The sequence below is a fragment of the Sciurus carolinensis genome, chromosome 17 (assembly GCF_902686445.1).
Source record: "Sciurus carolinensis chromosome 17, mSciCar1.2, whole genome shotgun sequence".
Classification (NCBI taxonomy): Eukaryota; Metazoa; Chordata; class Mammalia; order Rodentia; family Sciuridae; genus Sciurus; species Sciurus carolinensis.
Window position 1 is genome coordinate 34,961,293 of NC_062229.1, and position 259,372 is coordinate 35,220,664.

Sequence of the window (259,372 nt, forward strand, 5' to 3'; positions counted from 1 at the left end):
ACTTAATCCCTAGATGAAAAAAGATGTCTTTGCTGTCTACCCTCCCAGGGTTTTCAGGTTACTCAGCAGAAGCATCAAGAAAGAAGCAAAGTGTTGGTCACAAGAAGAAGGCAGTCCTGGGAAGAACCCAAGGAGACACTGTCAATTTCAGACTGCCCCAGAGTGAGTGTGGTGATCATCAGAGAGATACTGCCTATAATAGATAATTATAGAAACAAAGATTTGCCTCCTTTTTATAATCAAGGACTCCATTGCTTTAATTTTTAGCTCTGTGGTACATTTTTTATATAAGCTTTATGAAATATGCACAAGCTTGTCTATACTGAAACAAACACATTTCCCATGTTATTCATTTCTCCTAATCCCTAAGTTTTTTCTCTTATATATTGCTGCTCTCAGTTACAGAATTATGACCATTACTGCTCTCTGCCTTTGTGCTCTCTGTAGGATGTACTCTTTCTCTCAATAAATAGAAGTGTTACCAGTCTGTTTATAGATTTGGATGTAACTTTGATTATAATAGTCCTTGCAAACATTCAACATATCACAATGCAACCATATTGTACAAATGACTATGTAAGATACACATTTAAGTCCTTGTGCACTGTTAACTACATGTATATATCATAGACAGTTTTTAAAGTAAAGTATGTGGAGGTACCAATATGTATAAAAATAGTGGCATTTCTTAATCAGATCTGCTCCATATTATCCCTTCCCTTTTTTTTTCCTCTTTTTTGTTTGTTTTTGATTTTATTTGCTTTGTTGTTTGTGTTGTTTTACCAAAAGGGAGGGAAGTTTATGTCAAACTTTGGGATATTCTACACTTCTATCTTTTATTTATATCATCGTTAAGTTTACAAAACAAAATCATAGCAATGCCCTGGAGCAACCTGGTAAAGCGAAACTTTTTCCAAGCAATCATGCATGTTTATATATTCTTTTGGTATACCTGATAGTTGTGATGGAAAGAAAGTTGATAAAAAGACTGATGTCAGCAAGTTCCTACTCCTGCACCAGTAGAGTGAGGCCAAAACTTATTAAAAGCCCCTTGAAGCTGGGCACAGTGGTGCATGCCTGTAATCCCAGTGACTTGGGAGGCTGAGGCAAGAGGATCAGAAGTTCAAAGCCAGCCTCAGCAATTTAATGAGACCCTCAGCAATTTAGTGAGGCCCTAAGCAACTAAGTGAGACCCTGTCTCAAAATAAAAAATAAAATGGGCTGGGGATGTGGCTCAGTGGTTAAGTACCCCTGGGTTCAATCCCTGGTACCAAAAAAAAAAAAAAAAAAAAAAGGCCCTTTAATCCAGATGTGGTGGCACATGCCTGAATCCTAATTACTCAAGAGGCAAAGGCAGAGGGATCACAAGTTTGAGGTTGGCCTGGGCTACTTGGCAAGACCCTGTCTCAAACTTTAAAAATTTTAAAAGGGTTGGGAATGTGGTTCAGTAGTAGCACACTTGCCTAGCATGTGCGAAGCCCTGGGTTCAATCCCCGGGTTCAATCCCCAGTACCACTAAATAAATAAACAAACAAATAAATCCCCTTGAAGGAAGCTTATGTAGGATTCTCCTAGACCTAAGGAATGGAATGGACAGGCTTAGTAGAAAGTGATGTGGTTGGGGGGGTGGGGGATGGGAGGAGGCTTCAAGGTTAAGGGAGTGGGTTCTATGGAATGACCTGTGCTTAGCATCCTCGGAAGGGGAAGGGTATCAGACAAATTTAACTGTGAAGCAGCAAAGCAACTATCTACCTAAAAACTCTGAATAAAGCAACTGCCTAAATACCCTAGAACTGACTATCATTGCTATTCTCTGGTTGTGAGCTTTGTCCTGACTCTGGTACCTCTGAAATTGCTGTAGAGGAAAGATACCTATGTTGCCTTCCTTGTAATGCAGTGCAGTAGAGAAGCTGAGGACTTCCAGGACTTGAATCCTGTCCTTTAGTTAAAGAAGTTGAAGAGAGGAAAGTAACCACTCATGACAAAGATACCTTTTCCTTCAAGATTTTTTTAATATAAATGTAACATACATTATGCTCATTGAAAAAATATTTAGAAGAATATAGAGAAGTATAATTTATATGTAATTTTAATGGGATTAGTCTATAAATACTATATGATAACCTACTTTTTTCACCAACAATACATTTTGGGCATCTTCCCATGATAATGAGTATAAATCTATGGCCACAGAGTATATCCTTATATAAATATGTCATACTAAACTTAATGCCTTTTGGCAAACCCTGTCTCAAAATAAAAAATTAAAAAGGGCCAAGTGCAGTAGTGCATGCCTGTAATTCCAGAGACTTGGGAATCTGAGGCAGGAGAGGATTGCAAGTTCAAAGCCAACCTCAGCAACTTAGTGAGGTTCTAAGCAACTTAACAAGACCCTGTCTCAAAATAAAAAATAAAAAATTCTGGGGATGGCTCAGTGGTTAAGAGCCCCTGCATTCAATTCCCAGTACCAAAAAAAGAAAAGAAATGTAGACTGATTAAAGCATAGTTTTTTAATACAAAAATAGTGATACCATGAACACAGAACTTTGCATATTTATTAAATTATATATATATGTATATATATGTATATATATATGTATATATATATGTGTGTGTATATATATATATATATATATATATATATATTTTTTTTTTTTTTTTTTTTTTGGTACCAAGGATTTTATTCAGGGACACCTAACCACCGAGCCCCAGCCCAGCCCTTTTTATTTTTTAATTTCAGATAGGGTCTCACTAAGTTGCTTAGGGCCTCTCTGAGTTGTTGAGGCTGGCAATGAACTTGCCATCCTCCTTCTTAAGCCTCCCAAGTCCCTGTGATTACAGGCATGCACCATCACACCAAGCGTATTCAATTATATTCTTAGGACTTTTTTTTTTTTTTTTGGTATTAGAGATTGAACCAAAGGTGCTTTAAAACTGAGTCACATTCCCAGCCCACTTTTATTTTTTATTTATTTATTTATTTATTTTTTATTTTGAGACAGGGTCTCCCTAAGTTGCTTCAGGCCTTGCTAAGTTGCTGAGTCTGGCCTCAAACTCAGGATCCTCATGCCTCAGCTTCCCACATTGCTGGGATTTGAATATTACCATGTTTTAATTCAATAAGTACATTTCTTACTCAAAATGTTAAGGAAATTCCTAGTGCTCCCTACCTTTGAAGGTAGGAACTTCAAAATGTTTCTAAAACCTTAACAGTCCATCAAACAGCAGGGCAAGTTTAAATAGATACAATCCTCAGAGGAGAAAAAGAAAAAAGCTTTATTAAAGGAAAACAACAAAGTAATAATTTATACCATCTGATTATTTAGAATTATGCTGCCACTATGGGTCACTCTATAATGTTAGCTTTACTAAAACTATAATACTTGTAACTGAGTACCAATTCAACATTGAATCACTCCAAACTGATCTTTGTCCTAAATATAAAAAGAATTTTGTTACTATATGGGCCAAGAGAAGGACTCCAAAGCCAGAAATGAACATAATTTGTCTTCCATTTTTGAATATATGTGTATGTAGAAAGTCAGTATTTAGACCAGATAATTAAATCTGAAAATTATAGCCATTAAAGCTTGCTGTAATGTCCCATAAATTCTTTTAAAAACTGCCTCAGATTTGACATAATTATATTAATTAAACATGCTCTAGAATAAAGGTTGAATTTTTTACTCCTTAAAGAATGTACAATGATGTATTATCGTCACTGTAAGGGAGAGCAGTAAAAAACTAGAAAAACTATACAACTTTTACTTAGACTTTTTGAGATATACTATTCCAATTTAATGAATAGATCACTTACTTAATGAACTCACCTTAAACAGAAGTGTATGCAGTCTTTAATCTTCCTCAGTATCTGTAACAAAAAAGAAAGCTACAATTTATTATGGAAATGAAATTCATATAACAAAGTTCACTTTTGTAAAGGGCACCAACAGTGGTGTTTGGTATATTCACAATGTTGGGCAATCATCATTACTCTCTAATTCCAGAATATTTAAATCACCTCCAAATGAAATTCCATACCTTCGAACAATCACTCCTGATTCCCTTTTCTGCTATTCTATCCCTGTCAAACATTAATCTACTGTTTATCTCTACGGATTTAACTATCTGTACATTTCATATAAATGCAATCATACAATATGTGATCTTAAATAACAGTTTACTATATAATTCACACACTTAAAGTCTACGATTCAACAGTTTTTAATATATGTGCAAACATCTCTGCAAACAATTTTAGAACATTTTCATTACCCCCTAAAAAGCCCTGTACCTTTTAGCTATCACTCTCTGATTCTTCTACTTCTCCCCAGCTCTGAACAATCAACAATCAGCTTTCTGGCCAGGCAGTGGCTCACACCTATAATCTCAGTGACAAAGGCAGGAGGATTCAAAGTTGGAGGCCAGCCTCAGCAATTTAGCAAGGTCCTAAGCAACTTAGTGAGACCCTGTCTCAAAATCAAAGATTAAAGAAAGGGACTGGGAATGTTGCTCAGTGGTTAAGCACCCCTGGGTTCAATCCCTTGTACCAAAAATAAAAAATAATAATCAGCTTTCTGTCTCTATAAACAGAAATGTCTCTTCTAGATATTTCATATAAATGGAATCATACAATATGTGGTCTTTTGTGACTAGTTCCTATTTTCAGAGCTTGTTATTATCTGACATTTTGATTTTAACCATTCTAGTACATGTGAAGCAGTATCTTTTGGTTGGCATTTGCATTTTCCTAATGACTAATTGTGCTGAACATTTTTTCATGTGCTTACTGACCATTTGTGTGTCTACATTCACGGGGCTCACTTTCCCAATTTTTTTCCTTCCTGATTCCTCTGACGACTTAGTAAATTGCTTTACTTCATTTGTAAGGTGCTACTCCAGCCTGAAGACTACTGGTTTGCATTTTTGAGATCTGGGAGTTTCCGTTTCTAAATTATATTCTGGAAAAATTCCTGGTCATTTTGGGACTCTCCTACTCACTATGAAAACAGAAACATTTTAAACTGAAAACATTATCTGCCTAACGGGGTTTAAGTAAAATAGAACTGGTAAGACCAGAGACTCCTTTCATTAAAAGAAGCGATGCATGATTACAGGAGTTCTAAGGAAAAGAATTCAAATTTACATCCATCAGTCATGGTATAGGTGTGCCTCTGACTTGTCCTCACATGTCCTGGGCACACTTTACACGTGCACATCATTTTGTGCTCACTCCACCCTCCCAGGGACTGAAGAATCAAGGTCTATTTCAGGTGGAACTGTGATTTGGATAAGGGATAGAAGTGGGAGTATATATGAACCTGCAAATGCCAAATCCCGCTATCTCATTTACCTGCCTCCTTCATTTTTAAAGATTAAACAGTTCCAATGTGACGATTAAATGATTCTATCAAAAAGAACCTGGAACATTGCTTAATCTGTTCTCTTGCTTCAGGGACAGATCCTGATTCAACTGAGGAATTAATCCTCAGGCAATAACATTCCAACCATCCTCTGTAATTCACTGCATAGGGACCCATCCCTAGTACCCAACCCAGAACTTAGATTAGAGAACAAGACAGGGCATAAGTGAATGAAGATATTAATGAGTGATAAAGTGAATGAGAATAAACAAAAGAAAAAAGGAGAATTTTTTTTTTGAGGAATGTTTTTTGTTATCCCATGTTTTGCTTTGTTTTGTTGTACCAGGTATTGAGCCCAGGGTCACTTAACCTCTGAGCCACATCCCTACCCCTTTTTATATTTTATTTTGAGGCAGGGTCTTGCTAAGTTGCTGAGGGCCTCACTAAGTTGCTGAGGCTGGCTTTGAACTTGTGATCCTCTTGCCTGATCCAAACCACTGGGATGACAGGCATGTGCCACCACATCCAGCTGAGAATGATTTTTGAAATGAGAACAGGATTTTTAATTTGAAAAAAATTTTATATAATTATTGGTACTGGAGATTGGATTCATGGTCACTCTACCACTGAGTTACATTCCCAGCACTTTTTTAGTTTTTTACTTTGAGACAGGGTCTTTTTGAGTTGCCCAGGTTGATCTCAAACTCCTGAGTTGCTGTGTGCACCACCATGCCTGGCAAGAAGAGAATTTTTTCAAAAGTTAGATGGTTGGATTTTTCAGTTAATTATGGTACATTATCCACATTTATTTGTCTTCTCCACCCTGAAACCTCACCAAAATAATTACAGTTGAATTTTAAAAAGCTTTATTGTGGTACAGTTCACATGCAATAAACTTTCAACATGTATCATTTTGGAAGTACGTGTGTGTGTGTGTGTGTGTGTGTGTGTGTGTGTACATAACACATGTCTACACATCTATCTGTGGGAGGGTCTATCTTTTTTTTTTTTTTTTTTTTTTTTTTTTTGCAATACTGGGGATTGAACCCAGGGCCTACTGCTTGTGAGAAAAGCACTCTACCAACTGAGCTATATCCCCAGTCCTGGAGGGGGGTCTATCTTTTGAGGATAACAAAAGTCTCCTTGTGCCCCTCTGTAATCTTGCCTTCCATCTCTTTCCTGCTCTTTCCCAGATAACCACTGACCCCCTTTCTGCTATACTAATTTATATCTTAGAATTTTGTGAAAATTAAATCATAAGTCTGTAATCTTTTATGCCCCACTTCTTTGATTCAGCATAATTTTTTTGATTTATCACATGGTAGAATATATCAACAGTCAATTCTTTTTCATTGTGGAGTAGTATTTCATAGTATGGATTTACTACACTCTGTTTATTTCCATTATTTGTTGGTGGACATTTGTGTTATTTGCAAGTTTGGCAAGTACATAGTGTCTGTGCACATTTTATAGAAGTCTTTGTGTTTATATATACTTTCATCTCCCCGATAGACAGGCATGGCAGGCCCATATGGAAGATATGTGTTGAACTTAGAAGAAATTTCCTTGGGTTTGGTGAAAGTTGATGATTCCAAGATGAAATCATTCTTATCAGACCCAGACAAAATCCAAGCTGAGAAGTAATGAAGTGTGAGGGCTAATGCCTGCCTGTTTGAGATAAATACTTTTCCAAGGATTTTCTAAAGACCCACAAGAGGGGCTGGGAAGATAGCTCAGTCTGTAGAGTGCTTGCCTTGTAAGCACAAGGCCCTGGGTTCGAACCCCAGCACACACACACACACACACACACACACACACAAAAAGACCCACAAGAAATTCCTTCTCATCCTACAAGCACCCCATGCTTTACATGCCTCACATGTATGTACAGATTTAACAAAGTTTATCTTTATCATTCTTAAAGACTACAACAATTCAAAAGAATGCTTTCAATAGAACAATTGCCTGGTAATGGCACTTCCACCAATGAACTGACCCCAAACCCCTGAGTGGGGTCTCCAAAACCGATGAACCCTGGATCCAAGTAACTTATGTAAAATTTTCCCTTTTCGTCCTTGGAAACTTTTTGCTTCAACCTCCTTGAATATGTCCATAACTCACAATGGCATGAGTATTCCCATTGCAATGCCCTGTCATTCCCAAATATTTATTCTTTGGAAAAATCTCTGATTGTTAGTTAGATTGAGTTTCTGAAGTGGATATTGTTATTCACATTCCCACCAGCAGTGCAGGAAAGTCCCAGTCCCTCTACTTTGTTGCCAATAATTAGCGTAGTCAGTCTTTTCAGTTTTACCCATTTTGATCAGTATGTAGTGGTAACTCATTTTGATTTTAATTTTCTTAAAGACTAAAGATGTTGAGCATCTTTTCATTAATATATCTTCTTTGGTGAACTGTTTGTTCACAGCTTTTGCCCATATTTTAATTTTGTTGTTTATTTTCATTGTTCTTAACAAATTCTAGATATTTAATTCTTTTATTATAATTCTGCAAATATTTTATTTGAACCTGAAACTTGGGTTTCCATTCTCTTAACAGTGTTTTATTTTCTTTTGTTTTGTTTCTTGGGTTTTTGTGTTTGGTACTGGGCATCAAACTTTATTCTTGCTAGGCAAGTGATCTACTTCTGAGCCATATCCCTAGTCCATTTAATCTTTAATTTTGAGACAGGAAGTCAAGTACAGTGGTATAATCTTATAATCCCAGTGACTCAGCAGGCTGAGGCAGGAGGAATGCAAATTTGATACCAGTTTCAGCAAGTAAGCAAGGCTCTCAACAATTTAGTAAGGCCCTTTAACAAAATATAAAATAAAAAAGGGTTTGGTTGATAGCTTACTGGTAAAGTTCCTCAGGGTTCAATCTCCAGTATGCAAACCTCCCCCCATGTTTTTGAGACATGGTCTCATTCAATTGCCCATTCTGCCCTACAATTTGTAATCCTCAGCCTCTTGAGTAGCTGAGATTATATGCTGGGATTACACCCCACCATTTGTTTTTTTAATTATTTCTATGTGATTGTTTACTTATATTAAATTTAACAACATGGCCTTTATAAGCCTAAAATTAGTAATGAAAATATACCCTAAATACTACCTCTAAGACTACCTTAGCTATTTTAGACATTTGTCAATATCACTTGTCTGAGCTGGCCCAATTTTAAGTTTTTAAAATGGGCATTAAGTAGATATTTCAGTACTAGTCAGATGTTCTGCTGCTCCTTTTTCTCCATGGCATTGCTACACAACTTTGCACATAAGAATCATTAGGGAATCTCCTAGTATTCCATTCCCTAGTCCACATCTCAGGCCAGTTTACTATAATCTTTGGAGGTGGTAACCTGTTGGTATTGTTAAAACTCTCTTAGTGATTCCAATGTGCTGCTAAGGTTGAGAACTACTGCTCTGTGGAAAACTGTAATGAACAGCACTCAGATACTGCCACATTGGTAGTATTGATGGTATCTTAAATAATCTCATCTCTGGACTGGGCATAGTGCTACACGCCTGTAATCTGAGAGGCTTAGGAGGCTGAGACAGAAGCATCTCAAGTTCAAAGCCAGCCTCAGGAGGAGAGCCAAGATGGCGGACTACAGGGAGGCTGCATTCCTTGTCACTCCATAACTCTGGTTTCAAGCAGAGGATATGTTTCTTGGTGAGGCAGTTTTTGCTGCTTATCGATCCCCTGCTGTTTACCCCATTTGTCTGCTGTGATCACCTGCAATCTGCCAGAGTATCGACGCCTTTTTTTGAGTGCAGATTGCTCACTGTCAGATGTCTATCATCTGCCATTTGCCTCCTTTTCTCCTTTGAGTGGTTTTTCTAATGATCCAAGCAAATCTAGATTCCATATTAATAGAATCCAATGACAGTATGTAAGAAGAAAAGTCAAAAAAGGACTTCAGATTATACATGATTAAGATGATTCGTGAAGCAAAGGATGAGATTAGAGAACAAATGCAGTCAATGAATGATAATACCAATAAGCTGAAAGAGCAAGTACAGGAAGCAAAAGATCATTTCAACAAAGAGATAGAGATTCTCAAAAAAATCCAAACGGAAATCCTTGAAATAAAGGAAACAATAAACCAAATAAAAAACTCAATGGAAAGCATCACCAACAGATTAGACCACTTGGAAGACAGAACCTCAGACAATGAAGACGAAATATTGAATCTTGAAAATAAAGTTGCCCAAACAGAGAAGATGGTAAGAAATCATGAACAGAAGCTCCAAGAACTATGGGACATCATGAAAAGACCAAATTTAAGAATTATTGGGATTGACGAAGGCACAGAGATACAAACCAAAGGAATGAACAACCTATCAATGAAATAATATCAGAAAATTTCCCAAACCTCAAGAATGAAATGGAAAATCAAATACAAGAGGCTTACAGAACACCAAATGCACAAAATCACAACAGGTCCACACCAAGGCAAGTTATAATGGAAATGCCTAACATTCAAAGTAAAGATAGGATTTTGAAGGCTGCAAGAGAAAAGCATCAGATTACATATAGGGGGAGATCAATACAGATAGCAGCCAACTTCTCAACCCAGACTCTAAAAGCTAGAAGGGCCTGGAACAACATATTTCAAGCTCTGAAAGAACATGGTTGCCAACCAAGAATCATATACCCAGCAAAACTAACCTTCAGATTTGAAGATGAAATAAAATCCTTCCATGATAAACAAAAGTTAAAAAAATTTACAAATAGAAAGCCTGCACTACAGAATGTTCTCAACAAAATATTCCATGAGGAGGAAATGAAAAACAACAATGGAGGTCAGCAAAGGGAGGAACTACCTTAGAGAAAAACCACTCAAAGGAGAAACCAAGCCAACTTAAAAACCAAAAATAAGCCAAATGACTGGGAAGACAAATCATATATCTCAATAATAACCCTGAACGTTAATGGCCTAAACTCATCAATCAAAAGACTTAGACTGGCAGAATGGGTTAAAAAGAAAGACCCAACAATATGCTGCCTGCAAGAGACTCATCTCATAGAAAAAGACATCCACACACTAAAGGTGAAAGGATGGGAAAAAACCTACTATGCACATGGACTCAGTAAAAAAGTGGGGGTTTCCATCCTTATATCAGATAAAGTGGACTTCAAGCCAAAGTTAGTCAGAAGGGATAAAGAAGGACATTTCATACTGCTTAAGGGAACCATAAATCAGGAAGACATAACAATAGTAAATATTTATGCCCCAAACAATGGTGCATCCCTGTACATCAAACAAAGCCTTCTCAATTTCAGGAATCACATAGACCACAACACAATAATTCTGGGTGACTTTAATGCAATGCTGTCACCACTAGATAAATCTTCCAAACAAAATCCAAACAAAGAAACCATAGAACTCAATAACACAATCAATAACCTAGACTTAATAGACATATATAGAATATTCCATCCATCAATGAGCAGATTCACTTTCTTCTCAGCAGCACATGGAACCTTCTCGAAAATAGACCATATGTTATGCCACAAAGCAACCCTTAGGAAATGCAAAAAAATAGAGATACTGCCTTGTGTTCTATCAGATCATAATGGACTGAGAATAGAAATCAATGACAAATAAAAAACAGAAATTACTCCAACACCTGGAGACTAAATAATATGCTATTGAATGAAACATGGATAACAAAAAACATCAGGGAGGAGATAAAAAAAGTTCTTAGAGGTCAATGAGAACGACGATACAACATATCAAAATCTCTGGGACACTATGAAAGCGGTACTAAGAGGAAAATTCATTGCATGGAGCGCATTCCAGAAAAGAATGAAAAGTCAACAACTAAATGACCTAACATTAGAGCTCAAAGCCCTAGAAAAAGAAGAACAGAATAACAGCAAAAGTAGTAGAAGACAGGAAATAATTAAAATCAGAGCTGAAATCAATGAAATTAAAACAAAAGAAACAATTCAAAAAATTGACAAAACAAAAAAAGTTGGTTCTTTGAGAAAGTAAACAAAATAGACAAACCCTTAGCCACACTAACAAAGAGAAGGAGAGAGAAAACTCAAATTACTAAAATTTGTGATGAAAAAGGAAATATCACAACAGACACCACTGAGATACAGAACATAATGAGAAGCTACTTTGAAAATCTGTATTCCAACAAAATAGAAACTACCGAAGACATTGACAAATTTCTAGAGACATATAATCCTCCCAAACTGAACCAGGAGGACATATACAATTTAAACAGATCAATATCAAGCAATGAAATAGAAGAAGCCATTAAAAATCTACCATCCAAGAAAAGCCCAGGACCAGACGGATTCTCAGCCGAGTTCTACAAGACCTTCAAAGAAAAACTCATTCCAATACTTCTCAAAGTATTCCAGGAAATAGAAAAGGAGGGTACCCTACCAAACTCATTCTATGAAGCTAATATCACCCTCATACCCAAACCAGGAAAAGACACATCAAGGAAAGAAAATTTTAGACCAATATCTTTGATAAATATAGATGCAAAGATCCTTAACAAAATACTGGCAAACTGTATCCAAAAACATATTAAGAAAATTCTGCACCACGATTAAGTGGGGTTCAATCCCTGGAATGCAAGGATGGTTTAACATCCATAAATCAATAAACATAATCCATCATTTCAATAGACTTAAGGATAAGAATCATATGGTTATTTCAATTGACACAGAAAAAGCATTCAACAAAATACCACACCCCTTCATGCTCAAAACACTAGAAAAAATAGGGATAGTAGGAACATACCTGAACATTGTAAAGGCTATTTATGCTAAGCCCATGGTTAACATCATTCTTAATGGAGAAAAACTGAAACCATTCCCTTTAAAAACGGGAACAAGACAGGGATGTCCTCTTTCACTACTTCTATTCGACATTGTCCTCGAAACTCTAGCCAGAGCAATTAGGTAGACTAAAGAAATTAAAGGGATACGAATAGGAAAAGAGGAACTTAAGCTGTCGCTATTTGCTGATGACATGATTTTTGGAGGTTCCAAAAAACTCCTCCAGAAAACTTCTAGACCTCATCAATGAATTCAGCAAAATAGCAGGCTATAAAATCAACACACATAAATCTAAAGTATTTTTATATGCAAGCGACAAAACAGCTGAAAGGGAAATGAGGAAAACAACTCCATTTGCAATAACCTCAAAAAAAAAAAAAAATACTTGGGAATCAATCTAACCAAAGAGGTAAAAGATCTCTACAATGAAAACTTCAAAACATTGAAGAAAGAAATTGAGGAAGACCTTAGAAGATGTAAAGATCTCCCATGTTCTTGGATAGGCAGAATTAATATTGTCAAAATGGCCATACTACCAAAAGTGCTATACAGATTCAATGCAATTCCAATTAAAATCCCAATGACGTACCCTACAGAAATAGAGTAAGCAATCATGAAATTCATCTGGAAGAACAAGAAACCCAGAATAGCTAAAGCAATCCTTAGCAGGAAGAATGAAACAGGGTGTCGGGATCTTTAGCCCCCTTGCTCTTCTTGACCAGTGACAAGGGAAGGGGACAGTCCCCAACAAGGCCAGACAGGGAAAGGTAGGGACGACTGACCACCCACACCCAGCCCTCTGGGCGGAGGACAATCAGACGCATCAGGGAGACCAGTCACAGCAGGAACTCGTTTATTGAGGGAGTCACATAGCTTTTATGTAGGGTGGGGGCTAGGCAGGAACCAATCAGCTTAAAGGTCAGCAAGGCATGGTGGGTTCACATAGGCGAGAGTCCCATAGGACTATATGGCAAGCACGAGCTGATCACGTTCGCAGAACTGTTGTTAACCAATCCCTGCTGGTGGTCTGATTTATCATCATTAACCTTTGAAACTGCCTTTGAGGCCTTGATCTTGCTCACTCACCAGGGAGTAAGGAGTCAACCCGAGTTAGTTAACGTGTCGTTAGTCCCAACAACAGTGGGTATCGCAATACCAGAACTTCAACTATACTACAAAGCAATAGTAACAAAAATGGCATGGTATTGGCACCAAAATAGACAGGAAGATCAATGGTACAGAATAGAGAACACAGACACAAACCCAAATAAATACAATTTTCTCATACTAGACAAAGGTGCCAAAAATATGCAATGGAGAAAAGATAGCCTCTTCAACAAATGATGCTGGGAAAACTGGAAATCCATATGCAACAGAATGAAATTAAACCCCTATCTCTCACCCTGCACAAAAATCAACTCACAATGGATCAAGAACCTTGAAATCAGACCAGAGACCCTGAATCTTATAGAAGAAAGAGTAGGTCCAAATCTTCAACTTGTTGGCTTAGGATCAGACTTCCTTAACAGGACTCCCATAGCATAAGAAATTAAAGCAAGAATCAATAACTGGGATAGATTCAAACTAAATAGCTTTCTCTCAGCAAAGGAAACTATCAGCAATGCGAAGAGAGAGCCTACAGAGTGGGAGAAAATCTTTGCTACTCATACTTCAGATAGAGCACTAATTTCCAGAATATATAAAGAACTCAAAAAACTCTACACAAAGAATACAAATAGCCCACTCAACAAATGGGCTAAAGATATGGACAGACGTTTCACAGAAGAAGATCTACAAGCAATCAACAAGCATATGAAAAATGTTCACCATCTTTAGTAATAAGAGAAATGCAAATCAAAACTACACTAAGATTCCATCTCACCCCAATTAGAATGGTGATTATCAAGAATACAAGCAACAATAGGTGTTGGAGAGGATGTGGGGAGAAAGGTACACTCATACCACTCATACATTGCTGGTGGGGCTGAAAATTAGTGCAGCCACTCTGGAAAGCAGTGTGGAGATTCCTTAGAAAACTTGGAATGAACCCACCATTTGACCCAGCTATCCCACTCCTTGGCCTATACCCAAAGGACTTAAAATCAGCATACTACAGAGATACAGTCACATCAATGTTCATAGCTGCTTAATTCACAATAGCCAGACTGTGGAACCAACCTAGATGTCCTTCAATTGATGAATGGATAAAGAAACTGTGGTATATATATATATACAATGGAATATTACTCAGCTATAAAGAATGATAAAACTATGGCATTTGCAGGCAAATGGATGAAACTGGAGAATATCAGGCTAAGTGAGATAAGCCAATCTCAAAAAACCAAAGGACAAATGATCTCGCTGATAAGTGGATGATGACACATAATGGGGGGTTGGAGCGTGGCAAGAATGGAGGAAGGGAGGACTGTATAGAGGGAAAAGAGGGGTGGGAGGGGTGGGGGGGAAGGAAAAAATAACAGAATGAATCAAACATCATTACCCTATGTAAATGTATGATTATGCAAATGGTATGCTGTTACTCCATGTACAAACAGAAACAACATGTATCCCATTTGTTTACAATAAAAGTAAATTAAAATTTTAAAAAGCCAGCCTCAGCAATTTAGAGAAGTATAAAGCAACTTAGCAAGATCTTGCCTTTAAATAAAATATAAAAAAGGGCTAGGGATGTGGCTTACTGGTTAAGTGCCCCTGGGTTCATTCCCCAGTACCAAAAAATAAATAATCTCATCTCTCTGCCAAGCAAACTTTGTTCCTCTACCCTTTTAGGGAAGGGGAGATTTTCCTCCCAGACACTAATTTCAAAGGAGATGTTTGCTCTTACCCCTCATGTTACTTCATTTAGGGAAATAAAGATGGTCAGGGATGACATCCAATTACTCTATTTAATAGCTCTGTTACCTAGCTGAGTTTTGTTTCATGGGCAAGTCCCTCTCTGTTCTTTAGTTACAATATTTAAAAAAAGTTGGCACATTTTAAAATATATATATATATTTTTTTTAGTTGTTGATGGACAATTATTTTATTCATTTATTTATATGTGGTGCTGAAAATTGAACCTAGTACCTCACACATGCTAGGTGAGTGCTCTACCACCGAGCCACAACCCCAGCCCCAAGTTTGCACATTTTTATAGCATTATTGAGCTATAATTTCTATACCATGAAAGTCATCCATTCAGGTGTATAATTTGGTGCTTTTCCGTATGTTCACAAAGCTACATAACTGTCACCACTATCAGAACATTTTCATCATCTACAAAAGAAATCCTGCACCCTTTAGCAGTCCTTTTCTATTTCCCTTCTAGGAAATTTCCAGCCCTTAAGAACCCACTAATTTGATTTTTGTTCTGTGGATTTTCCTATTCTAAATATTTCATGTAAATGGAATCATATTCCATGTAGTATTTTGTGATGTATTCTTTCACTTAGTATATGATTTATTCATGTGATAGCATGTATATTAGTACTTCATTTCTTTTTATGCATGAATAATACTCCATTGTATAGTTGTACCATATTTTATTCATATGCTCATTAGTTGATGGACATTTGGTTTTTCATTTTTGGCTGTTATGAAAAACATGTGTATGAAATTTGCATATAAGTTTTTGGGGTTTTTTTCCTATTTTTATTTCTCTTGAGTTGATATATAGAATTGGAATTGCTGAGTCACATAGTAACTATGTTTAACTTTTTGATGAACTTCCAGGCAACCTATTTTGGCTCAATTTTTGAAACAGAAGTTTTCTTATTTATTTATTTTTCTTTTTTTGTTGTTATTGATGAGTAGACTAATTTATTCATTTGTCAATTCCACAAAAATTTGTTGAATTCTATCAACAGGCATTGGAGAAACAAAGTTTTATTGAGGTAATGATCATGCTAAATATTTCACTTGTTAGAACAAAATGGAATTAATTTTTCTAAGGCTGAATTTCAGAGCTCTTAATATGACTTTCTTGAGTATAGTAGTTAGCAACTGTCCTCAAATTTTAATTTTAATCTCTTCCTCTACCCCTTTCTGAAGATGAAAAATCTTTTATGAGTGTTAAGGGGACTTAAAGTAGATTTTAAAAAGGATCAGTTGTCCCAGATCTCCAGAACAAAAATACAATTAAGATGTGTATACAAGTGGATTTTTTTAAATGAGTACAAAGAATGCCTATATTATCTGAACATAGGCAGGAGGTTGGCCTTCTATCCCTCATTCACAGTATAGAGTTTCTTTTTAAACTGTTAATCACTGGTATGAATTCATCAAAAATGTTGCCTGGTTTCAAAAAAGGAAGAGTGACATTGCTGGTAAAAAGCTACTGTGTTTTTTCTAGAGTTAGTGAAAAATAATGACTTCCAATGATCATGTCATAAATAGAAGAGACCAAAACTAGAAATGCATCATTCAAAGTTGCATGCCGGGTAACAAAAACAGGAGTAAATTATAGTATTGTCAAAAACCTTGGAAACAGGGGCTGGGGTTGTGGCTCAGTGGTGGAGCACTTGCCTGGCATGTGTGAGGCACTGGGTTTGATTCTCAGCACCACATCTAAATATATAAAATAAAAGTCCATCAACAACCAAAATATATCTTTTTTTTTTTTTTTTTTTGTATGAGGGGATTGAACCCAGGGCTTTGTGCTTACGAGGCAAGCACTCTACCAACTGAGCTATATCCTCAGCACCAAAAAGTATCTTTTAAAAAACCTTGGAAATATACTCAACAAAGTTAATGACCAACATTAGGTTTGAAGAGCTAATAGAATAACTACTGGTTAAGTTATCAGATGATACTGTTGGACATAGAAAACAAATTATCTTAAGGTTTGCATTCTCACAGATACAAGCTCTTCATTTGGACAAAACTATTATATGTACAGTAGAAATTTGCTCTTAGTGTATATGAGGGAAAGTTACTCAATTATTTCTTGCTCTGTTTGTTATTAAAAACCTACCTTATGGTAGCACTTTTTTTTTTTTTTTTCACTTGACCCATTTCGCTTTAGTCTCCTAGTTCCTCTGGAAGTTAAGGAGAAAGAGCAATCAGCTATTCTCAAATTTGTATCAAAGTCAATACCCAAAAGCTGTGAGGAAACTTTGCTTGTCTTCTTTCCTTGCTTTCTCCGTACCATAAAACTGATGAACAAGACAACTGAGTTCACATGGATCCAAAGTTCCTTGGTTCATTTTCCCAGTTTATAGCTATGCCAGTGGGAAAAACAATAGGTGTATTTGGTAACCAAAATATTCAAGAATTCATAGACATGGTGTTTTAAGCAACTTTTTTACCACTAAAACCAAAAGACCTGACAAGAACAATTTTATTTATTTATTTATTTATTTGGTGGGGAGTACCAGGGATTGAACTCAGGTACACTCAACTTCTGAGCCACATCCCCAGCCCTGTTTCATATTTTATTTAGAGACAGGGTCTCACTGAATTGCTTAGCACCTTGCTTTTGCCAAGACTGGTTTTGAACTCGTGATCTTCCTGAGTCATTGGGATTATAGGTGTGCGCTACCACACCCCACAACAGGAATGATTTTAGAGGAAGAAAAGTTTATTTGGGGCTCATGGTTTCAGAGGTCTCAGTCCATAGGTGGCTGACTTCATTGCTTTGGACCCAAGATGACACAGAACATGAAGGTGGAAAGGTGTGGGTGAGGAAGGCAGCTCAGAACATGACAATCAAGAAGCAGAGAGAAAGAGACTAAGCTCAACTCACCAGGAATAAAATATATATATCCCAAAATGTATGTATTTTTTCTATCATTTGAAAGCAAATTGAAAACATTGTGTCCCTAAATATGTCAGTGTATATTTCTTATATAAGAAGAGTGCAATTATCAAAACCAGGATATTAACATAGATACAACACTAGTACTTAATCTACTATCCATATTAAAGCTTATAATTGCTTTTTCTCCAGTCCAGAAACCTGTCCAGGATGCAGATTGTATTTATTTATCATGTTCCTTTAGTCTTCTTTAATCTGAAATAGTCCTACTCTTTATATTTTTGTTTCTTGACCTTAACAATAAGACTTCAAAAATTATTTCACCTGACTTGCTAGCTACACAAAAGAGATGTATAATTGTGAAGTGTCAATACTGGGATAATTTGTGATGGCCATTGTTGGGGATGAACCATACATTTTGCGTTATCAAGAGTAACACAGGGCTGGAGTTGTGGCTCAGTAGTAGAGCGCTTGCCTGGCATGTGTGAGGCTCTGGGTTGATACTCAGCAACACATATAAATAAATAAAAGATCCATTGACAACTAAAAAAAATTTTTAAAAGGAGTAACACAAAATTTATAGATAAATTGTCACCTGACTTCAAAATTGATCAATACCTTGGTTATGTTTTATTTACATGTTGAGTAAGAGAAGTAATAAAATAATAATTGGAAAAAATTAAACACAATCAATTCTCAGTCAATATAAATACCTTAAAAAGGGAAGCAGGCTGGGGATGTAGCTCAGTGGTGGGAACACTTGCCTAGCATGCATGAGGCTCTGAGTTTGATTTTCAACACCACAAAAGGTGGGTGGCAATAAAATCTATATCAGGAAAACTATAATTATTAATTTAAAAATCAAAGAAGAATGAAATAAATGGAGACAGTACATTTTCATGAATAGGAAAACTCAATATTGTAAAGATGTCAGTTTTCCCCAAACTGACCTACAGAGTCAACAAATTTAATCAAAACCTTAGCATGTTATTGTGTGGAACTCAACAAACCAATTGTAAAATTTATCTGGAAAGGTAAATGATCCTGAATAACCAATACAGTATTAGAGAGGAACAAATTTGGAAAACTGACTCTACTCAAATTCAAGACCTACTACAAGGGACTTAGATGCAACTCAAGATGGAGTACTTATCTAACTTACCCTGGGTTCACTCTTTAGCAGAAATAAATAAAAGAAAAAAAGACAATTTTATAAAGCTACAATAACAAAGACAGTGTAGTCTTGGCAAAAGAAAAGACAAATAGATTGATGGAACTGAATAAAGATCCCAGAAATAGAGCCACATAAATATGGTCAACTAGTCTTTGTTAAAGAAACAAGGTCATTACAAGGGAGATAACAGTCTTTTCAACAAATGATGCTGGAACAACTGGATAGCCACATACCAAAAAAAAAAAAAAATCTAGACACAGACTTTAACCCATCACACACACACACACACACACACACACACACACACACACAAATGACTCAAAAGAGACCATACCACTAAAACTAAAACATAAAACTAAAACTCTTAAAAGGTAACATAGAAGAGAATCCAAATGACCTTGGGCATAATGATGACATTTTAGATATGACACCAAAGGAATGTTCCATGAAAGGAAAAATTGATAAACTGGACTTTATTGAAACCTCTATGAAAGACACTTTCAAGAGAGTGAAAAGACTGGGAGAAAATATTTGCAAAAGTCATCTGACAGGGCTGGGGTTGTGGCTCAGAGGTAGAGCGCTTGCCTAGCATGTGTGCAGCACTGGGTTCCATCCTCAGCACCAGGTAAAAAACAAATAAAATAAAGATAGTGCGCCCATCTACAACTGAAGGAAAAAAAAAATTTTTTTAAAGTCATCTGACAGTCAGTTGCAGTGGCACACATCTATAATCCCAGCAGCTCAGGAGACTGAAGCAGGAGGATGGCAAGATGCCGATACTGATCGGCAACTTGGCAAGGCCCTAAAGGACTGCCTCGAAATAAAAAATAAAAAGGAATAGGGAAGTGACTCAGTAGTAAAGTACCCTGGGTTAAATCTGCAGTATCCCCTCACTCCAAAAAAAAAAAAAAAAAAAAAAGACAGAAAAAGAAAAAAGTCATCTGACAAAGGACAGTTACTCAAAATACAGAAAGAACCCTTAAAACTCAACAATGGGAAAAGAACAACAGGGACTTAAGGTAATTGGATAGCAAGAAAACAGATAACCCAATTCAAAATGGGGAAAGGACCTGAATAGACATTTCTCAAAAAAGGACATACAAGCAGCCAGCAAGTATTTGAAAAATGGCTCAACATCCACAGAAAAATGCAAATCAGGAGTATGAGGAAATGGCTATCATCAAAACATTAAAATTAAATGTTGGTAAAAATGCACAGAAAAGAGAATTCTCATACAATGCTGATGGGAATATAAATTAATACAACCACTATGAAAAATAGTATGGAGTTTCCCCAGAAAATAGAATTAGATATGGTCCAACAATTCCACTTCTGGGTATATATTCAAAGGAAATAAAATCAGTATCTAAAAAATAATCTTCATTCCCACACTTATTGTAGCATTATAATAAAGATAGAGTATCAACCTCAGAGCTTGTGGATAGATGACTATACAAAGAAAATGTGATACATATATAACAATGTAACACATAAATATGTATCATGTATATACATACAACATGGAATATTATTCAGTCTTAAAAAAGAAATTCTGTTGTTTGCAAAATATGGATAAACTTGGAAGATATTATGCTAAGTGAAATAAGTCAGGTACAGAAAGACAAATACTGCATGACCTCATTTATACGTGGGATCTAAAAACACTCATAGAAAAGAATAGGATGTTGTTTTTCAGTGGGAAAATGTTGGTCAAAGGATACAAAGATTCAGTTATACAGAATGAATAAATTTTGGAGATCTAATATGCAGCTTGGTGACTATAGTTAATAATGACTATACTTAGAGTTTGCTGAGAAAGTAAATATTAAATTTGTTAAGAAAATATCTTAACAACAAAACAAAGAGAAAATAAAACAGAAAGTAGACCGTAAATATCTACACTTAATGTTTGCTAAGAAAGTAGATTTTAAATGTTCTCACCAAATAAAAAGTTAACTGTGAAGAGATAGAATACAGTTAATTAGCTTGATAATGGTAGTCATTTCGCATTTTGTATGTATGTCAAAAAATTACATTATATATACCTAAGTACACACTTTTTTAATTTGTCATTATACCTCAATAAATCTGGGGAAAATGGACAAACGATCTAAATAGACACTTCATTAAAGAAGACAAACAGGGCAGGGAATGTAGTTCTGTGGTATAGAGTGCCTGCCTAGCATGGGTGAGGGCCTGGTTTAATCCCCAGCACTGCTGAGTAAATGAAAAAGTAAATGAATAAGACAAACACAGATGTCAAATAAACATTTGAAAAGATGCTTCACATTATGTCATTAGGGAACTGCAGATTAAAACAAAGAGAGTCTAATATTTATTAAAAAGACCATGAAACACTGATAATGCCACATGCTGACAAAGATGTGGAGCAACAGATATTTTCATTCATTGTAAAATAAGACAGCCTCTTTGGAAGACATTCTGGCAGTTTCTTGCAAAATTTAGCATACTCTTAGAAAACTGTCCAGTAATTGTCCTTGCTATTTACCCAAAGGAGACAAAAACTTAAGTCTACACAAAACCTACACACTCATATTTATAGCAGCTTTATTCAAAATTGCCAAAACTTGAAAACAACCAAAGTGTTCTTTAGGTGAATAGATGAGAAAACTGTGATATATCCACACAATGGAATAGTACACAGCACTAAAAAGAATGAAATATCATGCGGTGAAAAGACATGGAGGAACCTCAAACATAGTGTTTACTACAGACTCATGACTCCCACTATATGACATTTTAGAAAAAGCAAAACCTTAGAGCCAATAAACAACAACAACAACCAAACAAACAAAAATCAGCAGTGTCCAGGGGTTAGCAGGAAGGGATGATGAATAGGTGAAGCACATAGGATTTTTAAGGCTCTGAAACTATTCTATATGATACTATAGTGTTGATAAGCGTCATACTTTTGTTAAGCCCACAGAATGTTCCACACTATGGGTGAACCCTAATATAAACTATGGTTTGGGGTGATAAAGATTTATAAACGTAGGTTTATTGATTGTATCTCTGCTGAGAGATGGTGATAGGTGGGGAGATTGTGAACATGTAGGGTAGTAGGTATCTGGGAATTCTGTAGTTTTTGTTCAATTCTGTGAACCTAAAACTTCTCTGATAAATAAAGCATTGATTTTGTTTTGTTTTGTTTACCAGCATCTCCCTGTCCTCCTCACCTAGGCCCTGATGGTCAATGAGTACCAAGGTTCAGTAAGCAAGATGAATAAGTTCTGGAGACAAATTGCACAGCACGCTGACTACGCAAAATAATACTGTATAATGTAGTTGAAATTTGCTAAGAAAGTAGATCATAAATGTTTTCACCACACACACACACACACACACACACACACACACACACAAATAACCATGTAAGGTTATTTCACTATATATATATATATATATATATATATATATATATATATATATATATAAATGCCTTGTATACTGTAAATACATACAATTTTTTATTAGTTATACTTCAAAAAAGCTGAAGGGGGGAAAAAGTCCTTTTAAAAGGGGTTGGGGATGAAGGACAACAAATGTGACTGAGTTTCCCCACTGAAGCATCTTTCCTATTGAGGGAGCAGGTTCTCAAATCAGTCTCTTAATGAAGGATTGCCTGAACATAATATCTGTATGTCACTCATAAAGCCAGTTTTCAAGTGGCTTGCTTGAGTGGCATACCTCATTGATATATTTATAATCCTCATTTGTTTTCACACAGCATGTAATTTTTAATATCAAGTATATAAGCTTTCAAGAAAATCATATTGAGAAGAGCAATTCCTGAGAATTCAGTACTTCCTCTTTTTCTTAATTGTTATGTTTATTAAAAATGTACACTAGTGGCCCTGTGACTAAATGTCATTGTGGTTGGGTGCTGACTTCATAAGACATAATTATAAGGGACTCCCCAAATACACTCTGGACAGAAGTAAAAATGTAAACAGAAATGACTGACAAGACAGTGCCATTTCAGACAAAATCCCTTTATAATTAATAAATGGAGTTGGACATTATTTACAATTATACCATCATTAATGGAGGCTGAGTATGGCAAGCACAGGGCAAATTATGACTACAAAACATCTTTTCATATTTCTCAAATAGTTGTATATTTTAGCCAAGAAGTCCAGTTACCATAGCCCAACTTGTTCTTAAAAAGTAGAATTTTTATGTCCATTGAATCAAAGAGTCTCTTATACAATTCTGGGTCCATTCATTTGCAGATAGGAGGAGAAAATGTAACCAGGTTCTTCATATCATGCATGTACACCTAATGCCCAATCTTTGTATGCTGTCCAATTTCTTTAAGATAAATGGAGTGACTTGCAGCAGGGCCACGTAGATGAGAAAGTTCCACAGGGAGGCAAGCACCACCTCACGCACCTCCTGCATCATCTCCTCAAGGTCCAGCTTCGTCGCCAGACTCTTGATCCAGACCTGCCGCTTTGCCTCACCAGCTTCCAGCTTTATAGCGTCCTCTTCTCCCCTCCTCCAAATTCAAGACTTTCTTAATGATGAATGATCTTCTGTACACATTGCAGACATAAATAGATCGTGCATAGTGTAGACTATATTTATGAAACGCATGTAGAAATTATACCTGAACATAAAGAAATTCAGGGTAGGAAGGTAAGGTTGTGCACACCTATAATCCCAGCTACTCAAGAGTTGAGACAGAAGAATCTCAAGTTTGAGATCAGCCTGGGCAACATCTAACAGCTTGATTTTAATCTCAAAATAAAAAATTAAAAATAAGGACTGGGCCCAGTGCCTCGGGAGGTTGAGGCAGGAAGATCACAAGTTCATGGCTAACCTTGGCAACTTAGTGAGAACCCATCTCAAAATAGAAAGGGCTGGAGATGTTGCTTACTGGCATAGCATCCCTGGGTTCAACAGCCCCTGCCATACATCCACAAACAAACAGAAATTCAGACCAAACTTAACTTTTTTTTTTCTTTCCTTTCTTTTTCTTTTCTTTATTTGCAGTGCTGGAGCTCAAACCCAGGGTCTCACACATGGTAGGCAAGTGCCCTACCACTGAGCTATGTCCCCAGCTCTAAATGATATTTATTATTCTGAATTTTCCACACTTTCAACAGCACCTCTAACATCTAGTATTTTACTCTCACATACTAAAGATCATTTACTTGTCTGTTTCATATGGAGTAAAACTCTGTTAAATCAATCCTGTAAGGGGACTTTATTTTCTAGGACAAGGCAAGGTCGTTTTCTTCATTGGCACTGTGAAGATATCGTCCCTGTTTTAGCAGCCAACATGACTTTTGAGTGGGATTCCCACTTTCTAGCCTCATGAGTCATAAGAGGCTACATGGGAGTGAGCAAAATTCAAAATGACCTTTCCCATAAAAATGTTATTCAGCATACATAATTTGATTACGTTTTGTAAAAACTAACACAAAATTGAAACATTAAGCAACTGGGGTTGTCCCTTAGTGGTAGAGCACTTGCCTAGCATGTATAAGGCCCTGGGTTCGATTCTCAGTACCACATACAAATAAATAAAGGTCCATCAACAACTAAAAATGTATTAAAAAAAAAACAACAACGCTAGGCTGGGGAGATAGCTCAGTTGGTAGAGTGCTCGCCTCACAAGCACTAAGGCCCTGAGTTCAATTCCCAGCACCACAAAAAAAAAAAAAAAAAAAAAAAAAAACAACGCCTTGTTTAAGTGCCAGGCTTGCTACATCATGCCAGTCTTTTGGGAATGGAGATGTATATAGTTCAGGGGTAGAGTGCTTATTTAGCATGCACCACACCCTGGGTATGATCCAAACAAAACAAAACAATCAGAACAAGAAAAAAAAAAACTTTTATAGGTTAATGCTTACCAGACTTCCAGAATATAGATACCATCATTTCCATTTTATAGATAAGGAAGCCAGCACAAAAGTTTTAATTACCAAGTCTAATATCATATTGAATGTCCCCGAATTATTTTCCTGATTTCATATCCTCTCCCCTTCCAACTTCTAACCACCCAGCATATAAAACCACTTCAAGACCTTCCTGATCATGAAGTTGTGAGCATGACTTTTCTGTCTCCTTGGGATTCCATAAGTATTCACAAGATAGTATAATTTTTGCATGAATATGTGACATGTGGTCTCATATTATACTATGACTTTCCATGTCTTATCACATTAGACAGTTCGTACTTTTTGTGAGGGTATGGACTGTATCATACATAATTAAAAGGTGTTTTAATAGACCAATATAATCATGTAAGTGCTGTTCAATGTATGTGCATCGAAAAATGAATTCCCAGGTTGTCTCTCCAACAAAATGGAATGCCTACCGTCCTTAGATTGGGTTTTTCCAGAAGCAGACTCTGAGCCAAAGTTTCAAGTGGAAGAGATTTATTAAGTGCTCCCAGGACAGATTAGTAAGTGAATGGGGGAAATGGAATAGAGAAAGGGAGATAAACAGACAAGTATACACATTTAGATAAATTTCTAGAGTTGGTCTGAGTCTGAAGAGAACTCTGGAGCATAGGTTACATCCCTGAGTCCATCTAGTCTTTTTTTTTTTTTTTTTGTGGTGCTGGGGATTGAACCCAGGGCCTTGTGTATTTGGGACAAGCACTCTACTAATTAAGCTATATCCCCAGCCGGAACTGGGCTTTTTTTTCTTTTTTTTTTTCCAGGTGCTGGGGATTGAACCCAGGGTCTTGTGCTTGCGAGGCAAGCACTCTACCAACTGAGCTATCTCCCCAGCCCTGGAACTGGGCTTTTTGTATGCCCTGACAAGTCAGTGGCTGGCTACCAGCCACCTTGGGGGATGTAAGCTCCCAAGCATCTCCAACCTTCCAACTGAAGATGGCTCTATACATAGCTGCAGGGCAATCCGGTAATCTTTAAAGAAGGTTGGTGGTATAGACTCAGGAGATTTTCAGGGTGTGTGAGCAGAGTACCAGTGTATGCACTGCACCTGACAATGGTTTTTGAGGGTTTCTTTGATTCATTCTGACCAATGTGATCCTGTTGACCCTTGTATTTTAGTCTTTTTTTTTTTCTTTTTTTCTTTTTTGGTCTGTTGGCTAATTAACATCCTACTGCTTTGTATCGGTTTATACGAAACAAAATGAAAAATAAAAATAAAAATCTTAAACCAAAATACCAGAAAATCCAAATATTTGGATCTAAAAAAGGAAACCATAAAAGTCCTGGATGAAGGCTTAGGCTGCTTTGGGGAGTAGGAGCTTGAGAAGGTTAAATGGCTCTACACAAGGAAATGGAAAGAATTTTTTTTTCTGTTTGTTTTTTTCTATTCTGAGAGGGTGAACACAGAGGAGTGAGGGGTGAGTACAGAAACAAGGAATGAAGCCAAAAGACTGCTGAGAGCAAGAGAATCTGATGCTTGATTTTAAGATGCTTATGTGGCCCCAACTCCCTAAACATACATTGTACCACCTACTCAAAACTTCCAGTAAATAGGAGTTGGTTTTGGTATGAAAACTAAGGAATGGAATGAAGACAGAGTAGAGATCAAATTGCTGAATAGAGAACAAGAATTCAGCCTAAGCCAGAGGACCAGGAGACCATGACTCCACAGGGAATACACAGCAGTCTTGGCCAGTGTTCTGGGTTTCCTTTTCCCCAAGGCGTGGAGTAGGAACACACAAGCCAGTTTATCTAGATCCATCTGATAACTAGGGAAGCTAAAGCACTTCATCCCTTTGAGATGTTTTCTAAAATAACATACAATCCATATGGGAGAAGATACTTGAATTGTGAAAAAACACAAAACAAGGAAGAGACGAAGACAAAACCAGAACCCAAGAGTTCAGATTCCTAGTCCAGCCTGTACATGATTGTTTCCAGGAGCAATTTGCAGTGGCAGAGGCCAAGTTACTGACCATGTCTGAGGCTTTTCTGAAAACTTTAATAATAAACAGAGCATCTAAAAAAATGAGTTTAAATCCTCTCTGTGTCATAGCTGTCTGAGAAGCAGTTCTCCTACTCATGTGGCTCAAATCCAAGTTGCTCTATGAACTTGGTAAAATTACTGGCTAAAATTTCCTTTTCCATGATGCATTAAATTTCTTCCATTCTCTCCTTTTAAAATTTTTTAAATTTTATTTACTTATTTGTTCTCATACTGGGAATTGAACCCAGGGGTGCTTTACCACTGAGCTATACTCCCAGTCCTTTTTATTTTTTTATTTTGAGACAGGATCTTGTTAAACTGTTAAGGCTGGCCTTGAACTTGCGATCCTTCAGCCTCGGCCTCTCGAGTCCCTGGGAATGGGATTACAGATGTGTACCACCAGGGCTGGCCTCTCTATTCAGTGTTATACAAAATTTTCTTTTTTTTTTTTTTTGTTTGTTTGTTTTTGGTACTAGGGATTGAACCCAGAGATGCTTTACCACTGAGCCACGTCCCGAGCCCTTTTTATTATTTATTTATTTAAAGACAAGATCTCACTAAGTTGCTTAGAGTCTTGTTAAATTGCTGCAACTTGATCTTGTTTATACTTCTTCCTTTTTTTTGGTCTCAAACTTGCGATCCTTCTGCCTCAGTCTCCTTGAGTCAATGCAATTGGGATTAGAGGCCTGTGCCACCATGCCTGGCCTCTAATTTTCTTTTTTATTTTAAGGTTTTGGTATCACAACAAAGAAGGCTGTTCAAGACCTGAAAACTTTTAAAATGGTGCAGAGCAATCCCTAAGACCAGAGGAGTTACTGTATGTATTCTATGGAAGTGAGGAGACTTTGGGGCTTTTTAGAAACATCAATTACTTTTCTGTGATTAGAGATGAAAGGTGTATGAAGACTAGAGACCATGGGATTCATAATCCATCTTCTGGCAATAGGTTACTAAAGACTTTTGAGTAAAAGAGTAACATTATATCTTTAAAAAAATTTTTTTAGTTGTAGATGGACACAATATCCCTTTATATATATATATTTTTATGTGATGCTGAGGATCAAACCCAGTGCCTCACACATGCTAGGCAAGTGCTCTACCACTGAGCTACAACCCCAGCCTGGAATATTAGATCTTGAATGAGAAATATCACTGGTTGCAAAGTATAGAACAAAGTATAGGAAGTCAGTTTTCTTAGTTAGTTTGGGCTGCTATAACAAAAATACCATAGGTTTAAACAATAGACATTTATTTCCCAAAGTTACAAAGACTGGAAAGTCTAAAGTTACACTGTCAGTAAGGTTAGGTTATGGTAAGGTCCTCTTCCTATAGAAGGTAGCTCTCTTGCTGTGAAGAGATGGGTGAAGAAGAGATGGGTGGGAGACTACTCTCTGGTCTCTTTTTATAAGGGCTATTAAACCAAGACACTTAAGACTTAAGGTTTTCTGAAATAAAAGTGTTTATTGAGCCATTGTAAATGTCAGAAAAGGAACAGGACCTGGAACAAGTTCTGAAAATACTTATAGCAGGGCTAGTCAGCAACTGAAAAAGTTGTCCACTGGACCTAAGAGCATTTTTATAACAAAATTGGAGGAGAGCATGAATTGTTTACATTGCACTGACATTATAGACAAAGAGAGGCAGGATAACATGAAGTGAGGGCATTTTGGGGACAGGAGGACAGTTCATAAGGAAAAGTACTTGCTGGTTCTGGAGTCATAATCTGGAAAATGCACGCATAAGCTGGATGTAGTAGCACTTGGTGGTCTACCATTTGGGTTTTTGTTTGTTTGTTTGTTTGTAGTTGTAGATGGACAGTATGTATTTATTTTATTTATTTATTTCTATGTGGTGCTGGGGATTGAACCCACTGCCTCACACATACAAGGCAAATGTCCTACCACAGAGCTACAGCCTTAGCCCCCCAGTTGGGGTTTGAGCTAAGGTTTCAACCTACTTTCAGGAATGTGGAGCAAACTTTTGTTGGTTTCATCTGGTAGTTGTTAACTTATTACTTTCTCTTCTCCCAGCCTCTCCATCCTCTAATCCTAGCAACTAAATTTAGGAGCTCACAGAAAGTTTCCTTTATCAGGGCATTAGTCTTGTCAGGAAGACTTCATACTCAGGACTTCATCTAAACCTAATAACCTCCTAAAGGTCTCAGATCCTTATAACATCACACAGAGGGTTAGGGCATATGAATTTTGGAAAGGCCTGAAATCCTCAGCTGGTGTTAGTTCCAGTACCAGTACAAAGGCCTGGGAACCAGAAGAGCCAATGGTGTGATTCAGTCTCAGTCTGAATGCAGGAGAGGATCCATACCCTAACTCAAAGATCTTCACTTAGAAAACAAATTCTGTCTTGCGCAGCCTTTTGTTCTATTCAGGCCTTCAGTGGTTTGGATGAGGCCTGTTCACTCTAGGGAGGGCAACATGCCATAATCAGTCTACTGATGCTAATGTTAACCTCATCCAGAAACATCCTAACAGATACACCCAGAATGTTTAACCAAATATTTGGGCACCTATATTCCAGACATTTTGACACACAAAAGCAAACAGGCTCCCCACTTCCATTTTGAGACTTTGTTTTGTACACAGAATCATGATCTGATTACTGCTTGTATCATAGTATTTCTATAATTCAGACACTTAAGTGTGTACTTTTTAACTACTTTGGGTCTACATGGGATAATTATTAAGTAGAGATACCCTGAATGCTGACAGAGATCAGTACAACATTATCAGGATACTGTTGGTTAAAATTTTAATAAATGTGTCTTCATGTTGATAGGTTATGGAAGTCAGGATTCTTATGGTTGCAAGCAATAAAAACTCATATCAGCTTAAACAGAGAAAGAAATTTCTATTTAGTAAGTTGGAAATCCATGTTTACACCTAGTTTCATTTGTGACTGTTTCCAGGGATCATATGATTAGGGCTTTTGCTCTCCATTTCTAGGACCATTTCATTATGGCTGAGTATAACTCGATTATGTAATATACTACATCTTCTCTATCCATTCATCTGTTGACAGGTACCTGGGTTGGTTCCATATCTTGGGTATTATGAACTGCACTACTCTAAACATTGATGTGGTTGTATCACTATTATATGCTGATTTTATTTCTTTTAGATAAATACCAAGGAGTGTGAGAACTGGTCATATGGAAATTCCATTCCTAGTTTTTTGAGGAATCTCTGTACTGCTTTTCAGTGTTGTCAAACCACTGATTTTCTTAAAGCAACAATTACTTCTTTGTTATCCTTTTGAGAAAATACAAAACAAATTATTTGCAATAAAGTGTTCTTGGTACATGTTTTAGTCAGTTTTTTTGCTACTATGACTAAAAAACCCAACAAGAACAATTGTAGAGGAGGAAAAATTTATTTGGGGGCTCACAGTTTCTGAGGTCTCAATCCATAGACAGCCAGCTTCATTCCTCAGGGCTGGAGGTGAAGCAGAACATCATGGTAGAAGAATATGGCAGAGGGAAGTGGCTCACTTGATGATCAGAAAGCAGAGAGAGAGAGAGAGAGAGAGAGAGAGAGAGACTCCATTCTCCAGATATAAAATGTATACCCCAAAGTCATGTCCCCAGTGACCTACCTCCTCCAACCACACCCTACCTGCCCTCAGTTACTACTTAAGTTAATCCTGTCAGGGAATTAATTCACTGACTGGGCTAAGACTTTCATAACCCAATCATTTCTCCTCAAAACCTTCTTGTATTATCCCACACATGAATTTTTTTGGGACATGCACATCTAAACCATAACAAGGTAAGAAACTTGATTTGGGGTTATTAGTGCTGGAAGACTGTCATATATTTGGTTTCATATCTATATGCTCCTATACATTTGCTTCCAGAAAATGCTGAATGCTAAAATCCTTCACTATCTGGTTGAAAATGTTTTAACAATACACACGTTTATGGACTTCACCATTATAAATATAATAAATAATTGCCTCATCAATAACAAACAGACATTTATCCAAATATTTAAAAAAAGAACTGGGTTATATATCATCAAAACACATACACACACACACACACACACACACACATTAACTCAAATGTGTTAATTGCATTGTTTTTTTTTAACTAGGCATTTAGCCCATGCAAACTTTACCACTGAGCTACATTCCCAGTTCTTTTTATTTTTTATTTTGAGACAGGGTCTTTCTATGTTGCTGAGGGTCTTGTTAAGTTGCCAAGGCTGGCCTTTGTCTTGAGATCCTCTTGCATCAGCCTCCTGAATTGATGGGATTTCAGGCATGTGCCACCATGTCCAGCTTCAATGTTCCTTCTAATATAATGGTTTCAAGTAATTTTAGCTCAATTCTCTTTTTTAAAAAAAGCAGATACCAAATTTTAAACATGTCTCTCTACAATAATAGAAATTTGTATTATAAGAAGACATATGAATATATTCTGTGCATTTTGAATGAACTTCAGCTCTAGAATGGTAATTGGAATATATCACTGCCAAAATAATTGTAGGAAGTTCTGGGCAGTTCAAACTGTCAATAATCTCAGATATTCACGTTTTTCTAAATTTCTTATAATTTCACTGTTTCAGAGTTACAATCATGTTCCCATTTGAAAATTCAATATAAAAAGTCTTATAAATAAGTGTGGTAGTCAGCCTCCAAAAATGGTCCTATTATAAATTGGATTTGAGGTGTCCCTCCAAAAGCTCCTATTTTAATGTAGGAATGTTCAGAGGTAAAGTGATTGGATTGGGAGAGCTGTGACCTCATCAATCCATCCTAGTTTGAATGGACTCACTGGTTGGTAACTGTATGCAAGTGGGGGTGTGACTGGAGAAGGTGGATCACTGGGGGCTGCCCTGAAAGGGTGCATCTTCCCTGTGACTCCTTCCCCAACTGTCTCCTCTCCCCTTCCCTTCCCTTCTCTTCCCTTCCCTTCCTTTCCCTTCCCTTCTCTTTTCCTCTTCTCTCTTCTTTCCTTCCTCTTCTCTTTCTTTGCTTCCTAACCCCACCATGAGCTGAGCAGCTTTCTTCTGCTGGGCCCTTCCTCCATGATGTACCCAGAGCAATGGAGTCCCTCTCTTTGAACTGAAACCTATGAAACCATGAGCCCCAAATAAACTTCTCCTCCTTTAATTTGTTCTTGTCAAATGTTTTGGTCACAGTGACAACAACAACAAAATAAATAAATAGATAAATAAATAAAAATAAAACAAAACTGACTGAAGCAGGTTCCCGTTCTTGCCTCAGTATAGTTTCATGTCCCATATAGTTCTTTCTCAAACTGAATAGGGTTGCTCTGCGAAAATAATAGGCTACTGTGGAAACAATGGTGTTTGACTATGATACTAAGTGGTAAAAGATATTGTGACTTTCTCCTTTGTGTTTCTTGAATTATTCGCTTTGGAGGAAATCAGTTTCCATGTCATGAAGGCGATCATGAGAGCCTGAGGAGAGATCTATAAGGTGAGGAACTGTGGCCCCCTGATAACAGCCCAGGGAATGAACCACCTTGAAAGCTGATCCTCTAACTCCAGTCTAGTCTTCAGATTACTGCATCCCTGGCTAATATCTTCATTGTAACCTCATGAAAGAACTAGAGCCAAATCATTCAGGTAAGCTTCTCCTAGCTCACCAAAATCTGTGAGATCATCAATGCATAGTTTTTTTAACCATTAATGCTGAGGTAACCTATTACTCAGCAAGAGATGACTAACAGAGAAAATCAGGCAGAAAGCGAAGTTGCAACATAAACTTCTTAGTACTGTTTTTTTCTTATCATAAAACTCTGCTAAATCAAATGGAAAAGTGCCATTTAAAAGAAAACATCTAGTCATAGGCCAGGCACAATGACCTGTAATCCCAATGACTCAGGAGGCTGAAGCAGGGGGATCACAAGTCCAAAGCCAGTCTCAGTAATTTAGTGAGGCCCTAAGCAATAGTGACACTCTTTCAAAATAAAAAATAAAGGGCTGTGAATGTGGCTCTGGGTAACTGGGATAAAAATTTATTTTATGGAAGTGAAAAGATAATTTTTTGTCATAAAAATACTTTAAATGGTCTTTCATAAGGTAGGAAATTTATTTCTGTAAATACTGACTGACTGGGTGCAGCCTTCAGATTTAACAGGAAACCTCCTATTAATATAATGAGTCCCAGTGATGTCATTATGGTCTTTACCATCATTTAACATGTCCTTGACACATTTGACAGGAAAACATCATTGAATTCCCTGACAACATCAAAGCACCAAATTTTCCTGTCATTTATTGCACATCAAATTTTCTGTTTTCCATGTTTTTATGGAAAAAAAGACTTTGACATCTCTGAAAAGATGGTGTATAATTTTCCATGTTGTATGCATGTCACTTAAAAATTCCAATAAGAACACCCTTATATAGGTTCCAGGAACCACGTGAATCAACGTGGTCACAATTGCTGAACTCTGCTTGGCATTTCCTGCCCCTGTGTCCAGACTACTTCTCATCCCGGAAATTCTTTCTCTGCCCTTCTCTGCTAAAATCATGCCCATGCTATCACTCATTTGCTCCCCTATCAAAAAACTTCTCTTGAATCTTCTACATAAAAGTAATCTTTCCCACTTTGGGTCATTCACATTTAGCTTGTGAAATATTTACATTTTTGGAATTGGAACTTTGGTGTTAAATTCTTCTCCCCTAGAATTTAAATTCCTTCCATTTTTGAATTATTCTTCATAGGAGTTTAATCCAAATTCTTAAAAATGGTAGGAGGCCCAAAGGCACTTCTCAATTGAAGGGTTACATGACTAAGTCCTACTGCATCCTGGGATATGGTGAGAAGTTGGAAGAGTCGAAATCATGGGTGGTGCAGAGCTGGGAAGAGCCTTCCCAACAGGAAAAATTGCAGAAATTCCACAATCCCCAGTGCATTCTCAACTCAATCCCCACTTCAACCACAAATCCCCCCTCAACATTTTGTGTGTGGTATGTTAGAGATTAAATCCAGGGTCTCTTGCACATGCTTGTACCACTGAGCTTCACCCCCAGTCCCACATATTTCTTTTTATCTCTTAAAATGTAACTAAAAGAAAAAATTAAATTACATCTTTTATATGTTCACATGTATGTTATATTTCTATTGGTGACACTGCAATAGATCATGACTGCTTTATCATATTTCCCTCTTTAAATCCCCTTTTCTTTACTTTTTTTATTTCCTTATTTATTTTTATTAATTTTTCCCTAACTTATTTATTTGTTTTTATGATACTGGAGATTGAATCAAGATGTATTCTACTACTAAACTACATACATCCCCAGCACTTGTTATTATTTATTTTGAGACATGGTCTCACTAAATTGCCAAGGATGTCATCCAGCTTGAGATCCTCCAGCCTCAGCCTCTCAAATGGCGGGAATCACAGGTATGCTCCACCATACCTGGCTTTGTTTTCTTTTTTAGTAGGTATAACTCAAATATGGTAAATGCATTGTACACTTATCTTTAGCACAACTTCATGAATTTTTGAGTCTGGCTTCTTGTGCTTAGTATTATGTTTTTTGTGATTTGTCCTCACTGAGTAAGTTGGTTTTTATTGCTTTGTATAATTCCATTATATAGTTAACACATTTATTTTCTTTTATTTTATTTTTGGTACTGGGAATTGAACCCAGGGGCACTTAACCACTGAGCCACATCCCTACCCTGCTTTAGTTATATTTTATTTAGAGAGAGGATCTCACTGAGTTGCTTAAGTCCTAGCTAAATTGCTGAGGAAGTCACTGGGATTACAGGTATGCACCACCATACCCTGAAACACAGTTATTAATTTTCCACTTGGTAGGTATTTGTTTACAGTTGGACTATTATGAATAGCTACCATCAACTTTTATGTACATCCCTCTTAACTTTTCAGGAGAGATTATGATCTATTTTTGGTAAACCACTCCCACTTTTTACCCTCACCCCAGAATCTAACACAATGGTTTTCCTGGTAAATCTTTGTTGAAATATGGTTTCAAACTAGCAGCATGGTGATTTGTTTCCTAATCTTTCAATAGAAAATAAACTCCAGTGTCAGAACAAAGTCTACTCAAAGTTTCCACTATTATTGCAAGTAATGAACAAATAAATAGGTCAGGAATCCAGTCCACTAGATTTAAAATGATCTATTTTAGTCTTGTTGACAGTTAAAAATACACACATGCTCCCAAATACATTTTAGTGAATAGTCGTGAAAGAATATAGATGTTTCCTATACCATTTTCTTTCCTAAAATTTCTACCTAATTCCTTCATCTCCTTACCCTTTTCTTTTAATAGCAATTCAGAGAATGGCAGGTCCTAAGTGGAAATATAAATATTCAAAGAAACACAAAGTAACTGGGTGTGGTGGCACACACCTTTAATCCTAGAGACTTGGGAGGCTGAGGCAGAAGGATTGCAAGTTCAAAGCTGGCCTCAGGAATTTAGGCAGGTCCTAAGCAATTTAGTGAGACCCTATGTGAAAATAAAAAAATAAATAAAAAGGGCTGGGGATGTGGCTTATTGGTTCAAAATCCTGGTACCAAAAAAACAAAACAAAGCAATGTATTATGTAAGTAGTGTTATTATTATGGTAGTTTATTCAAAATTTCCCACCTAATTTTCTTTCCTTTAATTGTATCTATATGGAAAATAACAGAAGGCAAACATCTTCGATTCAAATCATGAATCCGAATTATGAATGCGTCTAGGGATCTAATTTCTGAGCCCCAGCTTTCTTGCTTCTAAGTTGATGGTATAATATTTTCCATATAGCATTGTTTGGAGGATTAAAAGACCACACACACGGCCAAGACTTTTAGAAGTCCAGTTCTCAGTAAGTCCACACATTCCTCCTGAATGAACTATTTGTATTTTCTGTTCTGTCTCTCTGATAACTTCATAAAGGAACCAGGGCACTCAGAGTACTCACCAAGAGCATACCAGGACACTTTCAATTTTAAAGGGAAACAGTGATACTTAGCATTTGTCAGACATAAAGTGACTCCAAGAAGTTCACAGTTAGATTGTGGTATGTTTCTTCCATTAAGGTCGTAACCTTGCAAGGCTGTGTCTTCTATGGTTGCTATGATAAAAACAAAAATATAGCCAGAGAATCAGTGTACAACAGTATGAAAATCACAGCATCAGTCTTATTCCAAGGTTCAAGGAATTGAGCAGTGACCAACTAGCACAGATATTCTATTCATGATTAAGTGTAAGTATTTAAGTATTTAAATTGAAATAAAAATTTTTTTTGTTTATGAGTATTAATTTTTTCATATGGCATTAAGTTGTTAGGACACACATACTCTTACTAATTTTTTTTTTTATATTGTGGAGTAAATCCAAAAGCACTTTACCACTGAGCAACATCCCCAGCCTTTTTTAATTTTTTATTTGGAGACAAGGTCTCACTAAGTTCCATAGGGCCTCACTAAGTTTCTGAGGCTGGCTTTGAACTTGAGATCCTCCTGTCTCAGCCTCCTATGTCTCTGGGATTACCTGCACGTGTCACCACACCTGGCTTACTCATTAGATCTCTCAGTTCAATAGGTGGTATTGCTTAGGTATTTCTTTGGGTCTGAAGTGCTATGAAAATATGACTGAGACACTAAGTCTGTGTAACTTAAAAGTTGGGAACCTTTTGCTCCAACAATGTTAATTAAACCTATGACAGACAACAGTGATATAGAAAAAGACATAAATTTTTTGTAGATATATGACTATAACAAATGTTGAGTCAAATACTCAAGACTATAACTTGTAGATAAACATGCTATCCTCAGGATAACACTTCTTAAATGACTTCATTCCTAATTATACTTAAAACTCAATTTAAATATAACCACCTCCAGGAATCCATCTGTAATTTATAACTCTCCTACTCCATACTTAGTGGAGTCCAGATAAGAAGTTTGTTTTTTTTTTCAAAAATACTTTGTTGATCCTACCATACCATCCCAGAAATGTTGATTTTCTTGTCTATGTGAGCTTATTGTGGGCAGAGGCCAAATACAAATGGTCTGTGTATCTATGGAACTTGGGACAGTGTCTCTAGCACATTACAGGTACTCTGAAGATATTTGTTAAAGAATTAATGAAACAGAGAGTTTATTAGTTTTCTATCACTGTGACAAAATACATCAAGTAAACAACTTTATAAAAGATTTATTTTATAGTTTAAAAGGTTTCATGATCACTTCACCAGGTTCCTTTTTGGCATAAAGTGGCAGAAGAAGCAAGCGACAGAGGAGAGTTGGTCACCTCATGGTGGCGAGGAAGCAAAGAGGGAGAGAGGAAGGGTCTGGGGTCCTAATATACCCTTCAATGGCTCACCTCCAATTATCTACTTCCTCCAACGAGGCCTCACAGCCTAAAGTGTCCATCACCTCCCAATAGCACTATCAGCTGGGGACTAAGTCTTTTGACACATGAACTTTTAGGGGCCATTTAAGATCCAAACCACAATAAAAAGGATACATAAATAATAGTAACCTGTACTTAAGAATTTTTCAGTTGCTTTCAGGGCTATTCAAATGCAATCATAATTATAATTATAACCTGAAGACAATTTAGGTGTCTTATAACTTAAAGACCATCTAGTATGATCCTAAGTTTACATGAATTCAAAAGGGTGAATGAAGACAACTGAAGGTGAAGAGTAGTAGTCACTTTTTTTTTTTTTTGAGAAAAAGGAAAAAGACATTTTAATGCTTTGCTACCAAAGGAGAAACACAAGGAACTTCTGTCCCAGGGACCGTGATTCTTCCTATCCAGGGGAACATGGGTTTATTTATTTATTTATCTATCTATCTATTTATTTATTTTTGGTAATGGAAATTGAACCCAGGGGCACTCAAACATAGAACTACATCCCCAACCCTTTTGATTTATTATTTTGAGACAGGGCCTCACTAAATTGCTGAGGCTGGCTTTGAATTGGCCATCCTCCTGCCTCAACCTCCTGAACCACTGGGATCACAGGTGTGGGGTACCACACCCAGCCAGCAGAACAGGGGATTTTAAAGAGGTGATTCACAGACTGCATTTCACATATTCTCTGTCTAGAGTTGTAATTCACTTGTTGATTTAGGAGATAGTAAATTTCTTAGCTCTTCTGGTGCCATCTCAAATCTGAAGTACTTTGTTCGTGTGTGCTCAAGAGATAACTCTACCTCTGTTTAGGATGGGAAGAAAGGTAATTCTGTTGCCAACCACCCCTAGTCCCAGATTAGGGACAAGAAGGGGAAGGGAGATCAGAAGAGGAAGAACATGTCCCCCTATAAAATAAATCAGTGGCAGAGAAGCAAGTGTTATATTTCAAAGCATAAAATGGACCACTGCTATATTTCCTCACTGTCAATTTCTAAATTTTCCATGGAAAAATGGGTGACAACATCTCCAAGCTGCTTCCTGATGAGAGAGGGCAAAGTTGGGGGAAATGACTCAAAGTCCTTGTTCTCTATCAAGTGGGGCATGGACACTTAAGGGAATTCAGCATCAGAGCCATCCAAGGTCGATGATGGCAGTTGGCAGGTGAGTAGACAAGGTACACACAGTGCAGATATCATGCAGATGACCAAGGGTATTGTGACTTTACTGCATTCAGTTTTCTTTTTCTTGAAGTGAACCAAAATGGAGCAACCTATACCTTTCAGAAAGAGAAGGCGGAGTTCCCTGAAGCAAAAGGTGTTTCAACAGCTGCTGGGACAGTTCCACAGTTCCTCCCTTTACTCACAGGAATAGCGTCTCCATTTCAACCCAAGGCAAACTCACCCCTTTCCTAATTTTCCAGCAGTCAGCTCTCAACAAGCTCACTAGTCACCTTGTATCCTCAGCATGGAAATGGGGTGATGGAGAGCCAGCTATGTCCAAGAAAACTGCAGAAGTGGCTGCTTTCAGGTTCCATGTAGGTTGACAGTTTGTTACTGAAAACTTGGTCCCTGTCCTCATGCCAATCCAATAATCTGAAGTATAAATTTCATATTCACAGAATCCCCTTTTTACATTGTCTTGCAACCCTTTAAGAACAGAACCTTTAGAGATACCCAAAGAATAGTCATCAGCATGTAGTAGTTAGGGTTCTCCAAAGAAACAAAACCAACAGACTATCTACAGATAGAGGCTAAAAAATCCCATTATCCGCTGTCTGCAATTGAAGAACCAAGAAAGCTGGTGTGTAATTCAATCCTAGTCTGAAAGTCAGAGAATTAGGGAGTTGATGATATAAATCTTGGTCTGAGTCTAAAAGTTGGAGAAACAGGAGGGTCAATGTCTAATGAAGGATATGAGAAATGACAATCCCCGGGAAGAAGGCAAAACATTGATCCTTCCCCAATAAAGCCTTTCCCAGTGACAAGACAATCCCTGGAAAGCAGTCCCTGGGCAAAGGACAAGCATTGATCCTTTCTCAATAAATCCTTTCCCAGTGACAGTACAATAGACCCTGGAGGGAAAGAAATAAGCAGTGAATGCTGGACCCTCACCATCCTTAACCAGTAAAAACAAGTTTCAAATTCTCACAACTTGTTTCCTGAATGCCCAAACTGATACATTCTGTTAAAGAGATTAAGTCGTATCTCAGTGTGACCTGTAAAAACCCAGACCCCCCCTTCTGTAACCAGGGGCCATTTTCTAGCCAGAAAGTGAACCCCTCCAATGCCTGACTACACTGCTGAATAAAAGGCACTGTCGATCCAGGAAGTTTGCTCCTGTCCTGGTTATCTGTGCTTTCCCTTATGGTGCTAAAACCATTTTGGTTATTTTTGCTTACATCTAAGGGTAGGAGAAGATGACTTTCTCACAAGTAGAGAGCAAATTCACCCTTCCTCCACCATTTTGTTCTGCTCACATTCTCAATGGATTGGATAATATTCACCCATATTGGGGAAAACATCTGCTTTAGTCAGATCAACTAATCAAATGCTAATTCTTCCAGAAACATCCTCACAGATGAAACCCAAACTACTATTTTATTAGCTAGCTGGTTGTCCCTTAGTCCAGATGAGTGTACACATAAAATTAACCATAGCACATAGTTTATTTGATTGATGCACAGTCTCAGGGGACTTAAAACCAGTAAAAGATGGAAAAAATTTACAACACAATACAAGATAAAAAACAAATACAGAAAAAAACTTCAGAATTAACACAGAAAGGTCAGGTTTCTTTGTATTTGGAAAACATATTATTAATATTCAGTTATTATATTTCAAATGTCCATTTTCATTGAATTCATTCACTTATTCAACTTAAGTTGATTGAGTACCCATTATAAGCCAATTACCATCCTAAGGAAAACGCAAATGTTCCCAGAGCTTTCTGTGCATCTGAGGAGTCAGATACTATATAAATAATTGTTTAATTGTTGTGGGGAATAATTAGCAGAAAGACAAACACCATGTATATTTATAATATATTATAGAGCACTCTACTCTCACTGGAATGGCTATGCTGAATAACCTTAGCCATTTTGAATATTGTAAAAGTTGTGGAGCAATTGGAATTCTTGAGCACAGCTAGTAGGAACTTAGTATGGTGAAGCCACTTTAGTAAACAATTTGACAGTTTCTTCTAAAGTTACATACACATCTTTCATAAGACCTAGTAATTCCAGTCCTTGCTATTTACATAAGAGAAATGAAAACCATGTCCACACAACAGCTTGGACACTAACCATTATAGCAGCTTTTTTCATATGTCTAAAAAATTGGAAACAACCCAAATGCCTATCACTAGGTGAATGGATCCACAGATCAGTACAACGGAATACTGTTTGGCAATAAAATGGAAGGGACTTCTAAGACACCAGAGCACCCAGAGAAAATCTTGAAATCTTGAAACACTTTGCTAATAGAAAAAAGCCAGATTCAAAAGGAGTACAGATTGTATGAAGTTTTGTAAGTTTGGGAACATGGAAAACCCTACTAGAAATCAAATTAGAATTGCCTAGGGTGGAGGTGGTTACTGACTGGAAAGTGTCTGGGAACTTCTGGGCTGATAGAAATGTGTGATACCTTCTTTGGATGATGGTTTCATGAGTGAATGCATTTGCCAAAATTCATGGAGCACGCACTTCAAACCTCAGATTAAAGAAAAAAAAAGTACTACATGGTCACTGTGGTGATGGCTGGAAGCTGGGGATCATGATGTTTTGATGAGGAAGAATGTGGAGAGGTTAGGCCTGGCTCTGAATTTCTCGATGATGTATAGAACAGCGGTTTTCCGACTGTGCCTAACTCAGTAACTCCATCATGTAAAACATTGGTTTGCCAAAAGTTACTCCATTTTAAGTAAAAGTGCCAAGTTAGAATGACTCTATATTTGGTTTGTACAAGTGAACAACTACCATCTGCATAGCACGGCCATAAGGCACAAACTGATAAATTGTGTTAAAAAAAATGACCACGGGGCTGGGGAGATAGCTCAGTTGGTAGAGTGCTTGCCTCGCAAGCACAAGGCCCTGGGTTCAATCCCCAGCACCGCAAAAAAAAAAAAAAAAAAAAAAAAAAAAAAAAGGACCACCTGTGAACTTAATGAAATAAATCATGCATCAACTTATTTATTGACCATAAAAAGAGGAACAACCCAAGCATGGCTGGTGCTGTACACACTGACCCATCCATCATCAGAACATCTGATGAATGCATCCTGAGATGGAGATGATGAAACTCCAACCTTCTGTTCCTGGAGTTCCCTCAGCTCAATCTTCCTGCTTGATGGCCAACTTTAAAATTGCCTGCCAACCTGACTCTGTGTGCTCTGACAGTTTGCACCCTGAACAAGTTCTGCAGTTTGTCTTATCTGACCACATTCAGTGACTCTTCCATTTGTATCTGCTCTCTGCTTTTGTACTTTGTTCAGCCCCCTGAAGTGTGACTGGACATTATAAATATTTGCAATTAAGATTGGCATAATAGAACCTGTGATTGCATGCTTGCCCTCTCTCTCCTTCCTGGTAGCCACAAAGTGAGCAGCTTTCTTCCGCCATGCCCTTCCACCACGAAGTTTCTGCCTCAAAGCCAGCCAACCATGGAATGAAACCTCTGAAATGGACTGGAGAATCCATTTGACTAAATACACCAGCACAAAAGTGGAATCGAATCTCTGTTGAAGGAAACCAAAGGATTTTTGGACAAACTCCATAATGCAATTAGTAGGATTCTGGAAAAGACTGGTAGCTGAGAAAAGCACTTGAACAACCAACTTGAGCACTTGGGTCACCACACCACTATCCTGCAACACAAGCTCAGCTGAGTGAGGAAAGGGAGTGAGTGACACCAGCAGGGAAATAGTGGAGTAACTGAGAAGACGGGACTCCTGTTTGAAGTTACAGAGGAATTAAAAAAGGTAAAATAAGAATTGGAGAAAAGGGCACCAGCATGACTGATGTTGCTCCTTTGGTGAAGATCAAGCAGAGTTTAAGCAAGGAACTGTTCAGATGTACTTTGGAATTAGCGTTGTGGGGACTGGGGATGTAGCTCAGTGGCAGTGCTTACTTTAAGCATGAGGCCCAGGATTCGAACAGTACCAAAATAGAAAAAAAAATTAGTATTGTGGAACAGTATTACTCCAATCAAAACTGAACAAATCCAACATCACTAGTGACTAGGGACATACGTAAAAAATTCCAGAAGCAGTAATAGGCTCTTTTCAAATAATCCACTGGCTTTCATGCTTTTCTATTTTTTTTAATGTCAAATTATATTTCACATTGTATAGGTTTCTAAACATAATTATACCTCTAAAAACATATCCAATGGGTATTTTTCCCTTTACACACACACACACACACACACACACACACACACATTGTATTATGGTGATTATAATGGTTAACACATTTACATTGAATATAATGTTTAATAAAGTAACTAAAAAGCAACTCTGATTGCTGAACTTCAGACTCTTCAAGTCACCCACAAGTACTCAGTAAATTGCAACCAATTAAAGTGGTGTAGCTTGCGAATTAATTCTGACATTGTGGGAAAAGAGTGTTAGGTTCGTTAATCCCATAGCTGGCTCTCAACAAAGAATATTACAATGTATTCTGGTTTTAGAAAAAAATGGTCAGGACAATGTTATGCTGATTGAAATAAGCCAGACGCAGAAAGACAAGGGTTGAATGTTTTCTTATATGCAAAAGCTGGAGAGGAATAAGGAATTTAAAAAGGGGCAGAGGGCTTTCATGCAAACAAAAGGGAGAACAGTGGAATGTGGAATAGAAGAAGGGGAATAAAGAGAGGGAGGGAGGAGGAATGGAAAAGAAACAGAATGAAGTGAACCAAACTATAGCAAGTGCATGTATGAACATATTACAATTAATTCCACTTTCATATATAACTCTAACTCACCAATTTAAAAAATATTTTTTTTTAAGAAAGAAAGAAAATTGTCCGGGAAAAGGGGAAGGAGATTCCAAGCACCAGAAACTGCACCAGTATTGATTTATGTGGAAGAAAACTTGGTATTGGTCCGTATATTACACAGTGAAGACCGGGTGCTGCAAAATCCGCTGGCGGAAAACTGTTGGCACCCGCTGGCAGTGTTCACCCAAGCAGGCCCTCAAAACCCCGCAAGGAGTCCCACCGCCCTCGGCGGTTCTCGCAGTCACCGCCACCTCCACCGGGAAGCACGAGCCCTGGCAGGCGGGCGCTCGCCGGCGTCGCGCTGACGTCACGCGCGTGCTGACGTCGCTGGCGGCCGCGGCTTCTAGAGCGGGCTGGGGCTCGGGGGGCGCCGAGTTTGACTGGTTTGGGGTCCACTGGACGCTTGGCGCAGCTTCCGCCCATCCCCGCGCCTCGGGAGCCGCGCCTCGGGCGGGCCGAGCGCATCCCGCGGGCTCCCGCGGGGACTCGCCCTGGCGGCTGGGCGGCGCTCGGCGAAAGTTGGCCCCTCACGGGAGGGCTGGCCGGCGGGCGGGCGGCGGCCGCAGCCATGGAGCCCCGCAGCATGGAGTACTTCAGCGCCCAGGTGCTGCAGAAGGACGTGGGCAGCCGGCTGCAGGTGGGCCAGGAGCTCCTGCTGTACCTCGGTGCCCCTGGCGCCATTCCGGACCTGGGGGACGACCTGAGTCGCCTGGGCAAGACCGTGGACGCGCTCACCGGCTGGGTGGGCTCGAGCAACTACCGGGTAAGTGGCGGCGGCGCGGCGCGGCAGGGCACGCCCTCGCTCCCGGCCGGCCCTTTAATCCCGGACGTGCGCGTCTGGCTGGGCGCTCCCGAGCAGCGCCGGCGCGGCAGAAGCACCGGCGAAGGGGGAACCCGGGGGTCCGGGGCGCGCCCGCCCTTCCGTACGCGAGCCCAGCCGAGGACTGACTTTCCACCACGACCAAGTTTTTCCACTCTTGTTAAACAATGACAGATTCAGCTATTCCGTGACACGTTGCGGAGTTACTTGGCACTGGGGCACAAAGTTTATCACTTACTTAAAAAAAAAAAAAAATCAGTGACAGCATACATGCAAGGGATTCAAGACTTTTTCACATTTGTTCTCACCAGTGTAAACACTACGAAGACATAGGACATTAAATTACTATTTTGAGCTGGAAGATGTCAAATTAATCCCCTCCTACTGATTTTTATCCTACTTAATCTCCCGATTCTTTATTCTTTCATAATTTTTACTTCGTCTCTAAATGATTTTAAGGGCTTAACTAGGTGTCCGATTGTGTTTACCGTTAAATCTAATGAAAAACTGAGGATCCCATGACATTATTTGCTTTTCCTTATTGACGACAGAAAGCAGTTGAAGACTCTTCATTTTGTTTTAATGCAGTTGAGGATGGACTCGGGTTTGAAACCATGTGCTACCAGGTTTATTTAGACTTTGGCAAGGGGGAGGATGAGGTACAAGAAGGAATGAATGTTTATTTAGAGTCAGTAGTAGTAGCAGACAGTAATATAGCCACGTAGAGAGGCCAGGTAAATGTTCTGTAATTAGCCTGTTCTGTAGTTGTTAGCTGTTACTTTTCTTTCCCGTCTTCTGGTGGCAGTGTTGCTTTATAATGCTGGCGGGAACCTCCTGTGAATGAAGTGATTTTTCTTAGTAATATATCCTTATATTCAGCGAATAGGCTGTACTTTGAAAGCTACACAGAGAAGAAAGGCAAACTCTAGAATTATGATGCAGATGTAATGGCAAAACCTATCTGAAAATTCACCAGTTCTGTGCTCCATTTTATATCTTTATTGTTCCTATTCATAAAAAGTTCTGGAAAAGTTACTGTTTACTAATGTATCATTGCCATTTGGGACTATTAGATTTATTTACTCTGTAAGAAAGGCATGCTCAAGATAGTTGATTTTATGTTGCAGCACAGGCTCTTCTAGAAAATTAGCTTTTTGGCAGTGTGCGTTCACCTTCTCAAGTGATTGATGTGCCACCTTCTTCTGTATTGACTGTAGCTAATTGGCGCTGAGCCATTTTACTCCTCAGATGTACCATCAGTGAATGATGGTTGAGCAGTCCATCTCTTGAAACACCCCTGGCTTCTCTGATAACACATTATCCTAGTTTTTCTGTTAACGACTTTGAGCTCTATTTCTGCTTGGTGCTGTTTTTAACTGGTCCTTAAGAGTTGGAATCCTTCAGGGGTCTGCCTCAGGTTTCATCTGTTTTTACTGTACATCCTTTCCATGCTGTTCACCAGATACTGTAGACAGAGACAATTTCAGCAATCAGAAGAGATCTGCCATAGGCTCCCACCACCTTACTTCCTCACTTCCTGGTAGCTCTGCCCAACAGTCTACCTTCTTTCCTGTTATAATGGATGAACTGCCTGTCTTCCTCACTTAAACCAATCCCTCCTCAGGAGTTTTAGATCCCATGTTCTCTTATCTACTCAATTCTTTCTCCTTCCTGAATTATTGATTCTTTTCTTTCTACTAAATTCTCTAATATAAAAACTTCTGACATTGTTAGGGAGAGGGTTTTCTAATTAGTTTGCTATTTGGGTTTTATTAAATAAATTGCATCTTTTTTTTTTTTTTTTTTTTTTTTTTTTTTGCGGTGCTGGGGATCAAACCCAGAACTGGGTATTGTTCTTGATGCTGAGGATCCAGCTGTGAACCAGACAGGCAAGACTCATTCATGTAGATAATTATTGATGACCTACCGTGTGCAGGCACTTACCATTCTATGCACTGCAGATACAGTAGTGAAAAAGAGACATCCTTGTCTTTGTGGACTTACATTCTACTGGAGAATAAGCAGGATAAGTAAATAAAATCTATAGTATGCTAAATGGTAATGAATGGTTTGGAGAAAAATTGTGAAGGGAATAGGGAATTTTAGGCAGGATTAAGCCTAAGGAGATTAGGATATCCATACTCCTTTTCTCTCCTTTTTAAAACTTGTTTTATTTGTCAGCTTTATTTTCACTTTTGTACACTTGTGAGCATTAGTAACATTTACATTCTGTCTGCATCTGTAGCAGTAAATTGACTCTAAAAATGAAGAAAACAAGTAGTAGTATTTATATTATAATTATGTAGTGCTGACCAAGTAATGTGCTAGGATTTCATGTCTTCTGGGAACCCAAAATCACAGCCTCTGTGACTTTCTAAGGATGGTATTTCCCAACATTAGCTTCATCTCAATTCTTTCCTATAAACTATCACTAATATATATATATATATATATATATATATATATTTATATATATATATTTTTTTTTAAACTGGAGATCAAACCTAGTGTTACTATACTGCTGAGCTACATTTCCAGACCTTTTTAATTTTTATATTGAGACAGGATCTTGCTGAGTTGCTCAGACTCATCTTGAACTTGTGATTCCCCTGCCTTAGCCTCCTGTGTCTTTGGGATTATAGGCATGTGCCTTTACACCGGGTTACCATTTTTAGTATCCCCCCACCCCCAAGTGATGTGTATCTGCCAACTAATATATTGGATCTGGGCCTGTTCTTTCCAGGTTGTTTTTAATATTTTTACTGTTAACATTGTCTTTATCTTGTTACTTGGTACATTTGCATGAGGATTGCTCTAGGCTAGTCTCTAATCTGTTATATTCAGTGTCTTCCTTTAATGCCCCCTTTATAATCTTGAAATAAAATGTGTAGGAATACCGATTACACATAATTAAAAAAAATCCCTATAGTGTCCTAACTGTAGTATAAAGGAAAATTACACATAATTTATAATGAGATAAAATATATTGTTTTCCCTTAGTTTGAACAGGGAATTGGTTCCATAACTCTCTCTCCCTTATATACTAAAATCCACAGGTGTTCAAATATCTTATATAAAATGGTGTAGCATTTGCACATAACCTACACATCCTTCTATATACTTGAAATCATTTCTAGATTAGTTAATACTATGTAAATCCCATGTAAATAGTTGTTATATTATTTAGGGAATAATGACAAGGAAAAAAGTGTAATGTTCAGTATAGACCCACAATATATATTTTTCAAATATTTTTTTTTACCTGAGTTTGGTTGAATCTGAGTATGTGCAACCTATAGATTTGGAGGACAGACTGTATTTCCATGTGTAAATGTGCCAACCAGACTGATCAATAAGACATGATAGTCACATGGCTGCAACTGTACATGTAATAGCTATAATGCTATCGCTACCAATTCAGACCACTACAGATGTGTGGTTGCTGGTGATTCAGTCTTCCCAAGTGACGTTATTGTTGATGACTGTGATACTCTGTAATTTCAATTTCTTCTGTATACCAGCTTATAGAGTTTGATTATCCCACATGACATCCTTTTCATTAAGCTTTTAACTACCCTATATTATTTTTTGAAAAAGTTTGTTTTTAGTTGTAGATGGACACAATACCTTTATTTTATTTATTTATTTTTATGTGGTGTTGAGAATCGAACCCAGTGCCTCACATGTGCTAGGCAGGTGCTCTACCACTGAGCTACAGCCCCAGCCCCTATGCTGTCCCCTTTTTTGGGGGGTACTGGAGATTGAACTCAGGAGTACTCAACCACTGAGCCACATCCCCAGCCCTATTTTGTATTTTATTTAGAGCTAGGGTCTCACTGAATTGATTAGCACCTCAACATTGCTGAGCCGGCTTTGAATTCATGATCCTCCTACTCGAGCTACCTGAGCCGCTGGGATTACAGGCGTGCACCACTTCGCCCAGCTATCCTACACTCTTGACTGAGCTAAATATCATGGTCAGTTATTAACCACACCCTTATTTCATTCTTAATTTTTGTCTTCCTTCTCATTCTTGATTTATTATTTAATAAAGTTCAGTATTGACTAACCCAGCTCTGCCTACCTTATACCTGCACCAGTGGAACTGAAGATGGATGGAGGAAAACAATTTTTTTTTTTTTTTTTTTTTTTTTTGGGTGCTGGGGATCGAACCCAGGGCCTTGTGCTTACAAAGCAAGCACTCTGCCAACCGAGCTATCTCCCCAGCCCCGGAAAACAATTTTTTTAACTGGCTTCATTTTAAATTTGTAGACTGCAAGTTGGCCTTTAATACTACCTGGCATCATACTATATTTTTTAGTTCATTCATTTTTGCACTTAAACAGCTGTTTAACATCTTTTTCTCTCTACTCAGAGCACCAATATCTCTTCTTCCACCATTGCTGTCGGCTAAGTCCTTTCTTACTTCACTGAGAAAATTGAGGGAATTAGAATTTTTTAATTCTACCATACTTTATCTACTCACCTTCCAGCATTTACACCCATGACAATCTCTCAATATTTGTTGCATTAGTAAATGAAAGCACATTTGTCCCTTGATTTAACTGTTGGTTGCATTCCTGGAAAACTCATATACTAAAATCATGGCCTTCCTCCCCCAAAAAAAGCTGCTTGATGGGGCAAAATTAAATTTTAGGGTCATAGAATTTCAAATAGAGTTTTTATCTACTTCAGTGTCTGTCAACGGGGCTGTCATGTATAACCATGTACATATAGGCTACACATCACCAGAGAGTAATATTTGTGTCCCCCATTTCCACCGTCCTTGAGAACCCTTGTTCTTGGGCATATGTCTAGAAGGGAAATATTGGGTTGTATTTCCCTTGTTTTGTCTACCTCATCCTATTTAGCATTCATTACTATCTTATTTTTTAAAGTATTTTTTGACTGTAGGTGGACACAATATCTTTATTTATTTTTATGTGGTGCTGAGGATCGAACCCTGTGCCTCACACATGCCAGGCAAGTACTCTGCCACTGAGCTACAGCCCTAGCCCAGCCCCTTAGTTGTGATTCTTAAATTGAGTGTAGTTATTACTATCCCTTGCAATTAATAGTATTGTTGATGACAACATTTGTTGTATAAACTGTTTGGAAGATTTTACATTCTGTTGAATTGAAACTCTCTAGCAAAGGCAACAACTTGCATTTGAGTTTATTGATTACTCACATATGTTCAACTACTTGTGATACAGAGGTGAGAAGGTAGGGGCAGAGGGAGAGAAATTGGGTCTGAGAGAAAGAGAATGGAGGAATGACTCTAGAGTTCTGGGACTTCTCAGGATTAATAACATTTCAATAAATTTTTAAAATTTGAGTTTTATGATTTAAAAGCACCCTAAAATTTGTTTGATCTTAGTTCCAAATTTGCTTTTTTAGCATTTTCTTTTCTTTTTGGTAGCAGAAGTTGAAGGGGGGAGGGCAGTTTGCCACCCTATGAGCTGTATCCCCAGCCCTATTTTTTATTTTGAGACAGGGTCTCATTAAGTTGCTTAAGGTCTCCCTAAATTACTGAGGGTAGCCTCCTGCCTCAGTCAACTTCCCAGAATTGCTGGGATTACAGATGTGAGCCACCATACCTGTCTGCTTTTTAAGAGTTTTTCTACTGTCAGGAAGTATGTTATTCTTTCTTCTAGGGAGAGATGCTATACTTTTTATATTTTAAGGGATATAAACAGAGGCATTTGAGTTTTTAAGGAAGTGATGAGGAGCAAATTAGAGTATTGCATTGTTTTCTTTTCTTTTGAGAGCTTTACTATTTTACTACTGAGTATACCTTTAGGCAAGATGCAGGCTAAGTTGAAAGATGTCCACTTGGAAGTTCAGAAAAGGTATGTGTAGCTTCATATGTAAATATTGTTATTTGCTACATCACATTCACCAACTGTAACTCTTATTTTTTGGTTTGGTACTAGAGATTGAACCCAGAGGTGCCACATCCCCAGCCCTTTCATTTTTTTTTTGGAGACAGGATCTTGCTAAGTTGCCCAGACAACCACAAATTTGTAGTCTTTTTGCCTAACCTCTTAACATGCTAGAATGCTAGAATTACAGGTGTGTACCACTGCTCCTGGCTCACCTACCATATTCTTTAGAAATGCATTGGTTGTTACTGCATATTGATTGATTGATTGGTACTATGGATTAAACCCAGGGTGCATAACTACTGAGCCATATCCCCAGCCCTTTTTATTTTGATTACAGGGTCTCATTAAGTTGCTTAGGGCCTTGCTAAGTTGTTGAGTCTGGCTTTGAGCTTGCTAGGTTCCTGAGCTGCTGGGGTTACAGGCCTGTGCCACCACACTTGGGTGGGTCTTTATCTATTATCCCATGTGAATTTCAGGATCAGGTGGCACCAGAAAATGGGGGATTTTTACTTCATTTATATTTAATATTCTCTTTTGGAAGAATCAATGTCTTTATAATACTTACCTCTTTTTATCCATGAAAGTTTTTTAGGTATTCTTTAATGGTTTTCAATAATGTTTTAATTATTTTCTCCAAATAGGTCTTATGCAAGTTTTTTGTTAGATTTACTTTGATTTTTATGACCAGCCTACTTGTTATATATTTAAAAGCTTTTTTCCCCTCCTGCAATTTGTGGGTTTTTCTCTTACTATAATAATATCAAAGAATACTGACATCTTTGCTTCTTTTCATTTCATAGTTTTGCTTGATTTTGGTGTATTGGCTAGGATCCATAGGATGGGGATGAAAAAAGGAGAGTGGGCATTCTTCTGTTTTCAGGTTTCAAAGGTATGTTCTAACATGTCACCATTAGGAATCATGCTTGCTATAATTAAACACAAACAACAAAATGATGATGGAGGACTTTGAACACATATAAAGGTGAACAGTAAAATAAACTCAGCCATAACACTACTCATCATCCCATAGCCAACCCTACTCCATCACCTTATCACAAATCATAGATGTCACGTTGTCCATCCATAAGACTTTGTAGTTAGTCTAGTCATTGTCTCAAGCATAAGCTCTGTTTAAAAATTATCACAACCTGAATCTCATTGTCACAAGTACTAAAACAGTTCCTTTATATCAAATATCCAGAGTTCAAATTTTCAAAGTTTTAAAGTAGTTTTGAGAAATAAGGATCCAAATAAGATTCACATGTTGTGGTTATTAATTTATTAGTTTCTTACTGTTGTTTTAACAAATTACTACAAACAGTTGCTTATGACAATATCCAGTATTCTTTTATAGTTTGGAGATCAGAAGTTTGAAATGAATTTTACTGGGATAAATTCAAGGTACCAATAGGATTGTATTCTGGAGATACTATGGGAGACGTTAAGAGAGAATCTTTGAGCTTTTCTAGAGGCTGCTTGCATTCTTTGGCTCATGGTATCTTTTTCCGTCATCAAAGCCAGCAGTGCAGCATTTTGAAAACTTTCTTTCTGACCTCTGCTTACATCATCACATCTCCTCTGATTTGGATTCTTGACTTCCTTCTTATAAAGACTTGTACTTATAAGGACTCCCTCTTATAAGGACTCTTGAAAAAAACCTAGACATTTATGGTCAACTGATTTTTGACAAAGATAGTAAGTATATACATTGAGGAAAAGACAGTCTTTTTATTTAATGATATTGGGAACATGATACCTACAGGCAAAAGAATGAAGTTGAACATTTATTTTATACCATACACAAAAAATAAATAAAAATGGGTTAAAGACTTAAATGTAAGACCTGTAACAGGAAAAATCTTTGAAGAAAACGGGAAATTTCTTTAGCATTGATCTTGGCATTTATTTTTTTGGATTTGACACCAAATGCACAGGCAACAAAAGAAAAAATAAACAAGTGGGACTACATCAAACTAAAAAGTTTTTGCTCAGCAAAGGAAACAATAAAATGAAAAGCATCAGCTGAATGGGAGAAAATACTTGCAAAAACCCTTTATTTGTCAAGGAATTAATATCCCAAATGTAAAAGGAGCCCGTATAATTTAAGAGCAGACAAATAAACCCCAAACCAACAAATCACCCCACTTAAAAAATGAGCAAAAGACCTGAATAGATATTTTTCAAAAGCGGACATGTAACTGGCCAACCAGGTATATAAAAAAAATACTCAACATCAGTAATCGTCAGGGAAATGCAAATCAGAGCCACAATGGGATATTACCTAATACCTGTTAGGACGTCTGTTACCAAGATGTCAAAATATAACAAGTGTTGATGGTGAGGATGTAGACAAAGAGGAACTTTTGAGAGACTGAGGTCTTAGGATTGCAAATTTGAGGTCAGCTTGGGTAACTCAGTAAGACCCTGTCTCAAAATAAAAAAGGACTAGGGATATAGCTCTGTGATAGAGTGCTTGTCTAGCATTGTTGAGGCCCTGGGTTCAATCTGCAGTATTGGCAAAACCCCAAAAAACAAACAAAACAAAACAAAAAGAAAATAGACCTACCATATGATCCAGCAATCCCACTTCTGAGTATATAGCTAAAAGAAGTAAAATCACAATCATAGAGAGATATTTGCACTACAATGTTCATAGGAGCATTATTTGCAATAGCCAAGGTATGGAAACAACCTATTTTTATTAACAGATGGATGAATAAAGAAAATGTGATATACATATGAAACATTATTCAGCCTTAAAAAAAAAAAAAAAGGAAATCCTATCACTTGCAACAAATGGATCAACCTGAAGGACATCATGCTAAGTGAAATAAGCCAGACTTGGAAAGACAAATACTGTATGATACTACTTGTATGTGGCATCTAAAAGAAAAGAGGTAGACAAATAGAATGGGAAAAGGGGAAATGCTATTCAGAGGGTATACACTTTCAGTTATAAGATGAATTAGTTCTGAAACTTAATGTATAACATGTTGAAAATTGTTAGTAATGTATACTTGAAATTTGCTAAGAGAGATTAGATCTCAAGTGTTCTTACCTTACATTGGGCGTAGGATTATCCACGAGAATGTCTCCCCCTCTGAAAACCTTTAATTCCCCCTGCAAAGTTCCTTTTGTAATGTATGATAACATCTTTACCCATTCTGGGGTTAGGATGTGAACATCTTTGGGAGACCATTATTCTGCTGCCAGAGTTAACATATCCATTAAGTACTTATCAATCTGTTTTCCTTTCAGTACTCTATGTTTTTAAAAGTTCTTGGATTTTATTTGTGGTGGAGTTTCCAATAGTCTGAATTTTTGCTGATTTCATTCTTGTAATGATGTTTAACCTCCCCCCCGCCCCTGTATTTCCTATATACTGGTAACTTGTTGGATCTAAAGCTTAATCAAAGTCAGTTTTTTTAAAAAAATTAAGACTATTTCATAGGACCCTATGTGCATATATGACTACACATTCAGTGTTAATCTGCATCATATACAACCAGAAAGAGGAGAAGTTATATTTCATTTATGTATGATGTGTCAGAATTCATTCTAGTCATGTATAATTAATGAGAACAAATAAAAGATAATAAAATTTAAAAATTATAAAAACACTATTTCATGGATAATGCTCTCTATCCATCAGGAAGTACATAAGGTCTGAATCTCTGTTTTGTGATGTTAGGAACCATTAATGTTTAATTCTTTTATAAAGACAAATTTTTCCCATTTACAACTATTTGGTTACCTAGTGGTATAGTTTATATAGAATGGAAGAATTGTTTATGTGATTCTTTCCTTTTATTTACTAATTGTGAAAATGTGATTTTTCCCCCCACTGTCCTTCAGTGTTGTTTGAACTGTTTATTTATTTATTTATTTAGTTAGTTAGTTGTAGATGGATACAATACCTTTATCTTATTTATTTATTTTAATGTGGTGCTGAGGATCAAACCCAGGGCCTCATGCATGTGAGGCAAGCACTCCACTGCTGAACCGCAGCCCCAGTCCCAGCCCTGTTTTTGTTTTTGCTATCATTATGAGCTCTTGTATTTAAACATATCTGATGTATTTCAAAACAATGTATTCGTTTCTTTTTGATATTCAAACTGCCCTACCTTGACATGGTCTTAGTTTTCTTTGATAGCATCTTTGTTCTGTAGTATCACAAGATGTTGTCATGTTTCCTACTCCAGCCCTAGAATGAACCACTTCTCCAGAAGCTGTTTCCTTTTAGTGGGAAACTGTCTGGAAACTATGATGTGGTGCTAGTGGTACTTATTGTTACTTGGTTTAGTCATTGTTTTTAAGATTTTTTTCCTAGTGGGCAGAGTAGATTTTATTTTAAAGAAAACTATATCATGAAGCCACATATAGGTGGTGTAGGCCTATAATCACAGTGACTAGAGAAGCTTAAAACAAGAGGATTGCAGGTTCAAGGCCAGCCTTAGCAATTTAGCAAGACACTGTCTCAAAATAAAAATTTAAAAAAGGGTGTAGATCTGAGGTTCAGTGATAGAGCATCCTTGGGTTTAATCCCCAGTACTATGAGAAGGAAAGGAAGGAAAGAAGAAAGGGACACAGAGGAGGAAGGAAGGAAGAAAATACTTCATGAGTTCATACTGTTGTTTCCAGTTCAGATTCAGGACTACAACTTTCACTTAACTTCTACCTATCTTTTGTGTGTACCTCTTTTTATTAGCACCAATATTTCTAAAAATAACTAAGTTTTCTTTTTGCATAGTTTTTTTTTTATAGTGCATATCTCAGTGGAAAGATAAAGTCAAATTACTATATTTCAAAGTCACTTAAAATAGTCTTGTGTGGTTAAACTGCTAACTGAATAATATTTAGGTTCATTTATTTTATTTCATTTCCAAAGAAAAGTAGTTGTAAATGTTACATTTATGTTTCTTGATCCATTTTTTGTAACTGATGTGATGTTTAAGTTGAGGTTCAGTGTTTTTTGCATGTGATTGTCTGACTTTAATATCATTTGTTGAAAGATTTTTCTTCATGGAATTGCCATTGCACAGTTGTTGGTTATCAGTTGACTACATGATTCTATTTTGTACTCACTTTTCTGTTACATTAATCTTTGTCTATCCTTCTATTAATACCACACTGTCTTAATTACTCTAACTTTATTGAGTCTTAAAATCAGGTAATTTGACTTTGTTTTTCTTATTCAGTATTTGTATGGGCATTCTAATCCATGAACCTTTTTTGTATATGTATGTGTGTAATTTATATATTTATATCTCCCCCTTCCCCAAGATTAGCTTGTCAATTTCTGCAACAAATTCTGTTGGGAATTTGATTGGGATTGTATTCACTCTATAAAATAATTCATGGAGTTTGAAATCTTTCTTTTTTTTTTTTTGATTTCTAAACGTTTTGTCTCTCTCTCTCTTTTTTTTTTTTTTTGAATTTGAAATCTTTTTTTTTTTTTTGTGAGGAGGTACTGGGGATTGAACCCAGGAGTGCTAAATCATTGAACCACATCCCCAGCCCTTTTTAATATTTTAATTAAAGACAGGGTTTTGCTGAGTTGCTTAGGGCTTCACTAAGTTGCTGAGGTTGGCTTTCAATTCCAACCTTCCTGCCTCAGCTTCCCAAGCTGCTAGGATTTCAGGTGGGAGCCACTGCACCCGGCTGAAGTTTGAAATCTTAATAATGAGTCCTACAGCCCATGAACTTGGTATATCTATCCATTTAATTTAATTCAACTTATATCTCTTTCATTATCATTTTGTAATTTTAGCATTTAGCCTTTGGACATTATTATGTTTATATCCTAAGGGTCCAGGCATGGTGGCATATGCCTGTAATTCCAGTTGCTCAGGAATCTGAGGCAGGAGGATCGAAAGTTCAAGGCCAGCCTTTTGGTGAGGTCCTAAGCAACTTAGAGAGACCCTGTCTCAAATAAAACATAAAAAAAGACTGAGGATGTGGCTCAGTGGTTAAGCGCCCTTGGGTTCAATCCTTGGTACCAAAAAAAAAAAAAAAGGACAGGTCTAAAGTATTTTGTGGGTTCTGAATTTGTAAATGGTACTAGTTTAATATATTTCAAACCCCATTTGTTGAGTGCTGGTATGAAGAAACTTGGCTTGTGTGTGTGTGTTGCTATGGATTGAATCCAGGGCTTCATGCAAACTAGGCAAGCACTCTACCACTGAACTGCATCCCCAGACCTTTTTTTGAGACAGGATCTTTTGCTAAATTACCAAGCCTGGCCTTGAACTTGTGATCCTACTGCCTTAGCATCCTGAATAGCTGAAATTTATAGTTTATTTGAGGGCTCATGGTTTCAGAGGTCTTAGTCCATATGAGGCTGGCTCTATTCCTTGGGGATCACGGTGATTTTCATGAGATCCCACACACACACCTTTCTTTTCTCTCTCTAGCTTCTACATATGAGAGAAAATATACAACCCTTGACCTTCTGAGTTTGGCTTATTAACATGTGGTCTCAAGTTCCATCCATTTTTTTTCTGCAGATGACATAATTTCATTCTTCTTTATGGCTGAATAAAGCTCCTTTGTTTATATATATCACATTTTCTTTATCTATTCATCAGTTGATGAACACCTAGGCTGGTTCCATAGTTTGGGTATGTTTGTATGGCAGTGGTATGCTGACTTTAATTCTTGAGGATAAAATACTGAGGAGTTGTATAGCAGAGGTCACACACTGATTCCATTCCTAGTCTTTTGAGAAACTTGAGTACTGATTTCCATAGGGGTTGTACTAATTTACAGACCCGAGTTGAAAGGCTTTTTTGTATTTTTCCTTTCTTCAACAGAAGTAGGTTTGGTTGTTGTTGGTGGTGCTGAGGATTGAACCCAGAGGTGCTACACCTCCAGCCCTTTTCAGTTTTATTTTTCAATTTTGAAACAGTCTTGCCTTAGTTGCCAAGATTGCAGATGTGGTGGCAGTTTTCCTGCCTCGGCCTCCAGAGTTGCTTGGGAACACAGGCATGCGCCATGGTGTAGTGCCTGGGAAGTTTGTTTTTCGTGTGCCCTTAGGATAACAATGTTTGATACCCTTACCTCAGTATTTTAAACTTTTCTTTCTTATAGGACAAGGGTATTGGCAGCATTAGCCCCTTTCTTGTAAATGCAGCTTCTCCCTTCCCCCAGACCTGTACACCAAGAAATACTTTATCCAATCTCCCTGCCAGCCCTCAGTCTTAATTATGAGGGTGGAGGTTTGTGGAGAAAACTTCCAAGTGGGTGTTAACTAGATACTCCAAGTGGGTACAAACTCTTGTGTGTGTAACTACCAGAGATTCTGTATTTTCATTCTAGCCTCACTCATTTATTAACAATGTGTTAAATATGGTTGGATTTTTCTTACTTGTATTGCAGCTTTATTTTCCTTCTGTCTTCTGTGACATGTGACCTGCTTGTGCTCTTGTTGTCTTTTTTTTTTTTCCTAAGATTAGCTGGTTATTCTGCAGAACACTTATGCTTTTGTAGATTACTTGACTTTTTGTTGTTGGAGTGGGTGTGTTGTTTTTCCAGTTTCTACATTCTAGGCTGAGGCTGAAATTCCTTTGTAATTAAAGGTACTCTTTTGAATTTTTAACTTTCATTTAGGAAATATTTCAAAGTTAAAGTTGTAAGTATATTCTGAATTCCTGTATAACCTTCACCTAATTTCCAGTTTTTAGCATTTTTTTTTTTTTGCCAAATGCTTTATTACTATCTTCCTGATTATTAATAAATTATTATTGAACCATTTGGGAATAGGGTACTTCAGCCTCATGACTTTTTACCTCTGAATACCTCAGTCTCGGTTTTTAACAACTTGGTAATCTATGAAGATTTCTGTATGTCAAAAAATATACACTGATGTGCATCAATAATTTATATTTATTAAAACTTCTTTCTGTCTGTAGGTATCATTAATGGGATTGGAAATTTTAAGTGCCTTTGTGGACAGATTATCAACACGATTTAAATCCTATGTAGCAATGGGTAAGTTAACTTTATTTAAAAATCTTTGTAGAGTTTGACATAGTAACTTTTTTCTCCTAGTTTTTGAACAGAATTAGTTCTTTGTAAATTAAAAAAACATAGTTTTGTATAACCTAAGGAACTGCTACTTAGTATTTTAGTTTACCCTAAGATTTTGACCTATTTAAATAATTATATCCCCTTTGAGGAAAAAGCAAATAACCCTAAGAAACAAAAAATGAAACAAAAGAATTGTTAAGTACTATTAATAGATTTTTTATGTCATATTTTCAGATTTTTTATTGTATCTTTTACTGAAGTTTATAATATAGCTTATAGTCTATGGGGAATGATCAGTTCTTTCATTGCCAACCTGTTCGGATCAGTATTTTATAGAATATAACAAAATTAAATTACAGGGCTGGGAACATAGCTCAGTTGGTAGAGTACATGTCCTGCATGCACAAGGCCCTGGGCTCAATCCGCAGCAACACACACACACACACACACACACACACCAAAAAAAAAAAAAAATTAGATGAAAAAAATGAAAGTCTCATTTTGTATTGGTACATAATCATACATAATAGTGAAATTCATTATTACATATTTGTACATGCACACAATAGAACAATATAGTTTGGTCAGTTTTGTTCCCCAGTACCTCAAAGACTTTTGTTTTTTTGGTTTGGTTTTGATGCTGGGGAATGAACCTAGGTCTCCCTGATTTTTTTTTTTTTTTTTTTTTTTTTTTTTGGTGGTACTAGGTATTGAATCTAGAGACCTTCTACCTCTGAACTACATCCCCAGCCCTTTTTATTTTTTAAGTTTGAGACAGGGTCTTGTTAAGTTGCTGAAGCTGTTTTCAAACTTGCAGTCTTCCTGCCTTAGCCTTCTGAGTAGTTGGAATTATAGGCATGTACCACTGTATTCTGAATTCCTGAACTGAACTCAGTGTTTTATTATTAGATTCAGCAAACAAAATCAGTTGGGTTAGAAAGCTTTAAAAACATTTCCTAAACACTCTTGATTTCTTTTTTTTTTTGAGGTGGGGCGGTACTGGGGATTGGACTCAGAGGCACTTGACCACTGAGCCACATCCCCAGCCCTATTTTGTCTTTATTATTTAGAGACAGTGTTTCACCGATTGGCTTAGCACCTTGCTTTTGCTGAGACTAGCTTTGAATTCTCATCCTCCTGCCTCAATTTCCCAAGCTGCTGGGGTTGTAGTCATGTGCCAAACCACCACGCTCACCAACATTCTCAATTTTTTATTTATTTATTTATTTTTTAGTTGTAGAGGGACACAATGTCTTTATTTTATTTATTTATTTTTATGTGGTGTTGAGAATTGAACCTGGTGCCTTACAGGTGCTAGGCAAGCGCTCTACCACTGAGCTGCAACCCCAGCCCCTCAATTTCTTTATTAAAGTTCGTAGGCTGGTCCTGAGCTGCTGACTGTACTTTGGCACTTACTTTGTGTTTGCTGTTTTGCTATGTACTATAATTTGATAGTACAAACCTTTTCTTTGTATTGTAGTTCTACTTACAAAGTTTCCTCTAACTTATTTTCTAAACCTGAGTCACCTGAGTCACATTTCTAAAATGTGCCTTTTAAAATGAATACTATATGAGTGAATTTGGTGTAATTACATAGCCTCATAACTTGAATGTTAGTGATTTCTTTTGTGGATTCAGTTCATGCTTCATATGTAAGTTTATCATCACACTTACTTTCAAATATCTTGGTTCATCTTTTTTATTATGTTTGGTATGCCACCAAATCCAGTTAGGTCTTATTTCTTTCTTTTTTTTTTCTTTTTCCTAGCTGTCCTCTCAACATAAGCATATAATGGGTTTCTCTGTAGTATTCACTCTTTTTTTTTTTTTTTGGCAGTGCTGGGGATTGAACCCGGGGCCTTGTGCTTGCCTCACAACTGAGCTATATTCCCAGCCCAGTATTCACTCTTTTTTTTTTTCCTTTTTTTTTTTTTTTTTTTTTTTTATTATTGTAAACAAATGGGATACATGTTGTTTCTCTGTTTGTACATGGAGTAAAGGCATACCATTTGTGTAATCATAAATTTACATAGGGTAATGTTGTTTGATTCATTCTGTTATTTTTTCCCTTCCCCCCCCACCCCTTCCACCCCCTTTTCCCTCTGTACAGTCCTTCCTTCCTCCATTCTTGCCCTTCTCCCTAACCCTAACCCTAACACTAACCCTTCCCACCCCCCAGTATTCACTCTTAATCATATTTTTATTTCAGCCCTTCTTTTATATTCTTATCTTCTGAAAAGATTTTTTCTGTCAATGTTCTGCTTAAAACTGTGTAGTGGATGGTAAAAACTATACTCTGAAAACATATTTTACTTGCCTTTGTATTTTCTTAAAATGTTTGAATAAGCATTTAAAATTGGGAAGTTTTACATAAAAATTCATATTTCTGACTTTGAGAAACTGGCTAATGTGTCATTCTTCCATTCTGACATGTAAGCTGTGTCGTAGCTTACTTTTTGTCTGGGTCATGAGCTTTCTAATTCATAAGTCATGTTGTCTTCTTATAACTGAGAATGCTGGCTTTCGTATAGTAAGAATGGAATATTGTACTTAAACTGGCTCAGTTTTGGCATGTCATGTGTCTCCATGACTATAGGCATTTGTATGTGTAATCTCTGCCCTGTTATTAATTGTTACAGAGAGCATTTTAAATTTGAGAGTAATTCTGGGTATTATGTATCTTACTTGGTTTTCAGCAACCAGGAAGGCCAGTGGGGTTAGATACACTGACTGCTTATATTGAGGAAGGAGCAATAATGGGTTTAGAGTTCTAGTTATTGAAATGACTCTTAACACTGTCCTCCTTTCAGAACTTTTGTTATATTGTCCTTGTTGATCCACTTCTTTCACTATCTATGTCTTTTCTCCATCTCTGTAATTGTTTTCTTCATAATATTCAGGAAGCATTCTCTCTGTACCTTAACTTAGCAGAAACTTTCTTGCTCTTTTTAGGTGTAGCTTACCTTGTTTATGCTTCTGTTGTGCTGTTACTGCTTTATGAAATCCTTTCTTCTTCTCTGTGGTTCTTTTCTTTCCCTTCTAGAAATGTACTTCAGATTTCAGTATCTGGGAGCTTTTAAGATTGACCTCATCTCACCCCCAATTTTTTTTTAACTCTGTGTTTTTATACCCTTAACTATTTAATAATCACATGCAGTTGCTTTTTTGGGAGAGTGTTTGCCCAACTAGATGCCACATGCCCATTCATGAACTTTTAAAAGGTATGGATTTTTCCTTTAATCTACCTTTTCTGTCCATTTACTGTTAGTCAATATTGTTTTCACTTTGAGGGACCTTCATTGCTCTTAATGAAACTTAACCTGTTTTTACTTGAGGATTGATTTGGTATAATAGAAATATTTGTAAGCCTAACTTGCCACCATTTTTTTAAAAATACTTTTTTAGTTGTCATTGAACCTTTATTTTTTTTTTTAATTTTTATTTTTTGTTGTTGTTAATGGACCTTTACCTTTATTTAATGTGGTACTGAGAATTGAACCCAGTGCCTCACACATGCTAGGTGAGTGCTCTACCACTGAGCCACAACCCCAGCCCTGGACCTTATTTTTTTTGTTTTTTAAATTTATTTTTACAGACTGCATTTTGATACATTGTACACAAATGGGGTACAACTTTTCGTTTCTATGATTGTACACGATGTAGAGTCACGCCATTCATGTAATCATGCATGTACATAGGGTGATGATGCCAGTCTCATTCCACCATCTTTTCCACCCCCCTACCCACTCCCCTCCCATCCCCTCATTCCTTCTGCACAATCCAGAGTTCCTCCACTCCCCTCCTTCCCCTGTTATGTATCAGTATCCACTTATCAGAGAAAACATTTGGCCTTTGGTTTTGGGGATTGGCTTATCTTGCTTAGCATGATAATCTCCAACTCCATCGACTTACCTACAGATGCCATAGTTTTACTCTTCTTTATGGCTGAGTAATATTCCATTGTGTATATATACCATGATTTCTTTATCCATTCATCTGTTGAAGGGCATCTAGGTTGGTTCCATAATCTAGCTATTGTGAATTGAGCTGCTATGAACATTGATGTGACTGTATCACTTTAGTATGCTGATTTTAAGTCCTTTGGGTATAGGACAAGAAGTGGGGTAGCTGGGTCAAATGGTAGTTCCATCCGAAGTTTTCTAAGTAATCTCCATACTGCTTTCCAGAGTGACTGCACCAATTTGCAATCCCACCAGCAATGTATGAGTGTGCCTTTTTCCCCACATCCTCGACAACACCTGTTGTTGCTTGTATTCTTGATAATAGCCATTCTAATTGGAATGAGATGAATCTTAGGGTAGTTTTGATTTTCATTTCTCTAATTATTAGATATGTTGAACATTTTTTCATACATTTGTTAATCGATTGTGTATCTTATTCTGTGAAGTGTCTGCTTAGTTCCTTAGCCCATTTATTGATTTGCCACCATTTTTTAATGCCTACTTTTTACTCCTAAGCCTGAGAACTTTACATATATGTAAGATTAACCTCACATTATTTCTAATTTGGAAAAATGACCCCTTTTTGAGCCAACATTTGAGGTTTTCTTTTGGAGTTAATTGCTGAGTTAAATTCCTGAGTTAAACTCAGGAATAAAGTTTATTTTTTCCATATCTCTTATATGTTTGTTAACATATGAAAATGCACGTATACTGAAACACTTCAAATAGCAAGTTAATGGAGGTTGGTCGTTATGAGTGGGACCTCATATTGTCTAGTGAAACCATTTGAATCCTGGTTTCACTACTTGCCATTTATGTGACTTGGGGCAAGCTGTTTAATCCCTCTGGGCCTTCTTTATGAAATGGGCTTTCTGTTTCTTAGGATTGTTGCAAAGATTAATTGAGATATTATTATATAATATCTAATATTTAGATATTATTGTCTTCTGCCATCAGAAGCTATTAGAACCATAGTGTCATAAAAGCCAATCTTACAGACATTATTAGTTTTAATAATACATCCAAGTAGGATGAGAAAGATTTAAATTGTTCCCACTGACCTTGTGATTAGGCTTATTGTTTTTATGGTGAGGACTTTATTTCCTTACACAGTCATTTCCTTGATTAAGCTTAAGATTTTTGGATGATACCCCATTTGGTATAGTTGGACTCTACTCAAGTCATTTCCTTCCAAAAAGAATGAAACTTGTTTTACCTCAAGTGTCATTGAACCCTGTTACATCAGTTTTGCTTATTGCAGTGTAGACAAATATATTGGCATCAAATTACATGCACATTTAATTACATCTACCTATAAATAAGGTAGGAAATACTCCTTCTTCACTTAATTTCCTACTTCCCTTGTTTAAACTAGACTTGGGCCTACAGTACCTTTGAGAAAGAAGGGACATATAGATGTAATGATAAAAGAGAAACAAAAGAAGTGTTCTCTGTATTTGAACAAGGAGAATGATAATAGTGATAGTAGGTGACATGTTATAGATAGTACTCTGTACTGTACATTCTCTGAGCTGTTTTCATTTTATCTTTTAATTTTCAATAACCTCTCTGCGGTAGTATTGCTACCCACATTTTGTGATGAAATAGACAAAAATGTGTTCAGGGTCACACTTCTAGTAAAATGACACTAAATGGCAGTGGTAATTTAAGGAAATATAGAAGTTAATTTTGACTGAGATTTTTGCTCTATAATCTGATTTGAGAACCTGTTCCTTCTGAATTCTACCTCTCTTGTCTCCTGCCCTCCCATTTAGGATGTAATTTCTTTGTGGTACATTGTCAATGTATAGTTACAAAACCCTTGATCCTGAAAACTCTCCCAGAATTGACATTAACTTGCCTTTGCTTCTAATAGAGGAATAGTGTCAAAGTCTAGGGTTTGGTAGAGAAAAACCTCAACCCCATAGGCCTAGGCTTTTTGCTTCTGTCACTTGTGGAATATGTCATACATGAGAAGCCTGCATAGCAAACATGTACAATTTAAAGGAAAGTTATAAAATCATTTCTGAGTTAAGAAGCTAGAACTCTGGCAATACTTTAGACTTTTCCTCTCTGCATTTCCTGATGATACCTTCTCCCTCTCTTCCAGAGGTCACCCCTGTCATGATTTTGGGAAGAAACATTCCCTTGCCTATCTGTAGAGTTCAACCATTTATACATATCTCTAAATATAATTATATTTAGTTTTACTTGTTGTTTGACCATCATCAAAAATGAATGCCATATTGTAATACCCTGTTTAACCTTGCTTTCAGATATTTTTTATTTTCATGAATAAAGAACTTAAAACAACTTCTTTACTTCACAACTCTTTATTTATGGAAATGATTGCTATTTGTGGTTTGTAAAATATAGTTTATGATGGAGATGAGTTGTAAATATTTACTCTTTTCTTCCCTTCCCTCTCTTTAGTTATTGTAGCTTTAATAGACAGATTGGGAGATGCCAAAGACAGAGTTCGAGATGAAGCTCAGGCTCTGATATTGAAGTTAATGGATCAAGTTGCACCACCCATGGTAGGCTTACATTTTAAAATTCTGATTTCCTGATTCATGACAGAGTATCTGTAAAGCTCAGTGGTAATCAGAGCAAGTTAGTAAAGCTGTAAGAGGCATGAAAACTGAAATTTTAGGCAGTGAATTGATGTTATTGCTGTAAAGAAATTGAAATTTAAGGTGCAGTATCAAGATTTAATTTTTGGTTTTTTATTTTTCCTTTTCTTCTACTCTTTATGCTTTTAAAAAAACCTAATTCATAGATGTAAGTTATTTGACAGAAACTGTTTTATGTTATACTTTAGGATTTCCTGGTTTGTAAATTATAAAATGTTTAGTGAGAAAGCTTATTTTGAGAACTACTGAATATTATGTTACTTCTCTAATTCTTCCAGAGACAGGAAGAAATTGTTTTAATAAGTGGTTATTAATTATATAAAGCCATATATTCTATAATAGCAACCTGCGTATTATGAATTTAGTAGAAATAATTTGACTTTATGTAATGTATTTATTTGTTTTCTATTACTATAAGAAAATACCTGGAGCTGGATACTAATATATAGATTTATTTAGCTCATAGTTTTGGAGACTGAAAGTCCAAACAACATAACACAGGCTCTGGTGTAGGCATCCCTAGCTGCATTACCACATGGTGAGACAAATCCAAGAATATGGGAGAGTGATCAGTCTTTTTGATATCCTGTTAGGCCCCACCTCTTAAGAGTCCCACCATCTCAATACTGTCACTAAAGATCAAGCCTCTAACACATGAACCCTCAGGCGACAAACCACATCTAAACCAAGGCATGGAGGTATTTTGAAAGGAGAGTAAAAATATATTAACTTACAGAGGTGGAGAGAGTAGCTCAAGTAGAAAAAAAATCAGAATATATAATATGTACAGTGATATTATGTGATACTTAAAATGCAACTTAAAATTATAATATGTTTTATTAAAAAAATCCAATTCTGAATTGTTAAAAGTAAACTACTGTTTCAGATATTTTAAACCTCAGAATTAAAACTTTATAGTTTGATGGATATTCTTTGTTTTGTATTTATTGATTTGTATTTTAAGTTGTTGGCTTTCAGTTATTACAAAGTATACCATAAGGAACATCCTTGTGTTCACATATATATTATATTTCTATTGGTGACACTGCAATAGATCACATTTTATTGAGTAGAATTCCAGAGATGGTGTTGTCTGAGTCAGGTTATTCAAAGGGGTACTCTACCATTGACCTGCATCTCCAGACCTTTTGCTTTTATTTGGAAACAGGGTCTAGCTAAGTTGCCCTGGCTGGCCTTGAACTTGGGATCCTCCTGCATTAGCCTCCTGAGTTGCTGGAATTATAAATACATGACACTGCACCTAGCTCCTATTTTAGATTTTTAAAAATTTATCTTCTTGAAAATTTGGCACTGAGAGAGAATATATATTAATAAAACTGAATACAGACTCCAGAAAGAATATTGAATCCGGAAAAAAAAGTGTGTGTGTATGTGTGTGAATTTGATAGATGGTAAAAGTGTTTCTGAATGTGGAAGAAAGATTAATTGGCATGTTTGGCTCTTTGTTTGGAAGAAATAAAGCTGAATTTCTCATTATGCCAAACTGAAAATATTGCTTTGCAATATTTGTATGTTTATATTTTCTTCATAATTAAACTTACATAAATTAGGTAACCATAAAATGACTTGCCCTGAAATGTTTTTGTATGTGGATCCAGGATTAAAAGTAGAAAAGACTTAATTATAAAATCTTGAAAAAGCATATTCCATGTGACAGTCTGTAGTAGTTGCTAGGCAATGGTGGACCTCTTAAATGCTTGCTGGACTACTGGACTTAAAATGGTAGCATTTTTATTGAATGTTTTAAAGCTTACAAGAAGTCATTTGGAAATGCTAAGTTTTTAGATACTAAGCATGTTTTTTCTGATAATAATTGAAAAAAGTTAAAAATTATATGTAAATAAAAACTAAAAATATGATTAAGACACTAAAAATGGGTAGAAACAGCTGCAGTATAAATTTGGCCTAGAAAAATTCTAAGTAAAGATTAAGTTTCCCTAACCCAAAATCCAAAATCCAAAATGCTTCAAAAGTCTAAAACTTTTTGAGCATTGACATGACTTCAGAAATGGAAAATTCCACACCTGACCTTATGTGACAGGTCCTACTCCAAACACAGTGCACTAAAAATATTGTATAAAATTATCTTCTGGTTCTGAATATAAAGTGTATGTGAAACATAAAGGAGTTTTGGATTTACATTTGGGTCCCATCCCCAAGATATCTTGGGTAAATGCAAATATTCCAAGATCTGAAAAAATCCTAAACTTGAGACACTTATGGTCCCAAGCATTTTGGATAAGGGTTGCTCTGTAGTGGAGAAGTAAACAGTCTGATGAAAAAATTCAGTGACACAGTAAAGCTGATAATAAGGTTGGGAAGTGTTAAAATATTATATCATGGATAATTTAATTTTTCATTTTACATGTTTACTCTTCTTTCAAATAGTATGTTTGGGAACAGTTGGCTTCTGGTTTTAAGCACAAGAATTTTCGATCTCGAGAAGGAGTGTGTCTATGTCTTATTGAAACCTTGAACACGTAAGTTTTATGATTACTAAAAGCAACCTGTTTTTCATTTCTCAAAAACAAAAATCCATTTCACAAGGTTAGGGAAAGTTATGGGAATAAATTATAAATAATTATTCATTAATTTCCAGCACAAAAATTAATAGCTTTATTATTAATTTTTTTATGTATGTTATTCATGTTGTTAATTTTTAAATTATCAGTGATAAGAAGTATTTCTCTATTTTTCTTCATATGTTTATAGGAGCCACTCAAAAGAGATGGTCATAGAACTGACAGGTGTATAACTTAGGAACTGTTTCTGTTCTAGATCCAATTTGGAATTGTTTTTAACTCAGTGGTATTTCACACATTACAGCCATTTCTCTCCATCCCACTTTTGCCAGTTGCCCCTAAGCTTCCTGGAGCACAGTGGGTGGCTACCAAAATCATACACTGAACAAGACTCTTCTAGGTAACTAGACAGCATAGATATCATAGATGTTACAGAGTTGTGACTCTAGTCTAAACTGGGACTTTTGTTTGTCTTACAGACTTTTTTCAGATTCTATGCAATATGATAGGTAATGTGTAGTAGCTTTCAACTTTTTCCATTGAAAAGTTTCTTTCATTTGTTTTCTTTTACTGCTCTGTGGTCGTTTCTGCCATCTAGAGCTTGTAAATGCATCTAGTCTACACAATTTTTATGGTTCTTGATGCTACTGTCATTTGCTTTCAACCCGTGAACTCATCAAAATATTAATAATCATAAATAAAGATGTTTTAATGTACTTATTTCATTGAATTGTGTATTTGAAACCCCAAGGCAAAAAAAAAAAAAAAGAAATCACTCAAAAGCAAATGCTTGGAATTCTCAAGTAGTGGAGAGGTTGCTAGGTTTAAAAGTGCCATTTGTTAAGCATTTTGCTTTTTTGGGTCATGGACAGTTTTCAGTGTCTGGTCATGATTATTCAAGTTTGCATATTTCACATTGTTTAGAATTATGTTTTGCTTGTGTCTCATATTCTTCATGTTTTAATAGTGTGCCCATCCTCTCTACCATAATTGTCATATTGATATAGACAAGCAGAAGGCATAAGGATATTTTGTTTACTATTTTATTGAAACCAAATTCTCTTTTTCTCAAATTATATTTAGTTTTGGGGCTCAGCCACTAGCCATCAGCAAGTTGGTACCACATTTGTGTATCCTATTTGGTGATTCCAATACTCAGGTAAAATTTTATTTACATTCAAGTATTGACTGTTGGCTACCCTTTCTTTTCTGTGCTCTTATTCCATTTTACAAAAAGAAGAAAGAGGGTGGAGGGGTGGCCATAAAATCAAGATTTTTACCTGACTTCTTTTTAAATATATCAAATTAGTTTTAAAAAAACATATTCACATATGTTGCTTAAGTTTGTCTGTAGTTTTGCTAGTATTAAGGAAGGATAGATGAAATTTAATGATGGTTTTTTGAGTTTGAGTCACAAAGATCCTGGGTTTCCTTTCAGTCCTCCTGTATATTAATTGTGAGGACAGGTTGTCAGCTTTCTTTATTCCTGAATATAAAAACTTTTTTACCTAACATTTTTTTGTAGTAGTTATGACCTTATTTAACAGGGAGAATTTGTGTTAGTGGTACATTATTTGTTTTTCTTAGCTGTCTCTATTATAGGCTTAATATAAGGGTATGTTCTAGATCTCCTCTCTTCTGTTGAAGTTGAATCTTAGCTGTGATATTTTTGGCACAGCTTGGGCATATGAATGACCCTAAGTAGGATTTCCCCTTCTTTCAGGTCCCAGCTGCCCCTTAACAGGTTTGTAGAATGTTCTGTTCAGTTGCTGTGTGTGTTTTGTTTTGTTTTGTTTTTTTGTTTTTTGAGACAGTGTCTTACTGTGTTGCCCAGGCTGGTCTCATACTCCTGGGCTCAAGTGATTCTCTTTCCTCAGTCTCCTTAGAAGCTGGGACTACAGGTGTGCACCACCACATCCAGCTTTCAGTTGTTTTTTGACAAGTGAGCTGAGGGAACTAGAGTTTTTTAAAAACTTATTCTCTTTTGAATTCTTTTTTATTTTTTCCTTTTAATTGTGGTAAAATATGTACAACATAAAATTTACCATTCTGATCATATTCAAGTGTACATTTCACATTTCAGTGTGATTAAATACATTTACATTGTTTTGCAACCATCACCATCATCCATCTGCAGAACATTTTCATCTTCCCAGACTGAAACTTTGTACCCATTAGACAGCTTTCCATTCTTTTCCTGGTGTTCTCCAGCTGCTGGCAAACCACCATTTTGATTTTTGTATGGAGTTAACTATTCTAGGTACCTTATGGAAGTAAAATCATGCAATACCTGTCCTTTTGTTTGGACTTATTTCAGTTAGCATAACGTCTTCAGGGTTCATCTATGTTGTAATATGTTTAAGAATTTCCTTTCTATTTAAGTCTTAATAATATTCTAATATATACACATTTGCACACCACATTTTGTTTATGCATTCATTTGTGGATGGATATTTGGGTTGTTTCTATGTTTTAACTATTAGAATAAGGCTTTTATGAACTTTTGGTGTAAAAATACCTATTTGAGTTCAGGCCACATTCTTGAAAGGTAATTTTATTCCAGGAAAATAAATTAATAATAATTTATATTAGTTATTGATATTTGTTTAAATAATTTATTACACATAAAATTCTTGAAAATTAATTAGTAATGTTTATTCACAGGTTTCTTAGATTTCTATAAAATCTTTAAAAACATTTTTAAATGAGCTGTCTTTAAAGGTTTTTTGGCAAATCCTCTTGGTTTTCTGTTAATGACATCTTTTAATCTCCCTAGGAGTTTAGAGGCATTAAAACCAAGTTGGAGCTTCAATTTGGTCTGCTAGTGTAATGTTACCTTGAGGTGAAGTATTTTATTGTGTCATATATAAGTTTCTTTAAAAATTCTGAATTCCTTAACAGGTGAGAGATGCTGCAATATTGGCTATAGTGGAGATTTACAAACATGTTGGAGAGAAAGTGAGGATTGATCTTTATGAGAGAGGAATCCCCCCTGCTAGGTAAGTCTTGCTAAATTTATTTATTTAATGCTTCAAGTTTTTAAAGTTTTATTTTATTTGTTTAAGAAGGTTCAAATTTTTAAAATTCAAAAGATATGAAAGGATATATATAAAGTAGCACTATTTACAAAGTTCTTGGAATTTTCTTATTTCTGGTCAGTTTTATTATATATTCATATATTATTTAGAATATAATTAAATACCATCATTAGGTAACTGTCCTTTGAAGGTGGTAAAAGTCATTATTTGGAAGATTCTTGCGTAAGAATTTAGTAAAAAATTAATCCATTGATTAAGTAAATATTTGTAAAGTAGCATCTACTATTGAATGTATAATATGAGTTATTGGGTAACAAAGATGTATAAGAATCAGTCACTGCTCTTAAAACCTAGTCAAATAAAAAGAAAATCAAGAATATCTGAGTAGTAAAGCATTAGATCACTAGAGATCTATGTGATATTTATTGTAACAGAAACTTTTTCTTTATTACTTATTAGAGTTTATTTTATTGAAGATATTCCAACTAAATTCTCTTCTTTTCATAATGAAATTTATTCTCCAAGGGGATTCTTTACAATGATTTTTCCCCTTTCTATTGTGGTATTTGATATTTAAAATAAATACTAAAATAGAATAACATAATGAACCTTTGTGTATGCATTACCCAACTTTAACAATTTTCAACCCATTGCCAGTTTTGTGTGTTATACACAGGCCTATTTACCTTTGTTCTGAAGTAAATATAAATTGTCTTAGTTGTTTGAAGTAAATATAAATTGTCTTAACATTTTATGTTTAAATATTTCTACAAGAAAAAAAATTATTCACAACAGTAATACCACCATCACACCTTATTTTTTTCAAATCTGTAATATCAATTATCTAGTCAGAGCTTACTTTTCCAGTTGCTTCGTATGTGTGAGCAATGTATGTATTTATAGCAGTTTGGTTGAATCAGGATCCAAGTAAAGTCCAGTGTTTCAATAAGTTGATATATTTTGTAAGTCTTTTTAAATCTTTATGTACCTCAACTTTTATTCCTTACATTTTATTCTTTGGATAAGCCAGTAGTTTATCCTGTAAAATTTCCCATGTTCAATGCCAGGCATGGTGATGCATGTCTGTAAACCCCATGACTTGGTTGTTTGAGGTAGGATTGCAAGTTTGAGGCCAGCTGCAGCAACTTAGTGAGACCCTGTCTCAAAATAAAATTTTAAAGAAAGGTTTGGGAATGTAGCTCAGAGGTAGGATGCCCTTGGATTCAATACCTAGTAGCACCCCCCAAAAAAGTCCCATATTCTGGATTTTGGTGATTCTTTTCCTGTGGTATGGTTCAACATATTCTTTTCTCTTCATATCCTGCAAATTCATAGTTGAATCTAGAGATTGCATCAGACATTTTTGGGGAGGGGAGGTTGAGAAGAGTAAGACTACTTCATAGGTGGTAGTGTGTTCTATCATGAATTTTATCATATCTGGTTGTCTCTCTTAACCATCTGGAGTTTTCTTAGTACCAGTTATTTTCTGATAACAAAATTGTCCAGTAAATGTGCTTTTTGTTGATTTGTTCATCTATTCACTTTTTACTTTCAGAGCTAACAGGAATTTCATTTGAGTAAATTCTGCAGCATATGTGGATGTAAGAAATATTGGCAGCATACATATATTTGTGTATGAATGTATGTGTGTATATATATATATGTGTATATTACATATTTAAAAATTGTATTGAAATTACTATTTTTCTTTCTTTTTTTTTTTTGGAAATTACAGTTATTTATTTTGTACAAGTAAAGTTAAACAGACATAATGTAATAATTCACAGAGAATAATGGATGAATAAAAGCCTGAATATGTTAATAACCTTTAAGCAAGGAATATCAGTAGTAAAATTAGATTATAATTTTAAAAAGAACATGAAAACAAAACACATCATTATAAAAAATAATAATAATAAAAACAAAACCAAACCAAAAAACAAATCCAAATGAATTTGCATGTTTTCCCAACTTTTATATTTAGGGCAATTTTAAGTTCATAGAAAAAATGGAAGCACAGAGGATTTCTAAATATATTCTAGTTCCCTCATATACACAGCATCCTGTTCTCAATTTACTCCACCAGAGTTGTATGTTTATTATTCAATAATTGACAGACCTACATTGACAAATCATTATCTCCCAAAGACCACAATTTGCAATACCCTTGATTTTATATATATATATATGTATATATTTTTATGTGAGGTACTTTTTTTTTTAACCTTTATTTATTTATTTATTTTTATGTGGTACTGATGATGGAGCCCAGTGCCTCACACATGCTAGGCAAGTGCTCTACCACTGAGCCACGACTCCAGCCCCTGATGCTGTATATTTTATGAGTTTAGATTGATGTGTAGTGATATCTGTCTACTATTATACTAACGTATGGAATAATTTCACTGTCTTAAAAAAGTCTTTGCTTCACCAGTTCATTCCTCCTTTCCCCCTATCCCCTGGTCATTTTACTATCTCCATAGTTTTAACTTCTGCAGAGTATCAATAGTTGGAATCATGTAGTATGTAACCATAAGATTGGCTTCTTTGGTCATATGTCTTTTCATGGCTTCATAGCATATTTCTTTGTAGTTCTGAATACTCTCCTGTTGTCTGGATGTACCAGTTTATCTATCTACTTACCTACTGAGAGACATCTTGGTTGCTCCTGAGTTTGGGCAGTTATAATAAAAAGTGCTAAAAATATTGTCAGGTTTTTTGTTTTTTTTTTCAATGGAGCTAAGTTTTCATATCCTTTGTTTAAATATCAAGGGCTATAATTATCATGGTCTTTTTGTGAAAGAGGATATTTAATATTGTAAGAAAATGCAAACTATCTTCCAAAACACCAGTTTCATTTTGCATTCCTACCAGCTGCGAATGAGGGTTTTTGTTGCTCTGTCTTTTCCAGCATTTGTTATTGTCACTTTTTTAGGTTTTGACCTTTCTAACAGGTTCGTAATGGTATCTAGTCATTTCAATTTGAATTTTCCTGATGACCTATGATTTTGATAATTTTTTCATATGCTTAATTGCTATCAGTATTTTTTTGGTAAGATATCCGTAGATTTGCCTCTTTAAAAATTTTTGTTCATTTTCTGTTTTAAGAATTCTTTGTGCATTTTGGGTAGCAGTCTTCATCAGATATATTGTTTGCAAATAAATGTCCTAATCTATGGCTTGTCTTATCAACCATCTTTGCAGAATGCAAGTTTTTAGTTTTGAGTCCAGCCTGTTAATTATTTCTATCATGGGTGTCATTAAAAAAAAGGTCATCACCAAACCCAAGGTCAACTAGATTTTTTTCTACATTCTATGAGTTTTATAGTAAGTCTTGAGGTTAGGTAGTGCAAGTCTTCTGTTATAGTTCAGATATAAACTGTCCCCTAAGAGCTCCTGTGCGAGACAATGCAATAAAGTTTAGAGGTGAAACGATTGGGTTATGAGAGCCTTAACCTAATCAGTTCATTCATCCACTTAAATGGATTAACTGGGGGGTAGCTGTGGCAGGTAGGATGTGGCTGGAGGAGGTTGGTCATTGGGGAGCATGCCTTTGGGGTATATAGTTTGTCCCTGGTGAGTAGAGGAGTCTCTCTCACTGCTTCTTGATTGTCATGTCCTGAGCTTCTTTCCTCCACCACACCCTTCTGCCCTGATGTTCTGCCTCATCTTGGGCCCAGAGCAATGGAGTCAGCCATCTGTGGACTGAGACCTCTGAAATGGTGAGTGCCAAATAAACTTTTCCTCCTCTAAAATTGTTCTTATCAGGTCTTTTGGTCACAGTGAAAAAGCTGACTAAAACGTCTTCCAATTTTGTTGCTTTCCTTCCACATTATGTTAGCTATTCTAGGTCTTTTGCTTGTTCATTTTAACTTTAGAATCAGTTTGTTATATCCACAAAATAACTTTCTGGGATATTGACTGAGCTTGCATAAAATTTATAGATCAAGTTGGGAAGAACTAACTTCTCGACAGTATTGAGTCTTCCTGTCCACAAATGTGGAGTATGTCTGTATTTCATCCTTCTTTGGTTTCAACCTTTTCTCATATAGTTCATATACATATTTTGTTAGATTTATATCTAAGTATTTCATTTTGTGGGGTTCTAATATAAATAGTATTTTAAAAAAATTTTCAAATTCTACTTGTGTCATTCTGTGTCCTTGGTTTCTGCATCCACATATTCAACCCAAAAATAGTTGGTTGAAATATTTATTGAAATATTTATCCAAAATATTTTTGGGAAAAAAATTGTATCTTTACTGAACAGGTACAGGCTGTTATCATTATTCCCTGAACAATAAAATATAACATCTATTCACCTAGTATTTACATTGTATTAGATAAAATACATAATCTAGAGATGATTTAAAATATGTGGCAGGATTTGTATAAATCATATACAATTACTGTGACATTTTATATAAAGGACTTGAGCATCTGCAGATTTTAATATCCAAGGGGGTTTCCTGAAATCAGTCCCCTGGAGATAGCCAAGGGCCAGCTGTAAAGGAAGTGATTTGACTCTCTTTTATCCTTGTGTCCTGCAACCTTGTCACATAATTGGTTATTCCAGATTTTTTTGTTAGTTAATTTGAATTTTTGGCCCTTGGCTATCTCCAGGGGACTGATTTCAGGAAACCCCCTTGGATATTAAAATCTGCAGATGCTCAAGTCCTTTATATAAAATGTCACAGTATTTGTATATGATTTATACAAATCCTGCCACATATTTTAAATCACCTCTAGATTATGTATTTCATCTAATACAATGTAAATACTAGGTGAATAGGTAAGACAAAGACAGTTTTATTTCTTGGTTCTCAATAAGTATACCTTTTTTTTTAATTGTAAACAAATGGGATACATGTTGTTTCTCTGTTTGTACATGGCGTAAAGGCATACCATTTGTGTAATCATAAATTTACATAGGGTAATGTTGTTTGATTCATTCTGTTATTTTTTTCCCTTCCCCCCACCCCTCCCACCCCTCTTTTCCCTCTATACAGTCCTTCCTTCCTCCATTCTTGCCCCCCTCCCTAACCCTAACTCTAACCCTAACACTAACCCCTTCCACCCCCTATTATGTGTCATCATCCACTTATTAGCGATATCATTCTTCCTTTGGTTTTTTGAGATTGGCTTATCTCACTTAGCATGATATTCTCCAATTTCATCCATTTGCCTGCAAATGCCATAATTTTGTCATTCTTTATGGCCGAGTAATATTCCATTGTATATATATACCACAGTTTCTTTATCCATTCATCAATTGAAGGACATCTAGGTTGGTTCCACAATCTGGCTATTGTGAACTGAGCAGCTATGAACATTGATGTGGCTGTATCTCTGTAATATGCTGATTTTAAGTCCTTTGGGTATAGGCCAAGGAGTGGGATAGCTGGGTCAAATGGTGGTTCCATTCCAAGTTTTCTAAGGAGTCTCCACACTGCTTTCCAGAGTGGCTGTACTAATTTGCAGCCCCACCAGCAATGTATGAGTGTACCTTTCTCCCCACATCCTCGCCAACACCTGTTGTTGCTTGTATTCTTGATAATCGCCATTCTAATTGGGGTGAGATGGAATCTTAGGGTGGTTTTGATTTGCATTTCTCTTATTACTAGAGATGTTGAACATTTTTCCATGTTTGTTGATTGCTTGTACATCTTCTTCTGTGAAGTGTCTACTCATACCCTTAGCCCATTTGTCGATTGGATTATTTGCATTCTTGGTGTAGAGTTTTTTGAGTTCTTTATAGATTCTGGAGATTAGTGCTCTATCTGAAGTATGATTGGCAAAGATTTTCTCCCACTCTGTAGGCTCTTTCTTCGCATTGCTGATAATTTCCTTTGCTGAGAGAAAGCTTTTTAGTTTGAATCTATCCCAGTTATTGATTCTTGCTTTTATTTCTTATGCTATGGGAGTCCTGTTGAGGAACTCTGGTCCTAAGCCGACATGTTGAAGCTCTGGACCTACTTTTTCTTCTATAAGATGCAAGGTCTCTGGTCTGATTCCGAGGTCCTTAATCCATTTTGAGTTTAGTTTCGTGCATGGTGAGAGATATGGGTTTAGTTTCATTCTGTTGCATATGGATTTCCAATTCTCCCAGCACCATTTATTGAAGAGGCTATCTTTTCTCCATTGCATATTTTTGGCCCCTTTGTCTAGTATGAGAAAATTGTATTTATTTGGGTTTGTGTCCGTGTCCTCTATTCTGTACCATTGATCCACCTTTCTATTTTGGTACCAGTACCATGCCGTTTTTGTTACTATTGCTTTGTAGTAGAGTTGAATATCTGGTATTGCGATACCCTCTGCTTCACTCTTTCTACTGAGGATTGCTTTAGCTATTCTGGGTTTTTTATTCTTCCAGATGAATTTCATAATTGCTTGCTCTATTTCTGTAAGGTACGTCTTTGGGATTTTCATTGGAATTGCATTGAATCTGTATAGCACTTTTGGTAGTATGGCCATTTTGACAATATTAATTCTGCCTATCCAAGAACATGGGAGATCTTTCCATCTTCTAAGGTTTTCTTTAATTTCTTTCTTTAGTGTTCTGTAGTTCTCATTGTAGAGGTCTTTCATCTCTTTTGGGAGATTGATTCCCAAGTATTTTATTTTTTTCGAAGCTATTGTGAATGGGGTAGTTTTCCTAATTTCTCTTTCTGAAGATTCATCACTTATGTATAAAAATGCCTTGGATTTATGTGCATTGATCTTATATCCCGCTACTTTACTGAATTCACTTATGAAATCTAAAAGTTTTCTGGTGGAATTTCCTGGTTCCTCGAAGTATATAATCATATCATCAGCAAATAGAAATAGTTTGAGTTCTTCTTTTCCTGTTCGTATCCCTTTAATTTCTTTGGTCTGTCTAATTGCTCTGGCTAGAGTTTCAAGGACGATATTGAAACAAAACAAAAAATTGACAAAATAAATAGTTGGTTCTTCGAAAAAATAAACAAATTGATAAACCTTTAGCCACACTAACAAAGAGAAGACAAGAGAAAACCCAAATCACTAAAATTCGGAATGAACAAGGAAATATCACAACAGACACGACTGAAATACAAAACATAATTAGAAGCTATTTTGAAAATCTATACTCCAACAAAATAGAAAATTTCGAAGACATCAACAGGTTTCTAAAGACATATGAATTGCCTAAACTGAACGATGAGGACATATACAATTTAAATAGACTAATTTCAAGTAATGAAATAGAAGAAGTCATCAAAAGCCTACCAACAAAGAAAAGTCCAGGACCAGATGGGTTCTCAGCCGAGTTCTACAAAACCTTTAAAGAAGAGCTCATTCCGGAGGAAGGAAGGACTGTATAGAGGAAAAAGAGGGGTGGGAGGGGTGGGGGGAAGGGAAAAAATAACAAAATGAATCAAACAGCATTACTCTATGTAAATTTATGATTACACAAATGGTATGCCTTTACGCCATGTACAAACAGAGAAATAACATGTATCCCATTTGTTTACAATAAAATAATAAAAAAAAAAGAAGAGCTCATTCCAATACTTCTCAAAGTATTCCATAAAATAGAAGAGGAGGGAACCCTCCCGAATTCATTCTATGAAGCCAATATTACCCTGATACCTAAACCAGACAGAGATACATCGAGGAAAGAAAATTTCAGACCAATATCCTTAATGAACATCGACGCAAAAATTCTCAACAAAATTTTAGCAAATTGCATACAAAAACATATTAAAAAGATAGTGCACCATGATCAAGTGAGTTTCATCCCAGGGATGCAAGGTTGGTTCAACATCAGGAAATCAATAAATGTAATTCACCATATCAACAGACTTAAAGTCAAGAATCACATGATTATTTCAATAGATGCAGAAAAAGCATTTGATAAAATATAGCACCCCTTCATGCTCAAAACAGTAGAAAAAATAGGGGTAGTGGGAACATTCCTTAACTTTGTAAAGGCCATCTATGCTAAGCCCTTGGCTAATATCATTCTAAATGGTGAAAAACTGAAAGCATTCCCCCTAAAAACTGGAATAAGGCAGGGATGCCCTCTTTCACCACTTCTTTTCAATAAGTATATCTTTTATTTCCTTTTCTTGGCTTATTCCAGTAGTGAGTAGGACTAGGTCTTCCAGTATGATGTTGCAAAGAAGGGTCAAGGCAGGGGTAACTTACTTGCTTTATCCTAATCTTGGTAAGAAATTTTCTAGTTTTTGTTTTTGTTTTTTTTTAACCAATAGTGTTATGTTAGCTTTAGATTTTTTGGTAGGTATTCTTTTATCAGTTTGAGCAAGTTCCCCTTTATTTCTACTTCACTGTTTTAAAATAAATTATTAATGGATATTGGGTTTTGTCAAATGCATTTGTTGAAAGAATCATTTAAATTATCTTTATAATGTCCATGGAATATATATTGATGTCCTTCCTCATTCATTTTTTCTATCAGTAGTACGTGTTTTCTTTTTTTCTGAGTTTGTCTTGCTAGAGGCTTATCAGTGTTATTGATCTTTTCAGAGAAACACTTTTTGATTTTGTTGATTTTTCTCGATTGGTGTCTTGCTTTTGATTTCACTTGATTTCTGCTCTAACTTTTGTTATTTCCTTCTGCTTATTTGAGATTTAATTTTCTGTCTTCCACTATATCTGTCTTCTATAGTTTCTTTCTATAAAGTTGAGTTTTTAACATATTCCATTTTATTTACTCTCTTAGCACTAAAAATCATTTTAGTGGTTTCTTAGAGTTTGCAATATACATTTTTTTATAACTAATTCAAGTTCACTTTCAAATAACACTATACTACTTCATGGAGAGGGTGAGTACCTTATAGTAAAGTGATCTTAATTTCTTCTCACCTTTTCTGATTGCTGTTATTCATTTCACTTATACATGAACATACATAAACATACCTGCATACATCCACACCCACACATACAAGTACATATCATTGATATATATAATTGAATTCATTCTTGCTGTTATTATTTGGAAAAAATCTGTTAGATAAATTAACAAAAAGAAAAATTAAGTTTTTTTTTTTTAACCTTTACTTCTCATGTCTGTGATTTTCTTTTTGTAGATCTGAGTCTCTGATCTATATCATTTTTCTTCTCTCTGAAGAACTCCTTTTTATCATTTGCTTTCAAGGCAGGATTACTGGCAACAAATTCCCTCAATTTTTATTTGAGAAAATGTTCAGTTCTCTTTCATTTTGAAGGACAGTTTTATTAGGTACAGAATTCTGGATTTGTGGGTTTTTTCTTATCAGTTTTTTTTTTTTTTAATTTTTTTAGTTGTTGATGGACTTTTATTTTTTATTTATTTATATGTGGTGCTGAGAATCCAACACAGTGCCTCACACATGCTAGGCAAGTGCTCTACCACTGAGACACAACAACCCCAGCCAATTCTATCAGTTTTTTTAAACTCCACTTTTTTTTCTTTCTTTTTATGCCTTAAATAGTTTCTGAGAAGTTGGATATAATTTTTATCTTTGACCTTGTATAGGTAAAGTATATTTTTCCTCTGGCTTCTTTGAGTGTTTCTCTTTATCTTTGATTTTTCTATAATTTGAATATAACATGCTTAGGTGTAATGACTTTGACATTTATTGTGCTTGGTGTTCTCTGAGCATCCTTTGTTCTGTGGTTTGCAATGACATAAAGTTGGGGGAAATCTCAGTGATTATTGTTTCATAACATTTCTTCTGTTCCTTTCTCTGTTTCTTGTTTTGCTGTTGCCATTACATGTATATTACTAATTTTGTAGCTGCTAACAGCAGTTTCTTGAATATTCTGTGTTTTTTAAGTCTCTTTTCTTTTTTGCTTCTCAGTATTAGAGAATTTTATTGAGATAGCCTCAAGCCCAGAGATTCTTTCCTCTGTAGTGTCTGGTCTATGTAAAAGCCCATCTGAAGGCATTCTTTATTTCTGTTACTATATTTATCACTACAAGGGTGTTTTGTTTTGTTTTGTTGTTGTTGGTTGTTTTTTTTTTTGGTTCTTAGAATTTCCATCTTTCTGCATACTTATCTGATTTTTGCATGCTTTATTAGAGATCATAACTTGTTAATCATAGTTTTAAAAAATTCGTGGTTTGATAATTCCAATATACCTTCTGTATTTGAGTCTGGTTCTGATAGTTGCTCTGGTTTTTCAAAAATATTTTTTCCCCTTTTTATATGCCCCCCCCCCTTTAAAAAATCTGGGCATAACTACCAGATAAAAGGTACTGCTGTAAACAGGTCTTTAAAAACAATATGGTGGTAAAGTGTAGCGGGTAGGGGAGGTATGGCATAGTTCTTTTGAGTAGGTCTCAGTAATTTCACGAACTTGTGACTCTGAACTATGAAATCTCAGTTTCTCATTTTGCCTTATTCCTCCTCCCTCCCCCAAGTAAGACAGGATGGCTGTTGAGTGGGCTGGAGCCAGCTCTTTGCCTTGTCTTTTGTAGAAGACGGTAGGAGTCTGGAGCTGGGTATTTTCTTTCTTCCTTGTGGAAAGCTATAGTGGCTAGAATTGGCTATTTCCATTCCCCCCAGGTCATTTAGACTGATAATCCAGAAGATTAGGCTCTGCTTATGTAGTTTCTCTTAAGGGCAGACCTTAAGAAAAACAGAATGCTCTTGCATCTTTAAAACTGATTTCTTTCCCATTCCCTGTGCTGAAAACTAGGTTGAGCTTCTGGAGGTAAACAAAGTAAGTATGTATGTAGGGAGGGGATTAGAGAGGGTGTTCCCCTAGTGTTGGATGCTCTGGAGTTATTAAGGCCTAGACTTATCCACTTTGAGCTTTCAGCAGTTTGTCAACTACAGTTCAGGTTTTCCTGCCTTGACATAGGTTCCTGGAGAGGTTTCTGCTGATGGGTATCTGCTGGGATCAGTTCTGGTTGTTTGATTTTGCCTGCTCCAATTTGAAACCATTGTGAGAATGTGAAATGGTGTACCAACTTTGAAATATAGTTTGTAAGTCCTTAAAATATTAAATATGGAATTATAATATAATCCAGCAATTCTACTCCTAGCTATATATGCCAATGACCTCGTTTCTCTTATTGTTAGATCTAAGAAAAATTGATTTTTTAGTTATTTTAACTTCCTAGTTGTTGTTAGGGCAAAGTAGCAACTTCCAAGCTTCTTACATACCAGACTAGAACTAGGAAATGGAAATTACTTTTTATTAAAATGTTTAAAATTTTATTATAGTATGATGTCCATGAGAAAAGTCATGAATCATTAATATGTGACTTTGTAAATTATAACAAAGTGAATACACTCACTTATCCATCATATAAGTGAAGAAGTCAAACATTTCATCTCAGAAACCTCCTTATATCCTTTTTAATCTTTACTACTTCTATTTTCCAAAAGTAACTCTAATGCTTACTTCTAACACCACAGATTAGTTTTTTTTTCCTATTTTTGAACTTTATAGACATAGAATCATACAGTGTTTATCCTTTGTGTCTGGTTTCTTTTTAGGGGGAAAGGGATGTGTACCAGAATTGAATGCAGGGTGCTCTTCCAATGTGCTGTATCTCTAGCCCTTTTTATTTTTGAGACAGTGTCTTGCTGGACTGCTTAGGGCCTTGCTAGATTGCTGAGGCTGTCCTCCAACTTGTATCCTCCTGTCTCAACCTTCCTAGTTGCTGGGATTACCGGTATGTGCCACAGTGCCTAGTGTGTCTGGCTTCTTTCAATTAACGTGGGTTTTTTTTTTTGGTGGTACTGGCAGTCAAACTCAGGGCCTTGCACGTGTTAGGCAAGCACTCTGTCACTGAGCTACCTCCTGAGCCCTGTCTTCTTTCTTTTAACATTATATTTTTATAATTCATTTGGGTTGTTGGATCTAGCTACAGATTTTTATTTTCATAGCTGTATAGTTTTCCCTTGTATGAATAGACCATACTTTATGAATTGATACTGTTGATGGACACTTGGTTGTTTTCAGTTTGTGGTTTTCATGAGTAATTTTGCTAGTAACTTTCTTATATGTGTCTTAGTGTATAAATGAGTTCATTCTCTTTGAATATATACCTAAAAGTGGAATTATTGGGTCAGACTATATGTTCATATTTAGTTGATATTGACACTTTGCAACATTTTCACCAATATTTTATATTGTTAGTTTTATTCTTATGAATTTCAGATTTCCAGTGGTTATGTTATGGTTTAATTGTGGATGTATTTTGCATTTTTCTGGTTACTAATAAGGAGCAGCATTTCATATATTAGTCAGTCATTTGATTGTGTTGTATTGTGAAATTTTCATTTCAGACCTTTCATCCATTTTTGTCGGAATTGTCTGTGCTTTTAAGAAATCGATTCGTGGGATGTCCTTTATCTGTTCTGGGTACAAGTCATTGTCCATTATATATGTGTTTCAAATATCTTCTACTTTGCAACAATTTTTTACTTCATGTCATTTGATGTATGTAAGTTCTTTTTTGGGGGGGATAACAAGGAATTGAACTCAGGGGCATTCAACCACTGAGCCACATCCCCAGCCCTATTTTATATTTTATTTAGAGACAGAGTCTGAGTTGCTTAGTGCCTCGCTTTTGCTGAGGTGGCTTTGAACTCATGATCCTCCTGCCTCAACCTCCTGAGCTGCTGGGATTACAGGGGCACCACCGCACCTGGCTTTGATGTGTGTAAGTTCTTAATGTAGTTCTTGGTCATTTCCTTTATGAATGGAGATTTCTTTGCCCTGTTTGAGAAATCTTTGTCTTTAAGAATGTCTTCTTGGTCACAAAGATATTTTTTTGTGTAATTACCTTAAAGTTTTATTCAACTGCAATTTTTTGTATGTGGTATAACAGGAGTCCAGATACTTTTTTTCCCATATAGAACACCATTTGCTGAAAACTTCTTTCTTCAATGCTTCTGTTGTTTTAAACTGAATGCATACATTTGTGCTTAGAGTAAAGAAAAAAACTCATTAGGGTTTATCATTTATATGTAGCATTCTTATTTGTCATTTTTCCTTCCTCTATATGGCTAGTCACTTGGCAGATGAAGACTCTGAGGCCCAGAGTTGTGGTAGGGAGTTGGTAAGAAGTCGAAGGCTTCCTGACTTCCAGGTCATTGTTCTTTTCTCTATGCTGTGCTTATATTGTTCTTCTTGGTGATACTTTGCTAGCAGGCATAGGGAATGGGAACAACTCTCTCTCTTTTTTTTTAATGTTGTAAATGGACACAGTACCTTTATTTATTCATTTTTATGTGGTGCTGAGAATCAAACTTAGTGCCTCACACATGCTAGGCAGGCACTCTACCACTGAGCCCAGGAACAACTCTGTGGGTGTACAAGCTTTGCTTTTTCAAGAATCAAGTATTTTCTTTTGGTATAAACCCTTATTGTTTTATAAGTAGTACTTTGAATCCTCAAGATACTGGATGCATATTAAAGACTTCTTTAACTTTGCAGGGTAAAGCATGGATTAATTGTGCCCCCCACCCCCACAGTTTTACCAGATATTTCACTTTTTCCATGGTGTATAGTCTCAAGAGTTAACTTTGTACTGTTGCATTCATTTGAAACAGTATATTCTTTTGTCATAGTGGTTACAATTTTTGGTTTTTCAGAACAAGATATTTTTGCCTCTCAAATACTGTTCCTTTTGTGGTTTCGGAATTTCCTGTTGGATACAGCCCTCTAAAGTTAAAGTTCTATATTTGTTTACCCTTATATTTATATCAAAGCCATTCTTCTTTGTTAAAAAACTGAAATACAATTCATAAAGCCATTAAATCAAAATAGTTTAAAGGTAATAATCTTACTTTTTCTTTGTCAGATATTTTTAAAAATATAATTTCTGATAGTATGCTTGTAGCATAACACTAGATATAGATCAATGAAACTGAACTGAGAGTTCAAAATAAACTCATAATTACAGTCCATTGGTTTTCATCAAACATATCAAGACCATTCAATGGGGAAAGACTAGTCATTTCAACAAATGTTGCTTTAAAATGTGAATGTCCACATGTAAAAGAATGAAATTACATCTCTTTCTCCTACCATATCCCAAAATTAACTCAGAAAGGAGCATAGAACTAAAAGTGGGAGTTACAATGATGAAACTCTTAAAAATACTAGATAGTGTTTTAAAGATATGACACCAAAAGCATATGCAATTTAAAAAACTAGATAAATTCGATTTCATCACAGTTAAAAAAAAACTGGTTTCAGGTGACACTATCAGGAAAGAAAAAGAAAACCCATATAATGGGAAATATTTGCAAATCACATCTTGAATATATAAGAGACTCTCACAACTCAGTAATAAAAGGACAGAAACCCAATTTTAAAAATGAACAAAGGATTTAAATAGATGTTTCTTCAAAAAGAATATTCAAATGACCATAAGAACATAAAAAGATACTTAAAAAATTTTAGCTGTCTGGGAATACTGATCAAACTGCAATGAGATACTATTTCACATTCCCCTAGGACAGCTAAAATAAAAAAGACAAATATTGATGAGGATGTAGAACAATTGAAACATTCACAGGAATATAAAATGGCGCAGCAACTTTGGCAAAGTTTGTAATTCCTCCAAATGTTAAATGTAGAATTATCACATGATTCAGCAATTCTACTCCTAGGCACATACTGAAGAGATATGAAAATGTGTCTTCACAAAAACCCTTACATAGGTGTTCTTATTATTTGTAATGGCTGAAAAATAGAAATACTTTTCATCTGTATGTCCTAATGAGCAGATAAATAAAACACAGTATATTCATACAGTGGAATATTACTTGACCCTAAGTAGGGATGGCTACAACATGCATGAGCCATGAAAGAAACCAGTCACAAAAGGGTGCATATTTTATGATTTTGTTTGTATTAAATGGTTGATTTCGTTTGTATTAAATGGTTAGTTATAGTGACTCTTTGGCTAAGTGTGGTCTCCAGTGGCAGGAAGTAGATCAGTGGTTGCTTAGGACTAGAGAGAAGAGGGGCAGTGGGGAGTGATGCTGATGGGTGTGTGGTTGTTTTGGGAGGTTCGAAATATTATAAAACTGATTATGAGAATACTTGCACAACTCTATGGATATATTAATAACAATTAAAGTGTATACTTTATTTATTTATTTTTTTTGGAGTACTGGGGTTTGAGTCCATGGCCTCACGTAGGCTAGGCAAGCACTATACCACTGAATTACATTCCCAACCCAGTCTCATGCTTCTTAATGTCTTCTGCTTTTTTTCTTAAAAAGCTCTCCTAAATTCTCTCCTTTCTGTTCCTGGCCTGTCTGGATTTCATTCTGAGCTGCCAGCTTCCAATTTCAATGCTCTCTTCTGTCTCATGTCCACGTCTTACCTCTGGGCAACCTGCCTAGTATCTGTTCAATCTTCTGGAAGATACTACTCTGTAGGATGAAGGGACCTGTGTCTTTCCACTGAAATGCTTCAGATATGTAAATAGTTGTGTTTGTTTAATTAGTGAGGATAGGAGGTAAGGTTAAGGTTTAGAAGTCTGTTATAATGAATCCCTAGAGGATTTTCAACTAAAAAAATTTTTTTTGTTATTTCTTACTGAAATTAGCTAAAGGTTTATTTCAAAAAATACCTCTATTTGTGATTTTATAAGAAATAACAGAATGTAGACTAAGGCTTACATAATGGTTACAAGATAAACCATTCATGGTAAGCCAGAGAAAAATATTTGGCATTTAACGACAATGCTCTTCTCCCTTCCCCAAATCAATGTCATGAATTTAATAATAAACCATAGCATGATACATTATAAAGTTGAAGAAAAAAAACTTAAAAAAAATAAAATAAAATCACTATCATCATGATCACTCTGAAGAAAATTTATATATGAATATAAAAGCATCAGAAATACAATTAAGTTCTCTGGATGGTGGAAATGTGTGTTGTATTTTTTTCTTTCTGTTTATTGTTCCTAAATTCCTTTTATAATAAGTATTACTTTTATAATAATAATAACTTTTTGATTGAAAAAAGGTGATAGCAGTAGTATAGAAAGAGGAATTATCCTGAATATAAAATTAGTAGTACCAGTGGAATTGGTTTTGTATGAAAATAGATTGACTGGGAAAGCATCAGATTATCAGTCACATCAGCATTACTTTAGTTCTAATGTTTTAATTTTATTGTTTTTATGTTTGCCTTTAAGTGTCATTGGCATGATTTCTAAAAAAATGTTTTGGTGACTAAGTTGATGGTGTTATAAGGTTGGAACTGGAAAATTTTTACCGGTTTTGGAGAAATAGTTTAACATCGAAACTACTTTGTGGGAAGTTGTCTTTTTACATATATACCTGCAAGAATGTAGAATCCTACCTGTATTTGGTTTTTTCTCTTAATTGAAGTGAGGTTGGGTTTTGTGTCTTCTTTCAGTAAGTGAGTTACTTATAAATGAAAGTTGTATAGAGAGCCAACTGAATCCCTAGAAGTGTTTTTTTTTTTTCTGAGAGAGATGGTGATGAAAATTGTTTCTATTCCTCTTTGTAAAAACAATTTATTCTTTATTCTCAGATTAGAAAGGATATTTGCCAAATTTGATGAAGTATACAATTCGGGCGGTATATTGAATATCTGCAAAGGTAAGAGTAATTAAAAGAGTTGATTTTGTAGCTTGAAAACTTAACTGGGTACAATAATAAAAAAATTTATATTTTGCTGATATTACCTACCCTTGGACTGTTTTTGGAGTAAGTGCGATTTTAATAATGGGATTGTTTTAGTCAACTTTTTCACTGCTGTGACTAAATTCATGTAACCAACACAATTATGGAAGAGGAAAGGTTTATTTGAGGATTCAAGGTTTCAGAGGTCTGAGTCCATAGAAGACTGGCTCCGTGGGACTGGAGGTGAGGCAGAACATCATGGTGGAAGAGCATGGCAGAGGGAAGCAGCTTACATCATCAGGAAGCAGAGAGAGAGACTCTACTCTCCAGATACGAAAATACATGCCCCATAGCCACACCCCAATTCCCATCTCCTCCAGCCACACCCTACCACTTCAATTAATCCCATCAGGGATTAATTCACTGATTGGTTTAACACTTAAAACCCAATCATTTCTCCTCTGAACCTTCCTGCATTGTCTCACATGTGAGCTTTTGGGGGACACCTCACATCCATTCACAACAGGGTTGTAGTGTACAATAATGTCATTCTTTTGCCTTTGTGTTGTGTATGGGGTGAAAGTGTGATAACCCTCTTGTCCTTCATGTTATATAAATGAAGTATGTTTTTATGCCCAGAGTAATTGTTTTACTTAGTTGTTTTTACTAGAAATTGATAGTAATGGGCTTCATTAAACCTGTGTGCAGACGCTCAGTGGTGGTACTGGTGAATCCTTCAGAAGTTCACTAGAATAATAATCTTTGGCTTCTTAAGTGAAATGAGACAAAGTTGTAATTTTGGGAGATGTGGAGTTAGTATCCACATCCACAGATCAGTTGTCTGTTATTTGATTTTTGTGGTTAGGTCGATAAACTGTGTTTAGTTTTTATTGGGTAGTACTTACCTAGACTTCAGTCATTAAGTATTAATTAGTGAGGTGTGTGAAGAATTAATTATTTCCATAGATATATAGGTGATTTTTTTACCCCCTAGGAAAGTAACTTCATATTAGAGTAGTTAGCTTGGTGATGTAAGTGATGTTGGAGAAAAAAATTGGTGTATGTGTAATAGTCAAGGAATAATAAAGCTAGTTAAAAATACAATGTAGTTTTTTTTTTCCCTCTAGTTTAAACCAAGACTGAGTTTCATTGTGTTGCAAAAAGACAAATGGAGTGAGAATTTGGTGTTATAAATATTGTGTCTACCCTAATTTAAACCTAATTCCAAAGCATAAATTGTCTTCAGTGCTACCAGTTCTCACCCTGACTGCCAGCTATTTTCACTTCTCTTCTGAATAGGTGTTTAAATTCCTTCTAATTTTTGTAACAGTTACCTCTGTTCATGTCTATAGAAACCCAGAAACAACAGCAAGAGTCAGAATTGTTAAAATTCCTTGAACTGAGACGTGTGGGTTTTTATAACATTCTCTTTTGTGTATTGCAAACTATATTTACAATTTTAAGGCAAAATGTATAATACATAGTATAAAATTAAAGGACTCATTGTTTGGATATGGTTTATTTTGAAAGTACTATCGTTCTTATATTTAATGAGGTTATTTCTGTTATCTTTGGAATGGAAGCATTTTTTTCCCTTGGTTCATTTCTTTTTGTCTTGTGTATCTCTCCATAAATAGAGTTTTGAGGTTAGTATCTGGCATTTATTTTTCTTGGAGTATCAGAGATTGTACTGGAAATTATAATCTAAATATACTTGTATTTGATGCAAGTATGTGAAAGTGTAAGTCTATAATGAACATTTTGTGGGTAAAAATATAGTTAAGATGTTTTTGAATACACTTGGCTCTCTGTATCAGCTGTTTCTACATCTGTGGAGTTGGTATCCTCAGGTAAACAGCTGCAGATAAAAAATGTAATTTGCCTTGCGATGGTTGCCTCTGTACTGAACATGTTCAGACTTTTTTTTTCCTTGTCATTATTCCCTAAACAATACAGTATAACTTCCTTTTACATTATGTAGCTATCATGAGTAATCTACAGATGATTTAAAGTATATTAGAGGGCATGTGTTGGTTATATGCAAATATTGCCCCATTTACATAAGGGATTTGAACATCCTTGGGATTTAGTATCCATGAGAGGTCTTGAAACCAATCTGTGAATACCAAAGGTTGATGGTATTGTGTTGTTATTGAAAAATACTTTAATAAATTAGTTAACAAAGGAAGAAACCAGAAGGAAGCCCATATGTTGTGTTGTCAAGTCCCAGGGCCCAATCCTCCTCCTCTTGTTTTTATTTTTTCTCTTTCTCCTGTCCCCTGTTCCCCCCACCACCGCATTTTATTTTGTTTCTTTTCAGATGAAATCTAGCCCAAATGCTTTAAATAACTGTTTGTGGATGACTCCCAGATACATAGTTCTAGTCATCATTCATCTCTCCTTCATTCATCTACAGTCTTGGTAGCCTGTGCCCTCAGTGAAATTTCTATTTGGATGTCTAATAGACATTTCAGGCTTAACATATCCAGAAGTGGAACCCTATTTCTTCATTTCTTCCACCTTAAATATGTTTCTTATGCAGCAGTCTTGCCCTTTTCAGTCAGTGGTACTGCCATAGCTCAAAATGGAAACCTGACTTGATTTCTCATTCTAACTAATCTTTTCTGCCTGTGAAATACTAACATATCTCAAAATTTTCCATTTTTTCCCATCTGTACTGCCAACACCCTAAGCTAAGATTTCTTTAACTTTTACCTAGACCACTACAGTAGATTTCTGTTCTATATTTGCCCCTTGGAATCTTATTTGCTACCTAGAAATCAGAGTCAGCTTTTAAAAATGTCTATTAGATCATGTCATAACACTAAGGAAGATAATTAAAGTTTCTGCCTTTAAGGATCCTGTATTCTAGTGAGTGAGGGAGATAGAATCATAAATAAGTAAATAAGTTGAGATATAATGTGGTTACAGTGGGTAGCAGAAGAAATACAACTATTCCTTATTCAACAAATTTTAATTATTCCTAAATTTCTTGCTACCAAGTGGGAGACCATTAAATGAAAAAAAAATATTGTCACTAATATTAATGAGAAAAACTATGTTGTGTTTCATTCTAACCCAAGATACTTGAGTAATTTTCATAAGTAGATAAATGTCAGTTGTGCTCTGAAAACAAATTTTTGTGACAATTGGAAGACAAATAGTTTGTGCATAAAGTAATGCAATGATGTTTAATTCAGTTTTCTTTTTAAATTTCTGCACAATTTTTTCCTACAAAACTTCAATCCTTTGTTGGTACAATTTTATTTCTAACTTCAACTAACACTGTAAAATAAAATTATAGAATAGGAAAACATTTTAGGGCAAAATAGAGGCTCAGCATGAAAACCTATGGAAATAGTTCATGCGCACAACAAAACGAAGAACAATTGAAGATGCTGCCCCTCTCTCTCACTTGGTGTACTTATACAAAGCAAATTATTTTGGGTTCATTGAAACATGGCACACATTTCAAAATTTTCACATGCTGTTCTATGACCATAAACTTATGGTAAATAAATTTTTTTGTATGTCTTTGCCTGAAGACATAATAATGAAACATTTCAAATCTTATATTGTATTGGTTTACAGTGTTTGTGATTGGAAAAGTCATTTTACTAAATACAGATTTTAAAAAACCCATAGGATTTGTTTTAAAGGTAGTGTAAATTTTTAGAGCCATTATAGCTAAAAGTTATCTAAACAGTCATTAAGGAAGAAAATAGGATACTGAGATCATAATTTGGTATATCACTCTAGTTAGAAACTTTAGTTAGAATTGTGGCATAAGCCTCCCAGAGGTGACATTTGCATTGAGACCTGATAAATTAGAATGAATCAGGCTTGGGATAAATGGTACAAAAACACTTTGGACAGAGAAAACAGTGACCATGAAAGTTCAAAGATGGAAATGGACTGGTAAATTTAAAGAATAGAGAGAGGCCAGGATACCTGAAGCCCAGGATGGACTGGAGGGGAGACTGTGTATGAGATGTAGTTGGACAGGTGAGTAGGAACCATAGCATAATAGCTTTGTTAGGCGGTGATAGGAGTTTTGATGGGCTTCTAGAAGTAGAATGCCCATAAAGGATTTTAGGCTAGAGAGGGACATGGTGATTGGGAATGGCATGCCTAACACTATCTTATATACATTTATTATTCAGGGAAATAGTCTCTACTTTTTTCTCCATCTTCAGCCTCCTCTTTCCTCATGTATGTCCTGATACATAACTTTTACATCTCATACTTTCACCTCCAATTCTTTTCATAATTGCCATATCGGTACTTTTACGTTCTGGTTGAATTCTTTGACTTGATTTTCCAAAGCATTAGTTCAGCACACTCAAGAAGACTGAGTAAATTTTATCATCAAAACTTTGAGTGTATCATTTAATTTAGAAATAGTGAGAAATGTGTTTTTTTTTTTTTAATGTTTTGAGGATTTTTCAAGCATGACTTTATTTCTCATATTACAAAAGTTAAGTTAGTCCCAAGGTGCAGAATTAGAAGGAACTGGAATTGAAATTAATCAGATTGTGACTGAAAGGAGGCAACACTACCCCAGTAGGAAGGAAAAAAACTGAAATTTGGAGTCTCCCTGTGATTATGGCAGAGTCTAGTATCATCACAGAGCTTTCTAGACAATATCCTATACCAACCAAGATGTAATCATCAGCAGTGTTGGGGACTCTGACTGTAAGTCTTTTTTTCACTGTGAAAAATACTACATAATTCTGATTTGCTTAGTGTGTGTATTGGACCTAACACAGTTTGGTATGTAATCATGGTTAAGTATTTTCCAGTTTCTCTGTTTGAAATAGTTGCTAGAAACTATGGCTAGAGACTAGCCATAAAATAAAGCATGGACCGTAGGCTTTGTAATTACCTTGATACTTGGTAACTTCCAGTTTATTTTTGTTTATTTTTATAATGTACCATTTAGTGAAAAGCATAGCAGCTCTTTTTTTAGGCTGACTTAAAAACATATCTGTCTGTGACCATGAACCCCAGGGCCGCCTTAGAGCTTGATAACATGCTGATGGTTGTGCAGCTTGGATAGAGGGTGCTCTGCGCTCCTGCAGCTGCGCACTGGCTTGGTTCTGTTTCCACCAGAAGCAAGCTTTGTTTCGTGTGGCCCTGTTGTCCCCACACAGAGCAGCCTTTGATGGGCTGCCTTTGACGTGATTTGTTTACGGCAGCCAGAAATGCTTCCTGCATAATGAAAGCAGTTAATCATGGAAACTGGGCTATTCCTGTTTGTGTACTTCTAGCAGTCTTCTGTTGTAAATATTAAAAGGTAATGACAAAGGGATGAAAACCTTCTTAAAAAGGTGCAAATCAGTTAATCAATCCGATCATGTGATTGCTACTGATTACATGGGTATCTTTAGGGAAGCAGAAAATGATTGCTGAACACATGCCTTGTGTTTTGATGATTGCATTAAAAGTCCCCCAGTGGGATGGCATTTATTGACTCCCGGAGCTTTTCTTAGATTAAATTTCAGGCAGCCAGTACAAGGAGAAACATCACCACCTGTATCTAACACCATATGTACAGTTAAAGAATAATCTTGATCAAGCCCTGCTAGGCTCTGCTAAATAAATGAGGGTTTTCAGTAAGACCCCAGACTTTTATTTTGAAGTGGAGTAGCAGCTGTTGGCTATTGCGGTGCAGAGCTGCAGCGCGGCCTGGGTCACACAGTGCTCCGGGTGTCTGCAGGCTGCAGGCCGAGCCCAGTGGCGCAGGCACTGAGCGACACTTATTTGCTGTGCTGTTTGACCTCTTGGTTTGAGAGAGCTCCCTGGACCATCTGAATGGCTATGGGAGATGGTGAGTAAGATCTATTTTTCCTCTTTTGCTGTGTTATACACTTCCTTTTAAGGTGACGATCATTTGCTATTAAGAAACGTATTTCTCCCTAAAGAATGAAGGACATTTATGTGTTTGCGTATGTGTGTGTACGCTTGTGTGTACATTTATGCATGTGTATGCTTGTCATTTGGTATCTTTTTTCACTTGATGTGTCTGTATGGGATCTTGCAAACAGAAGGTGACAAATTTACCTTGCAATCTAAGCAAGCCTTCAGTCTTTGGTGTTAGATACGAAGGAATATTGGAAGAAACGTGGAATGTATGCAAAAGCTTTGAAGGGAGAACATGGCCTTTGGAAGAATGACAGATTTTGGCAGGAAGATTTGATTAGCTAGCTTGGCATCTTTCCTGTTGTATTTGATGCAAGTAGAATTCTGTGCTAATCAAATATTTAAAGAAGCAAAATGGCTTGCCATGGACACGATTTTAATTAATATGCTTGTGATTTGTCAGTGTATCTAGTAAACAGTTCTCCAGAAAATAGCCTTTTAAGAATTCTCTACAGGATTTAATTTGATTAAAATTGATTTTTTCAGTATTTTATTTTGGTAAGGATAATTGTAAAAACATTTCTACAGTGCTTTATAGTTTGCAAAAGACTTTCATGTACTTAAAATATTTTAACTCGGGTACAGATCACTCTGTGAAGTGTACAGAGTATTTTGGTATTTCCATTTCACAGATTAGGAAACTGAGGCTTGCTGAAGATATGTCCCAGATCCAGACAGAGAAAACAAACTGGACCAAATCTAAAGTCCCTAATGAGCATGTGATATTGTTCTTTATAACACTTAATCCTTGAATCTTTTTTTCCCCAGTGTTAAACCTTTTGTTAAGATGCTTAGAGGTATATTTTGTGATCACACCAGTATGAGAGATGTGTACAAAGGGGACTATGAAGTTTCTCAAAAAATGCTTTGCATTTTTTATACTAGGCTCCTCAGGCAGACTTGCTTGTATTTGGATGTTTTAACTCTTAACAATTTCAGTCTTCTTCGGACTATATAATGACTTCTTTTATCTAAGGAGTTTGTTTGTCTCCTATGCCCAATAGGATGTGAACTCACCAAAATGATGGCATTGGTAGACAGTCATTTAAACTGTTACGTACATTCAAATGGAAATATAGTAAATTTGGTTTTGCACATTGTTATTATTTATTCCAAGAATTTATTTCAAGAATTTATGTAACTTTTATATGACCTTATGGAAATAAATAAAAGTGCAATTTTACTACTTATTTTTAAGGCAAAATTAAGTTCTTATATAGTTAAGGATATTGTCAAGTTTCTTTCCTTTAAAAAACACAAACAAACCAACTTTAATTTGCAGGCATTTCTAAATGTTGTATTTGATTTGGACCGGATCCAGATATCATTCTCTTAAACACTTTAGGTTCATTGGCTAGCTATGTAGATTTACTTAGTTTTTCTTTTTTCAAATAATATATAAATGCATCCAGACAATTTAGAAATGTATTGATTATTTTTTTAAAAAATCAAAGTAACAATCACAACTAATTTTCTTCTTTAAAATAATTACTTTTGTTAGATAATATATTTGTATAAATATTTAAAAATCAAAACAATAAATGCATATGTATAGTAATGGGCTATGGGATTTATAGTTCTTAACAGTTTGATATACACATCTCTGCATATTAGTTTTTCTTACATATACCATACCAGAATCATGTGAACATATATATCAAGTAGATTACATTAATCTTAAGTTTTATGACCTCTTATTTTTAAACTATAATTACAAACTTAGTATGAAATATCGTCTCCTTTTCAACATTCAGATAATGATGATAAAACAAAAACCCCTTCAGAACCACCTCTAAGCCCCAAGCCTAGGTATAAACAGAGATGAGCATCTTTATTTCAGTGAAGTGTTTTGTTTTGTTTTGTTTTGTTTTTGGTTCTGGGGATTGAACCTAGGGGGTGCTTAATCACTGAGTCACATCCCCAGACCTTTTTATTTTTTGAGTCAGGGTGTTCCTAAATTGCTTAGGGCCCTGAGATGCTGAGACTGTCCTCAAACTTATGATCCTCCTGCCTCAGCTTCCTGAATGCTGGGATTACAAGCATACGCCACCATTCCCAGTTTTTTCATTACTTTTTTATTGTGCCTTAATTCACACATTATCAAAATAAGTGATTTTGTTTTGACTGTGTTTAAGTAACATGATATTCTGAATATATTATTATCATTTCCGATGTCAACTCAGTATGCCATAGAGATTTTTTTAAATGCCATCATGTGTTACTCTGCCTCATTTGTTTAAACTGTTGTATAGTATTCTAGTATAAGAATGTATCATAATCAGTTAATCTTTTATGGAAGTTCAGATTATTTCCATACATAATTCTTGTAGATGATTTTGAAGTAAACACTTTTTGCATAAACTGTATGTGTTTGTATACATACACATGTATTTCTTAAAATAGCCTGAAAGTGGCATTTCTTTATCAAGTTTTTATTTTAATTTGTGTTAACTATAATCATTTGCTCCAAGAGTTTTTATCAAAATGTCCACCAGTAGTGCCTATTATCCTACATTTTTTGCAGTTCTTATTATTAATCTTTTAAAAATTTGCCAATTTGATGTGTGCAGACTATCTCACTCTTTATAAATCACCTTGGCTTTCTGATAAGGTTGGTTGTCTTTATATATTCGATTATATATATTTCTTTTCTATAGATTGCCTTTTGGTATCCTTAGCTAATTTTTTGGTTCTTAGACTTTTTTTTTTAATTTTGGTTGTTGTTGGACCTTTGTTTTATTCATTTATTTATACGCTGTGCTGAGAATCAAACCCAGTTTCTCACACATGCGAGGCAAGCGCTCTACCCCTGAGTCACAACCTCAGCCCCTTAGACTTCTTTTGTGATTTATAGTTGCTCTTTATGTATTATAGTTGGTGATCTATTATCTATTGAATATGTCATGTAAGTTTAACTCCAAGGTTATGTAAAAGATTTGTTTAGCAGTTTTCTTTTTTGGTAAACAGATTTATGAAGCACTGTGATTGCTAAAACTTAGAAGAGTTGTTGGTTGGCTTTGGGGTGCTTTTTAGTTTTGTTGTCTTCATTCTTACTCAGGGGTATAAAACCAAACAGTCACTCGATTGTGTATAACTCTGGGCAGTCAAAGCAGATAGAGTTAAAAACCTGTAGGATTATTATGTGATGCTGAGCCCTGCAATCTGCCTCAAAAGCGTGAGAGAGGAATTTGGCCTTTTGTTGTTGCTACAGAATGACTGGAAAGAAATAAGATTTTGTTGCAAATAGACTGTTTATAAACTTAACATTTCAACACAATCTATTATTCCAAAAATGAGTCTTTAAAAATATATGCAAGTGATGGAATAAACATGACTTTCTAGGGCGGGGGATATAGCTCAGTAGGTAGAGTGCTTGCCTCGCAAGCACAAGGCCCTAGGTTCAATCCCCAGCACCCCAAAAACAAAAAGCAAAATAAAACAAAAAAACAAGGCCAACCTTTTGTGGGATCCCCTGGCTTCTGGGACTGCTGCAAACTGACATAAAACTTGATTTAGCAAGAAATTGATGCTGGGGCTGGGGTTGTGGCTCAATGGTAGAACGATTGTCTAGTGTGTGTGAGGCACTGGATTCAATCCTCAGCACTACATTAAAAAAAATAAAGATATTGTGTGCATCTACATCTAAAATTTTAAAAAAGAAATTAATGCTGAATAGATCTTTCTTCTTCCATGTCTTGTATATTCTTTGTGATACATTAGGATTAGGTAATTTAAATTACAGGAAAACACATCTTTTGACTTACTGACATAAAAGGCCAAACTTTTTTTTTTTTTTTGGTAATACTAGGGCCTCATACAAAATCAGTGAGCCACATGCCTAGTCCTCAAACCTTCTTGAAACTTTTTTGTTGTTGTTGTTCCTGTTTTTGTTTTTGTTTTTAAGTACAAATGTTAGGGGTAAAAAGAGTCTATAAGGAAATAAAAGTAAATTACAAGGGGCAAAAGATTGGGCAATAGCAGCAATATAGGCAATAAATAGCAAATAACAAAAATTGAAAAGAGCCAGTGATTAAAATAAAGCTACCCTATAGCAGCTCCTTGTCTTAGACATTGAAAGCCTTGAACAACCATCCTATGGTTTAGGTCTGTGGGACATCTAGTCACATATGCTGTACCTTTAAATAAATAATAACCTTCTTGAGGCAGTTCTATTTACCCATTCTATTTACCCATTGGTGCACAATATTAGGCACCAGTAGCATCATATCTCAAATTTGATGTTGCTAATGGACTTGGATCTTCAAGGAAATATTTATATCTTTTTTTTTTTTTTTTTTTTTTGTACTTGTAGTGTGGTACAGTTGATTTTCTTTCTTCCTTTCTTTCTTTTCACCACACTCAGGATTGAACCCAGGGTCGCTGTACCACTAAGCTATATTCTCAGTCCTTTTTATTTTTGTTTTGAGATAGGGTCTTGCTAAATTACCCAGGCTGGCCTTGAATTTGTAATCCCCCTGCCTCAACCTCCCAAGTAGCTGGGATTACAAATATGTACCACCATGGTGCCTGGTTTCAGTTAATGATTTTAAGGGATATTATAATCAGATTATAACTGTGTTGAAGGTTTAGGTGCCAAAGTGAATAGATTTTGTAAAGGTTCTGAATAGACCTTACTATGAGTCTCATAATAATCAGTTTGATATAATGGTTATCGTGACATGCTATTATTTAATTTTATTAATACCAGATGATAGTGTAAATTGTCATCGTCTGTTTACTGCTTTGAACTGTTGAAGGTTTTGAATTTTTAAAGCACTTCTTTAAAAAAAATAAAAATTTTCATTTATGTGTGTGGTATTTTTGTACTGGGGAGTGAACCCAGAGGCTCTTAACCACTGAGCATCATTCCCAGTCCTTTTTATTTTATATTGAAACCCGGCCTTGCTACATTCCTGAGGTTGGTCTCGGATTTGCAATATTCCTGTCTCAGTCTCCTGAATCACTAGGATTGCAGGTATTTTTACACCTGGCTTCAAATATTTTTTTAAAAATTTTGTAGTTGTAGATTTTCAGAATGCCTTTATTTGTTTGTTTTTATGTGGTGTTGAGGATTGAACCCAGTGCCCCACACCTGCTAAGCAAGTGCTCTGCCACTGAGCTATACGCCAGCCCCTCAAATATAGTTTTAATCAATTATATTTACCTAGATATCTTAAGGGACCTTATCAAATTTATTGGCCTCTCCTAAACTTTGTATGGAATCAACTTTATTTTTGTAAACAATTGCTGAGAATAGCATCTTTGTATGAATGTTAAAATTTAACTATTATCTTATTTTGAAGCACTTGAATTTTCAATTTTTAATAATTCTGAAAATTTTAGTTTAAATTTAATACATTTTAAATTTTTGCCGCTTGATTCTTACTTTTGATGGCTTGTGATATTCTTTAGCTCTGGGAAATTTTCTCCTATTATTTTTTTGATACATTTTCTTCCTGTATGAGCTTTAGTCTCTTCTTACAGAATAGGTATTAGTCACACATTGGACTTCTTGGGTTGATTCGCTGTGTCTTTTATGCTTTGTCTTCTCTCTCGAGTTTTTCATCTTTCTATTTGAATCCGTATTCTGAGAGATACTCTTTACTTTGTCATCCAAACCATCCATTAACTTTTAACTTTGGCAAACAGAAGTTTAAATGGTTCTCAGAAGTTTCTCTTTCCATTTCTGGTGGTTCCTTTTTTTTTTTTTTTTTTTTTTGGGAGGAGGGGGGGTGGGGTTACTGGGGATTGAACCCAGGACCTTGTGCTTGTGAGGCAGGCACTCTACCAACTGAGGTATGTGCTATATCCCCAGCCCTGGTGGTTCCATTTTTACAAAATCATGCATATGTATGTGTGTGCACACAAACATGTTTTTGCAAGTGTGCATGTGCACACTTGTGTATTGAGCTCCCTGAGTTGGAGATAGGGAAGAACTTAATGATGAAATCTTTTCATAGATTTTTAGTTACTCCTTGTATTTATTTTTGTACTTCTGGCTTAAAAATTGTCACTTCTGTGTCATTCTGCAAGGTAGATCAATTCCCTGCTTTCAGGCAGCTTCTTAGAAATAAGTTGCAGCTTTGATGTATTATTTCTTTCTTTTCTTTCTTTTTTTAGTTGTTGATGGACCATTATTTTATTTATAGGCAGTGCTGAGAATTGAACCCAGTGCCTCACACATGCTAGGCAAGTGCTCTGCTACTGAGCCACAATCCCAGCCTGTTATTTCTTTTTTCTTTTCTTTCTGTTATTTCATAATGACCTTTAATTTTTATAAAAGTTTGCATCTTTTGAGAATTTATTGCCTTCTTTTAGGTGCCAATTTTACATATCTCTGCCCTACCTAACTTTCTTTATTTAGAGACAGAGTTGCATAGGGCCTCACTTAAGTTGCTGAGGCTGGCTTTGAACTTGTGATCCTCCTGTCTCAGCCTCCTGAGCTGCTAGGATTACTGATGTGCCACCACCCAGCCCCACCTCACTTTCTTAGCTCTTATGATGTGGTTATTTTATTGGGGTTCCATTAAATGGTTTTAAAAAGCAGGGAGCAAAGTGGTGAAAATTATTACTTTTTTTAGCAAAAAAAAATTAAAACATACCCAGGAACAGATAATATTGTAGTGAATGTTTATTATTACTTGTCATTCAACTTGAAGAAATTATCACTACATAGCCAATCTTAATCCATCTGTGTTCTTATTCCATCTTTACCCCAGCCCCATCATCTTGCTGGATTGAGGTGTGTATATGTGTATACATGTGCCTGTGTACTCGTTTACTTATATACAATGAAAGTGTCTATTAAAAATACAATCATGGTATCTTTGTCACATCTATAAAAACCCCTTAGTATCAAATAGTTGTTGTTCAGATTTTCACTTTCATGAATATCTTTTAATAATTTGTTTGCATTGGGACTCCAACAGGGTTCACTATTGTAGTTGGTTGATATATCTATTAGGGATCTATTCATCCAAAGCATTTATCTCTCTTTTTTCTTCACTTGCCATTTATTTGTTGAAGAGAATAATGTCTGTTAGGTAGAGTTTTTTTCATACACTAGATTTTATTGATTGTATCACCATGCTGCTTTTCACCCTTTTAAAATGTTATGTATCCTCCATATTTCCTGAAAATTGAAAATTCTTTTTTTAACTTTTTTAAATTTTTTCAGTTGTAGATGGACACAGTACCTTTATTTTATTTATTTATTTATTTTTATGTGGTGCTAAGTGAGGATAGAACCCGGTGCCTCGCAAGTGCGCTACCACTGAGCTACAACCCCAGCCCCTGGAAATTCTAATGGTTTGATCAAATCAGGTCCCAATTTGAAGTTTTGTTTTGTTGATACAGATATTTCATAGGTGGTATTTTGTGTGATATTTTGGATTTCTTTCAGAGGCATACATTGTCTAATTGTCTTTCTTTGTGATGTTAATCTTGGACAATGGATTTAGTTGTTATCAGCCTAATTCATCCTTTATAAAAGCTCCCCATCGGTCTTTCATTTATGATTTCAGCAACCATTGATCCATTGCATCTTTTTTTTTTTTTTTAAAAGAAGATTGTATTGTCCACTTTGGGGTTTGGAAGGGAGGGAAGAAGGTTGAGAATGAAGCAAGGAAGCCAGTTAAGAGGTTGTGGTAATATAGGCAGAGATGGTACTGGTCTGGTCTTCAGTTGCAGCAGAGGTAAAGAGAAATAGGTGCATTTAAGATATAACTTGGGGGCTGGGATTGTAGCTCAGTGGTAGAGCACTTACCTAGCTAGCATTCGTGAGGCACTGGGTTCAGTCCTCAGCACCACATAAAAAGCAAATAAAGATATTGTGTCCCTCTACAACTAGAAAAATTTTAAAAGATTTAACTTGGAGTTTTTACCTAAAAATTGTTGGTAAAATAAAACTATCTGTGTAGGACAGAAGAAAATTCCTACACTGTGAGCTTGAGCAGCTGAGATAGATAGTGATATTTATCATATTAGATGGGGGAAGATTTAGGGGAAGAATGTTCTGGAGGTGGTGTTGCTGTTGTTACCTATGTCAAGCTAGAGATGCCTTCAAGATCATCAAAAGCAGTTCAACATATAGGTTTGAATTCAGAGATCAGTCTAGGATAGAGATGAACATTTGAGAGTTGGCAGCCTATAGGAGATATTTAAAACCATGGAGAATGGATGAGAGGCTGTTGAGAAAAGGTGTAGTCTGGAGAGGAGGATGTTCAACTTCTAGTTGTTGGGTAAAAGAGGAAGAACTGACAGAAGAGACTGAGCTAAAGGTGCCTTTGAAGTCAGAGGAAAACCAGTGGGAGTTGCCTCTTGTAAAAGCATGGGATAGGGAGTGTAAATAATTAAAATTTGTGTTATATGAGAATCAGTGGTACAGTAGTTTTTAGAGATGATTGTTTCCTAATCTGTTAGTAATTAGCTGTTAGATATGACCATGGTCACTGCTGGATTTTAAACAAAATCGTGAACTGGAGTTGTGGTTCAGTGGTAGAGCACTTGCCTGGCATATGTGAGGCCCTGGGTTTGATACTTAGCACCACTATGAATAAATAAAATAAAAGATCCATTGACAACTAAAAAATATTTTTTAAAAAAGTATGAAACAATTCAGAAATCCATAGTTCTATTGCTCATTTAGCAATAGGACTAAGGATTAAGGAATATGGAAGGATACAGTTTCAAGTGAAAAGAGGAACTTTGCTATAAGAAACTAGTTAATATGAAATGGAGTGTATTTTGTGACTGAAAATCCACAATATTGAGGGTGGTTCTTAATAAACTAATTGTTTCACTAAAGAAAATTCATGCAAAATGAATTCTGTGAGACATAAAGTTTTGACTTGCTCTTTTGTTTGCTTTGTAAGAGGGAACATTTTTTCATCTATGGAATGAGTCTTAAAAGCAGAAGTTTAGGGTTTTTTAGTATATGTACCTCTAAAACTGAAGTGAAAAATTTAATAAGCCATTTGATTATATGGCGTCTCTTCAGTGAGAAAAAGAGAAGAAAAAAAAGCAATAGAACTTAATTAAAATAATCCGAATTCACACATCATTATCTGAAACCTTGGTGACCAATTGTGTTTTAGAATCCAGAATACTTCTGATTTTAGAAAAGTAATATGGTCACATTCCATATATTATGTAACAACTCCTGCTGAGCCTGGGACAGCAACCTATAATTATGTTAATACTTTTGCAGTTAAATGTGTGCACATTCACAGAGTAGAATAAATAAAAACAACAAATAGCCCCATGTCAGTTCACATTGTTTTGCCATGAACTGAGTTAGGTCAGTTCAGATTTTGCTATCAACTGAGTTTAAAAGACAAAAGAAAAACTAGGTTTTCATTACTTTTTGACTTTAGCCATGCTCACGTGGAACAGTGGGCCTGTAGTTTCTCAGTGCTTTCTGAGGATGGTTTCCAAGTATTATTTGAAGGTGACGGAAGACAAAGCCTGATCTTTTTTTCTTTGTCTTTTTTCTCCTTCTCCTCCTCTTTTTCCTGTCCCTCCCCTTCTACTGCTTTCTTCTTCCAATTTCCTTCTCTATTTCCATCTCTTTCTCCCTTTCTTTTTCTGCATTTGCATGTCCTCCTCCTTTTCCACTTCCTGAACTTTATTATTATTATTTTTGACAACAGAGCAGTTCGTTTTTATTATTTTGCATGGCAGCATGCATTAAAGGCCCAACAGATCCTGTGTCAGGTTACTTCTTCAGACCTAGCACCCACTAAACTATTCATTCTTCTATGAATTCTTCTTACCTGTTGGCTCAATATCCTTCCTGCTTCCCTCTCTTTTCCTCCTCTCTGTCTGTCTCAGTGATACTTTCAAGGAGTTTATTGTAATCTTTAAAGAAGAAAAAACTTTAAAAATTATTTCATTATAAAATATTTTTTAAACACACCAAAGAATTACAAAAAATAACAGATTTCCGTATACCCATTACGTAGATTTGATAGGTATTAATATTTTGTCATAATTTACTTCAGATATTTGGGGAAAACGTTGCTATATTCCATTTTATGCCCCATTCTTTGTAATAAAGTGCAAAATAGAAGTATATGAATCTATGAATGGAATTAAATATAATAAAAACTTATAAAGAGCTTCTTTTAACTAGGTTACAAAGAATTAATCCAAAATTTGGGAAGCCATATTCAAGGATCCAGAATAGTTGTCCTATTCTTCCTTAACCTCCCCTTTCCCTTCTTCTCCTCTGTTTTTCCTCCATGTACTCATCCTCTTTTTCCACCTCCTTCATTGCTGTCTCTTCTTTCTGTTTCTATCTTCTGTTCCTCCTATTCCTATTCCTCCTTTGTCTCTGTGCATTTCTCCCATTCTCCATCTCTTCTTTTCCATCTCCATCATATAAATAGCTCCCCCCCAGTCTATTCGCTTTATTAATTTCTACCCTCTACTGCCTTTTAATATGCTTATCTTGTTCGGCTTTTGCACTCAACACTAGTATTCTCTTTTCAAAACATTGGAATAAGAACACAAGTCATCAACATAGTCAATTTACAGTTTGCTTTTTTTGTTTAGATCCTTCAGTAAAAAGTAGAGCCACCTACTATATATGTCCTAGGTGGTGTCTTCTGATTTATCATCCTATTTACTAATAATGATTCCTTAAGCTATATCTAATCTTCTGTTATGCCTTCCCAGAGAATTTAAATTTCATTTACTATATTTTCATTTTTAGAAGTTATATTTGATTCATTTTTTAAAAAATCTGTCACTTTTTATAATTTTCTGATCCTCCAAATTGTTAAAATTTTCCCAGTAAGCAAGCGTAGATATTTTGTTAGTCTGTGCTTGATAACAGAACCTTAAGATTTTATGTAGGTCTATTTTTAATATCTGTTTCTTTCTATATGTTCTTGTTCATTGTGTCATTGTGCCTGGTCTCCTATAGAAAATTGTGGTAATAATTTGAGGCCAGAAATCCTCTTCTGTGGATATTTTGCTTTTGTTTTGTCTGTTGCTTGGAAGTACTGTCAGTCTGAACCCATAGAGTTTCATAACTTGAGTGTCTGGATTTCCCAAGCATTTGATTTTAATGAAGCATTCCATTTGATTTATTTCCATACTGCTCTCTTTTGAGAAAGTTTGAAAAGAATAGACAATGGAAAGTAAGAGCTTACGTACGTATTTCAGTTTAACCTTGAGGGTGTAGTCATGTGGTGACTTCGCATTTTATGTGGGTTTTGATTTCTGTTCCCTTTTCCCCACATGGCCTTCAAAATAGAAGTTTATATATATATATAAACTAACATGTATATATATATATATATATATATATATATATATATTAGTTATAGGTGGACACAATACCTTTATTTCATTTTTATGTGGTGCTGAGGATCGAACCCAGGGCCTCACACGTGCTGGGTGAGTACTCTACCACTGAGCCACAACCCAACCCCCAAAATAGAAGTTTTAATGTACTGGGTTTATCCTTGTATTTCTTACTACCTTGTCAAACAATTGTTGATTTTAAGGTTCTTAAAATTATGTATCTTATTTAGTGTGAGGTGCTGTTCCAGGCATTATTCCACATAGGGAATATATAGCAGTAGGCAGAATACACAAATGATCCCACCCTCATAGATTGTGAATTTTAGTGGGAAAAAAAGGCAAACAAAATTAATGAAATATGTACATGGTAAATGCTGGATAAATGAAATGAAGCAGGGAGACAGGGGTAGATCAGAGTATCAAAGTGTTGGAAGGTGACAGATGAATAAAGACATGAAGATGGTGAGGAAATAGTATGGACTGGGGAACAGGGACGTGGAGAAAGCATTCTAGGCAGGAGGAACAAGCCAAGAGGCCCTGACATGGATGCCAACAAAGAAACTAGTGGGGATGGATTGGAGAGAAAGAGGGAGGGAGCAATTGCTGTAGGAGATGAGGTTGGAGAGACTTTTGTGATATCTTAAGATTTAGAGTCCTGGTAGGCCTTTTTATGGAATCATAGGAGAATTTTGAACATGATATGATGTGATTTTGTTCAAATTAGAATGCTGTGCCAGGAATAAATACTTGGAGACAAAGGTGAGAAGCAGGAAGAAGAGTTGACTGTGATAATTATCCATGAATTGTTATAGGTACTGGGGTTATTGCATGAACAAGACAAAGTTCCTGCCCTTAGGAAGCTTCAAGAAATCAGCTTTATGACTTTATAATTTTATTGGGAAGTAATAACTGCTACAAAGAAAATAATTAGGATTTGTTCTGCTATTTTATTATATAGTTCCAAAAAATGTTTGAAACCCAGAATATTTATAGCTCCTACATAAATTGTAAAACAAACTTTATAATTTTAAGACTTATGATGATGAATGAGTTTCATGAATTCCATTGATTTATGGTTTAAAAAAATTCTAACCTTATTGGCAATGGGCAAAATACATTTTCATGCTTGTAGATTTTCCATTGACTGATTGATTATTTAGTGATTGGTTTGATTGTGGTGCTAAGGATCAAACCCAGGGCTTTTTGCATGCTAGGCAAATGCTTTGCCACTGAGCCACATCTCCAGACCTTGTTTTTCCTTTTAAAGGGTTCTTCAGTTTCCATGTAACATATATGAAGTTATGTTATTGTTTACGTAAATATTTAGGGTTCCTTGTTCCTGTCAGATTGACCCCTTAACCATTCTAAATGTTTGTATCTCTAATAATGCTTTTAAAACCTGCTTTGTGTGAAACCAGCTTTTTTGGTTGGTATTTGACAAGATCTGTCTTTGTCATTTTACTTTTAACCTTTATATAACTGTATATGTAAAGTATTTCAGTGAAGCCATCTATTTTTAAGAAATTCAATTTTGACCTTTTCTACTATACATTTAAGGTAACTTTTGGCATATATGGTTTTATACTTACCATTTTGTTTTTTGATTTCGTCTAGTTGTCTCCTTTCCTACTTCTTTTTGTAAACCAGATATTTTTAATATTCTATTTTTCTTCTCTTTCATTTATGTATATATTTAGCCTTCTTTTATTGATTATCCTAAAGCAAGAATTGGCAAATTCTTGCTTGCAGATCACATCCAGCTGTCCTCCTGTTTTTGTACATAAAATTGTATTGAAACACAGCCACAGTTATTTGTTTACATATTATGTATCATAGAAAGACAATGTGTATTAGTTGCAAAGCCTAACATATTTGTTCTCTGATCCTTTTTGGAAAAAATTCATCAACCCTGCTTTAGTGGAGTGTTTCTTAAACTTGATCACCAGAATCTTTAGGAGGGCTTCTTAATGGGCAAATTACTGGGTTGCATCTCCAGAATTGGGTTGGGGCCGAAGAATTTACATTTCTAACAAGCCGCTGGTAATTCTCAACTACTGGCCTGGGGACCAGATTTTGAGAAACACTGCCCTAGCCAGGTATTATGATATAGCATCTTTGATATATTATAATCTAAAATCAGTTACATATTGAGTATCCCTTATCTGAAATGTTTGGGACAAGAAGTGTTACAGATGTGAATTTTTTAAAAAAATATTTTCTGAACTTTATCAGTTGAGCATCTGTAATCCCCAAATCCGAAATTCAGAGTGCTCTAAAAATCTAAAACTGCTTGACCATCATATCATCTTTGAAAAAGTGTTAAATTTTGGAGCATGTCAGATTTCAGTTTTTAGATTAGGGACACTCAACCTGTACTATGTTTAATACTTCCCCAATAATGCAGAATCCTTAGAACCTTTTAACTTTGTTTGCTGATCTCTTAGGAGCACCATTTTATAATAATTACCAGTTGGCAACAACCCAAATGTCTGTCAGCAGAATAGATACTAATAAATTGTGGTACATTCATACACTTGAGAACTCTAAGCAATGAAGATGAATCTTCCAATCATTATTTTCATATTTCTTAGGAAAGGAAACTAGATACCTGAGTTCAAGTTGTGTGGTTCCTTTTATACAAAGTTCATAAATGAGCAAAACCAACTATGATGTAGAATTCAGAACTAGTTTTGTTACAAAATAATGACTTTTAGGGGTCTCTAAGGTGTTTTCAGGATGTAGGTAATATATTATTCTGGACAATGGTTACATCAGCATGTTCATTTTATGAAAATTCATTGAACTGCAAACTCCAGATCTGTATACTTGGCTCTATTTTTTTTTTAAAGTTAAAAATTAATTTCTCAGTCATTTTGAGAATGTTAATTTGTTTTAATGGTAGGGACATTTACTCTTTTCAGTTCTTGTGTGTGTATAGGAACAGAACACTGTTTCCATGGGGACTTCTGGCTACTGTGTGTTTCAGTACCTAACTTTCTGTAGATTTTTGTGTCTACTCTTTCTGAGCTGCATTTTTTACATAATGGTGGCAAAAAAAAAGTTTATTTGAAATTGTTATTAATGTTCTTAACAGAGCAATCTATGTAAAGCACAGGTTTTAAACCCATTACTTTATCTAAACTGACTCTAATTGTTTTATACTAAAATAATTTTTTTTATACTAAAATAATTTTTTAACTAGAAATTTACTCTTTCTTTTCTATAAAGTGTTATTTAAGAAAAATACTGATATGAAATATGGCTTTTTGTTAGGGTGTCTTTGATCCTTTTGTTTTTTTCCCCCAATAAATAAAACTTAAAACTTTTTTGAGGTATTTTCTTTCAAATATGTTTAATAGTTGTACTGATATTACCCCTTCATCTGGATGATTTCATTCCAGGTGGTTGGATATTTTACAGGTAAAGAACGGTTTGAAAGGGAGGAGATTCTGGCATATTGATCTGAAGCTTATGGTGAAGCTGCTTTTCTGCCTCGCCCATCTTGTTTGTCATAGTTGGTTTGTGCAGGGTCCTAGAGAAAACCATTTTCTCAGAGGAGTAAAACTGAATATATCTTGTGATTTTTTTGTTGTTGTCGTTTGTTTATTTGGGCGGAGGAGGTGGTCTTGGGCTGTTTCATTTGTATATGAGAAGATGATGCTAGTGTGGTCATCATATTCTCAAAGGAGCCTTGTAAGATATTAGAGAATCATTTATGAGAACAAATTGTTCAGTTTGGTTTCTGTGGCCTATATAAACAGCAGATTGTGAGATTATGGAGTTAATTATGTACAGTAATGAGCTGTTATATTACTGATGCAATCATAAGCACCTCAGCACAATGAATATTGCAGAAAACCATATTTTCTATTTATGTAAATCTTTGTTAATTAAGTAAAAGAAAACAAAGACACACAAACTTAGTATTAAGTGCCCTTCAAATTTTGAATAGAATAAAGATTATAGGTGCATAGAGAATTTTTTTAGATGCATGGAGAATTTTTACCTTTCATCTAGCAGTAGCTGCCATAAGATGATGTCACCTTGTAGCTGATTGGCTGTTACAGCACCTAGGGCAGGGAAGAGAAAGAAAAATGCCGGCACAAACCTCAGTGGTGGTTCTGTGGTTGTTTCTATCTATTTTTGATAGAATCCTTGATTAGTATCGAATTTACTGTATTTGGCCATGTGAACTATTGGGAGCATCCTAGGGTGAGGGAAATTAAGAGCTTTCAGAGGAATGAGGCGACTGATTTGCAAGCGGATCTGTGATTGTAAGTTGCAGAATCTGGGTATAAGGAATAAGGCAGGGCGTGCTGGAAGATGTACTATGGGAGGAGCTGGCAGAAAATGCTTGTATGAGTAGCAAAAAAATGAAAAATGCTTCTTACTGCTCTTAGAGATAATGTTTGTCTTTTGCCTTAACACATATAGGTAGGAAAAATTATAATACTGCATTTTGATTTTAAATTTCCAAGGGTTATTTCATATAGTGTTAACCAAAGTATATATGCTTATTCAAAAGACCTTTATTTTGTATTATATATCTTAACAAAGTCATGATTTTATATATGGCATTATTTGAGTTTTGAGTCTTATGGAAAATGGAACAAAGCTTAATTTCCTTTAAATACATTTTTCTAATGCTTTGTGTAGATAAAAGCTTTGATGATGAGGAATCAGTGGATGGAAATAGGCCATCATCAGCTGCTTCAGCCTTCAAGGTTCCTGCACCTAAAACATCCGGAAATCCTGTCAACAGTGCAAGGAAGCCTGGTTCAGCAGGTGGCCCTAAGGTTGGAGGTAATGTAAATCCATTTCAAATCTGATGTGCATGCTCCCTGCCCTTGATATGAGCACACATACTTAGAACTTCGGAGGAATATGTTTATTCATGATTGCAGCACTATTGCAGATCTGGAGAGTCCATTGCAACACACATAATGTACTACCTTTTTGAAATGTTAAAATATTGTATATTGTTATTTCCTATAAGAACATATGTGATTAGTGTCTCCTTGATGATATTTATTTTCTAGTTGCCGTTTTTAGAAGGAAAGATTCTAGGAAGGTGAGTGTGTGTGTGTGTGTGTGTGTGTGTGTGTGTGTTTTAAAGGAGAGGTTTTTAGAATTTGGCAATTAATTTTACTCTACTACAGCTGTTACACCTATGAAATGCTGCATTATGTAATGAATTTACACATTTGTCTAGGTAGTAAATCTTAAATACTCCAATGTTTAAAAAATGGTTGAAGATACTGATTACTGAATCACTTGTCACAATAGGAAATGGGTGGTGGTCAAGTAAAATTTTTTCAAAAAATGGTTTCTGGATTAGATAATAATAAATAGGAAAAAGCAGATTTTATACAGTTATACAGCACATAGTGTGTTCTTTGAACATATTTGAACTGTTCTTAGCTTATTGCCTTTCTTTACAATTTTAAATGGTATTTTTCATATGCTAATTAGAAAGCCTGGTACCTTTCAGGTGTTAGTTTCTGCTGGATTATTCTTATGGAATGAATCTATAAGAATAAGGATAAAAAGTTAATGCTAAAGGGACATTAATCCATTATTTTAAAAATAAATGTTATATTTTGGAAGAACAGGTATTTCCTTATTTACAGTAACTGGTGAGAAAATCATGGCCTTGAGGATTTTTGGTTTTTCTCTTTCTGTTTATAGTACTTTAATTAAAAAGAAAAGAAAAAATAAAAACTGTATATTTTGATCAGGTTTTATATGAGTCATACTTCTTTAATATTTCAGTGCAACCCAGTATTATTTTTTGGTAAGTCATATGGTATTCTAAATATAGAGAAACTATCATAGTATTTCATTTTAACTTTAACTCCCTGATGTGTCATGTAACAACTAGAAAGATGGAATGATATATGTGTATGTGTCTGTATACATACACACACACACACACACACACACACACACACACGTAAATAAATGACCAGTGAAATTAAAATGTCTTCCCTGTTTCTCAGAATATTTTGAGTAACTCACACTTTAAATTTTTAATTATTTTGTTTTGCAGTTATAGAATTTTGTTCTTATCCAAATGTTACTTATGATATCATTACATGATACTTTCTATTATGCATTATTACCTGTCTCTAGTAAAAAAAAAAATACATCACATTCAGTTGTTTCTTCCTTTTGTAACAAATGACTATCTTCATTCATTACAAGGGAATTTTTTTAAAATTTTGATTTATAGAATTTTACCTATAATATATAATTTTATGACACTGTCTTATTTCACTTAAAATAGATGAATAGATAAAATATATGGTGATATTTACCATTTTTGAGAATCTGGACTAGTGGTTTATAATTAGCTTTGTTTTTTCATGGCTTAAAGTCTTTTCTTAGGTGAATATTAAAATGGTAGTTTACCTCCTACACAAGTCACTAAATTCTGATATTAATCAAATGAATATAATCAGATTTTCAATAATGTTTCTGAATGTCCTCCACTCAATAAACTGTAGTCCTACCAGATACAAAGATGTTAGTTTTCATATTTGTAGTCATTTATCACTCACAGATTTTATCCCCCATCTAGGCAATGGCCCTTTCGATAATAATAAAAGAAAAATTTTTGTTCTTCTCTCCTTTTTCTTATGCTGTCTCCTCCTCTTTTTTGGCAGCTGGAGATTCATTCTTGTTTCATTTGTGTGCCACAGCTCATTTAGGTCCTCTGCCCATTTTTCTATCTAAGAAAAGAACTACTAGCCAGAGGATATTGATGTTGTTTCTGAAATTAATGTCATTCTTGGCTGTCTAACTTTGAAATTTTAACTTTATATTTTCTGGTATTGACATAGACTTATTGATTTTTAAATTAATCATAAGACGTTTTCTTAGAGTTGCAGAATCTATAAATTAGAATGAAACTTGGGTATCATAGATCTTCCATAAAAATTATGATAGATAAGTTCTAGATTAAAATTCAGAGCACAATCATCTGCTGTACAAATACATGTAGACATAATCAGCTGAAAATTTGTTGTACTTTCTTCCACGTACTTTATAGTTGCTTTTCTAGTTATTTTTACATATACAAATAAATAATTTGAGAGGACAAAATTGGCGTTATTTATTATATAGTTTTCAATACCTTTTTCCTACCTAATATTTTACCCTGAGCATTTTCTCATTTTCTTAAATTATTAATAGAAAATTATTCATTGCTACATTACATCTAGGTTGTCTTCAATCTTTTCTGCTGTTATAAACTGTGCTTTTATTCTTTTATGTACCATCTCAGTCATTAAGTTTCTACTAAAGTTCATGATCAGAAGATGCAGGATTTTTAGAATTTGGCAAAGTGTTTTCCGGAAAGGTTATAAACCCATTTCATTGCTGGATAATTTCTTTTTTTATGTTGCATTAAAATCTGCCTCCTTGAATTGATGGAATTATTTGTTAACATGATGCTTTCAAATACTTGAAGGTTGCTTTTTCTCCCTTTATGAGTGATCTGTTTTCTGGTTACAGCCCCACTGAGATTGACAAATTTCCTTTGGTGAAATTACCAAATAAAAGTAAATGAGCTTCTTTAGAATCCTGCTAAACTTACTTTTGAAGTTTTAGAATTAAATATAATATACATTTCATAATAAAAGAGATGTATGCTATTTTTAGCAAACCACCCTAATTAATTAAAGCTAGTAAGACCTGTGTACAATCTGTAATATGTGTCAGTTTGCTTTGTACTTTGGTCTTGGTGTGCTGTCCTGTTCTAGTCATACTATAATTCTGTGGTCTTTAAGCCAAGGAGAATTGAAATAAAGGCTGTCGTTACATCCAAACCAATATATTACTGCTTTAAAAACTCATATTATGGGCTGGGGATATAGCTCAGTTGGTAGAGTGCTTGCCTCCCAAGCACAAGGCGCTGGGTTCAAATCCCCAGCACCGCAAAAAAAAAAAAAAAAAAAAAAAAAAAAAAAAAAAAAACTCATATTATATGGACTTCAAAACTGTTACCAGTGTGCTTTACTCATTAAAATGGCATAAAATAAATTCTTTTTAATAGTCCATTTCCTGAATAGAATTTGTACCTTCTTACTAGGAATTTAGATGAACACATTTTCCTTTCTTTGGCTCAGTGGTTTGAATTACAATGGCTTAAGGTACCTGATTATTATAAATACTTACATTTCTTTAAGTGTTGTAGTTAACAATTTTTAAAAATTGAGTGTTTTCTTATATATATTCTCTTATTTAAGGGGTTTATCCTGATGAGTAAACTGAAATTTGGAGAAATTAAGTAGCTTCCTGAAGTCACCCATCTAATAAGTGGGCAAAGCACAAAAATCATTTTGCAGTATTTGCTCTGCAGGTAAATAGGAATCTTCCAAATTTAGTACCTCTGAGATTATAAATCTGTAGAAATGATTAAAATCCCTGTGTGGTCATTTTAAAGTTTAGCTAGTATGATTCCCAGCAAAATAGAATACTTGGAAATAAGCAAACCAATAATTTTTACATTGTAAATAGAAATACTTTTTAGTATTTTCTTGTTGAAATTACCTTCTGATAGCTTATTTTTTCTGAGTTACTATATCCCTATTTCTGTATCAGTTATTTTGACTTAATTTTTAAAAATGACAGTTTGAGTGTCATTTTTATATTTAGTATGAGATTTTGAGGTCAGTCATTTGTCATTTCAGCTTATACATAATCCTTAAGAAAAGTTAACCAAATTATCAGTTCTCAAAGTTTTCTTACTCTCCCATTCATTCATTCATATGAACAGACTACTTTCTCTCCATTATTCCCATCTAATGTTAAAGACTACCTGGAAATGTTCTTATAATTACTCCCATTTCAAATTCAGTAGTGCTCACTTATCTTAGGATATTTTATATTTACTTTATTTATGCCTCACTTGAGATTTTATTAAGAATATTTAAATATCTGATTTCTACAAATTACTATTTTCCCATCATGCAAACAACACATGTTTTTTTTTTTCCTTTTTCTGTTTGTTTGTTTCCTGGTACTGGGGAGTGAGCCCAGAGTGTTTAACCACTGAACCACATTCCCAGCCCTTTTTATATTTTAGTTAGAGACAGGGTCTTGCTGACTTGCGTAGGGCCTCATTAAGTTGCTAAGCCTAGCTTTGAATGATCCTCCTGCCTCCACTGCCTCTGCCTCCCAAGCTGCTGGAATTGTATGCTTGTGCCACTGTTTTTTCTTTTGAACAGATAAACATAACAAGAACCATAATAGTTCATAAATCTGAAGAACTTTTTGTTGAATCCTGGAATCCAGTTTTTTTGACTACTAGACTATTTCTTGGTTTTGAGCCTTATTTAAAAATCAAATAACATTGTGTGTGTTAGTTTTTTATTCCTCTTCCTCCTTCCTTACTGACAGGAAAAGATCCTAAACTCAGATTTTAGCCCTGAAGGATCCTTAAAAGATGATCTGACTTAAATTCACAGTGTAAGTCTCAGAGTTTTCAATGCTGGGGATGAGATGAGAACATAGTGTTTGGCCCATTGTCAAAGGCTTCCTTTTGGATCATCTATAAGTCATTTCTTAGTTAATAGTGCATATAGTACATATTTCTTATTTTATCCCATGTTGATTTAGAGTTTGACCAGTCACCATTCTGTCTTAAATTATTATGAATACTCAATCTTGACTACCTATCATATAATGCTCTGATGTTGTCTGTCTTAACTTTGGTTTTAAGATGAATTCTATTTGAGTAAGTAACAGGTAAATTAGTGTAAGTTGCCTACTTTCTTACTTACATATAAGAATGTAGGTCATTTGCTGTAGTTATTTTTGACCCTGCTTTCATTTTACCTTCTCTACAAAACCTAAAATGGCGAAGACATTTTTTTGTACAAAGTTTATTTTTTGAGGCATTCAGAATGTTGATAAGAGAGGAAATAATATAAACAAACAATTTTAATTGACATTGAAAAGTCAAACTTCTCACAGGAAAGTTATTGTCCGTCTATACAGCTATTTGTAGATTTCAATGTATACAAGTCTCTATGTTGTGCACCGAGAAGGCCATATAGAATGTTCAGTTTAAGATTTTAAACTTATAATTGCAGTACCTGCTCATTATTCCATTATTGTTAGCATTTTGGCCCTGTACTTTTTGACTAAAATCTAGGTGTTAGAAAATTGTAAAGCCTCATAGGAACACAGATTGATTCAAATTTTACCTCAGAAAAGATTTGACAAATAATTAATCAAGATCTCACACATGAGGAATTTTTCTTTACACTTGATCCGTATAATTTTTGATCCTTAAAATTGACAATATAATTTAAATGTAATAATGCAATTTTTAATATTGTAACAATGTTTTTGATCTGTGTAGTTTACTCTGGATCAAGTAAAAAGAAAAACTACATGGATCAAAAAAATTAAGCTATAGTCTTATTTGATTCAGAGATCAAGTATAAAGTATCAAGTAGAAGCTTGTAATAATAACTACAATTCCATGCTTATATTATATCCATCACATTCTAACATAATTGATAAACTTTTTTTATAATGGGCATATTGTGAATTAAGAAAAATTTCCCATTAACTTATCATTTGTCTTTTTAAAATCCAGTATGTTTTTTACTAATGAAAATAATTGAAAGACAAATGATTGTTTTAAATATAAAAGCCATGCTCATTGTTAAGTCAAACAATACATTTAAAAGAATCTTTAGTAATAGCTTGCCTTATCTCATCAACCTGAGATAAACAATGTTAAGTTTGATATGTATGCTTCTGTGTTATATTACTCCATGTTAATTTATGTAGGTACTCAAATCCCCCCATTAAATGTTCTAGTAAATATTTTGCAACATGTTTTTTTCCCCATCCCAGAACATTCATCAGCATCAAGAAGGAAAATTATTACATACTTCTAAGAGCCTCCAATTGTCTTAGTCTGTTTTCTGTTGCTGTAACAGAATACCTGAGACTGGATAAAATACATAATAGAGATTTATTTCTTACAGTTCTGGAGACTGGGAAGTCCAACATCAAGGTGCTGACATCTGATGAGGGCCTTCCTAGGCTTCCCATGATGAGAGTGCCCAGATCTCTCTCTTATAAAGCCACTATAATAGGGGTCCCTTCCTCATGATGCATCTAAATAATTACCTCTCAAATGAGGTATCAACATGAATTTGGGAATATGTTTCTAACACATGAACTTTTGAGGAACACATTCAAACCATAGTAACTATATTCTACATTATTGTTGCACCATGACTTAATAAACTGTCCCTCTTAATGTTATTCAAGTTGCCATATTAGGCCTTTTATTTTCTATTAAAGTTACAAGCATTTCCTCAGTCTCTCCTGTATATCATGTTTTTGTGTCAAATTTCTATTTTTTTTTGTCATGGTAGGTAAAACATCTGTCCTTTTCTTTTTGACTTTCAAATTTACTATCTTGAATAAGAGGACTGCTGTTCAGTTCCAAGAGTTCAAAAAGTGGTTTATTCTAAAACATTATTTCACATTTAATTTTTTTTAAAAAAAGAAATATATTTAGTTGTAGATAGACAAATACCTTTATTTATTTATTTTTATGTGGTGCTGAGGATCAAACCCAGTGACTCACACGTGCTAGACAAGCACTCTAGCACTGAGCTTCAATCCCAGCCCCCATTTAACTTGTTTTGTACATCATAATTTATATAAAGTGGTAGTGTATCTGTTTACATTTATTTCTTCTTTATTCATGACTAGTTAAGTCTGCAATTAAATAAAATATCCTTTACTCAACTGAAATATGACCTTACGCATTTTGGTCCGTGTCTGGAGTTTCTCTCTTCTTTTGCTGATGTAATTTTATCTACTCTAGCTTTATGGTGAATGGTTTCCCATATTTCTTATTGTGAAGAATTTTGAGCCTACAGCAAACTTGATATATAGTTAACACTAATCACCTCTATTTATAATCTGTTTTCCCATATCTGAATTCTTTATATATATATGTGTATATATATATATATATATATACTCACACATATTCATTTTTATCATATGTGAGAAAATTCTGTAATAGTATTTATAAAACACTCCCTAACCAGATTTTGTCTCTGTAACACTAATATTTTGAATTTGAAGTCAATTGTCTTTTTAGATTGTCTGATGTTCTGGATTTGTCTCATTTATTTAATTAATCCTTTTTAATTTCTGTAAATTTATTCTTAAACTATATGCTCACCTCCCTTTCAACTCCTCATTTATATATTTAAATTTCCCCAAATGTCCTAAGAATATCTTTAAAACTTTACTTATTCAAATCAGGTTATATCAATTCTTCCTTGCATAGTTGGTGCTTTAGTATTCATTTCTTTCCAGACTTTAGCCAGTTGTCTTTTGGTATCTTCTATATCTATTCAGAATTTTTGACATTCTAATTAATCTATTCTTTCATATGTATAATTGCTATTTAGTTATATTGATTCGTGTTGGAATATTGTGTTTCTCCTCTACTTAGTTGTTGGATTTTTTGTTTTAAGTAGATACTTTTATCAGCATAAAAGATGTTCATTCTTATTTTGTTTCCTTCTTATTATAGTCTATTATAGATGTCAGATTATTTATTCTTTGTCTGATAATGTGTTGGATTTTCCTGAACTACAAGTTAACAGGTGATATAGGGGCCAGAAAGAAAGTTGTGTTGTTTCTCAATTTAAGAATGCCCTCTTCTGTTGGCATATAGAAATGCAGCTTCTTTACTAAATACGTGGGGCTTTGTACTGATTCTGGAGTTGTCTTGTTTTAGAACCTCACTTATCTTTTATTTCTTTCTTTCCTTTATCCAGCAAGGTTAAAAAAAAAAAAAAAAAAGGATACTTTTCCTCTTCTGAGTATGCCACTTAACTCAGGTCCTGGGGAAAACCTTAAGTTGATGTTTATGTTATGAAACTACTAGGATCCTCCTCTTCTGTGCAACTTCCTCTGATTTCTTCTCCCAATAAGGCCTCTGTAGTTGACATTGCTGGTCTTGGATGTTTGTATTTTCCCCATTTACTTGTAAATTGAAGTTTGAAATATTATAAGATTATTTCATTAGTTCTTTTTTTCTTTGATCTCTGGGTTTTTATTGTATTCATGTGAATAGATACTTCGAATCTGGATGTCTACATTTTCATGGGAATCAAAATGTTTACTATGTTTTAATACCTGATAAAAACATTTTTAAAAATTGGATAATACATTGTCTCAGCATTTTTTTGAATTTGGGTATGTTATTATTAAATAAGTCCTGTTTTCTCTATTGATCTGAATCCCTTCTTTGTTGGTATGTTTTGATACGGTTTGAGTGTGTTCCCCAACAGTTCATGTATTGAGAACTTATTCCCCACTGTGGAAACATTGAGAGGTGATGTGAAACCTTTAAGAGGTGGGGCCTAATGGGAGCAGTTTAGGTCACTAGGGTGCTGCCTTTGTAAGGGAGTAAATAATTCTCAAGAATCCCTGGTTAGTTTTCATGAGAGGATTGCTATAAAAGAGAGACTGGTCTATGGTTCTGTTTGGCTTCCTGCCTACTCAAGTAATCTCTTCCTCTTACATATATCACCACCATGTCATTTGTTATGAGGCTTTTGTCAGAGCTGGCACTATGCTGTTTGGACTTTCAGCCTCTGAAACTGGGAGCTAAATAAACCTCAGGTGTTTTGTTATGATAACAGAGAATGGGTTAATACATTTGTCTTATTATTAAAGCATCATTTATTTGTGGCTTTTTTTTTGAACTTTACATCTTATTCTTTTGGTTATCTGTTCAATCCCTGTACTAAAACCTAGATATAATTATTTTAGCTTTGTAAGTCTTTATATGTGGTAGAGTAAGTACTCTCTTTGTTTTCTTCTGCAGGAATGTCTCAACAATTCTTGGCCAATTGCTCTTGCAAATGATTTTAGAATTAATTTTGACAAGTTCCCCAAGAAAAGAACCCCTTTCAAAAGCTTGATTATTAGACTGATTATTCATGTGTTACTTAGAAAAGACTAGACATCTTTATAATACTGATTATTTCTGTTCATGAACATGGAATAGCCCTCTACTTTAGTGTTCTAAATGTTTTACTAAAATATATTATCTGCTCCCCCCAATTTTTTACTTTTGTTTTTGTTTGATTATTCAGATACCTCAAAGTATTAGTTACTATTGAACTAAGTATTTTTCCAAGTTAAAGTTTGTAATTTTTGTCGCCAGTACTTAGAGACGAAATTGATTTTTATATATTTTATATCCAGCCACCTTTATTTCAACTTTAATTTCTAATGATTTTTCTATCCATTACGTTGGGGCTTTTTCAATTGGCAAATTAAAAATAGTCTATTTTAAGATGTACAATATATGATTTAAATTTTTAGTTAACCAGTTAGTTGCAGAGGCTGATTTGATGATGGAGATGGAATTGAGAGCATATTTGTTTTCATTGAACTTTTTAATATCTAGAAAATAAGTTTTTAGATATTAAATTCATTATTGGACTATTCTGTAGCAAGCATGAATTAGTTCCCTTTTTATTAATCTAATTACTGTTAATTTTAAGTTGTAGTTTTGTTACTTTATAATTTTGTTATACTGTTCTCTGGTTTATCTCTTATCACTGTTAAAACTCATAAAGGTCTGCAAAAGTTTTTTTTTTTTAAACACAAGGAACTTCTTACCTTTGGAAGTCCAAAGTACTTTTCTATTTGATGATGTTAATTTTTAGATCTAGTTTAGAAAGATTAATATTTCCTTTCATGGGTGATAAAACTTAATTGAGGAAATGTTTTAAAATTTTTAATTGGAGAGGTTTTAAAGTAACTCGTCCCTTTGGATGTATTCTTATGTAGATGGAGTCTGTTTCGTGTGCTGAATTCGTACCAAGAAGAAAGAAATAGTGATATAGAGTTAGAAACCAATATCACCAGCATCAATCAGGATTCTGTTAGGAAGGAGAAAATACACCAAATATTTTTACAGAATATTTAATATAGGTCGAATATCTCTTATCCAAATGTTTGGGACCAGAAATGTTTTTTATATTTTGTATTTTGTGGATTTTGGAATATTTGAGTATATATAATAAGATATTGGGAGTGGGACGTATGTCTACACATAAAATTTATTTATGTTTTATATACACCTTATACTCACAGTCTGAAGGTAATTTTATATGATATTTTAAATGCTTTTGTTCATGAAACAGTTTCATGGTGTAGAATTTTCATTTGTGACATCATGTTAGTAAAAAGTTTCAGATTTTGAAACATTTCATAATTTCAGTTTAGGGACACTCAGCCTACATAAAGAACTGTTAAATGGCTATTGATGACTTAAAAATGTGAAAAGAATAACACTAAAATATGAAGATAGCAATTACATGGAGCAGATACCATGCTCAGAACTGGAGGAACAAAATGAGGAGGTTAGAATTATTAAAACTTAGAGTCTTAAAGCCAGGTGTGGTGGCCTGCACCATAGTTCAGCATTTGGGACTTCAAGTATTTGACACAGGATCACTTAAGACCAGGAGCTCAAGACCAGTTTGCTGACACCCATCTCAAAAACAAACAAAAACTTAGTGACTTAGAGGAGGGACCCTCTGGAGATCTGGGACTTACAGGTCTAAGGAGCGGACGGCAGTGAGCTGATTCAATGAGTGCTAGGTAAACTTCAAATATGAATTAGGCACTGCTCTGGAATGAATAGTCTTCCAGAGTTACTATAGTTTGTCTGACAAGAACAGGAAGCATTCAGGAGGGAGCTGATGCCTTCTACCTTCACTTTCCAGTCTCTGGGCAGAGCTTAACTGGAAACTATTAGAATCAACTGAAAAATAATGGTTTGGTGAATACTAGGCCCAGCATCTCAAAGAAGAATAAGTTTGGAAAGATAATTGCTTTATTACTGACTCTTAAGTACCCGTAATACCTATTGTTTCCTTTTGTATTTAATATATACAATAAAGGAAGGTTTATTTGTATAATTTAATTTTGGGACCCTCATTTTTTCCATATATGCTTTTCTTACCACAAGACCATACCCAGATCCTGTGTCTCACTGATTTGCCATCATTTACTGATGGTATTATTTTAAGTTGCTCTTCAATTTTTTAAATATTTATTCTTTTATTGTATTTGTATCCTTGCTAATGCACTGAATGGGGGATGTGAGGTGGGGGCCCTCTGCTTTAGTAATTTGAATTTTTATCCAATCAATTTAGCCTAGTTCCTTATAAAGAGTTAATTAACTATTTCATGTACTTTTTTTTTCTGAAAGTTGGAGTTTTTTTCTTAATGATTTCTTATAAATTGGAATATCCCTCAAAATTATACCTTTGTTCATATCAAAGGCATAAATTTCCCATGTTGTCCATAGTGCTAAAACACTTTAAAATGAACCTTAGGAAATTGATTTCCTTTTAATTAGCAGGTGCTTCAAAAGAAGGAGGTGCTGGAGCAGTTGATGAAGATGATTTTATAAAAGCTTTTACAGATGTCCCCTCTATTCAGGTAAAGCTACTGTGAAGTGACTCTCCCCATGAATATTGCCTGTATGCCTGTTCATCATTTGTTTTGTCCCCCCCTTTTTTTAAATCTGTCCATTTTTAAAAATTATTTTTTCTTTAAATGACTATATAAATTATATATTTGACTTAGTACAAAGCTACTGTTTGGCTGCTGGGGTTGTGGCTCAGTGGCACAGTACTCGCCTAGCATGTATGAAGCACTGGGTTCAAGACTAAGCACCGCATATAAATAAATGAATAAAATAAAGGTCTATCAACAACTAAAAAAAAAATTTTTTTTAAGAAAAAAAGCTATTGTTTGTTGGTATAGATTGTCTAGTGCCCCCCTCCAGTAAGGCTAAAATAAAATGGAATCTATATTGTTGCATCACATTACATTGTCATGTCCAACTTGAAGTTCACATTCTTTTTTTTTTTTTTTTTTTTTTTTTGCAGTGCTGGGGATTGAACCCAGGGCCTTGTGCTTGCAAGGCAAGCACTCTACCAACTGATCTATCTCCCTAGCCCCAGAAGTTCACATTCTTGAATTAATGTTTTATTGTGTTTATTATTTCCTTTTATTGTAACAGCGTGAAAATAACAAAAACAAAGTTACTCAGGGAACCAAAAAGAAGAAAAGAAAAAGTTGAGAAACGACTACATAAGAATGAAAATGCTTCAAAAAGAAATATTCATATTGACAAAATTAGTGATTTTTTAAAAATGCTGACAAAATTTGAGTCCAGAAAATGTTGGAGATTAAACTTTGACTGAAAACTTTGAAATACATTCACATCGAAGTTATTGAAGTAGTCAAAGTGGACATACTTATTATAATTGAGTATTATTTCCATGTGTTTATTTTTTATGTATACACATAAATATTATATTATACATAACATTGGTATATAGCCTTTTTATTCAGAATTTTAAATACATTTTTCCACAACTTAAAATTTCTGATTCTGGTTCATTCATTTGAATTGATAGACGATATTCTATTTCCTGAACATGTCACAATTCATTTATCCTCTCTGTTGATGAATATTTAGATTGTTTCTAACTTTTTGCTATTACATATCCTGCTTCATTGATGATTTTTGTAACTATGGTCTTGATTGTAGGAGTTTCTTCAGGGTGTAAACACAAGGAGGGAAGTTGCATGGTTATAATCTTTCAACTTTACTAGATATTATGCTGTAGAATTCTTTGCAAAAACTCCTGTGAGAAAGTTGTGATAATTCTCATTTCTTCATATCCTTGCCAACACTTGATGTAATTTCAGAATAATTTTTTCTAGCATAATGGGTACAGATACTGAATTTTTTTAAAAAAATATTTCCCATTGCTTTGTTTGCAAACTGCCTTTCACTGCATATATTTTCTGTTTAACTTTCTGAACAAAAATTTGTCCTTAAGCTATTGAAGGTCTTATGAAGTTGTAGGAGAGCATTAAAAATGTCTGTGATTAAAATGTGTTTTATCTTTTTATTGATTTTTTTTCCCATTTTTAGAAAACAGGAAAACAGTACCCCCATTTATATTTTATAATTTTCATGTAAGGGATGGATTAGTGTTATAGGAAAAACTGGTAAAATTTAGTTGAACCTGAACATTTTTTATTGTTCAGTGTATTCTTGTCAGAATGATAATATCATAGTATCACTAAAGTCAGGAGCCACCCTCCTTTATGGAGAAGAAAAAGCTATTTCACAATTGCCCCTTGGATCCTGGCTGCTCAGTCTCTGCCATCTCCAAATGTTCCTTACCTTTCATTGTGCCCTCTGGAATATCTGTTTCATAAACAGAAACTCCCAGTCCTTTTACCCTCAATGTTCTTACCTTAATGAAAATTTGATTTCTTTTTTTAAAGCTCTTTAAAGGCTTTTTATTACTCTTTACTCATGTGTCCTTAATAATTGATAATAAGTTAATTGTGCTTGATTTCATCATTGTCTCTTGGTGATCATTATCCCTACACCCACTTATTTGAGGTTCATGTTCTCTGGCCAGCTTCCTTATTATTGCCATGTATTAATTTGGACAACATCCCACTGTTTCCTAGATTTGAATCCCAGCTCTGCCATACTAGCTATGTAACCTTGGATAGATTTCTTCATCCTTTGTACTTCAGTTTCCTCATCCTAAATTAGGAATTATTATTGTTGAGAGGATTAAATATTACAGTGTAGATAAAGTGTATGGTAAGCATGTTAGATAATGTTATGGTAAGCACATTAGCTATTGCTGTTATTATTGTACTAAACTTTTACACATTCTTCATGACTTCATTTCCATTTGGATGACCCAGCAATTTCTAGACCTTCTCTATACCTTCATCTTAGTTATCCACGTTTTAGGCATACATTGGATTTTAATGTCACCTGAATGTTACTGCTTTGTGTCCAGAGTCATTAATTAAAACGTTTCCCTACTGATCATAGTCTCCATGCTTTTTCCAAGTATTCTTGACAACTGCTTCTCCATGATATTGAGTATCTTCAGTCTATGTCTTTTCTGCACCCTCTCAATTAATCATCTCTCACTTCTACTTTCCTTCTCATCTAAGATTTGATACTGGCATTTCTTGCAGTAAAGTTGCACATAAAACATTAAAATCCCTTGCTTCTCTGATTTTTTTAGTACCTGTTTTATAAAAGTACAACTCTGGATGATTCCTGACTTAAATTTTTTTCTATACTCACAGCCCAGAAACAGTGCTACTGGAGAAAGCTACGTGTTAAAGCTCATGATTTGTAGTGAATTCACATAAAGTGAGCCCATAACAATCTGACTTCCTGGTTATATTAAATTACTCCTCTGCTTTCCTCGGCTATTAGGAGTGTTTCTTTATTTTCAACCACTAATGGCACTCTTCAGCTCTTTCTTCAGTGTATGGCTTTCTCTCTTTACTAACTAAATAGTCACCATCAAGTAGGAACACCATATTTCTGCCTATTTCCTTCCCCACAGCAGAACTCCTGTTCTTTTGCTCCAGGACCAGAGTCCCTCCATCCTTCTCCAAAGGCAGCCAGTACCTCTATTTTTGTTCCAAAATCTGTTATTTTCCATGTTTCTTAACAGATTTGCACAATCGCTGAGTACACACTCTTTCTCTTTTCTAGAACCTTCTCACTGTTTATTAAACTTGGCTGGGTTTCTTAATTTAAAAACAAATTATCTGGAAGAGAACAAAAATCTGGGTCAGGGTATAGCTTAGTGGTAGAGTGCTTGTCTAGAATGTACAAGGCCCTGGGTTTGATCCTCACTGCCTCAAGAGATTAATAAAAATCATATTGGATTCTATATCTTCCAAATATTGTTATTTTTGTCCACACAGCCTTTTCAGAAGAGTTATCTGTATGTGCTATTTCTTTAATTTCATCTGTATTCACTTCATCTTGCCTTCTTCCATCTTTCTCCTCCATGGAAACAAGTCTTGAGTAGATCATTTATCATAGCACCAAAATAAAATTATTTCAAAATCAAATTCTTTTATTTAGTGCCCTTTTTCTTTTCTTTCTTTTTTCTTTTTTACTTTTTTTTTTTCTTCTTCTAATAGCATCTAACAAAACAGTGGATGCATTCAGCCATGTTTTGTTGTAGTGGATGTGGTACAGTGTTCTTCCATTTTTCTCCTACATCTTTGTCTGCTTCATCTGTTTCCTATATAAACAACTTCTCTACTTGGCCATTGAGTATTGGAATTTATTAAGGGTTACTTTTGAGCCTTCTTTTCTCACTGTCCATTTCTTGCTGAATCACCTCATTAAAACCCATGACTTTGGCACCCACATTTATGTAGATAACACTCAGGTTTTTAGTCTCCAAGCCAGGCATCCCTTGAGGAACAAAAACATTTATCCACTATGATTGAGATTGACATCTCATTTCATGTGTCTCAGAGACATCTGAAACTTAACTTGTATGAAATTGGAATAATAATCTCCCCTCAAAACTTAAATCTTCCAGTGTTCTTTATATGAAAACCATACTCAATCAAGTAGAAAAATTAGAAATGTGTGAATCATCTACTACAAGATTCCTAACTTAGGGGTCTCCAAACTTCTTTTGATTTTATATTCCCTGAAGGAAAGTTTTTAAAAAATTATGTACCCCCTTACTGAAGTAAATTTTTTATCTCTTTATTTTCCTTGGTGAGAGAAGAGGAGCTTTGCATTGTATTGTTTAGCAGTACATTATAATAAGATTAGGAGTGGCAAAGGAACCTTTTTCTTTTTTTCTGGAAAAGACCAGAGGCCTACCGTGAAGGGTAGGTGGGAGGCAAGAAAAAGCTAGCTCAGCAACTTCAGGAATGCTGTCTAACAATGTTATCTGGTCCCCCATCTTATGTTTTTCTACCTTTTGTGTGTTTCTTTCTCTGTCTCTAAAAGGGAATTTAATAGTTGTTGAAAGTGAAAGATATAAGTACAACTGTTTGGTAAAGAGACTCATATTATTTACCAGACTTCTTGTCTCTCCATCTTTCATTTCTGATTCTTCTACATTGCCTTCCTTCATGGTCAGCAACATGGCTACAACTGTTCTAGCCTCACATCCTTGCTGCTTTCTGCCTTTTTTCCAGTTGATCCAGTAAAACTTGTGGGATTCATTCTGATTACACAGATTTAAGTCACATGCCCACCTCTGAACCTCAACTAGTGTAAGGATTCTATGTACTCTTTACTTAGGAATGGCTCATTGACTCTTCTGCCAGTCCCCTTTCCATTCTTTATACCTGTATTGTGGTCTTCTTTCTATTTCTTTCTGCTGAAGAACCTTTGCAGGTGCTATTCACTCTTAAGGGAAAACAAATCTCTGTCTTGCTTATCCTTAACTCTCAGCTCAAAATTGACTTTCCTTTCCTAGGTCAGAAAAAGGCTATGTAGACTTCCGTGGCTTTGTGATGCCTATTATTTGTTATTTCATATTTATGTCATTCGATTAATATTTTAATCTCTCTGACTACAGATTTTAAGGCCCATAAGGCAAAGACATGAAATATTTTATGCCTGTTTTTACCCTCCGTAGTCTCCCTAGTACCTGGCTTTATTTATCCCTGTTATGTGAATATTTGTCATATGAATGAGAGAATAATGAATATATAGCTATTTGGTAGTCACTTGGTTCCAGAGGAACAAAGCACGTAGCTATCCTAGTCAGTCTGTCACAACAGCTAACTCAAAACATGTCTTTTGACAATATTATATATAAGTATATGAATGCAGTTTTGCATTCATATTAATTCTTAGACATTTGCATCCTGTTTTTAATTTACAAAGCATTTTAAGAGTATATTTGAAGTTATTTATGAGGTGAGAAATTGCAAGAGTTAACAAGGAAGAAAAACAAAGCATCTTAATTTATTATTATTACTAAGTATTCTCCATTTAAAAATGATGCTACAAAAGGATATAACCTTACTATATGAAAAAATATTTTAAACATCAGCGCATAATTTTGATATTGTTCATGGTAAGAAATACTGTTAAAATTCTGAATCTTTTTTTTTTAAGATCTATTCTAGTCGAGAACTTGAAGAAACATTAAATAAAATCAGGGAAATTTTGTCAGATGACAAACATGACTGGGATCAACGTGCCAATGCAGTAAGTTTTTTCTTTTTTCTTTTCTTATCCTCTTCCTTTCCAGTGTTCTTTTAAAAAACATGGACATTCAGTAGTAATACTCTCTGGTACTCACTAATAAAATAGAGAAATATGTAACATTTCTTTCTGGAAATCGTATTGAAGTAAGGCATATTTTTAAAAGATTGAATATTCTTGAATTAAGAATATACTTACCCTAAGTTCCTTGAGGAAATTATATACTAAAGTTTTAAATAATTTTTGTATTGACAGTGGACTATATATTTTATTTTAAATTTTGGGAATTTGTCAAATTTATATAACCAGGGCTGGGGATATAGCTCAGTTGGTAGAGTGTTTGTCTCGCAAGCACAAATCCCTGGGTTCAATCCCCAGCACCGCAAAAAAAAAAAGAAAAAGAAAAAGAAAAAGAAAAAAAATTACATGACCAAATTACATACACTGAGTAGCTTAGAATCCTCTATAAGCCAGAGAAGCTGTTCCATTTGAAGACTCCTATTCTTAAAACTCTGAATCTAACAGATCATGAAAATCTGTTTTTTCAGTGAATTAAATTAGAGAGGGCTTTTTGACAAATAATGACTTTTATGACACTACTGTTCACTACTTTCATGAGCAGAAAATGGTTTTTCATCTCTTTGTTAGAATGTCTGCATATCTTAAATGTTTAAGAGAAAGTGTTACTCCCAATTTGTTAAATATGGTTCATATTCTTTCTTCAATTCCAAGTCAAATATAAAAAGATCTTTTTTACAGGTGATCTGAAGGGAAACATGAAAGATTAAATATTGTCAGCATAAAACAAACTGTGCTTGAGGGTTTTTTGTTTTACTTTGTAAGTACCCACTTGGAAATAATAGATGGTCTTTTAATTACTTTTTTAAAAAAATATATAATCTTTTCTGTATAGTATTCCAACATATATGACAAAATAACCAGTCTTTCCCTTTTTGAAATGAGATTGTATAAAATACTTTATTTAATAACTTACTTTTCTTCCATGAACAAATCATTCACATTCATTATGCCTAGTACAGAGGTCAGGCATGTAATTGGTGCTCAGCAATTTATTGAATACAGATCATTATGTATATGTATTCCTTAGTTTAACATATGTACATGTAATTTATTTAACCATTTCCCATTCAATAGCCCTATAGTAACAGTAGTGTTTTGTAGATTAGACTTGTAATATGGGTTGTTGGATAAAGAGTAAATGTAAATTTATTTTAGTAGGTGCTGCCAAAATATTTTTTATAATAACTTTTATTTTTTAAATTTAGTTTTGTATGTGGTGCTGAGGATCGAACTCAGTGCCTCATGCATGCTGAGCAAGTGCTGTGCCCCTGAGCCACAACCCCTAGCCCCTGCCAAAACTTGTTTTTTTTTTGTTTTGTTTTGTTTTTTTGCGGTGCTGGGGATTGAACCCAGACCTTGTGCTTGCAAGGCAAGCACTCTACCAACTGAGCTATATCCCCAGCCCCCAAAATATTTTGAACAAAAGTGTTAGTCATTCATAATCTTACTTGCATGTTTTGAAAGCATTTGTTTTCTTTCTGGTACTGGATGCTTTCAAGTTTTTAAAATTTTCATCCCTAATAAGGGAAAATAATGTGTCTTGTCATTGAATTTGCCTACCACTAGTAAGGTCGAACACATATTCATATATTTACCCAAGGTAATATTGGGTTGCCTTTTTCTTAACTGTTATTTGTCATGTATTCTTTCATGTCACAAGTAATTTTTTCCTAACAGTTTATGATTTTTTAAAAAACCTTTTTTTAGTTAATCTTGTTTAGATGACTTGGAAATTCTGTTCTGTTTATAATAACTTTTTCTTCCTTATATACTCTAAGGTTATGTAACTATTCTTTCAGTTTTTAAAAATAACCATAGAGTATATTTACATCTTTAATCCATCTTATTTAATTTTAAAGATGTATTTTAAGATTAAGTTAACTAAGATTATATATACTAGTAGTCATAATTTAGCCTCTGAATATGTGAGCATTGGTGCACACTCGTGTCTATTTCTCTTAAGTTTATTATTTATGTCTGGTGTTCATGTAGAAAACATATGACAATCATACACTAATATTTAAAGGTAAAGGTATGTAAGTAGAAAGAGCCATTTGCTTTTTGCTTACAAAGCTTGATAATGTTAACTTGTGGACATGGTGATGACTGATGGTTAGTCATTTTGATTTTGTACCATTGCTTATAGATGAAAAGAGTTTGCAAACTTGACCCTTTTAAAAGTAGGCTTCCTTAGTAGAGAGTGGTAACGATTACACAACATTGTGAATGTACTTAATGCCACTGAATTATGTACTTTAAAATGATTAATATTATTTCAATTTTAACTGTAATTAAAAAGAAAGACATCCTTAAAACTTTAAAAGTTTTCTTCTTTACTTACACATTATGTGTACCTATTAAATATATAACTAATTCTATAATGTTGTTTTCCAGAAAGCTTTTTATCTGTTTGTATGCTTATTTACAAAATGACATTTAAGGACTATAGGTCAGTGGTAGATACTTGCTGAGCATGCATAATGCCCTGGGTTCCATCCCTAATCACAGAAAGGGGGGGGGGCATTTAATGCCTCTAAAACATAGTTTTATATTTTATATAAAATACAGTGTGAATGTGGTTATAAATATAATGAAACATGTGCCTTATTTTTTAAACAATTGTTTTAATAATGTAACTTAGGTAACATTCCTTTTTATTTTCTTTCGCACTGCCACCTTTAATATCAATTACAAAATTCTCTTTATTTTAGCTTAAGAAAATTCGATCACTGCTTGTTGCTGGAGCTGCACAGTATGATTGCTTTTTTCAACATTTACGTTTGTTGGATGGCGCTCTTAAACTATCAGCTAAGGATCTTAGATCCCAGGTTGTTCGAGAAGCTTGCATTACTGTAGCGTAAGTATATTCCTTTTCTGATAGTGTTTTTTAGTGAATGAATTTCAGGTCTTACTGATTCAGTACTGAGTAAAACAGTAACAGGATAACTCAAAAAAGTATGTATGGTTCAGAAATTATCTTTATTATACTTAGGATTCGATTTGTATGATTCTTAAAAAACCTTTTTATATCAGTATTAAAATGTGTTAATAGAATGAATACATCACCAGTAGTGAAACTCCACATCATTTACAATCACAAAAATAGGATCCTAGTTAGAATAAGTTATACCGCATGTTTGTATAATATGTCAAAATACACTCTACTGTCATATATATCTAAAAAGAACAAATATAAAATTTTTTTAAAAAATTTTAAATATGTTTATATGTCTAAAGCCTACTGGTTGATTTTGAATCAACTCTACTAGTATAAGAAGAGAATTATGGGTCTGGAAACAGACCGTGTTCACTTTCCTCATTACTAATTTGTTTATCAAGCACTCTATTTCTGATATTTTAGCAAATTGTCCTGTAATTGTAACAGGCATTTGTGGTCTTTCACAATACAGTAAGGATGGTAGAACATATGAATTTCATTTATTACTACTCGAGATCTAGACACTTTGTTGTATATGTTGTTTGAGTATTCCTCTGAATATAGGAAACACAAAGGTGCTTGTTATCAATATTTCTAATTAGGATTGTGTCAGATGTTCTAAGTCAAAACTGGAAAGTGGGAAAGAGAAAATTATGATGATTACAAGAAAATAAAACTACCATTATTAATAGATGACATAATTACCCATGTGGAAAACCACAAGGGAATCATCAGGTGATCAGGGACTTTATCAAGGTGCTAGATGCAAGTCAGTAGACCAGTGTACTAAAATGATCAAATATCTCTAGCAAAACAAAACAGAAAAAAAATCCATAGGATATAACCTTTGAAAATATACTCAAAACAAAATTTGTAAAATAACTGTTATCAGATAACACAAAGTAAAGAGTAAGTCTGGGATTCCTGAAAGTGATTGAGCAGTATGATAAGAGTATTTTAGACCAAGAAGCACTTTCTAAACCATGGGGAAAGCAGGGGAAACCTAACAACTTTCATTGAGTTGAGGTTACAGTTTCAGGATGCTAATGTGGCCAAAATTTATGTGTATAAGAATGCTGTAGAAAATAACTTATAGAAATCTATATAATCTCAAATCTAGCTGAATATCAGTCTCTGTTTGTAAAAGATGTAACTCTCTGAGAAGGAGAAAGAAATCCTACCTAGGAGATGGGCTTCTCTTTCTTTTATTTTCTACCATTAGGCCTAATTAAAATAGGACTGGGGATGTAGCTCAGTGGTAGAGCACTTGCCTAGCTTGCACAGTGCTGTGTGTTCAATCACCTGTACTGCTCCACCCTAAAAACAGAATTAAAATAAAAATTCCTAAGTTAATTCAGTAAAAGAATTTAAAATCTTATGGTCCTATCTTTCCTTAATATTAAACTATTAAAATAATTTTTTGTCTTTTTTTTAGCCATCTTTCAACAGTTTTGGGAAACAAGTTTGATCATGGGGCTGAAGCCATTGTACCTACACTTTTTAACCTTGTCCCCAATAGTGCAAAAGTCATGGCAACTTCTGGATGTGCAGCAATCAGATTCATCATTCGGGTAAATTCCATCTCCCTCCTTCTCCCAGTTCAGTATACTTAAATAAGTCATTAGTGGGTTTTTTTGTTTGTTTGTTACTCCAAAGGTAGAAAATCACTTCTGAATTATTTCTGGTAGTACAAGTAATATATTATCATTATAGTCATTAGAAAGCATGTAAGTAATACAGAAGATCATAAAGTAAACATGCCTCAATATATAATATAAAACACATGCTTGTACATATATGTGTGTGTGTGAGTGTAAAATCACAAATGTTACAGGCAGCAAATTCTTCTTATTTTTCATCATGCATATCTTGAGAATGTTCTAAAAAGCAGAGTTAAAAAAATAAAAGCTGGACTGTGGTTGTAGCTTGGTGGTAGAGCACTTGCCTAGCATGTGTGAGTCACTGGCTGCAATCCTCAGCACTACATAAAGGTAAATAAATAAAATAAAGGTATTGTGTATACAAATAAAAAATTATGTATATAAAATAAATAAATCTCTCCCCTTGAATTCTACTGTTGTATAACTAAACACTGTAACCATTTAATGTGTATACTTTTCCAAACTTACATTCTGTACCAATACAAACATATTTGCCACACAAACAGAAAATGAAAATTATATATATATCTATGCATATGTACATTTTCTCTTATTTATGTCAGTTTCTCCCTTAACCATTTAATTACACTTAACAAATGCAGTTTCATTTTCAACAATTGAAAATTAACTGTAGTTTTTTTATTTTTTTTTACTGCTTCTGTTCTTGACCAGTGTTTATTGATAAACTCTCACTTTTCTTTTTTTGACTGTTGAACTTTAGGTTTACGTTTCTCATCACTCTGAATTATTTTCTAAATTTCTTTATTGTTGTCTCTAAAAAGTGAGGTATTATTTGATTCTTTTTTTTTTTTTTTTTTTTTTTTTTTTGTGGGGCTGGGGATTTGAACCCAGGGCCTTGGGCTTGCGAGGCAAGCACTCTACCGACTGAGCTATATCCCCAACCCCTATTATTTGATTCTTTTAAAAAAAATTTATTTTAGTTGTAGATGAACACAGTACATTTATTTTATTTATTACTGAGGATCAAACCCAGTGCCTCACATGTGCTAGGCAAATGCTGTTTCACTGAGCCACAACCCCAGCCCTGTTATTTGATTCTTATTGTTTTTTTGGCAGTGTGGAGATTGAACCCAGGGTGCTCTACTATTGAGCTACATACCCCAGTCCTTTTTTGGGGGCGGTCAGGGGATACTGGGGATTGTATTTGGGGAACCTTGACCTCTGAGCCACATCCCCAACCCTATTTTGTATTTTATTTAGAGACAGGTCTCACTGAGTTGCTCAGCACCTTGCTTTTGCTGAGGCTGGCTTTGAGCTCTTGATACTTCTGCCTTGGCTTCCTAAGCCGCTGGGATCACAGGCATGCGCCACTGCATCGTGCCCCCAGTTCTTTTTTTTTTTTTTTTAAGACAGGTCTAACTTGTGGTCCTCCTGCCTCAGCCTCCCGGGTGCTTATGATTACAAGCGTGAGCCACCATGCCTGGCTATTTGATTATTTTATAGCTAAACAACAATAGGAAAACAGCATTTAGGAAACCTTATGCACTATTTCCTTTATGTAGTAGGTCTGATTGTCTTTCAGTAGTACTGATCTTATATAGTAGATAAGGATTTCTGATGAATTTTCCTTGAATTTATATTAATTTTCATGGATCATTTCTTTACTTGGTTTTTCTGTCTTATTTGCCCAGGGTTTTTCCTTCTTTTAATTATACAGATTCTAAAATCCCCAATGTCATTTATCATTTCTTGAATAATTTTTATCTCTTTGTCTAATGGCTTTTAGTGTTCTTAGGAAAAAGTATTTAAATTTCTATTTGGCAGTACCCATTTTGCCATTATCAGGCTTTGTACTTTGCTTTCAAATTGCATGTTTTACATAAAATTGTCTCATGTAATTGATACTCTATCATCTTTACAAAAATATAAATCAGTGATTTTTTTAAAAAATGTTATCTCCTGTTTTCTGTGTTTCATTTTTTTCTCAGAGGACTCCTTCATTAGAGTATTCTTCTTGCTTTGTAATTCTTTTAATTTTAGAGGCTTTTTTTTCCCACCTGTCAGCTTGTATTATTAAAGTCAAATCTAAATTATTCTGACTTGGTATTTGGTCAAATACTTCATCTGTATTATGAAGGTTACTATTTATTTTCCTTTGTAACCGTTCCCCTAAAGACGGTGTAACAATACTTAGGCTAGTCTCTCACCATCTTTGCCGCCGTTGTGGATGTATTTAATCTAGTAGTTGGGATTTTGGGGGGTTATGAAGGAAGAGGAGGTTGGTGGTAGGGGAGACCTCCTATATAGTATGATGAGTGTGGAGGGTCTCCATGCTTTTATCACTCATAATGTTTGGGGAATGGACTCTGCCAGATGCTATAGGGAGCATGTCCACAAGGTGTTTTCATGATTATTAACAGTTGAGTAACAGTTCAACATATTCTCTGACATTAATCCCATCTTGTACAACTTTAGACCCATAGGTATTTCCTTCTCCAGTGGCTAAAAACTTTTTTTTCCCTTTTATTTTGATTCAGTTAGCTGTTATAGACACTGATATGGCATATCAGATGCATATTTTCCATCAGTGAAAGTCTCGTTTTTCCACTGCTGGGAGCACTATTGGTAGACAGTCTCCAGCTGACAACCTCTTCAAGGATTGCTTCATTTTCAGAAAGCTACCTTTTCCATTGCCTTGCCCCTTCTATTATGAGTCATATTCATTAAATGGATGATGTGGAAGTGTTAAGGTTTGACTTTCTTGTATCTTCTATTTCCTTCTCTCTTCCACCGGTACTGATACCAAGGACTCTTCTTAATAAATGTTGTGCATGCTAAACTCTCAGAGCTTGCTTCCTAGGTGACCCAATCATTAGTTCAGAAGAAAAATAGGATATTTACAGCATCAAATACATATATATGTGTAATACTGTTTTATCCTATACTATGAATTTTATAGTGTTTGCTTCACTAAAGAAGAGCATAAGAATTACTAATAGAAGTTAGAAGATTATGTCTGTTGAACTTTTACTTGAATTCTAAAGTGGCATGGGTTAGCCAGAATTAAACTTCTATTAAAATCACCATTTCAAAAGTTAGGAATACAGATCTACTCTAACCAGCTGCTTTGATGATGTGTAATTGTAACTTTTTACCAACAGTAGCCCTGGTACTTTAGAATATATGGTCAGTTCAAGCCCAGTTCTTTATGTTCACTGTGCCATGAACTAGAGGGTCCTAACAGTTTTTCATAGTTACACAGTTAACTTGTCTTTGTTATGTCTTACTGCATTCACAGCTGTCCTTTTGAAACTGTGTCACTATTATTTTTACTTTGCTTTGGAAAACTTTGCTTTATTTCTTTCAAAATTTGTTCCTTGTCTTACAATGTAAGTTACTTTGAAGAAAGAACTACATGCAGTGCACAGTATTTTTCATCCTTTTCTAATATATCTTTTTCAGCATACTCATGTACCCAGACTTATCCCTTTAATAACAAGCAATTGCACATCAAAATCAGTTCCTGTAAGGAGGTAAGTTTTGAAAAAAAAATTTTTTGGTCTTAATTTTAACATTGCATAATGTTTAATTCTTGGTATGGTGTAAAAGTTGATTATCATTAATTTCCTAAAATTGCCTTCCAAAAAATCCAAAATAAAACCTTTTATATCTCATGTAAAGGAATACAGATGAAGCATTTATTACAACCACTCACATTTCTCAGTTTTATCATAAGCTTTGATTTCTCTGGGCTGCTGCTTGCATTGACTTTCAGAGTCTAGAATCAGGACTAGACTAGAATTCTGCAAGCATCACTAATTGACTGTCCTACCTTGGGCAATTATTTTCCTGCCCTAAACCTCAGAGTCATGTGTATTGGTAGGGTTACTGATGTGAACTCCATAGAATGTGAAGATTAAATGAGGTACACATTTAATAGAACCTAACCTAGTGGTTGGAACAGAGTAAATAGCCAAACCAGGTCTGCCATTAGTCCCTCTCTTTCTCTCTATATGACATCTATTGTTTTTAAAATCACCATCAGTAATAAAGACAGGAAAAAGATTTGTGCATTTAATCCTTAAGAAATTTTATTAAGAACTCTGTCCTTTTTTAAACTTGACAAGCATATTTATTTAAATACTTTGAATGTTAGACAGAAGCTGATTAAGACATTATTTCCTTTGAGTGGCTCAGAGTTTTGGCCACAGTTGTTTAATTACCTCTCACGTCAGGAATCAGTCCATGGGTCCAGTCTGCTAATAGCCTGTCTTAGTAATACCTACAAAAAATGTTGTTGTTGTTGTTGTTGTTTTTAATATCTTACAAGGTAGTTTTTTGTTTGTTTGTTTTTGTGGTGCAGGGTATTGAACCCAGGGCCTTGTGCATGCGAGGCAATCAACTCTACCAACTGAGCTATATCCCCAGCCCACAAGGTAGTTTTTAAAAAAGAGTATGGAGCAGGGAAGAAGAATATGACCAAGACTGTGTATGGTCCATAAAGCCTAAAATATTTACTGTCTGGCCCTTTGCAGGAAAGATTTACTAATCCGTCTTATATTGAGGAGAATGATAGAGAAATGGAATGTGACAGAGAAGAGGGAATGAAGAATTGTATCAGAATTGCATTGAAAACGGACAATGATCCATTAACTAGTGGACGTGAGGGGTGCACTAAGCAGAGATGTAAAGTTTTGCCACATGTTGCATTGAAACCAGATCCCATGATAAATAGGATGTTTCAGTGTAAATGAGACTGTTTGGGGAGTGGAGTGGAGACTAGGTTAAAATCACAATGTGGATGGCTTTATATGTCATGAAGAGGAATTTTGACATTGCTAATTAGGTAGTAGGAGTGATTGACTACAGTAGTTTTTTGGTGAGTAAATAATTTCATCTAGCCTAGTTTTTATTCCAACCATAAACAATGATTGAAAAGGAATAATGAGAAGCTTTGGGTTATTTAAGTAGGAGTTATTGTAATTCATGTAAGAGAAAGGCAGGATCTGAACTTTAGCTATATTGATAATTGATTGAAAGAGAGTTTGTTTAATAGAATTCAAAATATCTTTCATGTGTGGAAATGACACTTGATAAATGAATAGGGATGAAAGAGAAGGTGTCTTTAGACTGAGCTGTAGAGTCAGAATGCAAGAGCTTAATTAAGTTCTAGCTCCTTCACTTTGGGCAAGTTAATTTAACCTTTCAGTTTCTTATTTCCTAATCTGTATGATATGGAACAAAAGAGTGGATTTTGTTTTTCCTTTTTTGCGGTACTACGAATTGAACCCAGGACCTTGCATATGCTAGTCAAGCACTCTATTACTGAGCTACACCCCCAACCCCAAAAAGAGTAGATTCGAGAAGGTATAAGTTAGTTTATTCTTTTGTGTGTGGTGTTTGAGTTGATGCTCATAGCCTATGTGATGACCCTAAGCTTATTAGAACTTTGACTTAATAACTGAAGCAAAGAACTAATGCTGGAGATACAGGACTAAGATATGAGAATTATATCTGGTTATAGATGTGGGAATTATATCTGACAGAGCTGGATATGGATGATGTTATGAAGTAAAAAGACTATCAAAGACAAATAGGCTAAGATTGGTACCAACCAGATGAGTACCCTTTTAAGGATAGGTACAGAAAAAGTGGTTATAAAGGAAGGAAATTTATATAAGAGTAGTGCCATCAAAAAAAAAACCAAGACAGTCATCAAGAATACAAGCAACAATAAATGTTGGCGAGGATGTGGGGGAAAAGCTACACTCATACATTGCTGGTAGGACTGCAAATTGGTGCAACCACTTTAGAAAGCAGTATGGAGATTCTTCAGAAAACTGGGAATGGAACCATTTGACCCAATCATCCCACTCCTAGGTTTATACCCAGAGGACTTAAAATCAGCTTACTACAGTGACACAGGTATATCAATGTTTATAGCAGCTCAATTCACAATAGCTAAACTATGGAACCAACTTAGGTTCCCTTCAACAGATGAATGGATAAAGAAACTGTGGTATATATACACAATGGAATATTACTCAGACTTAAAAAAAGAATGAAATTATGACATTTGCCAGTAAATGGATGGAACTGGTAAATATTATGCTAAGTGAAATAAGCCAATCCTAAAGAACCAAAGACTGAATGTGCAGATGTGGTGGGGGAGAGGTATTTTGGACTAGTCAAGGGAGTAAAGGGAGGGGAGGGAGCATGGGAGTGGAAATGATAGTAGAATGAATCGGACATTAATACCCTGTGTGCATATATGATTACACGACCTGTGTAAGGAATGAGAAGCTATACTCCATTCATGTATAATGTGTCAAAATGCATTCTACTGTCATGTGTAACTAATTAGAAAAAAAAAAATATATATATATATATAAAATTTTTGGACGAGAGTCGTGGCTCAGAGGTAGAGCATTTGCCTGATGTGTGAGGCTCTGGGTTCGATACTCAGCACAATAAATAGATAGATAGATAGATAGATAGATAGATAGATAGATAGATAGATAAGATCCATTGACAACTTAAAAAATTTATAAACTTCCTTATTAGATATCTGATATAGCCAAAAAATATATATATTATCAATGTATATATCCTAAGGATGTTGTTTTTCTTATATTGGACAAAAATCACAAAGTCATTGTATTTTAGTATTTTATAGGTGCTGGGAAAATACTTAAGACCTTCTGTTTTTTAATAGTTTCTGCAGGTGTGTAACTTGCTAGATGTAATTGAAAACCTCAGAAAGTACCTGGTCAAATAAACAGACAAGAAAATGTACTGTATTAAAAAAGAAAACAAACAGGAGAGCCAAGATTGAAGCAGTTAAAGGTGGAAATTGGAGAGCTTAGATAAAAAACAAAGTTGATTTAAAATGGTGTGCATCCATATTTAAGGAAATAATGCAGAAATGAAAGATCTAGATTGTCATGACTTTCTTGGTCATCGTGGTATATATCTCCAATGTCTAGTGCGTAGTAAGATATGTAAGAAATATTTTTAAATGAAAACTGTTAAATTTTACATAAAACAAACCTTTTTAAGGTATGAGGGAATTCTAAGTACTTTTCAACTATTTATTGTAGAAATAGTTGGATCCTTAAAATCAGATATTCCATAGTTAAGACATATAAAACATATGTTTAAATTCAGGGGGCAAAGTTTACAGTATTAAAAAAGAAAGTGTTAATGTGTTTCTCAATACAACATTTAGTTAAAATTTAACTTTTCATTTTTCAGGCGTTCATTTGAATTTTTAGATTTGTTGTTGCAAGAGTGGCAGACTCATTCGTTGGAAAGGTATGCCTTACCTCTCCCTCCTTCCTCTCTCCTCCCAGTTGTCACCAGTTCTTTAGAACCTGTTGGTATTGGTTTTCCATTATTTCTCATTTTTCCTTAAAGATTATTTGTACAGGTTTTACTTCAAAACTGTGGTGTTGTGCTGTTACTCATTGCAGCTATGGTAATATGATTTTCTCTGTGGAGTGGGTGAGGGTCCCTTAAGTAGAATGGATTATATAAGAAACTTAAATTAGGCAAAATTTTAAAAATATTTTTAATCATGTGAGATAGATTTTTCTGAGCTGCAATCACCTAATGAATAATTTAATATGGGGGAAGGAGCTTCCTTTTAGAGAGAAAACATTTCATTAAAAAAAGATACCAGTATCTGGTGTCATTGGTCAAGTAATATCTGTATATTATCTAATGTAATTCTGAGGTGAAGAAAAGGAAAATATGGGCAGTTAGTTGGTCACTGGGTATTTTTTTCATTAGTGCATATTAATTATATAGAATAAGGAGTTCTGTTGTGGCATATTCTTACATGCATACAGCATATTTTGATCATCAGACACTGACCATTTGCGCGGTTGTATTTCTTATTCTCAAGTTTGTTACTTCAGTGATTATTTACATTTACATTGAGTGTATTGCTGATTTTCTGTTTTCACGGAAATCCTTAAATCTCTTCACATCTGGTTTTTAATAAATTGAATTTGTTATTGATGGCATGAAATAATTCCAGGTTTTCTTTTTAGTTCTTCTGTGGCAGCTCTTATTTCATATGGTCAGATCAAAACTGATCCTACTCTTAGCAAATCATTTTCTACAGTGATGAGTTAACAAAGAGCCACACAAAAGTTTTTTTCCCCTCAAATTCATTTAAAAAATTTAAACTTAGGCATTATATATTTATACATTATCTGCACATCATAAAAATAATTGCTGTCAGATTATATTGTTTGAATTATCAGAAGGAAACCATATGTGAATGAAATGTAGGGAGATTATTAGAAGATCTTGCAATCTTAGGTTTATTATTGTGTACTAATTAATCTTTTCACCTCTTCTGCCCCTCTGTGATGGATATGTAACATATGTGAGTAAGTATCATTTATGGTAAAATGCACGGCTTACTCCATGAATTTAAAAATGTATTTATTTCATAGACATGCAGCTGTCTTGGTTGAAACTATAAAGAAAGGAATTCATGATGCTGATGCTGAGGCCAGAGTGGAGGCAAGAAAGTAAGTCTATGGTGTATTTTGTGACACTTTAAACATACTTTGATCTTTTTAAAAAGGAATTGTACTGAGAAAATGAAAATGTCAGAGGTGTCCCAAGTATTCTAGGTCACTAGCACTTCAGTAAAATTGAGATTGAGGTTGTTCATTAAACCTGTACTAGACATCTTACATCCTGTTTGAATTTTTCGTTTGTGTAATGATCAGTATTTTTATTCCATCATAAGCTATTCACTTTTATTATGAATAAAAAAAATCACTTATTGAGTATATATTGTAAACCTAATACTGTGTGAGTTGCTTGGCCTATGTTTCCTTCTAATCTTTAAAATAATCCAACAAAGGTGGTATTACCTCAGTAAGCCAACCAAAGTCTGGATATTTGGAATTTACCCAAGTCCACATTAACCCTTAAGTGACGTTGCCAGGTTTTGAACTGAAATCTGTTTTGCCAAAATCTTGAAGTCTTTCTTCTGGAACTTGTTCAATTTAGAATATATTCACTTTGACACATGGTAATGTGTTTAAAAAAAAACCGAGTTCATCTTCATCCTTGAATGTGCACATTTTATTGTTAAAACCTAATCATGTAAAATTGTTCCTGAATATACTTTTCTTTCTTTTATCCTTTTTCCCCTTCTTCTTTTATTTACAGGACATATATGGGCCTCAGAAACCACTTTCCTGGTGAAGCTGAAACTTTATATAATTCCCTTGAGCCATCTTATCAGAAAAGTCTTCAAACTTACTTAAAGAGTTCTGGCAGTGTAGCATCTCTTCCACAATCAGACAGATCCTCATCTAGCTCACAAGAAAGTCTGAAGTAAGATCATGCAAGTGATAGTTACTGATCTATTGTTCTCCCCAACTCCCCAGCATTCTTTGAGTTGAATGGTTGACTTTCTACTTGCTTTCACCTAAAACCTTAAAAAAATAGCAACTCAAGCCTACCTTTTTTTTTTTTGTGGTGCTGGGGATCGAACCCAGGGCTTTGTGCTTGCAAGGCAAGCACTCTACCAATAGAGCTATCTCCCCAGCCCTCAAGCCTACTTTTGAAGAACTCAAATATGCTATTGTTTCAAGGGCTGTATTATATGTCTCAAGGGCTGTATTATATGCTAGATTTAACTTCTTCTCTTTGGAGAAAGAGTATAATGATTCATATTTTGTTTCTACATGTTCATGGTCTATGAAAATCTGGGAAGCACTGATTTAGATACTATAAAAATAATTCATACAGTAAATAGCCCATTTTAAAGACATTATAGTGGAGTAATTGTAAGAGATTGAGAAATCATCTTCTGAGTTCTTATACAAATCTGTGCAACTTATAAAAAAACTCCACTGCTTTCCTTCTTAATCTTTTGCTCAGCTTAAAAATTCCATAGATGCTTTAGGGGGCAAAATGATTTAATATCTCTCTTCTCTGTAACTCTGTTCTCATTGTAATGTTGGCTACTTCACATTCTATTTTTTTTTTTAAATTGGTACTAAAGAATCGAACCCAGGGGCACTTTACCACTGAGCTACATATATCCCCAACCCTTTTTATTCTTTATTTTGAGACAGGGTCTCACTATGTTACTTAGGACCTTGCTTTGCTTAGTTGTTGAGGCTGGCTTCATGCTTGGCAATCCTCCTGCCTCAGCCTCCCGAGATGCTGAAATAACTGGCATATGCCACCATGCCTGGCCCTATTTTTTATTTTGAGAGAAGACCTCACTAAGTTGCTGAGACTGGCCTCAAATTTGGAACCCTCCTGCCTCAGCCTGCTGAGTTGCTGGGGTTACAGGTGTGCACCACTGCGCCCAGTGACTACTTCAAATTCTTGCTGCTTTGACAATAATAATTGTATTTTCTGTCTCTGTAGGCCTCTGAGATTGCTAAAAATGTTTAAGCCTTTTCTCTTCCTTACTGTGATCCTCTGTCATCTTCATGGCCCCTTGTCCTGTGTCAAGTTATTTGCATATTTCCTTAGGAAAGAGCAACTCACAGAATATCAGTTTTCCTTTCGGTAATTTGTTTCTCTTTGGGTCCTCAATGCCCTGTACACTTTGCTAGTTGCCTTGGTAACTCTGAAGCAGGGCAGGGATTAGGGTGAGGCACCAAGGCACATAGTCATTTAAGGAGGGTTGTGTGAATTCTAAAGTCTAGTTTTTAAAACTAGTTTTTTAAAGTATTAAGGAAGGTGGTAAGTTCTTTGAGATGATTAGAGATATTTTGTTAACATTCTCTAATCATATGTGATATCCTCAGTGGTAGGTCTTAGCCTGTGTTTGTCATTCCACAGAATACCATTCAGTAGTAGTTTGGGGGGGTGGTACCCCCACACTGCATGCTGCATTATAACTGCATGAATTGGGTTTTTTTGTTTGTTTGTTTTGTTTTGGTTTGGTTTGGTTTTGGTGTGTGGTGCTCGTGATTGAACCCAGGGCTTTATGCTTGTGAGGCAAGCACTCTACCACTGACTGTATCCCCAGCCCATGCATGAATTGTTGATGACCACAGTGCTAAGACTTAGGTGAAAGTCTTTGATATGCTGGTATATGTTAGTAATAACACCACCTCTTTCTCTTTTAAGTAAAATACCTCAGGATCTAAGTGGTTGATAATGCTAATATTGAGTCCTCTGTGGTGGGCACCATGATGTGCACTAAAGACCAGAGTGAATAAAAGCAACCTGATCTCTCTGTAGAGCTTACCCTTTACTCATAGCCAATTATTTTATTGTTGATTCACAACTAATTGAGATCCCATTAATATTTGATGACATGTTTGAGTGATTTTTAAAGAGAAGCTTAACTTTCTTCATACCTGTAATCCCAGTGACTCAGGAGGCTGAGACAAAAGAATTACAGTTTGAAGCCAATCTTAGCAATTTAGCAAGACCCTCTTTTGGGAGTGGGGAAGAAGTTTCCCATCTTTTCAGAAAACTAGTATTTCCTTAGTTGCCATCAGAGCAATGGTAAACTAAGTTGTGTACTTAAAGCATTTCTTTTTACCTTGCAGTCGCCCTTTTTCTTCTAAATGGTCTACAGCAAATCCATCAAGTGTGGCTGGAAGAGGTAATTGCCTTTTAAATAAGAGTCATAGCCTATTTTATCTCTAAGCAGTAGCCTTTGTACTGTTTTGATGTAACCCACAATGAAAAAATCATTTTCATAATGCAGCATCACACATATATACTATAAAATTGCATATATACATGGAACTGAAGTTCCATGAAACAGTACTTACCCTTACATGTAATACACTGCTTTCTATTCTGTTTCATTTCTTTCAAATGCTAGTCATGACTCATTCAATTGATTTCACAACCTGTTACTGGATTATGATTCATGGCTTATCAAACTCCTCTTTTTTTAAAACTAAAAAACTAAATTTCAGAAATTTAACGATTTAACTCTCATTGCCCAAGAGTGGCAGAACCTCCACTAATTTCTGAATATCCCTATTTCTATTCCAGTTTTTTTGCATTTTTCTGATAGTAAAAATAACATTACTTCCATGTATTTATCTTATATACTCTTTCATTTTTCATAAATCAGTCATAAACATCTCTTTAATCTACCTAACAGTTCTGTGAATTTTACAGTCAAAATTGATCATTTTACCAATTTTATAGGAGAAAAATTAAGGCAGAGAAGTATCAAAAATTGACCAAGAAATCTTAGTTGTGTCAGGATTGAAACTGAGGCATTCTGACATTAATATGGTACTGTTCATTTGGCTGCTGCTTCCTTGCTGACTATATCATCGTGGTTTATTAGCTCATGATGATTTCAAGTTTATATAATTTTTATGTTATTTACAGTTATTTAAATAATACTAGTCACTTTTGTTGTGTCTTCCTTAGTATCAGCAGGCAGCAACAAAGCCAGTTCCCTTCCAGGAAGCCTGCAGCGTTCTCGAAGTGACATTGATGTGAATGCTGCTGCTGGTGCCAAGGCACATCATGCTGCTGGACAATCTGTGCGAAGTGGGCGGTTAGGTGCAGGTGCCTTGAATCCAGGTTCCTATGCATCATTGGGTAAGGCAACTAATTATGGGAAATTGTACAGTGTTCTCCCTCTGATCTCAGTGAAAACAATGTGATCTGTCTTAATCATTGCCATGTTATTCTTGCATGTTAAGGATAAACCATATGTTTTAATATGATTCTGCATTGGGGACAGTTCTGAGGTTTCTTCTTTTCCCTCTTCACCTTCCTCCTCACCTTTTTTTTTTTTTTTTAACCTTTTTCTCATTATCATCTTGATCAAAGAAACAGTTCTTAACTCCATGATTGTCAATAGAACTTATAAGTCTGCAGTTCTGCCACATTCAGCCATGGATTACTAAAATAAGTTTGGGGATGTAACCAGCATCTCTTTTCTTTCTCCTGCTTCTTGTCCCTTACCAAGATTTTAAAGCCTTTGGAAATCTGAGAGAACTCAGAGTTCGTATATATCTAACCAAAGCTTAAATATATATTCGAAAAGCTATTTGGAGTTTGGTTTTTGTTTTTATGCCCATCATTTTGAAACTTTGAGGTTGGCTATCCATGTTGTGTATCTGTTCCATACTTCATTTTTCTTTCTAAAAAACTATGAGAGCAAAATCTCTGGAGTTAAATGTATGTGAAAATCTGAAATTTAGTGGTTGAAAACCTGGGGAAAGTTTTTGCCAGATAGTATAAAAAAGTTTAAATGGCAAGAAATATTTCAAGTCTCTGAGAAACATAAGCTTATTTTTACAGAAAAGATTATATATGTATATTAAGAAAATAATATGGGGCTAGGATTGTGTCTCAATGGTAGAGCACTTGCCTAGCATGTGTGACTCACTGGGTTCGATTCTTAGCACCACATATAAATAAGTAAAATAAAGGTCCACTAACAACCAAATATAAAAATAAAAATAAATTTAAAAAAAAGAAAGAAAGAAAATAATGTGGTCAGGTGCAGTGGCACATGCCTGTCATTCCAGTGGCTTAGGAGGCTCAGGAGGATCACAAGTTCGAGGCCAGCCTCAGAAATTTAGCAAGACCTTCAATAATTTGGTGAGACTCTATATCAAAATAAAAAGGGCAGGGGATGTGGCTCATTGGTAAAGTACATCTGGGTTCAATCCCTAGGACCAAAAGAAAAGAAAAGATATGTATTAAAATAGCCAGTGGGGCTGAGGTTGTGACTCGGTGTTAGAGCACTTGCCTAGCATGTGTGAGGCACTGGGTTCGATTTTCAGCACTGCATATAAATAAATGAATAAAATTTTTAAAAAAGACTCATTTAAAAAAAAATAGTGAACACCACAGATGTTGTTCCTGACTTATAATGAAACAAATGCAAATCAAAAGAATTATAAATATAACAAAAATGTTTAGCTTAGTGCCAATATTTGATAAGAATGTGATAAATAGGATCTTACTAAGCAGGTCATTAATTCAGATTGATGTGAATTATAGTTATTTTTTGAGTGAAAATTTTAATAATACCCATGGAGCATTTAGAAATCCTCAGAAATTTTGACCCAGTAGTCCAATGTTTAGATAATTATATCAGGAAATAAAAGGTGGGGTGGGTGTAGCTCATTGGTAGAGTGCTTGCCAAGCACATGTGAGGCACTGACTTTGATCCTCAGCACCTATTAAAATAAATTAAATAAATGTATTATGTCCATCTACAACCAAAAATATTTTTAAAAAAAGAAATGTAAAGTATTCATTATAATAGGTGTTTTAGAGTCAATTTTATATGTAACAAATTAATGATTGTTATTTTATATACTTATATAAACTCTGCAGACATTAAAAAAGCATATTTTCCAGTAAGATAGAATGATACAGATTTTCAGTGTGTGGTAAATTCATCACTTTATGTAAAGGACTAGAGATAATACATATAAAGATGTTAATGGTGGGTTGATTAGTGCTTTTAATTTTCAGGAAACATTTTTATTTAGAAACATGTTGTCCAGAATGACATTTCAATATGTGGAAGTTAATCAACATAATGCACATATTAATAAAGGCCAAAAACCACATGGTCACTTCAGTACCTGCAGAAAAAGCATTTGACAAAATCTTAAGTCCTTTTATGATAAAAAATACAAACTAGGAATAGAGGAGAACTTTCTCCTGATGAAGAATATCTTTGGAATATCCACAGTTAACATCCTAACTTGGTGTGAAACACTAAATACTTTTACCTATTATCAATAAAAATGTAAGCATGGCCATTTTTACCTTTTTGATTAAACATAATCATGGAGGTTTTAGCCAGGACAGGTAGGCAAGGTGGAAAAATAGGACACATTGGAAAGGAAGAAGTAAAATTACCTCTATTTATAGAAAATATGATCTTCTGTATTAAAAAATCCTAAGGAGCTATGCACGGTGGCGCACACCTGTAATCCCAGCGGCTTGGGAGGCTGAGACAAGAGGATTTCGAGTTCAAAACTAGCCTCACAATGGTGAGGTACTAAGCAATCAGTGAGACTCTAGCTCTAAATAAAATACAAAATAGGGCTGGTGATGTGGCTCAGTGGTAAAGTGCCCCTGAGTTCAATCCCCAGTACCAAAAAAAAAAAAAAAAAAAAAAAAAAAAGAAAATCATAAGGAATCCATTAAAAAACAGAATATTAGTGCTGATTAACTGGTTCAGCAAGGTTGCAGAATTCCAGATAAGTATATGAAGATTTAAAAATATTTTTAGTTGTAGATGAACATAATAAGATTATTATATTTTTTGTGTAGTGCTGAGGATTGAACTCAGTACCTCACATGTGCTAAGCAAACACTCTACCACTGAGCAACCACCCCAGCCTCAAGATTTTTAATTTTTAAAATTTTTTATTTTATACTGGTAAGCAGTTTGCTTGGTTTATTTGATAATGAATCTCATATACCTTTACATGACTTCATAGGATCTTTTGTATTTCTAAAGCAATTGAATAATCCAAAATTAAATTACCAAAACAATTATATTTATAATTGCATTACACAGAATAGAATTCTTAGGAATACATATAACAAAATATTTGTGGGATAATGTATAGAAAAAAATTGTAAAAAGAAATTAAAGTAGACCCCCCCCAAAAAAATGAAAAGACATTCTAGGCTCAAAATTTTAAAGGTTAATATTAATAAGATGTCAAATTTATGTATAGATTCAGTGCAATCCCTGTCCATCTTCCTTTAATACAAGTTGGGAAGCAGATTCTAAAAATTCATACAAATATGCAAGGAACAGAAAAATGACTGAAATAATCTGAAAAAAAAGAACAACATAATTGGAGGATTTACACTTCCTAGTTTAAAATTCAGTATGTTTATATACTAAAGTAGTAAGTCAGTAGAGAAAGAAAGAAATGCAAGAATGTGAGGAGATACTTTAGTCTTTGAGGTACTGCTGTAAGGATATACTTTTGGTCCAATGCAATAGAATTGAGAGTCTAGAAATAAGCTCATAATGTTTATGGTCAATTGATTTTCAAAAGGGATGCAAAGACCACCCAATGCGGAAAGAATTCTCTTTTCAACAAGTGATACTAGGACAACTGGATGCAAAAGAATTTGGACTCTTGTCTCACAAACTCAAAATAGAGCAGAAGGAAACATGGGCATAAATCTTTGTAACCTTGTATGAGGCAGTGGTTTCTCAGATCTGATAGCAAGCACATAAGCAACCAAAAAAAAAAAAAAAAAAAGATAGATTAGACTTCATTAAAATTAAAACTTTTTTGCTTCAAAGGACACAATGAAGAAAATGAAAAAATATCACATAGAATAAGATAAATTATTTGCAAATTATATAACCAAATAGGGACTTGTGTCCCAAATATATAAAGATCTATTAGAACTCAGTAACAAAAAAGACACCTCCATTTTTTTTAAAGATGAACAAGGGTTTGTTGAGATTTTTTTCCAGTTAAGATATACAGAATGAAAGTATACTCAATATCGTTAATTATTAGGAAAGTCCAAATCAAGAGCATAATGCATTACTACTTCACGTTCATCGTAATGACTACAAATACAAAATGCAGACAAAACTGGCTGGGCATGTAACTCAGTGGTAAAGTGCTTGCCTGGCATGTATTAGACCTTGGGTTCGATCCCCAGCACTGGCAAGAAATTTGAAAAAGAAAAAAAAAAAATCAGTAATTGCAAGTGAGGATATGGAGAATCTTTATATACTATATACTGCTGATCAAATATAAAAAGATAGAGGTACTCTGGAAATGATTTGGTAGTTTCTCAAAAAGTGAAGCATAGAATTACCATGTAACCTAGCAGTTCCACTCCTAACTATATAAACAAGAGATATGAAATTATGTATTCTCACAAAAACTCATATGTGAATGTTCATAGCAACATTACTTATAATAGCAAAAAATGGGACTGGGATTGTGGCTCAGTGGTAGATCACTCACCTAACACGCGTGAGGCCCTGGGTTTGATCCTCAACACCACATAAAAATAAAATAAAGATATTGTGTCCACCTGCAACTAAAACAAATTTTTTTTAAAGTTAAAAAAAAGAAAAGGAAAAAAATGGGACAATCCAAATGTCTATTAGCTGGTGAATGTATAAATTAAATGGGATATGTCCATATAAGGAAATGAATTCAGCCACAAGGGAGCATATTACATAAAACTCCTGTCACAAGTTGGATCAACCTTGAAATCATTATGAAGTTAGATATAGATAGCTGTATGCTGTATGATTCCAATTATGTGAAATGACTAGAATAGGTAGTAAACCCATGGTCACAAACTAAATTAGTTGTTGCCAGGGAGTAAGAGTGGAAGAAATAGTGATAGCTAATGAGTACAGGAATTTTTTTTTTTTGAGGTGGTAAAAAATGTTCTGTAGTTAGTAGTGAGGTTGTATAATCCTGTGACTTTATTAAAAACACTTAGTTGTATACTATAGAAAGGTGAATTTTTTTGTATGTATGATTATATCTTAAAAAATTAAGTCAAAAGAAAACTAGAAAAAAATAAAAACTTATTCATCCCAAGCTTTAAGAATTAATGTTATATTGAATAGTTGTTATTTTTACTACCAAATAAAAATATTATATTTAAAATGTTTTAATGTAAACCAAAAGTCAATTTTTTTGCAATGATTTGTCATGAGAAAACCTACAGTAGTACCATAAGATTGACTTAATTTATTCCTTTGATTGTTTAGGGTTTAAACTGAACATACATTTCATTGTAGAAGAAAAAGGTGTTACCTTTTTCTCTTTTCTTCATCTAGCCCAGCTTCATACTCAGGGACAATCAGTTAACTGCCTATGGCTCTTTCCAGGGGTTCAGTAGAAGATGTTCCTGTTCTCTCCTTCTCTCCCTTTCTCCCTCAGCCCAACCTCACCCTCTGCCTGTTATGTAACCTTCTTATACCCTTGCAAGAGGTGGACTGTTTTCTTGTACTTTGAACCTTACTTATGACTGAACATGTATGGTTCAGAAAGAGTATTTTATTCTTTTCTGAGCACTGAGGTTTCAATAGGCATACTGTGAGGGACCAGGGATCCAGAGGTATATGCTTCTATGCTCAGAGTCTCTCAGTCTGTTGGGCAGTTGCTAAGGACTCAGCAGCTAAAGGTTTGTTGTGTGTTACGCATCCTGAGTTTTAAGTCTCAAACCGGAAGTGCTTAGGAAACAGCTGAGTTATAATGGTAATAGAATTTGGGGGAGAAGAGAGATCAGTATTAAATTCCAAATATTCCGTAAAGCCATTACCACTGGTTTGTTTTTGTTTTCATTTTCCCTACAGTCCTGAATGCTTTGGTGGCAGAGATTACAAGTGTTTTGAAATGTATCATTTAACTTCCTGAAGAGGAAACTTGGCGTCCTATAAGATAGGGGAATTCAAGTTCAGGAAACCTTGATTTAACATTTACAAAATGCATTTATAATTTAATATTTGTGAATGCATATTTACAAATATTGTCAATGTAATTGCTTATATAGAAAAGAAAATAGATATTTTCAATGAGGTCATTATAGAGAAGACAAATTTCAGTTGGTTGAGGAAGAAGTTGAAAAGAAGAATCTCTATGAATTACTTCTGTACTTGATGGTCAAGGAAAGGAGTGAAAGAGGACTATAGGAATTACCTGTAAAGTTAAGGGACTTACTGTTTTTTAAGACTGGTGGAATTCAGTATGTTTATATACTAACATAGTAAGTCAGTAGAGAAAGAAAGAAGTGCAAGAATGTGAGGAGATACTTCTTGACAAAATTCCCATGGAAGGCATGAGGAATGGAATATAGAGAAACCTAGCTTGGGAGTTAGCCTTAGATGTGGTAGATTTGGATGTGGTATTTATGGGGAGTGGTTGTTAAGAAGAATGAGATCAGGGAGGTTGTGATTTTTGTCCTGAGTATTCATAGTCAGGATCATGTGCCAAGAGGTGACATGAGGTTTAGAACATCCATTGAGGAGGCACAAAAAGAGTGGTACCTTTTGGGCCTCCAAACTACCCACACATTTGGGGACTTGCTAGAAGGACTCTAGGAGTCGGAATCAGCTGTACTCATGACTGATGTTTACTAGAGCAAAAGAATACAAGCAGAAATGGCAAGAGAAATTTGTAGACTTTCAAAGTTCTCCCTTGAGGCTGGGGCTCTAGCTCAGTGGTGGAGCACTTGCCTAGCACATGTGATGCACTGGGTTCAATCCTCAGCACCACATAAAAATAAATAAATAAATAAAATAAATGTGTTGTGTCTATTTACAACTAAAAAAATACATTAAAAAAAAAAAGTTCTCCCTCCCACCGGTAAAATGGGACTATGGAAACATGCAGTTTTTTTGCCTTGGGAAACTCGCTTAAGATTTAGTCCAAAGTGGTATGGGGAGTGGAGGACAGTCACATAGGCACTCTACTTGCACAGTCAACCACAATCATCACAACTCCAAACTCCCAAAAAGAAAGTAGGTGTTTACCGTAAATCACACTGTTTGCAAAATCAGTTTATGCAAACTGGTACAGCAGAGTCTGGTGCTCCCATCCTCACTTAAAATTACCTTATTAACACAGAGGGTATTCAAAACCAAGTTACCGGAAGCCAACCTCACAAGCAAAACCTAAAAACAACAACAATCCTGCCACATCGGTTCTGCCTGCAAAGGCACAAAAGGCCACCTCTTTAGTACTTGTACCAGTATACATGAATGAATACATTTCAGCGTGGTCTTCTCTATCAAGTAGTGAAATAGAGAAAGTGAGTTCTTAGGTTTAGCCAGAGGTGAGGTTATACTGTGGTAGTAAATTATGCCTGTACAATGAGTTCTATCTTTTTAAAAAATTTTCTAGGGATCATTAAATTATTTTTTTCTAATACACTAAGTTTTCCTCTGTTCTTTGCTTGCTCTTTCATCAAAGAGGATACTTCTGACAAGATGGATGGTAAGAACTTGCTTTTATAATTCTGCTATACATATTTATGGTTCTTGGGTTCTACCTTATATCCTTATTCATTCTTCCTTAAATTTCTGAATCTATCCTACTTAATTGCCAAGAATCTTAATGTGAAAATGGGTACATAATTATTTGGTCAAATTTTAGATTTGGTATAAACATTTTCAGATTTTCTGTTCTACTCAACTAGTAGGTTACTACTTTTTGTAACTTAAATCCATTATTTTAAACATTTAGAGACTTTTAGAAATATGCCTCTAAATATTTTCAAGTTCTTGTCTTCCTTTACAATATTGGGTTAAGAAGGATGAAAACTCAGTTGGTAGAGTGCTTGCCTATCATGCACAAGGCTCTGGGTTCAATCCCCAGCACCACCAAAATAAGGGTGGAAAAGAATCTCAAAATTCATTTGATTCAGCACTTTAGTTTACTAATTTTGATGTAGAGAGAGATAAATGACTTATTTCATAGGTTCAAATGATTATTTACGAGAACGAAATGCAAATTGCAGATGCTATCTTTTTCACAGTGAATTTAAACCAAGATTTAATCAAAACTGAAATTACTTTAAGCTTTGCTTTTTAAATTGCTGTATCCAAATTATTACGTTATCTGAAGTTTCTGAATTCAGCAATGAACCTATATTTTTTTTAATCTGATACTGGATAGTGTATTATTTATACCTTCCCTTCACTTTATCAGATCCCATGTTATCTATAAGTATGAGCTTTTTAAAATAACTCATAATAAGATAATACAATCTGTGAGTTACTTTACTTGAGATATAGGAAAACTTGAGACTTTTTTATGTTTTTGAGCATTTATCACATAAACTATAAAAATTGATCTGTAGTATATCTTCTTTTTTAATGAAATGGAGAATTTCAATTGAGTACATGTGTTAATTACATTAGTCTCTCCTTTTTTGTATATGTGGCTGGAATAACAGCCATCAAGAAAGGTTTTCTGCTGGATGTGGAGGTGCATGCCTATAATCCCAGGAACTTGGGAGTCTGAGGCAGGAGGATTGCAAGCTTGAAGACAGCCTCAGCAACTTGGCAAGACCTTATCTTAAAATAAAAAATAAAAAGGACTCTAATGTATAACCAATTAGAACAAATAAAATGTTTTTTTTTTTTTTAATTTAAAAAAATTAAAAGGACTGGGGATGTAGCTCAGAAGTAGAGTGCCCTGGGGTTCAATCCCCAGTACCACCAAAAAAGAGATGGTTTGTATACTTCAAACTTATGGTTATCCTTTCTAACATTAATATTCCTGGAACCTTTAGGCACTTTTTTTTTTTTAATCACTTTCCAAGCAAAACCTAGTTTTGGCAGAGTGTAGTGGCACGCACCTGTTATTCCAGCTACATACAAGCTTATTTGGGTCAGAAATATCAGCCTGTTTGAGAAGTCACCTCTGTTACATCATGAGTTACTCCCACTAATGTTTGGTCTTACATGAGCAAATGAAGCCTATGTCATGGATTTGACTATTTCACATTCTTCTTTGGGCTACCTTTCAAAAATGCACAGAAAATATTACTACTCTGGAACCGAAGTCAATAAAGATCTTCATTTGCAAAGAATAGTTACAGTTACATTTTTCTTGAGTCATTAATTTATTTTAAAAAAACATTTTAAAATTTTAAAGTGAAATGTAGAAGAAAGAAGTGTTCACTGTAGAATTTTGCAATTTTCACTTGACTATTTCAACCTTTTTTTGTGAGTTGTGAATATGGTTATCTCGTTTTATTTTCCTGAAAATGAATCTTTTCAAAGTTAATTTAATCTATTAGGCTAAGTTTTTTTTAATCTTAAAAATACAGTTGCAACTTTGTTCAAAAATACAAGGAAACCAGCAATACCAGAAAATATTTATACTTCATAATCAATTTGGATTCATCCAAGGAACACAAGTTGGTTTAGGAGCCAAAAATTATTTAACACGATTGCTTTATTCATCTTTTGCATTTGTGTAACCACAAGAATAACTTGGAGGAGGAAAAATTTATTTGGGAGCTCACGACTTCAGAGATCTCAGTCCATATACTGTAAGCTAAATGACTCTAGCATCATGGGGGAAGGGCCCAGTGGAAGCAAGTTGCCCAAATCATTGTGGTGTCAGGAAGCAGAGAGAGGGGGAAAAGGATCTGCAGGGAAGAACAATCCATGTAGGCCATGCCCCAGTGGCCCATGTCCTCTAACCATGCCCCACATGCATACAGTTACCACAAAGTGACTCTTTTATCCTGAAAGGATGCTAGTATTGTCAAATTTGTTTTCTTTTTCTATTGAGATTGTACTGTGAGTTTTGGGGTTATTGTACTGACATGGTATATTACTGTTTTTTTTAATATCAAGTACCTTTTTCAAAGGTCATGCTAATGCAGACACCTTCAGAGGTAAAATGATTAAATTATCAGAACTCGATTAAGTTGTTTTTTTGTCTTCACCTTTTCTTTTTAGTCTTGGGTGGGAGGTATGAGGTAGCCGCATTGACAGTATTTGTTGAAATATTGTTTTATCTCTCTTATTTAGGAACAGCATCTGAAGATGGTAAGAACTATACATTTTGTTAGTAACACAAATCCCTTTATATTAATATTTTCATTGTTGGGATTAAATATTAAAACTAAAATTATAGGCTAATGTATTTGCAAATTATTATAATTTACCAGCTGTAATAGCTTCTATATTTGGTTGTTTTGGTTATTAGTGTGAATTTTTTTTTTTTAATTTCTTCATCCTACAGTTTTGCTTTATATCTTGGATCATTTCTTGCTGGAAAACGTATTGCTTAACATGTTTAAGAATATCTAGTATAGAGTTAGTACATAATTTTTTTTCCTGGATTGATATTAAAATGCTTTTCTTTTGTATTTTGTTTTTTAGTTTATTTCTACTTTGTGGAAGCATGCATCATTGTTTTGTCATTGGCATTTAAATGCTTTTAAAATGCTTTTATCTAGTCCATTTTGAGATTTATCTTGTTTTGAATCAGTAACTGGGGAATTGGTCTGTGATTCAAATTGAATTTGATATTAAATTGCATATATTTTACTGAGTCAGTTCACCTTAAAAATAATATTTTATTTCTTTTTAATTTATACAGAGTAGCACAATTAAAAAATAAAAAAGGGTTGGGGATGTAGTTTAGTGGTAGAGCACACTGGTTCAATCCCTGGTACTGCTTTAAAAAAAAAAGTGTGATCTTTTAGTTTTACTTGTTAGTCAAAAGGACATTATATCCTACTCAAAATAGACTCTGTAAAAGCCTTTGAGAACTGAAGCATAGCTTATTAGGGGTCTTGAAGTTGTTAGAATGCTAGGACTCCACCAATTTTGCCTCTGTTTTATTCCCTTTTCTTATTCTCTTATTTTCTCTTGCTGATTTCTTAGTTTTTAAAAGTTATCCCTATTCTTTAGTGTGCTTCTTCCTAATTAATATAGCTATATTAGGCTAGCCAAATTCTTGTGTATTCTGTACAGATTTTACCTTTTAATTAAAAAGGATTCTGAGCCCTCTTTTTCATTATGTTTGATATTGGTTGCAGTGATAACTTGAGAACACCAAACACTTGCTGGTGATATATTTTATCATCACCTTGTTTTTACTGATGGCAGCACTTGGATAAATGTATTTCCTTCAGTTCAAGAGCTCTGGGAAATAGTGTGAGGATATTTTGTAGAGGGGGATGAGGCAAAGATAGAGGAGAAAAGAATGCAGCTGGGAGGGAGAAAAGAAATATATTTTAAAATGTGCCAATCCTTATGTGATACGTAGTTCCTCAAATCATTTTCTAAATGAAATTGGTTAGAGAAAGCATTGAACATATCCATATACATGTGTTGTAACCTGATATATAAAAGATTAAATATTTTTCCAATAATATCTCTTCCTGCAAACTCCTTTAGAAGTCCATTTTCAGTCAAAAGGGTTTATTGTTTCTAAGATAGCCTTATATTTTAAACTATGGATTAAAATATAGTGGATTAGAGAATAATCTAAATTTCCTAGAAACTGAAATTTTAGAATTAAAACTACCAATTAAGAAACAAGTGGCATGCCAATAGTAATTATCTCAGTTATAACTATTAAACTAAAAATATCCAACTTTTAAGAATGAAAGCTTTTTGAAAGCTTTCTAGTTTGTGTTCTTAGCTTCTAAGGAAGTTAGCATAGAGCACAACACATAAAAAACAGTATGAAGATGTGTATGAGGCATGCACCTGTAGTCCAGCTACCCAGGAGACTGAGGTAGGAAGATCACTGGAATCCAGGAGTTCAAAACTAGCCTGGGTTACCTAGCAAGACCCCATCTCAAAAAAGAAAGCAAAGCAAAACAACAACAATAAACAAAAACCCAGTTTGAGTTTTTAAAAATGTAAGAGAAATATAACCTGTGATAGTTACATTATTACAGAATTTAATAATTCTTAAAAATAGTGAGGTTTTTTCCCCTTAACACTATACTATTTCTATATTCTTTTAGAAAAATGTTTTAACGATATAAATATTTTATTCCTCAGGCCGTGTGAGGGCAAAGCTTTCAGCACCACTTGCTGGCATGGGAAATGCCAAGACAGATTCTAGAGGAAGAAGTCGAACAAAAATGGTGTCTCAGTCACAGCGTAAGTAGTGCTTATGAGGCCTCCTCTATTTGCAAGTGTTAGGATAAGTGTGTTGCTTGTATATTACTGTATTAGGAGATTGACCAGTGGATAAAGACAAAGCTGATTTCAAAAAAGACAAGCCACATACTGAGTTCTTGTTCTGTACTTTAGGTTCATCATCACCTGACAAAAATGAAGGTATTTTTTTCCTCAATGTTTTGGGTCAGTTGTTGTGCATGTTTTGGAATTTTTTGAGTGGGTGTTGTCTTGTCTTTGTGTTATTAGGGCTGCATCATTGATATCTGCCACTTACAAAGAAAAACTTCATCTGCTATACAAATGTTTGCATGGAAGTATCTTAAATAGCACAAATTCTTAGCATTAAGGTTTTTACATTCTACTCAGAAACTTGCAAGTGTGGAAAACATACTTGCGATATATTAAAGTAAAAATCTGGTTGCTTCTGGCTATTGCCATTCAAAGGCAGATAAGTGTTATCTTCTTACTCTCCCCAAATCTACCATAATATTGTTTTTTTGTTGGGGGTGCAGTTAGCAGTTTTGGCAGGTATAGACTGATTTATAGTGAGGATAAATAAACTGAAATGACTGATTCTCTTGTGTTCTTGTTAAATTAAAGATTTATGTTTTTGCTATTTCATCAAAAGCTGAATTCCTAGCAAAGACATTTACTGAAAGCACTCTTTTAAGGTCAAGGTACAATAAATGATCTCTTTTTATGTGTTCCAGAATAATAACACATACATTTATGGCATTATAATTCAAAGTAATTTGTTCCCATTTCTTCTTTACCAAGAGATTTTCATTAACATTAAACTCTAAGGAAATTAATTATGAGGGTTATTCTGTATGCCTGGCTATTTTGGAAAGAGATTTAGCTGTCTTCTATCATTATTTAGATATTTATTAGTATTTGGATATCCTATTTGTTTTTATAACCTGATACCTGGATCTTAGAATTGGGAAAGGACAAGGCTCAGAGGGAACAGGGCAGTGATTACCCAACTTGGGCCTGACAGATTCTCCTCTTTCCAGAGTAAGAATATCCAGACAGAATAACATTTAGAAAAATGTTATTTAGAAAAAACTCAACAGGAGTTCTAAACATAAGCAGAAATACTCAGTACAGTTGTTTTTCAAACTGAAAATTATTTACAAATTTTAAAAAAAGGATAGATGTCCTCTAGACAAGGACTTTCTTCTCAACTAAGTCAAGAATAGATCATATTCTACTATTGGGTCATATTCTTCCCTGATTCTGTGTATTTTTGGAGTGATATTTAGAGTACATTAGTCTTTAGTGGTGTAGCATAGAAGTAGTTGGAGCCTCACTCCTCCGTTTATGCTGCCCAGAGCAGCATTAGCATCACATGGGAGCTACTTAGAAATGAAGAATTTTATGTAACATCACATAATTACCAAATCTGATTTTCAGTAAGATCACCAAGTGATTTGTGTCATAGTGGAGTTTAAGAAGTACTTGTTTAGATCATGAAGTTTGAAACCAGACTGCCCAGGTTCGAATGTTGGTTCTTCTGGGTCAAAGTTTACCGTATTTGTATATACTCACTTGTACAATGAAGAGATTAGTAGTGTCTTCCTCATAGGGTTGACATGAAGATAAAATGATGTAGTATATTTAATACACTTAAAACAATGCCTGGCCCAGAGTAAGCCCTGTGTATGTTAGCTTATAAATTTTTCCTCATTATTATTATTAATCAAATGTCAACTGAATTTATACCACTGTTGTGTATTTCTATACCTTGTTATTCTTATTGCCTTCAGGAAAATGAAATAAGTATTGGTAAAGATAGGAAGTTTAATGTATAAAGAAAAATAAAAACCAGAAACTGTCCATGTCCAGGATCTAAGGATAAAACTTGTGAGATATTAGTTATCTTTTTTGGTACTGGGTATTGAATCCAGGAACTCTCAACCACTGAGCCACATCCCCAGTCCTTTTTTATGTTTTATTTAGAGACAGGGTCTTGCCCAGTTGCTTAGGGTCTCACTAAATTGTTGAGGCTGACTTTGAACACATAATCCTCCTGCCTCAGCTTCCCAAGCTGCTGGGGTTACAGGCGTGTGCCACCTCACCCAGCTTTATTAGTTGTCTTTTAAAACTACTAAGGCTGACTTCAGAGTAAAAGATTTCATTGTGGTTTTTTTGTTGTTGTTTTTGTTTGTTTTCCTTCTTTTTATGTTATTTGAAGGACCTGCTTTTTAGGTCATTATAACTTCAAGCCACTTTAAGAGAGAATAGAATAATTTTTGTGCATTTGTTTTTTTACTTTGAAATCCTATCTGCAATACTCCACATCCTTTCCTGAATTGTGAAAACACAGTGATTGGCTAGACCAAGCAGGATATTAAGATCAAAAAGTCACTTAGATTGTAAATCATGTTGGGGAGTTTTTGTTTGTTTGCTTGCTTATTTATTTGAATGATTATATGTTCCATTCCAAAGTCTTTCATATAGATACATAATTTGTATGCAAGTTTCTTTACAACATATCTACATGGAAATATTACTGTGATCTTCATCTTTACTTTGTTGTAAAGTAATTCATTAGGGTTTGCATGGTCTTCCATGTTTTTGTGTCCTCATTTAGAAAAATCTCTTGGATCAAAGCAGGTGTCTACAGATGGCTAATCAAAGCAAATGAAAGCAGACCCAGTGGAGAGACTTCTAGATTTATATTTATGAAGGAATTGTGTTCTTTCTTAGTTGGTAGCGACTGGTTGTGTACAGATGATTGTACAGCCTGTCAGAAACTGTCTCCCCTCCTCTCACCTCTTGTTTTTTTTCTGTAAATATTAATAAAGATGCAATTTGTAGCTTTTTCATCTAATTTTTCTTCAGCTATACAATGTTGTAGTTATTCCTTACATCTAGTTTTAAATTAAATGTTTAAACAATAAAAACTTAAACATTTAATTACTAAATTTTGAACTGCCAGTAATAGAAGAGCTGAAGAATTTACATTTATCTTTGCAGCTTCATTTCATCTGCTTTGTACATGAGTGTCTGATTTCTGTTTATCCGCTATAAAACTACTAAATGTACTGTTTTGCTAAAGACATCTGTGTTTGGGAGTTTTTAAAGTGTTTTTTGTTTGTTGGTTGGTTTTTTGTTTTTGCGTTAGGGAATTTTTTTTCCCTGACAACTGACTAAAGCTTTCTTATTTTCATCCGCCATCCATTTAAAAACTGCTTCTTCCCTCTTCATGGATTATTATAACCCTTACCCTAATTCTGCCTTTATACTTGTTCAGGATCACAATCTGCTAATACCATTGGTGGTAAGAATCTATAGACTTTATGTATGCATCTATTGTTTGATCACCTATTTTCATTACCAAAAATGGGTTCTATTCAGCAGAAATTCTTAACATTTAATATACCATCATTCTACAATCATATTGGGGTAAAATTACTAGTCATGATTTTTCTTTGACCTGTCTTTATTATATTACCAAACCCTGCATTTTAAAAATTATCCAAGTTGACCCTATATAAACATCAGAAGAAAAGGAGCTTTAGTGATCCTTTGAAATGCCATTAAAAAGTATAAAATGGTAACTTGTAGGCAGCACAAGAAAAAAATTGTATTTAATTTCAAATTTTGCCATTAGTGTGTTTTCTGTTTAACATGCTGTTCCCTGGTTACATCATGCCCTTTTTCCTTAGCTCTGTGGTTTTCTAAAGGAAGTAATTAACCTTGGTGGCTCTTTGTTAGGGAAAGAGCCTTGGTATTTTCTTCTAAACATAAACACTTCCAAATGAGTCATAGGCACTGGAATTATCATAATCTTAGTGGATACCAGAGTGGTAGTAGAAAACAAAGGGTAGTGATTGAAGTGAACAGTGCCACTTCATTTCTTAGGAGATGGAATGAATGAATTTAAATATTAGAGAGTGAGTTTGCATAACTTTAATAAATTCAATAATCTAGAACAGAAAGAGCAGTTACTCTGCTCCTAAACTGCATGTTTCCTATCTGCTGAATAGACCCAGATTTCAAAAAATTCTCCAGTTTCTCCTACCAACACCTTTACCTCCACAAATTTATATTGGTTTTAATAGAATACCATATTGTATGTGCTCAGTTCATTATTTATACCTTTTATACTATTGCGAGTTTTCCCATAAAGTACTCCATTAGCCTCTCTTGCATTGTGAGTTTGTGGCATGTTGAGTGTTTGGATGTTTTGGTGTGTATGTTTAGTTTAGATACTGCATGGAGAAAACAGGTGCCTTATAACTATCCTTAAGGTTACAACTGAAAGAAACCGGATATGAAGATTCTTCACCTGAATCATCGTGAAGCATTCAAATAAGCAGTCATTTTAAAGTAGACTTGGATAATTTCCCTGCTATAATTTAGAATTCCTTCTACTGAAATAGTAAATTATTAAATTCATGGAAAAGCAACTTTGTTTTACAATATCTCAATCACTAGTAGAAAATAAGTTTTACTTTGCTGATGAAGAATTAAGCAGTATAAATTTTATTCAGCAAGACCTTGCCAAGAAAAGAAATAGCAAGGGTCATAGATCAGCAGCTCATGGACCACATCAAGCCTCTTTCATTCGTGTATTGTTTGACCTGTACAACATGACCGAAAAATCAGGAAATTCTAAAAAATTGAAGGACCTAGTCAGTATCACCTCAAGACAAAGCTGGCTAGAACTAAAAAGTCACCTCTCCCTTAGGAAAGGACAAACACTGTCCTCTTGATCACAGTCCTCTTAGCACTCCCTACCCTGTATTCAGTGTTCCTCTTTTTGACATTCTCTGTTTGTCCCCATTGGCATTTGAATCTTTAATCTGCTCTGTGGAAATGAAGCATATTTGGGTAAGATTGTGCAACTTGAGTAATGACTCTCCTACTTGGTAGAAATGGTGCCCAGCAAAGGGAAAAGTTTACATCATCAAGATTTATTTAAGTGCAAGTTTAATTTCACCATAATGTTAATTTTTAGAAGTTAGAATTAGATTTAATCTTGGAGTTATCTAGCCCATTTCTTGTTCATTGTAAACATAAAGTGCTTTCATTGACAAAGGAACTCGTTCCCATAAAAGTTAACCCGTGCATTTCTAATTTAAAACCATGTTTCTTAACATGCCCATGCCCAGTCTGTGACAAAATTTTTGTCTAGTACTCACTCTCTATCTCCCTGATCCCTTTTTAAAATATTTGTCCCATGGTCCTATTCTACTACCAGTACTTGTATATCCCAGAATATGGCCACTCAAAGAGCCCTTTGCTATTTGAAAGCAAATGGCAGAAACAAATTTTGTTTTTCACTAGGCCCAAATTTGTCAATATTTAAATTTTTAATTTTATAAAATTTAAAAATATATACATAATATCAAAATAGATAACATTGCTATGTACTTGTTCAGAGGCATCCCAGGCAAACTATTTTAAGATAAGGCAAATTACCATCATATACTTAACAAAAATAATAGCAGTAATGGAATAAAGGATTTTTTTCCTTTTAAATATATAACTTTTTCTCACAGAGCATATTAACCACATAAAATGTATTTTCAGATACATGATGGTTTTGGAAATCTTTTTTACTCTTTGTGTTCTAAAAAATTATAATAGTATTATCATTATCAAATATAGTATCATATATTTCCCAAAACTGAAAATGTGTTTTAGGTGATTTAGTGTTCAGTGCTAGTTATATATGGTATACGTTTTTCTCCCAGGTTACAATTATGTATAAATCTTCCTCAGTCCATTTTCTTTGAACTTAGAACCTATCATACTATAATAGTTTTCTCAGATGTGTTTCTTGAATTTTTATCCTGTCAGCAAGTTCTCTTGGTATTCACATCTTAATATTTGTGTATGTGTTTGGTGTTTAGCTGGCAGCCGATCTGGGTCTCCAGGAAGAGTTTTGACCACAACAGCCCTCTCTACTGTGAGCTCTGGTGTTCAAAGAGTCCTGGTCAATTCAGCCTCCACACAGAAAAGAAGCAAGATACCAAGGAGCCAGGGCTGTAGCAGAGAGGCTAGTCCATCTAGGCTTTCAGTAGGTAAGATTCTCTATATGTGAGAATTACTGATCTTGTATTTCTTTCATATTTCAGATTTTGGTAGCACTGAATATTTTAGGAAATAATTAGACACTTATAAGTTAGAGGAAAACAACTTAAAAATTCAAGGAGAATTGAAGTAATATGTTATGAGTTGAATTTTTTTAAAAATATTTTTTAGTTATAGAGGGACACAATACCTTTATTTTATTTATTTATTTTTATGTGGTACTTGCTGAGGATCGAACCCAGGGCCTCACATGTGCTAGACAAGCGCTTTACTATTGAGCCACGACCCCAGTCTTGAGTTGAATTTTGATAATATAATTCATAGGAGCTTTGAAAAATATAGCTACTAATTGAAAGCAAAAGATTATTATAGAATTAACATATTTGTCATATGTGTATATGTGCATAAGTAATACAGGTATATAAGCTGTGTTATAGGTCAGCCTCATTTAAATTCTAAAGCTTTTAATTTCTCTATCTGTTGACTAGGATACTTCCAATTTTAGATAAATTATAATTGGAGCAAGCTCAGAAAGGAAAAAGGAATTGCTTGACTCTTTTAGCTGAAGTGTTGGGAGATTGTACAGCCCTCAGGGTTGATTGATCCAGGGCTTGATTGATTAACATTGCCTTTATGGACCCAGAATCTGTGCATTTATATATTTTCCCTCCCTCCCTTTTATCCTTTTTGCTCTGTCAATGACTTTGTCCCTAGGATACCTGATACTTGGTCTGTCATTTCCAAAGCAGAAATCCCCTCCTTACTCCAATTTTGTTTAATCATTTGTTCATCATTTTTAAGTATTTCCTAAATTACTTCTATAACTTTAAAGAATATTCTGCTGTTTCTGTTTTTTGTTTCATCAACTTCAACCAGTATCTCAGCTCCCATACCTTTCCTTTCACCTTCTGTTCTTTTAATTATCAGCTTTTCCATCATTAAAGTTTACATATACATTCTCTTTTGCATTCACAAGTCAGTCTTACATACTTGCTCCCTAAATTGACTTTAAAAATTGAAAAACTGTAAAGAACATTTACTATGTTAGGGAGAAATAAAGTTGTTTGCTGCCAAAACACATAGTGTGCTATGGCCTCATTTCTTCCCAAATGAACTGTGAATGTTAAGTGTTAGGGACCACTTGAAGAATGTTCCTGTGATGCAGAAATGAATTCTCTTTTCTTATAGTCCTGTCAGTTACTTAAAATTATGCCACATTTTGCTTTTCTTTCTATTTGGAAAACAACTTTCCTGTATAACTTTTTCCAGAATTTTAAATTATATTTCTTTTTTAATAGTTCATAAAAGAATAATGTACTTACCTTGTATCCCTTGGTATTGCTGTCTTTTCAGTAATGCTATTATATGGAGTTTCTTATTTTCTAGGGACATTCTTTTTAATATTCTGTGGATTGGTTGCAGTCTGCTTTATTGATCAGCTATCATCTTGAGAGTCTGATTTACTTCTTTCCTGGATTGAATGTACTCTTTCCTGGATCCTCTCCCCACCGCCCCACCCTTTAATTTACTCTTTTGCTTAGCCTCATTCACATTCTCAAATAAATAAATCACATGTAGAAAAGAGTGGGAGGCAGGGAAGAAGGAGGATATGCTGAGAAGTGTTATTGGCAAGACTGTATTGTTATATTGTGTGCATGTACAGGTATGTAGCAACAAATCCCATCATTATATACAAGTATAATGCACCAGTAAAAAATAGAAAAAAATTGTATGTAGGAATCAAGGTTTTTGAAGCCTTACTTGTTTGAGAATGTCTTCATTCAGTAGATGTCACAGATTTCTTTTAGGCCTACAGATTTTGAATTTATGTCCTTAACAGCACTTTTTACTAATGATGTGCTTGTTATTTGGCCCATAGCCTCTGGAGTTATCACATAGGCTAATTCACTTCTGTTTGTTTTCTAGATATTATTTTAAATTCTCTACTTCACTTTTAATCAGTTCTCACTCTTAGATTTTTTTTCTTATATTAGAGATTGAATCCAAGGGAGGTTTTACCACTGAACTGCCCTCCCACTGAACTGCCCTCCCAGTTCATTTTTATTTTTTATTTTGAGATAGGATCTAAATAAGTTTCTGAGAGTCTCACTAAGTAGCTGAGGCTGGCCTTGAATTTGCCATCCTCCTGCCTTGGCCTCCTGAATTGCTGGGTTTACAGGCCATCACACCCAGCCTCATTCCTAGATTTTCTGTTACTTATGTATTTCTTTATTTGTGTTTTTTTGTTTAGGAGGAATGAGAAAACGCATGGGAATTGCACGCATTGGCGTATTTTTTCTTTAGTTTGCATCAAGAACTAAAGAATGGGATTGTATTTTAGCTTAATATTTAGCATGTTAAAAAAAAAATAAATAGGGTTTTGACCTAAGGTACCAAAAGTGATAGGAGTCTATAGTTAAGAGAAAAATTGTCTTATTGTGTATGTTATATGTAAGTCTCCTTTTTTACTTGCAGCCTTCTAATCCCCTACAGACTGAGTATAATCCAAGAAATTTAACTGTATCCCTGGTAATGCTTCATCAAGAGCAATATCTTTTTAACCTTTAAAAAACTTAAGTTATGGGGCTAGGATTATAGCTCAGTGGCAAAGCACTTCCCTAGCATGTGTGAGGCACTGGGTTTGATCCTTAGCACCACATAAAAATAAACAAAATAAAGACATGTTGTCCATCTATAACTACAAAAAAATTTTTTTTTTTAATTTGGTCAGTTCCAAAAGAAAAATAAAACCAAAATTTAAAATATGCTAAACTGTCTTCTGTTTTCTCTCTTGCCATTCATGTTTTCTTTCTACCAGCTCGAAGCAGTCGTATTCCTCGACCAAGTGTGAGTCAAGGATGCAGCCGGGAAGCTAGTCGGGAGAGTAGTAGGGACACTAGTCCTGTTCGCTCTTTTCAGCCCCTCGGTAAGCATTTAGGCAGATGTGAGGTACATTGCCTTCTCTTTTGTGTTACCACTATATGATGACCTCAGTATACTTGAAGTTTAGCATTTTTCATCTACTGTGTCTTTGCCCCTCTTTTCTATCATTTTGAGGAACGAGTCAAAAGGAAATGGTATGTTTGGGAGATACCTTTGACCTTATTGACTTAACTTAAATGAAGAGGTCAGTCATTGCATAAACAAAAATGCTTTCATAAACAACTAACTATGTAACATAGTTCTAAACCTCTAAGAGTTTTCTTAATAAATGAACCTACAGAATTTAAAGATAATATTTAAATAATCACAAATGAAATGTGAACTATTTGGTTTGATACATTTTATCCTTTTCTTGACTTTTTTCAACTTAGATCATTTAACATTGATGAGTAGAAAGAATGCTATAAAACAATACGTGAACAACTTATTATCAGTAGGAGGGACTAAATTTTTATAGTATTTTACAGTTTAATAGTCATTTCCTATTTATTAACCCGTGTTCTGTCACTAGTATAAAACCTTTTTGTTCCTAAGAATAGAGATGGTATCGTAACCTTGATTATAATACTATACTTACCTCATTTATTAAAGTATTAAATATTTTTTAAAATTCTTTAGTATTTTTAGTAAAACCAGAGAGGCATAATTTTTTCATTGAGAATCTTTAGAATTTCTTCATGATCCTTTAGCTTTTTTTTGTTTTGTTTTGTTTTGTTATTGTTGTTGTTGTTTTCCTTTTTTCTCATACTTGGACCTGAACCCAGGGGCACTTTTACCACTGAGCTACATTCCCAGCACACGCACATGCACACACACACACACACACACACACACACTTTTTTTTTTTTTTTTTTTTTTTTTTTAAGATAGTGTCTCACTAAGTTGCTGAGTACAGCCTCCAACTTGGGATCCTCCTACCTCAGCCTCCTGAGTGGCTGGGTAACAGACATGCACCATGCACCTGGCAGTCCTTCAGCATTTTAACTGGTACTTTGTTTATATGTGACATTCCTAAAGCCATTTTACATTATTTTCCTTGACACATATAGTAAACTGTAGTACTAAGAAAGCTGCTCTTTAGAAGTTTGGAATGATTAAGTATAACACAGCTCTACCAGTTGTCTATTAGAATTTTTATTTCTTTAAATAGACATGTTAATATAGAATGTCTAATGATTAATTCCTAATTCTGTGGATCCATTTGGCTGTAATATACCCCTGAGCTGACCTGTACTGATCTGAGAAACTCCATTAGCTAGGGATATATAAGGAAATCCTCAACCTTTGTTCATGTTCTGGCATTAGGTGCCAGAGAGTTTCTCACTTTCTCTTTCCCCTATGGGAAGGTGCCAAGATAGAAAGAACTCTTCTGCATCAATAAGGCCAAGTGGTTACTATTTTGCCAGAGATGTTTTTAGTTCATATAAAATACTTAGTCTATAGAATTTCTGTATATGCACTTGCAGGAAAATATTCACATACACACACACACACACACACACACACACACACACACACACATGTATCCTCATAGATATGTTTATAAAGAAATAAATCCTACATTCATATAAAATCAGCATGTCATGTTGAGAAGCTGAGAGAGTAGTGCACATGTGATGGTTTAAGAACTTATGCTTTAGGGTCAGATGGTCCAGTTCTGTAATCTTTCTATACCTGTGTGTCTTCATCTGTAAGGTAAGGATACTAGTAACACATACATCTTAGGATTCTTTAGCTCTATCAGTGAGAAAATACATGAAGGCTAGGGATGTAGCTCAGTGATAGAGCACTTACTGAGCTTGTGTGAGGTCCTGGGTTCGGTCCCCAACCCTCCAGAAAGAGAAAATATATGAAAACAAAACAAAACAAAAATCCCTCAGGACCGGGCTTGGCACAGTGAGCATTTAATTGCCATGGTCATGTGGTCATCATTATTGCCATCTCTGCTGCTGCTGCTTCTCCCCCAACCAGGCTTTAACAGCAAGGATGTCACACGCCTGCATTTACATATTGCTAGTACAAAGAGAATTACTAGACAACATATCAAAAAGAAACCAAAATGTTTCTGTACCTTTTTAAACCTATGTAATAGAGATTAGAGGAGATTTATAATACTACTAATCACTTAAAATGTAAGCAGTTAATAGGCCAGTTTTTTTTTTTTTAATTTTTTTAGTTGCAGATGGACACAATATCTTTATTTTATTTATTTATTTTGGTGCTGAGGATCAAACCCAGTGCCTCACACGTGCTAGGCAAGGCTGTACCACTGAGCTACAATCCCAACCCACAAAGCCAGTTTTTAAAGAGAGATATTACCAATTCACTAATTTTCTAAATTCATTTCAAAGTTTCTATTTGACAGTTTAAATTTTATTATTAAGGGAAGTAGCTTTCTCATAAAACTTCTTTTTTAATATATTTTAGTTGTCAATGGACATTTTGTTTATTTATTTATATGCGGTGCTGAAAATCGAACTCAATGACTCACACATCCTAGGCAAGCACTCTACCACTGAGCCACAACACCAGCCCTCGTAAAACTTCTTGTTAGGGGGCTGGGGAGATGCTCAGTCAGTAGAGTGCTTGCCTTGTAAGCACAAGGCCCTGGGTTCGATCCCTAGCACTCCCCCCCCCCAAAAAAAACAAAACAAAACTTGTTGTTGGGGTAAAGATGATTAAGCCTTTTAATCATGTAGTGTTCTAAAAACTGATACTTTTTTCAATCCCTTGATCAATTTGCTGGAGTGGTTTTTTTAATCGGTCTTTTATTTACATAGGATTTTGCATAGCAGAGGTGGTAGGTTAGCCCAGTGTGTTTCACAGGAGTGGAGAGTGGCATTTTCAGAGATTTCAGTTTTGTCCTCACCTGTTCCCATTTCCCGCTACATTTGCCTGCAAACTTGTTGTTACTATGTATCCTTACTTGGTGGAATCTTTTTGTCATCTTTGACTTAGAATATTGGTGTTTAGCACATGAATACTGTAGCATGTTATGCATCTGCTTATATCACAAGGACAGTGTGAGAGTCCTGAAGCATTAGAAAGAAATCAGAGCTGAGCAAAATTGAACTTCTCTGAAACTTATACCCTTAAGTTTTCATTTATTTCTGGAACTAAAATTTTAAAAAAGTTTTACTTTATGACAAACACATGCCTGGTGCCTCTTACTTTTTATCTCCAACCACAGGTAGCTACTGAGTCCTTACAGTTTTAAAAGATTTTCATCCGCTAAGCTTTTTCAGATTTGCTCAAGCCCTTTTCACTATTTTTAAAATTATTTCTTTTTTTAAAAATTGAAAATAGAAAAAGTATTTCCCTTAGGTAAAATTACAACTGTGTCCTAGTATATTTTGTTAATAATACTTACTCATCACCTTTCAGGACTTGACTATTTTGAACAGCATTCTCTCTGTTTAAATCCTTCTTTGTCTCAAGTTTTTTGATTATTTTCCTTAAGGTTGTCCTTTAGCAAAGATTCATCTAGTAAAGTATTTTAACTGCTCTAATTAATATAGCTGAGGAAGACTTTTAAAATACAAGTAACATATTTGAATATTAAATCATATAATAATATATTAAAATAGATTTTCCCTGGCAACTTATTTTTATATGTCAGAAAAATTGATTTTATGGTGTTATGAAAATTAGGATTTTAAGATCTAAAATGCAACATCTGACATTCAGATTCTAGAACAAGATATAGAGAGACATGTCACAAATTTTTAGGGTTTTTTGTTTAGATTATTGATACATTTGGTATTCAAATGTGCTTTGATATTTACATAATTACTACTGAATGTAAAATTTATATTTTGTTAGCCATTAAGAAAAATGTTTATGGTAACAAAAATAAGGTATATTATCTTTTTAACAATGTGAAGGTAATATGTATACTCTTGTAGAGCAGAGGCCTTAAAAGAGTACAATTACTGAGGTTTATCACTTTCTAGTAGTCCCATGTCGGTCATATAAATTAAGATTTCTCTGTGCTCTAATTTCCTCATCTGTCTTAATCTATTCAGGCTACTGTAACAAATACCACAGATTGGGAACTTAACAAATGACAGAATTTTATTTCTCACGTTTAAGAGGCTAAGAAGTCCAAGATAGAGGCACTAGCAGATATGGTATCTGATTTGGTGTCCTGGTTGAAAGATGATTGTGGCTGTGTCCTCACATGTTAGAAGGAGCTAGCTACCTGACTCTCTGGAGTTTCCTTTATAACTACACTAATCCCAATCACGAAGCTTTCTCCTTGACCTTATTGCCTCCCATAGGACCTTCCCACTACCTAATCCTTGGGATTAGGCTTTAAACATATGAGTCTGTGGGGGGTAACAAATATTTAGACATATCAAATTGAATAGTAATAGCTGCTTCATTGAGTGCCAAGATTAAAGAAAGTAAAATTATTATTAATTACTAGTTACCATAGTGGTTTTTTTTTAACAACAGTGTTTGGTTCTTTTTTGTTGTTTTTTGTTTGTTTGTTTGTTTGTTTTCATGCTTGTATTTTTGACATTTCCCTCCATTTGAATACTTGCTTTTTTTCTTCTGTCTCCTGTAGGCCTATGTCTGTCCACTTAGGTGTAAGCTGTATTTGTGTGTCAGGGATGATCTTTCAGTGTTAATGTTCCATTGCCATATTTGGCGATATTCTGATCATTAACTATAAGAGTAACACCAGTGTTAACTAACTCTCCTTGCCTGACAGTAGTGCTGCCACTATTCCTTGTTTCTGTGGTAATAGATGAGGTTTGTATGGTCCTGTTATTCCAGCCTCCAGACACCATTCCAGATCTACTGGTGCCCTCTACGCCCCCGATGTGTATGGGGCCTCAGGTGAAGGATGAGTACCTTTTCACTATCATCTATGCATTCATTTCAGTTTTGTTCTTTACAGTTTTCACTGAATAATATTCATTTTTTAAAATTTGTTTTTATTTTAAATTTTATTTGTTGGAGAATAAATCACTTGTAGTTTCTTTCTTTTCCCCCAAGTAACTTTTTCCCCTTTAACCTTACTGAGCATTTTCCTCATTGGCAGATGGATGTTTTTCTTTTGTATAACCCGTTATGTCATTTTGAAATATAGAGTTGTTTTATGTTCTCACTTATGTACTCCATCTTTGTATATATGTTTTAAAAAAAAAAACCAAAATGGTGGATGAAGTGTTTTAATTGTAAATGATGGTATTCAAAGCAGTTGAGGGGGAGAATTCATCTGTGGTTTGTTTTCTCAGAATGTTGGGCACATAGTAGCCACTTAACAGACATTGAATGATCTGTCTTAGTTATTATAGAATAAAATTAACCTATCTTCAAGGATATATTATAATTGGAACTTTTCTTCCTAGTGAAATCCTGGTGTGGCTTCATTGATCTCCCTTTGTTCTGGTTTACTTTTGTGGTTCACCGGTATGGAGAGATTTGCCTGAACTGACAGAGCTGGATGAATTGATTACAGGGCTATAGATATACAAGCCCTTAGTTTGCCAGCTGTGCTTTCTTCAGTCTTGTCATAAAGAATAATACTACTGTTCTTGAAATTTGTTTTCCACGCATTATTAATAATTTTGTTTTTATCCTTTCATTTGACCAAAAACTCAGTGTGCCCAGAAGTACAATATTGCTTTTAAAATGCTTTGCCCCATTGGTTTTTTTGCCCCTACCCCAGCCCCAGGGATCTTAAAGTTTTCCAACCTGATACTTTTATATTTATGACTTTCTCAAAACGGTTTTCCTTCTTTTGGTGAATTAGGTCCAGGTTATGGAATCAGCCAGTCAAGTCGACTGTCATCTTCTGTCAGTGCCATGAGAGTCCTGAACACAGGTTCTGACGTGGAGGAGGCAGTAGCAGATGCCTTGGTACCCCGCTCCATTTCCTTGTCATTATAAATGTTGCCATTATGAAACAAATGTCTGAGTGAGCTAGTCCCCCTGTGTGGGAAAGGAGATGGGAAAATTCTTCTGGATTAAATCTAGGAAGATAAAATGTGAACAATGTAAAAAGCAGAGCAGTATAATTAATTCTTGAGCCTTATTATTACTGAGAATTTTAAGCCAGGGCCAATAGTACTGATTGGGTGTCAGGAACAAAATTTTGATGTCTTTAATATAGTAATGTGTTTTATGCACTGTAGAATACTGAATGTAAGGGCAGATAGATTGGTATGTAAGTATGTGTACTTAAGAGCGTGAAACTTCAAGGCTGGCTTAACCTTGAGTGCATATGGGTTGTTTTAGTTTGGAGTTGGATTTTCAGTCTTTTAATTGCTTTTATTTTTTGAGCTGAGAGAAAGTACAGTCTCAAAAGAAAATTAAGGTCCTGGTTCTTTGTGCCTAATACAAGAAACAAGTTTGAAAACATTCTACAGATTCTTAGTATTTTGTCAGAAGAGTACTGTACGTATATCACTACTGTTTTTCTCACTTAAGTTATGAAAGAAGAGGGCTAGGGATATAGCTCAGTTGGTAGAGTGCTTGCCTCGCAAGCACAAGGCCCTGGGTTCAATCCCCAGCACCACCAAAAAAAAAAAAGAAATTATGAAAGAAGATTCTTTTGAAATGATGTGGATAATTTTGCTAATTTTCCAAGTCAATTCAGTATGATACTTCCTCTATCAAAATATAAATTATAGTATTAACCCTGTCTGTGAAGCATTTACTCAGTTTTTGGTGGGGGAGGGTATTAGGGATTGAAACCTGGACTATGCAGATTTTTTTACCCAGAATTTACAAATGGTCTCACCTTTATTTTGAAGTAAACAAAAATTTATATATAAACAAATATATAAATATATATGGCCCCTAAAAATGTGGGTCACATCTTAACAAGTGTTGACACAATACAATTTTTGCAGTAGATTTGAAATACAAGTTTTTAAAATGTTCATTAGTAATAGCTTTAATTTATTGGGCATCATCACCTATGTAGTTCTGCTTTAACAGTCTGTGCTGAATTTTCTCTTTACCTCAGTCATTTGATTATTTTTTATAAATATATTTAATACAACAAAGGACTTTGTTGTCTTGGGCCTGGGATATATTGATCAAATCTTTTTATGATGAAAATCAAATTTTTTTATGTTGAATGTTTATTCAGTTGGGTGTTTTTTAAGTTTACTATTTATTCCTTATCACTGTATTCATATATCATATTTTCTAATTTTTTAATTGGATGATTTACTAGTTAAATTCTGCTTATAAATTTTATGAACCAACTGGGTTATTCTTGAACTATTGCTTGTAATACTAAGATGATAGACTTGAATTATGGGAATATTTAACCATGAAGACTAAATATGAATCCTAGTAATGTGATTCTATTTTCATTATTTACATAGTGCACAGACACTCCAGTTGCTACTATCAGTTTTTAAGAAAAAAAAATTCCAACTTTAAGTGTAATTTGGACCCAGGAAAAATCAGAGAAATACAGTTAAGTTTGGGAATGGCAAATAAATGCAAATAGAAAGAATATTTGAGATTCTTTGGGAAAACTGGCTATGGGAATATTTTTGTAGCTTAGATTTTCTCTGTGAACTAAAGGACGTTGACAAGACTAAAGATATAGCCTGCTAGTAAGCAGTTCTTTTGTGTCTGTATGTTAAAAAACAATGTTTCTGATCATGGGCATTATTAATGCCTTTTTCACTGTGCCATTTAGCAAAATGTTCTTCATTATTTTCAATTTTTCTCTTTAAAAATCCACTGCTCTCAGCTCTTAGGAGACATACGGACTAAGGTATAAACATTGCTATTTTCTGACATCTTATGATACCATAACTTTTTTCTTTGCTCCATCAATTTAACGGATGATGGTCATCTATAACAAATTAAAGTAGAAGTAATGAAATCCTTAGGCATCCATCTGTTTTTCTGTGACTGTGATTATCAAGAAGGAGATACTGCTTGAATAGAATGTCTTGCGGGGTTACTAGTTTTTTCAGCCCACTTACTTTATACAAATGAGATGAGGTCATTTACACTGATTTCTATAATAAAACTGATCCTGGAGCCCAACATAGGAAACATCACAGTATTGCCCTTTTCTAAATTAGGTTGGTATCTCTAGGTTAATATGACATCAGTTAGTGTCAAATATCATTTTAAAGCTAAATTAATTGATTTAAGCTTAAATTATATTTCTTATAGATTTTAGACTGTGGAGAACTTACAGCTACTTTGGAACTATTTTAAATTATTGCACTTAATATTTCATAGAAATATCTTCACCACTTACCAGCCCAAGTCCAAATATCAGATTGCATAGATTTGTTTCTGATTCTTCCAAGGAAATTTCAAATGAGCTATTCATTCTCCCTGATGTCATTTCTAATATGAAAGGTATAATTGCCAGTTACATATATTAAATTATAAACCGGGCTGGGGATATAGCTCAGTTGGTAGAGTGCTTGCCTTGCATGCACAAGGCCCTGGGTTCAATCCCCAGCACCGCAAAAAAAAAAAAAAAAAAAAAAAAAAAAAAATTATAAACCTTAGAAGTAAAGAAATCGAAAGACTCCATACATGATTTCTCTTATTTATTGAAATAGTATGGATACATTGAGAAATATGTGGAGGGCCCAAAAGGATATTTCCTCCTAAAAATAATAGTGAGCAAAAACAGTTTCTCATCATATTTTTGTCTGTATTTTACTTTTCTAGGAGACATCAGGATTGGATACAAGGGATGGAAATGTGGCAAGGAAAGTGGTAGTGAAAGTAAAAGGAGAATAACGAAGAGAAGGTGTAGAGACAGGAAAAAATGGAATTTTACATAGGGGAAATCAAACATTTTCTGATCCATTGTATCCTACTCTAAAAAGATCATATTTTCTTCTTACCAATTTGAATTTCTAGAATAGTTTCTGTTAATTTCATTTTAGTAGTTCGTGGTTTTCCACGAAAAGGATATGGGAGGAAAACCCACATTTTTTTTTACAATTCTCACTTTACACATCTGAACTTCCATATGGTCTTATTCTGCTTCTATCACTTCCCATAGTTAAAGAATATTTCACTTTATGCTAACTTATAAAACATGTTTCCTAAACAAAAACTTAAGTATTGGCATTTGTTTATTACAATATTTAGTAGCATGCTTTGCACTGATTTTAAGATCAAACTCAATCCTTTGGTGGTCAGTAGATATTATGAAAATATATGTTTTTAATTACTGCTAATGAGATTCTTTATATGTAACAGAAAAAACCTGCTCGAAGAAGATATGAATCATATGGAATGCATTCAGATGATGATGCCAACAGTGATGCTTCTAGTGCTTGTTCAGAACGCTCCTACAGTTCTCGAAATGGTAGTATTCCTACTTATATGAGGCAGACAGAAGATGTGGCAGAAGTCCTCAATAGATGTGCTAGTTCCAATTGGTCAGAAAGGAAAGAAGGCCTTCTGGGACTGCAGAACTTATTAAAAAATCAGAGAACACTAAGGTAAGATGAGTTGTCTTAAAATAATTATTGTGTCAGGTTCAGACTTTTTATCTTTACTTTTTTTAAACAACACTTTAAAGATACTAGTGTAGAAAGAGGTATCCTGTATTCAAAGGTTGCATAAGGGGCTGGGGAGATAGCTCAGTCGGTAGAGTACTTGCCTTGTAAGCACATAGGCCCTGGGTTCAACCTGCAGCACCCAAAAAAAAAAAAAAAAAAGGTTACATAAAAGTGTTGGAAACTAAAAAATTAGTCCTGGGGGGTGTAGATTTGTGGGCACTTGTCTAATCTATGTAAAACCCTGGGTTTGTTTGATCCCCAAAACTGCCAAAAGAAAAAGAATGAAAAAATAATAAAATATTTATTAGTATATAATTATTAGTGTATAATAGTAAAGTTGACTGGTATATCAAAATTTATTCCTGATAAACTTTCAGTGAAAGGAAAGAATACTTGTGCTGATTCCAAAATGAAGATATATTCTTAGTGTTAATGGAAGTATGATTCTTTGTGTAATATGAGATAGAATGTAAAATAGAATTGGAGTGAGTTTCTCTAAGGACAAAAGTTTATTTTGACTCTGGGATTTGGGGTTCTTTTCCTTTCCCACTGGATTTATCTTGCTCCCCCATATCTTTCATTGTCCTTGTTCGTGTGATGTTTTAAACCTTTACAGTTGGCCCCTTTAAAAACCTATCTTAAGCTCAGTGGCTCAGGAAACTGAGGCAGGCGGGTACAAGTTCAAAGCCAGCCTCAGCAACTTTAGTGAAGCCCTAAGAATTTAGCAAGACCCTGTCTCAAAATAAAAAATAAAAAAGGGCTGGAGATATGGCTCATGGTTAAGTGCCTCTGGGTTCAATCCCTGGTATTTAAAAAAAAAAAAAAAAAAAAAAAACAGAAACAAAACCTGTCTTCAGATAATATCATAGGTTCTGAGTATGGTAGAATATAGAGGGCTACTTTCTGACTTGATGCCTTTGAAATCAGGGTTTGATATATCTGTCATGTATTTAGTTTAGGAAGTATTAGACTTGTATAATTTTAAATAAATATTTAAATATTTATTTATTTTAAATAAATATTTTAAATAAATATTTAAATGTAGTTTCTTGTAACTATATCCAGTCTCATGCCTCACTGAAGTAAATCATCATAATATTATTCTCAGACCCATCAAGATTAGTTTAATATTAGGTTCACTATGTCATTTTAAGTAGTAAAAGAGTAAGCAGAGGAGACTGGGGTTGTGGCTTAGTGGTAGAGCACTTGCCTAGCACATGTGAGGCACTGGGTTCGATCCTCAGCACCACATAAAAATAAATAAATAGGGCTGGGGAGATAGCTCAGTTGGTAGAGTGCTTGCCTTGCAAGCACAAAGCCCTGGGTTCGATCCCCAGCACCACAAAAATAAATAAATAAATAAATAAATAAAATAAAGGTATTGTGTCCATCTACAACTAAAAAATATTTAACAAAAGAATTTTATTTAAAAAAGAGAGAAAGTAAGCAGAGTTTAGAAAGATTTTAGCCCTTAAGTAACTAAAATCATTTATTAGGAATATCACATGTATTTTCCCTGTATTGATATGAAATACATTTGTACTTCTTTTCATAACTTCCAACTTAAAACTAGTGTAGGTTATAGCAAAATGCCAAATTTGATAACTTTATATTTAGCCCCAACTTGTAAATCCCACAAATTTCAAATTTTGATAGCTATTTCCCTTAACCTTTTTGTTGTTCTTAAGAACTTTAATTATATGGAAGGTTACTTTAAGATGATTTCATTTTATGAAGAGATATTAATTACCCACTTTATTAATTTTGCAGTCGAGTTGAACTGAAAAGATTATGTGAAATTTTTACAAGAATGTTTGCTGATCCTCATGGCAAGGTATGTTTTAATATTTAAGATTATTTACTTATATATACCCCCAAAAGAAGTAAAATAGTAGAAAACTGTAACCATTTTTGTTTTATCATTACCCCAAAATGGTAGTGATATTTTTAAACTAATTAAGTGTTTGATATCATACATAATTTAGAAATTGTTCTTTGGTAACCGTTTGCGCTTCTCCAAAGAGATTGTCTAAGAATAAGATAATAATTTAGCCAGGGTGAGTATATTTTGTACTACTAAGACTATTTCAGTATTTGTAAAGAATGTGATTGGGGTAAGTTTAAGAAAGTTTCTGATAGTTCATTTGATTTTCTTCTGTGATTATTAAAACCATAATTTAAACATTATTTTCTTGAAAGAACAGTTTTATAAAAGAGAATTGCCATTAAATAATATAAAAGCATAAAATATGATTATAGCCATAGTTTGATAGTAATATAAAAGTGGAACATTTTATACATTGAATAAAAATGATAATTTTCAGAACTTTGTTTACTTTTTAATGTTGATTTAAATGTATTTAAGTACTTAAGTATAATTGGCATGTGTACCATGAAATTTTGGTTTATCTTGATGAATAATATTATTATAAAAATGTGTTTACTTATTCTATTTCTAGAAAATGTGTTTGACTGTGGTAAAACTTACGTTTATAAGTATCTTCCTTTAGGACGTCAAATGTCTGCAGGCGTATTTCTAACCTTAATGACAGATGTAGCAAGGAAATTATAAGAAAAAAAGTAATGACTTCTACTTTGTTTTTTTCTAATTATCTTCACTTCATTTTTATATACATCATTTCATTTTGTTTCTATTTTGGTATTTTCATTATTTGTGTCACTCCTTAAAGATATTAAAATCCCACTTTATACATGAACTAAAATCTAACTAAAGATTAAATCCAATTGGGTATATACTTATTTAAATAAATTGCTTACACTTTAAAATAGTATTTTAAAAAGATTCTCCTTTGTCAGGGGTATATTTATTTTATCTGAGAATAAAAGATCCATTAAAAAAAAATGAAGGGACTGGGGAGATAGCTCAGTCGGTAGAGTGCTTGCCTTGTAAGCACAAGGCCCGGGTTCGATCCCCAGCACCCCCAAAAAAAAAAAAGAAAATACATTTAATAAGCAATTTGTTTACTAAAATGTTTTAAAGTTTGTAATTTTCGAACAAACTGGATAATTCTACCATTTTATATTGATATTACCACTAATTACAGTTGGTAGGTCTTGCTTTAATCTAAAAATTTCTATAAATTCTAAATAAATTAACTTTTTAGTCATTGTAGTTGGCAATATAAGCCAAAGGAGGAGATAATTATCTGGATGAGTCTTTTTCCTTAAGGAATATTTTAATTGTGTATTCAATTTTGAAAATTCAGGTAACTATCTTTAGTAAGTGACTTAATTTGTTGCAACTGGAAAGTATAAGACGAAGGTTGAGTTTATTTCTTGGTCATCATTTTTGACCATTTTTTTATGGTAATAATGCAAGTGAGTTGAATGCCAGTATCTGTGCAGTAATAGAGAAAAAAATTTTTTAAAAGATCAAATAGGAATGCTGTTTGACACTGGTAAAGGAACTGAACAGAACACAGATGTTGGCCTCCCTTAACAGTTGTTGGTTCTCCCTAGGGAGAACTAGCTATATACTTCTCCCTAGAACTGAATCAGAAAGGTGACTTTTGCTTTTTCTTCTTAGGGTTTTATAATAATATAAAATTCTTGCTGGCCCATCTGGTTTTATTTGTATGTTTGTTTGGTATTTAGATTTTTTTAGTCAGTTCAGTGAAGACAAATGTAATGGAAAAATTTTTGGTTTTGTTTAGTTTTTGTTTGGTGATTGTCCATCATTGACTCCGTCAATTAAGTACCACCAATTCCATCTTCAGGATCCAACAACTTAAAAAACAAAATAAAACAACAACAATATCAACAAAAAAACCTTTCTTTTCTTTCCAAATGCATTGTTGTTCGTTATCAGGGATCATTTGTTAATTTCTATAAATATTTTGTGGCTTTTCAGGCCATTATGGTCTCTGTCCCACAGCTATTTAAGTCTGCCATTTTAGCATGTCATTCCTAATAGACAATGTGTAGACACAGGAGCACAACTGGGTTGTCATAAAACTATTTATGAACATTGAAACTTGAATGTTCATATAATTTTCATGTGTCACTAGTCTTGTTTTTTAGACCATTTAAAATTACAAAAATTAGGGGCTGGGGAGATAGCTCAGTTGGTAGAGTGCTTGCCTTGTAAGCACTAAGGCCCTGGGTTCGATCCCCAGCACCAAAAAAAAAAAATAAAATAAAATAAAATAAAATAAAATTACAAAAATTATTCTTTGTTGGGAGAAATCCTAAGTCTTGGCTAGCAGCTGTGAATGTCTGAAGTGTGTAAGGAAAACCTTCACACATTCACACCCATCAGGAATACCTACGGAGAGGAGCATTCCACTCTGGTCACTTAGGAAAGTAAACAGCTGTCCCCAAATTTACCTAGTGTTACCAAGGGAACCTGTATAGGGGCCTGGTGGTTTCATCCTCCGTTGCACATTGTGATTGGGTTAAAAGTCTATAAAATGTATGGTTTCTCCTACAATAAACAAGTTTGCAGGTTGCTCGCCACAAGCCTGCTTTTACCCAACTCCTGGGGTCTGGGTTATGACTCCGTTGGCTCTTAGCTGCTCCTGAGCTAGCCTGGCACACCCTACAATTCTTAGCTTGAAGTTCATAATTCGCTGTCCCTATTCTATATGATCTGCTCATTGTCATTGACACTAAAACAAGAAAAGATAAGTAGGAACCTGTACTCTTGCAGTTCATGCTCCTGGTTGAAGAGCAGAACTGTTGAAGGGAAGTGGTAATACTGGCCCATTAGGTGAAAGCACACATCCCCACCTATTCCTGCAATCACCGTATCAGATCTGTGATTGCTGTTTGAGTGCTCAGAGCAGCCTGATAGTTTTCTGCCTTTCAGATTTTTCTTCTATCCTCCATGGAAACTGATAGATACTTTCTCTCCTAAAAACCTTAACCCTGTTTACCTCCCCACCCATCTCATGTCCCAGCATATATCCTGCCTCTAGAGTAACTTACCAAGAATAGGAGTCATCTAGCAGAAGCTCCCATTTCCTGCCTCCAGCCAACAAGCTTAATTGTACATCAACTCCTTCTCCTTTTTTTTTTTTTTTTTTTTTAAGAGTAGAGTATAAGCTTTATTAAAGAAAAGTAAAAGCAGACTTCTCCCGGGTGGAAGAAGGGGACCCAAAGACGGAATCCCCAATTCCTTCTTTATACCTTTCCTCCTTTTGAGATGGAAGGAGATCTCACTTGAAACTGCATTATTAACTACCATAAATGATTCTTGTCACTTGCTATTATGGTTTCATCTGCTTCATTTCCTGAATTCCTCAAATTTCAAGTTACTGACTGACTTCCTTTTTTGTTGTTTTTCAATTTCATAATGAGTTTATTTTTTTATCCAGTTGTACGTTTTCTATCATTTTAAGGAATGGGTTGGGCTGGGGATGTAGCTGAGTGGTAAGGCCCTGGGTTCAATCCGTTGTACCACACACACACACACACACACACACACACACACACACACACACAAAAGGAGGAAGAAGGTATGGGATAGGAGAGGAAAGGTATGTTTTCTGTGGTAACAAGGGAGGAAAGGAGGAAAGGGTATGGAGTAGGAGGAAAAGTATGTTTTCTGTTGTACTTAATCCAGTCTCCCTCATGCCATTTTTTTTTACTCTTCTTTTCAAATACCTATGTTCCTCTTTTTTTTCCCCTAATGTTGGTGTTATGTAGAATTTTGCTCTCTCCATTTTATGAGACTTCCGTTACATGCTTTCATAATGGCTCCCAGATATGTGATGTATTTCCAGCCCATGTTTTTCTCCTGTACTTAATCACATACCTATTAGTTTCATTCATCCCTTAGTTTCTGTGTGGTATTGGTTCCAGGACCAGCTCCACACCCTACCCCAACCCCTTGGATACCAAAATCCACATATGCTCAAGTCATTGATTTAAAATGGAATAGTGTTTGTATGTAACCTATATGATCCTCCCATATACTTCACATCATCCCCAGATTATAATGCAATATGGTAAATAATTGTTATACTTTATTGTTTAGGGAATGACAAGGGAAAAAAAATGTCTGTACATGTTCAGTACAGAAGCAGTTTTTTCCAAATATTTTTGATCCATTGTTGATTGAATCCATAGATGCAGAATCCACAGACACAGAGAACCTACTGTATCTTTAGCCTCAAAACTACTCTTCCTCCTGCATTGCTTTATCTGATTAGGTGATACCACCATTACTCAAGTGAGGAATTTGTCATTATTCTAGAAATATCACTGGATCCTCTTGATTCATCTCTGAATCTCTCTTCATTCTCATTGCTATTCAGGACACACTCACCTTTTGCCATTTGCACCACCTCCCTCACTCCTATCCCTAAATTATCCTCCACACGGCATGCCCTAGTAACCTTTCTAAAAAGTATCTTCTCTACTATGTTAAAATCCTTAAGGAAATGGCCAAAGCTTATAATTTTTCTTATATTCCGTCTTCACTCTCAACCCAGCCTGAACTGTGTTCATTTCCCCAAATCTTGTACTTTTCCTTATTGCTTGAAATACACTATTGGGGACATTTCCCTTTCTTCCTCAACCCAGCATCCTTAAGACTCTGCTTAGCACATCTTCTTCAAGCCTGTGGTATATCACCACTCTGAACTGGAATTGCTTCTCTGTAACTTCAACTATCACAAAAGCTCACAGGGCAGAAGCTTTATAAAGCCTTGCCCCTTTATGTGTATTTGGGAGATACCTTATACCATAAGCATTGGTTGGGTGAATTTCCCCATGTCCTTTAAGGCTTAAGCCAGCATTTCATTCTTTGTTAGCAGGTTCTAGAGAGTTGCAGGCTTCCTCCATAAGTGAAAGTTGTTCTCACATTTGCCCAACATGGTTGAGACCACCTTTTTTTCCTCAGCAGCAACAGGACACTTAAAGAACAAAGTTGTGAGCAGCAGTTCTTATCCTTTCAGCTAGGACCTCCTGCTCCAGCCACCATAATATTTTCCTTATTGTTTTTCAGACCAAAGATCTATATCCAACCAGAATATTAGGTGTACAGTACTGAGATCCCAGAAAGGAACGCCTGGAAAAGAATTGTTTCTAAATACAGAGGCAGGATATTTCCTGGAATGGGATTAATGCAAATAGTAAATACAGTTTGCAAGTTGACATTTTTTTAATGTCTGTAATTTGATAAATGAACTTTTTATCTTACGTATATTTGTTCCCCAGTATCTATAGGGAATTGGTTCCAGGGCATTGTGTAGATTGGAAAATATGTAAATGCTTAAGTCTCTTATATAAAGCAGCACAGTATTTGCATATAACCTACATACATCCAAACACTTCAGATTATCTCTAGCTTACTTATAATAATGAATTTAGTGTAAATGCTGTGTAAATAGTTGTTATACTCTATTGTTTAGGGAAAAATGACAAGGGAAAAATGTGTACATCTTCAGTACAGATACAGGTTTTTTTCACCAAATATGTTCAGTCCACAGTTAGTTGAATCCACTGATGTGGATCCTGCAGATTCAGAGGACCTGCAGATATGAAGATAAGTTGTCTAACCAGTGATATATGTAAGGATAGTAACAGACCACAGAGTAGCAAATATATTAATTAAAACCTTTTTGATATTTTTATAAGAGAGACAGTGCAACACATAACAAGTATGAATATGGAGCTAGATAACCTAAGTTCAAATTCTGGTAAGTTCAAATTCTGTCTCCAGGACTTATTAGCAGTGTGTGCCTTGGTTTCTTAATCTGTAAAACGGAATTTATAGTAATATATGCCTCATAAGGTTGTGATGATGATTAAATGAATTAATACATATAAAGACATTAGAATATACCAGTACCATAGTAGTTCTAAAAATTAAGACATTCAGAGCAGATTTTTACTTTGACTGCTTTGGACACATTTTGTTCCCCTGTAAGTATAAGCATTATCAGATGCTAAAAGTTACCCCATATGGTTCTTGAATTTAACTGAAGTAGATCTTTGAAAAGAACCACCTTGGCCGGGTATGGTGGCACATACCCATAATCCCACCGTTTGGAAGGCTGAGGCAGGAAGATCAAGAATTCAAAGCCAGCCTCAGCATCAGTGAGGCACTAAGCAACTCAGTGAAATCCTGTCTCTAAATAAAAATATAAAATAAGGCTGGGGATGTAGCTCAGTGGTTAAGTGCTCCTGAGTCCAATCCCAGGTACCCCAAAAGAAAAAAAGAGCCACCTTCATCACTGAGGTGTATTATATGAATTAGATTTTTATGGTCTTTGTGATTCTGCCTCTTGAATCATGCCTTTGAGTCTTGGCTTGCTAGGAAATTTACTCTGTTACTACTAAACCGGGGCATAGTTGAGTACCTTATGTAGAAGGTCACATCTGGTCTTCTGATAAATGTTCTAGGCAGCTATAGCTGCTCTCATAGTCTTTGGAGCAGGAGACTGTCACATATCTTACCTGAGGAATTAAAAAATTGATAGTATGAACAGTTCCCTTTTTTTACCTCCAGACAGTAGTAATTGATCCAGATCCTTACAGAAATTATTTAACTTACGAGAGTATTTATTCTGGGGGAAAAGGATTTAAGAAAAGAAAGAGAAAAAATTCTAGACTGCTGACACTTTTCAGAAATGGGAATGAGTTTCTGTGATTCTTGGGTTCTTTCCCAGTTGTTGAACCTCAAGAATAGAAGGATGTGCAAAAGAAGAGCTTTTGTTTCTATTTCTTAAATTTCCTTTGCAAAGAGGTAAAAGAGAAACATAGGAAAATCATATTCTTCTCCCATGCTATTCATTTTTGTTTTCCAAACCTATTTTGAGTTTATCATAAAACTTTGAAAAACATTTGTCACTTTTTATTTTCTAAGTGTTTTTCTTCCATACAGGAACTTTGCATTGATGGCGACTAATTTGTGTGTTTTTCTTTTTTTTCTTTTTTTCTTTTTGCATGCTGTCCCCTGTGTTGGAACTCTCAATAGAGAGTAAGTTGGTTCAATATTTGTTGGAAACCTAACTTTACTGCATGACTGTGAAATTAACCCTTTTTCTCTGTTTTCTCTCCCAAAGAGTTCATGCAGTGTTGGACCCTTTGCAATCCACGAAATGCTATATGCAAACTGTCATTCTGTTTGGAGATGTGCTTTTTTAATCTACTAATTAATCTAATTTGATCATGTTCTTCTGTTCTTTTTTTGACTGGCACACCTAAGATATAAGTGAGTTTAGGAAAAGGCTGCCTCAATTGTAATAGCTCAGATATTTAATCCTTTCTCAGTAAATTACAGATGTGAGATACATAGGATTATAAAATGATTCCATTGAAGGTTAAAAAATAATTTCCAAATTTCACAATTATTTTTAAAAAACATTAGACCCTAGGTTCCCATATGTGCTTTCTTAATATTCTGTTAATGTCATTCCATAAAAACAAACAGCAGTTTTTGGAGAACTGATTTTCAGCATTCTCCTTTAAGTCTAGGTAAAGAAATGGGAGAAGATCAATACCTGAGAGGAACTCTTTGTGTTAGGACAATGGAATAAAAAATTTTGTGTAAAATTTCCAATATATTAGGCATATGGATATATATCTATATGTATGTGTATACGTGATCATTTATTAAGTACTATTATAGAATATAAATATTTTTGAAAGGTAATGGTAAAATTCCGTATGTAGAATGCTTTAAATACCATGTCAACATTTTTTTAAAATTTTTATTTTAGTTGTAGATGGACACAATGCCTCTATTTATTTATGTGGTGCTGAGAATCGAACCCAGTGCCTCAATTCGTACTAGGCAAGTGCTCTACCACTGAGCCACAACCCCAGCCCATGTCACCATTTTTATTCAGCTACTCACATTATATCTAACCAAAAAAAAAATTCCACTTCAAGCACTCAGAGAAGTCCTCTTGAAGGAAATGACAGTTAAGATCTTGATGGAAACTTAAACCTTGGCTATATCAGCACGAGAAGAAAAGGCCTTCCAGAAATGGCTAGCCCGAGTCCAATGAAGAAAGTGGTTAGTGCCAAAAAGTTTGTAGGAAAGAAAAACAAGTTAATCTTGACGAATTAATGGAAAGTCTTGATTCTAGGAGGAAAAAGTGTTTACTACCAATTACAGAGTAAATTTTACTTAAGAGAAAATCCTTACTTTCATTGAAAAACTTCTTATTGGGTTTTCATCTACTAGGTAACTTTGGGCTTGGTTCCAGTTGATGATACAAAATTGTATAAAACTGTAGTCTTTATTCTATAACAGTATATGTTCCAGACGGGATGATAATGTAAATAGCTAACCCCACGATGGGATCTAAAGTAGCCTAAGAAGTTTCTTGACTGGAGCTTGAGTAAGGAATCACATACTTTTAAGTGAGCAGGAGGTGCAAGGAGCAGTAGTAGAAAATTGGAATCATGTGAGATGTGAATGAAAGTAGAGGAATAAAGAGTCTTATGTTACTGGATAGTCTAGTTTAGAGTTAGAACTTTTTATGAGGGTTTGAGACATTATCCTATAGGCAGTGAGAGACATTTAAAAATTTCGTTTCTATCACAAACTATCACAATCTGATGATAAGAAAGAAGCATGAGTTGAGAAACACAACCTACTGGGCAAATCTGTCCTGCTGCCTTTTTTTGTAAGTAAAGTTCTACTGGACCACAGTTATGGCTATGCTATAATAGGGTTGAGTAGTTAAAAGACCTTATGCTTGTAAAGCCTCAAATATATACCTTCTGGCCTGTTACAGAAATGATCTGATGACCCTTGGTATATAGGAAGTATAAAGACTAAGGTCAGACTACTATAGTAATCCATACATAAAATGAGAAATGCTTGGTGCCTACAGTAGTGCTATGATAAACAGATTTGGGGGAGGCCAAAAGAGAGAGCAGTTCTGGAGATTCTGGAGCCTCATAGAATCAGACACCTAATGAAGGAGGTCATACTTGGGATGAAAAGTGAATCAGAACCAAAACATTTAGGATGCAAATGGACAATGCCTACAAAAAGAAAAAGAAAGAAAGAAGAGAAATAATAAGAGGCAAGCAGTGTCAAGCTACAGAATGGCCAGCCATACTGAACTTAAGAATAAGCTATTGCATACTATAATTAGAATATAAGTAGTGGGAGCAATAGGGTGGAAGCTGAAAGAGAACCTACTGGGATGGTGTCTTCTGCATCTGTCAGTAAAGGATCTAGGTAGAAAATGGAAGAGTAAATATAGTAGAGGAGACCACACTTCAGAGAGCAAAAATATGGAACTGAAAAATTAGTCTTAGAAACTTGACTCTTTCTTAGAGAAATAATTATCAGAACTTTAGGGTTAGAGGAAATGAAATTGAGGGAAGAGCCACTCAAGAGTTTCATAATAGAGTAGGTAAAACACAACTGAAAACCAAGCGACCTAGCTAAGTTTTGACCCAGCCATTGACTAGCAGTGAAACTGGGCAAGTCACTTTTCTAGTTTTCTAATTCCTTGTACATAAAATGGGAGAGTCAACTTAGGTATTTTTATATCTTGTTATTTTCTAAATGGGTTTCCATATGGGAAAATTTCAGGTTGGAATCCTAAAGAAAACAGGGAAGAGTTTAAACAAGAATGAAAGTGATCCAAAGAATAAATAAGTTATGGGACTGGGGTTGTGGCTCAGTGGTAGAGCACTCGCCTAGCATGCATGAGGCCCTGGTTTCAATCCTCAGCACCACATAAAAATAGAATAAAGGAATTGTGTCCACCTACAACTAAAACAAAAATGTTTTTAAAAAATGTTGCATATTGGTAAACTAGCTTTAGGGGAGAAGAGACCTTGATACAAATCAAGACTTTGCCAATGTCTAAAGTGTAGATGACTCCTACTTGCAACTGATTTCAAGCTACCGAACACTTCACAAATTTCCTGAGTACTTCTCATTTGATATTCACACTTTGTGCTTTTAAAAATGTAGAGCTTCTTAAGCGAATAGCTGAAGTTTATTTTTAACTAAGATTCAAATGTTAAAGTTTAGTTATACTTCTAAGAGAGAAATCCTTCATTTCTAGCAGAAAAGGAAAAGAACTTCATGTATGACTATATGAAGGAAATTCAAGAAATGAAAAATACATTGAAAGTCAAACTCTTAATTCTCAAATTAGCATAGTTACTTTTGAGATTATTTCAAAAACCATATTTTTAATCATCTGTTTTGATATAATTTGTCTCAAGTCAGCATGACTGAGAGTGTTAACAGTGTTTTCCTCTTTACCTGAAAATAAATTTTTCAGTATGATATTGAATTTCTTGTAAAGAGATATAACCTTAGTTAGGTTGCTTTTCATAAATACCTCCGTGAGATACATCACTCTTGGATAGTTGTTTCTCTTCACCTTAAAATTTTTTTCAGCTTTAAAAATTGTTTAAATTGGTAGATAAATGTTAGAACTAATAATAAAGCCCCCACACACACATACACACACAGTATAAATGAAGACTAATGGCAAACCATCTAGGACCTTTTAAAAATCCACTAAAATTTAGATGTAGATTTTTATCTTGAATTTATTTGACTTTAGGTACAGTTTTAGTTATCACAGGTCATTTAAAATTACTTTTGGGGCAGTTTTAATAAATAACATCTCATGCCAGAAAGTTTGTGACAAGTGTCATTTTGAGAAATCTGAGAATTCTCTAATTAGTCCATTATGTTAGGTAAATTTTATACCTTAAGGTAGCTATTAGTTTTGTCGTCCTCTAATTTACTCAATGCCACTCTTACAAAAAACTGAGAGTTAGTGAGGCTATAGATCCTTTCCCTACATTTTATAAAAAATGGATTTCAGTTTAAACAGCTTAAGCTGTGACATTGTTGATTACATTAGGTGTGCCAGCCATTACGGCCAAAGTTTCTTTACCAAGTGATGCTGCATGGAATAGCTAATTGTTGAACTTCTGCAGAAGTTGGATAACGGTTCAAATGTACTCTTGTATCACAGAGTCCAATGAAAAGCAAGAGAGATTGTTTTTCCGCTTGGCTGCCAATCGCTGTGCCTCTGATTCCTGTATTCCCTTCTATTTCAGTTCTGAACTGAACATAAAGGTCAATATTTCCTCCTTTTTCTTCCCACCTCTCCCCTTTATCAATTATAGGTATTCAGCATGTTTTTGGAGACTCTAGTAGACTTCATACAAGTCCACAAAGATGATCTTCAAGACTGGTTATTTGTACTGCTGACACAGCTACTTAAAAAAATGGGTGCTGATTTGCTTGGGTCTGTTCAGGCAAAAGTTCAGAAAGCCCTAGATGTTACAAGGTAATATTTTCTGCATGTATTTCAAATTTACCTAATAATTATAAGTAATATTTAGTCCCTATATTAAAAGTTTAGATTTCTGAGTTCTTTCAAATAATTTATTCTGCAGAAGCACCTTTGAAAATTGTTAATTTTGACCAATCACATGGCATATTTATTGCAACATTCTTTCTTAGATCAAATCTTTTATTTCTTTTATAAAAATTTTATTGGCTCAAGTAATTCAAGATTGTATTTTATCTTAATTAGTATTAATCTAGAACTAGGCATAGTGCATGCACCTATAGTCCCAACAACTGGGAAGACTGAGGCAGAAGGATCATTTGAGCCCAGTAGTTCAAAACCAGCCTGGGCAACAGTGAGATTCCATCTCAAAAAAAAAAAAAGAAGAAAAAGCTGGTCATAGTGACACATGCCTATAATCCCAGTGGTTCAGGAGGCTGAGGCAGGAAGATCTCAAGTTTGAGGCCAGCCTCAGTAACTAAGCAAGGACCTAAACAATTTAACGAGACCCTATCTCAAAATAAAAAGTAAAAAAAGGGCTAGAGATGTGACTCAGTGGTTAAGCACCCCTGGGTTCGGTCTCTAGTAACCCCCCACACCCAAAATAAGATATCTACAGTTGCAGCATGGCCTTTTGACTAAAGATCAACTGCAGATATATCTGCAAAGTTGGGCTGAAGATTAATTTTATCTAATATAAATATAAAATCCTTTCCTAAGTGTTAAAAAAATATAGTATGCATTTAATATTCACAATCTCCTCTCAGAAGATTTGCAACCAGTTCTTTCCTGTGTATATTGTTAGGTTGGGGAGATAGCTCAGTTGGTAGAGTGCTTGCCTCGCAAGCACTAAGGCCCTGAGTTCAAGCCCCAGCACTGCAAAAACATTTATCTTTGATCCTGTGTATATTGTTGAAGTGACTTTATTTCAAAATGTCCATTTTCTGAGTTGAAATAAATCAGAAATTTAGATTTTGGGTGTGGAGGAAAATGTCAGAAACTACTGAACTTTCTAACATTTTTCTTGTTGAATCTATAATTGAGGCAAGAATAGACTATTTACTATTTACAAGATAGATATTTACTATAATGTTGCTTCTTAATCCAATACTGATTATAAATTCAGATTTTTGTAATCTGGGAATGCTCTTATTATAAACTGTACCATAGATATATAGTACATCATATGACATTGTTTTGACATTGAGCAGTTTTTTGCATGAAATTTGTTAAATGCATACTTGTTGACTTAATTTTTTTTGTTTGCTTTGTTCTTATTTCAGAGAATCTTTTCCAAATGATCTTCAGTTTAATATTTTAATGAGATTTACAGTTGATCAGACTCAAACACCAAGCCTGAAGGTAAAAAATTGAGGTCTTTTGAAAACATTGTAAGAAATTGAAGTATTTTATGAATAAAGTTAAGTTAATATTTGTATTTCTGTCACATAAGAAGCAGTTCAATCAGTGGGTTTTGTTTTTATGAACTTTCAGACAGTCAAGCCAGCACTTCGGGACCATCTTCACTCTTTTTGGAGCTCCAAGGTTTTTTTTGTTTTGTTTTAATCTGCATTATTCTTTTCTTAACTCTCTCTGCAGTGTTTCAGATAATGTTTGTATGCATCTATATTCCAGTACTAACCTTTGTAAGCCTTTTACGCATGCACATATCTGATTTCAAATGTTATTCAAATGTCTCACTATCTTTGGAGAAGCTTACTGGGGATAGACATTTAGAAAGCATCACAAGTATGGCCATCTAACCCTAAGCTGGTAATGCAAACTTGCTTTATAAAGTCTTAACCTAATTTTATGTTTGTGATTTCCCAATACTTTTTTTTCTTATTTGTAATCCTAGGAGTTTTAATCGGTATTTTGAACAAAATGCCAGTTTTGCCTAAGTGCATATTTTAGTAAACAAGTAAATCTCAAAATCAGTACTATTTCCCATAACTGAAATAACTATTTTTGCAATGTGATATTTCTGATGTGCACAAAATTTATAATCAGGATTAATTTTCTCAGTTTTTATTTGCATACATTTTCCAGTTAATTTATGTGAAAACTAGATGAATTCTAATTTGTGATTTTAAATGATGAAATTTAATATAAAAGAAAAAGTTACTTAATATTAAAGAAGATCCCCCTGAATATATTGCTAAACGTGTTTTTTTAGTGAGCTTTTATCAAATGAGATTAAAATCAGGGAAATAACAAGCATATGTGCTTACATAAGTCTTTTATCTTCTGCTCTATTCTGCACGAAGTACATTTCCACAAGCATTACTGCCCAGGATTGATTTTCCCCTAAGTTTCTGAATGCAGTTGTGTCTCAAAATCACAATTATGTTTCTTACCAGGGTGGACATACATTCAACATAATGTTATTTTCTCAGAATTACTTTGTGAAAGGGGTTTCATCTGTTTTTACTTTGAAAAGTGACCTGCAGAAGAATAATTTCTTGATATTAGTGATAAATGTTTTTGAACTCATATCCAAGGCATTGTGCTCAGTGTTCCTGGGAATATAAAACTTATAATTATATCATCATTTTCTACAATACATGATAACCTATAAAATATATCTACCTGTGGTAGATTTCCAAGTGCTGTTGAAATGTATATAGAGGTGTTTCCTGGGCCAGTGCAAGGAAAATCACCAGCGTAAGAAAGAAGGATAAGAGGTAACTTGAGGGACAGAATAAAGTTGCTGAAGACCTGAAGAAGACAATTAAAGGGAATAGTGAAATGGGAAACAGACAATTAAAATTGACTTTCCTTTTGGAAAACATTGTAGTGGAGACTGGAATCCCAGACTATTTCTCTAAAAGCCTAAATTATTTATAAATATACATTTAATATAAGTATAGTTTCAGTAGCAAAGCCATATGAAGAAATCACTCTTTGTTAAGTAGATATATTAGGATGGCAGGGAGAAATTAAGTTTTTATGCAAAAGTAAAAACAACTTTCACATGGATGACAGGGTTAAGTTTAAAAATCTTAGCAGGCTATAGAAAAACCACAAATAACTTGTTCTAGATCTAGCAAAAAGACCTTGAAAAAAATCTTTATTGAGAAATGATCTTTCAGATAAAAAAAAAGGTGTTCATATAAAATTTGATATCTCTCGTGGATTATCATGTAATCAGACATCAAAAAGGAAGCAGTGAGGGAAATGACAATATAAAATCAGGAATTTTAATTTGAATCACTAATGTTTTTACATAAATGTAATTTTTGCTGACGTTTCTGGCTTTCACAAACATTGAAGAATCACACATACTTAGTAACCGAGTTGTTTTTCCTTCTCTGAAAGAGTATGTATTTGCATAATGGAAATTATAGACTGCATATAACCTCATAAAATATCCTACTTAAATATACAATTCAAATTATTATATGTGTATTATTTTGCCTATTCTTAAATATGCCTATTCTACAAAACATTTTTAAGACTTTGGATGACTCTATAAATTGCCAAGACACTGCACCAATTGAATCTCACAGAGTGCAAATAAATGTTTGCTTTTTTTCCCCCTTCTCTACTGGGAATTGAACTTAGGATCTTGTGTATGCTTATCATATGTTCTACCACCCATCTACATTCCCAGCCCTTTTTATTTTTTATTTTGAGACAAGGTATTGAGACATTGCCCAGACTGGCCTCGAAGTTACAATCCTCCTGCCTCACCCTCCTGAGTCACTGGAATTACAGGCATGCACCACCTCACCCAGCCCTTTTTATTTTATTTTAATATAGAGTCTCACTAAATTTCCGGGACTCCTCTTGAACTTGCCTTGGTGTCCTGAGTAGCTAGGAATACCAACATCTGCTACTATCCCCAGCAGTATATGCAGTTATTTGTGTTGGTAACTTTAAAAGAATACATTGTTAATTTATTGATTTAACACAGTCATCTTTCCACTGTTCACACTGACAGAGGGTACATGGCTTCAAGAATCCAGAATTATTATGTGCCACCATGATTTAGGTGGGCCTGCTGCTACAAAACTACCACGTCTTATATTAAAAGTTACAATTCATTTTTTTTAAATAATAAGTAAAAATTGTATGTATTTAGAGTATACAACATGTTTTGGTATGTGTGTAGGTAGGTAGGTAGATAAATAGATTGTGGAATGACTAAATCAACTATTTAACATTTGCATTACCTCACATACCGTGTGTGTGTGTGTGTGTGTGTGTGTGTGTGTGTGTGTTTGGTAAAAACTTAGAATCCCATCTCAGCAGTTTTAAATATTTAATATGTATATGGTAACCAGGCAGGTGGTGCACACCCAGCTCCTTGGGAACCTGAGGCAGGCTGGAGGCTAGCCTGGGCAATTTATCGAGACCTTGGCTCAAAATAAAAAATAAAAAGGGCTGGGAATGTAGCTCAGTGGTAGAGCAACACTGGGTTCAATCTCCAGTACGGGGGCGGGGGGGGGGTGTATATATATATAGTTATTAACTATATCCCTGTGATGTACTTAGGTCTCTTGAAATTATTCTTTTTATCTAACTGAAATTTTGTGTCCTTCAACCAGTCTTTCTCTAATTCCCCAGCCTCAGGTAACTACCACTTTGCTCTCTGTTTCTGAGTTCGACTTTGTCATGCTCCACATTTAAGTGAGATCATGTAGTAGTTGTCTTTCTTTATGTGGCCTATTTCACATGATATATTGTCCTCCAGGTTCACCGGTGTTGTCACAAAATGGCAGGGTTTCCTTCCATAAGTATGAATAGTATTCCATTGTGTATATATACCATAAAACAGATAAAGATCTGTTCAACCTTTGATGGACACTTAAATTGATTTATATCTTGACTATTATGTATAACGCTGCCATAGTACATGAGAGTACAGATAGCTCTTCACCATACTAATTTTCATTGTCTTTTAGATAGTTACTCCCTACTAGAACTACTGGATCACATGGTATTCTATTTTAATTTTTCATGGAAACATACTGTTTTCCATAATGACTGTACTAATTTGCATTCATATCAGTGGTGTGCAGATGATCCCCTTTCTCTACATCTTCACCAACACTTAACCTTTTATCTTTTGTATAATAGCCATTTGGTGAAGTGATCTCTCATTATGGTTCTGATTTGCATTTACATGATGATTATTAATGTTGAGCATTTTTTCATTTTGCTATTGGCCTTTTGTATGTTTTCCTTTGAGAAATGTTTATTCAGGTTATTTGGCCATTTAAATCAGGTTATTTAGGGGTCTGTTTAAGTTGAGGTCTTTATATATTTGGATGTTCATTCCTTATCAAATGTGTGGCTTCACAAAAATATTCTTCCATTCTGTAGGTTGTTGCTTTGTTCTGTTGTTTGTTTGCTGTGTAAAAGAAATTTTTTTAGTTTAATGTATTCCCATTTGCTATTTTTATTTTTGTAGCCTATATAAAATTATAAATCTCAATGTTTATTCCTTATGAAAGAAGAACATAACTTGATATCCCCCTTTTTTTGTTACTAGAAGTAGGAAAGGGAAAATGTATAAGAGGCAGAACTTTATTTCGATCTTTTCTTTTCTACCTATTAATTTGGCATGAAAGATTTCCCAGAGATACTTGGCCTAAGTGATAAAAATGACATTAAAATCCATAAGGGAAGAAAGAACATAGCAAAACAGATTGCATTAATCTGGACAGTATCTCAAATTGCTAGGGTTTGGGATTTTTTATTTGTTTTATTTTTTCGTACTGGGGATTGAACCCAGGGGCATTTTACCACTGAGCTACATCCCCAGTTCTTTTATTTTTTATTTTGAGACAGGGTCTTGCTGAATTGCTGAGGCTGGCCTTGAACTTGTGATCCTCCTGCCTCAGCCTCCCAAGTCACTGGGATTACAGGTGGGCATAGCTTATTTTTGTTTTAGAGACCTCTGTGTCTCGCTACATTACCTGGGGTGGCCTTAAACTTGCAATCCTCCTGCCTGAGCCTCCTGACCAGCCGGGATTACTGGTGCTTGGCTCAAGTTGTTTTAGTCATGCATTTAAACTTTTTCCTCTTTCTGAGTTAGCAAATCAGCCTTTAATATGTGTTTAGCATCTGCTGAATTCAAGAATTATGCACTACTATATCACATGCTATTTCTAAAGTTACCACAGGTATAACGTGTTGATAAATAAGATTGTACACAGTGGGCAAGTACTAATGGAGTAAGGGGATATGGGAAGATGAAAGTGAAAGAATATCAACTTGCACATAATGTAAGATGAATAAGTTTAATGAACAATAGGAGGACTATAGTTACTGAGATTTTTTGCTATAAGAATTGATTTTAGGTATTCTTCACACCTGTACACAAAAGGAGTAACCCTGTAAGATGAGGTATTTGTTCATTCCTTGACTGTAGTAATCATTTCACTATGTATAAAGTAATTGAGAGATTTTAAGGGTTCTACTCTCAAAAAATGAGTGTGAAGTAAAGCAAATGTAATTAGCTCAATTTAACCATTCCACAATGTACAAATATTTCAAAATATCTTATTATATACCCTAAATATATACAATTGTTATTTGTCAGTTAAAAGAATAAATTGGGCTGGGAGTGTAGCTCACTGGTAGAGTGCTTGCCTAACACGCGTAAGGTCCTGGGTTCCATACTTAGCACCACACACACAAAACAAATAAATTAATTTTTAAAAAAATAAAGTATGCAGGTAAAGTCTGAGAAAACCATCATTAGAAATTCTAGAATGTTGCAATACATGACTTTAAATACAGTGATTCTCAACCTTTTTATCACCCCAGCATATGTGAGAGAAGGAATATACTTTAGTAGTGGTTTATCAGAAGGATAAAAATGGCTGAATCTAGAAAGAAGAATATGTACTTTGGAAATAGCTGTATTTCTTGCTGATTTTGAAGTTTTCATCCCACCACACATCTATCTTTCATGCACCCACACATCAAGAATGAGACTTTTTATACCTACATATGGTAACTTCTTTTTGCAAATAAGTATTATCTTTTCTCCAGTGATACTTATTTAAAATATTTTTGTGACTTTTCATTTGGAAGGCAGTTCAAACAGTTGGTTGACTTATAAAAAAGAACCTGATCTCATTTTGTGAGTTTTATCCTATTTTACACCCCCCCCCAAAAAAAAAACAATAACAACTATATTGCCCACCGTAATTGCAGCCTTGATAGACTGAATTTACCATACCTCATTTTCAAATACTTGAGTTCATTTCACCAAAAATGAAATGACTGAGTTGATACGACTCCCGGCGAGTCTAGCTAAGAGTCAGTTGCACACTGCAAAGATAGATACCAGGCAAAGTTTATTGTCTTGTCAAGAAAGTTTGCAGCGGTTTTCATAGTTGGAAAATGATATACCTGGGACCTAAAAGTTCTAATATGTGTGAAAACAAAAATCATCACCTTATCATACACTTGTACCTCAGGTAGGTAGGTAGTTGTATTATCTCTTTTATTGTTCATATTGTTTGTTTTCTTCTTGTCAAAAATAGTCTTGTGATTATTTCTGAAGCTTATTCCAATGCCTCACAATGACCATCTTATCATCCTGTCTCATTTTGTTTATCTCTGCAGGTAAAGGTTGCCATCCTTAAATACATAGAAACTCTGGCCAAACAAATGGATCCAGGAGATTTTATAAATTCCAGTGAAACTCGCCTGGCAGTGTCTAGGGTCATCACTTGGACTACAGAACCCAAAAGTTCTGATGTTCGGAAGGTATGTTTTCACATAAGGTTTAAAAGATCAATTGGAGAGTTGGGGTTGTAGCTCATGTAAGCCCCTGGGTTCAATGCCTACCACCACAAACAAGAAAAAGATGAGCTGGAAAAGCAAGATAATAGTTTTGGATTGCCAGTGAAGGAAGAATATTTTAGAATTCTACCCAATTAGCAATGAGTTATGAAGGACTGTTCTTAAACATCTTTTAGGGGCTTGGATCGTGGCTCAGTGGTGGAGCGCTTGCCTGGCATGTGCGAGGCACTGGGTTCAATCCTCAGCACTACATAGAAATAAAATAAAGGTTAAAAAAAAAATCTTTTAAATTATCTTAAATTTTATCCAGTTAATATGAGCATAATTTTTTAAATTAGAATAAAAAATAACTGTCCTTGCTACAATTCTCCCAACCTCAACCATTCAAAATATTCCAAATTGTTCTCCTTGCATTTACCTATGTATTTCAAACAAGAGCTGATGCTGTTTCTTGGTTTATCCATTTTAAGCATTATTTATTAATCTGTTGATAAATGTAGACATATTTATCTATCTTTATGAGGACTTAGCTTTCACATGTCTTTCCAACATACTTTCCTATATCCTTCCCCATAATCTTCAAAATACTTAATGACTCAGTAATTGGTAGTCAGTAGAAAAGATTTACATTTGTCTATGCAGATATACTCTTATACCAAGTGGTTTGCTGCTGTCTCCTTTCCTTTTTTTTTTTTTTTTTTTGCTGAAAGAGAATATTTTATTTCTTTTATTATTATTTGTTCTTTTTAGATTTAAATGACAGTAGAACATATTTTGACATATTATACATACATGGAGCATAACTGTCCATTCTTGTAGTTGTACATGATGTGGAATTACGTTGGTCATATATTCATATATGAACACAGGAAAGTTATGTCTCATTCATTCCACTGTCTTTCTTATTCCCATCCCCCCTTCCCTTCATTCCCCTTTGTCTAATCCAATGAACTTCTATCCCTCCATTTACTCTGTATTAGCATCTGCATATCAGAGAGAATATTTGACCTTTGGTTTTTTGAGATTGGCTTATTTTGAAAGTGAGTATTTTAAAAGAGTCAAATGGTCCCTAATCAACACACCTTTTTTTTTTTTAATTAGCCTTTTTTATTTTAATTTCTTCCTTTCCAATCTCAATGACACTGACAATTCAAGACTTTATTCACAGCCTGGCAATCACCTCCTGGCCACTGTTTGCAGTGTTTTCTTATCATGTGACTTCTTATTCCTGCTCAAAAATCTACTTTGGCCTCTAGATATAAATTTATGTTCTTCATTTAGACTATGTAGTGTTCCTATAGAAACTTCATTTGTCTTGGAGTTAATAATTTGCCTTGTTTTTCATTTGCCTGAGCTTTTAAAAATGTTTTTGAAGTACCTGTTAATATTTTCAACATCTCAGTCACATAGTTACAGTTAATATTTTCCTACTCTAAAACAGGTTATTTATTTATTTTCTAGAGAACACCTTCTTAGACCTTCCCTTCTCTTCACCAGTTTGGGCATATTTTCCCCTAAGCCTTCTGTACCCATGTCTTCCTTGTGAATCATTCTTGGTGAATCCTTTCCTTCACTGCTGCAGAGGTGCATCCAGAATATAAATTTTATGACCATCATTAAAATTGATAACCACAGCACCTACTAAGAACAGAGAGTGCATTTTTCTCAAATATACATATAAAATTCTACATGCTGAATCATGAAACAGTTTAAAACAATAGAAATAACGTGAAGTATGTTCTCTGACCACAGTGGAATGAAATTAGAAATCAATAATAGAAAGAAACTTGGAAAATTCTCAAATAAATGATATTAAACAACTTACTCTTAAATAACCATTGGTTAAAGAAGAAATTAAAAGGGAATTATAAAATGCATTGTGATAATAAAAGACATGACCTAACAAAACATGGGATAGCATCTAAAGCAGTGCTTAGAGAAAACTATAGCTATTCATGTTTATACTGAAAAAGAAAGATCTCAAATTAGTAACCTAACACACTACCTTGAGACATTGGAGAAAAGGTTATCTGAAACCAATAAAAGATTAAAAAAGAAATTAATCAAAATGAGGAAAGGAAAATATTAGAGAAAACCAGTGAAACCAAAAGCTGGTTCTTTGGGGAAGTCAGCCAACTTCACCAAGAGAAAATGACTTACAGAAACCATTGGCTCATTTTTGGGGTTCGTGATGTGACTCAGTGGTAGAGTAGTTGCCTACATGCTTGAGGCCCTGGGTTCTATCCCAGCACCACTCACACAGAAGAAGAGGAAATCATTAGCACATTTTTTTAATACATTTTTTTAGTTGTTGATGGACATTTATTTTATTTATGTATATGTGGTGCTGAGGATCAAACCCAGCGCCTCACACATGCTAGGCAAGCACTCTACCACTGAGCCACAGCCCCAGCCCCATTAGCACATTTTTAATTAAGAGAATTATGTGATACAATTCATGTTTTTAAATACTAGCCAGTGTGACAAAAATGTTCTTGTTGGTGTTTTAAATAAATGGGAAAAGAGTGAAAAGGGTAGGCTTAGAACATAAGTTCTCATGTATTATAGAAAATCACTAGAAAATATCTCAAGCTGTTAAGAAATTAGTATATAAACCTGTGAATGCCCAACAGTAAAAACAAGATTGCAAAGAGGAGTTAAGTAATACAAAACCTTCTCTATAACATGGGTTTTTAAAAACTCATATGTGCATATTGCTTTGATTTAAAAACCTGAATTTTTTTTTTTTCTTTCTTTTGGTATTGGGGATTGAATCCAGGGGTGCTTTGCCACTGAGCTATATCCCCAGCCCTTTTCATTTTCTTTTGAGACAAGGTCTTGCTAAGTTGCTGAAGCTGCCCTCAAACTTGTGATCCTCCTGCCTTAGCCTCTTGTGTCACTAGGATTACAAGTGTGTGCCAACACATCTGGCTAAAGAGTTGAAAATTAATTTTAAATGTATCTGGTAAAACATGAGAGAAAATTTTTAAAGTAACAGAAATAAAGGACTTGATCAAAATATACTAAAGCTATAGCAATTTAAACTTATGATGTTAATATAGAAACAGAAATATCAATGGAACATAAAGAATGGTCTAGAAATAAAGATTTATGTAGGATATTGGTCCATGGTAAGAGTATCACCTAAAATCATGGAGAAAGGATGTACTCATCAGTAAGTGATTTGGGAACAGTTTAGTTGTCCATAAGAGGTGAAGAAAGGTTAATCTCTAAACCAAAATAAACTATAGCTGGAGTAAATTATGTTTAATAATCAATTTGTTCACACAAAATTAACTAATGTATTGAAGCATATTCCCATAAAATGTATGCTTTGTTGTTTTTAATAAAATGAACTTGTGTTATCACTATTTTATGTGATAAAATTTTTTTTATTTATTTTGTGCTCCTTCATCAGCATATAACAGACCACTCTGGGTTTCTGTATAAATAGGCCTACATTATATTCCACTGCTATCTAGTGTAATATTTCATGGTTTCAATATAACATAATTTAACCATTCCCTCATTGTTGTATATTCAGACGCTGTATATATGAAAACACTTGGTACTTTTTATAGAATTGTGTCAGAACAGTTCCAGAACTTTCAATTAAGTTTTTATATAATGTGAATTTCAGTATTTGTCTTTTAATAACTCGGTTGATACCTCAGGAGAAGAAAGATATAAGATTTCTTATCAAATTTGAGTAGTTTTTTTTTTTTTGGCCCATTTCCATAAAACGTTAGCCATAGCTTAGCTTCTTCATATTGTAGAATTTGTTAGATTAGCTGTTTGAGAGTCTAGATACTGTTGATTTATCTAAGATTTACATATTGAGAAAGTAGGATTTGAAATATTGTTATTCCTTGTAATCATTTATTAGGAAAACTGAAGTAGTAATATATATTGATAGAAAGTATCTGGTTAACTTTTTTTTTCTTCCTTTGTAATGGGAATTGAACCCAAGGGTGTTTTTCCACTGAATACTATCCCCATCCCTTTTTTATTTTAAGACAGAGGTCACTAAATTGCTTGAATTTGCAATCCTTCTGCCTCAACCTCTTAAGTAGGTGGCATTACAGGCTTGGGAAGAAAGGGTCTGGTTATCTTTTGCCTCTGTTGTTATTAAACTTTTTGTATCCTCTTTTAATTTCAAAAAATAAATGTTAGGGGCTGGGATTGTGACTCAGTGGTAGAGTGCTTGCCTAGCACATGCGAGGCACTGGTTTTGATCCTCACCACCACATAAAAATAAATAAATAAAATAAAGGTACTGTGTAACTGTATACAACAATAAATAAATAAATAAATAAATAAATAAATAAATAAATAAATAAATGGTAGGTTAAATGTTTTTTATCCCTTCCTGGGGTTGTGAATGTAGCTAGGTAGTAGAGTGTTTCTATCTTTCCAAAAAAGTAGGGGTGTTTTGTTTTTTGTTGTTGTTTGTTTGCTTTTGTTTTTCAGTGCTGGAGATGGAACCCAGAACCTTGAATGTGCTAGGCAAATGCTCTAGCCAACCCCTCCTTCCAAAAAAAAAAAAAATTGAAATTAAATAAGAACATTTTCCTTTAACCTGGGATAGTTTAGCCTCCAGCTGTTGAATAGAAATGTAAGAGAAGAAAACTCATCTTTGCATGACCGAAGTTCATTTATTGACTTTACTATGCCTTTTTTTTTTTTTTTTTTTTTTTTTTTTTTTTTTTTTAAGGCAGCACAATCAGTGCTGATTTCTTTATTTGAACTCAATACCCCAGAGTTTACAATGTTACTAGGAGCTTTACCAAAAACTTTTCAAGATGGTGCTACCAAACTTCTTCATAATCACCTTCGAAACACTGGCAATGGAACCCAGGTATTTCTTGGCTTACTTTCTTGGCTACTGTATAATGTGATGGTTGGTTTAACAGTAATTGTTTTCCTTTACATGAAATAAACTTGGTCCTCATATATGATTTTTGCATCTGCATTTGCCTGTGTCTCCTGAGCAAAACTATATATTGTCTTGGAAACAACAGAGGCCCTAAGCTTGCTATGTTTACATTATAATTTGTGTACATTAGGGCATTGGTGAATGTTGACCAGGTTATGAATAAGGAAAGCCAATTGTGAGCAGAATGTGTATGAGGACACCAGCTTTGGAAACTATTGGAACATTAAATATGCTCTTCCGATGAACCAATCCTTACTTGAGTATTAGCAGGGATGACTTATTCCAGGGTTAACAAATAAGGTTGAAGAGGGTAGTGCATAATAATTATAGGCTTGTTAGTTCATATGTGCTTGGATTTTGTTTTGAGGAAAAAAGGTGTGAGTAAATAAAACACTGAAATTAAGATATATATATGTATATAAGTAATTTTCGTATATTAAATCTGAAGAATTATACTAACGTTTTAGAGAGATCTTTGATAACAGATATAGAAAATGTAGAGGCACTCAATGGCAGACTTGAGGCAAAGTCTAAGGTTGAAAAATAGTTTGAGAATAATTTTTTGTGAATTGGTTATCATTTTAAAAGGATTGCTTCATTATATCATAAGACATAAATTAATAAAATGACCACGTTTTACTCCATTGGTGTCTTTGTGAAAATCATTTGCAAAGCAGACTAAGAGGAATAAAATTTGAATCTTAGTAATTGTTGGAGGTAGATAATTATCTCAAAATAGAAAGCCCATTTAAAATTTTTAGTTTAGGAACCTGTTGAATTCTTAAAGGAAAGAATATTGATAATATTTGAGAGAAGGAAGCAGGTAAGGAGAAAAGATACAAAGACTAAAGATTTAGATTTCTGGGGGCTGGGGAGATAGCTCAGTCAGTAGAGTGCTTGCCTTGTAAGCACGAGGCCCTGGGTTCGATCCCCAGCACCCAAAAAAAAAAAAAAAAAAAAAAAAAAAAAAAAAAAAGATTTAGATTTCTAAGTGAGGAGAAAAACTTTCCCCCAGAAACCAGATAAAAATACATGAATATTTAAAATACTGACCCATCACTGTGACTATTTCATGTTGTCCTATCTCACAATTGTATCACTTTCTTAAGAGCCTTTTACCTGAACCTACTTATTATTTGTTAATATTTATTTGACTCCCTCCATCAGAGTTCCATGGGGAGTCCTTTGACAAGACCAACACCACGATCACCAGCCAACTGGTCCAGTCCTCTTACTTCTCCTACCAATACATCACAAAATACTTTATCGCCAAGGTAATAAAAGGATAACTTTCCATCATGTTTTATATTTGCTAATTTTCACTCTTAGTAAAGTGTTAATATAATTTCACTTGATTTGAAAGGTCTTAAAATAGTAGAAACAGACCCAGGTGCAATGGTGCATACCTGTAACCCCAGCTACTCAGGAGACTGAGGCAGGAGGATCACAAGGTCAAGGTCAGCCTCACTCAGCAATTTAGCAAGACCCATCCCAGAATATAAAGGGCTGGGAATGTAGCTCAGTGGTAGCATCCCTAGGTTCAATTTCCAGTACTGCCAAAAAAGAAAAGAAAAATATTTTTTTAAGTTTATCCAAAAGCTAACCCTTTAAAAGATAATGTTTTGCCAGGCATGGTGGTGAGTGCCTATAATCCCAGCACCTTGGGAGGCTGAGGGCAGGAGGTTTGAAGCCAGACTCAGCATCTAAGCAAGGCTCTAAATAACTTAGCAAGACTCTGTCTCAAAATAAAAATAAAAAGGACTGGGGTTGTGGCTCAGTAGTAAAGTGCCTCTGGGTTCAATTCTCCAGTACCCCAAAAAAATAAAAAATAAAAGATAATGTATTGGATATAGAAATTTTTGAAGGGAAAAGAAAAGCTACTGATTTTTTTTACTGAGTTTTTGTTTTGTTAAATTGCATAGTTGTATTTGTCATAGATATATATAAACCCAGCAAATTGTAAATTGTATCTTTGTTTATATCCTACCACTCAGTATAAATGATGAGGTCAATTAAAATGATGGATATTTAGATCTGATATTGACCAATCACCTCTAAAAGTAGGAGGCAGGGAAATTAAACTTATAGATAAAGCATAAAAAGAAGAACAAATAGGGAAATGTTAAATATACAAAGAATGTATAATGATATTATATATAGTTCTGAGAAAAAACTGTCACTGAGAGATTAATCCTTAATACAGAAAATAAGATGTGTAATTTTCCTACACTTTGCAGTTCAATGTGGGGCAGTATGTCAGATTAAATTATGGATTCATTAGTAGATTATTATTTTTTTCCCTTTTCTTGGCCTTTTGTTAAAGAATTTGCTGGGGTAGGAATGATAGTGGAATGAATCAGACATTATTACCCTGTGTGCATATATGATTACATGACCTGTGTAACTCTACATCATGTACAACCAGATGAATGAGAAGTTATACTCCATTTATGTATGATGTGTCAAATTGAATTCTACAGTCATGTATAACTAATTAGAACAAATTAAAAAAATATTAAAAAAAAAAAAAGAATTTGCAGGGGCTGGGGTTATAGCCCAGTAGTAGAGTGCTTGACTGTCACGTGTGAAACCTGGTTTCCATCCTCAGCACCACATAAAAATAAATAAAATAAATGTACTGTGTCCATCTAAACTAAAAAACAAAATTTGAAGATTTTGAATAGTAGTTCATGTTTACAGTTATTAGCTCGATTTTGTTGTTAGCTATATACCATAGCTTGTTTTATCAGCTTATTTATTAAAATTGTAGGGTACAATATCAGCCTCTAAGAATGAAAAATATATTGCAAACTTATTATGTAGCCTATTTCTTCCATATTATACATGCATATGAGACAATTTATAGCTAAATTTAAGCCTCAATTGAATTTTGGGTTTTGATTAAAGAATTCATTGCATTAACATTTATGTTCAATATTTAAAGTTCTCTAACTTTGGAGCTGAAGGAATAGCTCCTATTGTAGAGCACTTGCCTAGCAAGCACAGAGTCAGTGGTTTGAATCCCTGGCACCTCTGAGGAAGGGAAGTTCTCTAACTTCTTAAATACTTGTATAAATACACTTATTTCCTTTTCAAGTATAGTACCATTCTTTTGACTTGATTGTGAGAATTTGAAGAATTTTTATACAGGGGAAGGGTTAAATATTTTAGGCTTTTTAAGCCATGTCATCTTGGTGACCACAATTTAACTCTGCTTTTATAGTACAAAAACAATCATAGACAATACCTAAATAAATAAGCGTGACTGTGTTCCAACAAAATCCCATTGATGTACACTGAAATTTAAATTTTATATACTTTTAATGTGTCAAGATATTCTTTTGATTTTTTTTCAGCCATTTAAAATGTAAAAAATATTCTTAGCTTGCAGGCTATCCATAATAGTTTACTGTCCCAGGTTAATTAGAACATTTATTTTTCTCTTTCCACATTTTTTATTGGTACATTATAGTTGTACATAGTGATGGGATTTTTTGTTCTTCTTTCACATTCATAACATGCATACAATATAACAAAATTTGGCCAATATTAAACAGAACATTTCTGAAGATAAATTAGTTGTTAAAAGCTGTACAATCCAGTGTCATTGTAAGCAGTCCCTGCTGGGGAACAGTGGGACATGTACTTTACCATTTATACCTGCCACATTTTATTTTATTAATGATGTTTTGGGGATATATGCATTCTCTAATTCTGACTATATCCTACATAATCTCCTCAAATGTGTTTGAATTATAAAACTATAGAGAAATAAAAATTAGTGTTATCTTTTTCATAGTGCATTTGATTATGACACAGAAAATATGAACTCTGAAGATATTTATAGCTCTCTTAGAGGTGTCACTGAAGCAATCCAAAATTTCAGCTTCCGTAGTCAAGAAGACATGAATGAGCCATTGAAAAGGGATTCTAAAAAGGACGATGGTGATTCAGTGAGTATTTGAATATTCTTATTTTGCAGACTATTTAGTTTCCATTAAGATTTGGTTTTGTTTGCTTGTTTTTTTACTATGTTTTCTGACATTTCAAACACGGTTTTCTAGGGATATGTCCCTCTACAATTATTTACTGAGTATCTACTGTGTCAGGCACTATTTTATGTGTCAGAGTTACAAGACAAGTGGCTGCCTCCAAGTCCCTTTTATTACTTATTTATTTATTTGTTTATTTGTTTGTTGGTATCAGAGAATAAACCCAGGAGCATTTAACCACTGAACCACATCCCCAGCCTTTTTAAAATTTTTTTTTTATTTTGAACAGGGTCTCTCTAAGTTGCTGAGGCTGACTTTGAACTTGTGAGCCTCCTGCCTTATCCTGGGATTACTGGTGTGTGCCACCATGCGTAGCCCTCAAGTTCCTTTTAGATGTTGGCATAGAGTTGATTACTGTGGAGTCTTAATTTAGAACGTTCCTTGGAAGAAAATGAATCTGTTTTAGTGTGAGTCAAGAAAGGCATCTTTCAGGAAATTATGTTTGCATTTAATTTAAATAAAGCCACACAAAATGTAGAGGAGAATTCCATGACAGAATTGGCATGTGCAGTGACAGGAGCAAACTTGAAGACTCTGAAGAAAGGCAGTGTAGTTGGAGCATTATGAGTAAAAGAAGTAGTAGAACATGGGCCATATAGCACATGAGTCTTGTAAGATAAAATAAGGAGTTTAAAATGATTTTTTCTTCTGTTAATTATAGTAATTAATAATGACTTACAACCTGTCTTTCTTGACATAGGTGAATATTCTTATTTAATTGATTGCCTGTTCCATTATAAAAGGGTAGTTGGTTATTTATTTATTTATATGTTTTTAATTATTATGTATTTATTGGTACCAGGGTGCTTTACCACTGAGCCACATCCCCAGCCCTTTTTTATATTTTATTTAGATACAGAGTCTCACTGAGTTGCTTAGGGCCTTGCTAAGTTGCTGAGTCTGGCTTTGAACTCCACCATCCTGCTGCCTCAGCCTCCAGAGCTGCTGGGATTACTGGTGTGCACCACTGTGTCTGGCAGGGTAGTTGTTTTTCACTTTGCTGCTTCTTCGACTTTTCTCTGATGACTTCAACTTTTCTTTTAAAAGAGCCATCACACTATTTCTTATGGGAATTTATTGTTTCTCAGTGTTTGCAAAGTTGCAGAACATTGTAGTATTTTGTCACAATTCTATAGAGGGCTCTCTTCTGCTTTCCTGACTCCTTTCCCATTGTTGATTTTTGTCCTATGCCTGTAGCAGAGCTAACTTGTATTAGGGCTAATAAACTGGCTGCAAAAAGCCAACTTGGCATTACTATTTGAGGCTCCCTATCCTAAAAGTTACATATTGTAGCAAGAACAGGTTAGTAAGAGTGATGTTTTATTTGACATTCAGGCTCATTTTGTTTTTTCAGACATCATGGTATAAGGTGGAAAATTCAGGTAGTGGATGTGATAAAAGTGAATTCAAATCCCAGTTCCCAGTAGTTATTAGATAGTGAGAGGATTATTTCTAAACCTCAGGGTCTTCACTGGGTACATTAGGAATATTGCTATCTACCTGAAAAGTTGTTGCAAATATGAAACATCATATGGTTCCTTCCAGCCCAGATCTCTCTCCTGAGGTCCACGTTAATACTTTCGACTACCCATTTCAAATCCTGGTTTTCTCCCCGAGACTACTTTGCCCTATCTTGGTTGATGGCAACACTAGTTGCTCAGCAAAAATCTTAGACAAAGAGTTGTCTTTGAATCTTCCCTTTTTCTCATCATCCATGCCCAGTCTATCAGGAAACTTGCTGGCTCTACCTTCAGAATACACCCTCTTCTGAATTCTGCCTATCTGATTCAAGCCATCATCATCAGTTCTCTCTCCTAGGTTATTAAAATAGGCATATAATTGGCTTCTTTGATTCTACCCTTGGCCCTATATAATAAGCTCTTTTTGCTACTACCACTGTGGTCTCATCTCCTACTACTTTTCTCCTTATTCACTCAGTTCCTGCTACACAGGTCTCCTTGCTGTTCCTTGAACTTACTCGGCATGTTCCTGCCTTAAGGTCCTTGCTTGACAGTTTCCTCTGCCTGAAATACTCTTCCAGATAGCCCCCTGGCTAATTCCTTCACATTCTTCCAGTCTTCCCTCTAATGGCTTCTCAGTGGACCCCTGCAACCCTGTTCTCCCACCTCAGCACTCATGATCCTTTAATACCGCACTACCTATTCTTTTTTTTCAACCACTAATCACCTTTTACCATACCATATACTTTACTCATTAGGTTTTTTAAAATTGTTTCTGACCCTCCACTGGAATGTAAACTCCATGAGGATGTACATCATTCTCTCTTTGATTCACTACTGTAGTCCCAGGGTCAAGAACAATGACTTCCCTAAATATGTGAAGAATGTTTGTGAAATGTCTGGAAAAAGGCCTTGCACATAGTCGCTCAGTAGACTATGTTGTATGTAGACTAATGATGGTGATACTTATGGCAGTAATGATTTTGATACTAGTATCTGCATCATTATTATTTTTGATATTTTGGCAAGTGTGATAATGTCACTCAACTCTGTTGGCATCCTTCCAAAAGTTATGTAGGACTTTTAAGCCTTCTTTTAAAAAATTGTTTTTTAAAACAGGCCTTTTTAAAGTATGTTTTTCTTAGGCTTTGTTAACATACTTTTCATTGTATAATTTACTACCTTGACAGTAGCATCTGGCAGCTAATTTTGTGTTGTGATGAAGTCCTTTCACATTTTTAGCTGGCATGGAGAAAGTATTACTAATGACACTGTATGTATTATTTGGTCAAACCATTGGCAAAGGAACTGCAATAATCATTGGAGACAGCATTCTTTCATAGTTTCTTATTTGCCCTCACAGTTGTGGTTTCTTTACATCTTTATTTAAGCTTTGTCATTTCAAATATATTTTTAAATTATATTGACTGTCATTGATTTTTTTTCAGTTGGTTATTATTACTTTCTTAAATAGCCTTTTAAATAGTAGGAAAACCTCTTTTGAGAACGTTACAGAGATATATTAAAATAAGTCAATTTACTGTGCCTTCCCCTTCCTATCAATAGATGTGTGGTGGTCCTGCGATGTCAGACCCAAGAGCAGGAGGTGATGCTACTGACTCAAGCCAAACAACTCTTGATAATAAAGCTTCGTTGCTCCACCCGATGCCTGTTCACTCCTCTCCACGCTCTCGAGACTATAATCCCTATAACTATTCAGATAGCATCAGTCCCTTCAACAAGTCTGCCCTCAAGGAAGCCATGTTTGATGATGACGCTGACCAGTTTCCTGATGGTATGTTCTGGGTCATGCTGCTACTACAACTGTGTTTTGGAGGGAGTTACAATAAAAGATTCTGCCCTCCAAATCTTTTATTGTAACTCCCTAAAATGTAAGGATCTTTGGAATGAAAATGTTTTCTCCCCTCTTTTAGGAGCTCATTCCTAGTTTGATAGTTTTCTTCCCCAGAATGAGAAACAGGGTTATCATCATCAAGAAAATCATAATAGGGCTGAGGATATAGCTCAGTTGGTAGAGTGCTTGCCTTGCAAGCACAAGGCCCTGGGTTCAATCCCCAGCACAGCAAAAAAAAAAAAAAAAAAAAAAAAAAATCATAATATCCTCCTAGAAACAATTCAAACTAATTATAGCTTATAAATTTAGTTTATCTCTATTCACAGTTTATTCAGTCATCAATTTTTATACCACAAACAAACCTTTTGACAAAACCTTTTGAGGAACTACTCATTCTTTATAATGACCCTCTAAGTGTAAATAAAATTTTATTAAGAAGAAACATTTAAGGACCAAATATAGGAAAAACTGTCATTCTAGTGAAGTAAAGTAAAGTGGCCTTAGGTCTAAGTTCTGACGCTAGCTAAGCTGCATAACCTGGTAAGATGGTCGACCCTCTTAAGTCTCCGCTTTCACCTCTAGGAAACTTAATAATAAGGAATTATATTTTTTCTCCCTGAATTATATAATCAATTCATTTTTTTAAAGATTTCAGTAATATATAACTGTATGTAGACTTCAACGTGATAGTCTCCCACTCAGCATTATTCCATGAGTCTCCATTTAAGTAGTCCATTTTTCTTATTCCCATAGTATTCCTGTCAGTGAATATATTTTTGCATAAACTTTTTAATTATCATTATACAAGTAATTCACACCTAAGAGATTTATAAACATGGAGTTGTTTAATTAAGGGATATGTGAATTTAAAGTTTGGCCAGTTTAAACAGTGTTGATTTCCTCACCAACACAGAATGTTTGAATGTTTTTAATTTTTTATGATTGTGTTGGATACAAAATGGGCCATCCTAATGTGTTTCTTTGATTATTAAGTAGATTGAGAAATTAGAAAAAAATTTTTGATTTTTGTAATTTTGATGAATGGACAAATAATCTTCAGTTGTATATCTTTGATTACAAATGAGGTTGAGTAATCATTTTAAGTCTAAATTGTATATGGATCTATAAAATTGCCACATACATGGATTTTGATGTGTTTTAATCTAATTGTCACAAATATTTGTGTTACTGAGGTTTAGTCATGACATCAGTATAACAGTAGTGAATAAATTGGATCATCAAGAAAGTATCTATGGAACACTATGTAGTAGCAACAGCCTGGTGAATTCAGACTTAGCTTCAGCAGCTTTAATCATTTAAAAATTTTTGATGCACGTGGGTCACAAAGTGGCAGACTGAATTGGGCCCATTGACATTTCTTGGATCAACTGCACAATGTATGTATTTTTTTTATTTTAAAATAATTATTTAAAATAAAATTTTTTTAACTGGGGATTGAACCCAGGGGAACTCTACCACTGAGCTACATGCCCTGTATTTTATGGTTTTTATTCTGAGGCTGGCTTCAAACTTGGGATCCTCCTACTTCAGCCTCCAAGTGCCTGGGATTACAGGCATATACCTGTCTGTCTGTCATATCCATGAAACCATTGCCAAATCCGATGTTGTGAAGCATTTGCCATTTTTTTTCTAAGAGTGTTATTCTTTTTGGTCTTAGATTTAGGTTTTTGATCCATTTTGAGTCAATTTTTGTATTTGTGGTATGAGGTGAGGTTAAAATTAATTCTTTTTCATGTGGATACCCAGTTTTCCTAGTATCATTTGTTTCAAAGACTGTCCTTTCCTCATTGAATCTACTTAGCATCACTGCCAAAAATCCTTTGACCAGACTGGGAATAAAGGTCAGTGGTAGTATGACTGCTTAGCATACAGTTAGATTGACCCTGGGTTCAATCCTTAGCACTGCAAAATAAATAAGCAAACATAGTTTTTTTCTAAGTCTAGCTTGGTGCTAGGACTCAGGAAGAGGTGTTGAATTTTATAAAACACTTTTTCTGCAGAAATCAAAATCATATGGGTTTTTCCCTTCTATTAATGCGTGTACATTAATCGATTTTTGTATGTTAAACCATTCTTTTTTTTTAAATATTTTTAGTTGTAGATGGACACAATACCTTTATTTTATTTATTTATATGCAGTGCTGAGGATCAAACCCAGTGCCTCACACATGCTAGGCAAGTGCTTTACCACTTAACCACAACCCCAACCCCTGTTAAACCATTCTTATATTCCAAGAATAAATCCCACTTGACCATAATCCTTTTAATACGTTGCTTAATTCAGTTAGCTACTATTTTGTTGAGGATTTTTGCATGAATATTCATAAGGAATATTAAATGGTCTGCAGATTCCTTTTCTTAAAGAATGTCTTTGGCTTCAGTATCAGGGTAATACTGTCCTCATAGAATGAATTAGAAAATGCTCCTTTTTCTTCAGTTTTTTGAAAAAGTTTGAGAAGGATTAGTAGTGACTAAATGTTTGGTAGAATTTTCACCAGTGAAGCCCTTAGGTTTAGGACTTAATTTTGTCAATAGAGTTTTGATTATTGATTTAGTGTCTTTATAGTTAAATAAGTTTGTTCAGATTTTCTCTTTCTTTGTGATTTCAGCTTGGAGAGTTCTATATTTCTAGGAATTTGTCCTTTTCATCTCAGGTACTGAATTTGTTGGCATACAGTTGTGCACAGTGCTCTATTAAAATTTTTTTTATTTCTATAGAATCACAAGTAATATCTCCACTTTCATATCTGATTTCAGAAATTTGAAAGACTTCTCTTTTCATCTTAGTCCATCAAGCCAAAGGCTTACCAATTTTGTTAATCTTTTCAAAAAAACAGTTTTTTTATTTCATTGACTTTTGTTTTTCTATTCTATATTTTGTTTATCTCTAATCTTTATTATTTCATTCTACTAACTTTAGATTTAGTTTGTTCTTCTTTACCTAGCTCTTTAAGTTTAAAGTTAGTTTTTTAATTTGAGAGAGATCTTTCTTGTTTAGTGTGGTTTGGTACTGGGCATTGAATGCAGAGGCATTTACCATTGAGCCATATAATCCCTATCCTTTTATATTTTGAGACAAGTTCTCAGTAAGTTGCTTACAACCTTGTTAAATTACCCAGGCTGGCCTCAAATTTAGTGATCTTCTTGGCACAGCCTCCCAAGTCTCTGGGATTACAGGCATGCACTACTGTACCCAGCTCTTGTTTTTTGTTTTTTTCTTGTAAATGGACACAATATCTTTATTTTATTTGTTCATTTTATGTGATACTAAGGATCAAACCCAGTGCTTCACACGTGGTAAGCAAGCGCTCTACCATTGAACTACAGCCCTAGCCCCCAGCTCTTGTTTTTTAATGTAGGCATTTATAGGTGTATATTTCCACCTTGGCACTGTTTTCATGGTCTCCCATAAGTTTTGGTACCTTGTGTTTTTGTTTTTAATTGTCTCTTAGTATGGTATTTTCTTTGTGATTTCTTAATTTCCACAAAGTTGTGAATTTTCCAGTTTTACTTTTGTCATTGATTTCTGACTTTATGGTGTGGTGAGAGAAGATACTTTCTATGATGTTATCTGCCTTTTAGAATCTGTTGAGACTTAACTTGTAGTTAACTTATGGGTTATGCTGGGAAATACCTTGTGTGCGCTTTAGATCAGTATGTATGCTCTTGTTGGTTAGTGTTATGTATTTGTTATATCTAGTTGGTATATTGTGTTGTTTAAATCCTCTGTTTCCTTATCCATTATTGAGAATGAGAATCCAGTAGTGAGAGTTCCGCTTATTATTATGGAACTATTTCTCCCTTTAATTCTATCAGTTTTTGCTTCATATATTTGCTCTACTTTCCTGTTTCTTTATGACTTGTGATTTTCTAATGTCAAAAACTGTTCATATGAATCTAATGTGGTAACTCTGGAAATCAGGTTCTTCCCTACCCTAGGGTTTGCTGTCTTTGTTGCTTTTATTAATCTATTTTTGTTTTTGTTTTTGTTTTATTGATTATTTTATGTTGTCTCTGGGCCAAGAATTAGCCTGAGGTGTAAACTTAAGATCTTTTCTGAGTCCAAACCTTTCCCTGAGCATACTAGGTCACTTTTTAATTTTTTCTTCATGTACAGTTGTTTTCTTTCACTATCCTTTTCTTTAATATTTGACTCCCAAAAAGTGAAAAATGAGGAAAATGAGTGAAGGTGGAAAAGAGTGCCAGTCCTTTAAGTCCTCTGAAAGTCACTTCAGCCATAGGGTGAGGGGCTTGCAATAATGGGAAGACGTGCAACAGTAGTGGCTGTCCACCTCTTTGTCTTCACCCCTGTGATCTGTAACAGCAGTGATGAGAGCACAGAGCATCACTGTTTGGAGGACAAGATCCTTTCAACCTACCCCTTCCTTCTGTGTACAATCTGTGCACAAAATGCTCCACAAGTGCCTGTTGGGGAACTGGGAGTGGAGGATGGGTTGTTGCTACTGTGTGAAGAGTTGGAATTAATCAAACTTAAACACGCTTTACCATCCAAACCATTAATGGAAGTCAAAAGCCTTCAAAATAGGTAAATCAGATACAGTGCCATTGCAATTGTTTACTAAGACAGATTGCAGGTCCTTCCTGTTCCACCATCTTTCCAGATTCCCTCAGTATAGTATCTTACAGCTCAAGGATCCAGTTCAGAATCACACATTGCTTTCAATCATCATGTTTCTATTCTCCAGTGTTCAATCTTTCCTTGGCTCTCATGACCAAGGCACATCTGAAGGTCAGAAACCAGTTGTTTTGTAGCATTTCATTCAACTTAAATATGTCTAATGTTTTCTTGTTGGTGGTGGTAGTTTTTTTGGTTTTTGAGTTTTGGGTTTGTTTGTTTGGTTTTTGTTTTTTTAGTACAGGGGATTGAACCTAGGGGTGCTTGACCACTGAACTATATCCCCCAGTCATTTTTATTTTGAAATAGGGCCTTACTAAATTGCTAAGATTGGCCTTGAATGTGTGATCCTCTTGCCTCAGCCTCTTGATCTACTGGGTTTATAGACATATGCCACCACACCCACCTATTTTCTCTTATTTAGAATCGTAGAATTGTAATTAATTAATTACAAGACCCCATCTCAAAAAAAAAAAGGAGGTGTTTTATCAGGAAATACTCTAAAACAGTGTAAATATCCCTGTACCTCATTAAATTAAAATTAATTTATTTAAGAATTTTTTGCCTGGCATACATGAGGCCCTTAGTTCAATCTCCAGCACCACAGGGGGGGAAAAAAAGAATTTTTGGTGTACATATTGATTACTGTATGTACTTACAGTTTCCTATTGTATTCAGCAGGTTTTAATTTGTAACTATTGTTATTTATTTTTGATGTTCAAATTGCCCTTGATATGAGCAGCAAGACCCCTTTTAAACTAGCTTTTGGTGTTCTTTGTCCAATGTCCCCATCCTTGTATTCTGGCTAATAACATGTTGTATTGTTATTGCCTCAATCCTGGAATCAACCATTTCTCTGAAGATCCATTGTTCCTTTTAATGAAAAACAATGTTTAAAGTCTACTGGATACTAGCTATACTCTTTGCTAATGGGATATCACTCTTCTCCAAACCTCTCAGTGACCTTACCTAGGGAATATATACATAAATTAACTTAACATCTCTGTTTCTTTGAATATCTGTTAACAGCCCTGTATTTATGTCAGTAGCTTCAATTCCATTGTAAGCATTATGGTATTAATTCTAGTTTCCTTCTTTTCCATACTGATAATCCCTTTTTCTGACAGGAAGAAACCTAACTTCCATTATCTTTAATATATCCACTTGTTTGGTCAATCCTCCTGTATGTAGCCAGTCTTCATCTCCACTACCATCTCCTTACTTGCACAGATGAACACCTCATCCTACTGGCCTCTACCATTCTACCCTCACCCAAAGCGATGGATGCCATTGTCATTACACTTGGGCTCCAACAGCTCACACCCAATTGCCACTCCATGTGCACAAGCTGCTTTTCTACTTGGGCTTTGAAAACCCATGCTTTCCCTTTTTTCCTCCTTACTCGACTCAGGAATCTGTGACCCCATTCCTGGTTATTTGTAACTCTGATGAATGAAAAGATACCTTCATTTGTTTTTCTTTGTATTTCCTTGATCACCAGTGAAGTTGAGGAATCATGTTTTTACCAACTTCTCCTGTCAGGACACTGTATCACAAACATTACAGAGCCAAATTTATGATACCTCAGTAAGATCACCGACCCCCTTATTTGTCTAATTTTCTTCTCTGTTTCTAAAGATCATGTTTTCCTTTTGTTGAAAACTTCTTTGGAAACTATATAACTGAAACATTAACTAGGTAGAGTATTTTTTATCTCAAGAACATTATTACAGTATAATGCTTGACTAACTTTTGAAACATAGGCCACCGTTTTAAGTTCCATAAACACCTTCTAAAGATGGATAAGCCCTCAGTTAAACCATGATAGTAGTTGTTCCAAGCTTCATAGAGCTCATGTCTTCATTTATTGTGTATTTTCATTTCATTCACAAAAATACTACCAGAATTATAGATGTTCCAATATCTGTCAGAAGGACCCATGTAAAATTAATATAATTATGTTTACTATAGTTCAGACCTAAGTTTTAACCATGACCCCAAGAGGTGGATGATATTTTCCCATTTTACTAATATGAGATCAACCTCAGCAATAAATAAGTACATGTCCCAGCCATATTAGAGGGTAAGAGGCAGAAGTTTGGTGAACCACAAAACCTTTGTTCTTTGCACTTGACCCCAGTGCCCTACTGTGTCAGAAAAGGAAAAATTTAGTATCTTTTTTTATACCTTTATTTTATTTATTTATTTTTTATGTGGTTCTGAGGTTCGAACCCAGTGTCTCACATGTGCTAGGTGAGCTCTCTACCACTGAGATATATAACCCAGCCCCAAAAATTAGTATCATAAGATTATCACATTTGTGTGATATAAATAGTTCAGTTTGATAACAAATAACTTCTTGGTTTCTTTGGTGGAAATTTTTTTCTTTTCAGTCATCTGTTCAGTAATTTCTAAAGATCTGCTTAAAGCAATTATAAACTTATTTTCATGGAAAAGTCTTCCTTTGAAAAGTATTCTCTTGTGAATTGCATTGACGATCCTCTGACTCCTGTGAGAATTTGATAACTTAAACTTTTAGGGTGATTTTTATAGGATTTATGGATATGTTTGTCTAGGTGCAATAGTTCTTGTTAAGTCAGCAGTATTATAATAATGATGTGCAGCATGCTTTGTGGTGGATTTATTCCAGAGGAGTTAGGAAAGAAAAGTGAGTCTGAGGCATAAGCTCAGGCCACTGCCTGGGTCCTCCAGTGTCTTGTTTGTCAAAAGAATTCAGGAGGAACTCTGGTACTTTGCATTGTTCTAGTGCAACCTTCAGATTTTCCTAAAAAATTATTCAAAGCACTATTCTGATTACTGTCTTTGAAAAATAAGCAGTAAGTGTCCTTTAACACTCACGAAATCCATGAGTTCATACTTAAGCAAAAGCAAATCAAAACTCCTAGGTAATCACTGGGTTCAACTCTTCACTTTGAAACTAAAAGATAAATATATTAAGCATTTATTCTATCTTTTCTAGCAAACTGTATTTCAATGTAATCAAAATAGCCCTAGTTAATGAAGTTACTCTCTATGGAGGAATTCTAGCCCATGGAAGGAATATTGTGATTAGATGATTACCATTTTTAACTCTCAATCAGGTCATTGATTGAGCAATAATCAATGTGCAAAACCATTTAATTGGAAGGTTAATGTTGATGGGGGGATTTTAAAATGATGGGATCAGGTTGTCACCACTTAAATCCAGTGATGGTTATTAGCATCACTGAAAGTGAAATATAGAGACATAAAGAGCCTCTTGATCTGACAGTGTAGACTTGCATACTGAAATACATCAGGAGGAAGAGACATGTTTGGATTTACTTCAGGAAAAAGGAGGGGAGAAAGAAATAAGAATAGTAAAATCTTGGTAATTATTAAATCTGGGTAATGGGTATATTGGAGTTCATTACACTGTTCTCTTGAGTGTTTTTATTATAAAAAGTGTTTAACACTGGTGTTTGGGGAATGAAAAATTTGAAAAGAAAATTAATGTCTTTTCTACAAATCAACCTTGATTATGTCTGGGTTTCATGTTATAAAATTGTCATTCCCATACTTGTGAAAGTGATCTATTAAAAAAAAATTTATATTATGTCCCTTTGACAGATCTTTCCCTAGACCATTCTGACCTAGTTGCCGAGTTGTTGAAGGAGCTGTCCAACCATAATGAACGTGTAGAAGAAAGAAAAATTGCCCTCTATGAACTCATGAAACTAACACAGGAAGAATCTTTCAGTGTTTGGGATGAACACTTCAAAACAATATTGCTTTTATTGCTTGAAACCCTTGGTGATAAAGAGGTAAACGGCAGAATACATAAACCTGTCTCTCTGTCCTTCCTGTCTCTTTCAGATTGTCTATTAATCAGGTACTACCCATGTTCAGAAATTGGGAAAATGAGTCTATTCTGCTGCCATTCTCTGCATAAAACTTTCAACAGAAATTACTTTTTATTCTAAACCAGACCTCAACAGTTTTGAGCAGGTGACAACAATAAAAATGAAAGATTACAGACTGAATTTTTATTTTGCAAATATGAATTAGTCATTCAGAATTAAAATATCCTGTTAATAGTCACATCGTAGTTGTTTCTTGACTTTTTTTTAACAAATATAAAAAGTGTGATATGAATTTTCAATTAGAGATTCTAAAATGATGTAAAATGCTAACATACTTCATAGAGTTGTCTACAGTTTCCATTTCCCCAAAATTAAGGTGCTAAAGTTGTAGAAATTGAAAGTATTTCCATTTGTAGTGGCTCATGCCTGTAATCCCAGCAACTCAAGAGGCTGAGGATCACTAGTTCAAGGACAGCGTCAGTAATTAGTGAGGCCCTTAGCAACCTAGTAAGAACCTGTCTCTAAATAAAACATTTAAAAACGACTGGAGCTGGGGAGATAGCTTAGTCGGTAGAGTGCTTGCCTTGCAAGCACAAGGCCCTGGGTTTGATCCCCAGTACCGAAAAAAAAAAAAAAAAAAAAGAACGATATATATAAAAACGGCTGGGGATGTGGCTCAGTGGTAAAGTACCCCTGGGATCAATCCCCAGTACAAAAAAAAAAAAAGGTTGAAAATTGTCTGTCACTATCACATAAAATATTAAAAACATTGTATGTTTCTTCATAGCCTACAATCAGGGCTTTGGCATTAAAGGTTTTAAGAGAAATCTTAAGGCATCAACCAGCAAGATTTAAAAACTATGCAGAACTGACTGTCATGAAAACATTGGAAGCACACAAAGATCCTCATAAAGAAGTAAGTTATGGGCTGGGATAGTGGCTCAGTGGTAGAGAACTTGACTAGCATGTGTGAGGCACTGGGTTCAATCCTAAGAAATAAATAAAGGTATTGTGTCCATCTGTAATGAAAAATATATGCATGTATAAAAAGAAGTTAGTTATCAGACAGTCAAATTATTCGAAGTAATACATAATTAAGATATAGGCATATAGACTGGAGATACAACTCAGTGGTTGAATGTTTGCCCAGCATGTGCAAGGGTCTAGGTTCAGTCCCCAGCACTGGGGGAAGATGGAAGCATATATTCTTTTCTATTACATGAATTATGGTGATATTATGGCCTTTTCACCTAAAATAGGACTGCTCTAGAAAATACTTTATTCGATTTCATTTTTAAGGCTAATGAATCAAAACTAAATGCAAGAGTTAAAACTATAAAACTTTCTCAGAAGAAAGTGAAGGTCTAAATTTTTGTTACATTGGATTAGGCAGTAGTTTCTAAATATAATGCCAAAAGCAGAAGAAACTAATGGAAAAAAACAGGTCAATTGGATTTTATCAAAATTAAGAAATTTTTAGTGCTTCAAAAAACTTATCAGGCCAGGTGTGGTGGTGCATGCCTGTAATCCCAGCGGCTAGGGAGTCTAAGACAGGAAGATTGAGAGTTCAAAACCAGCTTCAGCAGCTTAGGCACTTAGCAACTCAGCAAGACCCTGTCTCTAAATAAAATATTAAAAAGGTCTGGGAATGTGGCTCAGTGGTTAAGCACTGCGTAGTTCAATCCCCAGTACCAAAACAAAAAAACCCACTATCAGGAAAATGAAAAGGGCAGTGTACAGAATGGGAGAAATTTTTTGCAGACCATGTATCTGATAAGGGACTAGTTGTAATGTATAAAGTACTTCTAGAACTCAACAGTGAAAAGAAATCAACAATCAAGGTTACCAAATAATAAGTAAGACCTCACTGTGGCTATTGGAGGGAACATCATTCACATTGCTGTCTAGGTAAATAGAACCTCCACACCTTAGCAAAACTAGTATAGTTTAAAAACTACTTTAACCAGGTATGGTGGTACACACCTGTAGTTCCAGCAGCTCAGAAGGCTGAGGTGGGAGGATCACCAGACCAGCCTGGGCAATATAACATAGTCTCTTTCTCAAAAAAATAAATAACTAATTAGCACTGCTTTAACCAAGAGTAAAAGAACACAGAAGAAGGAAGAATGGTGAAATAAAGCCCCATGCATTTGTCATCTAGCTTCAAAAGTTATTGCCATCTGCTAATCTGTTTATCTTTATTCTCACTTATTTTTTTACTACAGTATTTTCAGAGTGAACCTCAAATTTCATGTCATACTAAATATTCCTAAAGTTTATAATTTTAGTACATATTATAAGATTTTAAAAATTACTTCCTGGCTTAATTTCCTATTTGTTTTAGGTGGTGAGATCTGCTGAGGAAGCTGCATCAGTATTGGCTACTTCCATTAGTCCAGAGCAGTGCATCAAAGTACTTTGTCCTATCATCCAAACTGCAGATTACCCAATTAATCTGGCTGCAATCAAAATGCAAACAAAAGTGATAGAAAGAGTATCCAAGGAAACTCTTAATCTGCTTTTGCCAGAGATTATGCCAGGCTTAATACAGGTAAGCAACAAAGCTTGAAAGAATAAGCTATGATACATTTGTAATTCAGCTATTTTAGGTACTTTCCAAGCAGCACTAGTGGCATGACCCAGCCTTCCTGCTGTCTGCATTATTCAGGACAGTATTTCCATAACTAGGGTTGTGGGTGGAAGTAGGTGTATGGTTGTGGTAACATATACATAACATGACTGCTCAGCCATTTTTAAGTATATAATTTAATGGCATTAAATACATTCTCAGGTTTGTGTAACCATCAATATTGTCCATATCCAGAACTTCTCCATCATCCCAAAACAAAACACTGTACCCATTAAGCAATAATATCCCATTCCTCCCTCCCTCCCAGCCCACAGAAATCTCTCTTCTATTTTCTGTCTCTAAAAATTTATCTATTCTAGATTTCTTTATATGTGAAATCATAAATGTTTTTCCTTCTGTGTCTGGCTTGTTTCTTTTAAAATGTTTTCAGTTCATTCATGTTATAACATGTATCAGAATTTCCTTTCTTTTTATAGCTGAATAATATACCATTTAGGTATATACTACATTTGTTTTTTGTTTTTGTTTTTGGTTTTTTTTGCCGTGCTGGGGATTGAACCCAGGGCCTTGTGCTTGCAAGGCAAGCACTCTACCGACTGAGCTATCTCCCCAGCCCTACATTTGTTTATCTGTCCATCTGTTGATGACTATTTGGGTTGTTTCCTGTTTTTTAATTAGTGTAAATATTGCAGTGCACTTCCTTATAATATCTTCTTATACTTACATGTATATATCTAGAAGCAGAGTTTCTAGGTGTTGCCTGATTTCTCTCCAGAGTAGTTGTACTAATTTAGTCATAGATGTAATCTCTTTTTGTCTGTGTACCCATCCCCATGCATATAAGCATTTAAGCAAAAGTGGGATAATATTTTGTAATGTGCTTTAACTTAGCTATACATTGTGAAGTTTTTTCACCCAATGAATAATGTTCTACAATGTAATTTTAATTGCTGGCTAATATTACATAGGGTATATTAAGAACCATCCTAAACCAGGTGCAGTGGCACATGCCTGTAATCCCTTTGACTCAAAAGGCTGAAGCAGGAGAATCAAGAATTCAAAGCCAGCTTCGGCAACTTAGCAAGGCCCTAAGCAACTCGGCAAAACACTGTCTAATAAAATATAAAAAAGGGTTGGGGATGTGGCTCAGTGGTTAAGTGCTCCTGGGTTCAATCCCTGGTACCAAAAAGAAAAGAACGTCCTAAATAAAATTAATCATTCATTTCTTTGTACATCTATAATACTGTATTTGTTGCCCTGTCCTAACTTATTACTTACTAAATTGTGAGGTCCTAAAATAAAATTCAAATCTCTTTCTTTTTTATTTATGTTTTGGTACTTAAGCACAGAGCTTATGTAGTATGTATATTTCATAGATATTATGAATGCCAAATAAATTTTACAGGATGAATAACTTCGAATATGAAAATACTAGCAAAGGGTGCTTCTGGCTTTAAGTGATTGTGAATTTCTTATTTCCTCTTATCTGCTTGGTGCAAAAATCTTATAGTGTACATGATTATTGGGAACATTCCTGAAAAAGTACAAGAACTCAAATGAATTTAAATTTCAACTTTTTTTTCTGTAAACCATTGAAGTTAGGCTTTACAGGTATTAGGGTAAGAACAAAGAAAGGCAAGAGACAATTACAATACAGTTTCTCAGTGTCTCTAAATTTTTTGACCAAAACATCATCTCACTGAGCACCTAGGATTGTATATAAGAAAACATGAAAACATCTTCAACACAATTAGGGAAAGATACCCCACTGAACCCCAAAATATAAGCAAGCAGGGAGAGCCAGATCACCACCACCAGTAGGTTCCTCTCTGGATCCTATGGTTTAGAAGAGTATAAAGAAAAACCAAAAGTCAACTTTTATGACCTTGGAGCCAGAGAATCACATAAATTCTTGCCCCTACAATAGAGTGCTGAGGAAAGGTTATGGTGGAAGCATGAATACTACAGGCAAGGAGGATTATGCTGGGGTGGTCTGAATCCTCAGGACTCTTTGAAATACTTTGCAAAAGTAACAGGGTGTGCAATATCCCTGATGAACATAGAAGCAAAAATTCTCAATAAAATTCTGGCAAATCACATACAAAAATATTAAAAAGGTAGCACACCACAATCAAGTGGAGTTCATCCCAGGGATGCCAGATTGATTCAACATATGGAAATCAATAAAAGTAATTCATCATATCAATAGACTTAAAGGCAAGAATGATATGATCATCTCAATAGATGCAGAAAAAGCATTTGACAAAATACAGCACCTCTTCATGTTCAAACCACTAGAAAAAGTAGGGATAGTAGGAATATACCTCAACATTGTAAAAGCTATTTATGCTAACCCCAAGGCCAACATCATTCTAAGTGGAAAAAAAATTGAAAGTATTCCCTCTAAAAACTGGAACAAGACAGGGATGCCCTCTTTCAACACTTCTATTCAACATAGTCCTCAAACTCTAGCTAGAGCAGTTAGACAAAAGAAATTAGAGGGATATGAATAGGAAAAGAAGAACTCAAACTATCACTGTTTGCCAATGACATGATTCTATGTTGAGGATCCAAAAAATTCCACCAGAAAACATCTAGAATTATTTAATGAATTCAGAAAAGTAGCAGGATATAAAATCAGTACCCATAAATCAAATGCATTTCTGTACCATCAGTGATGAATCCACTGCAAGTGAAATTAGGAAAACTGCCCTATTCACAATAACCTCAAAAAAAAAAAAGAAAAAAGAAAAGAAAAAGAAAAAACCTGGGAATCAGTCTAACAAAGGAGGTGAAAGACCTCTACTACAGAACACTAAAGAAAGAAAATTGAAGAAGACTTTAGAAGATGTAAAGATCTACCATGATCTTGGATAGGCAGAATTAATATTGTCAAAATGGCCATACTACCAAAAGTGTTATTCAGATTTAATACAATTCCTATGAAAATCCCAATGACATTCTTCAGAGAACTAGAAAAGACAATCATGAAATTCATTTGAAAAAATGAGACCCAGAATAGCCAAAGCAATCCTTAGCAAGAAGAGTAAAGCAGGTGGCATCACAATACCAGATCTTAAACTATATACTACAGAGCAACAGAAACAAAAACAACATGGTATTGGCACCAAAATAGACTTGTATACCAATGGTACAGAATAGAAGACACAGAGACAAACCCACATAAATACAGTTATCTCATACTAGACAAAGATGCCAGAAACATACGTTGGAGGAAAGATAACCTCTTCAACAAATGTTGCTGGGAAAACTGGAAATGTAGCAAAATGAAATTAAACCTCTATCTATCTTTCACCCTGCACAAAATTCAACTCAAAATGGATCAAGTAGGCACTAGAACAGAGACCCTGTGCCTAACAGAAGAAAAACTAGGTCCAAATCTTCATCCTGTTGGCTTAGGACCTGACTTCCTTAACAGGACTCCTAAAGTGCAAGAATTCAGATCAAGAATCAATAAATGGGATGGATTCAAACTAAAAAGCTTCTTCTCAGCAAAGGAAATAATCAAGAACATGAAGAGAGAGCCTACAGATTGGGAGAAGATATTTACCACACTCACCTTAGATAGAGCTAATCTCCAGGATATATAAAGAACTCGGAAAACACCAAAAAAACTAATAACCCAATCAATAAATGGGCTAAGGAACTGAATAGACACTTCACAGAAGTAACACAATTGATCAACAAACAGGAAAAAAATGTTCATCATCTCTAGCAATTAGAGAAATGCAAATCAAAACTAAGATTTCATCTTACTCCAATCAGAATGGTAATTATCAAGAATACAAGCAGGCTGGGGAGATAGCACAGTCAGTAGAGTGCTTGCCTTGCAAGCACAAGGCCCTGAGTTTGATTCCCCAGCACCCCGCCAAAAAAGAAAAAAAAAAGAATACAAGCAATAGTAAGTGTTGGCAAGGATGTGGGGAAAAAAAGGACTGCTGGTGGGAATACCAGTTGGTGCAATTGTAATGGAAAGTGGTGTGAAAATTCCTCAGAAAACTTGGAATGGAACCACCATATGACCCAGCTATCCCAAAGGACTGAAAATCAGCATACTACAGTGACAATAATCACATCAATGTTTATAGCAGCTTAGTTCACAATAACTAAACTATGGAACCAACCTAGATGCCCTTCAACAGATTCATAGATAAAGAAAATGTGGTATATATATACAATGGAATATTACTCAGCCTCAAAGAAGAATGAAATTGGCTGGGCCCAGTGGCGCACACCTGTAATCCCAGCAGTTAGGGAGGCTGAGGCAGGAGGATCTCAAATTCAAAGCCATCCTTAGCAAAAGCAAAGCACTAAGCAACTCGGTGAGACCCTGTCTCTAAATAAAATACAAAATAGGGCTGGGGATGTGGCTCAGTGGTCGAGTGCCCCTGAGTTCAATCCCTGGTACCCACCTCTAAAACAAGAAGAATGAAATCATGGCATTTGTAGGTAAATGAATGGAACTGGAAAATATCATGCTAAGCAAAATAAGCTAAATCCAAAAAAACAAAGACTGAATGTTTTCTCTGATAACCCGATACTGATCCATAAGGGCAGAGGAGAAGTGGTAGGAAGAATGAAAGAATTTTTGGAGGGGCAGAGGAGAGTGAGGGGTGGAAAAGGGAGGGGGTGTGGGGATCGAAAGGACAGTGGAATGGAATGGACATTATTATCCTGTATACATGTATGACTGCACTACCAGTGTGACTGCACCATGTACAGCCAGAGGAATGTGAAGTTGTGCTCCATTTGTGTACAAGGTGTCAAAATGCATTCTACCATCATGTATAACTAATTAGAACAAATTAAAAAATAAAAAATAAAGTAGCTGGGTGTGGTGGTACATTCCTAATCCCGGGTACTCACAGGCTGAGGCAGGAAGATTGCAAGCCCAAGCAATTTAGCAAGACCCTGCCTAAAATAAAAGGTCTGGGAATGTAGCTCAGTGATGGAGTCCTGGGTTCAATCCCCCAGTACCATCAAGGGAAAAAAAAAAGTGGAGGAGAAAGAGAGGAGAGAGAAGGGAGTGGAAGAGAAAGATGCAGGAGAGGGAGAGAACAAGAATCAAATGAATTTCAATTTAAATGAAAAGAAAGAAATTATCTTCCAGAAAGAGCTCCTCACCTACAAAAATCTCCTTGATATAGAAGCCAAACTGAGTGTCATAGCAATACTGTGGGAGATGTAGCTTCACAGGAAGGCCGTATTTTTAATACCTTTAGCAAATAGGAAGAGGCAGTTCTATAGCAGTAGTGCTTAAAAAGCTTTTATAGCCCCACTCCAAACCTTAAATAGAAGACTTCACTTTAAATATAGAATATACATAATCCCATTTCATTTACATGTAAATGACAAAAGGGTTGTAGGTCATGCCCCGCCCCCGCAAAAAAAAAGTTGCTGGGATTACAAGTATATATCCCTCCCTTTCAAAAAAGAGGAAGAAGTAATGATCTGTAGGGTATCCAGTATACCTGTTTTTCTAGGTACACTAGAAAAATGTAGACACAAACCAAATGAATTTAAGAAAACAAAGGGGTAAATGTAGGAAACAATAAAAGCTAATAAAAAGCATGAATAAGGCCAGGTGTGGTGGCACCCACTTGTAATCCCACCAACTTGAGAGGCTAAGGCAGGAGGATCACAAGTTCAAAGCCAACCTTAACAATTTACTGAGGCCTTTAGCAGCCTAGCAGTACCCTATAGGAAAATAAAAAATAAAAAGATCCAGCAATGTGACTCAGTGACATTGCAGCATAATAAGACTGTGTGTGACAAACCCATAGCCAACATCATACTGATTAGGGAAAGACTGAAAGCATTTCTTCTGTAATCAGGAGTAAGACAAGGGTTTCTACTCTCACCATGTAGATTCAATATAGCCCTTGAAATTTTAGTCAGAACATATGGGCAAGAAAAGAAATAAAAGAGATACAAATAACATAGGTGAGGAAGGAATCAAATTATTCCTGTTTACAAATTATATGACTCTATACTTGGAAGATAGAGTCATATATATTCTACCAAAAGAACTAATAAATCCAGCAAAGTAGCAGGAAACAAATTCAATATTAAATAATTAGAAAAGCAAGACCATTCACAACAGCCTCAAAAAAAAAAAAAAATAAGATACCTAGGGATAAGAGATAACCAAGGAGATGAAAGACCTTTGCGGTGAAAATTATAAACCAGTGAAGAAAGAAATTGAAGAAACACTAGATGAAAACACCTCCCATGTCATGAATCAGCAGATTTAATGTCATTAAAATGGCCCTGTGACCAAAAGTAATATATAGGTTTAATAAATTCACACTTAAATACCAATGTCATTCTTCACAGAACTAGAGAAAAAAAAAAAGTCTTAAAATTCATATGGAAGCAATAAAGACCCCAAATAGCCAAAACAGTCCTGAGCAAAAAGTACTGCTGGAGGCCAGGAATGATGGCATACACCTGTAGTCCCAGGACTTGGGAAGCTGTGGCAGGATCACAAGTCCAAAGCCAGTCTCAGCAACGTAGTGAGACCCTATCTCAAACTTTAAAATATAAGAAAGTCTAGGGGTGTAGCTCACTGGTAAAGGACCCCTGCGTTCAATCCCTACTTCAAGAAAAAAGAAAAAAAAAAATGCTGGAGACATCACAATACCTAATTTCAAAATATGCAAGAGAGCCATAGCAACAAAAGAGCATCGTTTTTCTTGGTGTTGATTGCTTTAACACTGAGCTACATTCCCCTGCCCATTTTTAATTATTTATTTTTGTTTGTTTGTTTTGTTTTGTTTTGGTGACAGAGTCCTGCTAAGTTGCTTAGGCTAGCCTTGAACTTACAATCCTCCTGCTTCAGCCTCTCAAGTTGCTGGGATTATAGGTATATACCATCTTGCCCTGTAGCCATCCAATTTTTGACAAAGATGCCAAAAATATATATTACAGAAAGACTGCCTCTTTAACAAGTGGTGCTGCACAAAAATCAACTCAAAATGGATCAAAGACTTAAATGTAAGACCCAAAACTTTGAAACTCCTTCAAGAAGATTTAGGGGAAACACTTCAAAACAGGCACAGGCTGCAACTTCCTGAATAGGCCTCCAGTAACTCAGGATATAATAGCCAGAATCAACAAATGGAATGGCATCAAAAGGCTTCTCTACAGCAAAGAAGTCAATAATCAGAGTGATGAGACAGCCTACAGAATGAGAGAAATTCTTTGCCAGCTATTCTTCTGACAAATGATTAATATTAAATCAGAAGAACTCAAAATCTTAACACTGAAAACAACGACCGAATCAGTAAATGAACACATGACCTGAACAGACACTTCTCAAAGGAAGTAAGAATGCTCCACAGGTACAGTGGAGCAACAGCCAAGCACATGACCCTGGCCTGAGGAGGCGGCAGGAAGGCCATGACAGTTTGCTGTGACACCGTGGAATGCAGCAGGGGAAGTGATGACAAAGCCATAGGGGAGTTGACCATTTATTTTCAGAGCCATTAGAGCAGTTTACTTGTATGTGGATTTGCTGACATCCCACTAACTGGTATGAACCCTCTGTCTCCTTTTAAGTGTGGATCCATGATATCTTGTTCAGAATATAGTAGAGTTTTACCAACTAAAGCTAATAAGACTCAGGACAGATTTGAACTAGCCTTCCTTACCATTGAAGGGTGTTGCTTGACAGGAATTGTATTTGGAATAGTGAATGGTCTTCAACTAGGATCGAAGAAAACCCAGAACATGACCTGATCCAAACCAAGAAATGTACAGATTTTGAGTATGGTGACTAACTGGGCAATGTGCACTTCAGGCTAATACTCTAGGTTCTCTGGCTATGCTTTGTAGTGCAGTTAGTGTTACTATTGAGAAATCGTGAGGTGCAAAAGATGACCTTGACACAGTACCAGCCAGAACCATGACTGGAGTGTCGTATAAGTACACACGTAGTCTTTGAGGGGTGGCACAAGTTTGTCTGGCCTAATACTTAACAGACTAGAACAACTGGGAACACATAAACATGAAAAGGCCCCTTTCTCTAACAGTCACTCTGAAGATTTTTACCAACTCATGAACGTAAAATACTTCAGTAGCCATCCAGACCAGTCAGTCAGTCCAGTTTGGAGTTACTTTCTCTCCTGTCTGTAATTAGTTTGAAAAATTGGAGTTTATGATTTGCTTTGATAAACATCGGGACTGGCATTCCTTCTTGCCCATAATGAGTTGAAGCCAAAAACCTTTGGTGACTCACTTAGTTAAATGGTTCTCTTCCCCTTTGGAGATCTTGCTCCTGTTTTCTCTCCTTCTCTCTCAACTAGAAAACCAATTAACTCTCAGAATTCAGATCACGCTTTTTGTTAACACTTTATCACTTAATTTGTTTATTTAATGTCCTAAAACTGTAATGTTGCTTTGTGTTCTGATTAAAGGGTGAAAATAGAAAAAAAGAAGGAAATACATTTCACCCCAGTCAGAATGGCTATCATCAAGAATACAAAAAATAATAAATGCTGGTGAGGATGCAGGGAGAAAGGAGCCCTTACACACTGTTGATGGGAATATAAATTTGTATAGCCACAATGGAAATCAGTATGGAGATTTCTCAAAAAAACTAAAAATAGGCATGGTGGTACATGCCTGTAATCCCAGCAACATGAGATACTGAGACAAGAGGATTGCAAGTTCAAGGCCAGCCTCAGCAATTTAGTGAGGTCCTAAGCAACTTAGTGAGACCCTGTCTCAAAATAAGGAATAAAAAGGGCTGGGAATTTAGGTTGCTGGCAAAGTGCCCCTGGGTTAAATCCCCAGTACCAAAAAAGAAACACTAAAAATAGAACTACCATTGATCCAACTACACCACTCCTCAGTACTTAGCCAAAAGAGTTAAAGTCAGCATACTTTAGAGATATGAACATGCCTGTGTTTATGGTGGCATAATTCACAATAACCTAGTTATGGAATCAGCTAGGTATCTGGCAACAGATGAATGAATAAAAATATGTGGTATGTATACATAATGGAGAATTATTGAGTCATAAAGAAGTACAAAATCATGTCATTTGCATTGAGTGTGTACTGAAAATCAGAGACAATCCTCAAAGACTGGGAGAATATTTGGCTCTAGGCATTTAAGGAAATCTCAGTCAGGTTACTGATTGCTGAGATAACATAGAAATCTCAGTGACTATACACCATGTATAAAAATAACTGAAGTGAGTCAGTGACCTAAGAGCTAAAACTATAAAACTCTTAGGAAAAAACAGGGTTAAATCTTTCTTACTTTAGGTATGACAGTGGATTCTTAGATTTGACATCCAAAGCATTAATGAAAAGCAGATTGATTGGACTTCATTAAAATTAATAACTTTAGGGCTGGGAATGTAGCTCAGGGGTAGAGTGATGCCTTGCATGCACAGGGCCCTGAGTGTGATGCCCAGCACTGCAATAATATCATCATAGAATAAAGTGGAAAGACAACCCGTAGAGTTGAAGAAAAGATTTTTGCAAATTACGGATTTAATAAGAGTCTGCTATCTAGAATATAAAGAACTATTTTAACTTAACAAAACCCAGCAGTTTTAAATGGACAAAGGACTTGAATAGACATTTCATCAAAGAAGATACACAAATGACCAACAAGCATATCAAAAAATGCTTGTTACAGAAATGTGCATTGATAATTCATAATAAACCAACCGTGGTGGCACATGCCTATAATCCCAGTGGCTTAGGAGGCTGAGATGGGAGGATCATGAGTTCAAAGCCAGCCTCAGCAATTTAGCAAAGCCCTAAGCAACTTAATGAGATCTTGTCTCAAAATAAAATATAAGAAAAAGGGCTGGGGATGTGACTCAGTGGTTAAGTGTCCCTGGGTTCAATCCCTAGTACCAAAAACAAAAATGATATATGACATCACACACACTGGGATGACTATCACACAAAATAAACAAGTGTTAGTGAGGATGTACAGAAGTTGGAATCCTCATACATTGCTGATAGAAATGAAAAGTAGTGCAGCTGTTACGAAAAACATTTTAACCATTCCTTAAAAAGTTAATGAAGTGCTGGAGATGTAGCTCAGAGGTAGAGTGCTTTGCTTGCTTATTACGTGTGAGGCCTTGGGTTCAATCACCAGTACAGAAATAAATAAATAAAGCAAATTTTAAAAATTAATGTAAAATCATCATTTAATCCAGCAATTCCATTCATACGTGCATACCCAAAAGAAGTCAGAGCAAATACTTAGCTGTCATAGATATTTAGAACTGCACAATTCTTAATAGCCAAAAGGTAGAAATGATCATTAACTGATAAATGAATAAGCAAAACAGTACACCATACAATGTAATATTATCCAGCCATAAAGAAGAATGAAGTACTGATATGCCCATATGTCTTGCTGCAGTTGTCTCAGCTGGCTCCTGTCTACTTTCCCTCCTACTTTATGAGCTCCTATAATGATTTTTTCATTCATAGGAAGCACTGAACTGTGACTGGAGTTGTGGCTTAGTGGTAGAGCACTTGCCTGGCATGTGCAAGGCCCTGGGTTCGCTATTCAGCACCACATATAAATAAATAAAAAATAAAAGACCTATTGACAACTAAAAATATATATATTAAAAAAAAAGAAGAAGAAAGAAAGAAAGAAAGCACTGAACTGTCTCTTGAGGTGACTGCAAATGTCCCTATCTCTGTCTGGTACACTCATCCTCACTTTCCTTAGTCTTAATTTATTCTTATCCTCAGGTCTCCATTTAACTTGTCTCTGCAGAGTATTTTCTTTGTTCATTTTTGGTTCTTTGGTACTAGGGATTGAACCCAGGGGCACTTAACAACTGAGCCACATCCACAGCCCTTCTTATCCTTCATTTTGAGACAGAGTCCCACAGAGTTGCTCAGGACCTTGCTAAATTGCTCAGACTATCTTTGAACTCACAATCCTCCTGCCTCAGCCTCCAATGATTCTGGGATCATAGGTACATGCCACCATGCCCAGTTTTGTAAAGTATTTTCTGATTATCACATTCCTATCCCACTCCATCCTGGCCATGTGATTCCATAACTTTTCTGGGAGGGTTATTTTTTATCTCATAGGACATGGACACTGAACATTATTTATGTGGCCTGTTTTTGCACATAGCAAATAATTAAATATTGGAACATCAAATGCAATATTCTTTGCACTGCTATTTGTAATATCAAGAGGGAGGTTGTGGCTTAAGGCACGGCGGCACATACCTGTAATCCCAGTGACTCGGGAGGCTGAGGCAGGAGGATTGTGAGTTCAAAGGAAGCCTCAGCAATTTAGTGAGGCCCCAAGCAACTCAGTGAGACCCTGTCTCTAAGTTTTAAAAAATACAAAAAAGGACTGGGGATGTGGCTCAGTGGTTAAGTGCCCCTGAGTTCAATCCCTGGTACCAAAAAAAAGTTGTCAGGGAAAAAACTTAAAGTTAACAACAGTAGGGCTGGAGGTGTAGCTCAGTGGTAGAGCACTTGCCTAGCATGCATGAGGCCCTAGGTTCATCCCCAGCACTACAACAGTTTACAACTATAGAATGGTTAAACAAGGATATGTACAAAATGAATACCTTATATCATTATTAAGACTACGTAGAACAATTAATTTTATTATATCAAAGTGATGAGAGAAAATTAAATGAACACTGTTTGATATCATGACTTATGAAGAATATGTTTCTTAAGTTAGGGGTGTGGGTGATAGCGCATCTTGAGACCTTGGGTTCAGTCCCCAACACCACCAAAAAAATAAAGGGTTTCTTTTAGCTGCGTATCTATTGATATTGACATTTTAATGTAAGTTTAGTTCTTTTAGAATAATAAAATATCAGGGTTTTAATAGAGATTGTTTTTCCCCTGTATAAAATGTGCATATACATTCAGATAATTGAAATATACTTTGAAAAATACTTTTTTTGGTGGGGTGGGCACCAGGGATTGAACTCAGGGACACTCAACTACTGAGCCACATCCCCAGCTCTATTATTTTTTTATTTACCGACAGGATCTCACTGAGTTGCTTAAGGCCTCACTAAATTGCTGAGACTGGCTTTGAACTCACAATCCTCTTGCCTCAGCCTTCCTAGCTGCTGGGATTACAGATGTGCTCCACCGCGCCTGGCTCAAAAATACTTTATGAATAAGATTACTACGGGCTATTGTAATAAAAAGCATAGTGGAGTACTTGTTTTAGTATATGTGTGTAGCACATATACTAAATTGGAACGATACAGAGAATGGCCCCTGCGTAAGAATGACATGCAAATTCTGGAAACATTCCATATTTTTAAGGATCAAGGGCCTAGGTGTTAGACCAGAGACCCTGTGCCTACTAGAAGAAAATGTAGGCCCAACTCTCCACTATGTCAGCTTAGGAACCAAATTCCTCAACAAGACTCCTAAAGTACAAGAATTCAAATAGATCAATATATGGGATGAATTCAAACTAAAAAACTTCTTCACAGCAAAGGAAACAATCAAGAACGTGAAGAGAGAGCCTACAGAACAGGAGAAGATATTTGCACCTCAGATAGAGCATTAATCTCCAGGACATATAAAGCACTCAAAAAACTTAACACCAACTAAACTAATAACCCAGTCAATAAATGAGCAAAGGAACTGAACAGACACTTCACAAAAGAAGAAATGCAAATGGTCAACAAATACATGAAAAAATGTTCACCATCTCTAACAGTTAGAGAAATGCAAATTAAAACTACACTGAGGTGCTGGGTTGTGGCTCAGTCGTAGAGTGGTAGCATTTGTGAGGTCCTGGATTTGATCCTCTGTACCTCTGTAGAAATAAAATAAGGGTATTATGTTCACCTATAACTAAAAATTATATATTTTTTAAAAAACTACACTGAGATTTCATCTCACTCTAGTCAGAATGACAATTATTAAGAATACAAGCAGCAGTACATGTTGGCGAGGTTGTGAGGAAAAAGATTCACTCATACACTGCTGGTGGGACTGCAGACTGGTGTGACCACTGTGGGAAACAGGATGGAGATTCCTCAGAAAACTTGGAATGGAACCACCATTTGACCCAGTTATCCCACTCCTCAGTATATACCCCAAGAACTTGAAATCAGCATACTATAGTGATGCAACCACATCAATGTTTATAGCAGTTCAATTCACAATAGCTGAGCTGTGGAACCAACCTAGTTGCCCTTTGACAGATGGATAAAGAAAATGTGGTATATATACACTAGAATATTACTCGGCCATAAAGAAGAGTGAAATTATGGCATTTGCTTATAAATGGATGGAACTGGAGTCATGCTAATGAGCCAGTCCCCAGAAAACCAAAGACCAGATGTTCTCTCTGATATGCTAACACACAATAAGGGTGGGGGAGGGAAGAATAGAAGTTCATTGGATTATTAGACACAGGAATGAATGGAAGTCGGGGGAATGGGAATAGGAAAGACTGTAGAATGAATCTGATATAACTTTCCTGTTCTCATATATAAATACAAGACTAACTCCACATCATGTACAAATGTTCAACGACAAGAATGGGAAGTGGGGGCTGCAATTATAGCTCAGTGGTAGAGTGCTTGCCAGCATGTGTGAGGCACTGGGTTTGATCTTCAGCACTACATAAAATAAACAAGTAAGTAAAAGTATTGTGTCCATCTACAACTAAAAAACAAAAATTTTTTTAAAAGAATGGGAAGTTGTTCTCCATGTATGTGTAATATGTCAAAACACACTACTGTCATATATCCAGAAAGAACAAATTTTAAAAAGCATAGGGGAATTAGTTTACATAGACGGGATTTATTTGAGAAGGTAATCGCAGGGATGGGACAGATGTAAAACATACTTAGCCTTGGATCATAGGAGTACCCTGACTGCCAAAACAATGAATTTTGTTTTATTAGGTAGTGAAAGGCCGTGGCTGCCCTGAAGCTAAGTTCTTTAAGGCTCATCTGGAGACTTTTTGTCAGGTGGATAGGCAAAGGGGCAACCTCAGAATCAGAGAAGTGCAGCCTATCAGGAAAGAAACTGATAATGAGCTAGGAGTAGAGCCGAGTGCCGTGAAGTAGGAGAGAAGGTTGTATCTATGCCTGCAGAGGTCGAAAAATTAACTTAGGTCAGCAGTTTCTCACCTCTGTATTCTTAGGATGTCATTTTTGAGTTGCATCTTCTATTGCAAAGGTATTCTCTCAGATTCCTCAGGAGTACTAACAATGGGCTCTCTCCCTAGGGTTATGATAATTCGGAGAGCAGTGTTCGGAAAGCTTGTGTCTTCTGCCTTGTAGCTGTTCATGCGGTAATTGGTGATGAACTGAAACCACATCTCAGTCAGCTCACTGGCAGTAAAGTAAGTGGTGCTGCGTGGATTTAAAGTGGTAGTGGTGGTGCATTCTTTAAAATTCATTTCTGTGTGTGTTAAAGGGGAAATTTGTTGCTCAACTTTTAATCAGGCTTTGCGTACACCTTGCCTATGGTCCTTCTAATTTGCCTTTTAGCTGTTTCTGCTCCTAATATCTGTCACTCAGGTAAGGTCAGCAGTTTGGCAGGGTTGTCGACAGATTACTGTGAGAGAAAAAAACCAACATGTTCTGGTTATTTATAACCGCTAACCAACTCCTTTTCTTTTCCCTCACTCAAGTCTTTCTCTCCAAGGACTATTTAAGAATAAATAAATTGTCGTGGTTATATATTCATGAATTACTCTTTATCTCCCAAAATGTGGCACACTTGAAAGTTTCTCTGATTTCCCCATAAGAACTGTAATAATCAAATATTCGATCTCTCTTTATTCTTATGAACCAGATTAATGTGCAACTTTGACTTGGTGTCATAAAAATTTCTGATTAGTCCTTAAAACTTAAAAAAAAATAAATAAGACTTGCTTTCCTCCTTTTATTGGTACTACCAGAACTTTGGAATATATTCTAGGGGTTGAGAATAGATCATGTTTATTTTTTGTTTTTGTGTTTTTTGCAGTACTGGAGATTGAACCATGGATCACTCTACCACTAACCCACATTCCAGCCTTCACCTTTTTTTCTTTTTAAGGCAGAGTCTTACTAAATTGCCAAGGCTGTCCCCAAACTTGTGATCCTCCTGCCTTAATCTCCTGAGTCACTGGTGTTAGAGGGTTATGCTGCTGCACCTGGCAGCATTGATAGTTGAATTATGGTTACTGAACCAGCTAACAGGGGCTGGGGAGATAGCTCAGTCGGTAGAGTGCTTGCCTGGTAAGAACAAGGCTCTGGGGTTCGATCCCCAGCACCCCCCCCAAAAAAAAAAGACAGAAGTGAACCAGCTAACAGGAGGCATTCACTTTCATTTATGGTTTCCCATAATCATAATGATTGCCATTACCATGGTCACTTTTTTTTTTAATACCAAAAGACAGAATTAAAATACAGACAAAGGAGCATAGTGGCACCTATAATCCCACCTACTCAGGAGGCTGAGGCAAGAGGATCACAAGTTTGAGGTCACCCTTGGCAATTTAGTGAAATCCTGTCTCAAAATAAAAAATATGAAGGTCTGGGGATGTAGATTAATTATAAAGCACCCCAGAGTTCAATCCCCAGTATGTACACACACATGCACACAGACTTTAAACAATTAAAATTTAGTACTTTGTCATAATATTAAGCAGCCAGAAATAACGTTACATATGAAGAAAGTAGGTAGGTTTTAAATAACATCACATGAAAAACCTGTAACAGAATTATATATGTGTTGATTACAAATTTCACATAAATCTGATCTCATATAGGTAAAAACTACAAAATGACATTGAAACATCAAAACATTTTTGTTAGGATGTCAGTGGCATAGTGGCCTGAGATCTTGGGTCCTGGACCAATTTGCCTTGATTTCTGTCCTGACCCACTTCTTTGAGTTTTTTTGTTTTGTTTTGTTTTTGTTTGTTTATCTGGGTGCTGGGAAATTGAACCCAGGTCCTTGTGCTTGTGAGGCAAGCACTCTACCAACTGAGCTATATCCCCAGCCCCTCCTGACCCACTTCTTACCCACCCCTAAGACCTTAGGCAGTTACTTTCCCATTCTGTATATTGATTGCCTCATCTATAAAATGTGAAAATAAAGAGATAATATAAAGCAGTTAGCACATGATATAGCATGGAGTGCCCAGTTGTTTGCCATTTTTGTTTCAATGGTGATTTCTTATAAGTTTAATGTTTTATGTGTTACCACTACAACCTTTTTATCTACACTAGCTTGGGCATTATAATTATCCCCAGCCTAAAATCTGTCCTTCAAAGCTCACATGTAGGTATATAATCATTTTAATGAATGTCTTATCATAATTTAGAGCAACTTGCTCAAATAACATACTATGACTTGAATCCACAGATGAAGCTACTGAATCTTTACATCAAGCGTGCACAAACAGGTTCTGGAGGAGCTGATCCCACTACTGACGTTTCTGGACAAAGTTAGTAAAGTTCATCAAAGTCACCAGGAATCTCTGAGAAAGGACAGACAGACTACCCTCATCAATGAAAGGAAATTCTCAAATACATCTTATGAAACATAACCATTGTTTCCCAGTTTAGTTTTTTGTCTTGTTTTGTTTTATATTTTCTGTAACAGAGGGCTATCCTCAGTCTGCATGTAACTTTTATGATAGTTATTCCAAATTCAAGAAGAAACAGTATTAACATCAATTGATCAATACAAAGTAATTTTTAAATCTAATTCATCTTTTCACATGTTTGTACTTCTTTGTCTTCCCATTAACCTTTGCCAGTGTTATGATTGTATAAATTTTTTTAAATGCTGGTTAAACAGGAATGCTTAAAGCTTTAAAAGTTCAACAGTCTAAAACATTTTTTTGCCTTTATTCAACTGCAGAATAATATTTTATTGCTTCTTTGAGTTTTGTTCTGTATCATGTCCTATGCTAGAAATATTGAAAATGATGTGAAACAAAGCAAGACTAATTTGAACTTCAGCCAGACTCTGTTGGTGTGGTGGTGATACATGTCATTAGTTGCAACTTCTTTGGGGTGATCGTAGTTTAAAACTAAGACCTCAAAGAGAAATGTTACAGAATCAGCCAGTTCTGTAAAACTGATATTGTTTGTTGGTTATTGATCTTGCCATCTTTATTTAAAACCACATCCCTCTATGATCCTTTAAGAAAGCTCCACCAAATCATCTGCCTGGTTTTTTCTTGATACTTATTAAAATAGAAGGTTTCGTTGCAGGGTTTTTTGGTTATCTTTGTTGTGAATGATGCTTTTTTGTATTTATTAATATCAAATTCACTTATGAATAAACTTGATAATGGAAATAGACAAAAAAATCAAGTGCGTGTGTGTCTTTGTATTCTGTTTCTCATTTAATAAACAGACTGATTATTGAGACACGTGAGTCGAACAGCACCTAAATGGTGGAACCTGGTTTCCTTTGACCATGCAATTATCTTACTTGAAAACATGATCCTGATGAGAGAGAAGATGGTGCCAAGGCTATCTTGTATAATGGGCGCAAATTCTCTACCTCTTCAGGGCTAATACCTTTAACTGAGCTGCTGCCTGTAATGTCTTTTGGAAAACTATTTAAAGGGTGATTATCTGTTACTTTATAACAAAAATTTTAATCACCTTTTGCTATTACTATTCTTTTCATGTGCAGCCAACTTTCTAAGATTACCAGTTTGGGTGAAAGGCCAAATTAGATAATATGGAACCAGGATACTAATGACTTTTTTTTTTTTTTTTTTTTTTTAATCGTAACATCAAGTGAATTTGACTGGAAAGGCAAATGGCTACTAGGGAAGCAATTTGCTGTTGTTACAGTTATCTGTACTTTGTTTAAATGAAAAAACTGTAGAAATATATGTAAAGAATTTAAGACAAGAGTACTGAATGGATGATTTGTCATAGGCTTTTCCCTTTCTTTGTTTCTGTTTTAGCAGCAACAGAATAATTTCTCTATCTCCTCTCCCCCTTACCTGTAACAATTTTGTTTTCTACTGTTAATTACATTGTGTATTTATAGTTCTATGCTTACTGTTGTGCATATACTGGCAATAAAACTGTACATAACATTACTTGAAAAAGTTAATAATGTATAACAGCTGTTTTTTCTGTCTTACTGTGTAATAAGTCACAAAGATTATGGGGTTTTTCTGACTTTAGAAGGTCTTGTATCAATGATATTCTCAAGAATTTTGTAAGTGCATCTGAGGAGAAAAGATCGGGAGTAGGAACCACGATCCAATGTACATAGCTATTTACACATGTGTATATATATTACGGCTTATCTTTAAGAAGAAAAGGCATTTTAAACATTGAACTCTTCTCAGTAGTGTTTTATGTACCATGACCTTTGATATATTTTATTATTATTTTTAATCAGAGTATTGATTTAATTTTGACCTCTGCTTTAAGATATTGCTCTAACTGTTGACAACTAAGTAGAATGACTTAAGCTAAATAATAACACTAACTGAAAAAGTAGGTCAAGTACCTGGCATCTAACAGCAGGCACTGAAGAAATTAATGAACTACATAACAGAAAAGTATGGTTTAATGTGTCTAAATGAAAGCAAATGTATATAAACTTGAAAATTCTATAATTTCAGGGCTGGGGATGTGGCTCAGTGATAGAGCACTTGCCTAGCATGCACAAGGCCCTGGGTCTGATCCCCAGCACTGCTAAATAAATAAATAATGAATAAAATTCTATAATTTCATTTGATAAGACTATGAGAAAGTTATTGATTATTCAAATCACTACATGCAGTATACCTTTAATTGTTCATTCCAGAACCATGCTTAGATGTCAGCTATTAAAGAATGGTCATAAAAAGCACCTGTTTAAAATTTTTTTCCTCTGGCTTTCTCCTCCAAACCAATTATCAATGTCATTCATTTACTACACTGCTGAGAAATAATTAAAAGAATTATTATAGGCTGTCATGTGGTATGTGCCTATAGTCCCAGCTACTTGGGAAACTGAGGCAGGAGGATTGCTTGAGCACAAGATTTGGAGGCCAGCCTGGGCAATATTGTGAGATCTCTTTAAAAAAAAAAATGTATATATATATATATATATATATATATATATATATATATATATATATTATATATATGTATGTATAATTTTAAACCTTGAACTCTTCTCAGTAGTAATAGACTACTGACATTTCAAGTAAATGTGGTTTAAAACAGGTTTCAATTTGGAGTTAATCTGCAGTGTCCCTTCGTTTATTATTATTACATATTTTACATCAAAATGACTACACCATCAATTTAGGTCTTATAATAAAACACTAGAATCTTATCAGTCCAGCTCTACTTGTAAATCAACCGTGTCTTATAATTATTAGTTTACAGTAACATTAACAGTCAATAAAAATGCAAATTAGTACATAATTCCAATAACATGATTTTTTTCTTACATTTTTTTTACCTTTCTGTATTTCAGATCATTTTATTAGTTAATACAGTTTTGCAACTATATAAAAGTTCTAAAATACAGCTGAGGGAAAAAAGTTATTTCCTTTATTGTAGAATATTTGAAAACCATAAGAAGAAAAAAATGACCTCTAAAATCACCACTTGATCATCTTTATTGCCATTTTGTGAATAATGAATTTGATTTAATACTGAAAACTATAAGGAAACATCAAATTTTGTTAAACAGAAACATGAGAGTAATAGAATTGGCTAACATTTTGAATGCTTTTCTTTTATGGGTGTGTTCAATACTTTTGAATATGTCAATCCTCATTTGTTTTTCTAATGGCAGCCAAGTTTTTCATTAAATGTGTTCAGCAAACTTGGATGGTTGCTATTCACTGAATATTTTTATAGCAAATAGCTATATCTTCAGCAAATCTCCCATTATTTCGTACTAGGCATTTTTTTGGAAATTTTTAGTATGAAATTGCTAAATACAGAAAACCATTGTTTGAAGATACTAGTTGTTTAAATTGCTGGTTTTAAGATATTCTTTTAATAGTAATCTAAAATAGAACAGGAAAATAAAGCAAGATTTATTTACTTTATATCTATCATATTTTTCAGTATTTCGAATTACCTGCATTCATCTGCAACATTCACACCTTCAAGGATATAAAATAATACAGCGTGATCCATGCTATGATAGAAAAACAAAGGGCATTGTAATGGGGTGGGAGAAAAGGTATCCATAAAGTCATCATTGAAGACTTCTAGAAAAAGTGGTGCTTAGCATGAAGGCATTGAGGGGCACAGTGTGGGGAGAGCCAAGGAAACAAGTAGCAAGGCAGTGATGTATAAAGTAGCCGGAAGCATTAGAACTTTGTCAGTGGAACTCTTTGAACCATTCATAAGTGTAATAAGGTAAGTTCAGCCATACGCAGTGTCACATGCCCGAAATCCCATGCAACCCAGGAGGCTGGAATGATTGCAAATTCGAGGTCAGCCTCAGTGACTTAGCAAGACCCTATCTCAAAATAAAAACCAATCTGTAATGATGACCAGTTGTGGGGAGACAAAGTGCTGTGCTCAGTTTTAAAAAGCAAATTGAACAGTTTAATAAACTTCAAATACAAACCACTGAAAGAAACTATACCCATGTTTTCTTGTATACACAGATTAACTTTTTTTTTAGACTTCTTCAGTCTGCATTTTATTGTTGGTAAACACAGATTTGCAAACTTTTAACCCCCCCCCCGTTATTAATTTTGTAATCATTGTTCATTCCTTACATGTACAGGTCAAATATTCCTAGGTGGTAAAAGATATTATAAGATAATATAAGACATGCTGTAGTGTATATAGTGCTTTCCCAACAAGGTGTAAAGGCATACAGAAATGTCAACCAGGCTATTCAAGTCAGTGTGAGTTTAAGTTTGTGTGCCCAGTATTATTAAGATCCTACCGGATTTTGCTCTGAAAAGTTTTTCTCATTCTTTTTCAAAATCTTGTAATTGTCTGAAAATACCACCTTAGTAATTAAAATGTTCCTACTGTAATTATGTTTTTAAGAACTTTAAGAATTATTAGAACTTTTAAGGAATCAAACCACAAATAGATGCTTAAAGCAGGGATCGCATTGATTTACAACCAATGTCCTATCCTGACATTAGATCTATTTAACAGATCAGGCAATAAATATAGAAAATATGCCTGCAAAAATTCATCACTGGGAAAGCTTTTTAAAAAGTCAACGTGGGCTGGGCGCAGTGGCGCACGCCTGTAATCCCAGCAGCTCGGGAGGCTGAGGCAGGAGGATTGAGAGTTCAAAGCCAGCCTCAGCAAAAGCGAGGGCTTTCATGGCTCAATGGTAGTGCACTGACTCCAGATTAACTTTTTTTGTTGCAGATTTTTCTTTTTTTGAGACAGGGTCTTGCCATGTTGCTCAGGATTGCTCAAGCAATCCTGCCTCAGCATCCTAAACAGCTGAGCTTACAAACCCATATCACTATACCCAGCTATTTTTGAGAGAAGGGGGAGTGAGTGGGTATGTGTGTGTGAGAGAGAGAGAGAGAGAGATGGGGTCTCGCTATGTTGCCCAGACTGGTCTTTAACTGGTGGACTCAAGTGAGACTCCCACCTCAGCCACCAAAGTAGCTAACTGGGACTACAGGCCACACAAACCCAGCTTTTTTTTTTTTTTTTTTTTTTTTTTTGATACTAGGGATTGAACTCTGGGTCCTTTTACCACTGAGCCACATTCCCAGCAAATTTTGTCTTTTTAGTTTGCAACAGGGTCTCACTAAGTTGCTTAGGGCCTTGCTTAGTTGCTAAGGCTGGCCTTGAACTTGTACTCCTCCTGCCTTAGCCTCCCAAGAGTTGCTGAAATTACAGGCATGCACCACCATGCAAGGCTACAAACACTTCAGTTTTACATGGTCTGAACACTGTCAGGCACAGAGGCCTGACATACCTTTAATCTCAATGATTTGTAAGGTTGCTGCAGGAGGATCACAAGTGCCCGACTGTTTTAAAGAGACTGTCTCCTTAAAACAATAAAAAGGGCTGGGGCTGGCCTTAGTGGTGTAAGCCTGTAATTCCAGCAGCTCAGGAGACTGAGACAGAAGAATATCAAGTTCAAAACCAGCCTCAGCAAAAGCAAGGCGCAAAGCAACTCAGTGAGACCCCGTCTCTAAACAAATACAAAATAGGGTTGGGGTGACTCAGTCTGGGTCGAGTGCCACTGAGTTCAATCCCTGGTACCTCGCCCCCCCACCCAAAAAAAAAAAAAAAAAAGGAAAAGGAAGAAAAAGGACTGGGAATGTCGCTCAGTGGTAAAGTTCCCCTGGGTTCAATACCAAGTACTAACCCCCCCCCCAAAAAAAAATCACATACATAGTCAGAAAGCTTCAGAAGTGAAGTACTTTTAGGCTACATTTTTTTTAACATATTGGCCTCAATTAACTTGGTTCTGATTTGCTTTATTCAATTATTAAATATTTAAGTACCCACTATTGCATCTGACATCCCTAAAATCTGCCTGCTATAAATATGTAGTGAATCTGATGATGGGAGAAATGCATTAATGTGTCTTCAGAAGTGGGAATGGTGCTGGAGGGGTGGCCTGGTACTCAGGGTAGGAGAGTGCAAGGGATGTAGCTCAGTTGGTAGAGTGACTACCTCACAAGCACAAGGCCCTGGGTTCAATCCCCAGCACTGCAAAAAAAAAAAAAAAAAGTAGTTATTTATCAGAAGTATGTAAAGACTGCTTGAAAATCAGTTTTGCTAGTTATTGTTTAAAGCCAAATTTAAAACATTCGTTATTACCAAAGTTTTTAGGTCAGAGTGGAAACTTCAATTCAGAGTTAGATTACTTCAGTGAAGCAAGAAGCATGATTTTTTTTCTTCTCATAAAGCAACTGGGGACAATTTTTGCTCACTGCAGGACATTTGGCAATATCTGGAGATGTTCTTGGTTTAATGTGGGGTACTACTAGCATCCTAGTGGGTACAGGCCAAAGATGCCACTAAATTTCCTACAATACACAGGACAGCTCCCCACAACAAAGAATCATCCGCCTCAAATGGCAGTAATGCCCAGATTGCCCTAAAGCAGAGGAGTTGCCATAGACGATCCTCTGTGGCAATACAGCCTGGGTTAAAAGCAGTCAATCGATTATCACACTACTATTGAATAGAGTGGACAATCCAGAGCTCACTTCTCACTGCGTGATTTTTTAGGATAAATTTTCTCATTTTTGAACACATAAACTTACATGCCAAACATTCAAAGCACATCATTGATTCCCAACTCAACCCAAACTCTACTCATTTTCTTCCCACAGCTTATTCTATTTTGAAGTTTCACTTTAATACTAGTTTAGTCTCTTAAATTTTGCTCTCATGAAACGAAATGAAATGGTGGTTTGTATTTCAGAAAGTTGACATACAGGTCCCAGAGGTCAGAGAATTTTCTTATAGTGAGGTTTACCCAAGGTCAGCCATTGTAGGGGACCAGGGGAGACCCAGAAGAATATGCTCAGGGTTGGTCGGTCAGTACTAAACCTTCAACAGTCGTTTGAGTGCTGTTTGATTACACTGGTATGAGGTACCTAGAGTAGCCAAAGTCAGAGAGAGAGAAAAGAAACCGGTGATTACCACGGGGTCCAAGGACTGGGAAGAAGGTGAAAAAGAGTTCCTGTTTGGGATGGTGGAGAGCATTCTGGAGATGGATGGTAATAATGGCTGCCCAACAGTATGAGCTGTATACTTTATTAAGATGGTAAATATCGTTACAATCATTTTGTTTAGATTTGTTAAATGATTTGGTCATTAAAATGAGTTCAGAGGCTGGGGATGTAGTTCCATGGTAGAGGACTTATGTAGTATGAGGCCCTGGGTTTGATCCCCAACATGGCAGAAAAATAAAAATAAAATCAGCTCAACTTGTGATTAGAACCCTGCTTACCACCTGATGACTGTGAGTGATTGATAATATGTAAAGATATCGAGATAGATAATACATGCAATATCTATATAGATGACAGAACAGAAAAGCAACTCTTCTTGAAAAGAGGCTGTGTTGAGGCTGGGGTTGTGGCTCAGTGGTAGAGCGTTGGCCTAGCAGCTGTGAGGCACTGGGTTTGATCCTCAGCACCACATAAAAATAAATAAATAAGCTAAAGGTATTGTGTTCATCTAAAACTAAAAATTATTAAAAAAAAAAAAAAAGAAAGAAAAGAGGCTGTGTTGAGAGTCCCTACCCACAGGAATTGCGACATTTCGATCTTTGCTTCCTCTCTCACTTCCTCTTGGTTCACTTTGTCCCTGATGTCAGACTCACTGATTCTGACTTCACCGCTGAGCTCTCTTGGAGTTGTACCATATCTGGCACATAGAATCTAAACCCTAACTCCTTTAAGGTTCACATCGGTTGCATCAAGGACTTGGCATCTGGCTCATGAACTTCCTCACCTCCCCAACAGAGGTAAAGTAGCAGAGTAGTAAAGAGAACGAATTATTCAGTGAAACTGTCAATTACAAATGCAAGTTAAAACTGTAATCAGATTTATGTTTTGTTTTTGTGCTGTTGGGGATTGAACCCAGGACCTTGTGAATGCAAGGCATGCACTCTACCAACTGAGCTATATCCCAAACCCTATAATCAGATTTAAATGTAAAGAATAAAATCATACAAGCCAGGTGCAGTGGCACACACCTATAATTCCAGTGGCTAGGGAAGCTGAGGCAGGGGATGGCAAGTTCAAAGTCAGCCTCAGCAAAAGTAAGGTGCTAAGCAATTCAGTGAGACCCTGTCTTTAAATAAAATGCAAAATAGGACTGGGGATGTGGCTTAGTGGTCGAGTGCCCCTGAGTTCAATCCCCAATATTAAAAAAAAAAAAGAATAAAATCATACAAAGTTTATTCTTGGACCAAATAAATCAATACTGGATAATACCCAAATATTTGAAGATTAAACAAAATACTTCTAAACTTATGGAGCAAAGAAGACATCTCAAGACAAAACATTTTAAATATATACAATCTATTTTTTTGTGTGGTTTTTGGGGTTGAACTCAGGACTTCATGGCTACTAGAGAAGTACCCTATTACTGAGCTACATCCCTAGCCCAAGTCAGCTCCTTTTTGATGAGATAGCTAAACAGCTAAATGTTCTTCATAGTCTACGTTATGGTTTAATAGCAAACACATAAGGATTTCTGGCTAGAGTTCTAAACTTATTCCATGTAAGTATCATGAGGAAGATATGCTATTATCTCTTTTTATAGTTGAAGAAATTGAAGTAAAGAGGATCTTCGATCACACACTAATAATTAACAGACCTGGAATCTGAACCCAGGTAATCTACCTACGCAGTCTAACTACTGTCTAAAAGAGCAGCATGGCGTGGTGGCACATAGCTTTAATCCCAGTGACTCAGGAGTCTGGGTAGGAAGATTTCAAATTCAAGGCCAGCCTTGACAATTTAGAGAAACCCTGTCTCAAAATAAATCATAAAAAGGGCTGGGAATGTAGCTCAGCAGTAGAGGACGCCTGGGTTCAATCCCCAGTACCACACACATGAACACACAAAAAATGACCACCTGAGACAGGCATGGTGGTGCAGCCTGTAATCCCAGTTACTCCAGAGGCTGAGGCAGGAGGAATATGAGTTCAAGGCCTCCCTAGACAATATAGCAAGACACTTGTCTCAAAAACACCAAAAAACGATAAAACAAAAACAAAAACAAAAAAACCCAATGTACCTGACCCTTATTTGTGATTATGCAATCTACTTGACATTCTTATTCTTTTTGTCACAGTCCCAATTCTCAAAATCCAGTTGCAGGGCATTCTCCCCATCTACATAGAGAACTAGGAATTTAACATTATCATATTATTTATTTATGTTTGTTTGTGATCCTGGAATGGAACTCAGATCCTTGCCTATGCTTAGCTCTACCACTGAGCTACATCTCCAACCCAATATTCTCTTTTTAAAGGCAAAGTTATTTTTAGCTAACCCCACCCAATGGTTTCTTTATCCACCAACCTCAGAATGAGAAAATTTGTTAATGACTCTAGGAACAAGTTTATATTTTGAAGCAGTTCAAAAACCTTCCTGTCTATACGATTTTGATATATCATTTATAAAAATGACCGCAATTTCCCAACCCCTGCCTCATTTCTCTTAGCAGAGAAAACCCTTTAAAATGTCTATTTTGTCATGATTAAGTCTTTCAAAACCCCTCAGCAGAAAGAATCTTTGCTCCTGATCAGCATTTATAGCCACATGGTTTTTGAAATGTGCTTTGGTATCTCCTCCCATTAAGAGGTAAAGACTATTTCTCCATCTCTTAGATCTGGACGGGTGTTATGACTTTCTTTGACCAAGAGAATTCAGCGGCAGTTATAGTGTTCTCAGTTCTGCACTGAGACCTTACCCCCTGCCTCTCTCATGAATCTCTGCAACTGTCAAGAGAATAAGCCTGAACTAGTCAGAGACCATATGATCCAGTACCATTCACTCATAGACCCATGAATGACATAGATGGTTGGGGTTTGGAGGTCACTAAATTCTGAGGTGATTGGTTACCCAGCAAAAGCTAAATGACTCTCTGGCTCATTGAATACTTTGTGCTGGCTTTTCAACAACCTTGTCATGTCCTAAAAGTATACTAGGTATCCCAAGGACCTGTTTCTTAACAAACAGAAAGTGAAAGAATTGATGTTTTTAAATTGTTGAACAAAGCACAATATAGAAAGCATCTTTGCTGTCTCTTATCTGCCCCCACAGTCTTCCAGTAACTTGCCAAATGGTGAACACAGAAGAGGAGAGGCGCCTGATTATTATATTTTAGGCCTTAAAGGAAATATGGAGTTGCTCCTTTGGCCACATACATGTGAACCAACAAGAAAGGTGATATTGTAGATACCAAGGAAATGGGTACTGTTCCAAAAAGGAGTGCTCCACAAATGTAACCCGGTCTACAATGCACAAACCCATAGTCTGGAAAGAAAACAAAGATTAGGGCTGGGGTTGTAGCTCAGTGGTAGCCTGCTTGCCTCACATGTGTGAGGCACTGGGTTCGATCCTCAGCATCACATGAAAATAAATAAAATATTGTGTCCATCCCCAACTTAAAAAAATTTTTTTAAATCATTTTAAAAAACAAAGGCATCTTTACTATTTGTCAGCATTTGAAAACTATACCATTTATCATTAACTTCTCTTGAAGGAAAAAACTGCACAGAAATCCAAGGAGGTAGTACTTTTTAATCCCAGAAGTCAAATGTAAACATTTTTGGAAAACCTGATGTTTCATCCAGGTACAGTGGTGCACACCTGTAATCCCAGCAACTCAGGAGGCCGAGACAGGAGGATGGCAAGATTGACACTGGCCTCAACAACTTAACAAGGTCCTAAGCAACATAGCAAGACCTTGTCTCAAAATTTTAAAAAGGGCTGAGAATGTAGCTTAGTGGTAAAGTTTCCCTGGGGTTCAATCCCCAGTACCAATACACACAAAATTAATTTTTTTTCTATGAAGAGTTCTTCCTGTTTATGAGCAATATCTTGTGGTTCACTCCCTGTAACTAAATACTAACTGGACAAAGGCTCTGTACAGAGAGTAGTTTTTCCTTTCGCCAATTCTCAGGGTCACATATAATTGGGACAAAATGGTAGTGATGGGATCTTGAAAATGGCTATAGCAGCCTTTGTGTGATGTCTGTATCAGTTTCTTTCACAATTTTGCAAAACAGCAGGAACAGACTGTTCTTCAAATGCAGCTAATCTTCACCATTACTGGCAACATGAATTTTTAGTGGTGAAGTTTTAGACTATCCTGCCAGAGGCACCTCCTCATCTTAGTTGCTCTTCCCAGTGAAAATTTCTATGTGGGTGTATTTTAAAAAGATGCCCTCAAGCCGGGCACAGTGTTGCATGCCTGTAATCCCAGTACTCAGAAGGCTGAGGCAGGAGGATCTCAGTTTCAAAGCCAGCCTCAGCAACTTAGCAAGGCCCTGTTTCAAAATAAAACACAAAAAGGGGCTGGGGATGTGACTCAGTGGTTAAGTGCCCCTAGGTTCAATCCCTGGTACAAAAAGAAAAAAAAAAAAAAAAAAAGATGCCTTTGACTTGTATGTTCTTTGGGTTGCAGTGTTCAAATGCTATTTTCACTGTATTTTGTTTAATTTATTTATAGGAACTCTTTATTGGGGAAATGAAATGTGCGTTTGCCCACTATATTTTAAAGAATTTCATTTTTCCTGTTCTCTTGATCTTGCCCTGAAGTAGTCTGAAGTGGTTTGTCCCTGAAGCATTTCTGCGTTGGAAGCATGGTTCTCAGGGTGGCAGTATCCAAGTAATGGAACTTTTTTTTAAAAGGTAGAGCCCAGGATTTGGTTATTAGGGATATGCTCTTGCAAGGGGATAAGGTAGTTCTTGTGGGACTCTGAGTCAGTTCTCAAGACAGCATGTTGTTATAAAAGTCCGAGTCTGACCCCTAAGTCGTTCTCTAGCTTCCATTTTGACTGTGTGCTCTCTCCCTCTTCCACATGCTCCATCCACTGTGGCGCTGTCCACCACGCTGTCCAGACCAGAGAAGAGCTGATGCTGGTACCTTGCCCTTGAACCTCTATAATTATAAACTAAACTAAGTAAACTTCTTTTCTTTATAAACTTAGCCTGCCTTACATACCTATATTAATAAAAAAAGGACTAATACTCTGATGTTTGCTATGAAGAAATGTAAAGTTTTATGTAGTCAAATGTATTGCTTCCTTAAAATTTCTAGATTTGTCATCATATTTTTAAAAAACCTTCTTCCTTCTGAATTTCTAAAATTTTTCTCCCATATTTTCTTCTAGCATTTTCTGATTTTGCTTTTTCTGTTTTGTTTTGTTTTAAATATTTTTGGGGTGACACATGTCTGTAATCCTAGCATCTCAGGAGGTTGAGGCAAGAGGATTGCAAGTTTAAAGCCAGTCTCAGCAACTCAACTAGGCCCTGAGTAATTTAGTGAGACACTGTCTCAAAATAAAAAATAAAAAAGGGCAGGGGATGTGACTCAGTGGTTAAGTGCCCCTGGGCTCAATCCCTGGTACATTGACTGTACCACTGGACTGTAGTTTGATATGAGGTTTCCAAATGGTTAAATGTTGATATTCAAACAATTAGTTGAATACTCCACTGATTTTGAGATACAGTTTTATTGTATAACTCTATTGCAGCTTTCGATTGAATAATAAATTTCCATATGCATATCAATCTGTTCCTAGGATTTTTCTTTTTCTTCCTTTGCTCATATATTCATTCACCCATACAGACTTCTTTAAATATTTGTTTTATAAGATTGTAATATATTTTTCATTTTTAACTATTTTGCTCATTCACTTTTTAATATTAATCTTAAAATAAATTTATCCAATTTTAAAAGTTCTGGGGGCTGGAATTATGGTTCAGTGGTAGAGTGCTTGCCTGGCATGTGTGAGGTCCTAGGTTCGAAACTAAGCACCACATATAAATAAAATTGAACAAAAGATCCATTGACGACTAAAAAAATACATTTTAAAAAATTCTGTTGCTATTTTCATTGGAATCACATTAAATGCATTAGTCAGCTGTAGGAGAACTATCATTATAATATTCAGTGTACTTTTGTGTTCGTTTTGAACATTTATAATTTTTCCCAGTATACCTCTTTATATTTCACACTAGGTTAGTTCCTAGGTGTTTTATCTTTTTAATCCTGTCATGATTGATTCTTTTTGACTTGCTTCCCAAGTACAAGAACATATAAACAGTAATCATTTTAAACTTCTCCTTTCTCATTTTTATATTGTAAATTCTTTGGAGGATAATTATATTGTTCGGTGCCTTTAAAAACTATTAAGTGACCTGATGAATGTGACCGTGCTAGTTAGCACCATGTCCACAAGTTCTTTGACACTCCTATCTTCAAAAAACAGAGCCTAACTCCCTTCTTCTTGAATGGAGGCCGGACTAGGAGACTTGCTTCTATCAATTAGAAATGAAGTGGAAAGGATGGTGTGCGACTTTGGAAACCAGGTCATAAAGGCACTGCAACTTCTTTTCCCTCTCTTGGTTTGCTTGTCCTCAAAACAGTTGCCATGTTTTGAGGATGCTCAAGCAGTCCTACAGTTCCACATGTTGAGATACTGAGACATCTGGTCTAGAGTCACATAAGTGAGCTTTGAAGTGGATCTTCCTGCTCCAGGCAAGCCTTTGGATGATTATAGCCCCAGCTGACATCTTGATTATAACCTCATGAGAGACCCTAAACCAGAACACTCCAGCTAAGCTGCTCCCTGTTTCCTGACTTTGAGAAACTGAGATATAAATCAGTTGTATGTCAATGTATTAGCAACAAAGGAATGGGAAATTGAAAGACAAATACCTTTACGGAAGAATAAAACATTCATGCTTAAGAATGGTACACTCGTTCTCATAAAATGCTTAAGAATGAGTGTACCAAAAATATGCACAAGACTTATATACTGAAAAATTGCCATTGATGAGAGAAAAGAAAGAAGATTTAAATAAATGATCAAATCTGATTAAATCCATGTTAATGGATTAGAGGACTCATTAAAGTGCCAGCTCTCGGCATGGGGTTGTGGCTCAGTGGCAGGGTGCTTGTCTACCATGTGCAAGGCACTGGGTTCGATTCTCAGCACCACCAACAAATTTAATAAAATAAAGGTCCACTGCCAACTAGAGAAAAAAAAAAAAAAAAGTGCAGCTCTCCCAAACTTACCCACAGATTCAATGTAGACCTGGTCAAAATTCCAGCAGATTTTTGATACTAATTTACGAGCTGGGCTGGGGAGAAAACTCAGTTGGTAGAGTGCTTTGCCTTGCAAGTACAAGGCCCTGGGTTCGGTTCCAAGCACGGCAAAACAAAACAAAACAAAACAAAAAACCAAAACTTACGAGCTAATTCTAGTATTTATATGTGTATAAGGGAACCCAAATAACTATGGAAAATTGCAATATAGATGTTCCTCAACTTAGCAATGTGGTTATATCCTGATAAGCCTATGTAAATTGAAAGTATCATAAGTCAAAATGCAATTAATACACCTAACTTACCAAATATCATAGCCTAGCCTAGCTCAGAATATTTACATTAACCTACAGCTGGGAAAAATCATCTAACACATCATCTAAGTTGATTTGATAATAAAGTGTTGAATATCTCGTGTGGCCAACTTGGAGCTGTGGCCCACTACTGCTGCCCAGCATTGTGAGAGAATATTGATTGCATGTTGCTACCTGGGGAATGATTAAAATCCAAAACCCTAAGTACAGTTTCCACTAAATGCATATCACCTTTGCACCACTTTAAACTTGAAAAATTGTAAGTTGAACCATCGTAAATCAGGAATGACCTGTGTTTGATTTCAAGATTTACTTAAGTATAACAATTAACCCAGATACAGGTGTGAGGACAAACATAAAGACCAAGGGAATGCAATAAAGAGACCAGAAATAAACCCGAGCATATATGGCAAAGTGATTTTTCCATCAAGGGATGAAAGTGATTCAGTAGGGGAAAGAAAAATCTTTTAAACAATTCTTGCTAGAGCAACTGGAGATCCACAAGGGGAAAGATTATCCTTAACTTGTACTTCACACTATACTCAGAAATTAAACAGAGATATGCTATAGACTGAAACTAGGAATTTGTTAGAATTTTTATAAGTGAATATAATTATGTATTTCATTTAACTATATTGTATTCCTATGTAACTTACATTTGTCTAACCCCATTGCATTATTTTTCTGTTTTCTCTTCATTCTTTAGATTAGTTGGGCATTTTTCTTATTCTTTCCTCCTCCTTTTATTGTACCTCTTTTCCCTAAGTTGTCATCCTAAAAAGTACTGCATGCATCCTTCCCAAAATTGAATGTGAAACTTTACCATCCCCATAGTGCAAGAACTGAAATGCACGCTGACTCAGTTTATTCCTTTAGAAGTTGTTTAGTTTTGTTCTTTTTTTTTTAGCTTTATGTGTTGTAGTTTTAAAACTATAACAGTAGTTTTAAAAAATGGACTCCAAATTCTTTGATAATTCTCCCTTGAGGAGATGGAATTTGTATGTTCCCTCTGTTGTAAATGGTTGGTCACGACTTGAACAATGTAATGTGGAAGAAGTAATGATTTGACAGTTTCTAGGCACAGACCTTTGAAAAACAGGAGCTTCACCAGTGTGCACACTTATAATCTGAGGGACTCAGGAGGCTGAGGCAGGAGGATTGCAAATTCAAGGCCAGCCTTAGCAAGGCCTAAAACATAAAGAGACTGTGTCTCAAAATTTTAAAAAAGGTTGTGGATGTAGCTCAGTAGTAAAACATTCCTGGGTTCAATTCCCAATACCACCCCTGACCCTTGCCCTTCCAGCAACCGCCTCCCCGTCCCCACCCCGGCCCAACGCAAAAAGCAAACAAACAAACAAAAAATAGCAATTCCTACCTCCTGTCTCTGGAAATGTTTGTTCATTGAATCCAGTAGCCACACTTTCAGGAATTCCAGGCCACATTGAAGTGTTCCAGCTGACACCCTAGCTGAATCCCAGCTGACAGCTGACATTCACCTTCAGGCACATGAGTATAGAAGCCTTTGAGATGACTGTAACCCCAGCCACCGACCATAATGCAACTTCAATTGCATGAGGAACGCTGAGTGAGATTTACTTAGTAGATTGCAGTCAATCCCTACAACCACAAACAGTAACAGTAACATTATTATCATTCTAAGCCGCTAAGCTTTTGAGTGATTTATTACATAATTATAAATGACAGTAAATTACAGCAATAGATTTTAGTACCTGGAATCCAGATGTTGCTAGAAGAGAAATGTAAAACCTATGGTGTGGCTTTGGGAATAGGCAGTGGAAGCTGGACGGTCCTAAAAGAGAATGTTCCTAAAGACATAAAAAGCTTTGAGGAGAACGTTAATGGGATCCCAAGGGAGATTGTGGGAGTTCTTAGTTTGGGATTTAAAGGAAATGAGGAAAATGTTACTGTACAGTAATCCTTGCTATGTAGTTGTAGCAAGTTTGGCAGCACAGTTGCCTTGGATAATGTGGAAAAAAAGGAAATTGAACTAATGAAGTCAATGATCTAGCTAAGAAGAATTTTCAGGGTACTATCTGGCTTCTTCCTACTTCCCGTGATTCAGTGTGAGAGTGAATTTAGAGGTCACTTTGCTACAAGCATTGATTGTTTTTTTTTTATGTGGTGCAGGGAATCGAACCTAGTGCCTCAGATATGCTAGGCAAGTACTTACCACTGAGCCACAACCCCAGCCCAGCACTAGCTCTTTACTTGGACTTGCAAGCATAAAAATTTAACATCTCTGACTCCATTTTGCACCCATCTCCCTTGCTCTGAGACAGTCACTTTGGATTCTAGGAACAACAGGTCTGATGATAAACATCTTGCAAGGAGCTGAAATTATCCTTCTCCACCCTGGGAAACCCCAACTTTCTTATTGCAGCTGATCCCCCACTCCTACCCCACACTGTCTGACCAATCCTAAGGTAATGAGCAAGTCACAGTTTGACCAAGACCTCCTGACTGCATGCTTCATCCTCCTGGTCTATAATCTGAGAGCTCATGTCAGTGCCCCTGAAGACAAGGCTGAAAATGCTGGTCCCTTTGTCTTCTGGTGTAACTTTACTGACTGAAGTTCCTTTCCTGCTTTCCCCCATTACTTTTTGTTTGGATTTTGGAGGGAGTGGCCAGACCTGATTTGTTGAGAACCTCATAGTCAGTCTCTGGCCTAAACTCTGATAAGAAGAGGAATGAGATGAGGGAAAAAAAAAAAAAAAGGAACACTTCAGTTTTCAAGGAATAGTTAGAGGAAATATAAAGGAAGCAGAACTTCTTGATTTTTTTTAATATGTATTTTTTTAGTTGTAGATGGACACAATATCTTTATTTATATGGTGCTAAAGATCAAACCCAGTGCCTCACACATGCTAGGCAAGTGCTCTACCACTGAGCCACTGCCCCAGCCCATTGATGGTTTTGATAAATTGTTGATAAACTATTTCTCCCTCCCTCTCCAGATGACAAGAAATTTTCAGATTCAGAAATGTCTTCTAGCCAGGCATGGTGGTGCGCACCTGTAATTCCAGTTTAGGAGACTGAGGCAGGAGGATCCCAAGTTCAAAGCCAACCTCAGCAACTTAGTAATGCTCTAAGCAACTCTGCCTGAAAATAAGAAAGAAACGATAAAGGGCTGGGATGTGACTTTTTACAAAACATTTTTGTACTCATTCCAACTTCAGAGTTACCTCAGTGACTGAGGAAAAAAATTGATATGAGAAGCTAATGGGAAACAAACGCTAAAAGACCACTGAAGTGATTGAAAGCGGTTGGATCTTGGGCTGAGGATGGGGCTCAGTGGTTAAGTGCCCCTCAGTTTCATCCTCAGTACAAAAAAAAAAAAAGTGAGGACGTAACATGTGCCTGTAGACCAAGCTGCTTGGGAAGCTGAGGCAAGGAGGATCACTTGAGCCATGGAGTTTGGGGCCCACCTGGAAAATATACTGAGTCCCTGTCTCAAAAAAAAAAAAAAAGACTCCCAGAAAAGATCGAATCTAGGGTGGGACAATAAGATCGTTTGTTAAGACCTCAGAAAGTGGTACTTCAGAGACTCTGTCAAACACAAATTTCTAGAGATTTTAGGCATGTGCCTCATATATTTGTCACTAAGCTACATCCCCTAGCCCTTTTCATTTTATTATTTTAAGATGCTGAGGCTCACTTTGAACTTGGGATCCTACTACCTCAGCCTCCCATATTGCTGGGATTATAGGTATGCACCACTGTGCCCAGCAGCCTTCTAAAAATCTTAAAGCATTGTCTTAATGGATCCCAAATTAGAAAAGGTCTTATCTCAAGGATATGTGTGTTGTTTGTTGCAGCTTTTGTCTATTGGAATAATTATCAGTGAATTCACAGCATCTCCACAATGTTGAAAAACTAATTGTATCAGTTTGCACTCAAAGGGACAGACAGTACAGCTTGGACTCAAAGGGATAGACAGTACAAAATGAAAAAAGGACTTCAGACACTGTGCAATTACAGACTGGAAACAGCTGAGAAAACTACCTGTAAATCTGTGCTACTTTTTATGGAACTGGAAGGATAACTCAGAGGGTAGACCCAAGAGTCCAGTGGAAATAAGAGAATCCTAATCAAAGAACTATCAACTATCCAACTGAATTTCAGAATTTCTATGAACTTTGAACTACCATACACCTTCCATCTTCCCCCTGATAAAAGAAAAATTCTGAGATGCCCTACATTTAATTTTAAGGTGTGGAAGATGGAGGGGAGGAGATGTAGAAGAGGTGAATTATTTAGCAGCTGTGGGCCAAATCAACAAAAGACTGTTCCACATTCCTGATTTTATGTTAAAATCTTGACTTATAACCCCAGACAGTTGACCACCATCATCTATTTTATGAATGAGCTTTCTGGATTATTAATCCCAACCAATGCAGGAGCAGCAAGTACTTCTCCTTAGGGACTGTCCTCCTATCCCAAATTTGTCTTTGCATTTTTATGCTCTTCTTATCTATAACCAATATGGAGCAATGTAAACAATTTATGCTTTCCTTTTCCCCAAATTTTCATTATAAAAATGCTCCTGGTTTTTAGGTCTGGTAGACATATTTCCAACTGCCTTCTTGCCTTGCTGCTGGTAGCTATAGAATTTGTCCAAGGACAGGGCTGGGGAGATAGTTCAGTTGGTAGAGTGCTTGCCTTGCAAGCACAAGGCCCTGGGTTCGATCCCCAGCACCGCAAAAAAAAAAAAAAAAAAAAATTTGTCCAAGGACAAACGCAATCAGGAGGTCTTGGTCAAACTATGACTTGCTCATTACCTCAGGATTGGTCAGACAGTGTGGGGTAGGAGTGGGGGATCAGCTGCAATAAGAAAGTTGGGGTTTCCCAGGGTGGAGAAGGATAATTTCAGCTCCTTGCAAGATGTTTATCACCTGTTGTTCCTAGAATCCAAAGTGACTGTCTCACAGCAAGGGAGATGGGTGCAAAATGGAGTCAGAGATGTTAAATTTTATGCTTGTAAGCCCAAGTAAAGAGCTAGTGCTGGGCTGAGGTTGTGGCTCAGTGGTAAGTACTTGCCTAGCATGTGTGAGGCACTGGGTTTGATTCCCTAGTCTTTTTCTGTTTAACATCTAAAAGCTCAATTGATTTATTTTGGAGGAGCCTCAGTCTCTAGAGTTTTGTTTAACACCATTCTTTGAAAGGAAATGTCAATGGCAGTTTTCTCTGCCTTTCCCCCATTACATATGATGTATATGGTGGTGGTTGGGGCTGGTTTCTTTACTTTTTAATTACAGATCTTCACATAAAGAGGAATCATTCAGGGAGTTAAAGAGTCTACCCTGCTCTAGGACCTCACAAGATCGTGGACCCTAACTTGTGCTTGATGCTGTTATGGAATGAGAAATTTGAAGAGGTCTAGAGGAGCGGGGTAGGGTATCTTACTTAGAAGTAGAGTGCTTGCCTAACTTGTGAGGCTGTGGGTTCCTAAAGGCCCCACCTAATCTTAATACTGTTGCATGGGGGATTATATTTCAATTTTGGATTGGGGGAAAAAAAACTTTTAAATCACAGCCTGGTTCCATGCTGACAAAAAAATTAAGTTCCATGGACATGTTAAATATAATTATACTATAGTATGGATGTATGAGGTTCTTTTTCGGTTTTTTATTTATTTGTTTTCAGTACTGGGGATTGAATCCAGGGGTGCTCAACCACTGAGCCACATCCCCAGCCCTTTTTTATATTTTATTTAGAGACAGAGTCTTGCTGAGTTGCTTAGGGCCTTGCTAAGTTGCTGAGGCTGACTTTGAATTTGATTCTCCTGCCTCAGTCTCCCAAACTGCTGGGATTACAGGAGTGCACCACCATGCCTGGCTTCTTTATTGGTTCTTGATAGATTAGTTTATTTCTTTGTAATCTTTCACTTTGGGCTGTATATTATATAAAAAATATGTATTCTCAGAGATAATTTGAGGATCAGGATTTTGTTATCTTCTTCTAGAACAATTTTTGTTTATTTGCAGAATCCTGAAGCCACTAACAAGTTTGCATCAAAGACGACCCCTTGGACAGTTCTGTACTCTCACTTCTCAGAGTGCAGTCTTCTGGTTTCCTCCCCAGAGAGAGGTGCTACTTTAAGGTGTTTCTTTGTCTGGAATTTATTACTAAACCCAAAGCTCCAGCTCCATGTCTGGGCAAAATTCTTTCCCACCTTTGACACATAGCTTCAGGGCAAAACCAGGTGAGGAGGATGAGTCTCCAATCTCTTTGCTTTAGATAGTCACAGTTCTCTAACCCCCTGTCCCACTTACTATCCCTATTCAGCTGTCTCTTCTGGATAAGGAAATGCCTTCAGGATAGAAGTTTCTTAAGTTCACTTGTTTGTGCTCTTACATTTTTCCCTGTTTTCCATCTTGGTAATTCCTCAGTATCTCATTAGGTCTTTCTTGTTAATAAGGAGATGCTTTCTGCATTTTGTCTAACTTTTGTAGTTGACTTCGGAAAGAGTGGTTCAAATCTCCTAGTGCACTACTAAAGGATGTGTTGAATTTTATTGTCAAGTTCCTCTAAAAGCTTCTGTAATTTTCATTAAAATTTCATGCAATTATGTTATAATTAAATATCTTGCATCTATATGTATTAGTAAATGTGTTGTTTATTTGATTTTTTTAAAACCAGGGCTATTCTGGCCTCACAAAGTAAAGTGGACAGGACTGGGGCTGTAGCTCAGTGGTAAAACACTTGGCTAGCATGTGTGAGGCACTGGGTTTGATCCTCAGCACCACATAAAAGTAAGAAAAATAAAGGTTTTGTGTCCACTTACAACTAAAAAATATTTTAAAAAAGTGAAGTGAACAGATTTTCTTCTCCTTTTTAATTTTCTACAACCATTTATATTACAGGGACTGTCTTTCCTTGAACTTTTTTTTTTTTTTTTTTTTTTTGGTACCAGGGATTGAACCCAGGGGTGCTTAACCACTGAGCCACATCCCCAACCCTTTTTGTTTTTTTATTTTGAGGCAGGGTCTCACTAAGTTACAGAGGTTGACTTTGAACTTGCAATTCTCCTGCCTCACCTTACTGGAGTCACTGGGATTATAGGTGTGCACTACTGTCCTTGACCTTGAACATTTGATACCCTACCAACCTCCAAAATTAGGTGGTTCATCCCTTTTTTCTTTTTTCCCCCTCTCCTCCTTTCCTCCAATACTGGGGATAGAAACAGGGGCACTCTACCACTGAGCCACATCCCCAGTCCTTTTTTTTTTTTTTTTTTTTTTTTTTGTGGTGTTGGGGATCGAACCCAGGGCCTTGTGCTTGCTAGGCAAACACTCTACCAACTGAGCTATCTCCCCAGCACCCCCAGTCCTTTTTGAGACAGGGTCTCGCTAAACTGCCCAGGCTGACTTCAAACTTGTGATCCTCTGGCCTCAGTGAGTATCTGGAATTATAGGCATGTGCCACCACACCCAGAATTTTTTTTTCTTAAACTGGGATGGCTATAGACTCAGACTATCTGGGTTCAAACAATACTGGCTTGAGCTCTGATAAAGTCTGGAAGTTTCTCAAAAAGTTTATGATAGAGTTTCCATATAAACCAATAATTCCACTCCTAGGTGTATAAGCAACAGAATGGAAAACATATGTTTACAAAAAAACTTCTACATACATGCCCATAGCAACATAATTTTTATTTGTCAAAAAGTGGAAATAGGGGCTGTGGCTGTGGCTCAGTGGTAGAGCACTTGCCTAGCATGTGTGAGGCACTAGGTTCGATTCTCAGCACCACATATAAATAAATGAATAAAATAAAGGTCTGTCAACATATAAAAAAATAAAAAAATAAAACCAATTGTTAAAAAAAAAGTGGAAATAACCCAATTCTTATCAACTTATGAATGGATTACTAGACCCAGTAATCTATGGGGTATCTTGGATAGCTCTGTGTTTCTGGAGAGAAGCATTAATGTTAAGACCTCAGCTTTGCTGCTCCCTCAGGCAGTTAGTGTTATCTGGTCCCTTAAGAAATCTCCACAGCCTTTTCCCTTCCTTTCTTTTAAACACTGTCTTCCTCAGGGTATAGAAGGGCAAGTGAAACAGTATGTGACTGACAAATACTGTTATATCCTCTTCATTCTTGCAAGATCAAGCTCTACCCTAATGCTATCAATACTTGGTTAATGCTGTTTTTCTTTATTTTTTGGTACCAGGCATTGAACCCAGGGGCACACGCCACCACTGAGCTAAGACCTCATCCTTTTTTATTTTTATTTGAGAGGGTCTTGAGAAGTTGCTTAGGGCCTCAGTAAATTGCTGAGGCTACCCTTGAACTTTCAAGCCTCCTGCCTCAGCCTCTGGAGTTACTGGGATTACAGGCATGAGCCACCATGCCCAGGTAAGATCCAACCACTTTTTTTTTTTTTTTTTTTTTTTTGGTACTGGGATTGAACTCAGGGGCACTTGACCACTGAGCCACATTCTCAGTCCAAGATCCAACCACTTTCAATCACTTCAGGGGTCTTTTATAGTTTGTTTCCCATTAGCTTCTCATATCAACTTTTTCTCCTCAGCCACTGACATAGCTTTGAAGATGGATAATAAAAATAACGACAGCCTGTGTTATTTTTCCAATCTCTTGAGTACAATTGGTACTTTCTTAGATTTCTGAGGCCCTACTTCTAAATGTGTGCTTGGGTACTTCTTTAGGGTACACATACTGGTTTTAAACTTTGATGGCATTTTGGGATGAATATTCATCCCAAGAATCAGAGAATGACCCTTTCCCCCATCTAACTTTTCCATATTTTCCAACAATTAATAATAGATCTGACCAATCTTGCTATAGACTAGTTTATGGGAGTGAGGAAAGATCACTGAATTGTCCACATAATGAAGTCATAATTAAGACCCTGATAAGAAAGTACAGGAGAGTTTCCACTGACTGCCCGATTGGTTGTGCAAATTTGTAATAGGTGAATTGAGTTTCTGAAATAATGACCTATGATTTGACCTGGAATTCAGAAATCTGGATTAGTCAAAGTCCTGCCTGTGCGACTTTGGGCAGATCATTTCACATGTTTGTACCTGAGTTTCCTCATATGTTAAGACATTAACTTGTACCTACTGCAGAAATTGTAGCAAATGGAATGAGTACAAAAATGTTTTGTAAAAAGAAAAACAATCTGCAAGCAAGATTTCTTCTGGCTGAAAGCAAGTTTTATTAGGCTGAAATTTGGTTAAATCTGTTTTTGCATTTAAACTGGCAAATTGGGGCGGAGGGCAAATGCTTGACCTCTGGGCCTTATTTGGAGAAAATAGGCGCGATCCAGGCCTTGTGCTCTTGGGTAGGTATTCAGCAGCTCTTATCCGCACGCGGTTTTTGTAAATCAGCCTCTGCCTCCTCCCTCTTTCGCTTCTCGGGAAAGAAATTTCCGTGCTTCAGCCCGAGTGGAGAGTGCCCAGGTTGAGCACAGAGGGAGATCCGAAGAGCGAAGCGATTACAGTGGCGTTTCCTAATGGTTCGGAGCTCTACAGGGTCAGCAGAATGTCTACGGTTATTATGGCCAAAACTCTAGTGTAACTCAGGCTTTCTATCCTGCTCGCGGCAATACAGCTGTTGGAGAAGACTTCACCGAGCTTTCTCGGGAGGGTTGTTTAGCTCAGTCTAATGCGAATCAAGATTTTCTGCACACCGAGTCCTTCACTCCCTATATGTGACTTGAGCCGTTGTCTCCCTCACTAAAGAGTGCAAAAGCAGAGACTATCGGGAAATACTCCAGAGGAGCAAAGAACCCCCGGAAGCAGTGCCTCCAAACGCTTCCTCCTGTGCGGTCCAATGAACGCTTCATTTAGCAGCAAATTTAGCCCTCTAGTCCGCCCTGGCGGAAGAACATTTTGAT

General features: G+C 35.3%; 1 protein-coding gene and 1 pseudogene across 50 annotated transcripts; both read left to right on the forward strand.

The window, feature by feature from the left end:
* The first annotated feature begins 43,726 nt into the window (after positions 1 to 43,726).
* On the forward strand, positions 43,727 to 236,507 carry Clasp2 (cytoplasmic linker associated protein 2). 50 transcript variants are annotated; one of them, XM_047530792.1, is made up of 43 exons: positions 43,727 to 44,148; positions 58,004 to 58,082; positions 64,517 to 64,620; positions 67,126 to 67,217; positions 68,343 to 68,418; positions 70,161 to 70,258; positions 86,804 to 86,871; positions 108,784 to 108,930; positions 120,566 to 120,648; positions 126,161 to 126,253; positions 129,043 to 129,188; positions 130,705 to 130,840; positions 134,354 to 134,424; positions 138,146 to 138,205; positions 139,357 to 139,434; positions 140,087 to 140,254; positions 142,441 to 142,496; positions 143,288 to 143,461; positions 150,814 to 150,837; positions 153,390 to 153,407; positions 155,382 to 155,483; positions 155,637 to 155,663; positions 161,372 to 161,542; positions 164,371 to 164,478; positions 169,278 to 169,340; positions 170,260 to 170,366; positions 172,222 to 172,245; positions 173,709 to 173,953; positions 175,784 to 175,847; positions 180,800 to 180,802; positions 187,106 to 187,269; positions 188,556 to 188,634; positions 188,767 to 188,817; positions 194,857 to 195,000; positions 199,751 to 199,894; positions 201,140 to 201,246; positions 203,859 to 203,925; positions 207,051 to 207,279; positions 215,606 to 215,799; positions 216,626 to 216,754; positions 218,183 to 218,389; positions 232,674 to 232,790; positions 234,806 to 236,507. In XM_047530792.1, the coding sequence occupies exons 1-43, from the start codon at positions 43,954 to 43,956 to the stop codon at positions 234,890 to 234,892; spliced, it is 4,599 nt and encodes a 1,532-aa protein (XP_047386748.1). In that variant the 5' UTR covers positions 43,727 to 43,953; the 3' UTR covers positions 234,893 to 236,507. The 50 variants fall into 50 exon arrangements, with proteins under 50 accessions (XP_047386748.1, XP_047386729.1, XP_047386730.1 ...); XM_047530773.1 differs by having other exon boundaries at positions 43,728 to 44,148; positions 203,772 to 203,925; XM_047530774.1 differs by having other exon boundaries at positions 43,728 to 44,148; positions 120,569 to 120,648; positions 203,772 to 203,925.
* Positions 230,652 to 230,743, forward strand: LOC124969644 (uncharacterized; annotated as a pseudogene).
* Positions 236,508 to 259,372: the final 22,865 nt, after the last annotated feature.

Coding starts and splice junctions, on each gene's coding strand:
- Clasp2 (XM_047530773.1), top strand. CDS start 43,954: ATGGAGCCCCGCAGCATGGAGTACTTCAGCGCCCAGGTGCTGCAGAAG. Junction 164,479..169,277: donor TCGCTCTTTTCAGCCCCTCG/GTAAGCATTTAG, acceptor CTGTTATTCCAG/CCTCCAGACACCATTCCAGA. Junction 173,954..175,783: donor AAAAATCAGAGAACACTAAG/GTAAGATGAGTT, acceptor TTAATTTTGCAG/TCGAGTTGAACTGAAAAGAT.